Source organism: Oncorhynchus kisutch, linkage group LG15, assembly GCF_002021735.2.
Source record: "Oncorhynchus kisutch isolate 150728-3 linkage group LG15, Okis_V2, whole genome shotgun sequence".
Lineage (NCBI taxonomy): Eukaryota > Metazoa > Chordata > Actinopteri > Salmoniformes > Salmonidae > Oncorhynchus > Oncorhynchus kisutch.
In genome coordinates, this window is record NC_034188.2 from 76,803,222 (window position 1) to 77,065,704 (window position 262,483).

Genomic DNA, 262,483 nt, shown 5'->3' on the forward strand with positions numbered 1-262,483 from the left:
ATTTTCCCTCCATCAAAATGCATACAAAATGAATCCCAAACGTTACTAATAAACTTTTCCAAACAAGTCAAACAACATTTATAATCAAACCTTATATATCCTAATACGCAAATAAACAAAAAAAATTAAGACAGAGAATAGTATGTTCATTACCGGATATAAATAAGAAAGAACGCACTTTCCTCCACACGCTTGGAAACACTACAGCCAAAATGGGAGCCACCTAGAAAAACTACAATTTCTTGGTCATTTTTCTAAAAACCAGACTGAAAATCTTTCTAAAGACTGTTGATATCTAGTGGAAGCCCTAGGAACTGCAATCTGGGAGGACTTGGCCTTATGATTAAAGTTCTAGCTATTGAAATAGTGGTAAACTGAAATATTTTTTGGGGGGATGGTTTGTCCTCGGGGATTCACCTGCCATATCAGTTATGTTATACTGACAGACATACTTTTAAGAGTTTTAGAAACTTTTGAGTGTTTTATATCTAAATCTACCAATTATATGCATATCCTAGCTTGAGTAGCAGGCAGGTTACATTGGGCACGCTTTTCATCCGGATGTGAAAATACTGCCCCCTATCCCTAAGAAGTTTTAAAGTGTAACCAGGCATCTACTGATGGGACGAGGTCAATATCCTTCCAGGATACCCGGGCCAGGTCGATTAGAAAGGCCTGCTCGCTGATGTGTTTTAGGTGAGTGGTGGTCGTTTGACAACGGATCCATTACGCACGCAGGCAATGAGGCAGTGATCGCTGGGATCCTGGTTGAAGAGAGCATAGATGTATTTAGAGGGCAAATTGGTCAGGATGATATCTAAGAGGGTGCCCATGGTTACGGATTTAGGATTTTTCTGGTAGGATCCTAAATAATTTGTGTGAAATTGAGGGAATCTAGTTTAGATTGTAGGGTGGCTGGGGTGTTAAGCATGTTCCAGTTTAGGTCACCAAAGAGTATGAACTCTGAAGATAGATGGGGGGGCAATCAATTCACATATGGTGTCCAGGGACACAGCTGGGGACAGAAGGGGGTCTATAACAAACAGCAACGATGAGAGACCTGTTTCTGGAAAGCTGGATTTTTTAAAGTAGAAGCTCAAATTGTTTAGGCACAGACCTGGATAGTATGACAGACCTCTGCAGGCTCTCTCTGCAGTAGATTGCAAGTCCGCTCCCTTTGCCAGTTCTATCTTGTTGGGAAATGTTATAGTTATGGATGGAAATTTCAGGATTTTTGGTGGCCTTCCTAAACCAGGATTCAGACACAACTAGGACATTCGGGTTGGCAGATTGTGCTGAAACCAAGGATTTTACGGTTACAGAAGTCAACAAATGAGAGGATCTGGGGAATGGGAGTGGTGCTGGGGGCTGCAGGGCCTGGGTTAACCTCTACATCACCAGAGGAACAGACGATAAGTAGGATAGAAGTATGGCTAAAGGCAATAAGAACTGGTCGTCTAGTGCGTTCGGAACAGAGCGTAAAAGGAGTAGATTTCTGGGGAAAAAGGAATAGATTCAAGGCCTAATGTACAGACAAGGGTATGGTAGGATGTGAGTACAGTGGAGGTAAACATATGCATTGAGTGACAATGAGAGAGGTTGTGTCTCTAGAGGCACCATTTAAGCCAGGTGAGGCCACAGGGCTAGCTAAGGCATTAGAGAGAGGCATGTGTTGTCGAGTGATCATAGGGTCCAGTGAGTAGCTAGGCGAGCTGGAGACATGGCGATTCAGACAGCTAGCGGGCCGGGGATAGCAGACTAGCAGATGGGCCTCCGGGGTACGTCGCAATTGAAGAGCCTGTTGAAACCCCCTCGGAAGGTTACATCGGTAGACCAGTCGTGATGGATCGGCGGGGCTCCGTGTCGGCAGTAAAGGGTCCAGGCCAATTGGCAAAAGAGGTATTGTAGCCCAAGAATTGGCTGATGGACCTCTTCGGGTAGCAGGAAGATAGGCCTAGCTCCAGGCTAATTGGTGCTTGCTTTGGGACAGAGACGTTAGCCAGGAGTAGCCACTCGGATAGCAGCAAGCTAGCTGCAAAGATCCGGTGTAAAGGTTCAGAGCTTGCGGTAGGAATCCAGAGATGTGGTAGAGAAAAAGCAGTCCGATATGCTCTGGGTTGATATCGCGCTGTGCAGACTGGCAGGAATTGACAGGGCTGAGGCTGGCTGATGTCTGAGTTAACGGTGAAGACCGCTAGCAGTGGCTAACTGACTACTAGCTAGTTCGCTGGCTAGCTTCTGATGGGGGTTCCGGTTCTAATGTATAAAAAATTGCAGATCCGTACCACATTGGGTGAGGCGGGTTGCAGAAGAGTATATTCAGTCCGTAGATGGAAATGGAGATTAAAAATATACAAAATATATACGAAGATTGTAATAAGCACAAAGTAAAGACACATGTAGAATTTCACTAATTCTCATTATGAGAATATATTTACTATTCATTTTGAAGTTGAAAAGTGGTCTGCTCTAATGTTGAGGTGATTCCATGTTCCTAAAGTATTTCAATCTAGGCTATAGGCTATATTAAGATTCATATTTAAGAGCCCTCCAACCCATGTGCAAATTATCATATATTTAGACTAATTCAATTAACTGTTGTTGTTTTTGGTTCTTTATCAAATATCTGGCAGCCATCTTTTTTTTTTTTATAACTTGGATATATTCAAATACCTTCAAATATTATTGGGTTTTCTGAGAGGTATTCAAAAAACGTTCAAATATTTGTTTTTCTGAGACATGTATTTGAATATCAAAGAAAAAAGTTTCATTTTAAGTTGAAACTCTATATAAACTACATCAAGCCTTAAAAAAGTTTATATTTTCAAATAAACTACAAAATAACTATTTTCTGCCCAGGTCTGGTGCAAACATTGCATGTGTGGCTCTCCCCAGGACTCTCTATAAGTGTTTTTCTTTCTCTCGCCCTCTTTCCTCTCTTGCTCTTTGTATATCTGCCAGTTGCGCCATCACTCTGCTTCTCTTCAGGGATCAGAGTGTTGGCCTCTCAGATGCTGGGGTATTAGCTTCCATATGAATGAGACTGAGCAGGCTTAATGACGCCAGAGGGGAGAGATGGGTGGAAACATTTCCCTTTAAGCATGGCATTTCCCCACTACAACCTCGGCATCTCTGCACTGCCGCAAAACGCTGATAACACAATAAGGGAGGGAATGCCTTTCATCTCAAGCTCACCTCCAGAACTGACCGACTGGTGAGTGGTGGCAGGCGAGAACCTCAACCCTTTATTTGGCTGAAGAAGCAGAAACAGCCAGCTTTGGCTTGGAGCCACTCTCTGGAGCACTGTAAGGTCTCACAAGGACAATCGTAGGGTCAGGAATCGACAAAGTGATTACGGGAGGCTGATAGTGAGTGTCATAGTCAATCAGGTGATCAATTGGCATTACCGCAGGACCTGGAAGAAGGGTTAAAAGGAGACGCTTTCAGATGACCACATTAACCCTGTGGTGGACAAACAGATACTGCTTATAGATGTGACGGTAATAATGCTGATGAAGGAAGAATGAGGCAGAAAGTAGGAGAGTTCTGAACTCCATTTTAGAATGGATTAATATGCCATGTCAGTCACTGACTCACCACAACCCCAATGAAACCATTGTGATCGCTACATAAAATAATCAACTGGCCAGTGGTTGATAATCCATACGACGAGGTCCTGGGAATTTATTCCTGAAATTACCACTAATATGCATACTATTAAATATTTTAGAGGTCAATGTCCTGCCATGCTCTATGCAGCCTATATCCGGCAGTTCTTATTTTATGTGGATGGGCAGGGATAGAGGCTGGAAATAGCATGTCCATCCCCAGAAATAATCTGCATATAGATAGACATGGTTTGATTAAGACACCCAAGTCAGCTCAGTCTATTTCAATTGTCTAGTTTTCCACCCACCCCGTGTGTCTCTGCTGATTCTGAGAGAAAAATGATCTGCTGACAAATCTTCAGGGATCACCCAAAGCTCATGGATGAGTTCACACACACACACACACACACATTCAAGAAAAAATAAAAGAACATCTAATGTGATAGACCATATGACTGGACAGGAAATAGAAAGCATCAACTGAATGTTAAATGTGTTTCCTATCAGGTATTTTAATTGTCTGTCTACTTGTTGAATGTTTGTGAAGTCTTGATTTGTGGTTGTTTGTAATGTCTTGTTAATTGGTGTTGGACCCCAGGAAGATTAGCTAGCGTTACGGCATTAGCTAATGGGGATCCTAATAAAAATTACACACATACACTACACAGCTCTAGAGGGAGCAGAGTTAGGAAAGCAGTGGTGCCTTAATAAGAATCTCCAGCTCAGTTTCATAATCTCCAGCTGTTATCACTGGACGAGCACAGAGAAATGACTAATAGAAATGATGAATGGAAGAAGCTGGGGATGGGATTGCAGACCTCATTACCAACTCTAGTGCAGGCATTGTTCACCGTTAGCAACAAAAAAAAGAGGGAGAAACAAAAATAGAGTTGAGTGCCAACTACGATGGATATCCATCAATATGCTCATCTGAATATAGTGATCGCCTTTGCACCACAGAACATTATTCTATTTAAAAACACCTAAAGGATTTACATTGGAGATAGTGTTAAGCATATTATTGATTTCCAGTTTCCACATCACAGTGGAGCATAATTTGACTGACTGGTATAGTTCCTTATAGACAGCTTGTAGGTTAGGATGTATTACTTTCCTTCGCTAAGCCAACAGAAAAAAATCTGTTTTCTTGAAAACATGGTGTGGCATGGGGGAGGAAGAAGGAAGGAGTTCTAAAGTGATATACTGAACAAAAAATTGCCAAATCAGAGCCTAAGTGGCCCAGCTGTAAGAGCCTGCTGAACAGTGTTAGGCTTAATGTCGCTCTAGATTCATTTAACTGAGGTATAAAGTATATTCCACTGTAAATAGATTTTCCTTGAGAGGCAGGCAGTGTGTTTCTGACTGTTTAAGACCGTATATCTCTTCCAAACATGCACTCTGTGCTTCCCCAGCAGCACATACACACACAAGCCTGCACACGAACACACAGGCACACGCCCACCCACCCACACACACCCTCTGTTTGAATAGGCCCAGTGTTCTTCTGGAGTTATCAAATAAGTAGCCCAAATTCAAATTTGACCAGCTGCCAATCAATACAAAGCGAGTTACAGTTTTCTGTGTGTAGATGAGAGAGACTGTGTGTGAGACTGAATAAGGGAAGTGTGTGTGTGACAGATCTCTACTCCGCTGTTGGACAGAGCAGAGGAGAGGTAGGCAGAGAGAGCTCTGACAGTGTGAGTGAGTGAAACTGACTAAGGGAAAGTGTGTGTGTGACAGATCTCCTCTACTCCGCTGTTGGACAGAGCAGAGGAGAGGTAGGCAGAGAGAGCTCTGACAGTGTGAGTGATTTCCCTGGTGGTCAGACCTCTTGAATAATATTACACAGCGGTGTGTGAAGGCTCCCAGCACAGCGCGAGGTGTGTGCTTACACTGTGGCATGATGGGAACTTAAATTACTTAAATGTAATGTCAATGAAAACAGAGGGCTGCCTGACCTGCAGATATAAGTGGCTCTGCCAGCGATCAGCGTTCCAACCCAAAACTTTTAACGGCACTAGTGCCCTCCAAAGCATGCTGTACCATACAAACCCTCCACACAACCAACAGCCTTTACTAATGTCATATTCAGCATTCACAGACAGTGTACCACTTCATAACACAATACCTTATCCTGTTAGATACCGTATTCATCCTTTTACATTTGAGACATTTAGCAGACACTCTCATCCAGAGTAGGTAACGTCTCTTACAGTTACAGTCTTTCCGTTGAAGGCAGACACATCCTACTCATGACCAGAATAATGGACAGAATACAATGTCTTTCCTCAGTAAATCTATGTTCATTTATTCAACCATAATAACGTGTGTTACATCGGTTGAATTCATAATAAAGGTGGTACATGATATACACTGAGTGTACAAAACATTAGCACCTGTTCTTTCCATGACATGGACTGACCAGGTGAATCCAGGTGAGAGCTATGATTAATGTCACTGGTTAAATCCACTTCAAATCAACGTAGATGTTAAAACGTTAAAAAAATATATATATTAAGGTGTTCCTAATGTTTGGTATACTCAGTGTATATATTCAGTGTATATCCTCACATGATACAAAGTAAAGGGAATATCTAGTCAGTTGTACAACAATGCATTCAAAAATGTGTCTTCTGCATTTAACCCAACCCCTCTTAATCAGAGGTGCGAGGTGGCTGCCTTAATCGACATCCACATTGTCGGTGCCCGGGGAACAACTGTTGTTGTGGGTTAACTGCCTTGCTCAGGGGCAAAATGACAGATTTTTACCTTGTCGGCTCGGGAATTTGATTCAGCAACCTCTCCTACCCACCAGGCTACCTGCCGCCCCGGTATGATCCCCACCTAAATATATCCTAGTCTTATACCTGCAATGATCCTATTACCGCCAATAGGTACCACCACCTTCTAAAGACTTCTACAAAACATTCCAGCTTGGAAAAGGAGTAAGTTATAAGTCAAAAAAGGAAACAACTGAACTTTGTAGGACCGTTTCGAAGGTACACAACTTAAACATTTTTGTCAGAAGGAAACTTATAATAGAAATATATTTGGAAGATGTGGTAAAAACTGTAGTCTGTTGTCAACCCTTACATTCCTACTCCTCATTGGTTATCAATCCATGCAGCGAGAGTGTTGTTCCCGAGCGGAGGGATCCATCCGTGAATCATTGTCGTCCTCCACTTTGCTCCAGCTGAAAAGGTTTCTCCACGAACAGAACAGGGATAAATTGATGTCTTTAAGGCACAACAAAGCAAATCATTTTAGAATGTCTAGGCGGGATTCGGCAGTGGTGGTGGGAACAGCAGCGGAGTGAGGAACTCATCCATGTAAAACGAAATACGTTGAATGTGCAAAACAAGTCATTAATACATATTGGTGCATGGTACTTGTGAGAGGAGCAGATGCTGTTCTTTTAGAAGTTAGCTTGAAGTGTTAGCGTACCATCTAACGGCCATCATCACCGATCAGCTAGGATTATTTTGGTTTAATTGGGGAACTCGCTGGAGGACACCCTCAGAACAAACCAAGGGTGTTATTGAGCGTGTCTTGAGTGACGTTGGTGTTGTGTGGAAAAGACTGTTGGAGCCCTGTGACGTTGCTTAACACCGTCTGACACTAACACTTAGGTTGAACAGCAGAGCAACAAATGAGACATAATGAAGACTTGAGCATTAAAGGTTTTATAACGTAGCAGCGTCAGACAGAGGTCGTTGGACGGTAATAGGGAGCGGAGGTTGAGTTATTACCAGGTAGTAGTTACTTTATTGCACCATAAATTCACTAGTGTGCGGACGCTGCATATGACCTGTACTGATTACTGTTTAAATGGACGGAACAATATCATTACCATAGACGACTTTCGAAAATCCTGAGGGACAAATTGGACACCTAAAGCTATGACATGATCATGTAGAATGGTCGGTTGAGAGGCAGTGAAATGGAATAGAGGATATAGTGATCATATGATACACTGACAGAACCAACCACTCGCTCCGGTAAACATACTAACAAACCAATGGATATGGAATGATGTGGGTCTTTTCATTGTCAATCTCATAGAGGAAGCCAATCACAGCCTTCCCACTGGGCACAGATGTCAGTTCAACATCAACATTCACATTGAATTTTTGTTGTTGAAATGACATGGAAACTACATTAACCAGTTTTTGCCCAGTGGGTTCCCTCTCATCAGCTAAGGCTTCCTTCCTGACATTGCTGAGTTATACTGTATCATTATTGAACAGACAGACATTTCAGTGTTAAACCTTATTTTCTCCTATATCTATAAATAAATATACATCATATTGCTGTGTTGGAAGATACTGCCACAGGGAGCAGCCTGGAAGTTCTTTGAAAATGGAGTCTTGGTTGAGTCCTGGTTAAATATAGCCCCAGTAGACAGGTAGCCAAAAACACATCTTAGTTGCCAACAGCAGGCATCTATAATGTTATCTAAACTTCACAATGTACATATCAAAGATCCTTGATTGATTTGTCTATGAGAAAGTGTATGTGCCTGTAAAAGGGTATATTAATGTTATTCCTACGTGTCTGTAGAGCTCGACCTTGGGGAGTCAAAAAAAGTCTACAAAATGGGGCAGGGAATGAAGGGGCAAGGCTCCGAGTCTCTTGGTTTTCGATAGTGTTCCTATCTGTATAGCTCCTACAGACACTAAACCAGAAGACAAGCTGCAAGGCCGGTTTTCCCATCGCCTGAGTCTCACCAGGACGCACGCTCTCCTGCCTCGTTTTCACCTGTGTTTTCACTTGGGTAGCCAGAAGATTGGGTCGGAGGTACACAAAGAGCCCAGGGCAGATGAGTCAAAGTTGAAGCCAGAATTGAGGAATGTAACAGCAGATCTGAATTTCAAAGGTTGTTGTCGATCATAATCAATGTTCCCTTCCGACACTGAGCAAATTTCAGGTCTGCTGAGCGCAAACTTGAACATTGTGAAAATTCTGTGCAATTTCCGGCGGGAGTTTACTGTGAACACTGAAGCTGTACCCGCTTTCAGTTACACTTTTAACAGTGTCCAAGTAGGCTACAGTGGCTATTTGATCCTACTGAAGGTCTACCAGAGTGGCCTACCATCAAAACAATGGAGAAAAATGCATCCCATAACATTTTAACATGGAAATAGCTGTTCTATCATTCAGCCTACAGTAACAGCCAATGTGTGGTGTTCAATGTACAATTGCATGAGACTTTCTTTTTTTAAACATGCAAGATGACTGAAAAGGTTGTGTTGTTTGATGCAAGAAACCACTTTACAAAATACAATTGATTATTATTCCCATACCACTATTACAGAGAATCAGACACATTATGCTAAGCTCTGCCTACTGGTTATTTAGCGTATTCAAAACCGTCTCAAAATACAACACTTCCCCTTTAAGACAAAAAAAAGCTCTTTACTTGACTTGCTTTTCAAAGATGACTAGAAATGCATTTTGTGTTCATGTAGGAAGCAACCACTCCCTGATTGTTGACTAAAAATGTGCTAATAACTCACTAACTAGCAAAGAATATGAACAAATGTGCAAAGGTGGCTACATGCAGTTCTCGCTTTGATCTCAAAACAAAAACATCTACTCAATCCCGCTCATGCTGTCCAGTTCAAACTGAATGGCACAGATCCATATATGGCAATGGCTATTTGCATATAGGCCTTCTGCAGCTCTGATTGGTTATGGTGCACCGGTCTGTGTAGCGTATGGGCCTGAGTTATTCATGTCAATTCTATAGAATCCTATTCCAATGCGCTCTGCCTAAAAGAAAATCTCTTGCACAGTTAGTTTTGCATACTAAATCTTGCATAGCTCGTTTTGTTTCGGTATGTTACATTGAAAGTGGCTAATATTGCGTTGATTCCAGCAAAATTCCCACAGTAGTGTGAAACGTTGATGCTGTTAACTAAAGAGGAAAACTGTAGAAAGTTGAGTGAAGTTCAATCTCGTGCTTCTCTGCGTGGGCTGATATTTCATCTGCGCGGCAGCCCGAAGGGAGTCGAGCAGCTTGGAGGGAACATTTATCATAAGAATTGATAGCGGCTACAGGCCCCACTCCCCTAGGGTTGAAAAACCATATCAGAGGTTACCGAATCACCAACAATACAAGGAGAATCTGGTTTCAGATGATGTTCTGTGGGACCTGCATATAGAAGGACTCTTGTTTCCCTGCTACATCATACATTCATGATTTCGTTTTTGATGAGATGTTCCCCTCTGATAGAGATGAGGCAGTGGAAATGTCACACTGCTCAGCTGGAGATGGAGAGAGAACTCTGATCACTGCGGGGCAACGTGCTGAACTGGTGATGAGTGGGATAAGCTAGCTGGGGATGTTTACGCTTGTGTGTGTGCCACAAATGTTGTTCTTATGTCTGCGCAGTCCATTACATCCATATGAAAGGGTTCTATGTGGTTAGGGCTGTGTACAGTACAGTGTCTTTCCTATGTTTCTATGATGTGTGTTTGGTTCTACTTTTTCATGTTCCAATGACTACACTGTGCGGAAGGACACTCGAGCATTCCTGTCAGATCGTCGTCAGGGACTATGCTGTCCATTTAATTTTCTATAGATTTGACAAAACAAGGATCCAGCAACCATATGAAAAACAATCTGTAAGTGAACACATTGTCTGCTCGTCATTTAATCTCCTGCTGCCCTAGGAGCTATGACTACAGGTCATTTTAAGGTCATCCCAAGGTCACAGCAGCAGTAGGTGTGGTCCAGTTCCCACCTAGCTCCTCAGACATCCCCAAGGCCCCAGCCACAGCAGTAGCAGCAGCAACAGTCAGGTTCTGAGCTGCCTCCCTGATGACCTCCGGAGGCTCCTCTGGGGAGACGATCTCGGCCAGGGTGACATAGGTCCCAGCCAGGAAGCCTATGAAGCCCACCACAGCGATGACAAGGTCCTTGACCAACATGGCTGGCTTCAGCGGTCGGTCTGAGAAGGTGATGAGCTCCACCAGGGGAGGGAAGACCAGGGCCAGGGCACTGCTGGACACGGCACCCACCAGGGAGATGACCAGGTCCAGACGAGGGATCAGCACAGCAAAGGAGACTGAGAGAGGAGCGGACAGGGAGAGGAGTAGAGAGGAGGGGACAGGGAGAGGAGTAGAGAGGAGGAGAGGAGTAGAGAGGGGTAGAGGAGTAGAGATGAGTGGACAGGGAGAGGAGTAGGGAGGTGATAAAGGAAGCCGAGAGAGGGGTGGCAATAAAGAGGGGAGGGGGAGGAAAGAGTGGGGAAGTAAAGTGAGAGAGGAGATAAGGAAAGGAAGGGAAAGGGATGGAGCGGGGGGAGGAAGAGAGAGGGGAGAGAAGTGCAGAGGTCATCAAACAGAGCATGGAAACAGATGTCTAGAGACAAATGAATCAATCTTCCACACATGCATATCACAGCACAGACATGTCCCATACAATATACTTCCATGGTGGAGAATGCCAACTCTCCTATGCCTATAGGCCATCCCAACAATCAACAATAATGCAAGGCCTGAAAACCACCTTCCAGCTGGAACAATGAGTCACACAACATGAAAGCAGAGGTCAATATAAAGTTCTGGGCCCTTAGGGGCCCCCATAGACACACGGAAAAACTGGCCCCAGACCACACTACCCTAAACCTTCAATATGTAAACTTCCCTTTTAAGTTGGCCTCCTAATTTCACTTTTCCAGGGACCAGTTAAGGGGAGGGGAGTAACAGAGGGAACTGTGAACATGGCTTAGTGTTACTGTTAGCACGCTGACAGTAATCTCTCTTAGTCTCCCAGGCAGGCAGACCCCCACTGCAGGGGATGTGGAACGGGGGATAAAGGGAGATAGGGAAGAGGGGATAGCAGTTAGAGAAAAAGACAGAGAGAAAGAGAGAGAGAGGAGGGGAGGTAGGAATGGGTATGGCAGGTAGAGAAAAAGAGAGAGAAAGAGAGAGAGAGGAGGGGAGGTAGGAATGGGTATGGCAGGTAGAGAGGAGTACAGAGAGAAAGAGAGAGAGAGGAGGGGAGGTAGGAATGGGTATGGCAGGTAGAGAAAAAGACAGAGAGACAGAGAGAGGAGGGGAGGTAGGAATGGGTATGGCAGGTAGAGAAAAAGACAGAGAGAAAGAGAGAGAGAGGAGGGGAGGTAGGAATGGGTATGGCAGGTAGAGAAAAAGACAGAGACAGAGAGAGAGAGGAGGGGAGGTAGGAATGGGTATGGCAGGTAGAGAAAAAGACAGAGAGAAAGAGAGAGAGAGGAGGGGAGGTAGGAATGGGTATGGCAGGTAGAGAAAAAGACAGAGAGACTATCATCTCCAAGAGTGGCCACAGAAGAGTGACATTATACATGGAAGGAGAGTAAGGTAGAGATGTATTGTCTCTGCCTGTCATTGGTCTTGATAATTGTATGACCTTTGCCCAGAGTTGGGGTCAATTTCAATTCCAATTCCAAATTTTCCTCATTGTAAAGCATTGAAGATGATTGGATTTGGAATTACTGTGTACGTCCTGAATTGACCCCAACCCTGCCTTTACCTACAGTCTAGGAATTCTTCATTCTTTGAGTGGTGATTGTCATTTCATTACTCTTATCATAGTTTGAAACACTGTGTAAACACTTTAATATTATTTGAAACACTCTGGCCCAAACAGGCAGACAAGGCAGACAGGGAGGCAGGCAGGCAGGCAGGCAGGCAGGCAGGCAGGCAGGCAGGCAGGCAGGCAGGCAGGCAGGCAGGCAGGCAGGCAGACAGCAGAAAGATACATTCTAATGTCTAGACTTTTTTTTCTCATGTCCCTTTAACTTGGGCCCAAGTTTTTCAAGATGGCCGTCCTTGAAATGTGAGAGAGGAACATTTCAGTGAGATTATATGTCAGACCCCAGCAAACTTCTCAATGAATACTTAAAGTGAAAGAACTGTCATCTTGATAACCTTATCTGGTTCCTGACACTGTGGTTATTTTTGTTTTAAACAGAAACCCCATTTCAATGCACAAGTTACCACTGCTTTACCACTATATGTCTTACATCCTCTTCAGATGTATCCAATCACCCGCTCTGTCCAATCTGCCACTATTCTATCAAGCCCCACTCTCCTTCTCTCCCACCATCCTCTTTTCCTAATCAGTCCCAGCTTTCATTTCTCATCCATCTCATTGAGTAACGCTTCCGACCCTTTAAACTCTCTCTCTCTGCTACAACACTTCCCTCCTCCCTCCTTCTCTTCCCCTCGCCCCATTTCCCCTGCGATATGTTCATTTCTCCCGCTAAACCCAAAATCATCCACTCATTCTTTACATCTCTTACTCTCTGATACTTTCATTCACTTCTGTGGCTCATTCTAATTATCTCTCACTCCATCTCGTTTCCCCCTTCCCCCCCTATCCCTTCTCATTTACAGTAAAGCATGGTGTCACGGCCAAGCTTTTCATTTATCCATATTTCAGCGTACTAACAACTTGCTCTTCTGGACAGAACTTGCATCAAACATGCATGATAAAGATCAAGGCCTAATCTCCTTCAACTCTGTATGCAAACCCTTGCATCTACAGCAGCCCACTTTAAACCTGTGCCAATACTGAATGGAAATTCAACCTCTTATCCCAGCACTGTATACTGTACTGTAAGAACTAACCTCTTATCCCAGCACTGTATACTGTACTGTAAGAACTAACCTCTTATCCCAGCACTGTATACTGTACTGTAACAACTAACCTCTTATCCCAGCACTGTATACTGTACTGTAACAACTAACCTCTTATCCCAGCACTGTATACTGTACTGTAACAACTAACCTCTTATCCCAACACTGTATACTGTACTGTAACAACTACCTCTTATCCCAACACTGTATACTGTACTGTAACAACTAACCTCTTATTCCAGCACTGTATACTGTACTGTAACAACTAACATCTTATCCCAGCACTGTATACTGTACTGTAACAACTAACCTCTTATCCCAGAACTGTATACTGTAACAACCAACCTCTTATCCCAGCACTGTATACTGTACTGTAACAACTAACCTCTTATCCCAGCACTGTATACTGTACTGTAACAACTAACCTCTTATCCCAGAACTGTATACTGTACTGTAACAACTAACCTCTTATCCCAGCACTGTATACTGTAACAACTAACCTCTTATCCCAGCACTGTTTACTGTACTGTAACAACCAACTCTTATCCCAGCACTGTATACTGTACTGTAACAACCAACCCTCCCATCTGCATACTTTTGGGAGGATTGTCAAGCTAAGTAGTCAGCAGATCGTCAGCTTTTCATTATGGATCATTTGTATTTATTTTGGATCCCCATTAGCTGTTGCCAAGTCAGCAGCTATGGGGTCCAGCAAAATTATGGCAATAACATTTTAAAATCAATACATTTCAAAAACAGACACATTCAACACATTAAGTTGGTAACTCTATAGTGGACCTCAACAGCATGGTGCACCCTAGGCAAATCACATAATTTCAGGCACTATTATGTGTCGTTGCTTTGTCTTGTGCAATCTTTTTCCGATTTCTATTCAATCAGCACAACATCCTTCATTGCAACACAATCGTTTTAATCTCAACCCTAAACTACTGGTGACCTATTCTCCAGCATCGGCTCGCAGCCTCAGACAAGCCGGTTTCCCTCCGTATTTCCCTCCTCCCTCCGTCGTCTTACTGGTCCTCCACATCATTCGCTTCTATTCCTGCCTATTCTCTCCTTTCTCAAGTAATGAAACGGGGTTATCTATCCCCTCTATGCTACACTAGTCTTTCTTTCATAGCTGCAACCACCGCAGCCACACCAGGTATAATTCCACAGCATCTAGATTCTGTCTTTGTTGCCATTCAGTTAAGCCTGTACTCGATTGAAGTGTAGCTACTTCCCAGTCTGGACACTCCTAACTTATTTATTTGATTAAAAGCTTGTGCCAGTCTGCCCTGTCACACTCTGACACAATTTCCATTAGTGTAATTTTGTTGGTCACCGGTTTTCCCCCTGGGAAGATGAGGCTCTAATGGAGTCCATAGTGTGGCCTGGTTAAACCAGACAATGCTGCACTGCATGGTTTACCAGTATGGACTGCTGGACTGGAGGAAAGAGCCGTCTGAATGTAGCATAGTTTTCGAATGCAATCTAAGCTAGATGCCCTCAATCTCACACAAATCATCAAGGAACCCGCCAGGTACAACCCTAAATCTGTAAACAAGGGAACCCTCATAGACGTCATCCTGACCAACCTGCCCTCCAAATACACCTCCGCTGTCTTCAACCAGGATCTCAGCGATCACTGCCTCATTGCCTGTATCCGCTACGGATCCGCAGTCAAACGACCACCCCTCATCACTGTCAAACGCTCCCTAAAACACTTCTGTGAGCAGGCCTTTCTAATCGACCTGGCCCGGGTATCCTGGAAGTACATTAACCTCATCCCGTCAGTTGAGGATGCCTGGTCATTCTTTAAAAGTAACTTCCTCACCATTTTAGATAAGCATGCTCCGTAAAAAAAATGCAGAACTAAGAACATATATAGCCCTTGGTTCACTCCAGACCTGACTGCCCTCGACCAGCACAAAAACATCCTGTGGCGGACTGCAATAGCATCGAATAGTCCCGCGATATGCAACTGTTCAGGGAAGTCAGGAACCAATACACTCAGTCAGTCAGGAAAGCTAAGGTCAGGTTCTTCAGGCAGAAATTTGCATCCTGTAGCTCCAACTCCAAAAGTTCTTGGACACTGTGAAGTCCATGGAGAACAAGAGCACCTCCTCCCAGCTGCCCACTGCACTGAGGCTAGGTAACACGGTCACCACCGATAACTCCTTGATTATCGAAAACTTCAACAAGCATTTCTCAACGGCTGGCCATGCCTTCCTCCCGGCACTCCAACCTCGGCCAACAGGGGGGGGGGGGGGGGGGGGGAGCTGTTGGCCGAGAAATGCTTGTTGAAGTCTCCAACAAAGCCTCCTTCAATCATGCCGCCAAACTTACCCTAGTAAAACTGACTATCCTACCGATCCTCGACTTCGGCGATGTCATCTACAAAATAGCTTCCAACACTCTACTCAGCAAACTGGATGCAGTTTATCACAGTGCCATCCGTTTTGTCACTAAAGCACCTTATACCACCCACCACTGCGACCTGTATGCTCTAGTCGGCTGGCCCTCGCTACATATTCGTCGCCAGACCCACTGGCTCCAGGTCATCTACAAGTCCATGCTAGGTAAAGCGCCGCCTTATCTCAGTTCACTGGTCACGATGGCAACACCCACCCGTAGCACGCGCTCCAGCAGGTGTATCTCACTGATCATCCCTAAAGCCAACACCTCATTTGGCCGCCTTTCGTTCCAGTTCTCTGCTGCCTGTGACTGGAACGAATTGCAAAAATCGCTGAAGTTGGAGACTTTTATCTCCCTCACCAACTTCAAACATCTGCTATCTGAGCAGCTAACCGATCGCTGCAGCTGTACATAGTCTATCGGTAAATAGCCCACCCAATTTTACCTACCTTATCCCCATACTGTTTTTATTTATTTACTTTTCTGCTCTTTTGCACACCAATATCTCTACCTGTACATGACCATCTGATCATTTATCACTCCAGTGTTAATCTGCAAAATTGTAATTATTCGCCTACCTCCTCATGCCTTTTGCACACAATGTATATAGACTCTCTTTTTTTCTACTGTGTTATTGACTTGTTAATTGTTTACTCCATGTGTAACTCTGTGTTGTCTGTTCACACTGCTATGCTTTATCTTGGCCAGGTCGCAGTTGCAAATGAGAACTTGTTCTCAACTAGCCTACCTGGTTAAATAAAGGTGAAATAAAAATAAATAAATAAATGTCTCATTAAAGCCTGGGAGGATTATATTGCCTTGTTTGAGAGGTGGAGGCAGAGAGAGGAGGGGAAAGGGAAAGAAAGAGCAAGTGAACATTATATTGAAGTAGGGATAAGATGGGCAGAGAAAAAAAAGAGTGAGTGAAAAGGCAAATAGAGGGGGAGAGAGAGAGAAAGACACAAAGCGAAAGAAAGAGAACACCTTAGTACATTTCAGCTCTAATTACTTTTTGTCTCCCGCCAAAGCAGGAACGCTACTAGGATGTCTACAAAACTCAAACTTCAGCCAGATAGCTCTCCTCTCCGCGTGTGTGTGGTGTGCGCGTGGTAACTCCCTGACATTTAAGCTGCACTGGAAAAACCCAGAAAGCTAAATTGTTAACATTTGCACTGCGTGTACGTGGCTTGGGATAAGCAATGAACATTACGTCGCCATGTTTTCTAATCCTGATCCAACATCCAGGGTGAATCAATCAGGATTTGAAGATGTTTGGTGAAGAAAAGCACGATAATTCAAACCCAAATCTGTATATGAGCCCCACATTTCAGGACCTGTCAAGACTTCAGGGGGAGAATGAGAGACAACAAAGTGGAGAAGAAGAACAGATTTGTACCTGAGAGCAGGAGAATGACAGATAGATTAAATAAAACTAGATTCATATTTCATGGCTGTGTAGGGAGCTCCCTACCTCTCCTATCCCTTCTGAACACAACACTGAGTCATACCTCTCTAGAACTGTACTATAGTATATATATTATTATTATTTTTTGACTGGTACTGTGTGTGTGTATATATATATATATATATATATATAATGTTTGACTGGTACTGTGTGTGTATGTGTATATATATATATATATATATATATATATATATATATACACATACACACACAGTACCAGTCAAACATTTTGACACCTACTAATTTTTTTTTTTTTACTATTCTCTACATTGTAGAATAATAGTGAAGACGTCAAAACTATGAAATAACTCATGTGGAATCATGTAGTACCCCCAAAAAATTATTCAAAGTAGCCACCCTTTGCCTTGATGACAGCTTTGCACAATCTAGGCATTCTCTCAACCAGCTTCATGAGGTCGTCACCTGTAATGCATTTCAATTAACAGGTGAGCTTTGTTAAAAGTTAATTTGTGTAATTTCTTTCCTTCTTAATGCATTTGAGCCAATCAGTTGTGTTGTGAGTTGTCAGGGGTGGTATACAGAAGATATCTCTATTTGGTAAAAGACCAGGTCCATATTATGGCAAGAACAGCTCAAATAAGCAAAGAGAAATGACAGACCATTATTACCGTAAGACATGAAGGTCAGTCAGTCTGGAAAATTCCAAGAACTATTCAAGTTTCTTCAAGCGCAGTTACAAAAACCATCAAGCGCTATGATGAAACTCACTATCATGGGACTGTCACAGGAAATGAAGACCCAGATATACCTCTGCTGCAGAGGATAAATTCATTAGAGTTAACTGCATCTCAGATTACAGCCCAAATAAATGCTTCACAGAGTTTAAGTAACAGACACATCTCAACATCAACTGTTCAGAGGAGACTGCATGAATCAGACCTTCATGGTCGAATTGCTGCAAAGAAACCACTACTAAAGAACACAAATAAGAAGAAGAGACTTGCTTGGGCCAAGAAACACGAGCAATGGACATTAGACCGGTGGAAATCTGTCCATTGGTCTGATGAATCCAAATTTGAGATTTTTGGTTCCAACCACCCTGTCTTTGTGAGACGCAGAGTAGGTGAACGGATGATCTCCGCTTGTGTGGTTCCCACCGTGAAGCATGGAGGAGGTGTGGGAGTGCTTTGCTGGTGACACTGTCACTGATTTATTTAGAATTCAAGGCACACTTAACCAGCATGGCTACCACAGCATTCTGCAGCGATAATGGGACTATCATTTGTTTTTAAACAGGACAATGACCCAAAACACATCCAGGCTGTGTAAGTGCTGTTTGACCATGAAGGAGAGTGATGGAGGGCTGCATCAGATGACCTGGCCTCCACAAATCACCCGACCTCAACGCAATTGAGATGGTTTGGGATGAGTTGGACCGCAGAGTGAAGGAAAAACAGCCAACAAGTGCTCAGCATATGTGGGAATTCCTTCAAGATTATTGGAAAAGCATTACAGGTGAAGCTGGTTGAGAGAATGCCAAGACTGTGCAAAGCTGTCATCAAGGCAAAGGGTGGCGACTTTGAAGAATCTAAAATATATTTTGATTTGACACTTTTTTGGTTACTACATGATTTCATATGTCTTCACTATTATTATAAAATAGTAAAAATGCAGTGCCTTAGACTGCTGTGCCACTCGGGAGGCCAACTAAAGTCTTTACATCAGTGAGAGACATGTTTCTACAGAGCCACATCTCTACAGTTTGAAGGAGAGTTTATAGAGCTACTTCTCTCTATAACTTTGACAAAAATAATCACTACCTATGCTTAATTTCTCAATCCCTTCCCGTCTAGTTGGTTCGCAACCTAGAATTTAATATCCCCGTGGAAGACTTGATTATTAGGGAAAACACAAACAAAGATAATCAATTTGAGAAATGGAAAAACAAATAAAAATAAAAACAGAGGAATTTCGGGAGGTAAAAAGGAGAGGAGGCAGACAGGCTTGTTGATGCTACATCCAGATAGCAATGAGTCATTGAGATCCAGCTGTTGGATGTACATATGTATAGTGCCTTCAGAAAGTATTCATAGCACTTGACCTATTGCACATTTTGTTATGTCAATGCCTGAATTGGATTCAATCTTTTTTTCCCCCTCAGCCATCTACACACAATACCATGAAGTGAGCAGCTCCAGTCTAGGTTTAGCCTTGTGTTTTAGGTTATTGTCCTGCTGAAAGGTGAATTCGTCTCTCAGTGTCTGTTGGAAAGCAGACAAACAGGTTTTCTTTTAGGATTTTGCCTGTATCTGTATTTTGTTTATTTTTATCCTAAAAACTCCCTTGCCGATGACAAGCATACCCATAACATGATGCAGCACCACCATGCTTGAGGAGTATGAGGAGTGGTACTCAGTGATGTTATGTGTATGCCCCAAAAATAATGCTTATTCAGATGAAAAAAAGTACATTTCTTTGCCATTTCTTTTTGGCAGTATTACTTAAGTGCCTTGTTGCAAACAGGATGCATGTTTTAGAATATTTTTTATACAGTACAGGCTTCATTCTTTTCACTCTGTTATTTAAGTTAGTATTGTGGAGTAACTACAATGCTGTTGATCCATCCACAGTTCTCATATCACAGCCATTAAAATCCCCATTGGACTCCCTGAGCAGTGAAATCCCTGAGCAGTTTCCTTACTTTCCGGGCAACTGAGTTAGGAGGGATCCCCATATCTTTGTAGTGACTGTGTGTATTGATACACCCTCCAAAGTGTAATTAATACCTTCACTATGCTCAAAGGTGTCTGCTTTTTTACCAATTGATGCCCTTATTTGTGAGACATTGAAAAATCTCACTGGTCTTTGTGGTGGAATATATGCTTGAATTTCACTACCTGATTGAGGGAGATGACATATAATTATATGTGTGGTGTACCGAGATGGAAAAGTCATACAAAAATCATGTTAACCACTACTATTGAACACCGAATGAGTCCATGCAACTTATTATGCCATCAAATGTTTGATCATTTATGCTTGACATAAGAAAGTGGTTGAATACTTATTGACTCAAGACATTTCAGCTTTTAATTTGTTTTTCTAAAATGTTCTACAAACACAATTCCACTTTGACATTATGGGGTATTTTGTATAGATCAGTGACCCAAAATCTCCATCTAATACTTTTTAAATTAAGCTGTAACACAAACAATTTTGGAAAAAGTTAAGTGGTGTGCATACTTTCTGAAGGTGTGTGTTAACTTGTTTTCCTTCCTGATCAGGACCCCAATGTCCTAACTATTCACCCATGTGTGTGTGTGTGTGAGTGTACTTGTTTTCCTTCCTGATCAGGACCCCAATGTCCTAACTATTCACCCATGTGTGTGTGTGTGTGTGTGTGTGTGTGTGTGTGTGTGTGTGTGTGTGTGTGTGTGTGTGTGTGTGTGAGTGTGTAACTCTCACCCTGTGCCTCAGTGCTCTCTAATCCCTTAATTACAGTGGAGATAGAATGCTTATTAGATGAAACGCCCCACCACAACAGGATACGAGCAGAAAAAAAACCCATTTAAGATAAAAATCATCCGCTGCATTTAAAAATAAAAAATAGAATGCCTATTCCCCAATCACAGAGGAGGATGTAGAGACGACGTGAGAGCTGTGCTAATGGAAAGTGGGCACCATGGAACCAGCTGTACCCCTTCAACGGTGTTCACATTATGCAAAGTACATACAGTGTCTTCAGAAAGTTCACACACCCCTTGACTTACCCACATTTCCTTTGTGTTACAGCCTGAATTTAAAATGGATTAAATTGAGATTTTGGGTCACTGGCCTACACATAATACACCAAAATGTAAAAGTAATAAAAAATGTTTTTGTTTTTTTCAAATGAATGATAAATGAGATGCTGAAATGTGTTGCGTCAATAGATATTCAACCCTTTTGTTATGTCAAGTCTAAATAAGTTCAGGAGTAAAAATGTGCTGAATAAGTCACATAATAAGTTGAATGGACTCACTGTGGGCAGAGTGAACCACAAGGCCAAATCTGCACTGTTGCTTACCAAGAAGACAGTGAATGTTCCTGAGTGGCCGATTTAGAGTTTTGACTTAAATCTGCTTGAAAATCTATGGCAAGACCTGGAAATGGTTGTCTAGCAAAGAACAACAATCAATTTGACAGAGCTTGAAGAATTTTGAAAAGAATAATGGTCAAATATTGCACAATCCACACGCGGTGCGCAGCCGTCACCAACGCTTCTATAATGTGAGCGGGCCAGAGATGCAATCTGAGGGCTGCTGATCCCGTCTTGAACTGTCCCAGACATCCTGATATTTTCAAACATGTTTGATTTTATCGGCACAAAACCTGCAATGCTCTTGTAGTGTGAAATGTGCAACAAGTTTTGAGAAAGGTGAACAGCAGACTCTCGAGCATGAGCGATGACTAGTACTAGTATGCATTTATTATTACATCTCTGAAGTTCACAAGCAATTTTACTCAATTCAAAATGTTAGCTAGATATTGCAACTGTATGGCAAGCGTGGATTTCTGACTGAAAACAAATATGAGCCTGGTTTGAGCCAAAGCTCGTTATAGCTTCATTAACAATGTAACCACATCATGTTGGCGAGACAGCGTGTATGGAGAATCCTCACAACTAAGTGAGCAGTGTTGTAGGGTGTGTTCCTCCATCTTTGCCACATCGTTTAGTGTGCGCACCACTACGTTGGCAAGACAACACTACAGGAAAGTCAGTTGTTTAATGTGAGAGGCACAGCGATGTGTAGCGTAGACCCGGCATTACCAAGAAAGACTCACAGCTGTAATCTTTGCCAAAGGTGCTTCTACAAAGTATTGACTCAGGGGTATGAATATTTATGCAAATGAGATATTACTGTAAAAATCTATTGGCTCTATTTTGAGTTTAGACTGTAACACAACAAAGTGTGGAATAATTAAAGTGGCATGAATACTTATATATTATATATATATATACACACACACAGTGAGTTTGGAAAGTATTCAGACCCCTTGACTTTTTCCACAATTTGTTACGTTACCTTATTCTAAAATGGATTAAATAAATAAAAATCCTCATCAATCTACACACAATATCCCGTATTGAGACTCGAAATTGAGCTCAGGTGCATCCTGTTTCCATTGATCATTCTTGAGATGTTTCTACAACTTGATCAAATCAAATTTTATTTGTCACATGCGCCAAATACAACCGGTGTAGACCTTACAGTGAAATGTTTACTTACAAGCCCTTAACCAACAATTCAGTTAAGAAAAATAAGTGTAAAGAAAGTATTTACTAAATAACCTGAAGTAAACAATAAATAAATACAAATAATAATAAAATAGAACAATAACAAATAATTAAAGAGAAACAACAAAATACCAGTAAAGAGGCTATATACAGGGGGTACCGGTACAGAGTCAATGTGCCGGTTACTTGAGGTAATACGTACATGCACTCTGGTACCGCTTGCCGTGCGGTAGCAGATAGAACAGTCTATGACTAAGGTGGCTGGAGTCTTCTGCAACTTTTAGGGCCTTGCTCTGACACCGCCTGGTATAGAGGTCCTGGATGGCAGGAAGCTTGGCTGTACACACTACCATGTGTAGTGCCTTGCAGTTGGAGGCCGAGCAGTTGCCATACCAGGCGGTGATGCCATCAGAAAGGATGCTCTCGATGGTGCAGCTGTAGAACTTTTTGAGGATCTGAGGACCCATGCCAAATCTTTTCATTCTCCTGGGGGGGAATAGGCATTGTCGGGCCCTCTTCACGACTGTCTTGGTGTGTTTGGACCATGATAGTTCTTAATGATGGTGTTGGAGTCGTGCTTGGCCATGCAGTTATGTGTGAACATGGAGTACAGAAGGGGAATGAGCACGCACCCCTGAGGGGCCCCTGTGTTGAGGATCAGCATGGCGGATGTGTTGTTACCTACCCTTACCACCTGGGGGCGGCCTGTCAGGAAGTCCAGGATCTAGTTGCAGAGGGAGGTGTTCAGTCCCAGGATCCTTAGCTTAGTGATGAGCTTTGATGGCACTATGGTGTTGAACGCTGAGCTGTAGTCAATGAATAGCATTCTCACATAGGTGTTCCTTTTGTCCAGGTGGGAAAGGGCAGTGTGGAGTGCAATAGAGATTGTGTCATCTGTGGATCTGTTGGGGCGGTATGTTGGGGCGGTATGGTTTCTGGGATAATGGTGTGGATGTGAGCCATGACCAGTCTTTCAAAGCACTTCAGAAATACAGATGTGAGTCCTACGGCCCGGTAGTCATTTAGAAAGGTTACTTTGTTGTTTTTGGGCACAGGGACTATGTTGGTCTGCTTAAAACATGTTGGTATTACAGACTCGGCCAGGGACAGGTTGAAAATGTCAGTGAAGACACTTGCCAGTTGGTCAGCTCATGCTCGGAGTACACGTCCTGGTAATCCGTCTGGCCCTGCAGCCATGAATGTTGACCTGTTTAAAGGTCTTACTCATATCGGCGACAGAGAGTGTGATCACACAGTCGTCCGGGAACAGCTCGTGCTCTCATGCATGCTTCAGTTGTTGCTTGCCTCAAAGCGTGCATAGAACTCATTTAGCTCATCTGGTAGGCTGGGCAGCCTCACGGCTGTGCTTCCCTTTGTAGTCTGTGAACTCTGATTGGAGTCCACCTGTGGTAAATTAAATTAATTGGAGATGATTGGAAAGGCACACACTTGCCTATATAAGGTCCCACAGTTGACAGTGCATGTCAGAGCAAAAACCAAGCCATGAGATCGAAGGAATTGTCTGTAGAGCTCAGAGACAAGATTGTGTTGAGGCACAGATCTGGGAAAGCATGCCAAAACACTTCTGCAGCATTGAAGAACACAGTGGACACATCCCTCAGTTTGGAACCACCAAGACTCTTCCGAGAGCTGGCCACCCGGCCATACTGAGCTATCGGGGGCGAAGGGCCTTGGTCAGGGAGGTGACCAAGAACCCGAGCTCTAGAGTTCCTCTGTGGAGATGTGAGAACCTTCCAGAAGGACAACCATCTTTGCAGCACTCCACCAATCAGGATGGTGGAGTGGCCTGACAGAAGCCACTCCTCAGTAAAAGGCACATGACAGCCCACTTGGAGTTGGTAAAAGGACATCTAAAGACTACGACCATGAGAAACAAGATTCTCTGGTCTGATGAAGCCAAGATTGAACTCTTTGGCTTGAATGCCAAGTGTCAAGTCTGGAGGAAACCTGGCACTATCCCTACGGTGAAGCATGGTTGTGGCAGCATCATGCTGTGGGATGTTTTTCAGAGGCAGCGACTTGGCGACTAGTCAGGATCGAGAGAAAGATGAACGGAGTACAGAGAGATCCTTGATGAAAACTTGCTCCAGAGCGCTCAGGACCTCAGACTGGGGTGAAGTTTCACCTTCCAACAGGACAACGACCCTAAGCACACAGCCAAGACAATGCAGGAGTGGCTTCGGGACAGTTCTATGAAAGTCCTTGATTGGCCCAACCAGAGCCCGAACTTGGACCCGATCGAAAATCTCTGGAGAAACTTGAAAATAGCTGTGCAGCGACGCTCCCCATCCAACCTGACAGCTTGAGAGGATCTGCAAAGAAGAATGAGAGAAACTCCCCAAATACAGGTGTGCCAAGCTTGACCGTCATACCCAAGAAGACTTGAGGCTGTAATAGCTGCCAAAGGTGCTTCAACAAAGTACTGAGTAAAGGGTCTGAAAACTTGTACAATGTCTAAAACCTGTTTTTGCCTTGTCATTATGGGTATTGTGTGTAGATTGAAGGGGGGGGGGGGATGATTTAATACATTTTAGAATAAGGTTGTAAAAAGTTACGGGGTCTGAATGCTTTTTGAATGCATTGTACACAGCCAATGGTTCAACAATCTGTCTTTAATAACCCCTCTACATTAGGTGCAGAGCAGCTCCATATTGGCCTATCAAATGGCTTTGTGTTTTGGAATGAAACATATTAAAGAGGGTGACTCCTGTTTCCTTATGATGTTATATAAGACATGGTGGGCATTATGAAATGAGGCGTACAGTAATGGTTGAACAGTGTGAATGTACAGTACAGTGAGTGTTAGTGCTGACAGCTATGCTTCACCTTACATGGCTTTCCCCGTTTCAAACCATGTTCAGCTTTTTGACTTGGCCTGTCCCGGAAAAGCAGCTAAATGTCAACTATAATTAGGACAGCACATTTGATATGTAGCTTAGAGTGTGTGTATGTGTGTGTCTGCGTGTGCATGTGCTTATGTATGAGACAAGAGAGTGAAGCATGTGGAGTGTGTGGCTGAGCAAGTCAGCAAGTGAGTGAGAGAGAGTAGGATGTGGACTGTGTGTGTGTGTGAGTGCATGTGCACGTGTGTAGAAGGAATGAAAGCCTAGCAGCTGGTGAGAGAGAGACAGAAAGAGAGAGAGAGCGAGAAAGAGAGAGAGAGAGAGAGAGAGTCCATTCAGTGTCCCTGACTGTGGGACAATTCAGCCATTGTTAAGAAGTCAGCTGGTCTAGCTACCTCCACACAGTAGTACACTGTTTTATTACCATTAAAAGACTTCAGGGAGAGTAATGATATAATCCTATAAAAACAATAACTAAGCCAACAGTCAATTCGCATAACTCTGAGCCAGAGGAGGAGAATAGTCCATGAAACAGTGTTACCAGCAGAAGCCCAGAGCAACGTCTTCAAGCAGTTTACTTTTGGGGAACATGAATGAATAATTAATGATGAATAGAATAATACAGCCTTACTCAATCACAAAGCCACTCAATCATAAAACTAAAACTCTAACACTGTTCCCTCCATCTCAGGGTCAGGTGAAGAAAAAACATCTAAAATCTTTATAACCAAGCCAATAGTCAACACAGATACGTTTGAGCCAGAGGTGGAGAATAGTCCATTAAACCGTATTAGCAGCAGAAGCCCAGAAATAGTTCAGAGCAAAGTCCTCAAGCAGTTTAATTTTGCGAAACAAAACTAAAAAATCCATAAAGCTAATGTTTTCTTTGTTGCCTAAAGCTTTTTAAAATGTAAAACTCAATAGGTGTAATGCAGACACACAGCTAGTCCAAACTCTGGTTCTTCTACACACAGCTAGTCCAAACTCTGGTTCTTCTACACACAGCTAGTCCAAACTCTGCTTCTTCTACACACAGCTAGTCCAAACTCTGCTTCTTCGACACACAGCTAGTCCAAACTCTGCTTCTTCTACACACAGCTAGTCCAAACTCTGCTTCTTCTACACACAGCTAGTCCAAACTCTGCTTCTTCTACACACAGCTAGTCCAAACTCTGCTTCTTCTACACACAGCTAGTCCAAACTCTGCTTCTTCGACACACAGCTAGTCCAAACTCTGCTTCTTCTACACACAGCTAGTCCAAACTCTGCTTCTTCTACACACAGCTAGTCCAAACTCTGGTTCTTCTACACACAGCTAGTCCAAACTCTGCTTCTTTTAAACATACTCATCCAAACTCTGCTTCTTTTAAACACACTCGTCCAAACTCTGCTTCTGTAAAACACACTCGTCCAAACTCTGCTTCTTTTAAACATACTCATCCAAACTCTGCTTCTTTTAAACACACTCGTCCAAACTCTGCTTCTGTAAAACACACTCGTCCAAACTCTGCTTCTTTTAAACACACTCATCCAAACTCTGCTTCTGTAAAACACACTCATCCAAACTCTGCTTCTGTAAAACACACTCGTCCAAACTCTGCTTCTTTTAAACACATTGTTTGCAAACCGCAAACAGTGGAGACACCATTCTAGACAAACATAAAATTAGACCTTATTTGTCTCCTGCGTTGAATACAACATGTGAAGGCATTACAGTGAAATGTTTACTTACAAGCTCTTAACCAACTGTGAAGGCATTACAGTGAAATGTTTACTTACAAGCTCTTAACCAACTGTGAAGGCATTACAGTGAAATGTTTACTTACAAGCTCTTAACCAACATGTGAAGGCATTACAGTGAAATGTTTACTTACAAGCTCTTAACCAACTGTGAAGGCATTACAGTGAAATGTTTACTTACAAGCTCTTAACCAACTGTGAAGGGATTACAGTGAAATGTTTACTTACAAGCTCTTAACCAACATGTGAAGGCATTACAGTGAAATGTTTACTTACAAGCTCTTAACCAACTGTGAAGGCATTACAGTGAAATGTTTACTTACAAGCTCTTAACCAACATGTGAAGGCATTACAGTGAAATGTTTACTTACAAGCTCTTAACCAACATGTGAAGGCATTACAGTGAAATGTTTACTTACAAGCTCTTAACCAACTGTGAAGGCATTACAGTGAAATGTTTACTTACAAGCTCTTAACCAACATGTGAAGGCATTACAGTGAAATGTTTACTTACAAGCTCTTAACCAACATGTGAAGGCATTACAGTGAAATGTTTACTTACAAGCTCTTAACCAACTGTGAAGGCATTACAGTGAAATGTTTACTTACAAGCTCTTAACCAACATGTGAAGGCATTACAGTGAAATGTTTACTTACAAGCTCTTAACCAACTGTGAAGGCATTACAGTGAAATGTTTACTTACAAGCTCTTAACCAACTGTGAAGGCATTACAGTGAAATGTTTACTTACAAGCTCTTAACCAACATGTGAAGGCATTACAGTGAAATGTTTACTTACAAGCTCTTAACCAACTGTGAAGGCATTACAGTGAAATGTTTACTTACAAGCTCTTAACCAACTGTGAAGGCATTACAGTGAAATGTTTACTTACAAGCTCTTAACCAACATGTGAAGGCATTACAGTGAAATGTTTACTTACAAGCTCTTAACCAACTGTGAAGGCATTACAGTGAAATGTTTACTTACAAGCTCTTAACCAACATGTGAAGGCATTACAGTGAAATGTTTACTTACAAGCTCTTAACCAACATGTGAAGGCATTACAGTGAAATGTTTACTTACAAGCTCTTAACCAACTGTGAAGGCATTACAGTGAAATGTTTACTTACAAGCTCTTAACCAACTGTGAAGGCATTACAGTGAAATGTTTACTTACAAGCTCTTGACCAACATGTGAAGGCATTACAGTGAAATGTTTACTTACAAGCTCTTAACCAACTGTGAAGGCATTACAGTGAAATGTTTACTTACAAGCTCTTAACCAACTGTGAAGGCATTACAGTGAAATGTTTACTTACAAGCTCTTAACCAACTGTGAAGGCATTACAGTGAAATGTTTAGTTACAAGCTCTTAACCAACATGTGAAGGGATTACAGTGAAATGTTTACTTACAAGCTCTTAACCAACATGTGAAGGCATTACAGTGAAATGTTTACTTACAAGCTCTTAACCAACTGTGAAGGCATTACAGTGAAATGTTTACTTACAAGCTCTTAACCAACATGTGAAGGCATTACAGTGAAATGTTTACTTACAAGCTCTTAACCAACATGTGAAGGCATTACAGTGAAATGTTTACTTACAAGCTCTTAACCAACTGTGAAGGCATTACAGTGAAATGTTTACTTACAAGCTCTTAACCAACATGTGAAGGCATTACAGTGAAATGTTTACTTACAAGCTCTTAACCAACTGTGAAGGCATTACAGTGAAATGTTTACTTACAAGCTCTTAACCAACTGTGAAGGCATTACAGTGAAATGTTTACTTACAAGCTCTTAACCAACATGTGAAGGCATTACAGTGAAATGTTTACTTACAAGCTCTTAACCAACTGTGAAGGCATTACAGTGAAATGTTTACTTACAAGCTCTTAACCAACTGTGAAGGCATTACAGTGAAATGTTTACTTACAAGCTCTTAACCAACATGTGAAGGCATTACAGTGAAATGTTTACTTACAAGCTCTTAACCAACTGTGAAGGCATTACAGTGAAATGTTTACTTACAAGCTCTTAACCAACTGTGAAGGCATTACAGTGAAATGTTTACTTACAAGCTCTTAACCAACTGTGAAGGCATTACAGTGAAATGTTTACTTACAAGCTCTTAACCAACTGTGAAGGCATTACAGTGAAATGTTTACTTACAAGCTCTTAACCAACTGTGAAGGCATTACAGTGAAATGTTTACTTACAAGCTCTTAACCAACTGTGAAGGCATTACAGTGAAATGTTTACTTACAAGCTCTTAACCAACTGTGAAGGCATTACAGTGAAATGTTTACTTACAAGCTCTTAACCAAAAGTAACAGCAGTTCAAGAAAAAGTGAAGAAAATATTTACCAAATAAATGTAAGTAAAACATAATAAAAAGTACAGAGTCAATGTGCAGGGGTACAGGTTAGTCGAGGTAATATGTACATGTAGGTAGGGGTAAAGTGACAATGCATAGATAATTAACAGGGAGTAGCAGCAGTGTAAAAAACAAATGTGGGGTGTCAAAGTAAAAAAAACAGTGGCCATTTGATTAATTGTTCAGCAGTTCCTAACCACTTCAATACATACAGGCACCAACAAACCAGTCCCAGGGCGACAGAGAGAGAGAAAGCGAGAGCAGATGTTGTGGTTGTGAAGCAGGTGTCTACTGAGCTACAGAGCTAGATGGTAACCAGGCTCTGGTCTCTGTTCTGAGGTTTTCTTCAGTCTTTGATGACATTCGTTATGCTGTGCGCCACAGCAGCATTAAGCCTTCCGGTCCATACTTAAAGGGATAGTTCTGCTGCCAGTATGAAGGAAGTTAGGGGTAGTTTAGCAAGCCAATGCTAACTAGCTTAGCGCAAAGACTGGAAGTCTTTGGGTACAGCTAGCATGTGACTAAGCTAGCGCTAATGCTAATTATTATAGGCTCGCAAAACTACCTCTAACTGCCTTCATACTGGACGCAGAGACATAAAAATGGTATCCACAAGTTCATCTGACTCCCTCAAGGTGCACTTACATAACACATTGATGTGATGAGAGAATCCATTGCCCAGTCAGACAGTTCTGGGCTGAGTGTGTGTATGTGTGGGGGGGGGGGGGGGGGGGGGGGGGGGGGGGGGGGGGCTGACTGGCTGCCTGTGCTATTATCTGCTGCCCAGCTCTGTCAGACATCAGACGCTACTGTGATGCAAATTCCTTGCCCATTGTTAAAGGGATTATGTGGGATCGTTCAAGGGAGTGTCTGCCCTCTTCATCCTCTTTTTGGAGATGACTGGCACGCACAGCAAAGTAAAGAAGAGGACAAAATAAACCCACTCACTGATGGAGGGGGATAGGGAGAAAGAGAGAGCGAGCGAGAGAGAGAGAGAGAGAGGGGGATAGGGAGGAAGAGAGAGAGAGAGAGATGGATAGGGAGAAAGAGAGAGTGAGAGAGGGATAGGGAGAAAGAGAGCGAGAGGGAGAAAGAGAGAGCGAGAGGGGGGGATAGGGAGAAAGAGAGAGTGAGAGAGAGAGGGATAGGGATAGGGAGAAAGAAAGAGCAAGAGAGGGATAGGGAGAAAGAGAGAGCGAGAGGGATAGGGAGAAAGAAAGAGCGAGAGAGGGATAGGGAGAAAGAGAGAGGGAGAAAGAGAGAGTGAGAGAGAGATAGGGAGAAAGAGAGCGAGAGAGAGTGAGAGAGAGATAGGGAGAAAGAGAGCGAGAGAGAGAGGGAGAAAGTGAGTGAGAGAGCGAGAGAGAGAGGGAGAAAGAGAGAGTGAGAGAGAGAGAGGGAGAAAGAGAGAGCGAGAGAGAGATAGAGAGAAAGAGAGAGCGAGAGAGAGATAGGGAGAAAGAGAGAGCAAGAGAGGGAGAAAGAGAGAGCGAGAGGGATAGGGAGAAAGAGAGAGCGAGAGAGAGAGAGGGAGAAAGAGAGAGCGAGGGAGAGAGGGATAGGGAGAAAGTGAGAGCGAGAGAAAGAGAGGGATAGAGAGAAAGAGAGAGCGAGAGAAAGAGGGATAGGGAGAAACAGAGAGCGAGAGAGAGGGATAGGGAGAAAGAGAGAGCGAGAGAGGGATAGGGAGAAAGAGAGAGCGAGAGAGGGGGATAGGGAGGAAGAGAGAGATGGATAGGGAGAAAGAGAGAGCGAGAGAGGGATAGGGAGAAAGAGAGAGCGAGAGGGATAGGGAGAAAGAAAGAGTGAGAGAGGGATAGGGAGAAAGAGAGCGAGAGAGAGATAGGGAGAAAGAGAGTGAGAGAGAGATAGGGAGAGAGAGAGAGAGATAGGGAGAGAGAGAGAGAGATATGGAGAAAGAGAGAGTGAGAGAGAGAGGGAGAAAGAGAGAGCGAGAGAGAGGGAGAAAGAGAGAGCGAGAGAGGGGGATAGGGAGAAAGAGAGAGCGAGAGAGAGAGGGGAATAGGGAGAAAGAGAGAGCGAGAGAGAGAGAGGGATAGGGAGAAAGAGAGAGCGAGAGAGAGAGAGAGAGAGGGATAGTTGTTGCTTGCCTCAAAGCGTGCATAGAACTCATTTAGCTCATCTGGTAGGCTGGGCAGCCTCACGGCTGTGCTTCCCTTTGTAGTCTGTGAACTCTGATTGGAGTCCACCTGTGGTAAATTAAATTAATTGGAGATGATTGGAAAGGCACACACCTGCCTATATAAGGTCCCACAGTTGACAGTGCATGTCAGAGCAAAAACCAAGCCATGAGATCGAAGGAATTGTCTGTAGAGCTCAGAGACAAGATTGTGTTGAGGCACAGATCTGGGAAAGCATGCCAAAACACTTCTGCAGCATTGAAGAACACAGTGGACACATCCCTCAGTTTGGAACCACCAAGACTCTTCCGAGAGCTGGCCACCCGGCCATACTGAGCTATCGGGGGCGAAGAACACAGTGAACACATCCCTCGGTTTGGAACCACCAAGACTCTTCCGAGAGCTGGCCACCCGGCCATACTGAGCTATCGGGGGCGAAGGGCCTTGGTCAGAGAGAGCGAGAGAGGGTTAGGGAGAAAGAGAGAGCGATAGGGAGAAAGAGAGAGCGATAGGGAGAAAGAGAGAGAGAGAGAGCGAGAGAGAGATGGGGAGAAAGAGAGAGCGAGAGAGAGATAGGGAGAAAGAGAGAGCGAGAGAGGGATAGGGAGAAAGAGAGAGCGAGAGAGGGATAGGGAGAAAGAGAGAGAGCGATAGGGAGAAAGCGAGAGAGAGAGATAGGGAGAAAGTGAGAGCGAGAGAGAGATAGGGAGAAAGTGAGAGCGAGAGAGAGATAGGGAGAAAGAGAGAGCGAGAGAGGGATAGAGAGAAAGAGCGAGAGAGGGATAGAGAGAAAGAGCGAGAGAGGGATAGAGAGAAAGAGAGAGTGAGAGAGAGGGATAGGGAGAAAGAGAGCGAGAGAGAGAGAGAGAGAGGGATAGAGAGAGAGAGAGAGGGATAGGGAGAAAGCGAGCGAGAGAGAGAGGGGGATAGGGAGAAAGATAGAGGGTAAAAGAGGGGGAGAGAGAGAGAGAGAGAGAGAGGGGGATAGGGAGAAAGATAGAGGGTAAAAGAGGGAGAGAGAGAGAGAGAGAGAGAGAGAGAGGGATAGGGAGAAAGATATAGAGGGTAAAAGAGGGGGAGAGAGAGAGGGATAGGGAGAAATATATAGAGGGTAAAAGAGGGGGGGAGAGAGAGAGAGAGGGAGATAGGGAGAAATATAGAGGGTAAAAGAGGGAGAGAGAGGGATAGGGAGAAAGATAGAGGGTAAAAGAGGGAGAGAGAGAAAGAGAGAGAGGGATAGAGAGAGAGAGAGAGAGAGAGAGAGAGAGAGAGAGAGAGAGAGAGAGAGAGAGAGAGAGAGAGAGAGAGAGAGAGAGAGAGAGAGAGAGAGAGAGAGATAGGGAGAGAGGGAGAAAGATATAGAGGTTAAAAGAGGGGGAGAGAGCGATTAGGGAGTACGCAGTAAGAATAACAGAGTGTGGTTAATCTCTACTCAAACTCAATCAAGGTTGTGTTGAGTCGATTAATGAATGAATAATTCATGATGAATAAAATCATTCTGCGTCACACAAAATGAAACAACCTCTGATCGAGGAACAGTGAGCCACTCAATCACAAAACTAAAACTCTAACACTGTTCTCTACACATCAGGGTCAGGTGTAGGTACAGTCAGCAGTCGATAAGGCTCACGAGAAACTATTTAGTCTCGCAGTGTGTGTGTGTGTGTGTTGTAGAATTCTCTGTTTTTTTATAGGGCATTTATGAGTGTTATTCTTCAATAATCAAGGGAAATATCATTAGTTTAAATACATTATTGAGAATGGTTGTAGCCTAATAACTTAACATTTAGGTCTAACACTTGATTGGTGTAGAGCGGTGTGTGTTGCTTAGCAACAATCAGTTAGGAGGGCAGTCTCGACAAAGACGGGATGAAGTGTCAAGTGCCTTTTTCAATTGGGCAAAAAGTTCGTCCTCTCTCCTCCATGACCCTGAAACCGATAAGTGGTTGATTTTCATCAAGGATAGTCATGTGTATCCTACCTGAGTCCACCATTGCAGAGTTTTGATATCTGCCACACCCCCATTGTTTTCTTGAAGGAGAAAAGCATGCACACGTTTAAAAACGATATCCTAATTATACTTTTGTCTATAAAATGTATTGCACAACTTGTTCAATATGTTTTATGACTTTACATCTTTATTTTTGGATCCATGCCTGTAAATGTCATTTCCTGATGACAACCGTCTTATCGGTTCTTAACCAACAATGACGTACAGTGATGGCGTGGAGGGGAAGGCTGCCGTCTTATCGGTTCTTAACCAACAATGACGTACAGTGATGGCGTGGAGGGGAAGGCTGCCGTCTTATCGGTTCTTAACCAACAATGACGTACAGTGATGGCGTGGAGGGGAAGGCTGCCGTCTTATCGGTTCTTAACCAACAATGACGTACAGTGATGGCGTGGAGGGGAAGGCTGTCGTCTTATCGGTTCTTAACCAACAATGACGTACAGTGATGGCGTGGAGGGGAAGGCTGCCGTCTTATCGGTTCTTAACCAACAATGACGTACAGTGATGGCGTGGAGGGGAAGGCTGCCGTCTTATCGGTTCTTAACCAACAATGACGTACAGTGATGGCGTGGAGGGGAAGGCTGCCGTCTTATCGGTTCTTAACCAACAATGACGTACAGTGATGGCGTGGAGGGGAAGGCTGCCGTCTTATCGGTTCTTAACCAACAATGACGTACAGTGATGGCGTGGAGGGGAAGGCTGCCGTCTTATCGGTTCTTAACCAACAATGACGTACAGTGATGGCGTGGAGGGGAAGGCTGCCGTCTTATCGGTTCTTAACCAACAATGACGTACAGTGATGTCGTGGAGGGGAAGGCTGCCGTCTTATCGGTTCGAAACCAACAATGACGTACAGTGATGGCGTGGAGGGGAAGGCTGCCGTCTTATCGGTTCTTAACCAACAATGACGTACAGTGATGGCGTGGAGGGGAAGGCTGCCGTCTTATCGGTTCGAAACCAACAATGCTTTTTGTTCATTTTTTTGCGTTGTTCGTAACTTGTTTTGTACCCGAAAAGAGCTTTTAGACATCAGAACTGTGATTGCTCACCTCAAACTGGACGAAGAGTTATTTTTCAATGAGTCGGACAGGAGGGATATAATACACACACACACACACACCTGACCAGGCCCAGATCCCCGTTATACGCAGGAGAAGGAAAAGCAGATTTTACAGAAAGAGATCAGAGCGCCTTGTGAGGATCAGGAGACGAGAGGCTAATCTGCCCATGCCTACCGTCCTGCCAGCTAACGTTCAATCGCTGGAAAATAAATGGTACGAACTGAAAGCACGTTTATCCTACCAACAGGACATTAAGAACTGTGATATCTTATGTTTCACACCGTCGTGGCTGAACGACGACAATAAGAACATACAGCTGGCGGGTTATACACTCTATCGGCAGGACAGAACAGCAGCCTCAGGTAAGACACGGGGCAGGGGCCTATGCACTTATGTAAACAACAGCTGGTGCACAACATCTAAGGAAGTCTCGAGGTTTTGCTCACCTGAGGTAGAGTATCTCATGATAAGCTGTAGACCACACTATCTACCTAGAGAGTTTTCATCTGTATTTTCCGTAGTTATCTCCACAGACCGTTGCTGGCACTAAAACCACATTCAATGAGCTGTATACCGCCATAAGCAAACAGGAAAATGCTCATCCAGAGGCGGTGCTCCTAGTGGCCAGTTTTACCAAATTTCTATCAGCATGTTAAATGTGCAACAAGAGGGAAAAAGAATTCTAGATCACCTTTACTCCACACACAGATGCGTACAAAGCTCTCCATCGACCCTCTATTTGGCAAATCTGACCAGAATTCTATCCTCCTGAATCCTGCTTACAAGCAAAATTATAGCAGGAAGCACCAGTGACTCGCTCTATAAAAAAAGTGGTCAGATGAAGCAGATCCTAAACAGTGACTGTACGTACATACCCCAACCAGAAGCCATGGATTACAGGCAACATTCACACTAAGCTAGAGTAGAGGGTAGAGCTGCCGCTTTCAAGGAGCGGGACTCTAACCCGCAAGCTTGTAAGAAATCCCGCTATGCCCTCCGACGAACCATCAAACAGGCAAAGCATCAATACAGGACTAAGATCGAATTGTACTACACTGGCGCCGACATTAGTCGGATGTGGCAGGGCCTGCAAACTATTACAGACTACAAAGGGAAGCACAGCCGAGAGCTGCCCAGTGACAGGAGCCTACCAGACGAGCTAAATAAACTTCTATGCTCGCTTCAAGGCAAGTAACACTGAAACATGCATGAGAGCTTCAGCTGTTCCGGACGACTCTGTGATCACGCTCTCCACAGCCGATGTGAGTAAGACCTTTAAACAGGTCAACATTCACAAGGCCGGGGGGCCAGATGAAAAAAAAAATGTATTTCACATTTATTTAACCAGGTAAGCTAATTGAGAACAAGTTCTCATTTACAATTGCGACCTGGCCAAGATAAAGTAAAGCAGTGAGACACAAACAACAACACAGAGTTACACATGGAATTAATAAGCGTACAGTCAATAACACAATAGAAATAAAGAAAGTCTATATACAGTGTGTGCAGATGGCGTGTGGTGGTAGGCAAAAAATAGGTCATAGTAGCAAAGTAATTACAGTTTAGCAAATTAGCACTGGAGTGATAGATGAGCAGATGATGTGCAAGTAGAAAAACTGCTGTGCAAATTAGCAGACAGTAAATAAAAACAATATGGGAATGAGGTAGGTAGATTGGGTGGGCCATTTACAGATGGGCAATGTACAGCTGCAGTGATGAATTAGCTGCTCAGAAGGCCGATGTTTAAAGTTAGTGAGGGAAATATAAGTCTCCAGCTTCAGCGATTTTTGCAATTCGTTCCAGTCATTGGCTTACCAGGACGTGTACTCCGAGCATGCGCTGACTAACTGGCAAGCGTCTTCACTGACATTTTCAACCACTCCCTGTCTGAGTCTGTAATACCAACATGTATCAGGCAGACCACCATAGTCCCTGTGCCCAAGAACACTAAGGTAACCTGCCTAAATGACTACCGACCCGTAGCACTGGGGTGAGTGCTCAGTCCCATCCTGAACTCCCTGTTCAATCATGACTGCATGGCCAGGCACGACTCCAACACCATCATTACGTTTGATGATGACACAACAGTGGTAGGCCTGATCAACAACAATGATTAGACAGCCTATAGGGAGGTCAGAGACCTGACCGTGTGGTGCAAGGACAACAAAATCTCCCTCAACGTGATCAAGACAAAGGAGATGATTGTGGACTACAGGAAAATGATGGCCGAGTACGCCCCCATTCTCATCGACGGGGCTGTAGTGGCGCAGGTTGAGAGCTTCAAGTTCCTGGGCGTCCACATCCCCAACAAACTAACATGGTCCAAACACACCAAGACAGTTGTGAAGAGGGCACGGCAAAACCTATTCCCCCTCAGGAGACGGAAAAGATTTGGCATGGGTCCTCAGATTCTCAAAAGGTTTTACAGCTGCACCATCGAGAGCATCCTGTCGGGTATGGTAACTGCTCGACCTCAAGGCACTACAGAGGATAGTGTGTACGGCCCAGTACATCACTGGGGCCAAGCTTCCTGCCATCCAGGACCTCTACCCCCAAGCCATAAGACTCCTGAACAGACTCTGTACCGGTACCCCCTGTATATAGCCCCGCTACTGTTATTTACTGCTGCTCTGTAATAATTTGTTATTCTTGTCTCTTAAAAAAAAAAGTTTTTTATTGAAACTGTATTGTGAGAGGGCCTCCCGGGTGGCGCAGTGGTTAAGGGTGCTGTACTGCAGCGCCAGCTGTGCCATCAGAGTCCCTGGGTTTGCGCCCAGGCTCTGTCGTAACCGGCCGCGACCGGGAGGTCCGTGGGGCGACGCACAATTGGCCTAGCGTCACCCGGGTTAGGGAGGGCTTGGTCGGTAGGGGTGTCCTTGTCTCATCGCGCACCAGCGACTCCTGTGGTGGGCTGGGCGCAGTGTGCGCTAACCAAGGTGGCCAGGTGCACGGTGTTTCCTCCGGCGCATTGGTGCGGCTGGCTTCCGGGTTGGATGCACGCTGTGTTAAGAAGCAGTGCGGCTTGGTTGGGTTGTGTATCGGAGGACGCATGACTTTTTGATGAGACAAGATAGTAGCTACTACAACAATTGGATACCAAGAAATTGGGGAGAAAAAGGGGTAAAATTCAACAACAAAAAAACTGTATTGCGAGTGGAGAAGGAGTCTCTCATTTCATACAATCGAATTTTCTTCCATGTTCCCTCTCCTCGCTGCCTTTTGAAAAGGTCAAAGGTAGTCTAGGGGAGGCGTCGAGGAGAGGGAACGTGGACAAAAAAGAGAGAGGATGCAGGAGCGAATCCAATTGAGAAAAGGCCAAGCTCTTTTTCGCTCACATTCCTTCTCCTCACCGCCTCTCCTCGACTACAGTTCACCTTTTTCAAAAGGAAGCGAGAGAGAACTGAGGAGAGAGGACGCAGGACGCAGCAAATTCAATTGTGGGCAGTGTGCACAGAAGCCTGTCTTCTCTTGAGAGCCAGGTCTACCTACAGCGGCCTTTCTCAATAGCAAGGCTATGCTCACTGAGTCTGTTCATAGTCAAAGCTTTCCTTACTTTTGGGTCAGTCACAGTGGTCAGGTATTCTGCCACTATGTACTCCCTGTTAAGGGCCAAAAATCATTCCAGTTTGAACTGTTTTTGGTTTGTTCTTTCCAATGTGAAAAGTAATTATCTTTATGCTTTCTTCAAGCTTTCGGGACTCTTCTCCAGGTGCATCTCTCTGTAGGTGATGGCTTCGTTATGGAAGGTTTGAGAATGGCTTCCTTTGAGGTGTCTGTAGAAGTCTCTTCTGGATTTTGATAACTAGTGGGTGTCGTCCCTAATTCTCCTCTGCATGCATTATTTGAGGTTTTACATTGTACACAGAGGATGTTTCTTGTGAATTCTTGGTTGGTAAGTGGACCCCAGACCTCACAGCCATAAAAGGCAATGTGTTATATATCTGATTCAAGTATTTTTTTGCCAGATCCTAATTGTATGTTCCTTTGGATGGCCATCGAGTCTGAGTCTCTCTCTAACTATCCTGAAGGACATCTATAAAGACATTAAAGATTATACCAGCAGCAGCATTAATAAGGCAACACTCCTCTGTCCCCTGCATCTTACCTGACAGTCCCAGCCTCACACATTCCAAACCACATTCATCCTACTAAGTGGCCTTCTCCAAGAAAGGGTGACTTGTAACAATTGCCAATGGCATTTATTAATGGCATGCTTCAGCCAAGACAACAAGACAGCCAGAGGTTCAGTCAGGACAGAGGACCCTTCTCACCTCAGGCCACAAAACAACAACTTCCTACTCAGTCATGGTAAACAGGTGGAAAAAAACATTATGAATCTAAATGATTCTATAATTTGTTTTCTAACCCAGCAGCCAAGGAACACAGCCAAGGGTAAGAGACAGAGAGAGTCCCCTGTTGGCATATCCATCTGGAGTCAACGGACTGTTGGAGTGGAGGATTTTTCACCCCAGGCTGAAAAAACAATACCTCCTTCCCTGCTCATTCTCAACTATTGTTATGGATACAAGAATCCTGTGTGTGTATCCTGTGTGTGTGTGTTTCTTTTCTCTCCTTCTCCCCTCACAGGTGAAAATCATCACTCCCCAATCAGTCACCAATCATCAATCAGAAGACACACCTCCTCCTGTTTCCTACCCAATCACCGTTCCTTTCCCATGGTTTAAAAACCCTGGCAGTTGTTTGCTGTGGAGCTCAATCTCTCTGTAAATGCCATGTTTGTAGATCTCTGTGTTTCACTCTCTCTTCGTGTATTGACCTCTCTTTTGTTTGAGCACCACCATATCACTTTGTCCTCACCTGTGAGTATTGTTTTTGGTTATGGTGTTTGTTTGTTTGCTGGTGGGAAAAGGGGGAACCAAGACAAGTCGCCCATGGGCATACACTACCCGTAGGTAAACTTTGTTAAATACCCTAGTTAGAACTGGGCGGACCACCCACTATTTTTGGTTAGTTAGGTAGCTATTCTTGAAATAGGCTAGTCTAGCTTAGGGGTGTTTGAATACTTATTTATTTCCTTGGGTCCAGCTCAGCCCCTTTTCCTGCTCCCCCCATTACCGTGTGTTTTCTAATAAACCCTGAGTTTGACGGTAGATTTCAGTAGTCGTGGTTATTTCGTTCTCACTTTTACTTTGTCACTATTATAAATTTGCATGAGTTATGTTACGGGTCTCATTACCATCCCCCTAGACTGTCGTGCCAGAAGGGATTTGTAACAACTATTCACAATTATTGCCATAAAGAAGTGGTAAACTGGTGTAAAACAAACATACTGATAATAATCAACTATTCTCTAGCTGTATACCCAACAAGAGATCAGCAACATCATACAGGTTCCTCTATCACATTTCACATCCCATAATGCATGGCAAAAGATATCTACTACCCGCAATGACAGACTCCAATTTAGATTAATTTAGATCAGAACTCACTGACAGCAGACTGAACATGTAGGACAAAATGTCTCAATGTAGGCCACAAAGTAATGTTGTAATTCATCAAAACTGTGAAGCAGTGAGACACAATGGCTGACAGGCAGTCCAATTCTGATCTTCATTCCACTAATTTGACCAATCACATCAGATCTTTTTCAGATGTGATCTGATTGGACAAAATACCAATTAGTGAAAAAGATTGGGCTGCCTGTGTAAACATAGTCAAAGACTGACGACATTGCCCTTTGCTGGAAAACAACCCTCCTGTTTGATGATCACAAAATAGAAAACATCTCTGTGGGTGGAGAGGGGAAATCATCAGCGTATTAAGAGAGTGCCTTTGAATACTAAGACAAAGCTATCGCTGGCATCATCAGCATTATAGCTCTTCAACAGCTAGATTTAATGGAGAAAACAGACCAGAAAAGGCCAAGGACAACAGGGAGTAACTAACACAGATGTATCAATTCAAAACCCATAAAATGCTGATTTTTCCACAGGTGAGTTTCTGGTGACGGCGGGTGATTATTCTTAAAATAGAGGAAATCGATGGTTATGAAGTGCTATTTAACCCCTAAACCATACATACCTCTCAATAAACATCACAGAATCCTAACTTAAAGGGTCTTGTTGGCGTAGAGTGAGTTCTGTTTGTGAGGCATTTATAAATGATATTCTTCAAGAATCAATGGGTATATAATTCATTTAACTTAACACTTGGTAGGTGTAGAGGTGTGTGTGTGTGTGTGCTCTCTGTTGGTAGCTATGACTCACCGTCAGTGGAGTGTGTCCAGCCACTGTACTGTTGGCTTTTCACTCAATGCCAAGACGAGTGGGGGGACGGATGCGCTTGGTTAGCCTACAGCCCCCCACACAGGAAGGTTGGTACTTTAAGACAGCGGTTGAATCTTGTAACGCATTCTGTCCCAAAACACCAAATTCTGTTTTATGCCAATGACAATCTAAGTCGAAAATATACAGGTTAAGACAATATCGTCACAAATCTGGGAGCAGCGCCGTTGCTAACTAGCGCAGCTGGTCCCATTGTTGCAAAGAATGATGGGATATTAGAAGCCCATTGTCATCTTCAACCTAGATGACAATGAGGAAGTAAGGGAGGGGCAATTGAACTTCACTGGACTCACTAAACTCACTAACACATTCTACATTCCTATAATGTTCTAAATCTAGAACATTCTGCATTGCTAACTGTTCTAGAACTAGAACACATTCTGCATTGCTAACTGTTCTAGAACTAGAACACATTCTGCATTGCTAACTGTTCTAGAACTAGAACACATTCTGCATTGCTAACTGTTCTAGAACTAGAACACATTCTGCATTGCTAACTGTTCTAGAACTAGAACACATTCTGCATTGCTAACTGTTCTAGAACTAGAACACATTCTGCATTGCTAACTGTTCTAGAACTAGAACACATTCTGCATTGCTAACTGTTCTAGAACTAGAACACATTCTGCATTGCTAACTGTTCTAGAACTAGAACACATTCTGCATTGCTAACTGTTCTAGAACTAGAACACATTCTGCATTGCTAACTGTTCTAGAACTAGAACACATTCTGCATTGCTAACTGTTCTAGAACTAGAACACATTCTGCATTGCTAACTGTTCTAGAACTAGAACACATTCTGCATTGCTAACTGTTCTAGAACTAGAACACATTCTGCATTGCTAACTGTTCTAGAACTAGAACACATTCTGCATTGCTAACTGTTCTAGAACTAGAACACATTCTGCATTGCTAACTGTTCTAGAACTAGAACACATTCTGCATTGCTAACTGTTCTAGAACTAGAACACATTCTGCATTGCTAACTGTTCTAGAACTAGAACACATTCTGCATTGCTAACTGTTCTAGAACTAGAACACATTCTGCATTGCTAACTGTTCTAGAACTAGAACACATTCTGCATTGCTAACTGTTCTAGAACTAGAACACATTCTGCATTGCTAACTGTTCTAGAACTAGAACACATTCTGCATTGCTAACTGTTCTAGAACTAGAACACATTCTGCATTGCTAACTGTTCTAGAACTAGAACACATTCTGCATTCCTAGACGTAGCCAGTGCAAAATGCCTTGAAATTCCTATCTGTCTGACAAAAGTTTTTCACAGCAGCTGTTAGACTTTAGAAAAATACCATAGTATTGCACTGTGGAGGAGCTCAAAGAATGGATGATCTCCATAGTGAGACGGTCCATATGTAGTGCCTAGTGCAAAGCACTGAGCCCCCATCAGTCTGCTGGACAGCTGCCTCCCATCCAGCCTTGAACCGATCCCCACCCAGACACCGGCTCACTGCAGCCATACACATCATTAGCAGCCCAATTAAATAACACAAGCAGCCAGGGCAGGTCATTAACTGCAAAGCTGCAAGTTTCCATCTACTCCATCCACTCTGTGTCCAATACTGCTGAGGAATGCATAGCAGCAGTGAATAGGATCAGGATGAAAAGGATCATTTTGCATTTTGACGTTCAATAATCTCAGTTTCTGTTTTGATTAGTACTGACAGATACCATTCATCCGGTGCCATGAACTTTGCTTCTCTAGAGCCTGGAATCCGAACCGTTATGCTCCGTTTCACCACTGTTTCACTGGAGATTCTTAATAAATGAACCTGTCATTTCCTTCCAGGATTTTTTATGGATCAAAATTGGGCTTACTGTTTGGACAGTGGCCTGAAATCACTTAGGTGGCACACCCAATATTGCCTTCCTAACTCTGCTCCTCCTCAAGCTGTATGCAGAGTGTGTGTATGAGTGTGTATGTGTCTGTCTATGCATCTCTGTCAGAGCGGTTTGTCCTGCTTATGTCCTTCAGCCAACGCCGACCACAGGCCTGAGGTAGTAAAACGCATTACTTTGCTCTATTTCAGTCTCTATTAGGAACTGTGTATTTTAGTGTGTGTGTGTTGTGTGTGTATCTCTGAAAAAGGTATCCGAGGAGTGCCCTTTCAATTCACTGGATAATTAGCAGCCACCTTGCTAATCGGCAGCGGTGTGGAGGAGCATACTAACCTGCTGTGACTTATCACAGACTGGGCAGTGAGATGACCTCCTCCCATTCCCTTTTGTGAAAGAGAGAACAAACACCACGGCAGCCCCGTCCTCCACAGCTCACGGGCCTCATTAAAAGCGACACCAGTGAGTCACGAGCAGAGCCGCCTATGACCAGCTGGGCAAACTTGATTTAAAACCCATTTGAGCTTTGTGTCTGCCTGACTGACAGTGAATGCAATTGATAAATTGACCAAGCTCAATGTTTCCCCAAACCTATTCCGAGAACCCCTAGACGTTCCACAGATTTGATTTATTCCAGCACTAGTACAACTGAATCCATTGGTCAGCTAATCACCAAGCCCTTCATCAGGTGTGCTAGTTCTGGGAATAGATCAAAGGCTGGGTGTACTCCAGTAGAGGTTTGGAAAACACTTATATAACTCTGTGTCCTGATGTCTGAGACTGAGTTTTTCAATCAGATTTGTCCTGTTAAAAAACTCAGACATATCACAACTAATTACATGAAGGGCCTTGGTCTGAGTTTTCAAGTTTAGCTCTCTGTTGATTTAAGTGGTTTGTGTGAATGAATTGAATTTGGGGAAGCTCAGATGACTTTAAAGATGTCTGAGGACGATATCAATTTACTGTAATCTCCAGTCAAAACTTTTTGGACAGAAACACATTTGAACAAATGCTGACACAAGTCTAAAACTGAACTGAGTCTGACTTTTAAGGCCTGCAGCGTTTAAAGTCTTCATTTCCAAATCCCTTTTAAATCTGGAGGATTAAAAATGTACAACTATCACTCATGTGGATTTCCTCAGGATGTTAAGATCACTTAGGCTTAATCTGCAGGACCCAAATACCTCCCTCAGCAGATTTATAACTAAGACAGTGGACAGGGTCAAGTGCACATCACATAACCCACCCACAGAATCTATAGGTTCACACCATAGAGTATTAAAAGTATTTTTCTCAATTCCTCAAGTTGTCTTTCCTCTACCTCCTTGTGAAAACACGAAGATCTTACTCAAGTTGTTTTCCTTACCTCCCTCTGGCGTTTAGAGAAGGAGATCGAGGAGAAAAGATGTGAGGACTCGAAGAAACTACTTTTGAGATTCACCCAAGGTTTATCAAAGTTCGTAGGAATCTGTACCATCTCCAGTGTTGGTTCTGGGTGGCAACAAACAAATGATGCACTTAAGTTAATAACACCACTTGTCACACCCTGATCTGCTTCACTTATCTTCATGCTTGTTTCCACCCCCCTCCAGGTGTTGCCCATCTTCCACATTATCCCCAGTGTATTAATACCTGTGTTCTCTGTTTGTCCGTTGCCAGTTCGTTTTGTTTCGTCAAGCCTACCTCGCTTCTGTCTTTTCTCTAGTTTTCCCGGTTTTGACCATCCTGCCTGCCCTGACCCTTAGTCTGCCGTTCTGTACCTTGTCACACCTCTTGTCCATAACCATCTGGGAATAAAACTATATTCAACAAGTTTATTAAAATTATCCAAGTAGGTTAATCAGCATGTGATAGATTTTCATCATCTACCAAATGAGGTCTTTCTCTCCAAGGGAATGTTCAGTGGAGTGGAAGCTGCTTTTTTAAATGATGTGCTATAATGTGACTATGATCTGAAGACAGTGAGTGAACAGTTTTTTTTTCTCTCGATAACCCGCCACATAAAACACTCAGACAATGTGTCTATCCTCATATATTCATTATAGGTTATTAGTCATAAAGATTTTACAATGTTCCCCTCAGTAATAAGGCCAAGCTCACACACAGGGGAGTCTCATCTATCTTACTTAACCACCACTGATTAGTCATCACTCGACCGATAAATAGTCTAAATTCCAAGAGATGGAGAGTGAGGATTTAAGCTTTATTATAAAATGGGTGGTTCGAGCCCTGAATGCTAATTGGTTAACAGCCGTGGTATATCAGGCCGTATACCACGGGTATGACAAAAAAAAATCTTCTTACTGCTCTAATTACATTGGTAACCAGTTTATAATAGCAATAAGGTACCTCTGGGCTTTGTGGAATATGGCCAATATACCTCGGCTAAGAGCTGTATCCAGACACTCTGCGTTGCGTCGTGCTTAAGAACAGCCCTTAGCCGAGGTACATTGGCCATACCCCCCCTGGCCTTATTGCTTAATTAAGACACGGGTGATGAAAAATAATCAAAGAAAATAACCGACAACTTGAGCCAGGACAACAAGAAGATCAGAGGAGGAAAAGGTCTGACTACAATTGCAAAGCCAGCTTTGGCAACGGCACATTACCACAGACATACCATGACCGGCTAAACCAAAGCTCACGCAAGACAACCTCAAAAACCAAATGAAAGGACAGGACAGCCTAAAACACAAAACAAGTTAAAACATCACAGCTTCATAAACAGAGCGAAACAAACAGACAGGCAACCAACCTCTCAAAGGGAATAACTAAGACACACGAGAATGTCACTTGAAACCAACCTGAGGCAGCTGCCCTCAACTTAACATTGATTGCTACATACCACACGTTGCAGAAACAACATTCATGGAATACACCGATCACATCTCAACAATTCAATTACAACCAACAACAGTAGCAGACTCAACAAACCTGCCATGAAAGACAAAGTTTTGAAGAAAATTCCCAACTTCACCATTCTCAGAACCCTTTTCGGTCTCTTTGAAATGTTCTTTGATAAAGCTCCCTTACGCCTCATTACATTTATTTTCAATGCTCTCTCCTTCATGTTTCCCATTTGGGACCAGAGCCATATGGGAACAGTGGGTTTACAGGAACGATTAGGAGTCGGAGGATGGGAATGAAATGTCACCCTATTCCCTATATACTGAACTGATTGGGCTCTGATCCAAAGTAGTGCACTATATAGTGAATAGGGTGCCATTTCAGACACACAGAGTTTCTCTATTCAGGCACAGTAAACGTACAGGTGACTCACAAAAAGGTGAGGTTAGAGAAGAAGATTTTCAGATGTTGGATGTGTGTGTGTGTGACCCTAAGGTCATTCTGTAAGTGACAGTGGATAACAATCACGCTGTCATCAGCCTACTGTACAGTATCTCACAGCACAGTTAGATTTACACATTATTCAATCAGATCTCTTGCTCTTTAATAGTTTCCTTCAGCACTAAGAGAGAGAAAAGAGAGAAAAGGTGTGACTATTGTGACTCTCATAATCTTTAGGACCATATTCATAGTATAGAAATCAGTGGTTCTATACCAGCTGTCTCTTTGGCATACAAGCTCCTGCCATGCATGACCTTACTAAACCTGTACTGCAGAGTATGACTTACCATAACGTGGTGATTTCTATGGGGCAAAGCTGGAAGTAGGACTGAATTGACACTGAAATCACACAGAATTAACAATTTGGCATTCAAAGAACACATACCACAAAATGCACTAGTGAAAATTAACAAAGAGATGGGATCCAAAACCAAGAGATTAGATGAGGTCAGAAAATCCCGAAGCTGTACATGTGGATCCTTTTGTTTATATGTTCCTTTAACCGTCTCCAGTCTCTTTTCTTCTAATGCCGAGGCAGATGCTGCAGTTAGCGGAACTGCCTGCTTGACTAAATGAAATAAACTCATTGTAAAAAGTTTAGGGCCTTCATTTGTTCATCTGAACTTGCATAGTCTCTCGGGGTAAATGGTTATTTCATTATTTCAATGCCAGGAGATGTCGGGGTGACTGGAGCAAATCAATCAACTAATTACTTTGCTGAACAAGGGTAATTGAGTCACGCAGAGATAGATACACTTCATGCTTAAGATGCTGCATTTCCAAAGCAATTTACACATGTACTGTACTGTAGCCAATTTGTGTCTCTTGTACTACTGTGAAGCAAACACAACAATCCTCAAGAACACACAAGAAAGTACAGACACCTTCACACATACTCAAAAAATTGCCCAATGCAGCCATTTTTATCTCAATATCAAATAATATCTGGGTAACAATTAAGTAAGTACCTTACTGTGATCGTTTTCAATTAAATGGTCAAAAATAAACAAGAATAGCTTTATAGCAAAGAGCGATTTCTCAAGTAAGAACTTTGTTAGGACTGTCTGGGAGTGGTCTGAGTGGGGAGGGGGAAACTGAAGACTAGCTGTTTTTGGCAGAGAGGTTTTGGAACTCTTTCTTATTGTTCTATTAACTCATTCACCAGGCAGGCCAAAACGCCATCCCACCAAAACAGGCAGAATGTTTTCAAACAGCTCTGACACAAAAAGGGCATTATCATAATTTTCACAATTTTACAGTATTATTCCAACCTCATAGTATGGAAATATATATAAAACAGGAAATCACATTTTGACTGCACTGGGCCTTTAAGGTTGTTAGATGATGCAGAGTGTTGCATTCAGGTCTAACAAATTAGTCCTGAATCAAGAGAGAGAGTAGGAGCGAGGGAAATAAACAGAGAGAAACAGAGAGAAAGGGAGAAAGAGAGAAAGAAAGAAAAATGGAGTGTGGGATGGTGAGTAAGAGAACATCAACAGAGAGAGTTGGTAGAGAAATAGAACACCTAGCACAGTACTACACAGCAGGAGTTAGAAGTCATGGTGATCAAGGAGATAGGGGAGAGGATCCACAGCCCCTTCAAGACACCGCAACAGCAGGGGATCAACAGCCCCTTCAAGGCACCGCCCCAGTAGGGGATCCACAGCCCCTTCAAGGCACCGCAACAGCAGGGGATCCACAGCCCCTTCAAGGCACCGCAACAGCAGGGGATCCACAGCCCCTTCAAGGCACCGCAACAGCAGGGGATCAACAGCCCAGGCACCACCCCAGCAGGTGATACCCAGCCACCGCCCCAGTAGGGGATACACAGCCCCACCCAGGCACCGCTCCAGTAGGGGATACACAGCCTCAACCAGGCACCGCCCCAGTAGGGGATACACAGCCCCAGCCAGGCACCGCCCCAGTAGGGGATACACAGCCCCACCCAGGCACTGCTCCAGTAGGGGATACACAGCCCCACCCAGGCACCGCCCCAGCAGGGGATACACAGCCCCACCCAGGCACCGCCCCAGCAGGGGATACATAGCCCCACCCAGGCACCGCCCCAGCAGGGGATACATAGCCCCACCCAGGCACCGCCCCAGCAGGGGATACACAGCCCCAGCCAGGCACCGCCCCAGCAGGGGATACACAGCCCCAGCCAGGCACCGCCCCAGCAGGGGATACATAGCCCCACCCAGGCACCGCCCCAGCAGGGGATACATAGCCCCACCCAGGCACCGCCCCAGCAGGGGATACATAGCCCCAGCCAGGCACAGCCCCAGCCAGGCACCGCCCCAGCAGGGGATACACAGCCCCAGCCATGCACCGCCCCAGCAGGGGATACACAGCCCCAGCCAGGCACCGCCGCAGCAGGGGATACACAGCCCCACCCAGGCACTGCTCCAGTAGGGGATACACAGCCCCACCCAGGCACCGCCCCAGCAGGGGATACACAGCCACACACAGGCACCGCCCCAGCAGGGGATACACAGCCCCAGCCAGGCACCGCCCCAGCAGGGGATACAAAGCACGGTCCTACCAGGCACCATACTGCCACAGTGTCTTCTGTCTGAAACTCAGTCAGCCACAGCAGGACACACATAAATCACTGTTCTATGCATGCTTCTCCTCTGCTTCTCTCCTCTGCTCCTTTGCTTATTGAGACCGATGTGCTTGTCAGCCCAGGTGGAAGTTCACCACTCTGGGTGATCATGGTGGAAGGGATGGGACAGAAGGGAAATAGAACACTCAGTTCAACTCATTGCATTGTAAAATATGCAGGCGGGCTGGCGCGAGGTGGGGCAGGGTCCATAATACTGTAGTTATGATGGTCAGACCGTACCGTAAGTGCCGTACCGTAACTACGGCAGTACCGTAAGTGCTTGTAACAACAGAAGTTTAGGATTTCATTCCACGTGCCAAATAAATAGAATATATAAGTATCAACTGAATCATTTTCAGGGTCCTACAATGGTTGGAAAGTGAGTATAGAGTCTGATGTATGGCTGGACAAATATAACAAATCAAATCCAACTTTATTTGTCACATGCGCCGAACACAACAAGTGTAGACCTTACTGTGAAATGCTTACTTACAAGCCCTTAAATGACAGTGCAGTTCAAGAAAGAGTTAAGAAAATGTTTACCACATAAACTAAACTAAAGAATTATAAAAAGTAACACAATAAAATAACAATAACGTGGCTATATACAGGGGGTACTTGTCACGATCGTCTGTTGAAGAAGGTGAGGACCAAAGCGCAGCGTGGTAACTGTGCATTCTGTAACGATCGTCTGTTGAAGAAGGTGAGAACCAAAGCGCAGCGTGGTAAGTGTGCATTCTTTAACGATCGTCTGTTGAAGAAGGTGAGGACCAAAGCGCAGCGTGGTAAGTGTGCATTCTGTAACGATCGTCTGTTGAAGAAGGTGAGGACCAAAGTGCAACGTGGTAAGTGTTCACACTTTTATTTCAACTGAACACTCAATAACAAAAAATCACAAAGAGAATGAACGAAAACCGAAACAGTCCTGTCAGGTGCAGAAACACAAAACAAAAAATAACTATCCACAAAAACCCTGTGGGAAAAAGCTACCTAAGTATGGTTCCCAATCAGAGACAACGATAGACAGCTGTCCCTGATTGAGAACCATACCCGACCAAAACAAAGAAATACAAAAACATAGAAAAAGGAACATAGAATGCCGACCCAAATCACACCCAGACCAAACCAAAATAGAGACATAAAAAGCTCTAAGGTCAGGGCGTGACAGTACTGGTACCGAGTCAAAGTGCAGGGGTACAGGTTAGTCAAGGTAATTTGTACATATATGGGTGAAGTGTCTATGCATAGATAATAAACATCAAGTACAGTGGTTCTTTATTTAAAAGTTGCAGCGTACTGCAGCATAGCTTGCACGGTGCTGCAGAATTCTATGGTACGTTATTTAAGTGTGACCCACTGGTACCATTGATGCTAGTGATAGTTTGACCACCAGAGGGTATCTTTGAGAAGCATTTCATAGCCTTCTATACTAGAGAATTTAAAACCTTTTTTTGTAAGATGGGACTGATTTTTTAGAAATGTTGCTTAATTAATTTGATTCTTATTATGGTGTTTCTATTCCAATAAAAACAAAAAACCCTCTGGGTTTTCTGTTAGGATGAAATGGAAAATATGGCGCTGTACAATGTAACGGTTGGGAGTAGGCTACAGTACTGGACTATTTAGCTAAAGAATCCCCGTGTCGTGCAGGTACGCGGAAGACCGGGGTTCAATTCCTTGATGGGGAGGAAGGAGTAGGCAGTCTTTGAAAATTACAATTTGTTGTTAAATATGTGTTATTTCATAGTTGTGATGTCACTATAACTCTACAATGTAGAAAATCGTAAAAAATAAAGATGAACCCTGGAATGAGTAGGTGTGTCCAAACTTAACTGGTACTTGCTTAATTCATTTGATTTAATATTATGGTGTTTCTATTTCAATAAAAACGAAAAACCCTCTGGGTTTCTGTTAGGATGGATAGGAAAATATGGCACTGTACAACATGACGGTCGGGAGTAGGCTACGGTACTGGGCTATTTAGCTAAAGAATCCACATATTGTGCAGGCACGCGGGAGACCGGGGTTCAATTCCCCGACGGGGAGAAAGGAGCAGGCTGTCCTTGTAAATAAGAATTTGACATGCCTAGCTAAATAAAGGTTACACTAAGAGCATAACATTTCTACACCCTACTTGTATAATTGTAGTCTAACCTATACCAAAACGGAGATTCCATGAAAAATAAAAATCTCATTGATTTATCAAGACCAGTCCCAATGCTTGTCTCAGAGCAGGGTGAAATGGTGATAAAATAGTAGTAGACTATTGCTTCTATCTTCAATATGCTCTTTAAATAAATAAGACCTACACTACTTTTAACAGCAGATTACTAAACACTAGTGAGACTCATGTTGTCTACGGTAGGCCTATAGTATATCTAAATATGACGTGACTCTACGCCAATAATTACATATAGAAGATCGGAGAATATATATACATATATATATATATATATATATATATATATATATATATATATATATATATATTTGAAGCCGCCTCATGGGTCTCCCGGTGGCGGCCGGCACGGGTATCGAACCTGCATCTGCAGCAATGCATTTTGCACTGCGGGAGCCCCCATCCACAAAGTATCAACATACAGAGAGGTGTTGGTAAAAGGAAACTCAGCTAAAAAATAAATCAGGACCCTGTCTTTCAAAGATAATTTGTAAAAATCCAAATAACTTCACAGATCTTCATTGTAAAGGCTTTAAACACTGTTTCCCATGCTTGTTCAATGAACCATAAAAAATTAATGAACATGCACCTGGTGAACGGTCATTAAGACACTAACAGCTTACAGAAGGTAGGCAATTAAGGTCACAGTTATGAAAACGTAGGACACTAAAGAGGCCTTTCTACTGACTCTGAAAAACAGAACAAAAAAAGCTGCCATGGGTCCCTTTCCATTTGCGTGAACGTGCCTTAGGCATGCTGCTACTAGGCATGAGGACTGCAGATGTGGCCAGGGCAATACATTGCAATGTCCGTACAGTGAGATGAGGACAGAGGACTGCTGACCATCCTCTCAGTGGCAGACCAAGTGTAACAACACCTGCACAGGATCGGTACATCCGAACATCACACTTGCGGGACAGGTACAGGATGGCAACAACAACTGCCCGAGTTACACCAGGAACGCACAATCCCTCCATCATTGCTCACTGTCTTCAATAAGCTGAGAGAGGCTTAGGGTGTGAGGGCTTGTAGGCCTATTGTAAGGCAGATCCTCACCAGACATCACCGGCAACAACGTCATCTATGGGCACAAACCCACTGTCACTGGACCAGACACGACTGGCAAAAAGTGCTCTTCACTGAAGAGTCGCGGTTTTGTTTCACCAGGGGTGATGGTCAGATTCGTGTTTATCGTTGAAGGAATGAGCGTTACACCGAGGCCTGTACTCTGGAATGGGATCGATTTGGAGGTGGAGGGTCCGTCATGGTCTGGGGCGGTGTGCCACAGCATCATCAGACTGAGCTTGTTGTCATTGCAGACAATCTCAACACTGTGCGTTACAGGGAAGACATCCTCCTCCCTCATGTGGTACCCTTCCTGCAGGCTCCTTCTGACATGACCCTCCAGCATGACAATGCCACCAGCCATACTGCTCGTTCTGTGTGTGATTTCCTGCAAGGCAGGAATGTCAGTGTTCTGCCATGGCCAGCGAAGAGCCCAGATCTCAATCCCATTGAGCACCTCTGGGACATTGTCTTGGATTGGAGGACGAGAGCTAGGGTCATTCCACCCAGAAATGCCTGGGAACTTGCAGGTACCTTGGTGGAAGAGTGGGGTAACATCTCACAGCAAGAACTGGCAAATCTGGTGCAGTCCATGAGGAGGCCTGCAGTACTTAATGCAGCTGGTGGCCAAACCAGATACTGACTGTTACTTTTGATTTGTGACCACCCCTTTGTTCAGGGACACATTATTCCATTTCTGTTAGTCAAATCTATGTGGAACTTGGTCCATTTATGTCTCAGTTGTTGAATCTTGTTATGTTCATACAAATATTTACACATGTTAAGTTTACTGCAAATAAACACAGTTGACAGTGATAGGACATTTCTTTTTTTGAGTTTATATTGTCCTGGTAATAGCCCATAATGGGCTATTATATTACTGTATATGGTGTCCAGGTTAGGATAACCAAAACATTTATTTATTAAAGACTATCAAAAATAATCTTGGTACTTATTTATTTTGATCCAAAGCCATGAATGAGTGAGTCACTCAGCTTTATGGAGACTACAGTTCAAAAGTTTGGGGTCACTTAGAAATGTCCTTGTTTCTGAAAGAAAATAAAACAAATAATCCATTAAAATAACATCAAATTGATCAGAAATACAGTGTAGACATTGTTAATGTTGTAAACGACTATTGTAGCTGGATTTTGAATGGAATATCTACATAGGCCAACCAAGGCCCATTAGCAGCAACCATCACTCCTGTGTTCCAATGGCACATTGTGTTAGCTAATCCAAGTCTATCATTTTAAAAGGCTATTTGATCATTAGAAAATCTTTTTGCAATTATGTTAGCGCAGCTGAAAACTCTAGTCCATATTAAAGAAGTAATAAAACTGTCCTTCTTTAGACTAGTTGAGTGTGTGGAGCATCAACATGTGTGGGTTCGATTACAGGCTCAAAATGGCTAGAAACAAAGGACTTTTTTCTGAAGTCTATCCTTGTTCTGAGAAATGAAGGCTATTCCATGCGAGAAACTGCCAAAAAAACTGAAGATCTGGTACAACACTGTGTACTACTTCCTTCACAGAACAGCGCAAACTAATAATGTCATGGCTTTAGAAGCTTCTGATAGGATAATTGACAACATTTGAGTCAATTGGAGGTGTACCTGTGGATGTATTTCAAGGCCTACCTTCAAACTCAGTGCCTCTTTGCTTGACTTCGTGGGAAAATCAAAAGATATCAGAAAAAACATTTTAGACCTCTACAAGTCTGGTTCAACCTTGTACAAACAATAGTATGCAAGTATAAACACCATGGGACCACGCAGCTGTCATACCGCTCAGGTAGGAGACACGTTCTGTCTACTAGAGATGAACTTACTTTGGTGCTAAAAGTTATGTGGATATATTGAAGCAACATCTCAAGACATCAGTCAGGAAGTTAAAGCTTGGTTGCAAATGGGTCTCCCAAATGGACAATAACCCCAAGCATACTTCTAAAGTTGTGGCAAAATGGCTTAAGGACAACAATGTCAAGGTATTGGGGGGGCCATCACAAAGACCTGACCTCAATCCTATAGAAAATGTGTGGGCAGAACTGAAAAAGCATGTGCAAGCAAGGAGGCCTACAAACCTGACTCAGTTACACCAGCTCTGTCAGGAGGAATGGGACAAAATTCAGGAAGGCTACCCGAAACGTTTGACCCAAGTTAAACAATTTAAAGACAATGCTACACTTCTGACCCACTGGGAAAGTGATGAAAGAAATAAAAGCTGAAAAAATCATTCTCTACACGTCCAGTACTGTTGCCTACCCTTACCACCTGGGGGTGGCCTGTCAGGAAGTTCAGGATTCAGTTGCAGAGGGAGGTGTTTAGTCCCAGGGTCCTTAGCTTAGTGGGCACTATGGTGTTGAACGCTGAGCTGTAGTCAATGAACAGCATTCTCACATAGGTGTTCCTTTTGTCTAGATGGGAATGGGCAGTGTGGAGTGCGATTGAGATTGCGTTATCAAAAGCACTTCATGGCTACCGACTTGAGTGCCACGGGGCGGTAATCATTTAGGCAGGTTACCTTTGCTTCATTGGGCACAGGGACAATGGTGGTCTGCTTGAAACATGTAGGTATTACAGACTCGGTCAGGGAGAGGTTGAAAATGTTAGTGAAGACACATGCCAGTTGGTCCATGCATGCTTTGACTACACGTCCTGGTAATATGTTTGGCCCCGCGGCTTTGTGAATGTTGACCAGTTTAAAGGTCTTGCTCACATCGGCTACCGAGAGCGTTATCACACAGTCGTCCAGAACAGCTGGTGCTCTGATACATGCTTCAGTGTTGCTTGCCTCGAAGCGAGCAAAAAAGGCATTTAGCTTGTTTGGCAGGCTCGTGGCACTGGGAAGCTCACGTCTAGGTTTCCCTTTGTAGTCCGTAATAGGTTTCAAGCCCTGCCACGTCCGACGAGCTTCAGAGCTAGTGTAGTACGATTCAATCTTAATCCTGTATTGACGCTTTGCTTGTTTGATGGTTCGTCTGAGGGCATAGCGGGATTTCTTATAAGAGTCCGGATTAGTGTTATGCTCCTTGAAAGCGACAGCTCTAGCCTTTAGCTCGGTGTGGATGTGGCCTGTAATCCATGGCTTCTGGTTGGGATATGTACGTACCGGTCACTGTGGAGACAACGTCGTCAATGCACTTATTGATGAAGCCGATGACTGAGGTATACTCCTCAATGCCATTGAATGAAACCCGGAACATATCCCAGTCTGTGCTAGAAAAACACTCCTGTAGCGTAGCATCCGCGTCACATAGCCAGCAGCATACCACCCTGCATATCACTGCTGGCTTGCTTCTGAAGCTAAGCAGGGTTGGTCCTGGTCAGTCCCTGGATGGGATACCAGATGCTGCTGGAAGTGGTGTTGGAGGGCCAGTAGGAGGCACTCTTTCCTCTGCTCTAAAAAATATCCCAATGCCCCAGGGCAGTGATTGGGGACGCTGCCCTGTGTAGGGTGCTGTCTTTAGGATGGGACGTTAAACGGGTGTCCTGACTCTCTGATGGCATTAAAGATCCCATGGCACTTATTGTAAGAGTAGGGGTGTTAACCCCGGTGTCCTGGCTAAATTCCCAATCTGGCCCTCAAACCATCATGGTCACCTAATAATCCCCAGTTTACAATTGGCTCATTCATCCCCCTCCTCTCCCCTGTAACTATTCCCCAGGTTGTAAATGAGAATGTGTTCTTAGTAAACTTACATGGAGAAATATAAAAAAATATAAAAAAACATGACCACTTCTGTATTGAGCGAGACACTGGTACTTCCTGCTTTTGTTTTAGCTTGTAAGCAGGAATCAGGAGGATAGAATTATGGTCAGATTTGGCAAATATAAGGCGGGGGAGAGCTTTGTACGCATCTCTGTGTGTGGAGTAAAGAGTTGTTTTCCCTCTGGTTGCACATGTGACATGCTGGTAGAAATGAGGTAAAACGGATGTAAGTTTGCCTGCATTAAAGTCCCCGGCCACTACGAGCGCCGCTTCTGGATGAGCATTTTCTTGTTTGTTTATGGCCTTTTACAGTTGGTTGAGTGTGGTCTTAGTGCCAGCAATGGTTGGGGTGGTATATAGACGGCTACAAATAATATAGATGAGAACTCTCTTGGTAGATAGTGTGGACTACAGCTTATCATAATATACTCTACCTCAGGCGAGCAATACCTTGTACAATACCTTGTCTTTAATATTATTGACAAATAGACACACACCCCCACTCCTCGTCTTACCAGACGTAGCTTCTCTGTTTTGCTGGTGCATGGAAAAGCTCTATATTACCGTAGCGTCGTTCTGCCACGACTCGGTGAAACAGAAGATATTACAGTTTTTAATGTCTCTTTGGTACGATAATCTTTTTATTTTCCAATGATTTCACGTTGGCCAATAGAACGGATGGCAGTGGGAGTTTACTCGCTCGCCTATGACTTCTCAGAAGGCAGCCCGTCCTCCGCCCCCTTTTTCCCTGTCTTTTCTTATGGGTTCAAAGGTTACATAGGGGTCGAATGTCACACATCCTGGTTCCCCTAACTGTCTCCTAACTTCCTGCTGTAAACGGGACTCTCTAAAAACATGCCACTTCGGTGCTAGAGACTTTTCGTAGCAGGTTAGCAAAGCATGTTCGCTAACCCTTTTCCTAACCTCTATGCTAATTCTCCTAACCTGCTATGAAAAAAAAGTAATTGCTGTATCGAAGAGGCATGTTTTAGGGAATCTCCCTGTAAACATGCCATATTGTTGTTATACACATTGTCCACCGTTTCTTCATCAAAACAATGATGAAAGGTGGAAACTGGAGAGCCTAGGCCACTGACCTGACCCTGAACAACGTTATGTCACACTACACTGTAACCCGACTGAGCGTTACGATGAGAAACCCAGTAAGTTCTGCTCAATCAACAGACAAATGATGAATAAAATAACATTAATTTGGTTCTTACATAACTAGACTCATTCAGTTAGCAGGTAAAGAGGATGTTTGAGGATTAAAATGGCCCAGGGCGTGTATTCAACCCCGAAGAAAAAAAGACAAGGCACAAACAAGACATTATTGAATTCAGCTGAACACTGTGCTAATCACATTGGTTCATAACACCTGATTACCATATGAAATTCAAATCAGTTTCAGTGTTTTTCTGATGAACAATAGACAAATTGGAGTGTTCAGAGTTCAGACTCAGCCAGATGTGTATCATATGTAGCATAATAACAATAATAATAATAATAATAGCCATTTAGCAGATGCTTTAATCCAAAGCTATTTACGGTCATGAGTGCATACATTTTACGCACAGGTGGTCCCGGAAATCTAACCCACTATCCTGGCATTGCAGGCGCCACACTCTGCCAACTGAGTTACAAAGGACCACATCATCCTGATCAGGAGAGGCTTCATCAGAAACAACAGCTCCTTTGCCTGTATTATCTCTCCATGCAGAAAAAGCTTTTGATACATTAGACTAGAATAGTCATATCTCTGGTCTGTGTTAGGAACATATGGGAATTGTCTCCAATTTCATTAATATGATTAAAATAGTATATGCCAATCCCTCAGCCATTGTTATAACAGGCAATATCTGCTCTGCTCAGAATCACTAGAATGATTTGTTCTCAACTAGCTTACCTGATTAAATAAAGGTGAAAAGAGCAGACAAGGCGATCCAAATTAGCCTTTGCTATTCTTATTATCCATGGAACCGCTGGCCCAGGCATTTCGTCAATCAAAGGAAATAACACAAATTTCTCACAAATCTAGTGTTCACTTCATCTTATTATAGTCAGACGATATGTTACTATATCTAGACAATGTATCTCAAATCGCTCCCACATGCAATGAAGATCATAGATAAATTCAGCGTCATCTCAAATGATTAAATTAATCTAACCAAAATCAGCCCTACTGCCTCTCAAGACCACGATGGAGGACTCCATCTCTGCTGGTGGAATCCCAATCGTTTCCCATTTAAAATATTTATAATATTTATGTTTGGGAGTAGATTTATTTCCTTCCTTAGATAAAACCATTGTCAGAAACTTTAACAGAACGCTCAAATCAATTCAAACTGATCTCAATAAATGGAATAATATCCCAGTTGCTTTAACCAGCAGAATAACTATTGTCAAAATGAATGTATTGTCACGGCTGAATTTCTGTGTTCCATGGCTCCCCCTTCTACCTATAAAATTCAAAGTGTGGTTTCAAAGTTTATATGGCAAGGTAAATGATCCAGGATTACATTTTTTAATTTACAAAGAGGGAAAGACGGAGGACTATCCGTACAGAACTAGCACTAGCATTTGCCCCTCCTAAAATGGGTTAGATATGATTATTCTGCTCCCTGGCAGAGTACAGAGAGAATATGGTGTCTACTATTGACCTGGAAGAGGTGGTCTTCACTGATATGTCCCTTAAACAATGTAAACTACGCGTTGGTCCTATTATTGCTCACACAATTTCTATTTGGTGCAAAATGTTTAAAAAAAATGGAACTGGGAATCAAAATGGTATGCCCATGCTTCAATATTTCACAATAATGCTTTGCAATCTGGTGGTCGGCCTTTTGCATCCCCCCAATGGTCCACATGTGGAATCCCTTACCAATATCATGGACAGTAATGATTTGAGAACATTCCAAGATTTGAAAGATACATACCAGGCAACTCCTTTTTTCTATATTTACAACTTAGGTCAGCTATGCTCGAAAGGTTGATCTCTGAGTACTGAAGAGGGAGAAGGTCTTGGTAATAGGGAGTGTGATCTCTGAGTACTGAAGAGGGTCCTGGTAATAGGGAGGGTGATCTCTGAGTACTGAAGAGAGAGAAGGTCCTGGTAATAGGGAGGGTGATCTCTGAGTACTGAAGAGGGAGAAGGTCCTGGTAGTAGGGAGTGTGATCTCTGAGTACTGAAGAGGGAGAAGGTCCTGGTAATAGGGAGTGTGATCTCTGAGTACTGAAGAAGGTCCTGGTAATAGGGAGTGTGATCTCTGAGTACTGAAGAAGGTCCTGGTAATAGGGAGGGTGATCTCTGAGTACTGAAGAGGGAGAAGGTCCTGTAATAGGGAGGGTGATCTCTGAGTACTGAAAGAGGGAGAAGGTCCTGGTAATAGGGAGGGTGATCTCTGAGTACTGAAGAGGGAGAAGGTCCTGGTAATAGGGAGGGTGATCTCTGAGTACTGAGGAGGGAGAAGGTCCTGGTAATAGGGAGGGTGATCTCTGAGTACTGAAAGAGGGAGAAGGTCCTGGTAATGGGGAGGGTGATCTCTGAGTACTGAAGAGGGAGAAGGTCTTGGTAATAGGGAGGGTGATATCTGAGTATTGAAGAGGGAGAAGGTCCTGGTAATAGGGAGTGTGATCTCTGAGTACTGAAGAGAGAGAAGGTCCTGGAAATAGGGAGGGTGATCTCTGAGTACTGAAGAGGGAGAAGATAATAGGGAGGGTGATCTCTGAGTACTGAAGAGGGAGAAGGTCTTGGTAATAGGGAGTGTGATCTCTGAGTACTGAACAGGGAGAAGATAATAGGGAGGGTGATCTCTGAGTACTGAAGAGGGAGAAGGTCCTGGTAATAGGGAGTGTGATCTCTGAGTACTGAAGAGGGTCCTGGTAATAGGGAGTGTGATCTCTGAGTACTGAAGAGGGTCCTGGTAATAGGGAGGGTGATCTCTGAGTACTGAAGAGAGAGAAGGTCCTGGTAATAGGGAGGGTGATCTCTGAGTACTGAAGAGGGAGAAGGTCCTGGTAGTAGGGAGTGTGATCTCTGAGTACTGAAGAGGGAGAAGGTCCTGGTAATAGGGAGTGTGATCTCTGAGTACTGAAGAAGGTCCTGGTAATAGGGAGTGTGATCTCTGAGTACTGAAGAAGGTCCTGGTAATAGGGAGGGTGATCTCTGAGTACTGAAGAGGGAGAAGATCCTGGTAATAGGGAGGGTGATCTCTGAGTACTGAAGAGGGAGAAGGTCCTGTAATAGGGAGGGTGATCTCTGAGTACTGAAAGAGGGAGAAGGTCCTGGTAATAGGGAGGGTGATCTCTGAGTACTGAAGAGGGAGAAGGTCCTGGTAATAGGGAGGGTGATCTCTGAGTACTGAGGAGGGAGAAGGTCCTGGTAATAGGGAGGGTGATCTCTGAGTACTGAAAGAGGGAGAAGGTCCTGGTAATGGGGAGGGTGATCTCTGAGTACTGAAGAGGGAGAAGGTCTTGGTAATAGGGAGGGTGATATCTGAGTATTGAAGAGGGAGAAGGTCCTGGTAATAGGGAGTGTGATCTCTGAGTACTGAAGAGAGAGAAGGTCCTGGAAATAGGGAGGGTGATCTCTGAGTACTGAAGAGGGAGAAGATAATAGGGAGGGTGATCTCTGAGTACTGAAGAGGGAGAAGATAATAGGGAGGGTGATCTCTGAGTACTGAAGAGGGAGAAGGTCCTGGTAATAGGGAGTGTGATCTCTGAGTACTGAAGAGGGTCCTGGTAATAGGGAGTGTGATCTCTGAGTACTGAAAGAGGGTCCTGGTAATAGGGAGTGTGATCTCTGAGTACTGAAGAAGGCCCTGGTAATAGGGAGGGTGATCTCTGAGTACTGAAGAGGGAGAAGGTCCTGGTAATAGGGAGGGTGATCTCTGAGTACTGAAAGAGGGTCCTGGTAATAGGGAGTATGATCTCTGAGTACTGAAGAGGGAGAAGATCCTGGTAATAGGGAGGGTGATCTCTGAGTACTGAAGAGGGAGAAGGTCCTGGTAATAGGGAGGGTGATCTCTGAGTACTGAAGAGGGAGAAGGTCCTGGTAATAGGGAGAGTGATCTCTGAGTACTGAAGAGAGAGAAGGTCCTGGTAATAGGGAGGGTGATCTCTGAGTACTGAAGAGGGAGAAGGTCCTGGTAATAGGGAGGGTGATCTCTGAGTACTGAAGAGGGAGAAGGTCCTGGTAATAGGGAGGGTGATCTCTGAGTACTGAAAGAGGGAGAAGGTCCTGGTAATAGGGAGGGTGATCTCTGAGTACTGAAGAGAGAGAAGGTCCTGGTAATAGGGAGGGTGATCTCTGAGTACTGAAGAGGGAGAAGGTCCTGGTAATAGGGAGGGTGATCTCTGAGTACTGAAGAGGGAGAAGGTCCTGGTAATAGGGAGGGTGATCTCTGAGTACTGAAAGAGGGAGAAGGTCCTGGTAATAGGGAGGGTGATCTCTGAGTACTGAAGAGAGAGAAGGTCCTGGTAATAGGGAGGGTGATCTCTGAGTACTGAAGAGGGAGAAGGTCCTGGTAATAGGGAGGGTGATCTCTGAGTACTGAAAGAGGGAGAAGGTCCTGGTAATAGGGAGGGTGATCTCTGAGTACTGAAGAGAGAGAAGGTCCTGGTAATAGGGAGGGTGATCTCTGAGTACTGAAGAGGGAGAAGGTCCTGGTAATAGGGAGGGTGATCTCTGAGTACTGAAGAGGGAGAAGGTCCTGGTAATAGGGAGGGTGATCTCTGAGTACTGAAAGAGGGAGAAGGTCCTGGTAATAGGGAGGGTGATCTCTGAGTACTGAAGAGAGAGAAGGTCCTGGTAATAGGGAGGGTGATCTCTGAGTACTGAAGAGGGAGAAGGTCCTGGTAATAGGGAGGGTGATCTCTGAGTACTGAAGAGGGAGAAGATAATAGGGAGGGTGATCTCTGAGTACTGAAGAGGGAGAAGGTCCTGGTAATAGTGAGGGTGATCTCTGAGTACTGAAGAGGGAGACGGCGACTCCAATGAGACATCACCTATTCTTCAGTACTGTATGTGTCTGTGTGTGTGTGTTTGTGATGCTTTGACACCACCTGCACTACGCTGAGGTTTGTGGACCAGCAGTTAAATTTACTCAACTTAAACTCTACATGAATACTTTCCCTTCAACTTGCCTGCTCACAAACAGTAGAATCAACTAAATGTATGCCAAATAACATTGATATAACTCCTGTATTCCAAGTAGTCCATAACCCCTGTTGCAAAATGCCATAATAGACAATCAACTCTCTTTTTCTCTGTCTCTCTTGCTTGGTCTCTCTCTCTTTATCTCTCTCTCTCTTGGGCTCTCTTTCTCTTGGTCTCTCTCTCTCTCTCTCTTGGTCTCTCTTTCTCTTGGTCTCTCACTCACTGTCTTGGTCTCTCTCCCTCTCTCTTGGTCTCTCTTTCTCTTGGTCTCTCTCTCTCTGTTGGTCTCGCGCTCTCTGTCTTGGTCTCTCGATCTTTCTCTTGGTCTCTCTCTCTCTATTTCTGTTGGTCTCTCTCTCTTTCTGTTGGTCTCTCTTACTCTGTCTCTTTATCTCGGTCTCTCTCCATATCTCGGTCTCTCTCCATATCTCGGTCTCTCTCCATATCTCGGTCTCTCTCCATATCTCGGTCTCTCTCCATATCTCGGTCTCTCTCCATATCTCGGTCTCTCTCCATATCTCGGTCTCTCTCGCTCAAGCTGTAGTGTGAATCCTTCTCTGTTTTCTACAGGTTTTAACGAGCTCATTCATCAGGTTAATTACTCCTTTAGTTTGATAGCATAGAAAGAGAGAAAAACAGAAAGGGAAGAGTAAGAAAGTGAATTAGGATGAAACAAAGGTAGAGAAAGTGAATTAGGATGAAACAAAGGTAGAGAAAGTGAATTAGGATGAAACAAAGGCAGAGAAAGTGAATTAGGATGAGGTTGAAACACAAAGGTAGAGAAAAGTAAAGGGGGGGGTCGATCAATGGACAATAACATTTTTATAGCTGATCAGTCAGTGTGTCTTGACTAATTCACTTTATGGCATTGTACTTATCCTCCAAGAACTCGGGCGGTCTCTTTCAAACTACCACACAACTTTGTAATGGTACAGCTATCATCAACTCAACACCATTACAGCTTTAGATACTATATAAGATCATTACAGCTATAGGTACTATATAAGATCATTACAGCTATAGATACTATATAAGACCATTACAGCTATAGATACTATATAAGATCATTACAGCTATAGATACTATATAAGACCATTACAGCTATAGATACTATTTAAGACCATTACAGCTATAGATACTATATAAGACCATTACAGCTATAGATACTATATAAGATCATTACAGCTATAGGTACTATATAAGATCATTACAGCTATAGATACTATATAAGACCATTACAGCTATAGATACTATATAAGATCATTACAGCTATAGATACTATATAAGACCATTACAGCTATAGATACTATATAAGACCATTACAGCTATAGATACTATATAAGACCATTACAGCTATAGGTACTATGTAAGACCATTACAGCTATAGGTACTATATAAGACCATTACAGCTATAGGTACTATATAAGACCATTACAGCTATAGGTACTATGTAAGACCATTACAGCTATAGGTACTATATAAGACCATTACAGCTATAGATACTATATAAGACCATTACAGCTATAGATACTATATAAGACCATTACAGCTATAGGTACTATATAAGACCATTACAGCTATAGATACTATATAAGACCATTACAGCTATAGATACTATATAAGACCATTACAGCTATAGATACTATATAAGACCATTACAGCTATAGGTACTATATAAGACCATTACAGCTATAGGTACTATATAAGACCATTACAGCTATAGGTACTATATAAGACCATTACAGCTATAGGTACTGTATAAGGCCATTACAGCTATAGGTACTATATAAGAACATTACAGCTATAGATACTATATAAGACCATTACAGCTATAGATACTATATAAGACCATTACAGCTATAGGTACTATATAAGACCATTACAGCTATAGATACTATACAAGACCATTACAGCTATAGATACTATACAAGACCATTACAGCTATAGGTACTATATAAGACCATTACAGCTATAGATACTATATAAGACCATTACAGCTATAGATACTATTTAAGACCATTACAGCTATAGATACTATTTAAGACCATTACAGCTATAGGTCCTATACAAGACCATTACAGCTATAAGCCCAATACATATTCATGTGGTTTAAACCCTTGGAATGGTGGAATGATTATGGGGAAATCTGTTCACGCATTGTAGATTTATTTATAGAATATTATAAACTGGGTGGTTCGAGCCCTGAATGCAGATTGGCTGACAGCCATGCTATATCAGACCATATACAACAAGTATGACAAGGAATTTATTATTACGGCTTTAATTACATTGGTAACTAGTTGATAATAACAATAAGGCACCCTGGGGGTTTGTGGTATATGTACAATATACCACGGCAAAGGGCTGAATTCATGCACTCTGCGTTGCGTCGTGCAGAGAACAGCCCTTAGCCGTGGTATATTGTCCATATACCACACCCCCCCGGGCCTTATTGCTTAAATATAATTCTGTCTGTATGAACGCCTCTACGAAAGGAATCAAATAAATATAAATAAAAGCTTACTAAAGAACAATGGCCAACCAGTGTGATTTGAAAACAAATAGCTAAGCTATGTGACATCAGCAAAACCCTGATCTTATATCCTAAAGAACAGCTTTCAATCCCCACTGCCACTCTTAGACATATACTCCATAGAACACAACACTTTCAATCTTCATCCTATTTCGGAGTGACATTGTCCTATCCGTTTTTCAGAGGGGGATTTCCAAGGAGCATTGAATTACACAACTAATCCGCGTGGCCTGCCAGAAAAGCTGATTGTTGAGAGAGGAGAGGAAGCCACAGGCATGTCCCAATATCAACAAAACAGCCCAGATCAACAGACAGGATAATACAGCTGGGAAAATACAGCTGGGATAAAAACAAAACAGCCCAGATCAACAGACGGGATAATACAGCTGGGATAAAAACAAAACAGCCCAGATCAACAGACGGGATAATATAGCTGGGATAAAAACAAAACAGCCCAGATCAACAGACGGGATAAAAACTAAACAGCCCAGATCAACAGACGGGATAATATAGCTGGGATAAAAACAAAACAGCCCAGATCAACAGCTGGGATAAAAACAAAACAGCCCAGATCAACAGACGGGCTAATATAGCTGGGATAAAAACAAAACAGCTGAGATCAACAGACGGGATAATACAGTCGGGACAAGGCTATACTCAGCCTTGTCTCAGGATGGTAAGTTGGTGGTTGAAGATATCCCTCTAGTGGTGTGGGGGCTGTGCTTTGGCAAAGTGGGTGGGGTTATATCCTTCCTGTTTGGCCCTGTCCGGGGGTGTCCTCGGATGGGGCCACAGTGTCTCCTGACCCCTCCTGTCTCAGCCTCCAGTATTTATGCTGCAGTAGTTTATGTGTCGGGGGGCTGGGGTCAGTTTGTTATATCTGGAGTACTTCTCCTGTCCTATTCGGTGTCCTGTGTGAATCTAAGTGTGCGTTCTCTAATTCTCTCCTTCTCTCTTTCTTTCTCTCGCTCGGAGGACCTGAGCCCTAGGACCATGCCCCAGGACTACCTGACATGATGACTCCTTGCTGTCCCCAGTCCACCTGGCCATGCTGCTGCTCCAGTTTCAACTTCCACCTGACTGTGCTGCTGCTCTAGTTTCAACTGTTCTGCCTTATTATTATTCGACCATGCTGGTCATTTATGAACATTTGAACATCTTGGCCATGTTCTGTTATAATCTCCACCCGGCACAGCCAGAAGAGGACTGGCCACCCCACATAGCCTGGTTCCTCTCTAGGTTTCTTCCTAGGTATTGGCCTTTCTAGGGAGTTTTTCCTAGCCACCGTGCTTCTACACCTGCATTGCTTGCTGTTTGGGGTTTTAGGCTGGGTTTCTGTACAGCACTTTGAGATATCAGCTGATGTACGAAGGGCTATATAAATACATTTGATTTGATTTGATAATACAGTCGGGATAATACAGCTGGGATAAAAACTAAACAGCCCAGATCAACAGCCGGGATAAAAACTAAACAGGAAGCTTCTTCTTGCGGTAATGTTTTCTTTGGACTCCCCGGTGATTCAACACGGCACAGTTCCGTGGCCTTTTGTTCGATTTTAAACGGAATAATGCTCGACGTTAGGTGCATGAACTCTGAGGGAGAAAGAAGATCCCTGACTCCTCATCAGTGGGGGTTTGAACTGAGCGGACAAGGCATAGCAGGAGAAAGTGCTTGTCTGCTAAAATCACAGGGAAGGAAGGGGGTGACAAAAAAAACATATTCCCTAAAATAGCTCCTTCGGCTGGCTGAGTGCACTCTATTAAAGCAAAAGGGACAGATATGTTACCCATCACAGGAGCTTGCACGAGAGGTTAGCTATTAGAGGCAGATATAAATAGACACACAAATTAAAGAGGTGCACGTGAAAGGGATTAGAGGCAGACAGAGGTAGGTGTGCACGTGAACGGGATTAGAGGCAGACAGAGGTAGGTGTGCACGTGAAAGGGATTAGAGGCAGACAGAGGTAGGTGTGCACGTGAAAGGGATTAGAGGTAGACAGAGGTAGGTGTGCATGTGAACGAGATTAGAGGGAGACAGAGGTAGGTGTGCACGTGAAAGGGATTAGAGGCAGACAGAGGTAGGTGTGCACGTGAAAGGGATTAGAGGCAGACAGAGGTAGGTGTGCACGTGAAAGGGATTAGAGGGAGACAGAGGTAGGTGTGCACGTGAAAGGGATTAGAGGGAGACAGAGGTAGGTGTGCACGTGAAGGGGATTAGAGGGAGACAGAGGTAGGTGTGCATGTGAAGGAGATTAGAGGGAGACAGAGGTAGGTGTGCATGTGAAGGGGATTAGAGGGAGACAGAGGTAGGTGTGCATGTGAACGAGATTAGAGGCAGACAGAGGTAGGTGTACATGTGAGACTAGCCAACGAAGACTAGCAGGAGAGAGCATGAAAGGGAGCTGTTATGTACTGTATGACGTATGGTTGTCATGGTTTACAACTGTGTGCTGCTTTATGTATGAGCCAGACAGTTTAGAGTTAGATGTGACCAGGAGTGTGCATGATGAAGACTGACAGAACATGCACATGGGCATAATAGGGCCATAAAGTGAACCAAGCAACAGAGGCTAGCTGTACATCGGAACAAACAGGTTATCAATATGCTGATAACGGCTAATGTAAACATGCTGGTAAGCATAGCAGCACTGGCTTAACACAGGAACCTGTACATACGCCTAGCTATGGTGGCTAAGGCATGGTGCCTATAGCAACAGAGGTTAACAGGGGGCATGCATGTGAGTCTAACAACAGAGGTTAACAGGGGGCATGCATGTGAGTCTAACAACAGAGGTTAACAGGGGGCATGCACGTGAGTCTAACAACAGAGGTTAACAGGGAGCATGCACGCGAGTCTAACAACAGAGGTTAACAGGGAGCATGCACGTGAGTCTAGCAACAGAGGTTAACAGGGAGCATGCACGTGAGTCTAGCAACAGAGGTTAACAGGGAGCATGCACGTGAGTCTAGCAACAGAGGTTAACAGGGAGCATGCACGTGAGTCTAGCAAAAGAGGTTAACAGGGAGCATGCACGTGAGTCTAACAACAGAGGTTAACAGGGGGCATGCACGTGAGTCTAGCAAAAGAGGTTAACAGGGAGCATGCACGTGAGTCTAACAACAGAGGTTAACAGGGGGCATGCACGTGAGTCTAGCAACAGAGGTTAACAGGGGGCATGCACGTGAGTCTAACAACAGAGGTTAACAGGGGGCATGCACGTGAGTCTAGCAACAGAGGTTTTTTATTTTTTTATTTTTTATTTCACCTTTATTTAACCAGGTAGGCTAGTTGAGAACAAGTTCTCATTTGCAACTGCGACCTGGCCAAGATAAAGCATAGCAGTGTGAGCAGACAACAAAGAGTTACACATGGAGTAAACAATTAACAAGTCAATAACACAGTAGAAACCAAAGGGGGAGTCTATATACAATGTGTGCAAAAGGCATGAGGAGGTAGGCAAATAATTACAATTTTGCAGATTAACACTGGAGTGATGAATGATCAGATGGTCATGTACAGGTAGAGGTATTGGTGTGCAAAAGAGCAGAAAAGTAAATAAATAAAAACAGTATGGGGATGAGGTAGGTGAGAAAGGGTGGGCTATTTACCAATAGACTATGTACAGCTGCAGCGATCGGTTAGCCGCTCAGATAGCTGATGTTTGAAGTTGGTGAGGGAGATAAAAGTCTCCAACTTCAGCGATTTTTGCAATTCGTTCCAGTCACAGGCAGCAGAGTACTGGAACGAAAGGCGGCCAAATGAGGTGTTGGCTTTAGGGATGATCAGTGAGATACACCTGCTGGAGCGCGTGCTACGGATGGGTGTTGCCATCGTGACCAGTGAGCTGAGATAAGGCGGAGCTTTACCTAGCATGGACTTGTAGATGACCTGGAGCCAGTGGGTCTGGCGACGAATATGTAGCGAGGGCCAGCCGACTAGAGCATACAAGTCGCAGTGGTGGGTGGTATAAGGTGCTTTAGTGACGAAACGGATGGCACTGTGATAGACTGCATCCAGTTTGCTGAGTAGAGTGTTGGAAGCCATTTTGTAGATGACATCGCCGAAGTCGAGGATCGGTAGGATAGTCAGTTTTACTAGGGTAAGCTTGGCGGCTTGAGTGAAGGAGGCTTTGTTGCGGAATAGAAAGCCGACTCTTGATTTGATTTTCGATTGGAGATGTTTGATATGAGTCTGGAAGGAGAGTTTGCAGTCTAGCCAGACACCTAGGTACTTATAGACGTCCACATATTCTAGGTCGGAACCATCCAGGGTGGTGATGCTAGTCGGGCATGCGGGTGCAGGCAGCGACCGGTTGAAAAGCATGCATTTGGTTTTACTAGCGTTTAAGAGCAGTTGGAGGCCACGGAAGGAGTGTTGTATGGCATTGAAGCTTGTTTGGAGGTTAGATAGCACAGTGTCCAAAGACGGGCCGAAGGTATATAGAATGGTGTCGTCTGCGTAGAGGTGGATCAGGGAATCGCCCGCAGCAAGAGCAACATCATTGATATACACAGAGAAAAGAGTCGGCCCGAGAATTGAACCCTGTGGCACCCCCATAGAGACTGCCAGAGGACCAGACAGCATGCCCTCCGATTTGACGCACTGAACTCTGTCTGAAAAGTAATTGGTGAACCAGGCAAGGCAGTCATCCGAAAAACCGAGGCTCCTGAGTTTGCCGATAAGAATATGGTGATTGACAGAGTCGAAAGCCTTGGCAAGGTCGATGAAGACGGCTGCACAGTACTGTCTTTTATCGATGGCGGTTATGATATCGTTGAGTACCTTGAGTGTGGCTGAGGTGCACCCATGACCGGCTCGGAAACCAGATTGCACAGCGGAGAAGGTGCGGTGGGATTCGAGATGGTCAGTGACCTGTTTGTTGACTTGGCTTGCGAAGACCTTAGATAGGCAGGGCAGGATGGATATAGGTCTGTAACAGTTTGGGTCCAGGGTGTCTGCCCCTTTGAAGAGGGGGATGACTGCGGCAGCTTTCCAATCCTTGGGGATCTCAGACGATATGAAAGAGAGGTTGAACAGGCTGGTAATAGGGGTTGCGACAATGGTGGCAGATAGTTTCAGAAATAGAGGGTCCAGATTGTCAAGCCCAGCTGATTTGTACGGGTCCAGGTTTTGCAGCTCTTTCAGAACATCTGCTATCTGGATTTGGTTAAAGGAGAACCTGGAGAGGCTTGGGCGAGGAGCTGCGGTTAACAGGGAGCATGCACGTGAGTCTAGCAACAGAGGTTAACAGGGAGCATGCACGTGAGTCTAGCAACAGAGGTTAACAGGGAGCATGCACGTGAGTCTAGCAACAGAGGTTAACAGGGAGCATGCACGTGAGTCTAGCAACATAGGTTAACAGGGAGCATGCACGTGAGTCTAGCAACAGAGGTTAACAGGGAGCATGCAATAGGAGCAGGAACATGTTGAAGATGAGTCAAAAGCAACATCACCTGGAGCATGACTATGTAAGTAGCGATGCAGTTTAACACGGGCGTGCATGTGAGCCAGACTACACAGATTAATTGGAGAGTGTACGAGAGCACATGGGCAGATTTCAAAACAAGCGTGCACGTGAGCCTTGAGAAACATAATGATGTCAGTCACCTGCCACACCACCTAACTTTCAGACATGGAAGAGCCCCAGACCCAAACCTGAAGAGAGTCTAACAAAAAGTGACATTTTAAAAACCACGGGCCTGAGGTGTCAGACTACTACACAGACAGAACGACCTGGCTCCAAAGTCATTGTCTCTCTCAACTCTCTCAGCCAGCCGGATGGCTTATATTCCAGACAAAACAGACAGAGACGGAGTCACAAAGAAAGTGACAATTTCCAATCCTATCATGCAATGGCAGCTGGCCCAAAACCGAGACAGACTCAAAATAGACGTGTGAGATTAAACAATGAATCCTGTTGTCTTCAACCTGCTCAGAGCGTTAGCTCTCTGACGGGTTTGAATGACATTTGAATAAGCCCGTGAACAAGAGGATCTGTTTTTGTGAATAAGGGCGGCAGGTACAGTATGGGACGTTCTAGTGGTGACTATGGTCTGTGTATAGGTCATGTGGCAGCCACCGCATAGCATTGGTGTCACAACGGCGATCAAGTCACTGTGTTACAATCTATACGAAGCCGTAGTCTTGTACATAGCCTGTACATATTCTAACAGCAGTCAGAACATCTGACAGAGAAACCTAAAGCTTAACACTTGTAGACCGACGGTTCAATTCAAGGCCAAAGGTTATGAAATCGCCATCTTATGGCTCAAAGCTGTGTACTCCAGTCTACAACCGTCTGTCTAATGTTTCAATGGGATCAATTGACATGCAATAGGGCATACTACAACGACTCCATATCCAAGTTCTCTATACACTAAACCTATAATCAATCACTACAGAGCAGGCCGATTCAATTATCACGGTCCAGGAGTGCATCAAGTAAATGGACTCTGGCCAATCAATGATATTAATTGAGCAATTAACTGAACAGAAAACAAGCAAATCTTTGGTAATTGCTGCACCTGCTATAGAGCCTATTTGTACACTCATTCTACAGGCTATATCACATCACATTAGTATAAGAAATAAATAGTCCATTCAATTCCATCCAGGTCCATAAGCGAACACTACAGCTGAATCAGACAAACTAATACCACAATCAATCTGAATCTTAACACTCTGCTCCATCTGCACGGCTCCTAACGTTACGCTACAGCTGAATCAGACAAACTAATACCACAATCAATCTGAGTCTTAACACTCTGCTCCATCTGCACGGCTCCTAACGTTACACTACAGCTACAGCATATAATATGCTTTTCCACATTTCAAAGAGCTTTATCCTCCCTGCATTCTGTCTCGCTCTCTACATTGCCTGTGGCAGTCTGTATAAGTATGGAGTAAGTGTCTCACATCCCTAAATTAAACATTTGGGTGCTTTATCAATTATTTCCGTGTTGTGATTAAACGTCCCAGCTCCTTTCCTCCTCTCACTCCCAAACAGAAAACGTATTTCAAAAGCAATTTTTTCTAAATGAATTAATGAAATGAATGAATTGCGGCGGCAGAGTAGAGAGTTGTGTGGAGTGTTTTGTGCAATCCTTTGACTGTGGGTTAGCAAGCAGCAGTTGATATAAACATGAATGAATTTGCCCGCTCTACAGACAGAGATACTGGTCTGCTAGTACAGCACCTAGTTCTTAACATTTGTATTTCTTTTTTAATTGTGATTTTTCAGTGGGTGCTTCAGCACCTCCCGCGGCTGTGACACAGCAGCAGTTAACAAGCTGCCATTTTAATGCAATATTTCTTTAGTTGGGTCTGGGAAGGCCTCCTACAGTCACTGTGGCTTCTTATAGTCAGAAGAGAAGAGCAACATCATAAACCTATGAGAATAATGTCTAAATGACAACTCCTTTGAGATCCATAGCTCATAGTACAGTCAGACACAGTGGAGGTTGAGACTGAGTCAGACACAGTGGAGGTTGAGACTGAGTCAGACACAGTGGAGGTTGAGACTGAGTCAGACACAGTGGAGGTTGAGACTGAGTCAGACACAGTGGAGGTTGAGACTGAGTCAGACACAGTGGAGGTTGAGACTGAGTCAGACACAGTGGAGGTTGAGACTGAGTCAGACACAGTGGAGGTTGAGACTGAGTCAGACACAGTGGAGGTTTAGACTGAGTCAGACACAGTGGAGGTTTAGACTGAGTCAGACACAGTGGAGGTTTAGACTGAGTCAGACACAGTGGAGGTTTAGACTGAGTCAGACACAGTGGAGGTTTAGACTGAGTCAGACAATGGAGGTTTAAACTGAGTCAGACACATTGGAGGTTTAGACTCAGTCAGAAACAGTGTAGGTTTAGACTGAGTCAGACAGAGTGAAGGTTTAGACTGTCAGACAGAGTGGAGGTTCAGTCTCAGCCTCTAATGTCATTGATGATGAAGATGACAAACTCCGGGGCATCTAGTTTGCATAATGCCCTTTTCTCTAATTGGTGTGGGAGATGGGAGCAGACCAGCACCAGCTCTGTCTCCACAGGAGAACTCCTCCATGATCTCTCAGCATCACAAACACATCACATAGCTGAGGCTTCCCAAATCACACTTATCACAGTGACAGAAGGACGTTGGCTATGTATCCATCTGGAGTACTGAACTGAGGGTGAGGGGCCTGTCGTTGCAGACTGAGCAGTGTATCTATAAACACTATGTCTGCTTCTTTCTTCACTAAGTTTCTTAGGACTCTTAACTCCTCTCCTGTCTCCTTTTGCCTCTCTCTCTCCCTACTGTGACAGATCCTCCAACGACAAGGTCAGAAAGTAGGGACTTTTTGGAGAAGAGGTAAAACAAAATAACTACAGGTTTGGACTGTACCCCTGGGGAGGAGGCAGTGCCATCTCAGCCAGATAGATATTGATGAATCTCCTGACAAGGACACTAGATTTCTTCTCCAATACCCCAGTCTGATGCTGTGTCGTCCTGACCCGTCATTGGCTCCTGCCGAGGCTGTCATCTCAGCCTCGGCTTCAAGGCACAGCGGCGACACGCTTCTCTTCCCAGGCCTCAGCCAGACCATGCGCTCTCCACCGAAGGCGTTCCTGTCAGTGCAGTTCAAAGGTTCATGGGAGAACAACATCGATATGTCAAACAGCAGGAGCCACTGTGCAGTAAAGAAGACGCATGAAGAAACAATATAAAATAATTAAAAACGCTGAGGGGAAATTCACTTTCCGGTCCGAAAACAAGGTAAAGGAGACAATACCATATAAACAGAGCAGACTAGGAGCTGCCTGCCCCTCCCTCCTCTACTATTGGTTGAATCAGCTTTACCCCGTCATTACTATGAACTAATACAATAACAGGTCCATTTAGGCCTACAGTGTCTACTACACTATCTCTACTACACTATCTCGGTCATTGGATATGAGGATAAGTCTGACAGTAACATCCTGGGCAGTGCATGCGGAGGTTATTTAGGTATTCCATCCAAGACCTAGATAAGAGAAGTTGTTCTCGCGTGCAAACTTCAAATGGAATCATCTATCTCTTCTCCCCTCTTCGTCTCCTGTTAGTGAGCAATGGCTTTGTATGGGGTAAACAGGACAGTAAATCTCAATGAGGGAGGATGTTTACTCTAATATGGTGATGATATATTGTCTCAGTAATTTACTCAGGATGCCCTTGATCTATGGAAAAGTGTGAGTAGGCTATTCGCTGAGAAAACAATAGAAAGAGAGACATAAAGATAATATTATGTTATATGTGACCTTAGACCAGTGTTTGACTTGGACTAAAATAGGTGCCGGTACTCATTTTGGGTGCTGTTACTGTTAATATTTAGGCACAGAAGATCCAAATCAAATCAAATCAAATGTATTTATATAGCCCTTCGTACATCAGCTGATTTCTCAAAGTGCTGTACAGAAACCCAGCCTAAAACCCCAAACAGCAAGCAATGCAGGTGTAGAAGCACGGTGGCTAGGAAAAACTCCCTAGAAAGGCCAATACCTAGGAAGAAACCTAGAGAGGTACATTTGAGCTAATATTCTATGAGGAACTGGAGCTCAGGCAGTAGAACATGTGAGGTGCAGGTACTCAGTTCTGGTGAGCTCCTGCCCAAGTCAAGCACTGCCTTAAATTTCAGAGAAATTATCTACAGAAATATTTAGGAGTGAGAAGTAGAGCTGGCCAGGAAAACCTCTAATGCTGATCAATGATATGATATCCTAACAGCACTAAAAAGTGAATCGGTCAATTTCTCGTGATTGAATGATTGAAATCAATGGCCTACAGTAAATCAATAATGGACCAGGTGAAAGAAACAGTGTATTAGTGCTAATGACTATGGTTGCATCTTTCATGATCTAAGGTTGCATTTAGACTACTGGTGAACAATGAATGAGACTGAATGAGAGAGTGACAGCGAGAATGGGTGGGACTGTGAATGAGGGAGAGACAGAAAGGGAGTGTAGCAATTAACTGAATGAGTAGAGTCGCTGGTTAATAAATCCTAATGGCTCTCCTTCTGACTATAGTTCTGTTCTGTTGGTAGACTGAAGGGAACATGGTGGTGAAGACGGCTGTGGGGGTCACAAAAATTTTGTCAGACGGTGATTGTCAAGCAAATAACTGCTGGTCTCAATTGACGATTAACAAACACATTTAGCATCCGACTGGCTACTCCTGGCTAACGTCTCTGTCCCGAAGCAAGCACCAATTAGCCTGGAGCAAGCCTATACGAGGCCCATCTCCCGGCTAGCTGAAGAGGTCCATCAGCCACTCCTTGGGCTACAATACCTATTTTGCCAATTGGCATGGACCCCTTTTACTGCCGATACGGAGCCCCGCTGATCCTTAACGGCTGATCTACTGATGTAATCCCCCCAAGGGGGTTTTCAACAGGCTCCTCCGTTGCGATTTCCCCTGAATGCCCATCTGCTAGCCTGCTAGCCGCAGCCTGCTAGATGTCTAGAGCATATCGGACTGTTCGCTGAAGAGGTCCGTCAGCTATTTTTCTTGGGCTACAATACTGATCCCAGCCGATCCATCACAATTGGTCTGCCGACGTATCCGCCCGAGGGGTCTACAACTGACTCTTCCGTAACGACGTCCCTCTAAGGCCCTTCAGCTAGCCTGCTAGCTCCGGCCCGCTAGCTGTCTGAATCGCAGTGTCTCCAGACCGCCTAGCTACTCACAAGACTCCATGATCACTCGGCTACGCATGCCTCTCCCTAATGTCAATATGTCTTGTCCATTGTTGTTTTGGTTAGTGATTATTGTCTTATTTCACTGTAGAGCCTCCAGCCCTGCTCAATACGCCTTAGCTATCCCTTTTGTTCCACCTCCCACACATGCGGTGACCTCACCTGGTTTAAATGGTGCCCCTAAGTTTGTTATATTCACTGCTTTAGCACAATCTGCCAACCCGGATGTCCTAGCCGTGTCGGAATCCTGGCTTAGGAAGGCCATCAAAAACCCTGAAATTTCCATCCCAAAGGGGTCGGAGTTGCAATCTACTACAGAGACAGCCTGCAGAGTTCTATCATACTATCCAGGTCTGTGCCCAAACAATTTGAGCTTCTACTTTTTTTTAAATCCACCTTTCCAGAAACAAGTCTATCACCGTTGCTGTTTGCTATAGACCACCTTCTGCCCCCAGCTGTGCCCTGGACACCATATGTGAATTGATTGCCCCCCATCTATCGTCAGAGCTCGTACTATTAGGTGACCTAAACTGGGACATGCTTAACACCCCGGCCATCCTACAATCTAAGCTAGATGACCTCAATCTCACATAGATGATCAAGGAACCTACCAGGTACAACCCCAAATCCATAAACACGGACGCCCTCATAGATATCATCCTAACCAGCCTGCCCTCCAAACACACCTCTGCGGTCCTCAATCAGGATCTCAGTGATCACTGCCTCATTGCCTGCGTCCTTAATGGGTCTGCAGTCAAACAACCACCCCTCATCACTGTCAAACGCTCCCTAAAACACTTCAGCGAGCAGGCCTTTCAAATCGACCTGGTCCATGTATCCTGGAAGGATCTCATTCCGCCAGTAGAGGATGCCTGGTTATTCTTTAAAAGTGCTTTCCTCACCATCTTAAATAAGCATGCCCCATTCAAAACCAGGAACAGATATAACCCTTGGTTCACTCCAGACCTGACTGCCCTTGACCAGCACAAAAACATCCTGTTGCGTTCTGCATTAGAATCGAATAGCCCCCACGATATGTAACTTCTCAGTGAATTCAGGAACCAATATACACAGGCAGATTGAAAAAAACTAGCTTTTGCTTTCCTAACAGAAATTTGCATCCTGTAGCACAAACTCCAAACAGTTCTGGGACACTGTAAAGTCCATGGAGAATAAGAGCACCTCCTCCCAGCTGCCCACTGCACTGAGGCTAGGAAACACTGTCACCACCAATAAATCCACGATAATTGAGAATTTCAATAAGCATTTTTCTACGGCTGGCCATGCTTTCCACCTGGCTACCCCTACCCCAGACAACAGCCCTACACCCCCCACCACAATTTGCCCAAGCCTCTCCTATTTCTCCTTCACCCAAATCCATATAGCCGATGTTCTGAAAGAGCTGCAAAATCCGGACCCCTACAAATAAGCCGGGCTAGACAATCTGGACCCTCTCGTTCTAAAATCATCCGCTAAAATTGTTGCAACCCCTATTACTAGCCTGTTCAACCTCTCTTTCAACCTCTCAAGGTCCTAAACAATATCAGAACCGTCATCAATTAAAGACAATACTGTGCAGCCGTCTTCATCGACCTGGCCAAGGCTTTCGACTCAATTACTGCATTCTTATCGGCAGACTCAATAGCCTTGGCTTCTCAAATGACTGCCTCGCCTGGTTCACCAACTACTTCTCAGATAGAGTTCAGTGTGTCAAATCAGAGGGCCTGTTGTCCGGACCTCTGGCAGTCTCTATGGAGATGCGACAGGGTTCAATTCTCGGGCCGACACTTTTCTCTGTAAACATAATTGATGTCGCTCTTGCTGCAGGTGATCCACCTCTACGCAGATGACACCATTCTGTATACCTCTGGCTCTTCTTTGGACACTGTGTTAACTAACCTCCAGATGAGCTTCAATGCCATACAACTCTCCTTCGTGGCCTCTAACTGCTCTTACATGAAAGCAAACTAAATGCACAGTCTTCAACCGATCGCTGCCCTCACCTGCCTGCTCGTCCAGCATCACTACTCTGGACGGCTCTGACTTAGAATATGTGGACAACTTCAAATACCTAGGTGTCTGGTTTGATTGTAAACTCTCCTTCCAGACTCACATCAAACACATCCAATCCAAAACTAAATCTAGAATCGGCTTCCTATTTCACAACAAAGCATCCTTCACTCATGCTGCTAAACATACCCTCGTAAAACTGACTATCCTACCGATCCTTGATGATGTCATTTACAAAATAGCCTCCAACACTATACTCAGCAAATTGGATGCAGTCTATCATAGTGCCATCCGTTTTGTCACCATAGCCCCATATACTACCCACCACCGCGACCTGCGATCATTGGCTGGCCCTCGCTTCATATTCGCCGCCAAACCCACTGGCTCCAGGTCATCTGTAAGTCTTTGCTAGGTAAAGCCCCGCCTTATCTCAGCTCACTGGTTACCATAGCAGCACCCACCCGCAGCACGTGCTTCAGCAGGTATATTTCACTTGTCACCCCCAAAGCCAATTCCTTATTTGGCCACCTTTCCTTCCAGTTCTCTGCTGCCAATGACTGGATAAAATTGCAAAAATCGCTGAAGCTGGAGACTCATATCTCCCTCTCTAACTTTAAGCACCAGCTGTCAGAGCAGCTCACAGATCACTTCACCTGTACATAGCCCATCTGTAAATAGCCCATCCAACTAACTCATCCCCATACTGTATTTAATTATTTATCTTGCTCCTTTGCACCCCAGTATCTCTACTTGCACATTCATCTTCTGCACATCTATCACTCCAGTGTTAAATGGCTAAATTGTAATTATTTTGCCATTATGAACTATTTATTGCCTTACCTACCTAATATTACCTCATTTGTACACACTGTATATAGACTTTTCTATTGTGTTATTGACTGTATGTTTATTTATTCCATGTGTAACTCTGTGTTGTTGTTTGTGTTGCACTGCTTTGCTTTATCTTGGCCAGGTCGCATGTTCCGCCCCGACCTTATCTATCTCTGTTTTCTATATATTTTGGTTAGGTCCCCAGTCCGGGGCCTCCAACGATGGTCCCCAGTCTGGGGCCACCGGCGATGATCCACGGTCCGGTTCGACAGAAGCGGAGGGATCAGCGTAAGGAGGGGGGGCCTGCGTCCAGAACTGGAGCCACCACCAAGGGTAGATGCTGCACCTTTGGGGGGGGGGGGGGGGGGGTACTGTCACGCCCTGACCTTAGATATCTCTGTTTTCTATATATTTTGGTTAGGTCAGGGTGTGACTAGGGTGGGTACTCTAGGTTTTTGTATGTCTAGGGTTTTTTGTATGTCAAGGGGTTTTGTATGCCTGTTGGCCTGATATGGTTCCTAATCAGAGACAGCTGTTTATCGTTGTCTCTGATTGGGGATCATATTTAGGCACCCTTTTTCCCACTTTCTGGTGTGGGATCTTGTCTACAGTTAGGTGCCTGTGTGCACACTAGTAGCTTCACGTTTCGTTTGGTTGTTTTGTTTTGGTGAGTTTCAGTTCATAAAAAATATGTGGAACTCTATTCACGCTGCGCATTGGTCTCATCATTACGACGAGCGTGACATCGCATTTGTAAATAATAACTTGTTCTCAACTGCCCTACCTGGTTAAATAATGGTAAAATAAAATAAAAATCCCCTTTCACGTATAGCCTACAAGCCACTGATGCAGACCTTTGGAACATCTACATTTTAAAAAGTCTAATAAATCCATGTAATATAGTCTACACCACCACATTAAATCCATGATCTATTTTAGACCGGTCTAAAGAAACATGATATGAAGAAAATGTAGTGTATTTCAGAAAAAAAATATAGGATATTCTTGAGTTGTCCTTATGTTAGGTCCTGATCTGGCTGTGCCAAATGGCTGTGGGCTACACTAGTTCATTGAGCAGACAAGATTTGCTTAGAATTCCGAGGCATTATTTTAAAGTATGAAGAATAGAATTGAACATAGCTGAATAAAATAGAAAGAGCTCTGATGTGGTTTTTGCGCAGGCTGCACACATTTCATCAGTCTCTCATTCACAATTTGAAAAGCACCTGATAATTCCTCAAACTTCCCGGCGGCATCCCCTTCGTGTGGCTGTAATGCACCCTAAAACAATCCATGCCTTTTGTGGCCAATGGCCAGGGTGACCTTGAACTGAATTTAATAATTATATTTTCCTTCTCTCGGCTGTGTGCTCCGAAGCACCTCTCACTCACAGATAGCTCAATTCCTATTAGCCAATGCCTGTCACGTGATCAGGTCTTTCTCACAGGCTACAAGAAGGCCGACACATCAGGGACGCAACTGCGCATGTCCTTATCCAATTCCGAGGCGCATATTGAATATATTGGAAGAACTGTCCACATTTACTTTTTGTCAGCAAAGAAGATGAGTAGGCCTAACGAACATCAAAAGCATTTTAGGGAGCATGTCAATCTACTATCCCCCATAGTACAAAAGTTGACCTATTCTGTGCGAGAAATAAATATTCCAAACATAGTCTGGGACAGTTGTAGGATGCAATAGATCTCAAATGGATACAACCACTACAAAAACAATTTAAGCAATGAGGCTGATGCAACAGATCAGAATGTTTAGCTTAAAATGCTGATAAAGTATTAGGCTATTTCTTCACATTATAAGCATACTAATGTGCACACGACAGTAGGCTGGAAGTGTGAAGGTTCCAAAATGCAATCATTTAGTGGGAAACACCATAATCAAAAGTGACAGTAAATGTGATTCTGCATGTAATGCTTTATTATAGGTGCATTTCTATGGTGAATATGATCTTACCCAAACTTGAAACTCATGTGCTGCTCATGTCTGCCAGTAAGGCTCTACACCCATTGTGAAGTGGATTAATGTGCTGATTTTAAAAAGTTATTCAGACACTTCAGTTGTGATACAAACCTTATCAAAACATATAGGTCTATGGGCTCGGCTACAGGAGCTGTGTGACTATGATTTTAAGAAGTAAAAAAAATAAGGAATGCGCTGTTTCTTGCCTGACTGCACACAAGCTGGGCATCACTCACAAGTGATAATATATCACTCACAAGTGACAGGCTTATATTGTCACCCATCAGTCTGTTCTTGATCTAATCTTTTATTTACATATAATAAACAATATACAGTATGTATGAAATTTGTAATGGACCATTATCATGCACATGTCTCAAAACAGGGGCAGGGGGAAAAATACATGTCATCTATGCAGTTGAATAGCGAATGGAGGACACTTTTCCTGTGATTCATTTTCATTCCAGCCAGGTAGACTAAACCCGTTATAAAGAAAAGCAATATGCTTAATATTAGGAAAGTTGAGAAATAAATATAGTAGGCTTAGCCTATAGAAAGCTGATGGGATCCTCCTATTTTTAGTAGAGGCCAGCACTCTGTTTTCTCCCGCAATTGCATAGCCTTTAGAAATGTTGCGCAATATGAGCTCATGGGCTCTCATGAAGTGTTTGATTAGATTTTCGAACACATTTGCATTGATGTCAGAGTGAATAGAGTGCTGAGTACAAAGCAGTTAGCAAGTTTAGGAGGCTACCAATGACCAGCAGTAGCATCAGAGCTCGGAGAAGCCTAATTACCGTGACTGAACAGTCATGTGGAATTTAACTCCCGTCATGACTCGTGAACACCGGTGTGGCGGTAATATGGTCACCGTAACAGCCCTAGTGAAGACAACACAGACTTCTTTCTCTCCCTCTCCCACTCTCTCTCTCTTATACTTCATCTCTCTCTCTCTCCCTCCCTCTCCTCGTCTCTAAAGCTGACTTGAAACTGTCAGCGACGGTAGAGCCATCCTGGCTTCTGGAAGCTTCGCAGACAATAAGCCAAAATGGAAAACACAAAGTTGCTTCTCCCCCCACCTCTTCCTCTTTTCTGCCACATGCTGTCCCCTCTGTATCCAGCAATGCCGTGCCAGAACCATTCAGTAATCGGTTTGTTCAGAAAGAGAAAGAGAGAGAGAAAAGGGGGAGAGTGATGAAGACAGCAAGAGAGAAAATGAGAAAGAGAGAGAGCAATAGGTGAGGGAAAGAGAGAGAGAGAGCAATAGGTGAGGGAAAGAGAGAGAGAGAGCAATAGGTGAGGGAAAGAGAGAGAGAGAGCAATAGGAGAGGGAAAGAGAGAGCGAGCAATAGGTGAGGGAAAGAGAGAGCGAGCAATAGGTGAGGGAAAGAGAGAGCGAGCAATAGGTGAGGGAAAGAGAGAGCGAGCAATAGGTGAGGGAAAGAGAGAGCGAGCAATAGGTGAGGGAAAGAGAGAGCGAGCAATAGGTGAGGGAAAGAGAGAGCGAGCAATAGGTGAGGGAAAGAGAGAGCGAGCAATAGGTGAGGGAAAGAGAGAGAGAGCAATAGGTGAGGGAAAGAGAGAGAGAGAGCAATAGGTGAGGGAAAGAGAGAGAGAGAGCAATAGGTGAGGGAAAGAGAGAGAGAGAGCAATAGGTGAGGGAAAGAGAGAGAGAGAGCAATAGGTGAGGGAAAGAGAGAGAGAGCAATAGGTGAGGGAAAGAGAGAGAGAGCAATAGGTGAGGGAAAGAGAGAGCGAGCAATAGGTGAGGGAAAGAGAGAGCGAGCAATAGGTGAGGGAAAGAGAGCGAGCAATAGGTGAGGGAAAGAGAGAGAGAGCAATAGGTGAGGGAAAGAGAGAGCGAGCAATAGGTGAGGGAAAGAGAGAGCGAGCAATAGGTGAGGGAAAGAGAGAGCGAGCAATAGGTGAGGGAAAGAGAGAGCGAGCAATAGGTGAGGGAAAGAGAGAGCGAGCAATAGGTGAGGGAAAGAGAGAGCGAGCAATAGGTGAGGGAAAGAGAGAGCGAGCAATAGGTGAGGGAAAGAGAGAGAGAGCAATAGGTGAGGGAAAGAGAGAGAGAGAGCAATAGGTGAGGGAAAGAGAGAGAGAGAGCAATAGGTGAGGGAAAGAGAGAGAGAGCAATAGGTGAGGGAAAGAGAGAGAGAGAGCAATAGGTGAGGGAAAGAGAGAGAGAGAGCAATAGGTGAGGGAAAGAGAGAGAGAGCAATAGGTGAGGGAAAGAGAGAGAGAGCAATAGGTGAGGGAAAGAGAGAGCGAGCAATAGGTGAGGGAAAGAGAGAGCGAGCAATAGGTGAGGGAAAGAGAGAGCGAGCAATAGGTGAGGGAAAGAGAGAGCGAGCAATAGGTGAGGGAAAGAGAGAGCGAGCAATAGGTGAGGGAAAGAGAGAGCGAGCAATAGGTGAGGGAAAGAGAGAGCGAGCAATAGGTGAGGGAAAGAGAGAGAGCAATAGGTGAGGGAAAGAGAGAGCGAGCAATAGGTGAGGGAAAGAGAGAGAGAGCAATAGGTGAGGGAAAGAGAGAGAGAGCAATAGGTGAGGGAAAGAGAGAGCGAGCAATAGGTGAGGGAAAGAGAGAGCGAGCAATAGGTGAGGGAAAGAGAGAGCGAGCAATAGGTGAGGGAAAGAGAGCGAGCAATAGGTGAGGGAAAGAGAGAGCGAGCAATAGGTGAGGGAAAGAGAGAGCAATAGGTGAGGGAAAGAGAGAGCGAGCAATAGGTGAGGGAAAGAGAGAGCAAGCAATAGGTGAGGGAAAGAGAGAGCGAGCAATAGGTGAGGGAAAGAGAGAGCGAGCAATAGGTGAGGGAAAGAGAGAGAGAGCAATAGGTGAGGGAAAGAGAGAGAGAGAGAGAGAGAGCAATAGGTGAGGGAAAGAGAGAGAGAGCAATAGGTGAGGGAAAGAGAGAGAAAAGCAGAGGGAGTTGTTTTGTTCCGTCACCCCCTGGGCAACAGAGAGGAATGTCAAGGAAACAACTCCACACAGTCACATCTACCTGCCTGGGAACAGCAGCTCCACACAGTCAAGTTAACCTGCCTGGGATCACAGTAGGCCCACACAGTCAAGTCAACCTGCCTGGGATCACAGTAGGCCCACACAGTCAAGTCAACCTGCCTGGGATCACAGTAGGCCCACACAGTCAAGTCAACCTGCCTGGGATCACAGTAGGCCCACACAGTCACGCAACCTGCCTGAGTACACAGCAGATCCACACAGTCACGTCAACCTGCCTTGGTACACAGCAGCTCCACACAGTCACGCAACCTGCCTGGGTACACAGCAGCTCCACACAGTCACGTCAACCTGCCTGAGTACACAGCAGCTCCACACAGTCACGCAACCTGCCTGGGTACACAGCAGCTCCACACAGTCACGTCAACCTGCCTGAGTACACAGCAGCTCCACACAGTCACGTCAACCTGCCTGGGAACAGCAGCTCCACACAGTGACGTCAACCTGCCTGGGTACACAGCAGCTCCACACAGTCAAGTCAACCTGCCTTGGTACACAGCAGCTCCACACAGTCACGTCAACCTGCCTTGGTACACAGCAGCTCCACACAGTCACGTCAACCTGCCTGGGAACAGCAGCTCCACACAGTGACGTCAACCTGCCTGGGTACACAGCAGCTCCACACAGTCATGTCAACCTGCCTGGGAATAAAGAAGCTCCAAACAGTCAAGTCAACCTGCCTGGGAACAGCAGCTCCACACAGTCACTTCAACCTGCCTGGGATCACAGCAGCTCCACATAGTCACATCAACCTGCCTGGGAACACAGCAGCTCCACATAGTCACATCAACCTGCCTGCCGTCATACTGGATTGGTGTAGTATTGTACAGAGACAAGGTGAATGCAGACATTAAGGAGGGCGTCATTAGGATTCGACTACACCGCAGAATGACCACAGCTGAACCACTGAGCATGGGTTGTCCTTTCTAAATGACTGCTATCACGTAACGTGTGTGTATGTGTTCATATGTGTGTGTGTGTCCTTGCATTATACCTGCTAAATTGCACATCAGATCAGCTCAATTTCCCATGTATACAATCACGAGTCTGTACATCCCACACACCCTGACGAGACGATGCCTTTCACATCACACATACAGGCATGCATGGACACACACACACACACACACACATTCAGAACCCGTCTGTTTTTATTCTCTCTGACTCTCATCATGATAAAAATTGCATTTTTCCGCACAAAGGTACACTACAATAAAGTATATATCTGTCCTCTGGCACTATACTTCCCTCCCTCCCACACACACACACACACACACACACACACGAGTTCCCACTTCCCTCCTACACACTCCCAGCACACAATGCATCACTCTTCTTTATGGGACTGACTCTTGTCTTCGTCTCCCGGTCCATAACTTTGACTGAACGTTATAATTCAGCACAGTGAATAACCAACAGCACGTTCTCCTCCCTACTGTGTCAGAGAGAGGCAGATACAAATATTCCCTTAGGGGAGAATAAGGGTGTGACATTGAGGGAAGCTCTTAGTGAAATCCTCATAGCCTTTCACAGATATCAATCATTGTTTCTTAATGCACACCCTGACACACAGGCCCACACACTCCCACCTCACAGTCTTCTAAGGGCCTTCTGATGACTGCATACACGCAAACACACACACACTCCACGCAATCTGAGGCAGAGTGGTTGGCATCCTGCCAGGTGATATGGACATACAATTGGCTCAGAATGGAGTGATTAACATGACCTATGTTGGGAGGGAATACACACACTTACCTACAGGAGAAGAGTCCACATTAGACAGAGGAGACACAGCATCCCAGTGGGTGGAGAGAGGGAGGAGGGGAGGGATGGAGAGAGGGAGAGAGAAATAGAATATGATTAGTGACATCAAAGGATAAATCCTCAATACACAAGAGGGAATGCTAACTCTCCTCTCGGGCCGTGTGTGTGTGTCTCTGCAGTCTGCATTTCACCACGTGACTGTGAGCCTCAACTCAACCCACCATGCAAAGTAAACAGCACAAACCAACAAAACAATATAATAAGATCTCAAAATCACCACTGTTGTAACACCATTAACAGCAGCAGGTTTGATAAAGATTTTAGAACACCATTAGATGTAGTGTACCTACTCTTTAATCCAGGGCTTTGAGTGCATGATTTATGCTTTTGACAATGACAATGTCAAAAAAAAGCCCTGGATTAAAGAGTAGGTACACTACATCTAATGGTGTTCTAAACAATGAAATGATCATTGTTGTAATTAGCTAATGTGGTGATGGAGATGAGATGCTGGATGGAAATCTGTCCTACTTAAGGCGTTCACCCATTCTTGACTTGATGAAGGACAATTACCCATGCTATTTCGCATATCTCTCAATCTATTGGTTGAACCCACCAAACGACTAAGACTGACTTGAAAGCTGATGCGATAAGCAACTTTTATAATGGACCGCTATCAATAAGCTTTTCCATAATGTGCGTGTCTTCATGAAAATGATTATCACTTATTTAAGACAGAGGCACACACACTTTCTGTACACACATTCACAATGCCACATCTGCACACAAACCCATTCATCAACACAGGCCAATTTTATCGACAGTGTGTGTGTTTGACCTCCTCAGCCCGTTTTTTATATAAGCCACATCTCTAATCACTGGGCTTCTTATTAAACGCCCCCCGTTACACACACACACACACACACACACACACACACACACAGAGACACACGCAGACACACACACACACACACACACACAGAGACACACGCAGACACACACACACACACACACACACACACACACACACACACACAGAGACACACGCAGACACACACGCAGAGACACACGCAGAGACACACACGCAGAGACACACGCAGAGACACACACGCAGACACACACGCAGAGACACACGCAGAGACACACACGCAGACACACACACACACAGAGACACATGCAGACACACACACAGACACACACACACACACAGAGACACACGCAGACACACACGCAGAGACACACACGCAGAGACACACACACAGACACACACACAGACACACACAGACACACACACAGACACACACACACGCGCGCGCGCGGCTAAGCTCCCCACTCTGCTGAGCAGCTGATAATGGAAATTCTGATAAAGACCGAGCGAGTCGAACCTCGCACCGCCAACCACGCCTCTCCATCTAGACTTCTCCATCTAGACTTCTAGAAAAACAAAAGAAGACAACTACACCAGAGCCAGGTCACCGGGTTTGAAACGTAATTTAATCTTCCTGTTTTGGAGAGTCTGAGGGAGAAGAATATAGGCCAGACGAGTTAAGCTGAGGCTCAAACTACTCTCTCTTTGACAACACAACAGACCTGACAAGATGAGCACTAACTTTTGTTCCTAAAGGGATAATTCAGGCAAAATGTATATTTGGGTCAAATTACCCTCACCTTGAGTTGTGTCTGAAAGCCCCATCGTGATCAAATCTACAATAATCCATTATTTATGTCTGGATACAGTTATGATTTAGCATATTACAATCGTCTGAATTCATGACAGTAAACAGCCGAACCAATGTAAGCAAACAAGTCGAAACGTCCTCAAAAACCTTAAAGGCTAATTCGAACCGAATATACATTCTGACTGAACTATCCCTTTAATAGGGAACAGAACAACAGACACCAATGACTCTTCCTAATGTGAGTCTCAGAGACAAAAGAAAATTGAGACGAGTTGAGCTCAGGTCTTCGCTGCCACTGACTCTTATGTATGTCTGAGATGTAAGGATGTCCCTTACGGCCCCGTGTCTCATTTAGTGTTTTTCTACCACGCCTCTGAAGTAGACGCTGTTTTGGATGCTTCAGCCACCTGCTGGGTTTAAAAATGTATTCAAATGCATTGCCTGCAGTGAGTAAATAAGAGAGAAACATGTTGTTGCTGCCATCTACAACCAGGGAGTCCTTGTAATATTATCAACGTGTGATGGGATTGAGGCAGGGCTCTCAGAGAACTGTCAGAATGAAACCTGAGGGCGTACGAGAGCCTACTTTCTGTGTCAACACAGGTCACTGAGCCAATTGGCCAATCAGTGATACATTTTCTCCTCCAGACTGTGTGTGTGTCCTCCTCATTGCGAGGGTGGTAGGAGCCATCGATCCCAGGCAGTGCTGATCAGTAGGGCCCGTCTTTGTGAAGATACATAAACACTTTAGTTACTGGCTACTGGAGCACATTAAGCTGCCTCCACACCTGGCTACTGGTGCACATTAAGCTGCCTCCACACCTGGCTACTGGAGCACATTAAGCTGCCTCCACACCTGGCTACTGGAGCACATTAAGCTGCCTCCACACTTGGCAGCCAGTGTTTTGGCTCCATAACATTTCCTCCACATCAATTTAGTTTCATAAACTCCTATGATATGTATAAGAACAGACACATTAAATCTGCTTGACTAACTCTTAGTGGGGAGCAACATCAACATTACCCAATCCAACTGTTGTTGAGGTCTTCGTTCATCCGTGAACTTCCTATTTATTCTACAGTATCTGGAGTTGCATAGATTAAAGCTACAGTCTCTCTTTTCTGTAAGTTTCAACCATTCCTTTTTGCAGTCTTCCGGAGTTTTCTGACCTCCGTTTTCTTATCGACTCATTGTACACCGAGCTACTACAACATCACTCAAAGTTTAACGCCATCCCATGCATTACCCTATCCCTAACCAATTTCAGTTAGAACACAACAGCAATGGATGAGTCACTGTGGGTCATCTTTATAGGTAAAACACATATGCAACCCACATACATGCTCTACATCTTTGACAACCTGACCCTTGACCTATAACCCCACCAATCTGACCTTCCTGCCCTCAGTGACCTGAGCTGCCTGCATCTGTATTGGAATTGCTTCTGAGGAGATTACACCATAGACCGGGGCATGGTCACACAAGCCAAAAAGACAACATCCTGTTGGTCTTTATTAGATCCTGTTAGAGGCCAGATGAGACAATGTAATGTATCAGTTTCTCTCAGAGAGGAACAGAGGACGGGTGAAAGGGGGGAGCGGGGTTATCGGATCAAATCCTCAGTCCTGGAGATTCCTCATCTCACTATCTATATCTCCTCCACTTCAGAGCTAGCCTAACGTCTCCCTATGGCGACTCACTGGGAGGATGCTAGGCTAATGCTAATGCTAAGGCTGATCAAATCAAATCAAAGTTTATTTGTCAAGTGCGCCGAATACAACAAGTGTAGACCTTACAGTGAAATGCTTACTTACAGGCTGTAACCAATAGTGCAAAAAAGGTATTAGGTGAACAATAGGTAAGTAAAGAAATAAAACAGTAAAAAGACAGGCTATATACAGTACCTGCAGTAAGTACAAAAGAGACCTAAAAGCCTCATTACCTTGAACGTGAACACACGCACGCACACATACCTCCCAAACTAATTAGCCTGCCCTGCCATGGTAGAAACACAGCTGTCCCACCTATTCTGCTTGTCTCCGGGTCGAAGGCCAACTTTTTTTTTTTTTACTACACAATCCCTCTGTGGCTCCAAGGCTCCATTTTAGCAGGTTCCCCCCTCACACAAACATTACCTGACACGTGAACACACACACACGGAGGAAGGGGTGGATAGGGGGAGAGACAGACTGAGGTTGAGTGGTGAGAGTTTTCTTTTTGTTCCTGTTATCAGTCTGTGTCGGTTCCAGGCTGAGAATGGAGAACGAATTGAAACGTGAATGTGTTGGTTAGAGGGGAGGAGGTGGGGTTAGGGGTTTTGCAGCCTCTCTCACTTGCTCTCTCCTTTCACAGAAATACATACATTATGTGAACGTGTGTGTACTCATACAGGCTCATTATCTTGGTGACTCTCTCTCTCTCCCTCTCCTGTTCTTTTCTTCACATAAAAGCATCCCATCTCTGTGCCTTTCTCTCCCTCTTTGTCACACACACACACACACACACACACACACACAAACATTAGACAAAACACACACACAGTGGGCATCTGATTATTGGCATGTGTTAGGTGTACCTCCAGTTGGATGCAAGTGGCATTTGAGAAAGCTGGCATAGCAGTAGAACAGATGCTAGCACTGTGCAAGCCACCACCTGCAGACCACACAGAAGAGATACTCCCACTGAAAGGTTATTAATCCTGGAGGGGCTCACATACCATCATCTGCAGAAAATGAGATCTCAGACAAGCTGCTTGGATACCAGTCCTTCGTGTCACGCCTGGACAGCCTTGGATACCAGTCCTTCGTGTCACGCCTGGACAGCCTTGAATACCAGTCCTTCGTGTCACGCCTGGACAGCCTTGGATATCAGTTCAAGCTTGCTGTGGTGATATTGGGAAGTCACAGGGTGACCGTACCTGGCCTTCAGATAGCAGTCTGGGCCACGTTCACAGGGTGACCGTACCTGGCCTTCAGATAGCAGTCTGGGCCATGTTCGCAGGCTGACAGTACCTGGCCTTCAGATAGCAGTCTGGGCCATGTTCACAGGCTGACAGTACCTGGCCTTCAGATAGCAGTCTGGGCCACGTTCACAGGCTGACAGTACATGTCCTTCAGATAGCAGTCTGGGCCATGTTCACAGGCTGACAGTACCTGGCCTTCAGATAGCAGTCTGGGCCATGTTCACAGGCTGACAGTACCTGGCCTTCAGATAGCAGTCTGGGCCACGTTCACAGGCTGACAGTACCTGGTCTTCAGATAGCAGTCTGGGCCACGTTCACAGGCTGACAGTACCTGGCCTTCAGATAGCAGTCTGGGCCACGTTCACAGGCTGACAGTACCTGGCCTTCAGATAGCAGTCTGGGCCACGTTCACAGGCTGACAGTACATGTCCTTCAGATAGCAGTCTGGGCCATGTTCACAGGCTGACAGTACCTGGCCTTCAGATAGCAGTCTGGGCCATGTTCACAGGCTGACAGTACCTGGCCTTCAGATAGCAGTCTGGGCCATGTTCACAGGCTGAGAGTACCTGGCCTTCAGATAGCAGTCTGGGCCATGTTCACAGGCTGAGAGTACCTGGCCTTCAGATAGCAGTCTGGGCCATGTTCACAGGCTGACAGTACATGTCCTTCAGATAGCAGTCTGGGCCATGTTCACAGGCTGACAGTACATGTCCTTCAGATAGCAGTCTGGGCCATGTTCACAGGCTGACAGTACCTGGCCTTCAGATAGCAGGCCTACATAAGGCGAAGCAGCTACTGCTCTGTGTCAGCAGTCACAGTCAGCCTTGCTGTGTGGAGGAGAAGGTGCTTCCTTTTTCCATAGGGGTCCAGATATCCCTGTCCTGAAATGTTTCAATCTTTATTGTAAAATTATGATTGGTGGACTCAAATACATTTTAAAATGTCTGTGTGTGTGTGTGTGTGTGTGTGTGTGTGTGTGTGTGTGTGAGAGACAGTAGACAGAGAAAGAAAGAGATTGAGGAAGAATTATGTTCAACCCAGCATCGAGGAATTTATGAAAAGAGCAGAGGGGTATAGTACGATTGAAGCTAGATCTACTCAGGGTTGTCTAAAGCAAGCCAGCTTCAGCTTCTCATTCAGTCTTCATCCGTACTACGATGGTGGATGTTGCTTGTCCTCCTGCCGTTAACTCTAGCAGGCTTGTAACTGCGCATGCATGTTGCACTTGGCTAGTCGAATGCCAAACTCTTTATTGAGACAACACTGAAATCTCAATCAATGGGTGAGTCAGTGCCACATTTTCATTTGTGCAGAAATCAATGCACTATCACCTTTTTCCCCTCTCCTATCAATAAACAAAGAGTAATCCAATCAAATCAAATGTTATTTGTCACATGCGCCGAATACAACAGGTGTGGACCTTACAGTGAAATGCCGAATACAACAGGTGTGGACCTTACAGTGAAATGCTTACTTAGAAACCCTTAACCAATGATGCAGTTGAGAAAATACAAAAAAATACAAAAAATTAAGTAAAAGGTAAGATAAGAAAAACAAATAATTAAAGAGCAGCAGTGAATAACAGTAACGGGGCAAAATACAGGGGGTACAGAGTCAATGTGAAGGCTATATACAGGGGGTACAGAGTCAATGTGAAGGCTATATACAGGGGGTACAGAGTCAATGTGGAGGCTATATACAGGGGGTACAGAGTCAATGTGGAGGCTATATACAGGGGGTACAGAGTCAATGTGAAGGCTATATACAGGGGGTACAGAGTCAATGTGGAGGCTATATACAGGGGGTACAGAGTCAATGTGGAGGCTATATACAGGGGGTACAGAGTCAATGTGAAGGCTATGTACAGGGGGTACAGAGTCAATGTGAAGGCTATATACAGGGGGTACAGAGTCAATGTGAAGGCTATATACAGGGGGTACAGAGTCAATGTCAATGTGGAGGCTATATACAGGGGGTACAGAGTCAATGTGGAGGCTATATACAGGGGGTACAGAGTCAATGTGGAGGCTAAATACAGGGGGTACAGAGTCAATGTGGAGGCTATATACAGGGGGTACAGAGTCAATGTGAAGGCTATATACAGGGGGTACAGAGTCGATGTGAAGGCTATATACAGGGGGTAAGAGTCAATGTGGAGGCTATATACAGGGGGTACAGAGTCAATGTGGAGGCTATATACAGGGGGTACAGAGTCAATGTGGAGGCTATATACAGGGGGTACAGAGTCAATGTCAATGTGGAGGCTATATACAGGGGGTACAGAGTCAATGTCAATGTGGAGGCTATATACAGGGGGTACAGAGTCAATGTCAATGTGGAGGCTATATACAGGGGGTACAGAGTCAATGTCAATGTGGAGGCTATATACAGGGGGTACAGAGTCAATGTTGAGGCTATATACAGGGGGTACAGAGTCAATGTCAATGTGCGGGGGCACCAGTGTCGAGGTAATTGAGATAATTATGTAAATAGGTGGCTATGCATAGATAATAACAGAGAGTTGTAGCAGCGTGGTGGGGGGGGGGGGTGAAAATAGTCTGGGTAGCCATTTGATTAGCTGTTCAGGAGTATTATGGCTTGGGGGTAGAAGCTATTTAGAAGCCTCTTGGACATAGACTTAACGCTCCGGTACCGCTTGCCGTGCGGTAGCAGAGAGAACAGTCTTTGAATAGGGAGGCTGGAGTTTTTGATGATTTTTAGGGCCTTCCTCTGACACCGCCTGGTATAGAGGTCCTGGATGGCTTGGCCCCGGTGATGTACTGGGCCGTACGCACTACCCTCTGTAGTGCCTTGCGGTCAGAGGCCGAGCAGTTGCCATACCAGGCAGTGATGCAACCATGCTCTCAATGGTGCAGCTGTAAAATCTTTTGAGGATCTGAGGACCATTGCCAAATCTTTTCAGTCTCCTGATTGGGAATAGGATTTGTTGTGCCCTCTTCATGACTGTCTTGGTGTGCTTGGACCATGTTAGTTTGTTGTTGATGTGGACGCCAAGGAACCCAGTTGCACAGGGAGCTGTTCAGTCCCAGGGTCCTTAGCTTAGTGATGAGTTTTGAGGGCACAATGGTGTTGAACGCTGAGCTGTAGTCAATTAATATCTTTCTCACATAGGTGTTCCTTTTGTCCAGGTGGGAAAGGGCAGTGTGGAGTGCAATAGAGATTGCATCATCTGTGGATCTGTTGGTGCGGTATGCAAATTGGAGTGGGTCCAGGGTTTCTGAGACAATGGTTTTAATGTGAGCCATGACCAGCCTTTCAAAGCATTTCATGGCTACAGACGTGAGTGCTACGGGTCGGTAGTCATTTAGGCAGGTTACCTTAGTGTTCTTGGGCACAGGGACTATGGTGGTCTGCTTAAAACATGTTGGTATTACAGACTCAGACAGGGAGAGGTTGAACATGTCAGTGAATACACTTTCCAGTTGGTCAGCGCATGCTCTGAGTACACGTCCTGGTAATTCGTCTGGCCCAGCGGCCTTGTGAATGTTGACCTGTTTAAAGGTCTTACTCACATCAGCTGTGGAGAGCGTGATCACACAATCATCTGGAACAGTTGATGCTCTCATGCATGTTTCAGTGTTACTTGCCTCGAAGCGAGCATAGAAGCTATTTAGCTCGTCTGGTAGGCTCGTGTCACTGGGCAGCTCTCGGCTGTGCTTCCCTTTGTAGTCTGTAATAGTTTGCAGGTCCTGCCACATCCAACGAGCATCAGAGACGGTGTAGCACGATTCAATCTTAGTCCTGTGTTGCCGCTTTGCTAGTTTGATGGTTCGTCGGAGGGTATAGCGGGATTTCTTACAAGCTTCCGGGTTAGAGTCCCGCTCCTTGAAAGCGGCAGCTCTACCCTTTAGCTCAGTGCGAATATTTCCCGTAATCCATGGCTTCTGGTTTGGGTATGTACGTACAGTCACTGTGGGGACGACATCCTCGATGCACTTATTGATAAAGCCAGTGACTGATGTGCTGTACTACTCAATGCCATCGGAAGAATCCCGGAACATGTTCCTGTCTGTGCTAGCAAAACAGTCCTGTTGTTTAGCATCTGCTTCATCTGACCACTTTGTTATAGACCACTGGTGCCTCCTGCTTTAATTGTTGCTTGTAAGCAGGAATCAAGAGGATAGAGTTATGGTCAGATTTGCCAAATGGAGGGTGAGACCTTTGTACACATCTCTGTGTGTGGAGTAGAGGTGGTCTAGAACTTTTCTACCTCTGGTTGCACATTTAACATGTTGATAGAAATTCTGTAAAACTGATTAAAGTTTCCCTGCATTAAAGTCACAGGCCACTAGGAGCGTCGCCTCTGGGTGAGCGTTTTAATGTTTCCCATAGTATAGTTCCATCCTCGCTCTGTATAAAGACAGATAATTAAGTCATACACAAGTTTCAAATGCATTCTGTCATTACTAAATGTGCTTATTTTATTTAACCTTTATTTTACTAAGTAAGTTGACTGAGAACACATTCTCATTTACAACAAGAACCTGGAGAATAGTTACAGGGGAGAGGAGGGTGATGAATGAGCCAATTGGAAGCTGAGGATGATTAGGTGGCCATGATGGCATAACACCCCTACTCTTACAATAAGGGCCATGGAATCTTTAGTGACCGCAGAGAGTCAAGACACCTTTTTAACATCCCATCTGAAAGACGGAACGTTATACATTTTGTAAAAAAAAAATACCAAAAGAAAGAGTGCCTCCTACTGGCCCTCCAACACCACGTCCAGCAGCATCTGATCTCCCATCCAGGGACTGACCAAGACCAACCCTGCTTAGCTTGAGGCAAGCCAGCAGAGGGATGCAGGGTGGTATGCTGCTGGTCTAATGTGATTGATATTTTAACATTACTATTTTTTAACAAACAAATAAACATTTGAAATATTTAATCAGTCGCCTTCCTCAAATGAAGGGGATGATGACGCAATCTTTGCGAGAGGGAGAGAATCTGATTTCATTGGTCCTCAACTCATGGCTCAGAACCTTCATTAAGGGTTAGTCAGGGAACTGGTTTAGAATCCTTCAGAACTAACCTGTCTAAATGTATGTTATATTTGAGATTCTTCAAAGTAGCCACCCTTTGCCATGACAGCTTTGCACACTCTTGGAATTCTCTCAACCAGCTTCATGGGGTATTCACCTTGAATGCATTTAAATTAACAGGTGTGCTTTGTTAAAAGTTCATTTGTGGAATTTCTTTCCTTCTTAATGCATTTGAGCCAATGGACATCAGACTGGTGGAAATCTGTCCTTTGGTCTGATGAATCCAAATTTGAGATGCAGAGTAGGTGAATGGATGATCCCCACATGTGGTTCCCACTGTGAAGCATGGAGGAGGAGGTGTGATGGTGCTTTGCTGGTGAAACTGTCGTGATTGATTTAGAATTCAAGGCACACTTAACCAGCATGGCTACCACAGCATTCTGCAGCGATACGCCATCCCATCTGATTTGCGCTTAATGGGACTACCATTAGTTTTTCAACAGAACAATGACCCAAAACACACCTGCAGGCTGTGTAAGGGCTATTTGACCAAGAAGGAGGGTGATGGAGTGCTGCATCAGATGACCTGGCCTCCACACTTACCCGACCTCAAACGAATTGAGATGGTTTGGGATGAATTGGACCGCAGAAGGAAAAGCAGCCAACAAGTGCTCAACATATGTGGGAACTCCTTCAAGACTGTTGCAAAAGCATTCCTCATGAAGCTGGTTGAGAGAATGCCAAGAGTGTGCAAAGGGTGGCTACTTACATATTTTGATTAACACTTTTTTGGTTACTACATGTTTCCATATGTGATATTTCATAGTTTTGATGTCTTCACTATTATTCTACAATGTAGAAAATAGTAAAAATAAAGAAAAACCCTTGAATGAGTAGGTCTGTCCAAACTTTTGACTGGTACTGTACATTTTCAGTCTCATACACCAGGAGGATTCAAACCATTTCTGTGAAAATGCCTATAAGACATGCCAATCTAAACAGATTTCTGGCAAAAATACTTATTATGATGAGCTAGTTATCTCCCTACACAGCTTGCTATGATAACATATCACAGAAATACTCTTCACAACAGCTTACAAATATTTACCAGGAACCACTGTCTGCCTTTACAATGGCTTGTGACACCATGTATATCATGCTTGTAAGAGCACAGAACAGTAACTTGTCAGTTCTACGACAGGGTAAAGGAAGATCAACTGTCAGAGGTAGAACCTTTCTTCCACTGGCTACAGAACAGTACACTCAAAGGATCCGGCTACAGAACACTGGCTTCAGAACAGTACACACACCGGAGCCCAAAGCCTACTGGTAAAACAGCACCTACATAGTGTGTTGCAATTCACAGGTAAACGTCTCACACTCACCCCCTACGGCTGCCAATGAAGTGTTGCGTCCCAGCATGGGAGGAGTGTACACACACACACACACACACACAAAGGGCGGGTTGATCAAAGGGTCGATGCTTGGCTGAGACAGATGCGTATTTGCAGGGTATGTTTCTGGGTGCTCGTGTATATGTGTGTGCGTGTGTTTTCACACGAGCAGAGGCATGAATTAATTATGTTCTCTATGAACAAGCTTGCTTATTACAATACTACAACACAGAATGCTCTACGCTATCTAGCAGTTATTTAAATTATTTAAATGGGGAGGCAGGGTAGCCTAGTGGTTAGCGTGTTGGACTAGAAAGGTTGCACGTTCAAATCCCCGAGCTGACAAGGTACAAATCTGTCATTCTACCCCTGAACAGGCAGTTAACCCACTGTTCCTAGGCCGTCATTGAAAATAAGAATTTGTTCTTAACTGACTTGCCAAGTTAAATAAAATGACAATTTCTTTATGATTAGTAGGAACATAATTAGCTGCTTATTTTATTTCGTTACTTACAAGTACTGGTCGTTTGGGGAACATAAAGTACAGTCATTGGTTTCAAAACACACATTCCATTCTAGGACGGCACACATTCAAATGTGTTGAATCAAGGTCAACACAGTGTACTGGTCATTTTGTAATTACTCCAATTCTTGATAATTATCAATGACGAGAACACTCATGAATTCCTTTTAAAGGAATTATTCATAAATTATTCATAAAATCCCTGCACAACTTTGATTTGGGAGTTGATTTAAGTACATTTTCTAACTTTTAAGTGTATGAAGTAGCTGCCCCCGATGATTCCATTAGCCTTTGGTTGGGGAAAACTATTGCTACGCAGAGGCTTCTGAACGTTACTAAATAACCCAAATATGTACTTCAAATTCTGTCTGGGTCGGTTGGCAACAGCCTAGGTAAGTGGAAAATCATCAGTGAACCATTCCTTTAAGAGCTGTAACTAATGTCAGTCATATCTTACAGGTTAATGCACTGGCAATAGACTGCACACTTGTTGGCTCCTACCAACGTGCATTAAAGTGCATGCCTTCTCTGTGTCAATATTAATGTTTTCGAGTTGATGTTTGCGCCAAACCCCTGTTCCCTGGCTGTTTGTGAGTCAGTCATGTCATGGTCCCATGTGGCTTAGTTGATAGAGCATGGGGCTTGCAACATCAGGGTTGTGGTTTCCATTACCACGGGGGACCAGTACAGAATTGAAAAATGTATGTAAGTTGTTCTGGAGCATCTGCTAAATGACAAAAACTTGTTTAAAATGTATAAGAATAATTAGTTATCGCAGAAGAGCCTGAATGTGAGTAACAGATTTACTCAACACCTCTGTCTATTACTGCATCTTTCCTTCTGAAAAAAAACATAAACACAACGATTCTACTGAGTTTGGTATTTTATTAGGATCTCTATTAGTGGTTGCAAAGGCAGCAGCTACTCTTACTGGGGTCCACACAAAACATGCAACATAATACAGAACATTAATAGGCAAGAACAGCTCAAAGACAGAACTATACTTTTTTTTTAAGTTCATATAAGGAAATCTGTCAATTGATATCAATTCATTAGGCCCTAATCTATGGATTTCACATGACTGGGCAGGGGTGCAGCCATGGGTGGGTTTGGGAGGGCATAGACCCACCCACTTGGAAGCCAGGACCTGCCAATCAGAATGAGTTTTTCCCCACAAGAGGGCTTTATTACAGACAGAAATAATCCATAGTTTCATCAGCTGTATGGATGGTTACCACTAGAGATATCCCTCTAGTGGTGTGGGGGCTGTGCTTTGGCAAAGTGGGTGGGGTTATATCCTTCCTGTTTGGCCCTGTCCGGGGGTGTCCTCGGATGGGGCGACAGTGTCTCCTGACCCCTCCTGTCTCAGCCTCCAGTATTTATGCTGCAGTAGTTTATGTGTCGGGGGGCTGGGGTCAGTTTGTTATATCTGGAGTACTTCTCCTGTCCTATTCGGTGTCCTGTGTGAATCTAAGTGTGCGTTCTCTAATTCTCTCCTTCTCTCTTTCTTTCTCTCTCTCGGAGGACCTGAGCCCTAGGACCATGCCCCAGGACTACCTGACATGATGACTCCTTGCTGTCCCCAGTCCACCTGGCCATGCTGCTGCTCCAGTTTCAACTTCCACCTGACTGTGCTGCTGCTCCAGTTTCAACTGTTCTGCCTTATTATTATTCGACCATGCTGGTCATTTATGAACATTTGAACATCTTGGCCATGTTCTGTTATAATCTCCACCCGGCACAGCCAGAAGAGGACTGGCCACCCCACATAGCCTGGTTCCTCTCTAGGTGTCTTCCTAGGTATTGGCCTTTCTAGGGAGTTTTTCCTAGCCACCGTGCTTCTACACCTGCATTGCTTGCTGTTTGGGGTTTTAGGCTGGGTTTCTGTACAGCACTTTGAGATATCAGCTGATGTACGAAGGGCTATATAAATAAATTTGATTTGATTTATTCTCAGACAATCCTGCAGATGAAGAAGACTGAGGTGGAGGTCCTGGTCTGGTGAGATTACGCGTGGTCTGAAGTTGTGAGGCAGGTTGGACGTAATGCTAAATTCTCGAAAACAAAATTGGAGGCGGTTTATGGTAGAGAAATTAACATTCAATTATCTTCCAATTGCACTTGAGACATCTGTGGCATTGTGTTGTGTGACAAAACTGCACATTTTAGAGAGGCATTTTATTGTCCCCAGCACAAGGTGCACCTGTGTAATGACCATGCTGTTTAATCAGCTTCGTGATATGCCACACCTGTCAGGTGGATTGATCATCTTGGAAAAAGGAGAAATGCTCACCAACAGGGATGTAATCAAATTTGTGCACAACAATTTAGAGAAATAAGCTTTTGGTGTGTATGGAACATTTCTGGGATCTTTTATTTCAGATCATGAAACACGGGACCAACACTTCACATGTTGCGCTTATATTTTTTTGTTCAGAATAACTATTTTCTCTCACACACCCATGTCCACAACAGAAACAAATAGAAACTGGATCTATACAGCCAACACAGACACGTCCTTTAGGCCTACCAAGGTGAATATAGAACTGTCAGGCCCTTTAGACCCCTGGCTATACACAGTACCATGGTGAATTGATCCTAGTTCTTCTCCGGTAGAAGAACTAGGATTAACTCCCCTCCCCAAATCCTAATCACATTCATCAGGAGGGGAAACACCAAACTGATCTTTAGTTCCGTGTAATTTCAGTATTTTGATTTAGATGTGTTAGTTCTGTGTTGGGAACACTAGATCTCCAGGACCAGCGTTGTCTACCCCCTGGTTTAGCCTATCAATTACAGAGACTGATGAATGAAGTTGTCAGTGAGACAGGAAAGCCAGCAGGATGGGGGCCCTGGAGGTCTGTCTGTAGAGTTATAAAGCATAGGCCTACTGCTCGGTCTGTCTGGGTCTCAGACTCCATGCTGACTTTGGCTAGCTAGGAGAGTAATCAAGTCTCCCTATTCTCCCAAAGCTATGCATCTGACACTTTAAGTCATAGCTTGTGAAGTACAAAAGAGAGAGCGGATGGGTCAGATATATTAGTCGACAGACAGAGAATAGATCCCTCCCAGGACCAGAGGGCTTAGTGCTTCACTGGGGCCTTTGGAAAGAAAACGGCTTCACATTAAAATAGAATAAGAGGGGAAGTTGGCTGCTACCACGTCAGAGAAATCAGGAGAGAACAGATGAAGTCGGGCTGGGCGCGGACACGCTCACTCCTCTCGCCGTCTTTCTTTTAATCTTACAACAAAGGACTTGTAAAAAGTCCTTTGTTGTGTGAAGGCCCGAAGAGCCGAGGTGTGTGTGCACTGAACGGGGTCTGAAAGGTGTGTGTGTGTGGTTGAGCATCAAGCAGGGTTTGAGAGGTGTGTGACTGTGGCTCAGGTGTGAGTGGGTGTGCTAGGTCTGTTCTATGATATGATTATGGGAGACAGACATGTCCTCAGATAGATAGATAGATTCTCTGTCTGGCCCGTAGGTTCCGCTACCGCCACTCCCCTTACTCTCCACTACCAGCTGCATGCCGATTTATATAACACCAACCCAAACTCCAGGGCTGCACTTTAGTCTTCTGCTTCTGTCTTAGACACTGATTGGTTACGGTACTGACTGACCACTCCTCCAAAAATACATCAGAGCTGACAAAGTCTTTAATCAAATGATACTGTAAGAAGTTGAAAACAAGGTAAGATATGTTTTGTCCTGTGAACAGCTGCTCGTTATAGTTCTGCCATCTCATAGATGTAGCAAAATTAGAGGTTATAAAATAAATGTTGCTTCTAGTATCAAGAGTAACAGGCATCTTCTGAAAATAGTGCTCTTTCTTTGTGCAGTCTAATTGAAGCCGGGAAACCTGTAACATTTGAACAAAAGGCCTTTAGCGTAAAACTTCTGTTTCACAATGCTGTTTCATCCATCTTGCTCTCCTTTCTATTCTTTTGCACAATCTTTACGGTACTCACTGAAGTTCACTCATAAACAATTATATTAGACCCAGTGTTTTTTTAAACAGGTGTTTATTTGCTGAAATGTGTGCCAATACCCGGCTACTAAAAGGGACAGGCGGCTATTTGAGACTGGGCGGTTCATTTAAGTTTCACGGTGTTACTGTACGTCACGGTGCTGACTGTGTTCTAATTCTAACCTCTTCAAGGGCACGTCATAATGAGATCTGGTTTGATGCAGACCAAAGAAAAGCTTGGAGGATCACCATAATTGGCAGCCTTAAGGTCAAAAGAATATTAACCATGGCCACCCCCAAACAGCATTCAGCACACCATCAGGGGCTGCAGACCAAACACAATGAGACTACACACAAATACCCTCCTTCACTGTGTAGGCTAAACACACACATTTTACAGATGTTAGCATCCAGAGGGAACTGTCTGACTGTTGTGATTTTATTTCTATAAGGTACGACTTTACTCGCATAAAAACTATGGATGGAAATGTGGTTAGTGACTGACAAGAGAAACTGCTGATGTACAACCACGTTTCTAAATGTCACCTTGTGTATTCTACTATTCTAACTCTTAACAGTAAGTTAAGACCCCGACTGAGTTCCTAAAAGTATGTAAGGAAGAGACTCTCAACCACCCCTTACCTTGAGAAAACCTTCATCTAAAGTCCTAACCTCAACACAACCAAATTCATCCACTATAGCATGGAGCTTCACCTAACGTCCTAACCTCAACACAACCAAATTCATCCACTATAGCATGGAGCTTCACCTAACGTCCTAACCTCAACACAACCAAATTCATCCACTATAGCATGGAGCTTCACCTAACGTCCTAACCTCAACACAACCAAATTCATCCACTATAGCATGGAGCTTCACCTAACGTCCTAACCTCAACACAACCAAATTCATCCACTATAGCATAACCCTTCATCTAGTCTTAACCTCAGAAAGTACTTCTGGTGTACCAAAACGCAATGATGCTGTCCGTCTGATCGAGGAGGGACTCACCGTACTCAGCTGACCCCAGACCCCACAAAGTGACAGGTGAGCATCACTCCAGGAGTGTGGAGGCGTGATGTGTGATTACCTTGTTACTGTTTTGCTATGAGCTTGTATAGATAAACATTGGCAGATTATTATCAATGACTTATCAACAGCTGTAACATGTTGTCCCTAGTATACAGAAAGACCCACTTGTGTACTATACACATTAAAAATGTTTTTTTTTTGCATAACCCACTCCCCCCGAGACACCCTCGGAAAGTGGGGTCACAGCCAGGGATTAATGGTAATAGATTGGATTTATACAGTGCTTTTCTACCAACTAAGGACCTCAAAGCGCTTTACATAGTAAGGGGGAAACTCACCTCTTCCACCATTAATGTGTAGCACCCACCTAGGTGACGCATGGCAACCATTTTTGTGCCAGAACGCTCACCACACATCAGCTATGGTTTCCAAGAGTTTGATGCCATTCCATTTGCTCCTTTCTGGCCATTATTATGAGCTGTCCTCCCCTTAGTAGACTCAACTGACAATAAGAGCCAAGGGATTTGTTATGACCATAGTGAGTCAGGACAGCTGTTTAACGTCCCATCCGAAAGATGGCAATGTCCCCTTCACTGCCCTGGAGCATTGGGATCTCCATAGACCAGAGGGAAGAGTGCCCCCTACTGGCCTCCAACACCACTTCCAACAGCATCTGGTCTCCCATCTAATGACCAACCAGGACCGACCCTGCTTCGCTTCAGGGTGGTATTCTGCTGGTATGCAGCCATTGACATTAATATGATACATTCCCAAAGTAGCAAGCTATTTAATCTAATATACATGTAAAGAACAAACTAAATCAAGAAGTAGGCTGGCTGGCTAATGTAAAACACAAATTCACAAACAAACCAACGCGGTGTCAGAGGAAGGCCCTAAAAATTGTCAAAGACCCCAGCGACCCCAGTCATAGACTATTCTCTCTACTACCGCATGGCAAGCGGTACCGGAGTGCCAAGTCTAGGACAAAAAGGCTTCTCAACAGTTTTTACCCCCAAGCCATAAGACTCCTGAACAGGTAATCAAATGGCTACCCGGACTATTTGCATTGTGTGCCCCCCCAACCCCCGTCTTACGCTACTGCTACTCTCTGTTTATCATATATGCATAGTCACTTTATCTATACATTCATTTAATACCATTTCAATTAGCCCGACCAAACAGTGCTCCGGCACATTGGCTAACCGGGCTATCTGCATGCAGTTACTTTAACCATATGTACATGTACATACCACCTCAATCAGCCTGACTAACCGGTCTCTGTATGTAGCCTCGCTACTTTTATAGCCTTGCTCCTGTATATAGTCTCGCTACTGTTTTTCACGGTTGCTTTTATTTCTTTACTTACCTATTGTTCACCTTCGGCGCACACCGGCGTATTCGGCGCACGTGGCAAATAAACTTTGATTTGATAATCCACAAACAGAGGACTCTCATCCACAAACAGAGGACTCTCATTCACACAAACAGGTGCTGATGGAGAAGAAAGGAACAGAGTCGGGCAATAAAATGGAGGGTGGTGTGGGCTGCCATGTCACCTGTGCCGTCAGCAGGTTCCTCCTCTGCCTAGGGACAGCTGCTCTCCACAGGATATGAATATGGAGGAGAAGACCTGCTCTCTATTTCCATCTCAGAACTTGGACAGCATGGACAGCATGCTTGTCTGAGTTTCCCACCCGATGACCTGAAGAGTTAGACGTAAATCTGTGGGAGTTTAAGCAGTTTCTTTTGTCTCGCCGACCGGGTGTTTGGAAAGGAATGTGGTTCAAGGGAGTTTAAACAGTTTCTTTTGTCTCGCCGACCGGGTGCTTGGAAAGGAATGTGGATCAGCGTATTTACTTCAAAGGCACTTCAAAGGCTCATTGATGCTTAAGACGAGGGCGGAAACCCCCAAAAAACTTGATTAATTGAGAATGAGGTCAACAGAAGTGAGTTTTGAAGTGAACATATAAGTAATGACATGGGGCGCTAGTGGGCGGCACAGCCTACCCCTCAACAAATCCCTAACCTTGAGAAAACCTTCACCCAACGTCCAAACACTAACAAACAACCCTAACCCTGAGAAAATCTACGTCTAACATCCTGACCCCAACACAACCAAATCCATCACTATAGCATAAACACATAACCCTTACCTCATAAACCCAAGGCAATCCTCACACCTAAAGACCAAATATGCCTCATACTACAACCCTATCTCACCATAAACCAAGCTACTCTATGACCTTAACAAAATAAAAATAAACACTTTACCTACTTACCTCAATACCAGCATGAACAAGCACCTGAACATTAAAAACAAACTAACTCTCATTGTGTGTGTGTGTGTGTGTGTGGCGGTGCTTTCCAGGACTGCTTCACACAATTACCTCATCAGGCTGACTCATCGTACGTAGCTGACCATTGACCCCACAAAGTGATGGCTGAGCATCACTTCAGCAGTGTGTGGAGGGGTGCTGTGTGATTACCTTTCTACCATTATGCTATGATCCTGGATATTGCCAGGGATTGTCTCCTGGGTGCAGACGTAGGTGTAGGGGTGTGTGTGTGTGTGCGAGTGTGTGTGAGAGCTGATTCTGAAATGAAAACACACCCTCAGAAGAACTGGCCTGGTTCATAAACCACTTCATTATATCCTGCACTTCTCACCAATATTCCGTAATTTTCCGGGCCACTGAATAGGAATGTTTTTACCTCAAAAGCACTGTGGGTTTCGCTGAGACGGAATCACGAAGTAATAACTTTATTTTAGTATATTAGCATGACAGAGTAGCATGGTGCGGCGGTGTGGTGTCGGTGTTCTGTTGTTCCACTGAAGGACACGCAATTAGAGATTGAGACGGAAAAACGGATTAGCTTCGTGTTCTGCTAGCATCGTTAATACCACCAATTTCCCCTCTCATCTGCTTCAGCTTGTAGATAAGGAAGTCAAATAAGGTCCCTGCACAAAACAAATCAAAGAGCTATTAGCTAAAATGAGTTTGACAATAAGTAAACTTCTCTCTCTCTCTCTGCCATCCATTCTACTTTCTGTCATTCCATCCTTTTTTCTCGGTCCCTGATATATTTTGGGGGCTAATTTGTGAACTTAGTATTGGCTGGGATTAGTTTTGTGGTTACTTCACAGAGAGGGTGGATTACTGGCTGGGACTATAGTAGGGTGGGATTAGGGGAGGGCACCATGTCTTCTATACCCCACACACCATTCATTCACAACTCCAAAGAATGAAGGATGGAGGAGATGAAGGGAGAAGAAGGGAACCAAGTCATCTGTCTGTATGGTGCCCTTCATTCACTGGGCATGTGTTTGAAGCTCAATCTCTCCGGCCTCCTGAAAACTGACAATGGTTCCCAATTTCTGGATGTCAAACCATGTAACATGGCTTTATACTACATAGTCGCTCAAAGTTATGTCCACTTTCAAACACAAGCCCATACTTTAGTTTATTTAGTAAATATTTTCTTAACTCTATTTTCTTAAAACGGTATCGTTGGTTAAGGACTTCTAAGTAAGCATTTCACAGTAAAGTCTACACCTGCTGTATTCAGAGCATGTGACGAATGAAATATGATTTGATTTGTCATATATGACGGTGTTGTCCGATGAGAGAGAGTGCAATCAAGCCCTGTAATTGGATCTATTGTCAGGAGAGTCAGGGACAGAGAGCAAGGGATGTCACCTGATTGCCTATCTCTGCTAAAAGACTCGCTCTACGAGCCCTCTGTGGTTTATGAAGAGGTCCAACACATGTACCTGATGATGAAATCTATCTCATAGGCCAAAAAACATTTGTCCTGTCAACGGCGAACGGTGGCCAGAAGATTAAAGTACAACCATTTGGGGTGATTTATGACTGGCTGGATTACACAAAGACAACTGCTTCATCTTCTTGATGACAGCGGACCAGACGAGAACAGAAACACATCTTGCGTTTCTGTTCTCGTCTGGTCCACTGACATCTGGTCCGCTGTCTTATCCAGACAGGAACAGAAACGCAACTTCTCGGTGACAGAGGTCCAGACGGGAACAGAAACGCAACGTCTCGGTGACAGAGGTCCAGACGGGAACAGAAACGCAACGTCTCGGTGACAGAGGTCCAGACGGGAACAGAAACGCAACGTCTCGGTGACAGAGGTCCAGACGGGAACAGAAACGCAACGTCTCGGTGACAGCGGACCAGACGGGAACAGAAACGCAACGTCTCGGTGACAGCGGACCGGATGGGAACAGAAAGACAGGCTGTCTGGTGTACCACATGTCAGACAGACAGGCTGTCTGGTGTACCACATGTCAGACAGACAGGCTGTCTGGTGTACCACATGTCAGACAGACAGGCTGTCTGGTGTACCACATGTCAGACAGACAGGCTGTCTGGTGTACCACATGTCAGACAGACAGGCTGTCTGGTGTACCACATGTCAGACAGACAGGCTGTCTGGTGTACCACATGTCAGACAGACAGGCTGTCTGGTGTACCACATGTCAGACAGACAGGGTGGAGAGGAGAGAGAGGTAGAGGATGGGATAAGATTGGCTCAAGGTGTCAGGAATGGTTTTAAGGGTTTAAAGGTTGATCAGAGCTATACTATAAATCTGTCTGCTTGGAGATGGGGCCTAATAGGGCATTCTAGCTCTACTTAAACAGCAAGCTGCAGAGCCTTACCTCTACTCTCTCTGAACCCCATTTGCCCAATAATAACAATAATAAGAATATTAATAAATGCCATTTTGCAGAAGCCTTTATCCAAATCAACTTAGAATGCGTGGATCCATTTTACATAGAGTATGGATGGCCCCGGGAATCTAAACCATAATCCTGATACTGCAAGCTCCATACTCAATTAACTGATCCATACAGGACCAACACCTTCACACTTCAGTTAGCTGAGCTTTCACACTTTTGCCTAGGTGATGAGAAAACCTTATTTGAATCGATCTATTTGCACTGAGTGTACAAAACATTGATGTCACTTGTTGTATCCACTTACAGTTGAAGTAGAACATTTCCATAAACCTAGGTTGGAGTCATTACAACGAGTTTCCATAAACCTAGGTTGGAGTCATTAAAACTAGTTTACATACACCTAGGTTGGAGTCATTACAACTAGTTTCCATAAACCTAGGTTGGAGTCATTAAAACTTGTTTCCATAAACCTAGGTTGGAGTCATTAAAACTTGTTTCCATAAACCTAGGTTGGAGTCATTAAAACTTGTTTCCATAAACCTAGGTTGGAGTCATTAAAACTTGTTTCCATAAACCTAGGTTGGAGTCATTAAAACTTGTTTCCATAAACCTAGGTTGGAGTCATTAAAACTTGTTTTTCAACCACTACACACATTTCTTGTTAACAAACTACAGTTTTGGAAAGTCGGTTAGGACATCTACTTCGTACATGACAAAGGTAATTTTTCCAACAATTGTTTACAGAGAGATTATTTCACTTATAATTCACTGCATCACAATTCCAGTGGGTCAGAAGTTTACATACACTAAGTAGACTTTGCCTTTAAACAGCTTGGAAAATTCCACAAAATGTCGTTATGGCTTTAGAAGCTTCTGATAGGCATCATTTCAGTCAATTGGAGGTGTATCTGTGGATGTATTTCAAGGCCTACCTTCAAACTCAGTGCCTCTTTGCTTGACATCATGGGAAAATCAAAAGAAATCAGCCAAGATCTCAGAAAAAAATGTTTACCTCCACAAGTCTGGTTCATCCTTGGCAGCCATTTCCAAACGCCTGAAGGTACCACGTTCATTTGTACAAACAATAGTCGCAAGTATAAACACCATGGGACCAAGCAGCCGTCATACCGCTCAAGAGACGCATTCTGTCTCCTAGAGATGAACGTACTTTGGTGCGAAAAGTGCAAATCAATCCCAGAAGAACAGCAAAGGACCTTGTGAAGATGCTGGAGGAAACAGGTACAAAAGTATCTATATCCACAGTAAAACGAGTCCTATAGACATAACCTGAAAGGCCGCTCAGCAAGGAAGAAGACACTGCTCTAAAACCGCCGTAAAAAAGCCAGACTACGGTTCGCAACTGCACGTAGGGATAAAGATTGTACTTTTTGGAGAAATGTCCTCTGGTCTGATGAAACAAAAATAGAACTGTTTGGTCATAATGACCATTGTTATGTTTGGAGGAAAAAGTGGGAGGCTTGCAAGCCAAAGAACACCATCCCAACCGTGAAGCACGGGGGCTGGCAGCATCATGTCGTCGGGGTGCTTTGCTGCAGGAGGGACTGGTGCACTTCACAAAATAAATGGCATCATGAGGCAGGAAAATGATGTTGATATATTGAAGCAACATTCCTGACATCAGTCAGGAAGTTAAAGCTTGGGCGCAAATGGGTCTCCCAAATGGACAATGACCCCAAGCATACTTCCAAAGTTGTGGCAAAATGAATTAAGGATAACAAAGTCATGGTATTAGAGTGGCCATCACAAAGCCCTGACCTCAATCCTATAGAAAATGTGTTAGCAGATCTGAAAAAGCGTGTGCGAGCAAGGAGGCCTACAAACCTGACTCAGTTACACCAGCTCTGTCAGGAGGAATGGGACAAAATTCACCCTGACATTGTGGGAAGCTTGTGGAAGTTAAACAATTTAAAGGCAATGCTACCAAATACTAATTCAGTGTATGTAATGCACTGCTGACCCTGGGAATGTGATGAAAGAAATAAAAACTGAAATAAATCCTTCTCTCTACTATTATTCTGACATTTCACATTCTTAATAAAATAAAGTGGTGATCCTAACTGACTTAAGACAGTGAATTTTTACTAGAATTAAATGTCAGGAACTGTGAAAAACTGAGTTTAAATGTATTTGGCTAAGGTGTATGTAAACTTCCAACTTCAACTGTAAATCAGTGTAGATGAAGGGGAGGAGACAGGTTAAAGAATGATTTTTTAAAGCCTTGAGACAACTGAGACATGGATTGTGTATGTGTGCCATTCAGAGGGTGAATGGGAAAGACACTGGAATGAGTGTGTCAAGAACTGCAATGTTGCTGGATTTTTTTCACGCTCAACAGTTTCCTGTGTGTATCAAGAATGGTTCAACACCAAAGAACATCCAGCCTACTTGACAACTGTGGGAAGCATTGGAGTCAACATGGGCCAGCATCTACAATACATGACCCTGTATTAAGGTCAACAGACTATGACCCTGTATTAAGGTCAACAGACTATGACCCTGTATTAAGGTCAACAGACTATGACCCTGTATTAAGGTCAACAGACTATGACCCTGTATTAAGGTCTACGGTATATGACCCTGTATTAAGGTCTACGGTATATGACCCTGTATTAAGGTCTACAGTATATGACCCTGTATTAAGGTCTACGGTATATGACCCTGTATTAAGGTCAACAGACTATGACCCTGTATTAAGGTCAACAGACTATGACCCTGTATTAAGGTCAACAGACTATGACCCTGTATTAAGGTCTACGGTATATGACCCTGTATTAAGGTCTACGGTATATGACCCTGTATTAAGGTCTACAGTATATGACCCTGTATTAAGGTCTACGGTATATGACCCTGTATTAAGGTCTACGGTATATGACCCTGTATTAAGGTCTACGGTATATGACCCTGTATTAAGGTCTACGGTATATGACCCTGTATTAAGGTCTACGGTATATGACCCTGTATTAAGGTCTACGGTGTATGACCCTCTATTAAGGTCTACAGTATATGACCCTGTATTAAGGTCTACGGTATATGACCCTGTATTAAGGTCTACGGTGTATGACCCTCTATTAAGGTCTACGGTATATGACCCTGTATTAAGGTCTACAGTGTATGACCCTGTATTAAGGTCTACGGTATATGACCCTGTATTAAGGTCTACGGTGTATGACCCTCTATTAAGGTCTACGGTATATGACCCTGTATTAAGGTCTACAGTGTATGACCCTGTATTAAGGTCTACGGTATATGACCCTGTATTAAGGTCTACGGTGTATGACCCTCTATTAAGGTCTACAGTATATGACCCTGTATTAAGGTCTACAGTGTATGACCCTGTATTAAGGTCTACGGTATATGACCCTGTATTAAGGTCTACGGTGTATGACCCTCTATTAAGGTCTACAGTATATGACCCTCTATTAAGGTCTACAGTATATGACCCTGTATTAAGGTCTACGGTGTATGACCCTGTATTACTACAGTGAACAAAAATATAAATGCAACATGCAACAATTTCAAAGATTTTGCTGAGTTACAGTTCATATAAGGAATCAGTCAATTGAAATAAATTAGGCACTAATCTATGGATTTCACATGACTTGGCAGGGGTGCAGCCATAGGTGGGCTTGGGAGGGCATAGACCCACCCCCATGGATACTGGTGATGACAATAATGCAGTTGGAAAACCAACTCCAAGTATAGAAGCTAATTAAAAAGCAAATTAAAAACTTATGCTTCGGGAGAAGGGAATTAACGGGTAGAGAAGAAGCTACATCGAGAAACGAGAACTGATGTTGAGGGGAGGGAAATTAAGGGGTGGTTAAGAGAAATAGGCCTATCAATAATTTTTTTATTTTAACTTTATTTAACTAGGCAAGTCAGTTAAAAAAAATATATTGTTTACAATAACGGCCTACCGGGGAACAGTGGGTTAACTGCCTTGTTCAGGGGCAGAACGACATGTTTTACCTTGTTAGCTCGGGGATTCGATCCAGCAACCTTTCAGTTCCTGGCCCAACGCTCTAACCACTAGGCTCCCTGCCGCCCCAAAGAACATTGCAGACATTTTTTGTGTTGAATGGAAATGTTGAATAGACATGGCTCAGTAATTTTGATAGACTACAGAATCATGTTGAATGGACATGGCTCAGTCATTTTGATAGACTACAGAATCACTTTGAATGGACATGGCTCAGTCATTTTGATAGACTACAGAATCACTTTGAATGGACATGGCTCAGTCATTTTGATAGACTACAGAATCACTTTGAATGGACATGGCTCAGTCATTTTGATAGACAACAGAATCATGTTGAATGGACATGGCTCAGTCATTTTGATAGACTACAGAATCACTTTGAATGGACATGGCTCAGTCATTTTGATAGACTACAGAATCACTTTGAATGGACATGGCTCAGTCATTTTGATAGACTACAGAATCACTTTGAATGGACATGGCTCAGTCATTTTGATAGACTACAGAATCACTTTGAATGGACATGGCTCAGTCATTTTGATAGACTACAGAATCACTTTGAATGGACATGGCTCAGTCATTTTGATAGACTACAGAATCACTTTGAATGGACATGGCTCAGTCATTTTGATAGACTACAGAATCACTTTGAATGGACATGGCTCAGTCATTTTGATAGACTACAGAATCACTTTGAATGGACATGGCTCAGTCATTTTGATAGACAACAGAATCATGTTGAATGGACATGGCTCAGTCATTTTGATAGACTACAGAATCACTTTGAATGGACATGGCTCAGTCATTTTGATAGACTACAGAATCACTTTGAATGGACATGGCTCAGTCATTTTGATAGACTACAGAATCACTTTGAATGGACATGGCTCAGTCATTTTGATAGACTACAAAATCACTTTGAATGGACATGGCTCAGTCATTTTGATAGACTACAAAATCGTGAACTGTAAGTTCTACATAGTACATGTCTATGCTCAGAACATAACATAGCACTACATTGAATAAGGCTCATGTTACTTATACAACTTATTTTTCTTACGAATGTTTCAGCCTAATATAGTGTTTCACAGAGAGAGATTAGAGTCTGGATGCACCACAGAATGCCTGTTGAGATAAGTAGGCAGGCCCAAGCCTTGTGAATAAACATTGTTTGGCGACATGCACATAATTTGGACTCACGGGGATTCATCCAGCGAAATACTTCATTCAGAAGGTCTGTACTGTGTTGATGCCTATCCTCAAATGACCTGCCTGCCTGCCTCCCTCCCTCCCTCCCTCCACCAACCTTCATTTTAGAGGCTTTTAAAATCTCCAGGTCAAAACCTTCTCATCTAAAATAATCTATTATTAATACCAACAGACCGCACAACAAATGGCAGCCTTTCTACTGTAATGCTGAGCAGCAACCCTTGTACTGCACGGCTTTAGGGTAAGCAAGAAAATAACACACGCAACAAATAACTGATGTTTAATTCATGAATAGCAATTAAACAGTCCAGTAGTTCGGGATGTATTTTTACTGGTGATGTCAGCAGCCAGGGGTAACTTCCTGACAGACTTCACTAAAGCCCCCATTACACCCCTATCACCCCCACCAACCTCCCCCTATAGCCCCACCAACCCTGGCTGTCAGTTAGTGACACACCTGTCCTCTGTGAATAGGGCTGTTTGTGTTCCTCTCTCTCCTTCTCACTTTTCTTTCTTTCTCATTCACTCAGTCTTCTCTCTGTCTTTTGTCTGTGGGGGACTGCAGTCAACCCACTGTTGTTAGTTTCCTCTGTAAGCCATGCTGCAGCAGTATACTAAAAGGAGAAAAAAACAAGCTGGACTTAACCTAACCATTCTTACAGCACTCATGTAAGGCCCTGATTCAATCAATTGCAGAGAGCAAAGTATTTTAAAGAAAACAAATACTATTGGAACCCAGGTCTGGTAACATGCTTCGATTGATGTCCATCACGCTGCAAAAAAACAAAATTATTTGGGAATGGGTAACCCAAAAAAAGTTGGCCTTGATTTCCTAAACATTCCCTTGGGATATCTAAATCTCCCTTTCTGGAGCTTAGCGGCAGCACCATGTCTCCTCTCCATCCTGTCAGAGCAAAGGGGGAAAGACAACTTAAAACATTATTTCGGACTCACAGCTTCCAACTGGAGAGCTTCAGTACGGACTGGGGTAAGCTGAGCAGCATGACCAAGGGCTTTGACTTGGCTAAAGCCCTGCTGTACACACCCTGTAGCTGCCAGTGACTGACATCTGGTAAACCATTAGAACAGTGTTCAGACCGCACGTGTGTTTGTCCTGGGTGCCATGTCCCACCCCAGTCAGCCAGCTGGTCTTAATATAGCAGGGACACTTTAGTCCCTCACTCTGTTTAAAACCAAATTAAGGACAGTGGTAATGAAGGACAGTGGTAATGATGAACAGTGGTAAATGATGGGCAGTGGTAATGAAGGGCAGTGGTAATGATGAACAGTGGTAATGATGGGCAGTGGTAATGATGGACAGTGGTAATGAAGGACAGTGGTGATCAAATCAAATTCAAATCAAATTTATTTATATAGCCCTTCGTACATCAGCTGATATCTCAAAGTGCTGATGAAGGACAGTGGTGATGAAGGACAGTGGTAATAATGAACAGTGGTAATGAAGAACAATGGTAATTAGATTAAGAACAATGAACCCCACCTAAGCCTTTAAACTTTCTAGGGCAGGCGTCCCGCTAGCGGAACCCCTCGACAACATTCCACTGAAAAGGCAGCGAGCAAAATTCAAAAATATTTTTGGGAAATATGTAACTTTTACACATTAACAAGTCCAATACAACAAATGAAAGGTAAACATCTTGTTAATCTACTCATCGTGTCCAATAAAAAAAATGCTTTACAGCGAAAGCACAACATATGATTATGTTAGGTCATAGCCAAGTCAAAAAAACACAGCAATTTTTCCAGCCAAAGATAGGAGTCACAAAAAGCAGAAAAATAAAATAAAATTAATCACTAACCTTTGATGATCTTCATCAGATGACACTCATAGGACATCATGTTACACAATACATGTATGTTTTGTTCAATAATGTGCATATTTATATCCAAAAATCTCAGCTTACATTGGCGCGTTACGTGCGGTAATGTTTTGATTACAAAACATCCGGTGATTTTGCAGAAATACTCATAATAAACATTGATAAAAGATACAAGTGTTATTCACAGAATTAAAGATATACTTCTCCTTAATGCAAGGATTAAGGAGTGTCAGATTTTTTAAAAACTTTACGGGAAAAGAATAATCTGAGAACGGCGCTCAGAGACCAAACCAGCCAGAGAAATATCCACCATGTTGGAGTCAAAAGAAGTTAGAAATAACACTATAAATATTCACTTACCATTGATGATCTTCATCAGGAGGCACTCCCAGGAATCACAGTTACACAATAAATGCCTGATTTGTTCCATAAAGTCCATAATTTATGTCCAAATAGCCACTTGCTGTTAGCGTGTTCAGACAAAAACTCGAAAAGTTCCGTTACAGGTCGTAGAAACAAGTCAAACGATGTATGAAATCAATCTTTAGGATGTTTTTAACATAAATCATCAATAAGCTTCCAACCGGAGAATTCCTATGTCTGAAGAAAAGCACTGGAACGAGAGCTAACTCTGTCGGGAGCGCGCGTCACGAACCTGAAACACTCTGCCAGACCACTGACTCAAACAGGTCTCATGAGCCCTTCCTTTATAGTAGAATCCTCAAACCAGTTTCTAAAGACGGTTGACATCTAGTGGAAGCCGTAGGAAGTGCAACTTGACTCCATAGACACTGGATTTGGTTGGCCAAGCTTTGAAAAACTACAAACCTCAGACGTCCCACTTCCTGGTTGGATTTGTCTCAGGTTTTCGCCTACCATATGAGTTCTGTTATACTCACAGACATCATTCAAACAGTTTTTAAAACTTCAGAGTGTTTTCTATCCAATACTAATAATAATATGCAAATACTAGCATCTGGGACAGAGTAGGAGGAGGTTCACTCTGGGCACGCTATTCATCCAAAAGTGAAAATGTTGCCCCCTATCCCAAAAAGGTTGTGAGGGAAGGAGGGAGAAGTGTGTGCATGCATCTGCCGAGGGAGTGATTACACCTCCTCTCAAAATCCGTCACATTTCTGACTCATCCCCAGCCATGCTAATAACTGATAACCCTGTCAGGGTCAGGAGGAAGGCACACGCTCACTCACGCTCACGCTCACTCACACACAAACCACCTCATCCAAACCTGTCTAACCAACACTGCCCAGCCTATGAGGTCACGCCAGTAAACTGAGGGATGGGGATGATCTATCAAAAAAGTGAAGTCACAGGATACAGACAGACAGGCCACCAGCCAGCCAGCTATCCGACAGATATTAGGGACTGATGGCCTGACTATAACTGACATCTGACCAGGCCTGCATTTTACAGCTCAGCCAGCCCAATGACACACCATCACATCCCGAAGACATGCATGCGAAAACACCTCTGACCAACCCTACTATAGCTCAGACAGCCCTGCAACACATGATGTCAGCGACAGGAGGCCTGAATGAAGCATATTAGGTAACTGTCCCCAAAGAGCCTGTTAGTTTGGAGGATATTCCCTGTGGGCTAAAGCTAAGAGGGAAATATACACTGACTCTGTCAGTCTGTCTCTCTGACTGTCACTTCCTATGTTACTCCAGGTCTCTCAATCTCTCTGACTGTCACTTTCTATGTTACTCCAGGCCTCTCAATCTCTCTGTCACTTCCTATGTTACTCCAGGCCTCTCAATCTCTGACTGTCACTTTCTATGTTACTCCAGGCCTCTCAATCTCTCTGTCACTTCCTATGTTACTCCAGGCCTCTCAATCTCTGACTGTCACTTTCTATGTTACTCCAGGCCTCTCAATCTCTCTGACTGTCACTTTCTATGTTACTCCAGGCCTCTCAATCTCTCTGACTGTCACTTCCTATGTTACTCCAGGTCTCTCAATCTCTCTGACTGTCACTTTCTATGTTACTCCAGGCCTCTCAATCTCTCTGTCACTTCCTATGTTACTCCAGGCCTCTCAATCTCTGACTGTCACTTTCTATGTTACTCCAGGCCTCTCAATCTCTCTGTCACTTCCTATGTTACTCCAGGCCTCTCAATCTCTGACTGTCACTTTCTATGTTACTCCAGGCCTCTCAATCTCTCTGACTGTCACTTTCTATGTTACTCCAGGCCTCTCAATCTCTCTGACTGTCACTTTCTATGTTACTCCAGGCTTCTCAATCTCTGACTGTCACTTTCTATGTTACTCCAGGCCTCTCAATCTCTCTGTCACTTTCTATGTTACTCCAGGCCTCTCAATCTCTGACTGTCACTTTCTATGTTACTCCAGGCCTCTCAATCTCTCTGTCACTTTCTATGTTACTCCAGGCCTCTCAATCTCTGACTGTCACTTTCTATGTTACTCCAGGCCTCTCAATCTCTGACTGTCACTTTCTATGTTACTCCAGGCCTCTCAATCTCTCTGACTGTCACTTTCTATGTTACTCCAGGCCTCTCAATCTCTCTGACTGTCACTTTCTATGTTACTCCAGGCTTCTCAATCTCTGACTGTCACTTTCTATGTTACTCCAGGCCTCTCAATCTCTCTGTCACTTTCTATGTTACTCCAGGCCTCTCAATCTCTGTTTGTTTTGTTCTCCATCTGCCTTTCTCTTTCGGTTTCTTTTGTTTTCGTCTTCTTCTTTCATTCAGACATTCGTCTGTCTCTTTCACTTCCTCTCTCTCTCCCCTTCTCTTCTCTCCACTCCCCCTCTCTTCTCTTCTCTCCTCTCTTATAGGACTCGTGTAAGGTAAACAGAGGTCTTTCAGCACAGCCTTGTGAAATACCTGTGGTCTGCTCAGATGAGAGAGCAGGAGAAATGTCATTTCCTCCCCTCCATCTCTCCTTTCCTCTCACAGGTAAATCACTCTGAGGAAACAGCAAGTCCCCAGAGTTTGTCCTCCCTCCTTTTTCTATCCCTTCTTTTAATGTTTCCTGTCTGTCAAATGATTTCGTTTTTTTCCCCACATACTGTATGGATTTGTGCATTGGTAGTCCCTATAGACAACAGTTTCACATGTTCATGCTGTACGTAGGTGGACAGCTGCTGACTAAAGTTATTACTTTTCTTGGAATTTTCAGTTTGTTGCAGAGAGTTGGTAAAAATATATATATAATTGCCAACACTAACTTTGAGAACAAAGACTACTTAAACATTTCATACGTGTGACATAAGGACTTATGACAGCTTATGACAGGTGATCATTACAACCACTGATAGCAACATAACGAGCCTTCATCAAAAGAGCTCAAGTAAAACGTTGTCCAATCATGACCGTCTAACATTTCCAGGTTACACCTACAGCCTCATTAAGAAGACCAAAGGGAACATGGGGACACTAACTCTGTAACATGGTCAACCTCCGGACATGAAGAAGAAAACAGGCCTGGTGTAGCAGTGAGTAGCGGGGCACGGCCGTGCAGGCTGTGCTTGTGGTTGTACATGCTGTGGTTGTACATGCTGTGGTTGCAGCTGTAGTTGTGGAGGCTGTGGTTGTGGCTGTGGTTGTGCAGGCTGTGGTTGTGGAAGTGCAGGCTGTGGTTGCAGCTGTGGTTGTGGCTGTGCAGCCTGTGGTTGTGGAGGCTGTGGTTATGCAGGCTGTGGCTGTGCAGGCTGTGGTTATGCAGGCTGTGGTTATATAGGCTGTGGTTATATAGGCTGTGGCTGTGCAGACTGTGGTTTTGGAGGCTGTGGTTGTGCAGGCTGTGGTTGTGTCTTCACACACACCACCTCATCCAAACCCATCTAACCAACCTTGCCTAGACTGAGGGATGGGGTTGATCTGTCAAACAAGTGAAGTCACAGGATACAGGGAGAGACAGGCCACCAGCCAGTCAGCCAGTTATCTGACGAATAGGAGGGACTGATGCCTGACTGTAACTGACATCTGACCAGCCCTGCCTTTTACAGCTCAGCCAGCCCAATGACACACTTTGGCACACCATCACATCCCGAAGACACACACCATACACACGCACACACACCTCTGACCAACCTCCCTACAGCTCAGACAGCCCTGTAACAACACATGATGCCTGGAGCATCAGAGACAGGAGGCCTGAAAGGAGCATATTAGGTAACTGTCCCCACAGAGCCTGTTAGTTTGGAGGATATTCCCTGTGGGCTAAAGCTAAGAGTGTAACATACAGTGTATTTGGAAAATATTCAGACCCTTTGACCTTTCCCACATTTTGTTACAGCCTTATTCTAAAATTGATTAACTTGTTTTCCCCCCCTCAATCTACACACAATACCCCTTAATGACAAAGTGAAAACAGGTCTTTATACATTTTTCCAAATGTATACCTTTTCTTTTTTAACATCGCATTTAAGTATTCAGACCATTTACTCAGTACTTTGTTAAAGCACCAATGGCAGCGATTACAGACTTGAGTCTTCTTGGGTATGACGCTACAAGCTTGGCACACTTGTATTTGGGGAGTTTCTCCCATTCTTCTCTGCATATCCTCAAGCTCTGTCAGGTTTGATGGGGAGAATCAATACACAGCTATTTTCAGATCTCTCGAGAGATGTTCAAGTCCGGGCTCTGGCTGGGCCACTCAAGGACAGTCAGAGATTTGTCCATAAGCCACTCCTACATTGTCTTGGCTGTGTGCTTTGGGTCGTTGTCCTGTTGAAAGGTGAACCGTCAGTCTGAGGTCCTGAGTGGTCTGGAGTAGGTGTCAAGGGAGCTCTCTGTACTTTGCTCCGTTCATCTTTCCCTCGATCCTGACTAGTCTCCCAGCCCCTGCCACAGAAAAACATCAACTTTAGAAGGCTGTAACGTAACAAAATGTGGAAAAGGTCAAGAGGTCTGAATACTTTCCGAATGACCTGATTCTGTCGGTCTGACTCTGACTGTCACTTCCTATGTTACTCCAGGCCTCTCAATCTCTCTGACTGTCACTTCCTATGTTACTCCAGGCTTCTCAATCTCGGACTGTTTTGTTCTTTACCCTTTCTCCACCTCCCTTCTCTTTCCATTTCTTTTGTGTGTCTTCTTTCACTTATTCAGACCTTTCTCTGTCTCTCATTTCCTCTCTCTCCTTCACTCCACTCCACCTCTCCTCTCTTCTCTCCTCTCTCATGGGACTCTAAGGTAAACAGAGGGCTTTCAGCAACAGCCTTGTGAAATACCTGTGGTGTGTTCAGATGAGTGTGGGAGAAATGCTGTCTCCTCCCCTCCATCTCTCCTTTCCTCTTCCTCCCCTCCATTTCTCCTTTCCTATCACAGGCCAATCACTCTCAGAGGAAAGAGCAAGTCCCCAGAGTTTGTCCCCTTTCTATCCCTATGTCTACTTGCTGTCCAATGATTTCGTTTTTTCCCCACATACTGTATGGATTTGTGCATTGGTAGTCCCTATAGACAACAGTTTCACATGTTCATGCTGTACGTAGGTGGACAGCTGCTGACTAAAGATATTACTTTTCTTGGAATTTTCAGTTTGTTGCAGAACGTTGGCAGAGAGTTGGTAAAAAAAATGTATAATTGCCAACACTAACTTTGAGGCAAAGACTACTTAAACCTTTCATTAAGCATGACATAATGACAGCTTATGACAGGTGACCATTACAACTGCTGACAGCAACATAACGAGCCTTCGTCAAAAGAGCTCAAGTAAAACGTTGTCCAATCATGACCGTCTAACATTTCCAGGTTACACCTACAGCCTCATTAAGAAGACCAAAGGGAACATGGGGACACTAACTCTGTAACATGGTCAACCTCCGGGCATGAAGAAGAAAACAGGCCTGGTGTAGCAGTGAGTAGTGGGGCACGGCCGTGCAGGCTGTGCCTGTGGTTGTACAGACTGTGGTTGCAGCTGTGGTTGTGGAGGCTGTGGTTATGCAGACTGTGGCTGTGGAGGCTGTGGTTGTGCAGGCTGTGGTTGTGTCTTCACACACACACACACACACACACACACACACACACACACACACACACCACCTCATCCAAACCCATCTATCCAACCCTGCCTAGCCTGAGGGATGGGGTTGATCTGTCAAACAAGTGAAGTCACAGGATACAGGGAGAGGCAGGCCACCAGCCAGCCAGCCAGTTATCTGACGAATAGGAGGGACTGATGCCTGACTGTAACTGACATCTGACCAGCCCTGCCTTTTACAGCTCAGCCAGCCCAATGACACACTTTAGCACAACATCACATCCCGAAGACACACACCATACACACACACCTCTGACCAACCCCCCTACAGCTCAGACAGCCCTGTAACACATGATGCCTGGGGCATCAGAGACAGGAGGCCTGAAAGGAGCATATTAGGTAACTGTCCCCACAGAGCCTGTTAGTTTGGAGGATATTCCCTGTGGGCTAAAGCTAAGAGGGAAATATACACTGACTCTGTTGGTCTGTCTCTCTGACTGTCACTTCCTATGTTACTCCAGGCCTCTCAATCTCTCTGACTGTCACTTCCTATGTTACTCCAGGCCTCTCAATCTCTCTGCTTGTTTTGTTCATTTCTCTTTCTCCACCTCCCTTCTCTTTTCGTTTCTTTTGTTTTCGACTTCTTTCATTCACTCAGACTTTTGTCTGTCTCTCTTTCACTTCTCTGCCCTCTTCTCTTCTCTCTCGTAGGACTCTTGTAAGGTTATTTTTTTCCCACCTTCATTTAACCAGGTAGGCCAGCTGAGAACAAGTTCTCATTTACAACTACGACCTGGCCAAGATAAAGCAAAGCTGTGCAACTTAAACAACAACAGAGTTACACATGGAATAAACAAGCGTACAGTCAATAGCACAATAGAAAAGAAGAAAGTCTATATACAATGTGTGCAAATGGCATGAGGATGTAGGCAATAAATAGGCTATAGTAGCGAAGTAATTATAATTTAGCAAATTAACACTGGAGTGATAAATGCGCAGATGATGTGCAAGTAGAGATACTGGTGTGCAAAAGAGCAGAAAAGTAAATAAAAACAATAATCGGATGAGGTAGGTAGATTGGGTGGGCTATTTACAGATGGACTATGTACAGCTGCAGCGATTGGTTAGCTGCTCAGATAGCTGATGTTTAAAGTTAGTGAGGGAAATATAAGTCTCCAGCTTCAGCGATTTTTGCAATTCATTCCAGTCACTGGCAGCAGAAAACTGGAAGGAATGGTGGCCATAGAGGTGTTAGCTTTGGGGTTGACCAGATAAACAGAGGTAATTCAGCACAGCCTTGTGAAATACCTGTGGTCCATCTCTCCTTTCCTCTCACAGGCCTCTCACATCACTCTGTGTATGGATTTTTGCATTGGTAGTCCCTATAGACAACAGTTTCACATGTTCATGCTGTACGTAGGTGGACAGCTGCTGACTAAAGATATTACTTTTCTTGGAATTTGCAGTTTGTTGCAGAACGTTGGCAAAAAATATATATATGTATAATTGACAACACTAACTTTGAGGCAAAGACTACTTAAACCTTTCATAAGCATGACATGAGGACTTATGACAGCTTATGACAGGTGACCATTACAACTGCTGATAGCAACATAACGAGCCTTCGTTACACCTACAGCCTCATTAAGAAGACCAAAGGGAACATGGGGACACTAACTCTGTAACATGGTCAACCTCCGGGCATGAAGAAGAAAACAGGCCTGGTGTAGCAGTGAGTAGTGGGGCATGGCCGTGCAGGCTGTGGATGTGACTGTGTATGTGGCAGTGGCTGTGGTTCTGGCTGTGATTAGGAATGAATAGCGGGAACCAGGTTACTGAGATTTCCCACCGAAACCCACTCCCTTTTCCCGGGATAAATAACTGCGAGAAACCAGTAAATGATTTCTATCGACATCATGAAGTGAAATGGAACTGTTAAATGATATGTCTAAATCTGGCTTCTCTACGGTCTTCTCACTGTCATCTGCAAGATCAAACAGCAATGCTCAGGGTGGGGACAGACAGCACATTGCAGCACATCTCACCATGGTAACTGTTTTTCTCCTGACAGGTGGGCCTACATTTGCTGCAGCATAGCCTACGCTACAGTAATAAAAGGACTGAATGTACATCTAATTTACACATCTCTTCTGGAATTTGGGGGACACCTCATTTCCTTTTTTGTAAAAATGCTTTATTTTTATTGTAGCTACAAACTTTTAAAACTGCCTGTCACTCAAATATCATCAGTCAGTCAGTGTTCCAATTCATCCCAAAGGTGTTAGATGGGGTTGAGGTCAGGGCACTGTGCAGGCCAGTCAAGTTCAACCACACCGATCTCAATAAAACATGTCTGTATGGACCTCGCTTTGTGCATGGGAGCATTGTCATGTTGAAACAGGAAAGGGCCTTACCCAAACTAAACTGCTGCCACAAAGATGGAAGCACAGAATCGCTAAAGTGTCATTGTATGCTGTAGCGTTAAGATTTTCGATCACTGGAACCATGAAAAATAGCACCAGACCATTATTCCTCCCCCAACAAAGTTAACAGTTGGCACTATGCATTTGGGCAGGTATTGTTCTCCTGGCAACCGCCAAACCCAGATTTGTCTATTCGACTACCAGATGGTGAAGCGTGATTCATCACTCCAGAGAATGTGTTTCCACTGCTCCAGAGTCCAATGGCTGCAGGCTTTACAACACTTAAGCAGACGCTTTGCATTGAGCATGGTGAGCTTAGGCTTGTATGTGGCTGCTCGGCCATGGAAACCCATTTCATGAAGCTCAGACCAACAGTTAATGTGCTGACATTACTTTGGAACTCGGTAGTGAGTGTTGCAACTGAGGACAGATGATTATTACACACTACGCGCTTCTGCACTTGCCGGTTGTGTTCTGTGAGCTTGTGTGGCCTACCACTCCTAGACATTTACACTTCACAATCACAGCACTTACAGCTGACCGGGGCAACTCTGGAGGGCAGAAATTTGATGAACTGACTTGTTGGAAAGGTTGCACCCTATGACGGTGCCACATTGAAAGTCATTGAGCTCTTCAGTAAGGCCATTCTACTGCCAATGTTTGTCTATGGCTTTGTGCTTAATTTTATACACCTGTCACCAACTGGTGTGCTGAAAAAGCAGAATCTGCTAATTTTGTAAGGGGTGTCCACATACTTTTGTATCCATTGTTTGTGTGTCTAGTGCCCTCGCCAATTCATTGATATTTACATTGCATTCGGAAACTATTCATTTTTCCATATTTTGTTACGTTAGAGGCTTATTCTAAAATTGCTGAAATGTTTTCCTCAATCTTCACAAAATACCCCATAATGATAAAGCGAAAACAGGTTTATAGAAATGTTTGTACATTTAAAAATAAAAAACAGAAATACCTTATTTACATAAGTATTCAGACACTGCTATAAGAAAGAAAACAAAAAAACAAGCCATGAGGTCGAAGGAATTGTCCGCAGAGCTCCGAGACAGTATTGTGTCGGGGGCACAGATCTGGGAAAGGGTACCAAAAACTAACTGCAGCAATAAAGGTCCCTAGAACACTAGTTTTGTCCCGTGGAATAAATGTTGTGGATCTTAATGTTTTTCATCATAATCCTGGACTATCGGACCACCATTTTATTACATTTGCAACAAATAATCTGATCAGACCCCAACCAAGGATCATCAAAAGCCGTGCTATACATTCTCAGATAACCCAAAGAATGCCAGATGCCCTTCCAGACTCCATCCACTTACCCAAGGATGTCTGAGTACAAAAATCAGTTATCCACCTGAGGAACTCAATTTAACCTTTCGCAATACCCTAGATGCAGTCGCACCCCTAAAAACAAAAAACAGTTAGCATAAGAAACTAGCTCCCTGGTATACAGAAAATACCAGAGCTCTGAAGCTAGCTTCCTAAAAATTGGAACGAAAATGGCGCTACACCAAACTGGAAGTCTTCCGACTAGTTTGGAAAGACAGTACCGTGCAGTATCGAAGAGCCCTCACTCCTGCTCGATCATCCTATTTTTCCAACTTAATTGAGGAAAATAAGAACAATCCCAAATGTATTTTTGATACTGTCGCAAAGCTAACTAAAAAGCAGCATTCCCCAAGAGAGGATGGCTTTCACTTCAGCAGTGATAAATTCATGACCTTCTTTGAGGAAAAGATCATGGACTCCTCTTTAAATCTGCATATTCCTCCAAAGCTCAGTTGACCTGAGTCTGCACTACTCTGCCAGGACCTAGAGATACTGGAGTTTTTTAATACATTGACACATTGATGAAAATAATCATGGCCTCTAAACCTTCAAGCTGCATACTGGACCCTATTCCAACTAAACTACTGAAAGAGCTGCTTCCTGTGCTTGGCCTTTCTATGTTGAACATAATAAACGGCTCTCTATCCACCGGATGTGTACCAAACTCACTAAAAGTGGCAGTAATAAAGCCTCTCTTGAAAAAGCCAAACCTTGACCCAGAAAATATAAACAACTAATCAGCCTATATCGTATCTCCCATTCCTCTCAAAAAAAAGCTGTTGAAAAAGCAGCAACTCATTACCTTCCTGAAGAGAAACAAATACAAAACGCTTCAGTCTGGTTTTAGACCCCACTTGTGAAGGTGGTAAAATACCTTTTAATGGCGTCAGACCGAGGCTCTGCATGTGTCCACGTGCTCCTAGACCTTAGTGCTGTTTTGATACCATTGATCACCACATTCTTTTGGAGAGATGGGAATCCCAAATTGGTCTACACGGACAAGTTCTGGCCTGGTTTAGATCTTATGTCGGAAAGATATCAGTTTGTCTCTGTGGATGGTTTGTCCTCTGACAAATCAACAGTACATTTCAGTGTTGCTCAAGGCTCCGTTGAGGACCACTATTGTTTTCACTATATATTTCACCTCTTGGTGATGTCATTCGGGAAAACATAATATTAACTTTCACTGCTATGAGGACAACACAAAGCTGTACATTTTGATGAAACATGGTGAAGCCCCAAAATTGCCCTACCTAGAAGCCTGTGTTTCAGACATAAGGAAGTGGGTGGCGGCAAATGTTCTACTTTTAAACTCGGACAAAACAGAGACGCTAGTTCTAGGTCCCAAGAAACAAAAGAGATCTGTTGAATCTGACAATTAATCTTGATGGTTGTACAGTTGTCTCAAATCAAACTGAAGGACCTCGGCATTACTCAGGACCCTGATCTCTCTTTTGACAAATATATCAAGACTGTTTCAAGGACCGCTTTTTTCCATCCACGTAACATTGCAAAAATCAGAAACTTTCTGTCCAAAAATGATGCAGAAAAATGTATCCATGCTTTTGTCAATTCTAGGTTAGACTACTGTAATGCTCTACTTTCCGGCTACCCGGATAAAGCACTAAATAAACTTCAGTTAGTACTAAACACGGCTGCTAGAATCTTGACTAGAACCAACATTTTTGATCATATTACTCCAGTGCTAGCCTCTCTACACTGGCTTCCTGTTAAGGCAAGGGCTGATTTCAAGGTTTAACTGCAAACCTACAAAGCATTACATGGGCTTGCTCCTACCTATCTTTCCAATTTGGTCCTGCCATACATAACTATACCTACGCAATGGTCACAAGACGCAGGCCTCCTTATTGTCCCTAGAATTTCTAAGCAAACAGCTGGAGGCAGAGCTTTCTCCAATAGAGCTCCATATTTATGGAATGGTCTACCTATCCATGTGAGAGACGCAGACTTGGTCACAACCTTTAAGTCTTTATTGAAGACTCATCTCTTCAGTAGGTCCTATGATTGAGTGTCGTCTGGCCCAGGAGTGTGAAGGTGACCGGAAAGGCACTGGAGCAATGAGCAACCCTTGCTGTCTCTGCCTGGCTGGTTCCCCTCTCTCCACTGGGATTCTCTGCCTCAAACCCTATTACATGGTCTGAGTCACTGGCTTACTGGTGCTCGTCCGGGGGTATCATCGGACGGGGCCACAGTGTCTCCCGACCCCTCCTGTCTCAGCCTCCAGTGTTTATGCTGCAATAATGTGTTGGGGGGGGGGCTAGGGTCAGTCTGTTATATCTGGAGTATTTTTCCACTCTTGTCCGGTGTCCTGTGTGAATTTAAGAATGATCTCTCTAATTCTCTCTCTCGGAGGACCTGAGCCCTAGGACAATACTTCAGGACTACCTGGCCTGATGACTCCTTGCTGTCCCCAGTCCACCTGGTCGTGCTGCTACTCCAGTTGCAACTGTTCTGCCTGCGGTTATGGAACCCTGACCTGTTCACCGGACGTGCTACCTGTCCCAGACCTGCTGTTTTCAACTCTCTAAAGACAGCAGGAGCGGTAGAGATACTCTGAATGATCGGCTATAAAAAGCCAACTGACATTTACACCTGAGGTGCTGACCTGTTGCACCCTCTACAACCACTGTGATTATTATTATTTGAACATCTTGGCCATGTTCTGTTATAATCTCCACCCGGCACAGCCAGAAGAGGACTGGCCACCCCTCATAGCCTGGTTCCTCTCTAGGTTTCTTCCTAGGTTCTGGCCTTTCCAGGGAGTTTTTCCTAGCCACCGTGCTTCTACACCTGCATTGCTTGCCGTTTGGGGTTTCAGGCTGGGTTTCTGTACAGCACTTTGAGATATCAGCTGATGTAAGAAGGGCTTTATAAATACATTTGATTGTTTGATAGTGTTTTAACGACCGTTCCACGGGTGCATGTTCATTAATTGTTTACGGTTCATTGAACATGCATGGGAAACTATGTTTAAACCCTTTACAGTGAAGATCTGTGAAGTTATTTGGATTTTTACAAATTATCTTTGAAAGACAGGGTCCTGAAAAAGGGACGTTTTGTCACACCCTGGCCATAGACATGTGACTAGGGTCGGCATTCTAGTTTCTTTATTTCTATGTTGGTGTGGTTCCCAATCAGAGGTAGCTGTCTATCGTTGTCTCTAATTGGGGATCATTAATCATTTGTCCTTTTTCGTTTGGGTTTTGTGGGTAGTTATTTTCTGTTTTGTGTCTGTACCTGACAGGACTGTTTCGGTTTTCACTCTGTTATTTTGTTCGAGTGTTTGGAGTAATACATTTATCATGAACACTTACCACGCTGCACCTTGGTCTCCTTCTTCATCCGACGACAGCCGTTACACATTTCTTTTTTTGCTGAGTTTATATACACACTGAACAAAAATACACACACACACACACACACACTGAACAAAAATACACACACACACACACACACACACACACACTGAACAAAAATACACACACACTGAACAAAAATAAACTCAACATGCAACAATTTTGATTAATTACAGTTCATATAAGGAAACCAGTCATTTGAAATAAATAAATTAGGTCTTAATCTATGGATTTCAAATGACTGGAAAGGGGCGCAGCCATGTGTTGGCCTGGGAGGGCATAGGGCCACCCACTGGGGAGCCAGACCCACCCAATCAGAATGAGTTTTTCCCCACAGAAGGGCTTTATTAGAGACAGAAGGGCTTTATTTGAGCCAGAAATGCTTTGGGGATTTTTTTGCTACCTCTGGACCTGGATGACTTGCCTAAATAGGAGGAACCATAAATGCTGCTCTGTATCAGAGAATTCTACAGGAGAATGTCAGACCATCCATCTGTGAGCTGAAGCTGAAGTGCAGCTGGGTCATGCAGCAAGATAATGACTCAAAACACACAATCAACTCTACATCAAAATGGTTAAAAATCGAACTAATTTGAAGTTTTGAGTGGCCTTGTCGAAGTCCAGACCTAATCTCAATTGAGATGTTGTAGCAGGACTTGAAACGAGCAGTTCATCCTTGAAAACCCACAAATGTCGTTAAGTTAACATTTTTTAAATGGGCCCTATAATATACAAAAATGTAAATCACATTTGCTAGCCTATAATTGTAACTTTGTAGGACACGTACTGCACCAGCATTCCATGCTCTCTCCCAGCTTCATGGTCTGAACGAGGTGCGTAATTCCAGCTCATATAATACAGTATAATCCAATATAGTACAGTAATACAGTTCACGCTCAAAAATATTACTTGAGCTTGTTTCATTTATTTACACAAGAGAGCATAGATACATCTATGGGCTTTTCTGTCATGTGTTATGGGCAGTAGCATACACAGTATATTATATATGCTGTATTGGATAACAGTACAATCATTTGTTTTTTTGGGGGGGGGGGGCTTTTGGGCTCATAAAATGTCTTCAATGTATGGCTCATAAAATGTCTTCAATGTATGGCTCATCAGGCTCAGGTAGCACCAAGCTTGAATTTTCATGCTGATCAAAGCTCTAATCAAATCCAGACATATTTATATGCTTTAGAATGACACTTCTGTTTTTGGCATGAAATACCGGGTTACCTGGGAAAAAAGTGATTTATTCTCGGGATGGAACATTTGTTAAATACTGTGAAAATAGTCAATCCTAGTTGTGATAGTGGCTGAGGTTGTGGTTGTGGCTGTCAGATCCTGGATGGCAGGTAATAACTCAGGGGCTTTGTGAGGCGACAGAGGCATCGAAAGATTCTAAATAGATTACTAGTGAGTGTGAAAAAGTGCCAGGTCTCAGCCTGGTCCCCTGGTCTCAGAAAGCAGGTCTGTCTAACTCATCACACTGAACAGTGACCCCTCAGCCCCCCGCATCACACAGCCTGGGTTCACCTCCACCAGGGCACAGCGGAAAGGGATGAGGCCAGGACAGGGAGAGGGGGTGAGACAAGGACAGGGGGAGGGGGTGAGACCAGGACAGGGGGAAGGGGTGAGACCAGGACAGGGGAAAGGGGTGAGACCAGGACAGGGGAAAGGGATGAGGCCAGGACAGGGAGAGGGGGTGAGGCCAGAGAGATAAGATGTTAGGCAAAGGAGAAAGGTGGTGAGTGTTAAAGAGAGTGACAGGAAAAAAAGGGGGGGCAATGTATTGAGGGTGTGGGAAAGTGACCTATGCAAAACATAAGAAGAGGGGAGGGAAAGTAGGCCAGTCGGGTATCTAAATGTGAAGAGAAGGTGAGACAGAGGATGAGACGGGGGGTGAGAGAGAGGGGGGTTGAAAGGGGGTGAGAGAGGATGAGCAAAGGGGTGAGAGAGGATGAGCGAGAGGGTGGGTGAGCGAGAGGGTGAGCGAGAGGGTGGGAGCGAGGGTGAGCGAGAGGGTGGGAGCGAGGGTGAGCGAGAGGGTGGGAGCGAGGGGGAGCGAGAGGGTGGGAGCGAGGGGGTGGGAGAGGGAGCGAGGGGGTGGGAGCGAGGGGGAGCGAGAGGGTGGGAGCGAGGGGGAGCGAGAGGGTGGGAGCGAGGGGGAGCGAGAGGGTGGGAGCGAGGGGGAGCGAGAGGGTGGGAGCGAGGGGGAGCGAGAGGGTGGGAGCGAGGGGGAGCGAGAGGGTGGGAGCGAGAGGGTGGGAGCGAGGGGGAGCGAGAGGGTGGGAGCGAGAGGGTGGGAGCGAGAGGGTGGGAGCGAGAGGGTGGGAGCGAGGGGGAGGGAGCGTGAGGGTGGGCGAGAGGGAGGGAGAGAGAGAATGGCCAAAAGAGCCAAGAAAGAGGGGAAAGCATATAGGGCAAAAAGGACAGACAAGTAAGAATATGGAGGAGAAGAGGACAAGGGCCCAGGAGAACACACCAGAATAGCAATGAGGAGAAAAGAGAGAAATAAAGAGGGTCAACAGAATGATGGATTAATCCTAATGACAAGACTACAAGGTCAAAGGAAAATGGGACTACAAGTGATAGGATACAGGAAGGTGCAAAGGGAGAGACACTACCAACAAAACAATGAAGAGACAGGGGAACGGGGCTAAACAGTAATGAGGCAGCGAGGAGACACGACTACCAGGGGGACATACAGCAACTGATTACAGCTACTGTAGATCTAGCCTGTCTTGTTGTATTCCAGAACTACTGCTCTAGTCACATCTATCATCATACCCTTTTCTATCTCTTCTCTCCTATAACATACAGTATATCTAACATACTGTATATCTACTACAATATATATAGTGCTGTGAAAAAGTATTTGCCCCCTTTGAGATTCTCTATTTTTGTATATTAGTTATACTGAATGTTAGCAGATCTTCAACCAAAACCTAAATATTAGATAAAGGGAACCTCAGTTGACAAATAACAAAAAAATATATACTTATTTTATTTATTTAATTAACAAAAGTTATGCAACACTCAATTCCCCTGTGTGAAAAAGTAATTGCCCCCTCACACTCAATAAGTGGATGTGCCACCTTTAGCTGCAATGACTGCAACCAAACACTTCCTGTAGTTGTTGATCAGTGAGTGTTTTCACACCGCTGTTGAGGAATTTTGGCCCACTGTTGCATGCAGAACTGCTTTAAACTCAGCAACATGTGGGTTTTCCAGCCACAACATCTCAATTGGGATTAGGTCTGGACTTCGTCCAAAAGGTTATTATTTTGACTCATCTGTCCATAGAACATTCCTCCAAGATTCTTGCTGATCATCCAGGTGCTTCCAGGTGCTTTCTGGAACCTTTCAAGTATATCTACAGTCAAGATTGTCTAAACCAGTGAAATCTACAGCCATCACCGTCTAAACCAGTGACATCTACAGCCCGTACTGTCTAAACCAGTGACATCTACAGCCCGTACTGTCTAAACCAGTGACATCTACAGCCCGTACTGTCTAAACCAGTGACATCTACAGCCCATACTGTCTAAACCAGTGATATCTACAACTAGCACTGTCTAAACCAGTGACATCTACAACTAGCACTGTCTAAACCAGTGACATCTACAACTAGCACTGTCTAAACCAGTGACATCTACAACTAGCACTGTCTAAACCAGTGACATCTACAACTAGCACTGTCTAAACCAGTGACATCTACAAATAGCACTGTCTAAACCGGTGACATCTACAGCCAGTACTGTCTGTCGTAACGTGACATCTACAACTAGCACTATGTCTAAACCAGTGATATCTACAGCTAGTACTGTCTAAACCAGTGACATCTACAGCCAGTACGGTCTGTCTAAACCAGTCACATCTACAGCCAGTACTGTCTAAACCAGTGACATCTACAACTATCACTGTCTAAACCTGTGACATCTACAACTAGCACTATGTCTAAACCAGTGACATCTACAGCCAGTACTGTCTGTCTAAACCAGTGACATCTACCACTAGCACTATGTCTAAACCAGTGACATCTACAGCCAGTACGGTCTGTCTAAACCAGTGACATCTACAGCCAGTAGTGTCTGTCTAAACCAGTCACATCTACAGCCAGTATGGTCTGTCTAAACCAGTCACATCTACAGCCAGTACTGTCTGTCTAAACCAGTGACATCAACAGCCAGTACTGTCTGACTAAACCAGTCACATCTACAGCCAGTACGGTCTGTCTAAACCAGTCACATCTACAGCCAGTACGGTCTGTCTAAACCAGTGACATCTACAGCCAGTACGGTCTGTCTAAACCAGTGACATCTACAGTCAGTACGGTCTGTCTAAACCAGTGACATCTACAGCCAGTACGGTCTGTCTAAACCAGTGACATCTACAGTCAGTACGGTCTGTCTAAACCAGTGACATCTACAGGCTGTGATAATAGTGCCTTCAGAAAGTAAGTGATTTGATTAATCATTTTGCTCACAATGTAATTTCCCTTTATTTAAATAGAGTAACTCACCAAATTATCAAAGCACACTTAAAATGTATGACATTCTAAAAGGGTGTGATTAGCTAATAAATCAAGGCGGTAACACCAGTGACATAAAACGTAGGGACACATATTACATATACCTTCAGAAAGCCTTCAGAAAGAATTCACACCCCTGGACTTATTCCCCATGTTGTTGTGTTACAGCCGGAATTCAAAATAGATTTAAAAAATAGAAACATCTCACCCATCTACACACAATACCCCATAATAAGTCAGTTTAGTCACTTAGCAGACGTTCTTATCCAGATTGACTTACTGTAGGGAGTGCATACATTTTCATATTTGTTCATACTGGTCCCCCATGGGAATCAAACCCACAACCCTGGCATTGCAAGTGCCATGCTCTACCAACTGAGCTACACAAGTGAAAACATGTTTGTATACACTTTAGCAAATGTATTGAAATACAAAAATATCTAATTTACATAAGTATTCACACCCCTGAGTCACTACTTTGTAGTACTACCTTTGGCAGTCTTTCTAGGTAGGTCTAAGAGCATTCCACACTTGGATTTTGCAACATTTTCCCATTATTCTTGTCAAAATTCTTCAAGCTCTGTCAAATTGGTTGTTTATCATTGCTAGAAAACCATTTTCAGGTCTTGCCATAGATTTTCAAGTATATTTAAGTCAAAACAGTAACTGGAACATTCACTGTCGTCTAGTAAGCAACTCCCTTGTAGATTTGGCCTTGAGTTTTAGGTTATTGTCCTGCTGAAAGGTGAATTCATCTCCCAGTGTCTGGTGGAAAGCAGGCAACCAAATTTCCTCTAGGATTTTTGCCTGTGCTTAGCTCCATTTAGTTTCTTTTTTGTCCTGAAAAACTCATTAGTCCTTAACGATTACAAGCATACCCATAACATGAAATCATGCTTGAAAAAAACACACAATGCTTGAAAAAATAGAGAGTGGTACTTAGTAATGTGTTGTATTGGATTTGCCCCAAACATAACACTTTGTATTCAGGACAAAAAGTTCATTGCTTTGCTGCATTATTTGCAGTATCACTTTAGTGCCTTGTTGCAAACAGGATGCATGCTTTGGAATATTTTGATTCTGTACAGAATCCTTCTTTTTACTTGGTCAATTAGGTTACTATAGTGAAGTAATTACAATTTTGTTGATCCATCATCAGATTTCTCCTATCACAGCCATTAAACTCTGTAAATGTTTTTCACCTCATAGTGAAATCCCTGAGTGGTTTCCTTCATCTCCGGCAACTGAGTTAGGAAGGACGCCTGTATCTTTGTAATGACTGGGTGTATTGATACACTGTTCAAAATGTAATTAATAAGTATTAAGCATTAATAAGCATGATTTCATCATGTTATGGGTATGCTCAGTGATTTTCAATGTCTGGTAAAAAAGAAAAAAATCAATAGGTGCCCTTCCTTGCGAGGCATTGGAAAACCTCCCTCGTCTTCGTGGTTGAATCTGTGTTTGAAATGCACTGCTCGACTGATGGACCTTACAGACAACTGTATATGCGAGGTACAGAGATGAGCTAGTCATTCAAAAATAATGTTAAACACTTATTGCATGAGTCCATATAACTTACCATGTGACTTGTTAAGCACATTGTTACTATTGAACTTATTTAGGCTTGCCATAATAAAGGGGTTGAATAGTTATTCACTGAAGACATTTCAGCTTTTCATTTTTGATTCATTCGTAAAAATTTCAAAAAACATATTTCCATTTTGACACTATGGGGTCATTTTTGTAGGCCAGTGAATAAAAAGAAATCTACAATTTTTGCCATTTTAAATTAAGGCTGTAACACAACATGTGGAAAAAAAGGGGTGTGAATATGTTCTGAAGGCACTGTATCAATGACCAGAGGGTTAGGAGCAGAACATCTACATTTGGAGTAAAATGGTTCCCCTGGGGTGTGGACATCAAGATAAACACACCTTTATACTAGAGAGAGAAACACTCCGACACGGGAGAAAGGCACCCTCCATTTCTAAACGTCAGGCTAAATAATGCAGGTAACAGAGACTACTGAGGCGGAGCTTTGTCCGAGTCAGGCCCGGCATGCTATTTTGGAACTATTTTTTCATATTGCTGTAAAGTTATTTTATTTTTATTGTTGTTTTGTTGAGTCATTACCAGCTGTGTCAGGTTCAGGTGTTGGGAAGATGCCGAGGGGGTTTTCAATCCAGACACCCTATCAACCTTCAACGACAAAACATCAGTTGGAATAGAACCCTCAACCACAGAGGATATCCATCAGGACTGAGCTCAACCTCTCTACATGTTGGGAACAGATTTTTATTTGATTTTACCTTTATTTAACTAGGTAAGTCAGTTAAGAACAAATTCCTATTTTCAATGACGGCCTAGGAACAGTGGGTTAAACTCGGACAAAACAGAGATGCTTGTTCTAGGTCCCAAGAAACAAAGAGATCTTCTGTTGAATCTGACAATTAATCTTAATGGTTGTACAGTCGTCTCAAATAAAACTGTGAAGGACCTCGGCGTTACTCTGGACCCTGATCTCTCTTTTGAAGAACATATCAAGACCATTTCGAGGACAGCTTTTTTCCATCTACGTAACATTGCAAAAATCAGAAACTTTCTGTCCAAAAATGATGCAGAAAAATTAATCCATGCTTTTGTCACTTCTAGGTTAGACTACTGCAATGCTCTATTTTCCGGCTACCCGGATAAAGCACTAAATAAACTTCAGTTAGTGCTAAATACGGCTGCTAGAATCCTGACTAGAACCCAAAAATTTGATCATATTACTCCAGTGCTAGCCTCTCTACACTGGCTTCCTGTCAAAGCAAGGGCTGATTTCAAGGTTTTACTGCTAACCTACAAAGCATTACATGGGCTTGCTCCTACCTATCTCTCTGATTTGGTCCTGCCGTACATACCTACACGTACGCTACGGTCACAAGACGCAGGCCTCCTAATTGTCCCTAGAATTTCTAAGCAAACAGCTGGAGGCAGGGCTTTCTCCTATAGAGCTCCATTTTTATGGAACGGTCTGCCTACCCATGTCAGAGACGCAAACTCGGTCTCAACCTTTAAGTCTTTACTGAAGACTCATCTCTTCAGTGGGTCATATGATTGAGTGTAGTCTGGCCCAGGAGTGGGAAGGTGAACGGAAAGGCTCTGGAGCAACGAACCGCCCTTGCTGTCTCTGCCTGGCCGGTTCCCCGCTTTCCACTGGGATTCTCTGCCTCTAACCCTATTACAGGGGCTGAGTCACTGGCTTGCTGGGGCTCTCTCATGCCATCCCTGGAGGGGGTGCGTCACCTGAGTGGGTTGATTCACTGTTGTGGTCATCCTGTCTGGGTTGGCGCCCCCCCCTTGGGTTGTGCCGTGGCGGAGATCTTTGTGGGCTATACTCAGCCTTGTCTCAGGATGGTAAGTTGGTGGTTGAAGATATCCCTCTAGTGGTGTGGGGGCTGTGCTTTGGCAAAGTGGGTGGGGTTATATCCTTCCTGTTTGGCCCTGTCCGGGGGTGTCCTCGGATGGGGCCACAGTGTCTCCTGACCCCTCCTGTCTCAGCCTCCAGTATTTATGCTGCAGTAGTTTATGTGTCGGGGGGCTGGGGTCAGTTTGTTATATCTGGAGTACTTCTCCTGTCCTATTCGGTGTCCTGTGTGAATCTAAGTGTGCGTTCTCTAATTCTCTCCTTCTCTCTTTCTTTCTCTCTCTCGGAGGACCTGAGCCCTAGGACCATGCCCCAGGACTACCTGACATGATGACTCCTTGCTGTCCCCAGTCCACCTGGCCATGCTGCTGTTCCAGTTTCAACTGACCTGAGCCCTAGGACCATGCCCCAGGACTACCTGACATGATGACTCCTTGCTGTCCCCAGTCCACCTGGCCATGCTGCTGCTCCAGTTTCAACTTCCACCTGACTGTGCTGCTGCTCCAGTTTCAACTGTTCTGCCTTATTATTCGACCATGCTGGTCATTTATGAACATTTGAACATCTTGGCCATGTTCTGTTATAATCTCCACCCGGCACAGCCAGAAGAGGACTGGCCACCCCACATAGCCTGGTTCCTCTCTAGGTTTCTTCCTAGGTATTGGCCTTTCTAGGGAGTTTTTCCTAGCCACCGTGCTTCTACACCTGCATTGCTTGCTGTTTGGGGTTTTAGGCTGGGTTTCTGTACAGCACTTTGAGATATCAGCTGATGTACGAAGGGCTATATAAATACATTTGATTTGATTTGATTTGGTTAACTGCCTGTTCAGTGGCAGAACAACACATTTTTTCAGCTCGAGGGTTTGAACTTGCAACCTTCCGGTTACTAGTCCAACGCTCTAACCACTAGGCTACCCTGTCGCCCCAGATTGAAAGACCTTTGAAACAATGATGGCTATAATGATGGCCTATGAATCAGCATATCTCTATGGGTTCAGGCTGAGGTCAACCACACACAGCCTAGAGAGGTACGTGTCATACTCTATGTACCCTTTCTCACTGGGAGGGCACTATATTAGCTTTCAATCGCAAACAGTTAATTTTGTGTGTGTGTGGACGTGTTTAACTATTCTTGCGGGGACCAGAAGTCCCGAATTGTGTCTCTCCACAAGGTTAGCTGTACCAGACTCTCTGTGTGTGTGTGTGTGTGTGTGTGGGCAGCGATTACAGCATTGAGTCTTCTTGGGTATGACACCACAAGCTTGGCACACCTGTTTTTGGGGAGTTTCTCCCATTCTTCTCTGTAGATCCTCTCAAGCTTTGTAAGGTTGGATGGGGAGAGTCGCTTCATAGCGATTTTCAGGTCTTTTCAGAGATGTCCGATCGGGTACAAGTCCAGGCTAGGGTTGGGCCACTCAAGGACATTGAGACTTGTCCCGAAGCCACTCCTGTGTTGTCTTGGCTGTGTGCTTTGGGTCGTTGTCCAGTTGGAAGGTGAACCTTTGCCTCCGTCTGAGGTCCTGAGAGCTCTGGATCAAGGATCTCTCTGTACATGCGCTCCATTCATCTTTGACTCGATCCTTACTAGTCTCCCAGTCCCTGCCGCTGAAAATCCTCCCCACAGCATGACACTGCCACCACCATGCTTCACCATAGGTACGGTGCCAGGTTTCCTCCAGATGTGACGCTTGGCATTCAGGCCAGAGTTCAATCTTGGTTTCATCAGACCAGAGAATCTTGTTTCTCATGGTCAGAGTCTTTAGGTGCCTTTTGGCAAACTCCAAGTGGGCGGTCATGTGCCTTTTACTGTGGAGTGGCTTCCGTCTGGCCACTCTGCCATAAAGTCCTGATTGGTGGAGTGCTGCAAAGATGGGAGAACCTTCCAGAAGGACAACCATCTCCACAGAGGATCTCTAGAGCTCTTTCAGAGTGACCATCAGGTTCTTGGTCACCTACCAAGGCCCTTCTTCCCGATTTCTCAGTTTGTCCGTGTGGGCGGTTCAAGGAAGAATTTTGGTGGTTCTAAACTTCTTCCATTTAATAATGATGGAAGCCAGTGTGTTCTTGGGGACCTTCAATGCTGCAGAAATGTTTTGGTACCCTTCCCAAGATCTGTGCCTCGACAGAATCCTGTCTCTGAGCTGTACGGACAATTAATTCAACCTCAAGGCTTGTTTTTTTTCTCTGACATGCAACGTCAACTGTGGGACCTTATATGACAAGTGTGTGCTTTCCAAATCATGTCCAATCAATTGAATTTATGACAGGTGGACTCCAATCAAGCTGTAGAAACATCTCAAGGATGATCAATGGAAACAGGATGCACCTGAGCTCAATTTCAAGTCTCATAGCAAAGAGTCTGAATACTTATGTAAATAAGGTATTTCTGTTTATTATTTTTAATACATTTGGAAAAATGTCTAAAAACATGTTTTCACTGTCATTATGAGGTATTGTGTGCAGATTGATGAGGGACATTTTTATTCAATCCATTTTAGAATAAGGCTGTACGCATCAAAATGGGGGTCTGAATACTTTCCTAATGCACTGTAGAGAGGAGAAGTGGTGAGGTTGGGGTGCCAGAGTGGGCCTGTCTAACACAGCTGACTGGACTATACACCCTGGAGGGCATACTAACGAATGAATGCGCATGTGCTTGAGCGTGTTAGGTGAAGGGAAGGCCTCAGGCTCCTGAGGAGAAAGTGCGTGCGTGCGTCCGTCCATCTCGTATTCCTCCAACACCCTCCAGATCCGAAAACTCAACAGTCCACTAGCAGGTTAGGCTTAACGTAACAGTCTTCTTAGTAAGCTAGAAGGCTCCTCCAGTCATACAGGTGGTACGTTGTTTTATCAGTCTCTTTCATCAGTATCTATTAAGACCCCAGAAGCACTGAATTACACAGACGTACACTGATATAAACACACACACACACATTCATTTTGACTTTGATACCAATACCAGGTTTAGTATCACGACAGTGAAGTTCTATCAACACATTATACCGGGGGAAAAACATACTGACAATACAATCCCCAGTTATGTTTTCGCTGACCTCCTACAGAGACTAAAGCTTGGAGTGTGAGAGGAGAACTCTTCTTCCTGGCGTGACTATCAACACAACAAAGCCTTTTATTTGACCGTTTTATAGCACAATTATACTGAGAATGCTAGGCTTGTTATGATCCAGGCTCCGTCATCACTTTTTAATGAACAACAACAAAAACCAACTATGGAGGAGGTCCAGCAATCAACATACTGCTTCTCTTCTTTAGAAGTTCTTAAAAATGGACTGTTCAAACAAACACTTCTAAACCCCTCTACTGTGTGAGCATACACCAAGTACAAGTCTATCTTTCTAAAAACCTTCTGTAGGCCATTCACTATTTACCCAGCCAGTTCAGCAATGAGGACTGGGTTCTCACTAATCAGCCAGTCAGTTCAGCACCGTGGACAGGGCTCTAACTATTCACCCACCCAGTTCAGCACCATAGAGAGGGTTCTGACTAATTACCAAGACAGTTCAGCACCGAGGACCAGGTTCTCACTAGTCAGCCGGGCAGTTCAGCACCATGGACAGGGATCCTGGTAACTACAAGGCAGAGTGTGGAGTTGATGTTCCTCCCTCCCTCTCTCCACATTCAGCCCTTGAGATCAGATGCTGGCCTTTGACAGAGAAGAGAAAGAGAGAACACTACAGAAGAACAGTTACCTAGGAAACAGCTTTGAAGCTGTACCAATGTGGAGAGCTGCAATGTTCAAACGGTAATGACTGATCAATAAGAAGATTATTTTGGGATGTTCTGTCTGGCTGTTGGAGTGTAGGTAAAGTTCAATCCCCGAAGAACTTCAACACATCTCGTCTTTGTGTGTTTATACATACTGTATGTCTGAACTGCCTGGTAGTCTCTTTCTCTCTCTCTTTCTGTGTGTGAAGGCCGATACAGCATATTAGTTGTCACCATACCAGAATGTTGACACCGATACCAGGTTCAGAATCACGATACTCAATATGAAAACGATACCACAACAAAACAAGGTGTCCCAGCCAAAGTCACATAACGGCACTTGATATAGACAGACACACACAGCTACTGCTCTGTTAAATCGTTGGGCATCTTTTGAGTTCAATATCATTACATGTGAAAAACGTTTATGTATATATTTTTAGAGATAGAAACTGGGTAAATCAAGATGCAGCCTAGGTCTATTCACAATACAGGTGAATGCATATTATTCAATAGGAATGTGTGCATTGAGTTTTTGAACTTGTATTAGCTGATTTCATGGGGCATACATACAGATGACAAAACACTCCCTTACATTTAGGACTTACTTTATTGGAAACTGCTAGGAGAACATATTTTATTGTACTGATCAACAACATTTGCATGGAAGGAGCCATCCCCCTATTATCAAAGTGTATGCTGTCTGTTTAAGAAAGTAATGAGATCATTCACAAGGCTGAATTCGGCTGTGTAATTTGACTTTGTGGCTATTTAATATAGTATAAACCAGATGGGAGGGGAGGGAGACGAAGAAGTTAATTCGTTTTCTGTGGCAAAGGGAGAAAATGTGACGTTTTTGGTGACAATCAGCTTTCAAATCAACATATTTTGCATTATGGTTTGCATTTTATCACAAACAAAGCACGAGGGGAGGGAACTGAAAGCTACCGGTATTATCTTGCATTGTGAAAGCATTCTAGCATGTATGGACATTGTTTTGCGAACAGTTTCAACATATCGTGTAGCATTATTCAAGCGTTTTAACTTCTGTGCATCATGAGTACAGAGCTAATGGGGCCCAGACAGCTCAATTAATTCCTGAGTGGAGCCGCCACTTCACTCTCCACACTATAAAAGGGGCTGTGCTGATACAGACCTGACCCTCTCAATCATGTGAGACACATTTGACAGAAGTACTGAACATAACAAAAATTCTAGTTCCCGAACCGGTGGGATTTCGTATCGAAAAAGTACCAAAATGTCGGTATACCTTTTGCAACACCACAGTATAATAATAATATACTGTAGCGGGATAAAAATATTGATACATGTTGCTTTTCTCCTAGAGTAGGGTGGTGGTGCTCATTACATATTGAAATGTTTCCTCTTCCCCCACACACCTGCTCTGCCCATCTGGTACAGGCTGCCACCTGCCCCGGGGAGGAGAGGGGGAAGATGAGACAGGCAGGGAGAGCCTCTGAACCCATTATCTCTTTTCTGCAGCGCAAAACAACAGTACAAAGAAATAGAAGTCCCTAGATATCACCTCAGTCTAGATATGTCCCTCTGATGCTCGCTCTTGGTGTGTTTGTCAGTGTGTCTGTCAATGAGGTGTGCGTGTTCGGAAAAAGCATGCAAAGCCTTTTACTTCCCTTCTTAGCTAACAAACAAGTTGAGACAAAGGTCACTTTAGTACTAATATCTGCCAGTTGGCCTGTTGACCGGTGTTTAATGTCTCGGCAACATTTCTGCTCTGGTGAGTACAAAGAAAACATTATTACACGTGTCATAACAAAGCTGAACCAATTTTTTTATTTATTTTACCTTTATTTAACTAGGCAAGTCAGTTAAGAACAAATTCTTATTTTCAATGACGGCCTAGGAACAGTGGGTTAACTGCCTGTTCAGGGGCAGAACGACAGATTTGTACCTTGTCAGCTCGGGGGTTTGAACTTGCAACCTTCCGGTTACTAGTCCAACGCTCTAACCACTAGGCTACCCTGCCGCCCCAATGAAGCACAGTGACTCTTAGCCTATTGCAGTAAACAAAAAAGTTTAAAGGTAAGTAACTGAGGAAAGTCAGAGTAAAAATGACATCACCCCAACATTAACGCTCACATTCACAAATGTTCTACAACAGACACAATATCAAACTAAACAAAGTAAATTCCAGGCCCAGTTCACAACTCCTCTGAAACCATAACCCTCACTGTACTCTCACTGTAGAGTACTGGGTCAGACAGACAGTCCTTCGCAGCGGGAGTGAACTTTAAACCCCCCCCGTCCCTTTCGCTTTGCTCTGCTGTTCATTCACAGAGTAGATAAACTCTCTTTCGTATGCTCTTTTCATGCCAGCAACTCACTGCATCTCACCACTGAGTTGGCTTCTTGAAATGGGAGTGTGAGTGCATGCATGTCGACATCTGTGTGCGTGTGCATAAGTATGTGTGTGTGTGCATAAGTACATGTGTGTAGGGGGAGATAGTGACATCCAGAGAATGCGTTAGCAGGGGAGCCTGCGTCGCGTTGGAACTGGAGGCAGACGGAGAAAAGCAGCAAAATTAGCTGCAGAGCGGAGGTGGGTGTTTTCCATAAAGATTAGACGTGGCCGGATTAGTAATGTCTGTTTTCTATCAATTATGTTTGTTGCTGGGCACATTACTAAGAGCGGAGCCCAGACTTTGTGCTCTTCCATCGAGACGCCCACTTTTGTGTGTGTGTGTGTGTGTGTGTGTGTATACACACTGGAGTCAGAATGTCCAACTCACCTCTATGTTCAGACTCTGTTGAGGCAGACAGAAAAATAAACTCAAAGACACACTCAAAGACAGCCAAAGGTAGAGAAAGACAAACAGAGACTGAAAGACACCCAACGATAGAGAGGCACTCACTTACACAAAGACAGAGAACTTAGACAAAGAGTGATAAAAATACACACACAACTCATACCAAAGTACAGATACACACGCACATGAAACCACACGAGCACACACACACACAAGGTGAGCGCTACACACTGCCAAAAGAATCTGGAGTGTTGGTCCAAGCTAACTTCATAATCCCAAGAGGGGGCAAGAGAGAGAGAGACCTCACATCTAATCCCGGCCCATTATCATCATCCTCCCAGCAAACAATACATATTGTTAGCCCATACATCTGAGAGATTCCAAGGTACATGTAGTGAAATCTAATTCCAATATCGGAGGTTTGCAGGAGCAGTGAGATATCCCTTCTTCTAAGTTTCATTCTGGGGAAACTTACTAGAAACATCACGCATCTGGCATTTCTCGGAATCCTGATGTCATTAGACTGGCATACAGTAGCAGTCAAAAGTTTGGATACATCTACTCATTCAAGGTTTTAATGTACTTTTTCTATTTTCTACATTGTAGAAGAATAGTGAAGACATCAAAACTATGAAATAACACATATGGAATCATGTAGTAACCAAAAAAGTGTTAACAAATCAAAATATTATATATTTGAGATTCTTCAAAGTAGCCACCCGTTGCCCTGATGACAGCTTTGCCCAGTCTTAGCATTCTCTCAACCAGCTTCATGAAGAATGCTTTTCCAACAGTCTTGAAGCAGTTCCCATATATGTTGAGCAGTTGTTTGCTGCTTTTCCTTCACTCTGCAGTGCAACTCTTCCCAAACCATCTTAATTGTGTTGAGGTCGGTGATTGTGGAGGCCAGGTCATCTGATGCAGCACTCCATTGCTCTCCTTCTTGGTCAAATAGCCCTTACACAACCTGGCGGTGTGTTGGGTCATTGTCCTGTTGAAAAACAAATGATAGTGGGACTAAGAGTAAACCAGATGGGATGGTGTATCACTGCAGAATGTTATGGTAGCCATGCTGGTTAAGTGTGCCTTGAATTCTAAATCAATCACTGACAGTGTCACCAGTAAAGCACCCCCACAGCATCACACCTCCTCCTCCATGCTTCACGGTGGGAACCACACATGTGGAAATCATCCGTTCATCTACTCTGCATCTCACAAAGACAAGGCGGTTGGAACCAAAAATCTCAACTTTGGATTCATCAGACCAAAGGACAGATTTCCAATGGTCTAATATCCACTGCTCGTTGTTCTTGGCCCAAGCAAGTCTCTTCTTATTATTGCTGTCCTTTAGTAGTGGTTTCTTTGCAGCAATTTGACCATGAAGGCCCGATTCACATAGTCTCCTCTGAACAGTTGATGTTGAGATGTGTCTGTTACTTGAACTCTGTGAAGCATTTATTTGGGCTGCAATTTCTGAGGCTGGTAACACCAATTAACTTAACCTCTGCAGCAGAGGTAAGTAAATCTGGGTCTTCCTTTCCTGTGGCGGTCAACATGAGAGCCAGTTTCATGGGTCTGCCTACCCATGTCAGAGACGCAAACTCGGTCTCAACCTTTAAGTCTTTACTGAAGACTCATCTCTTCAGTGGGTCATATGATTGAGTGTAGTCTGGCCCAGGAGTGGGAAGGTGAACGGAAAGGCTCTGGAGCAACGAACCGCCCTTGCTGTCTCTGCCTGGCCGGTTCCCCTCTTTCCACTGGGATTCTCTGCCTCTAACCCTATTACAGGGGCTGAGTCACTGGCTTGCTGGGGCTCTCTCATGCCATCCCTGGAGGGGGTGCGTCACCTGAGTGGGTTGATTCACTGTTGTGGTCATCCTGTCTGGGTTGGCGCCCCCCCCTTGGGTTGTGCCGTGGCGGAGATCTTTGTGGGCTATACTCAGCCTTGTCTCAGGATGGTAAGTTGGTGGTTGAAGATATCCCTCTAGTGGTGTGGGGGCTGTGCTTTGGCAAAGTGGGTGGGGTTATATCCTTCCTGTTTGGCCCTGTCCGGGGGTGTCCTCGGATGGGGCCACAGTGTCTCCTGACCCCTCCTGTCTCAGCCTCCAGTATTTATGCTGCAGTAGTTTATGTGTCGGGGGGCTGGGGTCAGTTTGTTATATCTGGAGTACTTCTCCTGTCCTATTCGGTGTCCTGTGTGAATCTAAGTGTGCGTTCTCTAATTCTCTCCTTCTCTCTTTCTTTCTCTCTCTCGGAGGACCTGAGCCCTAGGACCATGCCCCAGGACTACCTGACATGATGACTCCTTGCTGTCCCCAGTCCACCTGGCCATGCTGCTGTTCCAGTTTCAACTGACCTGAGCCCTAGGACCATGCCCCAGGACTACCTGACATGATGACTCCTTGCTGTCCCCAGTCCACCTGGCCATGCTGCTGCTCCAGTTTCAACTTCCACCTGACTGTGCTGCTGCTCCAGTTTCAACTGTTCTGCCTTATTATTATTATTCGACCATGCTGGTCATTTATGAACATTTGAACATCTTGGCCATGTTCTGTTATAATCTCCACCCGGCACAGCCAGAAGAGGACTGGCCACCCCACATAGCCTGGTTCCTCTCTAGGTTTCTTCCTAGGTTTTGGCCTTTCTAGGGAGTTTTTCCTAGCCACCGTGCTTCTACACCTGCATTGCTTGCTGTTTGGGGTTTTAGGCTGGGTTTCTGTACAGCACTTTGAGATATCAGCTGATGTACGAAGGGCTATATAAATAAATTTGATTTGATTTGATTTGATTTCATCATAGAGCTTGATAGTTTTTGTGACTGCACTTGAAACTTCAAAATTCTTGAAATGTTCTGTATTGACTGACCTTCATATCGTAAAGTAATTATGGACTGTCGTTTCTCTTTGCTTGTTGAGCTGTTCTTGCCATAATATGGACTTGGTCTTTTAGCAAATAGGGCTATCTTCTGCATACCACACCTACTTTAGTTACAACACAAATGATTGGCTCAAATGTATTAAGGATAGAAATTCCACAAATTAACTTTTTACAAGGCACACCTGTTAATTGAAACCATTCCAGGTGACTACTGATTGAAGCTGGTTTAGAGAATGCCAAGAGTGTGCAAAGCTTACACTTAAACAACACAATGTAACTCCAAGTCAATCACACTTCTGTGAAATCAAACTGTCCACTTAGGAAGCAACACTGATTGGCAATCAATTTCACATGCTGTTGTGCAAATGGAATAGACAACACGTGGAAATTATAGGCAATTAGCAAGACACCCCCAATAAAGGAGTGGTTCTGCAGGTGATAACCACAGACCACTTCTCAGTTCCTATGCTTCCTGGCTGATGTTTTGGTCACTTTTGAATGCTGGCGGTGCTTTCACTCTAGTGATAGCATGAGACAGAGTCTACAACCCACACAAGTGGCACAGGTAGTGCAGCTCATCCAGGATGGCACATCAATGCGAGCTGTGGCAAGAAGGTTTGCTGTGTCTGTCAGCGTAGTGTCCAGAGCATGGAGGCGCTATATACAGTACTCTAACATCACCAAGAGGAGAACATCACTGTATATACAGTACTAACATCACCAAGAGGAGAACATCACTGTATATACAGTACTAACATCACCAAGAGGAGAACATCACTGTATATACACTACTCTAACATCACCAAGAGGAGAACATCACTGTATATACACTACTAACACCACCAAGAGGAGTCACTGAATATACCCTACACATATACAACATATGCAGACACCTTGATGTTCACTTTTGGCTTAATTCTATCTACCCGAGAACTGAACTAGCGAAGGTGGTATCTTAACATATTTCTACCCAGTACAGGCTGCTAAGCATATCTGGGCCCCAACCAGTTAGACCAGCATCATCAAATAGCAAAGATACGTATTTTTATTTTATTTTTTATTTTTTTCAACTAAAACCATGAGAGAGTAAAGTCATATTTACTATGTAACCAATTAGGACGCAAACACAAAGACAGACAGTAATACAGGTCAATGTAAGGGTTTTCTACAACAGTAATACAGGTCAATGTAAGGGTTTTCTACAACAGTAATACAGGTCAATGTAAGGGTTTTCTACAACAGTAATACAGGTCAATGTAAGGGTTTTCTACAACAGTAATACAGGTCAATGTAAGGGTTTTCTACAACAGTAATACAGTAGAATACCTGAAGCTGCACCTGGATATATGGTCCTACAGAGACAAACTGAGAAAAGTCTATAGTTATCTGTGAAACGCATTAATCATCAAACTACCTTAATAGTTCATTCAGGAAGGAAAGAAAGAAAACACTTCCCGTCCTTAAAACTTTATGTCATTTTCAGATGCTGTTTTAGCCTTAGAGATGAATTCAGTATTCTGTCAAAGATGTATTGCCAACTGAGGATTGGATAGGTGAAAGGACAGAACAGATAGAAAGATGCGTACATGAATGAATAGATGGATTGGGGGATGGTCACGTTCTGACCATAGTTCTTTTGTGTTTTCGTGTTGGTCAGGACGTGAGCTGAGTGGGCATTCTGTTGTGTGTCTAGTTTTCCCATTTCTATGTTTGGCCTGATATGGTTCTCAATCAGAGGCAGGTGTTAGTCATTGTCTCTGATTGGGAACCATATTTAGGTAGCCTGTTTTGTGTTGGGTTTTGTGGGTGGTTGTTTCCGGTCTTCTGTCTTTGTGTCTCTGCACCAGATAGGACTGTTTCGGTTTTTCACATTTGTTGTTTTGGTATTTTGTAGTGTTCACGTTTATTGTCTTTATTAAACATGTTGAACACTAACCACGCTGCGCTTTGGTCCGATCCTTCGTCCACAGAAGAAAACCATTACAGGGATGAACAAATGAAGGAATAGATGGACTGGGGGATGAACAAATGAAGGAATAGATGGATTGGGGGATAAACAAATGAAGGAATAGATGGACTGGGGGATGAACAAATGAATGAATAGATGGATTGGGGGGGAATGAACAAATGAATGGATGGATTGGGGGGAATGAACAAATGAATGGATGGGATTGGGGGATAAACAAATTAAGATTGGGGGATGAACAGACATTCTGTCTTCATGCCCAACCTCATGAATATCATAAATAAGGGTATGCATGAGCGACGGTGGTAAACTGATATATATATGTATTTATTATATAGATAGATACAGAAAAATATATATCAATGTATTTATTATATAGACATAGATAGGTCATATAGTATCTCTATGGTTTGTCTTAAAACCCATCCTTGAAAGAATTGAATCAGCCACTGAACCATGGAGCCACCCAGAAGTGATATATACAGTTGAAGTCAGAAGTGTATATACACCTTAACCAAATACATTTAAACTCCGTTTCATAATTCCTGACATATAATCCTAATAAAAATTCCCTGTCTTCGGTCAGTTAGGATCAGCACTTCATTTAAAGAATGTAAAATGTCAGAATAATAAGAGAGAATTATTTATTTCAGCTGTAATTTCTTTCATCACATTCCCAGTGGGTCAGAAGTTTACATACACTCAATTAGTATTTGGTAGCATTGCCTTTAAATAGTTTAACTTGGGTGAATTTTGGCCCATTCCTCCTGACAGAGCAGGTGTAACTGAGTCAGGTTTGTAGGCCTCTTTGCTCACACACACTTTTTCAGTTCTGCCAACAAATTTGATATAGGATTGAGGTCAGGGCCACTCCATTACCTTGACTTTGTTGTCCTTAAGCCATTTTGCCACAACTTTGAAAGTATGCTTGGGGTCAGCTTTAACTGAAGTCTTGAGATGTTGCTTCAATATATAAACATAATTTTCCTCCCTCATGAAGCCATCTATTTTGTGAAGTGCACCAGTCCCTCCTGCAGCAAAGCACCCCCACAACATGATGCTGCCACCCCTGTGTTTCACGTTTGGAATGGTGATCTTCGGCTTGCAAGCATCCCCCTTTTCCTACAAACATAACGATGGTCATTATGGCCAAACAGTTCTATTTCTGTTTCCTCAGACCAGAGGACATTTCTCCAAAAAGTACGATCTTTGTCCCCATCTGCAGTTGCGAACCGTAGTCTGGATTTTTATGGCCGTTTTGGAGCAGTGGCTTCTTCCTTTTACTGTGAATATAGATACTTTTGTACATGTTTCCTTTAGCATCTTCACAAGGTCCTTTGCTGTTGTTCATTTGCACTTTTTCATCTCTAGGAGACAGAACGAGTCTCCTTCCTGAGCGGTATGACGGCTGCGTGGTCCCATGGTGTTTATACTTGCGTACTATTGTTTGTACAGATGAACGTGGTACATTCAGGCGTTTGGAAATTGCTCCCAAGAATTAACCAGACTTGTGGAGGTCTACAATTCTTTTTCTGAGGTCTTGGCTGATTTCATTTGATTTTCCCATGTCAAGCGAAAACGCACTGAGTTTAAGGTAGGCCTTGAAATACAGCACAGTCAACTTAGTGTATGTAAATTTCTGACCCACTGGAATTGTGATACAGTGAATTATAAGTTAAATAATCTGTCAGTAAACAATTGTTGGAAAAATTACTTGTGTCATGCACAAAGTAGATGTCCTAACCGACTTGCCAAAACTATAGTTTGTGTATGTAACCTTCCGACTTCAACTGTATATATCACTTCTGGGTGGCTCCACGTTTCAGCGGCTGATTCAATTTATCCAAAGATGGGCATTAAGACAAAACAATAGAGATACTACATGACCTCAGAATTTCCCCTCCGTCAACATAAATTCATCAATTACTTTTTTAGAGTATATTTATAAACTCGACACTTTCAACGCAAGCTAATACATGTTAAGCTTCATAGTTGATGCTTGTGTTCATTGCATTAAGTTGTCACTAAATTTCACTTCCAACCTCCCTCTGGTCAAGGTTATGGTAGGTCTACCATGGGCAGCATTGTCTGTTCAGTCCTAGTCACCCAGCCAGTTCAGCACCATGGACAGGGTTATAGCTCATCACCTAGCCATTTCAGGACCATGGACAGGGCTCTAACTATTCACCCAGCCAGTTCAGGATCATGGACAGAGATCCAACTATTCACCCAGCCAATTCAGGACCATGGACACGGCTCAAACTGTTCACCCAGAGCGTTCAGCACCATGGACAGGGCTCTTGGTGACTACAAGGCAGAGTATGGAGTTGGTTAAAATAGAACTGGGCAAACAGGCCTCCCCCACATTGACAGTGTAGCATCCTATCCTAGCAGGCGCAGGCCCGACTGGCCACATTAGTTGGTATGTAGTGTCTGTTGACAGACAGACAGACATATCCTGAGGATCTGTTTCTAATGCTCTCCTCTTCCTCAGCAGTTTCCTCTTTTATGCAGTCATGCTATTCATTATTCTTCCATCCATTAGCCAGCTTTTAACTTAACTTTTTCCAATTAATCATTTCAGACAAGAGAGGAGGAAGCAAACTAACGGCATCAAAGTTTACTTTGAGATGAAGAGGAGGAAGCAAACTAACGGCATCCAAGTTAACTTTGAGATGAAGAGGGGGGAAACTAACAGCATCAGTGATAACTTTGAGATAAAGAGGAAAATTAACGGCATCAGTGATAACTTTGAGATGAAGAGGAGGAGGGAAACTAACGGCATCAGTGTTTACTTTGAGATAAGGAGGAGGGAAACTAACGGCATCAGTGTTTACTTTGAGATAAAGAGGAGGAGGGAAACTAACGGCATCAGTGTTTACTTTGAGATAAAGAGGAAAATGAACGGCATCAGTGTTTACTTTGAGATAAAGAGGGGAAGAGCTACATCTGTACCTCCCTGGGTTGGGTTCTCCCTGGGGTATCCCACTAGAACACCCAGTACGTACAGACACACACACACCATAAAAGTAATTGAAGAGTGCAACTCAGACACAGTGAGATAATTGAAAGCACCATGACAACCAACCATTCCGCAGTCAATCTTCTGCTAGTTCATTCATTCAACATCTGGGGGCTACCTGTCTGCCTGCCTGCATAGGGAAAAATATGTAAAAAGTCTTTCATGATTTTCAGCCAAAGAGATTCATTCCAGGTCCAATCAACTGAGACCACTCTCACATTGTAAATCAGACAGAGGAAACAGACAAGATTCTCAGATGTTTCTCACAACCCAGCTACATAGATACACAAGCAGTTGTGCTACCCACAAACTCCCTTGGGATAGTTTGTAGCAAATGTATAAAAGGCTAGGATCATCCCACTCACAGCTGTTATACGCCATCAGTACAACATAGATACAATGTAAGTACTCACAGGTCAGATAAACAAGCAGTCAGTAATTCAGTTCACCACACACACACACACACAGTTGAAGTCGGAAGTTTACATACACGTTAACCAAATACATGTAGTCAGTTTTTCACAATTCCTGACATTTAATCCTAGTAAAGATTCCCTGTCTTAGGTCAGTTAGGATCACCACTTTAAGAATGTGAAATGTCAAAATAATAGTAGAGAGAATGATTTATTTCATCCTTAGTTTATTTCATCACATTCAAAAGTGGGTCAGAGGTTTACATACACTCAATTAGTATTTGGTAGCATTGCCTTTAAATTGTTTAACTTGGGTCAAACATTTGGGTAGCCTTCCACAAGCTTCCCACAATAAGTTTGCAAGAACAAGAATTTTGGCCAATTCCTCCTGACAGAGCTGGTGTAACTGAGTCAGGTTTGTAGGCCTCCTTGCTCACACACGCTTTTTCAGTTCTGCTGAATTTGTCATTTCTATAGGATTGAGGTCAGGGCTTTGTGATGGCCACTCCATTACCTTGACTTTGTTGTCCTGAAGCCATTTTGCCACAACTTCGGAAGTATGCTTGGTGTCACTGTCCATTTGGAAGACCCATTTGCGACAAAGCTTTAACTTTCTGACTGATGTCTTGAGATTCAATATATCCACATCATTTTCCTGCCTCATGACGCCATCTATTTTGTGAAGTGAACCAGTCCCTCCTGCAGCAAAGCACCAACGCAACATGATGCTGCCACCCGCGTCTTCACGGTTGGGATGGTGTTCTTCGGCTTGCAAGCCTCCCCCTTTTCCTCCAAACATAACGATGGTCATTAATGGCCAAACAGTTATATTTTTGTTTCATCAGACCAGAGCACACTTCCCATTTCTCCCCATGTGCAGTTGCAAACCATATGGCTTTTTTAAGCCGGTTTTGGAGCAGTGGCTTCTTCCTTGCTGAGCGGCCTTTCTGGTTATGTCGATATAGGACTTGTTTTACAGTGGCTATAGATACTTCTGTACCTGTTTCCTAAAGCATCTTCACAAGGTCTGTTGCTGTTGTTCTGGGATTGATTTGCACTTTTCGCACCAAAGTACATCCATTTCTAGGAGACAGAACGCGTCTCCTTCCTGAGCGGTATGACTTGCATGCTATTGTTTGTACAGATGAACGTGGTACATTCAGGCGTTTGGAAATTGCTCCCAAGGATGAACCAGACTTTTTTCTGAGGTCTTGGCTGATTTCTTTTGATTTTCCCATGATATCAAGCAACAACAAAAAAGTCACTGAGTTTAAAAGTAGGCCTTGAAATACATCCACAAGTACACCTCCAATTGACTCAAATTATGTCAATTAGCCTATAAGAAGCTTCTAAAGCCATTACATAATTTTCTTTAATTTTCCAAGCTGTTTAAAGGCACAGTCAACTTAATGTATGTACACTTCTGACCCACTGGAATTGTGATACAGTGAATTATAAGTGAAATAATCTGTCTGTAAACAATTGTTGGAAAAATTACTTGTGTCATGCACAAAGTACATGTCCTAACTGGCCAAAACTATAGTTTGTTAAAAAGTCATTTGTGGAGTGGTTGAAAAGCGAGTTAATGACTCCAACCTAAGTGTATGTAAACTTCCGACTTCAACTGTGTGTACGTGTGCATATATACATATACACACGTACATATATACACACTATAGACAGAGAGACGGTACTCACAGGTCAGGCAGACGAGCAGGCCTCTGAGGATCATCTCACAGGGTGCCCTCCAGCTCTTCCTTAGCCTCGCTTGGACCGGGGGAATCATGATCTCCGCCGGGACGAAGAACTGGATGGCAAAGCTGACAAACACGCCGAAGGAGTACAGGATCTTCACCATCTGATTGGTCCTGCAGAGAGAAACACACACAGGGGAGATAAGAGTGAGAACTGCTTTGAACCAGTGGATTTGAAACAGAGCCTTGGAATAGAGGCCCAGACATGTTTTGACCACAGTCTCAGCTGTATTTATTCTACAGGTCCAGGTGTGTTTGGAATAGAGGCCCAGACATGTTTTGACCACAGTCTCAGCTGTATTTATTCTACAGGACCAGGTGTGTTTGGAATAGAGGCCCAGACATGTTTTGACCACAGTCTCAGCTGTATTTATTCTACAGGTCCAGGTGTGTTTGGAATAGAGGCCCAGACATGTTTTGACCACAGTCTCAGCTGTATTTATTCTACAGGACCAGGTGTGTTTGGAATAGAGGCCCAGACATGTTTTGACCACAGTCTCAGCTGTATTTATTCTACAGGTCCAGGTGTGTTTGGAATAGAGGCCCAGACATGTTTTGACCACAGTCTCAGCTGTATTTATTCTACAGGTCCAGGTGTGTTTGGAATAGAGGCCCAGACATGTTTTGACCACAGTCTCAGCTGTATTTATTCTACAGGTCCAGGTGTGTTTGGAATAGAGGCCCAGACATGTTTTGACCACAGTCTCAGCTGTATTTATTCTACAGGTCCAGGTGTGTTTGGAATAGAGGCCCAGACATGTTTTGACCGTAGACTCAGCTGTATTTATTCTACAGGTCCAGGTGTGTTTGGAATAGAGACCCAGACATGTTGAGACCACAGTCTCAGCTGTATTTATTCTACAGGTCCAGGTGTGTTTGGAATAGAGGCCCAGACATGTTTTGACCACAGTCTCAGCTGTATTTATTCTACAGGTCCAGGTGTGTTTGGAATAGAGGCCCAGACATGTTTTGACCACAGTCTCAGCTGTATTTATTCTACAGGTCCAGGTGTGTTTGGAATAGAGGCCCAGACATGTTTTGACCGTAGACTCAGCTGTATTTATTCTACAGGTCCAGGTGTGTTTGGAATTGAGGCACAGCCAAGTTTTGACCACAGTCTCAGCTGTATTTATTCTACAGGTCCAGGTGTGTTTGGAATAGAGGCCCAGACATGTTGAGACCGTAGTCTCAGCTGTATTTATTCTACAGGTCCAGGTGTGTTTGGAATAGAGGCCCAGACATGTTGAGACCGTAGTCTCAGCTGTATTTATTCTACAGGTCCAGGTGTGTTTGGAATTGAGGCACAGCCAAGTTTTGACCACAGTCTCAGCTGTATTTATTCTACAGGTCCAGGTGTGTTTGGAATAGAGGCCCAGCCATGTTGGACCAGGGACAGTGTTTAGTCTAACACCCCCCCCCCCCCCCAGAGGAATAGATCTGTGTGTGGTGTGATTAATCATGGGCCCACATTGTGGTTTCCTGTGAGTGAAGCAGGAGATTATGGGTTACGGCCACATCAGGCAACACTGACACCTTATGCTAAATCTCCCAGGTTACTACCAGCCATACACAGACAAGGAAGTCATCCAATCCAAACACTTTAATCCACGCAACCCGCCTTGCCTCGTGGCCAGGCCCACGCTACCAGATATCAAAAGGCACCTGCATCCCACGTTGTATGTTCCCCAGCACAACACTAGCAACTTAAGGTGTGTGTGAGTGTGTGTGTGTGTGTGTGTGTCAGACCTGCGTCCAAATACGTGTATCTGGTATTTAAAATGACTTTGTGTATTTTCTAATAAACAGCTGAAAACAAGTACTTTTATTTGAGTATTTGAATGGTTATTTGGAAAACACAAATAGTCTGGAAATCAAACACTTACACTACCGTTCAAAAGTTTGGGGTCACTTCGAAATGTCCTTGTTTTTGAAGGAAAAGCTCATTTTCTGTCCATTAAAATAACATCAAATTGATCAGAAAAACAGTGTAGACATTGCTAATGTTGTGAATGACTACAGTAGCTTGAAACGGCTGATTTTATATGGAATATCTACATAGGAGTATAGATGCCCATTATCAGCAGCCAACACTCCTGTGTTCCATTGGCATGTTGTGTTAGGTAATCCAAGTTAATAATTTTAAAAAGGCTAATTGATCATTAGAAAACCCTTTTTGAAATTATGTTAGCGCAGTTGAAAACTGTTGTTCTGATTAATTAAAGAAGCAATAAAACTAGCCTTCTTTAGACTAGTTGAGTATCTGGAGCATCAACATTTGTGGGTTCGATTACAGGCTCAAAATGGCCAGAAAAATATTCATTTATTTTGAAACTCGTCAGTCTATTCTTGTTCTGAGAAATGAAAGCTATTCCATGCGAGAAACTGCCAAGAAACTGAAGATCTCGTACAGCGCTGTGTACTACTCCCTTCACAGAACAGCGCAAACTGGCCCTAACTAGAATAGAAAGAGGAGTGGGGGGCCCTGGTGCACAACTGAGCAAGAGGACAAGTAAATTACTGTCCAGTTTGAGAAACAGACACCTCACAAGTCCTCAACTGGCAGCTTCATTAAATAGTACCCGCAAAACACCAGTCTCAACATCAACAGTGAAGAGGCGACTCTGGGATGCTGGCCTTCTAGGCAGAGTTGCAAAGAAAAAGCCTTATCTCAGACTGACCAATAAAAATCTAATATTAAGATGGTGGGAGATTTGTACAGGGTAAAATGAATCTTGAAGAAGGAAGGCTATCATTTTGCAAAGCCATGCCATTCCCTGTGGACGGAGCCAATTTCGTCCTACAACAGGACAATGACCCAAAGCACAGCTCCAAACCACGCAATAACGATTTAGGGAAGAAGCAGTCAGCTGGTATTCTGTCTATAATGGAGTGGCAGGCACAATCACCGGATCTCAACCCTATTGAGCTGTTGTGGGAGCATCTTGACCGTACTTTCCATGTATATTTCCAAATACATTAAAATATTAAACTAGCTGAATGAACACTTACTTGTATGAATGTATTTGAAAGTAAATTAGATATTTGAAATAGTATTTGAATCCAGGTCTCATCTGTGTGTGACAGGTGCTGGGAGCGTTTGTGTGATGAGACTGGAGACTTGCAAACGCACTCAACAGTTTGATATTCTGGCATCGGTTTGCATTTTAAATCACAAACATAAAAACGCCGACCGAACACACGATTTCTGTATATATAAAAAAATGAATAGCAGCACTATAAAAAAAATACATCTGCATTAAGCCATAAACAAATTATATGCATATTAAAAATGCATCTAAATATATTAACAAGATCTAGTCCCGAAAAAAAACATTATAGGGTCATTGGCAGACTAAGCTTTCTAATCTACTGTATATCCTGCAGTTGCATAACTCTTCCTGGCTGGCTGTGGAGTAGAGTAGGAACTAAGAATACAGTGGGCTCTGCTTCCCCAGTCAAGAACAACCACTTGTCATGGCCAGAGGCAAAAAAAGCAGATCAATCAGCTGGAAAACTGCAATAGTTTTCTCCTAGAGGTAACTATCACTGAGCTTATAAATGAACGGTGATGACGCGCCTGTGAGCCATCGCCACGTCGGAACATTTTCCTCTATTTCTCCTCACACAAATTGACTAATTGTCTTATTAGAATACCATTTTCCACCACGATGCTAGGGTGGTTAATGCTACTCCCGTACGTTGTGTACAGCATTCAGACATGGGTAAACAACAGACTGGTGCAACCTGATTGGCTAAACACTGTACACAATGTAGCACAAGCTACTGGGTTTTATTAAAGACAGTTTGCACATTTCCCCAGTTTTTACTTGGCTGAACTCCATTAAAGCTAGTTAAGGAGGAAACCAATGCCTTTGCAGCCTGAATTAAATATGTTTTATATACTCACCCAAGTGGTGCAGCGTTCTAAGGCAATGCCTCGCAGGCATCACTACAGACCCAGGTTCGATCCCTTGCTGTGTTACAGCCAGCCAATTGAAACCCATGAAGCGGCACACAACTGGCCCATCGTCGTCAAGGTTAGGGGAGATTTTGGCCGGCAGGGATGTCCTTGTCCCCTCGCGCTCTAACACTTGTGGTGGGCCGGGCGTCTTTGGTCGCCAGTTGTAAGGTGTTTTCTCCTACACATTGGTGCGCCTGGCTTCCGGGTTAAGCGAGCAGTCTGTCAACAAGCAGTGCAGTGTTGTGTTTCAGAGGACGCATGAATCTCGACCTTCGCCTCTCCTAAACACCAGAGTCTGATTATAATATAATTTATTTTGGGGTGTTTTGAAAAGTTAATTGTTGATGCTAATTATTCCTTTGTTTTCATCAGCGAGTTTAGTAGTGGCCATTGTAATATCAATAGTGGAGTAGTATTGCTATTCAAGATAATTTTCACTGTTCATTTAAGTATCCCTTCTCTTTCAGGGAGAGCTTCTTATCTACAGTGGTTTGTCCTTTAAAAGTTGCCACGTACTGCGGCACAGCTTGCATGGTGCCCCAGAATTCTACGGCACGTTATTTAAGTGTGAACCACTGGTACCAATAATGCTAGTTAGTGCTAGTTTGACCACCAGAGGGCATCTTTGAGAAGCATTTGATAGCCTTCAATAGTGGCTGTACTAGAGAATTTAACCTGTCTAGGATTGGGGTTCTGCTAGCGGGAGTACAGTACTGGGCTATTTAGCTAAAGAATCCCTGTCTAACCCCGTTCCACAAGCGGAACCCCTCACCAACAGCCAATGAAATTGTAGGGCGCAGGACTACATGTTACCCATTGTATGTATGTTTTGTTTGGTAAAGTTCATATTTATGTCCAAAAATCGTATTTTACATTGGCGTGTTACGTTCAGTAGTTCCAAAACATGCAGTGATATTGCAGAGAGCCACATGAATTCACAGAAATACTCATAATACATGTTGATGAAAATACAACTATTATACATGGAACTTTAGATACACTTCTCCTTAATGCAACCGCTGTCAGATTTTTTTTTTAACATTATGGAAAAAGCATCATCTGAGAACGGCGCTCAGAGCCCAAACCAGCCAGAGAAATATCTGCCATGTTGGGTAGTCAACATTATTCATAAATAGCATTATAAATATTCACTTACCTTTGATGATCTTCATCAGAATGCATTCCCAGGGATTACAGTTCCACAATAAATGCTTGTTTTGTTCGATAATGTCCATCATTTATGTCCAATAGCTTCTTTTGTTAGGGCGTTTGGTAACAAATCCAAAAGCGCGTTCTGGTCCATTCGGACAAAACATTCAAAAAGTTATATTACAGGTCAAAGATACTTGTCAAACTGTTAAGGGATTTTTTTTATCAATAATTACTAATTATGTATACATTTCAATCAGGACTGACTAATCAGAATACTATTATGTTACTGTATAGATGTATGAATTTTCTTTTAATCTTAGTACTGAATATAATGTGTGTAAATATAATCAAGAATTAGAACAATGACTGTCTGTTCCTTGGTAGAAATTAATTAACTTGTCGTCAGACTGGCTAGAATGCTTATCTACACAGGAAGACCTTGGCTCGGTCATAAATTATATTAAATTGGTAGGGAGACGATGTGGGAAGGCTTGAGATACTGCCTTTGTACCAGGGTGGGAGAAGAGACGGGACAGTTTGAAAACTAATGACGTAATTTTCAGTTTATAACCTGTGGTAAACTGTATTGTGTTCAGTACTCTCGAGAATAAACACTACTGATTGATTTTGAGACTGGTCTCTGTCCATTTTATGCAAATAAGGGTCTTACAAATTCTTAGGAGTGGACAGAGTGTTGAATTGAATCTGTTTTATTTAACTAAGGAATTTACTTCCTGTAACACAAACAAACTAAGTATAGAATCAATCTTTAGGATGTTTTTATCATAAATCTTCAATAACGTTCCAACCCGGAGAATTCCATTGTCTGTAGAAAAGCAATGGAACGAGAGCTAACTCTCAAGTGAAAGCGCGTGACTGAGAACGGGGCTGCAGGCAGACCCCTTAGTCAAACAACTCCTATCCGGCCCCCCTTCACATGAGAAGCCTGAAACAAAGTTCTAAAGACGGTTGACGCCTAGTGGAAGCCTTAGGAAGTGCAAAATAAACCATATCCCACTGTGTATTTGATAGGGGTGAGTTCAAATACTACAAACCTCAGATTTCCCACTTCCTGTTTGGATTTTTTCTCAGATTTTTACCTGCCATATGAGTTCTGTTATACTCACAGACATCATTCAAACAGTTTTAGAAACTTCAGAGTGTTTTCTATCCAATATTAATAATAATATGCATATATTAGCATCTGGGACTGAGTAGGAGGCATGTCACTCTGGGCACGCTATTCGTCCTAAAGTGAAAATGCTGCCCCCTATCCCAAAGAAGTTAAAACCTTTTTTCGTAAGGACATAGTATATGGGACTGATTTGACAAATTTAGCTTTTTATGGTGTTTCTATTCCAAGAAAAATCCTCTTGGTATCCATTAGGATGGAATGGAAAATATGGCGCTGTGCAACGTGACGGTCAGGAGTAGGCTATAGTACTGGGCTATTTAGCTAAAGAATCCCCATGTTGTGTGGGCACGCGGAAGACCGGGGTTCAATTCCCCGATAGGGAGGAAGGAGTAGGCTGTCCTTTTAAAGAATTTGCTCATAACTGATTTGCCTTGTTAATAAATAATGGTTACACTAAGAGCATAACATTGCTACACCCTAATTCTAGTCTAACCAATAACCAAACGGAGATTAAGTTAAAATAAAAATCTCATTGATTTATCAAGACCAGTCCCCATGCTTGTCTCTGAGCAGCGCAAAAAGGTGGTAGGTTGTAGGCTTTTGCTTCAAATCCTATTGCTTCTAACTTCAATATGCTCTTTAAATAAGACCTACACCACTTTTAACAGCACATTACTCAACACTAGTGAGACTCATGTTGCCTACGGTATAATCAAAAAATATGACGTGACTCTGCCAAAAATGACATATAAACGATTCTAAATTAAAACCAAAAGCCGCCTCATGGGTCAACCCTGTCGAACCTGCATCTGTAGCACGGCATTTTGCACTTCAGGAGCCCCCATCCACAACGTATCAAAATACAGAGAGCATTTGGTAATGGGATATTATAATACTGTACATGGTGTCCAGGTCAGGATAACCAAAACATTTATTCATGAAAGACTATCAGAAAGAATGTTGGTACATATTTATTTTGATCCAAAGCCATGAATAAGTGAGTCACTCAGCTTTATGTAAGTGCCGGTCTATATGACTGTGCCATCAACTTGATAATATAGAACAATATTTGAGGTTATTTTGATTTTTTAAAATCTGAATAAAAGGCCAAAATAATGTGTAAAGGCCAAAACATTTATTTCTGTTTTTAGAGGGAGAGAAACGCTGGGCTAGATGTGCGCCACCCATAAAGGCCAAAATATAGCCCTGCTAATTGCGCTGTACAACGTGACCTTGAGTATTTTCCAGTAAGCAACTATTTGTTCCCCTTCATTGGACAACTTTGTTCCAATATTTCTGTAATTCGGTGATATTTGTTCCCATAATAATTCGTGATGGATCCATAACTAAATAAACATCGTCATTTTGAAAGTTTATTTATTTATTATTATATTAACGAAAGCATAAAGACGTTGATGAATAAATACAGTACGTGCTTTTACATTTGGATAATAAAGCATTTTGAAGATAAGCCACCTGTATTTGTTTATTAGGCTATAGCAGAACAGCGTAACGGTCCAGACAGCCCTTGCTGTGCCTGGTGAGCAGTTGGTCAAGTTCTGTTGTCAGAAGAGGACTGGAAATGTCAGGGTGAACCAACGACCTGATGAACCCGCAAAGTATGTTGACTCTGCCTGTTGGAGGTGGAGTTCCAGAGCTCACAGGTGTGCCTGGCATAGATTGTGACGCCATCTCATTCCTAAACACCTGAATCTCCGCCAATGCCGCCTGGCTCTGAACAAATGCATCAGCTGTTGCCCGTATCTCTGCTCTCAGATAGTGTTTCTCTTTCTGCTGGTCTGCCTTCAATGGCCCGATCTCGGTCTTCAAAATTTGAATCTGATCCATGTGCACCTTCATCAGATGAGCAGAATGGTACCACTCTGAGCCCCCATCGATTACAGTGGTCTATAAGAGAAACGGTAGATCAATTAAGAATTAAAAGCGACTCCAACACACAAATGCTGTGTACACATTTGAAGAATCAAGCAAAACTAACCGCTTTCTTGGCAACCATGCGTTTTCTAGGTTCGGCCCATGTCCAGTCCTTTGTCAACTGATCTCCACGGATGATTTTCAGCATGGTTGTATGTTCTGCAGAAATAGTCTAGTTTTTAGTACACAATATAGAACTTTTTTATTTTATTTAACCTTTATTTAATTATGATTTTATTACACAATGATGGGCTATATACATTTTTTTTTAAAGAAAAATCACTGAAACCAAAATACCTTTAGTTTTGGTGATCCTCTCAGCTCCGGCTCATTTAAGTCCTCTCGTGGTTATGGTCCTAACTAGAGGTCGACTGATTAATCGGAATGGCCGATTTAAAAATATATATATAATATATATTTTTTACACCTTTATTTAACTAGGCAAGTCAGTTAAGAACACATTCTTCAGCAAGAGCAAAATAATCCTAACAAAATTTAAAAATTAAAACCTTAGTTGTTACATACAGTGTTATTAGTAAGTAATACTGAAGTCATGCACAATTATCAGTTTCTATTTAGGTTTATGTCACCCATTCATTTTCAGTTAGAGACACAGTAGGACCCAAAAGCATAACCAGTGCTCTAACTCCCCCTTGCACTGGTCTGGAGCAATGAAGTAGTACCATACTAAACCACAAATTACCTCTATGTCCCGCAGCATAATCTCAAAACATTTAGTGGAGCAACCACTGAAGGTAAGAGGGAGGTTATAAATTGCTATTGGCCATGTAGCTAAGTTTATTATATTATTTTAGGCTATCTGGCATTAGTGCGTAAGCCTAAGCTTGGGCCTAAATGTACGCACACCAAATAGCCTATGCGCCAATCGCCAAATGCTTTGGGAATGGGCAGAAAAAGTTAACATCTATCCATGGAAGCAAAAAGGACACTGTCAGAGTTTAATTCAATAAGAGAATAACTGTGAAATGGAGCGTTGAAGATAAAGCAAAGGATGGGCCAGAACATTAACGTTCGGGAAAGATTTGGTGAAGCGGTAAAAGAGGATGATCGCAGTGCTGGGCTGTTACAATTCGACAGTCACAGCTTCCTATTTCCTTACAACCGGTCAAACTGATGTAATTTGGAAATATTGTCTTCTCTCCAGGTTCCTAAACATCTTTTCTCCTGGTCAGTCAGTCTCTCGCTCCCTCTACCCTTTCCCTCGGTCTCGCTCGTCCCCCTCTCTGTCCTGCTTTTTCCCTTTCTCGCCCCCCCCCCCCTCTCTCTCTCTCTCTCCACTGCAGGGATTAGCCCCCTGCCAAGCCACAGAGGGACTCTATTGGAAATTATTCATCGAGGCTATCACACGGCAAAGACCTGACGCACAATACCAGAGGGAAAGCCATGAACAACATTCTCCTCCTACTGTAGTTCTGATATCAGACAAAGCCCACTGGCAGCAACCCGGCGGAGGGGGAAGAAGGGATAGGGAGAAAAGACCATCAGGGAAAGAGAGGAGGCAATAGAGCCAATTACGGACCCATTGAGGAAGGAAATTGAGGAAGGAAAGTACAGTGGAGACCTGGGAGGAGAGTTAATGCTGGGTGCTGAGCTGTGAGGGAAAGGTTAGGTGAATGAGAAAGAGAGCGAGAGAAAGGGAGGGAGGACAAGAAGTGGTAATAGTGTAAGTCCCTACTAGCCAGGAGCCCAAGAGGATGGAGAATAGCAACTCATACTATGAGTGTACAGGGAGCAGAGGAGAACACTGGAAAAAGCCTTCAATATGAGACAAGATGGAGAGAGGTAATATCACATCTTACAGGCAGAGAAGAACCACTGCATTGGCCAGAGAGAGACTCATGGTATACACCAGATTGAGGGCAGAAGCTCATCATTTTTGCGTGGGGGAATAGACACAAGCAACAGAACCACTCTAACCGGCAGTTGCACGCTCCACTGTGTTTCTCCAGTGGGAGCCACTGAAAAGCCTCTCCATCTTGGCTCATGCAAGCAATGGCAGCTAGTTATCTGGGGCCTGCAGATATGATGCATGCACTATATTTCCACATCCCTATTCCAATGGTGAAAACAAATGTGTCTGCTGCCCCTGGCCCCCTGGCTCTCTGAATAAACTATTTCCATTTCATAAAAAAATATGTTGAATTAAATGTGGGAAATGTATTGGATTTGCAAAAAGTAATTAAAGTAAGGGAATTTTGTATTTTTTCCACCAAACTTAACATAAATCCAATGACATGACTGACATTTTATGTTGATTTCACATTTGTTGACAACTTCAACCAAAATGTAAATCAAACTAGACGTTGAAATGACGTCTGTGCCCAGTGGGAAGTCTTCTATTACCACTTTCTCCCCCTTTCCCTCTCTCTAAACTGAGCTACAGATACAATTCGTGCCAGTGAAAAACGGAGAACCAAATACTCAGGGCATCTTGGGGGGTATGAGCTTTTTTTTGCAAATATCCCATTTCCGAAAGCTGTTGCAAGTTCACGCCAAGGAGATAGATGTGTGAGGGTGAGTGTACTTGGATGCTAGTGTGTGTGTGTGGTCTGGCACTTGATGAAGCTGCGCTTATCAAACATGAGGGATAATGAAATGTGCAGTCATCAATCACCTAAAAGACAAAATGCTAGCCCCCCTCTGTCTCATTACATTTGGGCCTGCCCTATTCATTAAATGAGACCCAAACGACATTGGCAATTAAAGCACATTTGTACTTTCTCAACTCCCCCGAGTGACAAACCTCACCATAGCATACCTCGTCTTGTCATATTACACTGGGCTGGGCCATACATACAGTAATATAGAGGACCTGTGGTCCCGACAGAGATCCTTGCTACGCAGTCAGTATTTTTCATGGTTGGGAGCAGGCGGTCAGACAGACAACTTTGAGATGATTTAGATGTATTTTTGTCCCGTAGGTCATTTGGAAACGGTTGTCTTTCTGATTTGTATGCTTTAGCCTACCTATTATATTAAAAACACATCTGTGTCACATAATTTTTTTTTTATTTAACCAGGAAGGGCTCATTGAGATTTTAAATCTCTTTTCAAGAGCTTCCTGGCCAAGATAGGCAGCACCAAGACATTACACAATTACAGACATACAACACGAAAAACTACAAGTAATCTAGCAAAAACCATAGGATTTACAAGAGTATAACAAAATCATAAAACAGCAAATTAAAAAAAGTGACAGGTCAGGGAATCAGTTTCAAAATCAGTGATTTAAAAACACCAACATCGGGACACGTTCTACCAAGTTATTCACACATACTCAGAATTGTCTGCTTCAAGTTAAGCAGCCTACCTTTCCTCTCCTAGTTTGGCGTATGAGATGAAGAGTGCCCAATATATGTGGCCTCAAAATAATAGCGTAGGCAAGCATGGGCGGAGAATCACAGAAGAGTTATCTTTCCAAGGAAATTAAATATGATTAGACCATAGTTTACTACAGTGTCTGTAAATAATAAATATTGACAAAGGAAAGAAGAGGGCACTTAACCGACGTGAGTTGAGGTGCAATCAAAAAACATTTATCATCAATGAAAAGTAGCAAGGCGCGCATAGGTTTGGTTACCATAGTGAGTGAGTGTTGTGCCTTTCATTTTCAATAAATATTGATTACCCATTTATTGGTCTCTGCCTGCAAATCGTCCTCTTAAAAGGTAAGCTATATCAGTGATTCTTCCTTTGAAAGTTGTGTCATACTGCAGCACAGCTTGCGGGGTGCTGTGGAATGGTATGGCACGTTGAAGTGCCATGTCATAGTACTTTACTGTCAGCCATTGTTACCATTAATGCTAGTTGGACCACCAGAGCACATCTTTGAGAAGCTAAGTTGTTGAAATGACATGGAGTTATAGGCCAAAGAGTCCTGTTTACTCTAGCGGTTTTAGCCTAACTTACTTATTGGCATAAATGCCTACTTCAATATACAGTATACCAATCAATCAATCATGCATGTTATCACACAGCATACAAGTCATCCATGTCTTTAAATAGTCAAGCATTTTAGTTATAAAACAAAATAACAAAGGGAGCATTGAATAATTAAAAAATGAATAAACCGCAACATGTCGTCTGAAGCGATTTAATTTATGAATGCATTTAACTGTTTTAAATGTTGGCTGTACGAGAGACATTAAAACCTTTTTTGTTAGAACAGACTATATGGGATTGATTATAATTTCTTTGTACATTATTATTGAATTTGATGTGCTGTTTATACTGTTAGAAATGTAGCTTAATTAAATTATTAATATTATGGTGTTTCTATTCCATGAAAAAAGGAAAATGCATTTTACAGTAGCCTATGCAGGCCTCAGGGTTTCCATTGAGAAAATATGGCACTGTACAACGTGACTGGTCGAGAGTAGGCGTAGGCTACTAATTGACTGCGAGTGAAGAGCAAAATAATCCTAACATTTCCACACCCTAATTGTAGGCAAACCAATACCCAAACAGAGATTCAGCTAAAATAAAAACCTGATTGATTTACCAAGACCAGTCCCCATGCTTGTCTCAAAGCAGTGCAAAACGGTGCATGTAGCTCAAGAGAAAGTGCAAGTGTCCGCTCTCATCATTCCAGCTGCTTCAAGTTACTAATTTCATATGTATATACTGCATTCTAGTCAATGTCATCCTATTCAACTATTGCTGTATATATACACACACACTATTCTATCCTACGTATTATATCGGTGAACATAGCGGAATCTGACCATATTAGCTAAAAAAATGGCAACATCGGTATCAGCCCGATGTCCAGTTTAACGCCAATGTGCAAAAGTGATGTCAAAGGACATCAATAACAAAACCACTGGGGCAATTGTGCGCTGCCCTATGGGACTCCCAATCACAGCTAGATGTGAAACAGCCTGGATTTGAACTGGTGCCTGTAGTGACACCTCTTGAACTGAGATGCAGTGCCTTAGACTTCTGTGTACATGTGTGTGTGCTAACTGTACTAGAAAACTTAAAAAGGCCGCAAACATTTTAAATATTGGTTATCGTACCGTTTTTTTTGCCAAGGAAAATATTGGATATAGGTATGTGCCAAACATGTCATATCGGTGTATCACTACTACGTATTCTACAGATATAGTAAATATTATATCCTCATACTGTCCATAATGTCTATACAGCCCATCACATATGGCACCCGTCAAAATTTTGAACACCTACTCATTCAAGGGTTTTTCCTTTATTGTCACTATTTTCATCAAAACTATTAATTAACACATATGGAATCATGTAGTAAACAAAAAAAATTGTTAAACATATCAAAATGTATTTTGGATTCTTCAATGTAGCCACGCTTCACCTTGACAGTTTTGCACACTCTTGGCATTCTCTCAACCAGCTTCACCTGGAATGCTTTTCCAACAGTCTTGAAGGAGTTCCCACATATGCTGAGCACTTGTTGGCTGACTTTCCTTCACTCTGTGTCCAACTCATCCCAAACCATCTCAATTGGGTTGAGGTTGTTGAATGTGGAGGCCAGGTGATCTGATGCAGCAGTCCATCACTCTCCTTCTTGGTCAAATAGCCCTTACACAGCCTGGAGGAGTGTTGGGTCATTGTCCTGTTGAAAAACAAATGATAGTCCCACAAAGCGCAAATCAGATGGGATGGCGTATCGCAGCATAATGCGGTCGTAGCCATGCTGGTTAAGTGTGCCTTGAATTGTAAATAAAATCACTGACAGTGTCACGAGCAAAGCCCCCCCCCCCCCCCCCGCCCACAGCATCACAGCTCCTCCTCCATGCTTCACAGTGAGAACATGTGGAGATCATCCATTCGTCTACTCTGCGTCTCTCAAAGACATGCCAGTTGGAACCAAAAATCTAATATTTGGACTCATCAGTACAAAGGACAAATTTCCACCGGTCTTAACGTCCATTGCTAGTGTATCAAAAATGTACTTATAACAAGGCACACCTGTTAATTAAACTGCATTCCAGGTGACTACCCCATGAAGCTGTCATCAAGGCAAAGGGTGGCTACTTCAAAGAATCACAAATATAAATATACACTGCTCAAAAAAAGAAAGGGAACACTAAAATAACACATGCTAGATCTGAATGAATGAAATATTTTTATTAAGTACTTTTTTCTTTACATAGTTGAATGTGCTGACAACAAAATCACACAAAAATGATCAATGGAAATCAAATTTATCAACCCATGGAGGTGTGGATTTGGAGTCACACTCAAAATTAAAGTGGAAAACCACACTACAGGCTGATCCAACTTTGATGTAATGTCCTTAAAACAAGTCAAAATGAGGCTCAGTAGTGTGTGTAGCCACCACGTGCCTGTATGACCTCCCTACATCGCCTGGGCATGCTCCTGATGAGGTGGTGGATGGTCTCCTGAGGGATCTCCTCCCAGACCTGGAATAAAGCATCCGCCAACGTGGCGTTGGTGGATGGCGCGAGACATGATGTCCCAGATGTGCTCAATTGGATTCAGGTCTGGGGTACGGGCGGGCCAGTCCATAGCATCAATGCCTTCCTCTTGCAGGAACTGCTGACACACTCCAGCTACATGAGGTCTAGCATTGTCTTGCATTAGGAGGAACCCAGGGCCAACTGCACCAACATATGGTCTCACAAGGGGTCTGATGATCTCATCTCGGTACCTGATGGCAGTCAGGCTACCTCTGGCGAGCACATGGGGGGCTGTGCGGCCCCCCAAAGAAATGCCACCCCACACCATGACTGACCCACCGCCAAACCGCTCATCTCCAGACTCTGTCACGTCTGTCACATGTGCTCAGTGTGAACCTGCTTTCATCTGTGAAGAGAACAGGGCGCCAGTGGCGAATTTGCCAATCTTGGTGTTCTCTGGCAAATGCCAAACGTCCTGCACGGTGTTGGGCTGTAAGCATACCACCTTCATGAAGTCTGTTTCTGACCGTTTGAGCAGACACATGCACATTTGTGGCCTGCTGGAGGTCATTTTGCAGGGCTCTGGCAGTGCTCCTCCTGCTCAGTTGTAGTCTAACCAACACCCAAACAGAGATTCAGTGAAAATAAAAATCTTATTGATTTATGAAGACCAGTCCCCATGCGTGTCTCAGAGCAGCGCAGACTATTGCTTCTAACTTCAATATGCTCTTTAAATAAATAAGACCTACACCACTTTTAACAGCACATTACTCAACACTAGTGAGACTCGTGTCTTCTACGGTAGGCCTACAATATATCCCCAAAAAATTATGTGACTCTCTGGCAATAATTACATATAGAGGATTGGAGGATATTTCTGTAATTCAGTGATATTTATTCCCATAGTAATTTGTTATGGATCCATAACTACATAAAAAATTATCTTTCAAAATACAGATGTTTATCATTATTTTATTAATGAAAGCATAAAGATGCCATTATTAGTTACATTGTTTTAGTTCAAACGTGCAGACTGGCACTAAGAACAAAACAGCAGGAACGTTTCCCCTAGTCAGCGCCATTATTAGTGCAATACCCCTTAAATATTTGAGATGACTTTGTTTTTCAAATAACGTAAAATGAGTGAGAAAAAAGGCCATTCTTGAACATAGGGTGAGACATTGTTACTAATTTGTAAATAAAGCCAGTTAGAAATTTAGAATTACTTATTTCTGTTTTAAAGGGAGAAAAACCTAGTCATCTTATGGGTCTCCCAGTCGAGGCCGGTCACTTAGACTGTTGCCCCACTGTACAACGTGACTGGTCGGAAGTGGCCTACAGTACTACAGCAAGAGCCAAATATCTTAACAAAATAAAATAAAAACCTTAGTGTAACAGTTTTAGTAAGTAATACTGAAGTCGTGCACAATTATCAATTATTTATATTTATGTTTATGAAGTCCATTCATTGTCAGAGACACAGTAGGACCCAAAAGCATAGTCAGTGCTCTAACTATTGATATATTTCTTGATTCCATTATTTAACTTCTAGATTTGTGTGTATTGTTGAGAATTGTTGAATATTACTGCATTGTCGGAGCTGAGAACACAAGCATTCCGCTACACTCACAATAACATCTGCTAAATATGTGTATGTGATCAATAAAATCAGATTTTAAGTTCAGTAGCCATACGTGCAAGATCTGGTGCGTGTGTGGTCAGGGGATACAGCCCAGGGGTTCCTAAACTATTTTGTCCCATGACCACAGATTGATATCTGAAAAGTCTCGCGACCCCAACCATGTGTAATGTTTATATCCGATATTTGGCTTTAACGCAGACGAGAGCACTAATTCATAGCTTCACACAGATGATATGAACTGGTGAAGGGTACCATGATTTGTATGGTGCTTTCAAGACAACTGGGAAAAAATAAGAGGTGAAATCATGACGTCAGATATCTTCAGGTTGGAAAGTCGGAGCTCTAGAAAAAGACCAGAGTTCCCAAGTTGGATTTCCGAGTTGGATGACTGTTTAAATAGATTTTTCCCAGTCAAAGCTAATTTTTTCCCCCAACTTCACAGTTTTCTTGAATGCTCTCAAGTTGGAGATTTCCGACTTCCAAGTTCCCGGCTGTTTTAAACGTGGCATTTATGCTCAGAGAGAGACAGCAGGGTATTTATTCCCTTTGAGCCAGAAACCAAAACTCCTCCGTTGTGACCCGTGAATGCATTCGGTCACATGACACTTCAATTCGCAGTTAAATTTCAATTACCGGCATGTCAACTAAATCAGGATCACAGTCAAACAGATTGGAAAGTAGTTCCCAAAGTGCTCTTCCAAGCATTGGAGGTGAGCAGTCATCACTCAAGTGGGACACTTAGGGTGCAGAGGCCTGCCCTGCAAAGATGGAGCCACATCTGTGCAAAAGCCCACCATTCAATCCCATGGAATCCATTTCTCGTCATCATAGCCACTGAACATGCCTTGTGCCGTTTCATGCTCAGTAATCGTGAGACAGAACAATATGTGCTTGTGAATAACACCCCCCCCCCCCCCCCGACATGTATATATAACAAAAGTCAATGCATGGGCATCTCAGCCCTGACAGCTAACGTCCAGTTGGAGAGCATAAACAGGGGATTTTTTTTTTGTCGTTCAATCAGAGTTACCTCTTGATTGCTAGAAATAAATACTATTTGATAAACAGTGTTATTTGACAAAGGTATTGATGTGAGTTTCTGTGCCTCTGCCTCCCCACACATTGTTTTCACAATATCAATTGCGGCCAGTAATATCAAAGTAAAGTCTCTGCAATAGTGTGAAGTTCCATAGCGTAGCGGGCCCAGACATTCACCGTGGGAATTATTTAAGTGCGCCACTTTCCCATGATCTAAGGGCTGGTAGAATTTTATCTTTTCGATTTTAATAATTGTAATTTTGATTTTAAGGTTAACCACATTTCAATGATTTTGAGATATACAAAAAAAGTAGATATTATAATATTGTCAATTTTTTTTCATGATTGTAAATTCTCCCTCTACCCCATTTTCATATGAGGCAACCCCTAGTTTGGGAACCACTGCTATAGCCTATGCATGGGCAGAGAAACACAAGGTAGTAATCTTTCCAAGGAATTGTACTTCCGAAATATGATTAGGCTATAGTTTACTACATTGTCTATAAATAAATATTGATCACCAATATTTGTCTCAGTTTGAAAATTGTCCCACTCCTAAAAAGGTAGTAGGCTATAAATGTAGCTGAAAAGTCTCTCCAACTCCTACTCAACTCAACTCTCTTAAAACTAAGTCTATCCTATTGGCTGATGTAGCCCAGTAATACCGATCGCCTAATATAAATGGGTCACATGAGAATCTCTGGTAATTTAACCTATTTCTTAGTTTATTTTTGTGCATCATGATATTGCCTATAGGGCGCAAAATTGCTGGGACCATGGCTGGCCAGTGAGATGTGTCACATACACCTAAAATAACATTGCAGGACTATGGTTGGGTTCGGGACCAGTTATTGCGGTACTGGGTGGGTGTTAGACAGAAAGCCACCAGAAGCGGGCGGGGTGCGGCTGCAGGTGTGGGTGGGAGCGGGATGAATAAATCAGTCCCCCCAGACCTCTACTGGTCTTCAACATGGTAACTCACCATGGCATACCTCATCTAGTCATGTTACACTGAGCTGACCTCTACAGTAATACAACATGATAACTCACCATGGCATACCTCGTCTAGTCACGTTACACTGAGCTGACCTCTACTGGTCTTCAACATGGTAACTCACCATGGCATACCTCGTCTAGTCATGTTACACTGAGCTGACCTATACATCAATACAACAAGATAACTCACCATGGCATACCTCATCTAGTCATGTTACACTGAGCTGACCTCTACAGTAATACAACATGATAACTCACCATGGCATACCTCATCTAGTCATGTTACACTGAGCTGACCTATACAGTAATACAACAAGATAACTCACCATGGCATACCTCATCTAGTCATGTTACACTGAGCTGACCTATACAGTAATACAACATGATAACTCATCAAGGCATACCTCGTCTAGTCATGTTACACTGAGCTGATCTCTACAGTAATACAACATGATAACTCACCATGGCATACCTCGTCTAGTCACGTTACACTGAGCTGACCTATACAGTAATATAACATGGCATACCTCGTCTAGTCATGTTACACTGAGCTGACCTCTACAGTAATACAACATGATAACTCACCATGGCATACCTCGTCTAGTCACGTTACACTGAGCTGACCTCTACAGTAATATAACATGGCATACCTCGTCTAGTCATGTTACACTGAGCTGACCTCTACAGTAATACAACATGATAACTCACCATGGCATACCTCATCTAGTCATGTTACACTGAGCTGACCTCTACTGGTCTTCAACATGGTAACTCACCATGGCATACCTCGTCTAGTCATGTTACACTGAGCTGACCTATACATCAATACAACAAGATAACTCACCATGGCATACCTCATCTAGTCATGTTACACTGAGCTGACCTCTACAGTAATACAACATGATAACTCACCATGGCATACCTCATCTAGTCATGTTACACTGAGCTGACCTATACAGTAATACAACAAGATAACTCACCATGGCATACCTCATCTAGTCATGTTACACTGAGCTGACCTATACAGTAATACAACATGATAACTCATCAAGGCATACCTCGTCTAGTCATGTTACACTGAGCTGATCTCTACAGTAATACAACATGATAACTCACCATGGCATACCTCGTCTAGTCACGTTACACTGAGCTGACCTATACAGTAATATAACATGGCATACCTCGTCTAGTCATGTTACACTGAGCTGACCTCTACAGTAATACAACATGATAACTCACCATGGCATACCTCGTCTAGTCACGTTACACTGAGCTGACCTCTACAGTAATATAACATGGCATACCTCGTCTAGTCATGTTACACTGAGCTGACCTCTACAGTAATACAACATGATAACTCACCATGGCATACCTCATCTAGTCATGTTACACTGAGCTGACCTCTACTGTAATATAACATGGCATACCTCGTCTAGTCATGTTACACTGAGCTGACCTCTACAGTAATACAACATGATAACTCACCATGGCATACCTCATCTAGTCATGTTACACTGAGCTGACCTATACAGTAATACAACAAGATAACTCACCATGGCATACCTCATCTAGTCATGTTACACTGAGCTGACCTCTACAGTAATACAACATGATAACTCACCATGGCATACCTCGTCTAGTCATGTTACACTGAGCTGATCTCTACAGTAATACAACATGATAACTCACCATGGCATACCTCATCTAGTCATGTTACACTGAGCTGACCTATACAGTAATACAACAAGATAACTCACCATGGCATACCTCATCTAGTCATGTTACACTGAGCTGACCTATACAGTAATACAACAAGATAACTCACCATGGCATACCTCGTCTAGTCACGTTACACTGAGCTGACCTCTACTGGTCTTCAACATGGTAACTCACCATGGCATACCTCGTCTAGTCATGTTACACTGAGCTGACCTATACATCAATACAACAAGATAACTCACCATGGCATACCTCATCTAGTCATGTTACACTGAGCTGACCTCTACAGTAATACAACATGATAACTCACCATGGCATACCTCATCTAGTCATGTTACACTGAGCTGACCTATACAGTAATACAACAAGATAACTCACCATGGCATACCTCATCTAGTCATGTTACACTGAGCTGACCTATACAGTAATACAACATGATAACTCATCAAGGCATACCTCGTCTAGTCATGTTACACTGAGCTGACCTATACAGTAATACAACAAGATAACTCACCATGGCATACCTCATCTAGTCATGTTACACTGAGCTGACCTATACAGTAATACAACAAGATAACTCACCATGGCATACCTCATCTAGTCACGTTACACTGAGCTGACCTCTACTGGTCTTCAACATGGTAACTCACCATGGCATACCTCGTCTAGTCATGTTACACTGAGCTGACCTATACAGTAATACAACAAGATAACTCACCATGGCATACCTCATCTAGTCATGTTACACTGAGCTGACCTCTACAGTAATACAACATGATAACTCATCAAGGCATACCTCGTCTAGTCATGTTACACTGAGCTGACCTCTACTGGTCTTCAACATGGTAACTCACCATGGCATACCTCATCTAGTCATGTTACACTGAGCTGACCTCTACAGTAATACAACATGATAACTCACCATGGCATACCTCGTCTAGTCATGTTACACTGAGCTGCCCTCTACAGTAATACAACATGATAACTCACCATGGCATACCTCGTCTAGTCATGTTACACTGAGCTGATCTCTACAGTAATACAACATGATAACTCACCATGGCATACCTCGTCTAGTCATGTTACACTGAGCTGACCTATACAGTAATATAACATGGCATACCTCGTCTAGTCATGTTACACTGAGCTGACCTCTACAGTAATACAACATGATAACTCACCATGGCATACCTCGTCTAGTCACGTTACACTGAGCTGACCTCTACAGTAATATAACATGGCATACCTCGTCTAGTCATGTTACACTGAGCTGACCTCTACAGTAATACAACATGATAACTCACCATGGCATACCTCATCTAGTCATGTTACACTGAGCTGACCTCTACAGTAATACAACATGATAACTCACCATGGCATACCTCATCTAGTCATGTTACACTGAGCTGACCTCTACAGTAATACAACATGATAACTCACCATGGCATACCTCGTCTAGTCATGTTACACTGAGCTGATCTCTACAGTAATACAACATGATAACTCACCATGGCATACCTCATCTAGTCATGTTACACTGAGCTGACCTCTACAGTAATACAACATGATAACTGACACCCACATTTCACATAAACTCAAACAAAGAAGACAAAAGGACATATCACAGAGACACACACACACTACATCGACACTAGGCTTGGACGGTATACCGTATACCGGGGAACTTGAAAATAGCCAGGAGATGGTTTATCAATACAGTCAATACCGTTGAAACGATTTCTTTGAAGTTATTTAATAAATGTGAATATTTGTAGCTCCTTTTTAAGTAAATACCTGCAGTCAACTTGTACAATACATAAGCAGATTGCGTTCTTCATTTCACCCATCACATTATTTTACATTTTGAACCTTACCAGTAGTCCCCAGTCATGTGGTATTTGTTTACAAGCACACAATGAGAGACCAGCACCTTGTGAGTTACTCACTGTGGTGCAGCATGCGCCGGTTGACCTAGTTACAGTATGGAATTCACAACTTTAAAATGTTTGTCAACAAGACATCTTATTTTACATTTACATTTTAGTCATTTAGCAGACACTCTTTTCCAGAGCGACTTACAGGAGCAATTAGGGTTAAGTGCCTTGCTCAAGGGCACATCGACAAATTGTTCACCTAGTCGGCTTGAGGATTCAAACCAGCAACCTTTCAATTACTGGCCCAATGCTCTTAACCGCTAGACTACCTATTAAGTTAACTGTCTAAAATGTGCTAAATGTACATGAATTGTACATTTGGATAGTTAATTTAGTTTCTTCTAGAAACAAGCTTTTCTTGGTAAAATATAGGTTTTATGCACACAGAAAACTGTGAGTAGCATTTTTGAGCTGGGATGTCTGCCCTGCAAATAGTTTGTCAGACTGCATAATATTATCGCATTGCGCTGGTTAGCATTTAGCTAGCATTCGCTCTGGAATTTTACAAGTAATTGTTACCCTCGGATTACAGAGGCTCAATGGGGTTTGAAAAAAAGCACCCGTTGTGTTAAGCATTACCAAATGTTGGTTGGTATGAAGGTACGACAATGTGGATACTGCCCAAGTCTAGAGACAGCATATAATACTGACACACACGCAAATCATAATTAAACCTAATGTAACCACACACACACACACAACACAGTCGAACATTGACCACAAACACACTGTACACACCCACAAAACCGTCACCATAGTACTGAGACGGCCGCCCTAACCTCTCTGTACTCTACAGCATCAGAGAAACCTTGTACTGGGAGACAGAACAGGTCAATTTGCTCCTTTAAAAAAGGCCAGCCACCCAGCCATCTACACCATGTACTACCATGTTCAACCATGTTCCTGTTTATGTGACGAGGCTTACCAAGCATTGTGAGGAAGGTTAAGGGTTATGCTTCCTTTGATGTCGTCACCAAAGTGGAGGTAGCCCAGCGTTGCCAAGACAACATAGAGGACGATGGTGATACCCATCCCGATGTTCAGAGCTGTGGGGAACCGCTTCGGTTCCTTCATCTGGTTCTCTAGAGGAAGAACCTGCCACATACACAGAGGGAGAGCACATTGTCAAGAAAACAGGAATGCTGTATAATGTAATACAACACAAATAAAAACATTATCCTGAATAATCGGGGCGGCAGTGTAGCCTAGTGGTTAGAGCGTTGGACTAGTAACCGAAAGGTTGCAAGTTCAAATCCCCGAGCTGACAAGGTACAAAATCTGTCGTTCTGCCCTTGAACAGGCAAGTTAACCCACTGTTCCTAGGCTGTCATTGAAAATAAGAATTTGTTCTTAACTGACTTGCCTAGTAAAATAAAGGTAAACAATTTTTTTTAAAGAGCCTGGAAAGAGTGCCCCGAAAAACGAAGTATTGAGATCTGAAAAAGCCACGAAATGATGAAAAGCATCATCCTTCTGTTGAATAACAAATCCTTGGCAGAGAGAAGGATAACTGAACAGCTAGGAGGTCTCTGATTACATTATACATGGTGACCTACGTTAACCCCAGACGTTTACCAAGCAACTCAGCTTTGGGAGGAATCAGACTTTTGCTGGGGATGAGGAGAGTTGGTATGCTGGGTGAGTGGGAGGGTGGGTGTTGGATGTTTTAGGTGCTGCCGTTTGGCTCGTGCCCCATGGGGATGCTGCATGGCAGGGTGGCAGGAAACATTATCACTACTAAGTACCACACACAGACTGCTCTCCGCTCTCTGCCCCGGGAATGCATCTTGATCTGGGCAGAGGGATTAATGATTGGCATTCATCACCAAACCTTCACATAAAGAGACCGTGGCATAATTAGATCCCCAGACACTCGCACCTACCTCCCTTTCCCTCTTTCTTTTATTCCCTCTCACCCTCTCGCTCTTTCCCACCTCACGTCAAGAAAATATAGATGCTTTCAAAATTGGGTAACAGTTTCATTTGAACAGGTTTAAAGCTGGCTGTCAGTCACATGCATATTCAATGAACAGATGGATTTGTCTTTTCCTCTTCCCTGCTTGGTAGTGACTGATCACTTCTTGACAGGGGCTTGTTACCCTCTCCTCCTGATGCGACTGATAAGTTGTCGGTCTGTTGTTTGACTTGGTGATTCATGACTTCGTCTGGCAGCGAATTGAGAACAATTGCAGCACCAACAAGGCTAACAGACACAGAGGGATGGTGAACACTTCAACGAGCTGATTTCTGATGCACTGATTATGCATACAAAATACACTATTAGACTAATGTATGAAAGCACACAGCCAACATGAATGTAACTTTAGGTGTCAGAGTAAGTGGATACATCTAAATCACAATAAGGGCCTCTCCTGTTTGGCTATATGTCCAAGAACCTCACTCACAACAAAACATATCAGACACATTGCCCTCAAACCACAAACTCCGTAACAGGGCCAACCAGCCAAGACTCCAACAGTGACTGAGTTGCTTCAGAGCCAGAGACGTAACATGCCAAAACTCCACTGATCTAAGAGACCTGACCAAAGCCACAGTGCCAGGAGCCCCTGCCTTCTTACCGCCACATCAAGCAGGGTGTGTGAGATGGCGGCATTGGGCAGACAGCTGGTCTGCATTCAGCAGACAACAGGTGGTTCAGTTAACAAGCTAATAACACTGACCTCTCAGCCTGGGGTACAGCCCACTAATGAGAGAGGAGCAGACACATACAGAGACAGATGTGGACTGCGAGAGAGAGAGCTGGAGAAGAGGAGAGATAGAAGGGAGAGTGAGGGATAAAGACAGAGACAGACAGAGACACACACAGAAAGAGACGCACACAGACAAACCCAGACAGACCCAAAAAGACACACACAGAGAAACATACAGACACAGACACAGAGATACACACACAGACAGAAACAGAGAGAGACAGACAGACACACAGACAGACCCGGACAGACAAACCCAGACGGAGACAGACCCAAACAGACAGAGACACACACACAGAGACACACAAAAACACACAGACAGACACAGACAGAGAGACACACACACATGCACACACACAGAAACACACACTCACAAACAGAGACAGACACACAGACAGACAGAGACCCAGACAGACTTACCCAGACAGAGACTCAGACAGACAAACCCAGACAGACACACACAGACAGACCCAGACAGACAGAGACACACACAGACAGACAGACAACAGACCCAGACAGAGACAGACAGACAGAGGACCGACACGCACACAGACAGAGACACACACATACAGACTGAGAGACAGAGACAGAAACACACACAGACAGACAGACCGACACTAACACACAGGGAGACAAAGAAAGACAGCGACAGACCCAGACAGAGAGACATACAGAGACAGACCCAGAAACAGACAGACCCAGAGACAAAACAGACAGACCCAGAGTGACAGAGACCGACACACACAAACTGTCTGTCTGTGTCTGTCGGTCTCTGTCTGTCCTGTCTCTCTGTCTGTCTGGGTCTGTCAGTGTCTGTGTGTGTGTTTCAGAGACTCAGACACACAGACAGAGACACAGACAGAGACACAGACAGACAAACAGAGACAGACCCAGACAGACAAACAGAGACAGACCCAACAGAGAGACCGACCGACACACACACAGGAGACCGACACACACACACACACACACACACACACACACACACACAGGGAGACCGACACACACACACGAGACCACACACACACCAAAACACTACAGGAAGACCGACACACACCCCACACAAAGGGGAGACCGACACACACCCACACACCCACACAGGGAGACCGACACCACACACACAAGACGGGGGACCGACACCACAACAATACAGGGAGACAGACACACCAACACACAGGGAGGACCGACTCACACACATACACAGGGAGCAACGACACCACAACATACACACACACACAGGAGAGACCGCACACACCAGGGAGACCGACACTACACAGGGAGACCGGACACACCCACACACACACAGGGAGACCGACACACCCACACACACACAGGGAGGACCGACACACCCACATCACACACAGGGAGACCGACACAGGCAGACCCACACAAACAGGGAGACCGACCACACCCACACATCAGGGAGACCGACACACCCACACACAGGGAGACCGACACAACCCACACACAGGGAAGACCGACTCCACACACACACAACCTACAGGGAGACCGACTCACCACACACACTATCACAGGGAGGACCGAGACACACACATACACACACAGGGAGCCAGACACACACATACACTACACAGGGAAGGACCGACCACCACACACACACAGGGAGACCGACACACCACCACACACAACACACACACCACACCAGGCGATACCGACACACTACAGGGAGACCACATCACAATACACAAAAGGGAGGACCGACAACACAAAAACCACAGGGGACCGACACACCCACACACAGGGAGACCGACTCACACACACACACACACACAGGGAGACCGACTCACACACACACACACACACAGGGAGACCGACACACACACACACACACAGGGAGACCGACACACACACACACACACAGGGAGACCGACACCACACACACACACACACAGGGAGACCGACACACACCCACACACACACAGGGAGACCGACACACACACCCACACACACACAGGGAGACCGACACACACACCCACACACACACAGGGAGACCGACACACCCACACACAGGGAGACCGACACACCCACACACAGGAGACCGACTCACACACACACACACAGGGAGACCGACACACACACACACACAGGGAGACCGACACACACACACAGGGAGACCGACACACACACACAGGGAGACCGACACACACATACACACACAGGGAGACCGACACACACACACACACACAGGGAGACCGACACACACACACACACACAGGGAGACCGACACACACACACACACACACACAGGGAGAGAGACCGACACACACACACAATACACACACAGGGAGACCGACACACACACACACACATACACACACACAGGGAGACCGACACCCAACACACACACACACAGGGAGACCGACACACACACACACACACACACACACACACAGGGAGACCGACACACACACACACACACAGGGAGACCGACACACACACACACACACACACAGGGAGACCGACACACACACACACACACACACAGGGAGACCGACACACACACACACACAGGGAGACCGACACACACACACACACACACACAGGGGAGACCGACACACACACACACACACACACACAGGGAGACCGACACACACACACACACACACACAGGGAGACCGACACACACACACACACACACAGGGAGACCGACACACACACACACACACACACAGGGAGACCGACACACACACACACAGGGAGACCGACACACACACACACACACACACACAGGGAGACCGACACACACACACACACACACACACACAGGGAGACCGACACACACACACACACACACACACACACACACAGGGAGACCGACCACACACACACACACAGGGAGACCGACACACACACACACACAGGGGGAGACCGACACACACACCACACACACCACACAGGGAGACCGACACACACACACACACACACACAGGGAGACCCACACACACACACACAGGGAGACCCACACACACACAGGAGACCCACACACACACACCAGGGAGACCCACACACACACACACACACACAGGGAGACCCACACACACACACACAGGGAGACCCACACACACACAGGGAGACCGACACACACACAGGGAGACCGACACACACACACACACACACACACACACACAGGGAGACCGACACACCCACACACACACAGGGAGACCGACACACCCACACACAGGGAGACCGACACACCCACACACAGGGAGACCGACACACCCACACACAGGGAGACCGACTCACACACACACACACAGGGAGACCGACACACACACACACACACAGGGAGACCGACACACACATACACACACAGGGAGACCGACACACATAGGGAGACCGACACACACACACACACACACACAACAGGGAGACCGACACACACATACACACACAGGGAGACCGACACACACATACACACACAGGGAGACCGAAACACACATACACACACAGGGAGACCGACACACACACACACAGGGAGACCGACACACACACACACACAGGAGACCGACACACACACACAGGGAGACCGACACACACACACACACAGGGAGACCGACACACACACACACACAGGGAGACCGACAAACCCACACACAGGGAGACCGACTCACACACACACACACACACAGGGAGACCGACACACACACACACACACACAGGGAGACCGACACACACACACACACACACACACAGGGAGACCGACACACACACCCACACACACACAGGGAGACCGACACACACACCCACACACACACAGGGAGACCGACACACACACCCACACACACACAGGGAGACCGACACACCCACACACAGGGAGACCGACACACCCACACACAGGGAGACCGACTCACACACACACACACAGGGAGACCGACACACACACACACACACACACACAGGGAGACCGACACACACATACACACACAGGGAGACCGACACACACATACACACACAGGGAGACCGACACACACACACACACAGGGAGACCGACACACACACACAACACACACACACACAGGGAGACCGACACACACACACACATACACACACAGGGAGACCGACACACACACACAGGGAGACCGACACACACACACACACAGGGAGACCGACACACACACACACACACAGGGAGACCGACACACCCACACACAGGGAGACCGACACACCCACACACAGGGAGACCGACTCACACACACAACAACACACAGGAGACCGACTCACACACACACACACAGGGAGACCGACACACACACACACACACAGGGAGACCGACACACACACACACACACACACAGGGAGACCGACACACACACACACACACAGGGAGACCGACACACACACACACACACAGGGAGACCGACACACACACACACACACAGGGAGACCGACACACACACACACACACACAGGGAGACCGACACACACACACACACACACAGGGAGACCGACACACACACACACACACACAGGGAGACCGACACACACACACACACACAACACCACACACACAACAGGGAGACCGACACACACACACACACACACACACAGGGAGACCGACACACACACACACACACACACACAGGGAGACCGACACACACACACACACACAGGGAGACCGACACACACACACACACCACACACACACACACACAGGGAGACCGACACACACACACACACAGGGAGACCGACACACACACACACACACACACACACAGGGAGACCGACACACACACACACACACACACACACAGGGAGACCGACACACACACACACACACACACACAGGGAGACCGACACACACACACACACACACCACAGGGAGACCGACACACACACACACCACACACACAGGGAGGAGACCGACACACACACACACCCACACACAGGGAGACCGACACACACACACACACACACCACACACAGGGAGACCGACACACCACACACACACACACACACAGGGAGACCCACACACACACAAGGGAGACCCACACACACACACAGGGAGACCCACACACACACACCACACACAGGGAGACCCACACACACACACACAGGGAGACCCACACACACAGGGAGACCGACACACACACACACACAGGGAGACCGACACACACACACACACACAGGGAGACCGACACACACACACACACACACACACACACACAGGGAGACCGACACACACACACACACACACACCGACACACACACACACACACACACACACAGGGAGACCCACACACACACACACACACAACACACAGGGAGACCCACACACACACACAGGGAGACCCACACACACACACACAGGGAGACCCACACACACACAGGGAGACCCACACACACACACACAGGGAGACCCACACACACAGGGAGACCGACACACACACACACACACACAGGGAGACCGACACACACACACACACACACACACACACACACACACACACACACACACACACACACACACACACAGGGAGACACACACACACACACACACACACACACACAACACCGGGGACCGAACACACACACACAAGGGAGGAGACAGACACACACACACAGAGACCGACACACACACACATAGACCGACACACACACACACACACACAGAGACCGACACACACACAAACACACAGGGAGACCGACACACACCCACACACAGGGAGACCGACACACACACACACACAGGGAGACCGATACACACACACACACACACACAGGGAGACCGACACACACACAGGGAGACCGACACACACACACACACCACACACACACACACAGGGAGACCGACACACACACAGGGAGACCGACACACACACCCCCACACACAGGGAGACCGACCACACACACACACACAGGGAGAACCGACACACACACACACACACACACACAGGGAGGACCGACACACACACACACACACACAGGGAGACCGACACCCACACACACACACAGGAGACCGACCACACACACACAAACACACACAGGGAGACCGACACACACACAAACACACAGGGAGACCGACACACCCACACAGGGAGACCGACACACACCCACACAGGGAGACCGACACACACCCACACAGGGAGACCGACACACACCCACACAGGGAGACCGACACACACACACACACAGGGAGACCGACACACACAGGGAGACCGACACACCCACACACACAGGGAGACCGACACACCCACACACACAGGGGAGACGACACACCCCACACACAGGGAGACCGACACACCCACACACAGGGAGACCGACACACCACACACACAGGGAGACCGACACACACACACACACCACACACACAGGGAGACCGACACACACACACACGGAGACCGACACACCCACACACAGGGAGACCGACACACACACACACACACACACACAGGGAGACCGACACACACACACACACACACAGGGAGAGACGACACACACACACACACACAGGGAGACCGACACACACACACACAGGGAGACCGACACACACACAGGGAGACCGACACACACACATACAGGGAGACCGACACACACACACCCACACACAGGGAGACCGACACACACACACACACACACACAGGGAGGGAGACGACACACACACACACACACACACAGAGAGACCGACACCACACAACCACACACAACAGGGAGACGACACACACACAAACACACACAGGGAGACCGACACACACACAAACACACAGGGAGACCGACACACACCCACACAGGGAGACCGACACACACCCACAGGGAGACCGACACACACACACACACACAGGGAGACCGACACACACACACACACAGGGAGACCGACACACCCACACACACAGGGAGACCGACACACCCACACACACAGGGAGACCGACACACCCAAACACACAGGGAGACCGACACACCCACACACAGGGAGACCAACACACACACACACAGGGAGACCGACCACACACACACACACACACACACACGGAGACCGACACACACACACACACGGAGACCGACACACACACACACACAGGGAGGGAGACGACACACACACACACACACACACACAGGGAGACCGACACACACACCACACACACACAGGGAGACCGACACACACACACACACAGGGAGACCGACACACACACACACACAGGGAGACCGACACACACACACACAGGGAGACCGAACACACACCACACACAGGGAGACCGACACAACACACACACCACACACACACAGGGAGACCGACACACACACACACACACAGGGAGATACCGACACACACACACACACACACAGGGAGACCGACACACACACACACAGGGAGACCGACACACACACACACAGGGAGACCGACACGCACACACACAGGGAGACCGACACACACACACACACACACGGAGACCGACACACACACACACACGGAGACCGACACACACACACACACGGAGACCGACACACACACACACACGGAGACCGACACAACACACACACACACACAGGGAGATGAGACCGACACACACACACACACACACAGGGAGACCGACACAACACAACACACACACAGGGAGACCGACACACACACACACACACACAGGGAGACCGACACACACACACACACACACACGGGAGACCGACACACACACACACACAGGGAGACCGACACACACACACCACAGGGAGACCGACACACACACACACACAGGGAGACCGCACACACACACACACAGGGGAGACCGACACACACACACACACACACACACACACCACACAGGGAGACCGACACACACACACACACACAGGGAGACCGACACACACACACACAGGGAGACCGACACACACACACACACACACACACAGGGAGACGACACACACACACACACACAGGGAGACCGACACACACACACACAGAGGAGACCGACACACACACACACACAGGGAGACCGACACACACACACACAGGGAGACCGACACACCCACACACACAGGGAGACCGACACACACACCACCAGGGAGACCGACAACACACACACACAGGGAGACCGACACACACACACACACACACACAGGGAGACCGACACACACACACACACACACACGGAGACCGACACACACACACACCGGAGCCGACACACACACACACACACACAGGGAGACCGACACACACACACACACACACAGGGAGACCGACACACACACACACACACACAGGGAGACCGACACACACACCACCACACACAGGGAGACGAACACACACACACACACACACACACACACAGGGAGACCGACACACACACAACACACACAGGGAGACCGACACACCACACACACACGGAGACCGACACACACACACACGGAGACCGACACACACACACACCGGAGACCGACACACACACCACACACACACACACACACACACAGGGGAGACCGACACACACACACACACACACACAGGGAGACCGACACACACACACACACACACACAGAGAGACCGACAACACACACACACACACACACACACAGGGGAGACCGACACAACACACACATGGAGACGACACAACACACACACACGGAGACCGACACACCCACACACAAGGGAGACCGACACACCCCACACACACACACACAGGGAGACCGCCACAACACACACACACAACCACACAGGGAGACCGACACACACACACACACACACAGGGAGACGACACACACACACAGGGAGACCGACACACACACAGGGAGACCGACACACACACATACAGGGAGACCGACACACACACACCCACACACAGGGAGACCGACACACACACACACACACACACACAGGGAGACCGACACACACAACACACACACACACACAACACAGTGAGACCGACACACACAAAACAACACACACAGGGAGACCGACACACACACAAACACACACAGGGAGACCGACACACACACAAACACACAGGGAGACCGACACACACCCACACAGGGAGACCGCACACACCCACAGGGAGACCGACACACACACAACACACAGGGAGACCGCACAACACACACACACAAGGGAGACCGACACACCCACACACACAGGGAGACCGACACCCACACACACAGGGAGACCGACACACCCAAACACACAGGAGACCGACACCACCCACACACAGGGGAGACCAAACACACACACACACAGGAGACCGACCCACACACACACACACACGGACACCGACACACCACACACACGGAGACCGACACACACACACACACAGGGAGACCGACACACACACACACACACACACACACAGGGAGACCGACACACACACCACACACCACAGGGAGACCGACCACACACACACACACAGGGAGACCGACACACACACACACAGGGAGACCGACACACCACACACACAGGGAGACCGACACACACACACACCACACACAGGGAGACCGACACACACAACACACACACCACCCACACACAACACATACACACACACACACACACACACAGGGAGACGACACACACACACACACACAGGGAGACCGACACACACACACACACACAGGGAGACAGACACACACACACACACACCACACACACACAGGGGAGACCGACACAACACACACAGGGAGACCGACACACACACACACAGGAGACCGACACACACCCACACACACATCGGAGACCGACACACACACACACACGGAGACCGACACACACACACACACGGANACACACACACACACACACAGGGAGACCGACACACACCACACACACACAACAGGGAGACCGACACACACACACACCACACACACAGGGAGGACCGACACACACACACACACACACAGGAGGACCGACACCACACACACACACACACACACACACAGGAGACCGACACACACACACCACACACACAGGTGAGACCGACACACACACACACACGGAGACCGACACACACACACACGGAGACCGACACACACACACACACGGAGGACCGACACACACACACACACACACACACACACACACAGGAGACCGACACACACACACACACACACACACAGGGAGACCGACACACACACACCACACACACACCACAGGGGAGACCGACACACACACACACACAACACACACACACACAGGGAGACCGACACACACACACATGGAGACCGACACACACACGGAGACCGACACACACACACACACACAGGGAGACCGACACAACCCACACACACACACACACAGGGAGACACACCACACACACACACACACCACACACACCGAGACGACACACACCACACACACACACAGGAGACCGACACACAACACACACACAGGGAGAGACACACACACACACAGGGAGACCGGACACACACACACATACAGGAGACCGACACACACACACCCACACAACAGGGAGACCGACACACGACCACACACACACACACACAGGGAGACCGACACAACACACACACACACACACACACCACCAGTGAGACCGACACAACACACACACACACACAGGAGACCGACACACACACACAACACACACACAGGGGAGACCGACCACACACACAAACACACAGGGAGACCGACACACACCCACACAGGAGACCGACACACACCCACAGGGAGACCGACACACACACACACACACAGGATAGACCGACACACACACACACACAGGGAGACCGACACCACCCACACACACAGGGAGACCGACACACCCACACACACAGGGAGCGACCGACACACCCAAACACACAGGGAGACCGACACACACCACACACCAGGGAGACCAACACACACACACACAGGGATACGACACACACACACACACAACCACGGACACCGACACACACACACACACGGAGACCCGACACACACACACACACAGGAGAGACCGACACACACACACACACACACACACCAGGAGAGACCGACACACACACACACCACACACACAGGGAGACCGACACACACACACATCACACAGGAGAACCGGACACACACACACACAGGGAGACCGACACACACACACACACAGGGAGACCGACACACACACACACACACACAGGGAGACCGACACACACACACACACACACACACACACACACACACACACACACACACACACACACAGGGAGCCGACACACACACACACACACAGGGGAGACCGACACACACACCACACACACAGGGAGACCGACACACACACACACCACACACACACACACAGGGAGACCGACACACACACACCACAGGTAACCGACACACACACACACAGGGAAGACCTACCACACACACCACACACACACGGAGACCGACACACACCACACACACACACAGACCGACACACACACAACACCACGGAGACCGACACACACACACACACGGAGACCGACAACACACACACAACAACACTTAGACCTACCACAAACACACACACACACCACACAGGAGACCGACACACACACACACACACACACAGGGAGACCGACACACACACACACACAACACACAGGAAACCTACACACACACACACACAGGGAGACCGTACACCACACACACACAGGAGACCGACACACACACACCACAGGGAGACCGACCACACACACACACACACACACACAGGAGACCGACACACACACACACACACAGGAGGACGACACAACACCACACCACAACACACACACACACCACAGCGGAGACCGACACACCACACACCACACAGTGAGACCGACACACACACACACACACAGGGGAGACCGACACAACACACACACACACACGTAGGACCGCACACCACACACCACACACACGGAGGACCTACACACCACACACCACACGGAGACCGACACCACACACACACACGGATACCGACACACACACAACACACACACAGGGAGACCGACACACACACACACACACACACAGAGGACCGACACACACACACACACACACACAACACGGAGACCGACACACACACACACACAGGGAGACCGACCACACACACAGGGAGACCGACACACACACACCACACAGGAGACCGACACACACCACACACACCACACACAGGGAGACCTACACACAACACACACACACAGGGAGACCGACACACACACACACACACAGGGAGACCGACACACACACCACACACAGGGAGACCGACCACACACACACACACACACACAACACACACACAGGTGAGACCGACACACCACACACACAGGGAGACCGACACACACACACACAGGTGAAACCGACACACACACACACACACACGGGAGGACCGAACACACACACACACACGGAGGACGACACACACCACACACACGGAGACCGACACACACACACACACGGAGACCGACACACACACACACACACACAGGGAGACCGACACACACACACACACACACACGGGAGACCGACACACACACACACACACACCACAGGGAGACCGACACACACACACACACACACACAGGGAGACCGACACACACACACACACAGGGAGACCGACACACACACACACAGGGAGACCGACACACACACACACACAGGGAGACCGACACACACACACACACACACAGGGAGACCGACACACACACACACACACAGGGAGACCCGACACACACACACACACACAGGGAGACCGACACACACACACACACAGGGAGACCGACACACACACCCACACACACACACACAGGAGACCGACACACACACACACACCACACAGGGGACCGACACACACACACACACACACAGGAGACCGACACACACACACACACAGGGAGACCGACACACACACACACACAGAGACCGACACACACACACACAGGGAGACCGACACACCCACACACACAGGGAGCCGACACACCACACACACAGGGAGACCGACACACCCACACACACAGGAGACCGACACACACACACACAGGGAGACCGACACACACACACACAGGGAGACCGACACACACACACACACACACAGGGAGACCGACACACACACACACACACACGGAGACCGACACACACACACACACGGAGACCGACACACACACACACACACAGGGAGACCGCACACACACACACACACACAGGAGACCGACACACACACACACACACACAGGGAGACCGACACACACACACACACACACACACACAGGGAGACCGACACACACACACACACGGAGACCGACACACACACACACGGAGACCGACACACACACACACACGGAGACTGACACACACACACACACACACACACACAGGGAGACCGACACACACACACCACACACACAGGAGACCGACACACACACACACACACACACACAGGAGACCGACACACACACACACACACACACACAGGGAGACCGACACACACACACATGGAGACCGACACACACACACACACGGAGACCGACACACACACACACACACACACACACACACACACAGGGAGACCGACACACACACACACAGGGAGACCCACACACACAGGGAGACCCACACACAGGGAGGGAGACCGACACACACACACACGGAGACCGACACACACACACACAAGGAGACCGACACACACACACACACACACGGAGACCGACACACACACAGGGAGACCGACACACACACACACACACAGGGAGACCGACACGCACACACTCACAGGGAGACCGACACGCACTCACAGGGAGACCGACACGCACTCACAGGGAGACCGACACGCACACACAGGGAGACCGACACGCACACACAGGGAGACCGACACACACACACACAGGGAGACCGACACACACACACACAGGGAGACCGACACACACACACACACAGGGAGACCGACACACACACACACACAGGGAGACCGACACACACACACACACAGGGAGACCGACACACACACACACACAGGGAGACCGACACACACACACACAGGGAGACCGACACACACACACACAGGGAGACCGACACACACACACACAGGGAGACCGACACACACACACACAGGGAGACCGACACACACACACACAGGGAGACCGACACACACACACAGGGAGACCGACACACACACACACAGGGAGACCGACACACACACACACAGGGAGACCGACACACACACACAGGGAGACCGACACACACACACAGGGAGACCGACACACACACACAGGGAGACCGACACACACACACAGGGAGATCGACACACACACACAGGGAGACCGATACACACACACACACACAGGGAGACCGATACACACACACACACACACACAGGGAGACCGACACACACACACACACAGGGAGACCGACACACACACAGGGAGACCGACACACACACACACACAGGGAGACCGACACACACACACACACAGGGAGACCGACACACACACACACACAGGGAGACCGACTCCTCACACACACACAGGGAGACCGACTCCTCACACACACACAGGGAGACCGACTCACACACACACACAGGGAGACCGACACACACACACACAGGGAGACCGACACACACACACACAGGGAGACCGACACCACACACACACAGGGAGACCGACACACACCACACACAGGGAGACCGACACACACACACACAGGGGAGACCGACACACACACACACAGGGGAGACCGACACACACACACACAGGAGACCGACACACACAGCCACAGGGAGACGACACACAACACAGGGAGACCGACACACACACACACAGGGAGACCGACACACACACACAGGGAGACCGACACACACACACAGGGAGACCGACACACACACACAGGGAGACGATACACACACACACACACAGTGAGGACCGATACACACACACACACACAGGGGAGACCGACACACACAGGGAGACCGACCACACACACAGGGAGACCGAATACACACACCACACACACAGGGAGACCGACACACACACACACACAGGGAGACCGACACACACACAGGGAGACCGACACACACACACACACAGGGAGACCGACACACACACACAGGGAGACCGATACACACACACACACACAGGGAGACCGACTCCTCACACACACACAGGGAGACCGACTCCTCACACACACAACAGGGAGACCGACTCACACACACACACAGGGAGGACGACACACACACACACACACAGGGGAGACCGACACACACACACACACAGGGAGACCGACACACACACACACACAGGGAGACCGACTCCTCACACACACACAGGGAGACCGACTCACACACACACACACACAGGTGAGACCGACACACACACACACAGGGAGACCGACACACACACACACAGGGAGACCGACACACACACACACACAGGGAGACCGACACACACCACACACAGGGAGACCGACACACACACACACACAGGGAGGACCGACACACACACACACACAGGGAGACCGACTCCTCACACAACACAGGGAGACCGACTCACACACACACACACACAGGGAGACCGGACACACACACACGGGAGACCGACACACACACACACACAGGGAGACCGACACACACACACACAGGGAGACCGACACGCACACACAGGGAGACCGACACACACACACACAGGGAGACCGACACACACACACACAGGGAGACCGACACACACACACACAGGGAGACCGACACACACACACACAGGGAGACCGACACACACACACACAGGGAGACCGACACACACACACACAGGAGACCGACCACACACACACACACAGGGAGACCGACACACACACACACAGGGAGACCGACACACACACACACAGGGAGACCGACACACACACACACAGGGAGACCGACACACACACACAGGGAGACCGACACACACAGGGAGACCGACACACACACACACAGGGAGACCGATACACACACACACACACACACACACAGGGAGACCGATACACACACACACACACACAGGGAGACCGACACACCACACACCACACAGGGGATACAGACACACACACAGGGAGACAGACCACACACACACAGGAGACCGACACACACACACAGGGAGACCGACACACACACACAAGGGAGACCGACACACACACCACACACAGGGGAGACCGACAACACACACACACACAGGGAGACCGACACACACACACACACACAGGGAGACCGACACACACACACACACACAGGGAGACCGACACACACACACACAACAGGGAGACCGACACACACACACACACAGGGAGACCGACACACACACACACACAGGGAGACCGACACACACACACACACAGGGAGACCGACACACACACAGGGAGACCGACACACACACACACACAGGGAGACCGACACACACACACACACAGGGAGACCGACACACACACACACACAGGGAGACCGACACACACACACACACAGGGAGACCGACACACACACACACAGGGAGACCGACACACACACACACAGGAGACCGACACACACACAGGGAGACCGCACACACACACAGGAGACCGACACACACAGGGAGACCGACACACACACAGGGAAGACCGGACCGACACACACACACAGGGAGACCGACACACACACAGGGAGACCGACACACACACACACGGAGACCGACACACACACACACACAGGGAGACCGATACACACACACACACACAGGGAGACCGATACACACACACAGGGAGACCAATACACACACACACACACAGGGAGACCGATACACACACACACACACACAGGGAGACCGATACACACACACAGGGAGAACGACACACACACACAGGGAGACCGACACACACACACAGGGAGACCGACACACACACACACACACAGGGAGACCGATACACACACACACACACAGGGAGACCGATACACACACACAGGGAGACCGATACACACACACACACACAGGGAGACCGACACACACACACAGGGAGACCGACACACACACACAGGGAGACCGACACACACACCACACACACAGGGAGACCGACACACACACACACACACAGGGAGACCGACACACACACACACACACAGGGAGACCGATACAGACACACACACACACAGGGAGACCGATACAGACACACACACACAGGGAGACCGACACAGACACACACACACAGGGAGACCGACACAGACACACACACACAGGGAGACCGACACACACACACACACACAGGGAGACCGACACACACACACACACACAGGGAGACCGACACACACACACACACAGGGAGACCGACACACACACACACACAGGGAGACCGACACACACACACACACAGGGAGACCGACACACACACACACACAGGGAGGCCGACACACACACACACACACGGGGACACCGACACTCACACACACGGGGACACCGACACTCACACACACGGGGACACCGACACTCACACACACGGGGACACCGACACTCACACACACGGGGACACCGACATTCACACACACGGGGACACCGACACACACAGGGACACCGACACACACAGGGACACCGACACACACAGGGACACCGACACACACAGGGACACCGACACACACAGGGACACCGACACAGAGAGAAAATGGAAGATAAAGCAGTAGACTGGGTAGAGGAGCATGGTAAATGAGAAACAGACAGAGAAAAGAGAAGATAAAGCAGTAGACTGGGTAGAGGAGCATGGTAAATGAGAAACAGACAGAAAATGAAAGCAAATAGAGACAGAGATTGAGAGGTTGAAAGACAAAAATATTCAATGAGGACACTAAACTATTGGAAGTTTATCAGTGCTGAAATGTTATATTCATCATTAATTCCCCCAAATACATCTTCTTGACCATGAATATCAGTGAGAAGTAATTTTTTTCTCAAGGCGTCCGTCCGACACAACACTGAGGTTGAAACTCGTTCATCAGCCCCCCCTCTCCCCTTCGGTTAGACACGCTCTCTCGCTCGCCATTTCCTTAGCACTCGAGCGGCTAATATGCAGGCAGACTAAGCAGTCACATAACGCTAAAGAACAGCCTCTCTCTCTCTGCCTGTAGTCATTACAACAGTTCTCCTTCATTGACCTATCCAACTAATTTGTCATCAATTAAAGGTTAATTAAAGGTTAATTGATGGCAATTTAGTGTTAAGGCAATGAAGAGGGCAATATGGGATTGTCGTTAAGGAAGGGAGGCCTAGCAAGCTATAATCTCTCAACCAATCACCTGCCACCAACCGCGCATTGCAACAAATCAGGAGTAGTTTGTGTCGTGTTTCTCGCACCACAGCAACCCAACAGCCATTTTGTGTTTATGCCAAAAGGTTGAGAGCTCAACTAACTACTGCTGACCGCAGGTTGGCCATAATCCCCTTGTCATGAGAGAGGAGGTCAAAGGTCCCTGCTACCAGTAAGACATGATCACTTCACATTATATTACTGTATGGTATTACATCACCCTAGGCAGATTTTCTCTACTGTTAGTCTTGGGCCAGATTATAGTGTGTGTGTGCGCGCGAAATGAGGCTGTGGATCTGTTCATACATCACTCAGGACAGACGCAGAGTGGGAAAAGTGTGTGACAGAGACAAAGTGTGGGGCCACAGTGTGGGGCCACAGTGTCTCCTGACCCCTCCTGTCTCAGCCTCCAGTATTTATGCTGCAGTAGTTTGTGTGTCGGGGGGCTGGGGTCAGTTTGTTATATCTGGAGTACTTCTCCTGTCCTATTCGGTGTCCTGTGTGAATCTAAGTGTGCGTTCTCTAATTCTCTCCTTCGCTCTTTCTTTCTCTCTCTCTCTCGGAGGACCTGAGCCCTAGGACCATGCCCCAGGACTACCTGACATGATGACTCCTTGCTGTCCCCAGTCCACCTGGCCATGCTGCTGCTCCAGTTTCAACTTCCACCTGACTGTGCTGCTGCTCTAGTTTCAACTGTTCTGCCTTATTATTATTCGACCATGCTGGTCATTTATGAACATTTGAACATCTTGGCCATGTTCTGTTATAATCTCCACCCGGCACAGCCAGAAGAGGACTGGCCACCCCACATAGCCTGGTTCCTCTCTAGGTTTCTTCCTAGGTATTGGCCTTTCTAGGGAGTTTTTCCTAGCCACCGTGCTTCTACACCTGCATTGCTTGCTGTTTGGGGTTTTAGGCTGGGTTTCTGTACAGCACTTTGAGATATCAGCTGATGTACGAAGGGCTATATAAATAAATTTGATTTGATTTGATTTGATATGTGGAGACTGGATTTTGTTTGGGTGTAAATGGGCATACAATGACATACAATACATACATGTCAAAATGAGCTTGGGATGTGCTTGTGTACGTACGTCATGTCCATGTATATTACTGAACAGTGTGTGTCCATGAATATCGATAAATAAGAGAGCGTAGCCTACATTAGTAGGTAGCCATGTGTATGTCTATATGTATTCATGTATGAATACATACGAGTGTACCAGTGGTTTCAACACCCTCCAAACTTGGCCGGGAGCATTTTTTTTATAGATGTGAATTTTTTTAGTGGGTAGATCCGTTTTAGTATTGCAGATAGACTGTAGCTTCCAATGTAATTGTCTACATCACTTCCAATCCCCCATATATTGTTTTGCAAAAAAATAATAATGACATTATATATATATATATTTCCTTTATTACTCTACCACCCAGGCCAAGGGTATTAGATGAAGTCTATTTATACAGAAACCTACAGTGAGCGAGGCTCAATCAGCCCTCTGCAGAGCTCACCTCCTGCGCAGAGAAGCAGGCAGCGCTGGGTAGAGGAGCCAAGCACAGTGTATGTATGTATTAGCATTACATAACAGTCAGCCTCCACACCCGAGAGACCCTTTAAGAAACCCCTAGCCCAATAAAACCCTGGTTTGAGGTAGGAGCCGAATCCCCATCCCTAATTGCAATATTTATGTCTTCTGCTACATTTCTCATTCTGGAATTTCAATCGATCAGGCTGGCCAGCTGAAGCTTCAGCCTCAGAACTTTAGTTCCAAAGAAGTGTGTCTGGCAGGCCTTAGGAAAATACTAGACCTGCCATTAAAGACAAAGAAATTAGGGGAGCCACGGAGGAGAAAGGGGGCTCTGGAAAACAGATTAAGACACAAGACCAAGGGGAATTTTTTTTTGCCTGTTGCACTTACTAGGTCAGCATTTCTGTTAGTAAAGGGGGAAAGAGGGGAATGGAGGGCGGGAGAGATAGAGGGCGGGAGAGGGAAAGAACAAGAAAGAGAGAAAAGTAAGATAATGAAAACCAGATATGCATTTCTAAACCTGAAGGTCTGACACAAAATTGTTCCATTTCGAACTCTGCAACGTTCTATTATTTTCTACGACTACAGCGGTGTCCCCTATCCAGCTGTACAGAGAGGCATCGCTCCAGGGGCAACACAATGGAATATAACGTGATAAAGTTTGGAATTCAAATTTCATGTGTACAAAATCTAAAAAGATCTGCATTACTATACTTATAGCTTTGCAGTTTCGAAAAGGATTTATTTGGGTGTTTTTGCAGCCTTTGTTCATGTTTATCTGTGGCCCCCATATTGCAGAACTAGCAACGAGGAAGTGTATCACGAGTTGGGGTAAGTTTCTCAAAACCAAGTGAAATTACCAAAAAAAGTGTCTAGACCCTTATAACAAACATTTTAATTTGGTTAAAAAAAACATATCCTTGAACAGATTTAGTTTAAAATATCTCTCTCTCTGCAGAATGGCTCTCTGAATTAAACGGAACCCAGAGCACTATTATGTAAATTAGAGGAGAAGATCACTGGCAACGGATCTCTGGGTGCACATTGGATCTACTGTAGCGTGACGACACAAATAAGCAGCAACGCCTTCTCCGTTCAAGTAAAAAGCAAAGCCCAGGGAAAGTGGAGAGATCAAAGTCATGGAAATCTCTCTCTGCACTAAACAGCCTATCTACACAGTATACAAATAACCTGCCAAGAGAATCAGGGAGCCTGTCTCAACAGCCACGAGTAGCGGTCTCTCTTTAAAAAAAAGATTACAACAATTGTTCTGTGCCGGACTACATTTTTGGGGGCTTTTCCCACCCTCCCCCTCTCCCCGGACCCAGAGGAGAAAACTTCAACAAATTCACCAAAGACTTTCACCCATGGCCTGTATCCATCTGCTGGCTGTATCCAAGTCCTGGCCCTGGACTTGATGGAAGAGTGAGAGGCCAAACACAGGAACCAAACGCTACCTATAAACTCCCTGGTATCAAACACTACCTATAAACTCCCTGGTATCAAACACTACCTATAAACTCCCTGGAATCAAACACTACCTATAAACTCCCTGGTATCAAACACTACCTATAAACTCCCTGGTATCAAACACTACCTATAAACTCCCTGGTATCAAACACTACCTATAAACTCCCTGGTATCAAACACTACCTATAAACTCCCTGGAATCAAACACTACCTATAAACTCCCTGGAATCAAACACTACCTATAAACTCCCTGGTATCAAACGCTACCTATAAACTCCCTGGAATCAAACACTACCTATAAACTCCCTGGAATCAAACACTACCTATAAACTCCCTGGTATCAAACACTACCTATAAACTCCCTGGAATCAAACACTACCTATAAACTCCCTGGTATCAAACACTACCTATAAACTCCCTGGTATCAAACACTACCTATAAACTCCCTGGTATCAAACACTACCTATAAACTCCCTGGAATCAAACACTACCTATAAACTCCCTGGAATCAAACACTACCTATAAACTCCCTGGTATCAAACACTACCTATAAACTCCCTGGAATCAAACGCTACCTATAACCTCCCTGGAATCAAAAGCAGAGGCATCCAAAGGTACAGCACACAGCCTTGCGCTAATCTACCGTCTTAAAATACTTACTTACAGTCTTAGTTTATCCTTGAGAGAGGAGGGAGCGATATCTTCTGACAAGGTGAGGATTAAAGGGGGTTTAGATGATTGTTTGGAAAGAAACCCGCAACCCACCTTAATAACCTTCCTTTAAACCCTGAAGCCCAAAGCCAAAACACCTAAAAATTTGCTTTAGCTGGCCTAGCCAACACAATTAGCATTAGTGCCAAGAGTATCTGCAGGGAGCTGCACTAGTTCTCTGTTTTATGAACTCTGTGCTGGAGAGACAGGTGGTGAATGTACAGATAAAGGTGTGTCAGTAAGTGAGAAGCACACCAAAGCACTTTGGCCCAGTTTTTAGTGCTAGAAGGAACCATAGTCCGAGCTAACAGAAGTCAAGTACCTACTGGAGATGTGGGAAAGGGGACACCTAAGTCAGTTGCACAACTGAACACATTCAATCGAAATGTGTCTTCCACATTTAACCCAACCCCTTCCCTCTGTTAGATAAATTTTTTCCTGGCAGCAGCGCTGGCCAATCAGTTATTACCAATTGGCCCAGTGACACCCATTTCAGGCCGGCTCTCTCCCTTCCCCATTGCTTATCCCATGGGAATGGTGTGACGATCACATCCCCAGGCGGATAATTACCCTGTCAGGGTGACTGAGAGAACCCATATGGTCGTGGATCACTCCAAGAGAGAGAGGAGAGAGAGGAGAGAGAGAAGGCACTCAGAGAGAGTGGAACGGGATAGCTGGAGGAGGCCTAACTACTTCAATTATTTCTTTACTTTATCTGCTATCATTCATTCTTCCTTCCTGGTCATCTATCCTATCTGAGCAGCGTCAGCAATTCTCTCTACAACCTTTCTCTTATTTTGTACTCTTCTCTCCTTCCTCCCTCTCTAGGGAGATGTGCTGATCCGGAGTGGCCTGGCTGTCGTCTCTGTCTGTCGGTTTGTCGCGGTGACGTGTCGGCCATCACCCTGTGCCCACCAGTTGGCTGATTAATGGGTTAGCGGTGGTCAGGGAGTATTCCTCTGCCCCTCTGTCAATACACTGTGGTACCACCTCATACATCATGCCTATGGCGGGCCCCCAACACACACACACACACACTTATCCTTGTTGCAGGACACCATCCCCATCAAATCACCAGCTCCAGCTGAATCCCCAGCTCCAACTGAGTCCCCAGCCCCACTGAATCCCCAGCTCCAACTGAATCCCCAGCCCCACTGAATCCCCAGCTCCAACTGAATCCCCAGCCCCACTGAATCCCCATCCCATCACCAGCTCCAGCTGAATCCCCATCCCCACTGAATCCCCATCCCCATCTGAATCCCCATCCCCATCCGAATTCCCATCAAATCACCAGCTCCAGCTGAATCCCCAGCTCCAGCTAAATCCCCATCCCCACTGGATCCCCAGCTCCAGCTGAATCCCCATCCCCACTGAATCCCCCAGCCCCATCTGGATCCCCAGCTCCAGCTGAATCCCCATCCCCACTGAATCCCCATCCCCACTGAATCCCCAGCTCCAGCTGAATCCCCATCCCCACTGAATCCCCAGCTCCAGCTGAATCCCCATCCCCACTGAATCCCCAGCCCCAGCTGAATCCCTCAGCCCCAGCTGAATCCCCAGCCCCAGCTGAATCCCCAGCCCCAGCTGAAGGTTAGCATTAGCTTCCTCTGATTAGCCCAGTTTAACCCTCTCACCAGGAGTTATCATTGAACTTTTCCATTCTTCAACCCTCTCATCTGAGATCAGCATTTAACCTAGCTGTTAACCTAACTTAGCAGGCACACCCGAGCAGCGTTTTTCTTTCTGGTCCTGATGAGAAAAAAATAAAATGCCGGTGGGAGGTTCACTTTCACACTGTTCATCCAATCCAGTAAATGTGGAGGAGTTAAGATGGAGTGGTGTCGACTTGTTGACATCCAAAAGAAGAAGTCAGGCTCTCTTTTCATTTCCCTTGAAAACCGGATGCATCCTCTTGTTAAACGACCACGCTGAGGGTAAGATGAGTATGTGATCTCACCATCCTCACTATTCACCCTGGATCAATTATATGACATTAACACTAATACTATCCTTGGCTTGAACATTCTCTTAGCCATGCAGTGTTCAAGGCTTTTAAACTGCAGCAGTGGCCCATGGTCCCCAATCATCATCCAATCCAGAGCTGGTCACATAAGTGCCGGAACCAAATCAGGTGTTTCATAACACCTGTTGAAGAGTACTTACCACTCCGATGCCTTCGAAGGCAAAGATGGCTGTTCCGAAGAAGAAGGGGAACTTGCCCAAGGGGGAAGTGAGAGGGAGACGATGAAGGTCCCCAAAATCCTGTCAGAGAGGGGCGACAGCAGACAGAGAAGCAGGCGTTTAGGAAAACAGGGACAACGACAGTCTGTCAGAGGAGCTACTCCCATAAGGGCCTATAGAACAGAATCAACTTTCTCATCACTGCCAAGGACACAAGAGACACTGGCTCAGAGACACAGTGAAGAGAGGGCAAGATTTCCCCTGACTCACAGATAAAACCGAGTGAGACAGCGAGAGGGAACAGAGAAAAAGAAGAATCCCAGGCACAGAGTGGAAGGAATGAAAGAAAGGACAGTAAGAGAGTCCATGACACATTAGGTAGAGACGAAGAGACAGAACAGAAAGAGAGGGAGGAGAAATGGAGTTAGGTTAATGGGTTGACGGCTAGGTGACCAAGGTGAATTAGGGATGCTGTTGTGTTGTTCCCCTGTGGACGCGTCGTCTACCGCATCACACAGAGACGCCCAGCGACTGACAGGGGTCCTAATGAATCTATTTAAAACATAATTCAGTTGGTGATTGATGAGGGCTGTTCACAAGGGCACCTAGACCACTGCCCGGAACACTGCCCAGCCATCCACCCACACAGCTGAGGGATGAGCTGTGCCACACACACTCGCAGATACACAACCCTGGCTGGCACAACCTTCTGTGGGAAATCTAAAACAGCAGTCAACGCTGGATTACACGACACGTCAGGAACACTTACATCTGATGTCAATCTGCTCCAAAATGCCTAATTGTATTCTTAGAATGACCTTGGGAACAGTCCAAGTAGAAAAGTTCTGTAGTGTTGAGCATGCTTTTTGAAATTGGTTCGGTTTTGGTTCTTTCTATTAAAACAATCACAGTTTTTACACATTAAATGCACTGTGTGGGTTGAACGTTGTAAGACTGAATAAAACAATTAATAAAAGTCCCAAGATGGTAGTCATAGCCGCAGGTGGTAGTTTGGGGGGGAAGGGGGATTGAACAGGCGACTCCAGGATCCTGGCCTTCAAGGCAGATTGGCAAAGAAAAAGCCATATCTCAGACTACCAATAAAATGAAAAGATTAAGATGGGCAAAAGAACACAGACACCGGACAGAGGAATTCTGCCAGAATGCCAGCATCCCGGAGTCGCTTCTTCACCGTTGACCTTGAGACTGGTGTTTTGCGAGTACTATTTAATGAAGCTGACAGTTGAGGACTTGTGATGAGTCTGTTTCTCAAACTGGACAGTAATGTACTTGTCCTCTTGCTCAGTTGTGCACCGGGGCCTCCCACTCCTTTGTCTATTCTGGTTATAGACAGTTTGTGCTGTTCTGTGAAGGGAGTAGTACACAGCGTTGTACGAGATCTTCAGTTTCTTGGCAATTTCTCACATGGAATAGCCTTCATTTCTCAGAACAGAAGAAAGTTATTTGTTTCTGGCCATTTTGAGCCTGTAATCGAACCCACAAATGCTGATGCTCCAGATACTCAACTAGTCTAAGGACCAGTTGTATTGCTTCTTTAAAGGCAGCACAACAGTTTTCAGCTGTGCTAACATAATTGCAAAAGGGCTTTCTAATGATCAATTAGCCTTTTAAAATGATAAACTTGGATTAGATAACACAACGTGCCATTGGAACACAGGGCCTCTGTACGCCTATGTAGATATTCCATTAAACAAATCTGCCATTTCCAGCTACAATAGTCATTTACAACATTAACAATGTCTACACTGTATTTCTGATCAATTTGATGTTATTTTAATGAACACAAAACTTCTAAGTGACATCAAACCTGTTATAACACATACAGAATCAATTAGTAACCAACAAAAAGTGTTAAACAAATCAAAATTATATGAGATTCTTCAAAGTATTCATCCTTTGCATTGACGACAGCTTTACACACTCTTGGTATTCTCACTGCATTCTGCAGTGATATGCCATCCCATCTGGTTTGCACTTAGTAGGACTATCATTTGTTTTTCAGCAGGACAATGACCCAACACCTCCAGACTGTGTAAGGGCTATTTGACAAAGAAGGAGAGTGATGGAGTGCTGCATCAGATGACCTTGACTCCACACATTCACCAACCTGAACCCAATTGAGATGGTTTGGGATGAGTTGGACCGCAGATTGAAAGAAAAGCAGCCAACAACTGCTCAGCATACAGTTGAAGTCAGAAGTTAACATACTCTTTGGTTGGAGTTATTAAAACTCATTTTTCAACCACTCCACAAATGTCTTGTTAACAAACTATAGTTTTGGCAAGTCGGTCAGGACATCTACTTTGTGCATGGCACAAGTAATTTTTCCACCAACTGTTTGTAGACAGATTACTTCACTTAACTTCTTTGGGATAGGGGGCAGTATATTCACGTCCCGATGAAAAGCGTGTCCAAAGTAAAACTGCCTGCTACTCAGGCCCAGAAGCTAAGATATGCATATTATTAGTAGATTTGGATAGAAAACACTGAAGTTTCTAAAACTGTTTGAATGATGTCTGCAAGTATAACATAACTTATTTGGCAGGCGAAACCTCAAGGACAAACAAAACAAAAAATGTTGAGATCACTCTTTTCAATGGGTTTTCATTGGGAATCCAGATTTCTAAGGGACTTGCTTGCAGTTCCTATCGCTTCCACTGGATGTCAACGGTCAGAAATTGGTTGAGGTTTTTCCTTTGAGAAATGAAGAAACAGCACTGTTCAGAACGAGGGTAGAGAAAAGTGTACTCTTTCTTAGAGGCGCGTGACCTGAAAGCCTGCTACACTTTGTTTTCCTCCGGTATTGAACGCAGTTTATCCCGTGTAAAATTGAATCGATTATTTACGTAAAAAAATACCTAAAGTTGTATTAGAAAAGTTGTTTGAAATGTTTGGACAAAGATTACAGGTAACTTATGAGATATTTTGTAGTCGTGTTGCGCGAGTTGGAACCGGTGTCTTTCTGGATCAAACGCGCCAAATAAATTGATATTTTGGATAGATACAGTGCCTTGCGAAAGTATTCGGCCCCCTTGAACTTCGACCTTTTGCCACATTTCAGGCTTCAAACAAAGATATAAAACTGTATTTTTTTGTGAAGAATGAACAACAAGTGGGACACAATCATGAAGTGGAACGACATTTATTGGATATTTCAAACTTTTTTAACAAATCAAAAACTGAAAAATTGGGCGTGCTAAATTATTCAGCCCCTTTACTTTCAGTGCAGCAAACTCTCTCCAGAACTCTACTACATCACACGGTTCAGGCTTGATCTGATTTACATTACCGTTCTAAAGTTTTAGAACAATAAAAACTGCAAAAATGTGGGTGAAATGTAAGCAGTTCAAGTCCAGTGAATAACCTGAAATGGTTCAAATGTAAGCGGTAGACTGCCAGAGGCTTTTTTTAAAGTTTACCAATAACTGAAAAATAATGTACATTTCAGAGTTGTAAAAAAAAGCTATTTTTCAGGGAACAAATAATGGGTTAACAACTTACAGCTGTTCTGCAGCAATGGAAGTAAATTAAGCCTTGAAAGTTGGTGCTAACAATTCCTACAGGTGTTGATTACTCTGTCTGTATTAAAGCAGTGTTGGAACAGACTGTTACTACACCCTCTTAAGCATTATTTGGACAGTATTGTACTGCAATAAGTAGTATATTGCTATCATAATGACAGGAACAAAGCAATTAACAAAGGAAGCCAGACAGACCATAATAACCCTTAAAAGTGTAGGTCTTTCCTTTAGAGAAATTGCAAAGAAAGCCATGGTGTCAGTGAGTACAGTTTCCTACATCATCAAAAGGCACTTGGAAACTGGAGGGAACTCTGACAGGAAGAGGTCTGGCAGACCTAAAGCCAAAACAGAATCAGAAGACAAGTTTCTGAGAGTCAACAGCTTGTGTGATAGCCGGCTCACAGGGCAACAGCTTCAAGCACAACTTAATACTGGTCGAAATAAACAAGTCTCAGTTTTACCCTGCGTGAAAGAGACTACCGGTCTAAAGTTTTAACAAGCTGCAGGTTTGACAGGTCGAGTCGCAGTAAGGAAGCCATTGCTAAAATGGCAAAATAAGAGAGGCTTGCCTGGGCCATGAAGCACCACCAGTGGACTACAGAAGACTTGTGTCTTAAGTTTTATGAATCAAAATGTGAAATCTTCGGTTCATCACGCAGGGTTTTTGTACACCATCGAGTAGGTAAAAGGATGGTTCTTCAGTGTGTGACACCAACTGTCAAACACGGAGGAGGATGTCTCGGACTCTTTTGCTGGATCCAGAGTCGGCGACTTGCACAGAGTGAGTGACACCCTGGATCAAAATGGCTACCACAGCATTTTTCAGCGCCATGCAATATATATATAATATCCTAAAGCAAGATAATGACCCAAAACATACCTCTAGGCTATGTCAGAACTACCTTCGAAGAAAATAAGACGGTAGGCTTCAAATCATGGAATGGCCAGCACAGTCTCCAGACAAACCCCATTGAGCTGGTTTGGGATGAACTGGGCAGAAGGGTGAAAGCAAAGCAACCTACAACACTTTGTGGGAACTTCTGCAACAGTGTTAGGAAGAACTTTCCGAACAATATTTGATTTCCATTGTAAAAAGAATGGCGCGAGTCTGTTCGGCTGATATGTCTGCCCAAGCTGGCTACCTTTTGAGGAGTCAAAAATGTAGAGTACATTTTGTTGACCAAAAAGGATTCCATGATTTATTTTTTGTCTCCAATTGTTTACTTGTTCTATTCTTTCATTTAAGAGTACATTAAGACATTAAACTGTGTGAATTTCAATAAAAACGGGAAAAATTGAGTTGTTCTAAAACTTTAGACCGGTAGACTCTACAGAAACTGCACATTGAGCTCAACATGTTTACATGTTTTTTGTTTTTGTTTTTAAATCGCTCAGCAGTATACAGGAGACGTAGTGGATACAAGGGAGTCTCACGTTTCACAGAAGCAGACAGTACAGACAAGGGGTATGATCTTCCACAGTGGACATATGCAGACCACAGGGAGATTCAATATTTTACACAGACAGCTACTTCCCAGTTCCCACACACACACACACACACACCAGATTGTTCACAGCCAATTGGTAATTGGCAAAGACGCTTACCATTTAACCTACAGGCATTCAGTTACATAAGCTACACCATTTTTCTGTAATTACGATCTTATCTCATCACTGCAACTCCCCAACAGGCTCAGGAGAGGCAAAGGTCGAGTCATGTGTCCTCCGAAACACTTCTTAACACCCGCCCGCATAACCCGGAAGCCAGCTGCACCAATGTGTCGGAGGAAACACCGTTCAACTGACGACTTAAGTCAGCCTGCAGGAGCCCGGCCCGCCAAAGTGTCGCTAGAGCGTCATGAGCCATGTAAATCCCCCCGGCCAAACCCTCCCCTAACGATGCTGGGCCAATTGTGCACCGCCCTATGGGACTCCCGGTCACTGCCGGTTGTGACACATCGTACCCGGGTCTGTAGTGATGCCTCAAGCACTGCGATGCAGTGCCTTAGACCACTGCACCACTCGGGAGGCCCTAGCTACATTATTTTTAACCATGTCTCTGTCTGAGGTACACTGAAGACTGGCTTCAGGTCAATATCAAAGCCAACACAATGGGGCGCGTCACCACAACAGTGTAAAAACAGTCTAGAACAGCTGGGGGTATGGTGTGTGTGTCTCGCACAGACTTCCGCGATAAGGTAATGGAGAAAAAAGTCAAAAGAAGTATACATCATTCCCACATCATTCCCACACACACATTTGAATCACAGATTTTAAGTGCGCAGGTGGACGACAACATCTGGAGCGTGACTACCACATAAACAAACTGTACTAGAGTAGTGTTAAACAAGGATAACCCTTTCCCACTGACATATTCCACATACCGTCATGAGACTGGAAGATGATGATGCTGATGGCCATAAAAACAACATGCTTACCGTCGTGATGTACTGGAAGATGATGACCCTGACAGCCACAACAACAGTGTAAACAACAACAATGTAAACAACATGCTTACCGTCGTGATGTACTGGAAGATGATGATGACCCTGACAGCCACAACAACAGTGTAAACAACATGCTTACCGTCGTGGTGTACTGGAAGATGATGATGACCCTGACAGCCACAACAGTGTAAACAACAACAGTGTAAACAACATGCTTACCGTCGTGATGTACTGGAAGATGATGACCCTGACAGCCACAACAGTGTAAACAACAACAGTGTAAACAACAAGTGTAAACAACATGCTTACCGTCGTGATGTACTGGAAGATGATGATGACCCTGACAGCCACAACAGTGTAAACAACAACAGTGTAAACAACAACAGTGTAAACAACATGCTTACCGTCGTGATGTACTGGAAGATGATGATGACCCTGACAGCCACAACAACAGTGTAAACAACAACAGTGTAAACAACATGCTTACCGTCGTGATATACTGGAAGAGGATGATGACCCTGACAGCCACAACAACAGTGTAAACAACATGCTTACCGTCGTGATGTACTGGAAGATGATGATGACCCTGACAGCCACAACAGTGTAAACAACAACAGTGTAAACAACATGCTTACCGTCGTGATGTACTGGAAGAGGATGATGACCCTGACAGCCACAACAACAGTGTAAACAACAACAGTGTAAACAACATGCTTACCGTCGTGATGTACTGGAAGATGATGATGACGCTGACGGCCATGCAGACGTTGGCCAGCAACGACAGGACGGCCATGTTCTTCAGGTCCTTCATGAACACCAGCAGGATGAGGAAGGGCAGGAAGAAGAGCATGTAAAGACGCAGGTCCAGTGCCCAGGGCTCAGAGGGCACCATGGTGGGTAGAGGGACCGGGGCTGGCACCATGGAGGTGTTGGCGAATGACAGGGATTCAGCTGCCAGGGTGATGTTTACACCTTGGTATCCCTCAACGACCTAGAGAGGAAGGAATGGATACACACAGGTGCACGCACACACACGCATGCATGCACACATCCACACACACACCCCCACACAAAAAGGTGTGATTAATGGTCGTCTGTTCATAAGTGAAACTCACCCCATCACCCTGCCAACTTTCAGGAAGGAACCTTCCGATAGACCTTCAGATAGAGATCCCACTAAATCTACAGACTGCAATTAAGGCTACTGCATGTTCTCTCCTTGCCAGAGAAAAACAATGTAGGAGCTTATCATGGAAGTGAAGAAGTGGATTGGCCTCGTGCTTGTCGATAAGCAGCGCTCCCGCTTCTATCAACAACAAAAGCTTTTCCCAGAGAGAAACTATCAGAAAACTTTTGGGGATTGATGAATATTCAACACAACACCAGGGAGTGGACTAGAAATGGGAGGGGGTAGAGGAGAGGTAGGGAGGGGGGGGCTCCAAATTATATCCCCATGATTCCATCTTATCCCACAGCTCCGACAGGTTAGAAAAATCAGGATTTCATTCAATTAGACTGTCTGCTATTACATTTTAGTCATTTAGCAGACACTCTGATCCAGAGCGACTTAAGAGTAGCAATTAGCGTTAAGTGCCTTGCTCAAGGGCACATCAACAGATCTTTCACCTAGTCGGTCGGGGGATTCAAACCAGCAACCTTTCGGTTACTAGTCCAACACTCTTAACCGCTAGTCTCCCAGTCCCAGAGGTGGAGGGCTACGAATGCATGGAGAGAAATGGTGCTACCTGGAAATACAGTGTGTAGTTTGTTCACCCATTAACTCATTTATAATTATCATAAGTCACTCACCACCACTCACCACCATAAAAACAAGTTCTCAATTGATGACCTTGCTTTAAAGAATGATTAAATAAATCTAACTAAAGTGCTTATTCATTTGTCATATCACCCCCATTCACCACATTCTTCAGTCACTAATGGGAATACTGTAACGATCCATCTACATAGCTACTCCACGTCACCCATGCAGTATGAGCATTCAAAAAGAATTCAGACCCCTTAAATTTTTCCACATTTTGTTACATTACATCCTTATTGTAAAATATGTGTGATTTTCTTTATTCATCAATCTCCAAAACACAATGCCCCATAATGACAGGCAATGCCTTCAACCTTATGGCTTGGTTTTTGCTCTGACATGCACTGTAAACTGTGAGACCTTAATAGACAGTGGTGTGCCTTTCCAAATCATGTCCAATCCATTGACTCTACAATCAAGTTGTAGAAACAGCTCAAGAATGATCAATGGAAACAGGATTCACCTGAGCTCAATTTCAAGTCTCAGAGCAAAGGGTCTGAATATTTATGTAAAGAAGGTAGTTCTGTTCCTAATTTTTAATACAATACAATTTTTTATACAATTTTAATACAAATATCTAAAAACGAATCTAAAATATAATTTAATCCATTTTAGAAAAAGGCTGTAACGTAACAAAATGTGGAAAAACTCAAGGGGTCTGAATACTTTCCGAATGCACTCTATGTAGCTAGCTGTTGTCATACTATGAACACATACAGAGTAGAGGTCGACCGATTATGATTTTTCAACGCCGATACTAATACCGATTATTGGAGGACCAAAAAAGCCGATACTGATTAAATCGGACAATTTTTTAAATATTTTTTTACAGTTTGTAATAACGACAATTACAACAAGACTGAATGAACACTAATTTTAACTTAATATAATACATCAATAAATTCAATTTAGCCTCAAATAAATAATGAAACATGTTCAATTTGGATTAAATAACGCAAAAACAAAGAAAGTAAAAGAGAAGAAAGTAAAAGTGCAATATGTGCCATGTAAGAAAGCTAACGTTTAAGTTCCTTGCTCAGAACATGAGACCATATGAAAGCTGGTGATTCCTTTTAACATGAGTCTTCAATATTCCCAGGTAAGAGAAGAAGAAGAAGTTTTAGGTTGTAGTTATTATTCGAATTATAGGACTATTTTCCTCTATACCATTTGTACTTCATTAACATAAGTCATAAACAGCGCAATGCTTGACGCACAACGAAGAGCTGCTAGCAAAACACATGAAAGTGCTGTTTGAATGAATGTTTACGAGCCTGCTTCTGCCTACCACTGCTCAGTCAGATACTTGAATGCTTAGTCAGATTATATGCAACGCAGGACACGCTAGATAATATCTAGTAATATCATCAATCATGTGTAGTTAACTAGTGATTATTAGACTTAACACCATCGCGACGTCCCCCGAAGGCTAACTTTCTAGCCCTTGCTATCTGCTTGCTTGCTAATTCGGCCTGCTAACTGCTAGCTTGTTTAGCCCCGGTCAGCTAACTGCTAGCTTGTTTAGCCCCGGCCTACTAACTGTTAGCTTGTTAGCACAGGCCTGCTAACTGTCTGAATCGCCGCAGCCAGCCCAACCACTCACTGGACCCATATTTACTTTCAATCTCTTTTCGATTTTTAATTCAATTATACCTTCCTGTAACCTGTCTCACCAGATGTGATACGGAATCGCTATTATAATTTATTTTTTAGAACACATTCAAGAACCTCCAGAAGCTAACCAGCTAACTAGCTACAAGCTATTTAGTCATTGTTAGCCACTGCTAGCGGCTTTTACCTTCTGCACAGCCAGGATAATACTCGCCAGTCTAGCTTCCCTGTCCCATCCACCGCTGCCCCCTGGACACTGTGATCACTTGGCTACATAGCTGATGCCTGCTGGACTGTCCATTAATCACGGTACTCCATTCTGTTTGTTTATGATGTTTTATCTGTCGGCCGCACTCAGGCTCTGTGTGTAGTTAATCCGACCCTCTCTGCCTAGTCAACACCATTTTACCTGCTGTTGTTGTGCTAGCTGATTAGCTGTTGTTGTCTCACCTACTGTTTTAGCTAGCTCAACCATTCAACACCTGTGATTACTGTATGCCTCGCTGTATGTCTCTCTCAAATGTCAATATGCCTTGTATACTGTTGTTCAGGTTAGTTATCATTGTTTTAGTTTACAATGGAGCCCCTAGTTCCACTTCCATACCCCTGATACCTCCTTTGTCCCACCTCCCACACATGCGGTGACCTGACCCATTACAACCAGCATGTCCAGAGATACAACCTCTCATCATCACCCAGTGCCTGGGCTGACCTCCGCTGTACCCGCACCCCACCATACCCCTGTCTGCGCATTATGCCCTGAATATATTCTACCATGCCCAGAAATCTGCTCCTTTTATTCTTTGTCCCCAACGCTCTAGGCGACCAGTTTTGATAGCCTTTAGCCGCACCCTCATAGTACTCCTCCTCTGTTCCGCGGGTGATGTGGAGGTAAACCCAGGGCCTGCATTTGTTGACTTCTGTGATCGAAAAAGCCTTGGTTTCATGCATGTCAACATCAGAAGCCTCCTCCCTAAGTTTGTTTTACTCACTGCTTTAGCACACTCTGCTAACCCTGATGTCCTTGCCGTGTCTGAATCCTGGCTCAGGAAGGACACCAAAAATTCTGAGATTTCCATACCCAACTATAACATTTTCCGTCAAGATAGAACTGCCAAAGGGGGAGGAGTTGCAGTCTACTGCAGAGATAGCCTGCAAAGTAATGTCATACTTTCCAGGTCCATACCCAAACAGTTCGAACTACTAATTTAAAAAATGACTCTCTCCAGAAATAAGTCTCTCACTGTTGCAGCCTGCTACCGACCCCCCTCAGCTCCCAGCTGTGCCCTGGAAACCATTTGTGAATTGATCGCCCCCATCTAGCTTTAGAGTTTGTTCTGTTAGGTGACCTAAACTGGGATATGCTTCACACCCCGGCAGTCCTACAATCTAAGCTAGCTCAATCTCACATAAATCATCAAGGAACCCACCAGGTACAACCCTAAATCTGTAAACAAGGGCACCCTCCCTCATAGACGTCATCCATCCAAATACACCTCCGCTGTCTTCAACTAGGATCTCACCGATCACTGCCTCATTGCCTGTATCCGCTACGGATCCGCAGTCAAACGTCAAACGCTCCCTAAAACACTTCTGTGAGCAGGCCTTTCTAATCGACCTGGCCCGGGTATCCTGGAAGGACATTAACCTCATCCCGTCAGTTGAGGATGCCTGGTCATTCTTTAAAAGTAACTTCCTCACTATTTTAGATAAGCATGCTCCGTTCAAAAAATGCAGAACTAAGAACAGATATAGCCCTTGGTTCACTCCAGACCTGACTGCCCTCGACCAGCACAAAAACATCCTGTGGCGGACTGCAATAGCGTCGAATCGTCCCCGCGATATGCAACTGTTCAGGGAAGTCAGGAACCAATACACGCAGTCAGTCAGGAAAGCAAAGGCCAGCTTCTTCAGGCAGAAATTTACATCCTGTAGCTCCAACTCCAAAAAGTTCTGGGACACTGTGAAGTCCATGGAGAACAAGAGCACCTCCTCCCAGCTGCCCACTGCACTGAGGCTTGGTAACACGGTCACCACTGATAAATCCATGATTATCGAAAACTTCAACAAGCATTTCTCAACGGCTGGCCATGCCTTCCTCCTGGCTACTCCAACCTCGGCCAGCAGCTCAATTCTCGGGCCGACTCTTTTCTCTGTATATATCAATGATGTTGCTCTTTCTGCGGGCGATTCCCTGATCCACCTCTATGCAGACGACACCATTATGTATACTTCCGGCCCTTCCTTGGACAATGTGCTATATAACCTCCAAACGAGCTTCAACGCCATACAACACTCCTTCCGTGGCCTCCAACTGCTCTTAAAACGCTAGTAAAACCAAATGCATGCTTTTCAACCGTCCACTGCCTGCACCCGCACGCCCGACTAGCATCACCACCCGGGATGGTTCCGACCTAGAATATGTGGACATCTATAAGTACCTAGGTGTCTGGCTAGACTGTAAACTCTCCTTCCAGACTCATATTACACATCTCCAATCTAAAATCAAATCTAGAGTTGGCTTTCTATTCCGCAACAAAGCCTCCTTCACTCACGCCACCAAACTTACCCTAGTAAAACTGACTATCCTACTGATCCTCGACTTCGGCGATGTCATCTACAAAATAGCTTCCAATACTCTACTCAGCAAACTGGATGCATTTTATCACAGTGCCATCCGTTTTGTCACCAAAGCACCTTATACCACCCACCACTGTGACCTGTATGCTCTAGTCGGCTGGCCCTCGCTACATATTCGTTGCCAGACCCACTGGCTCCAGGTCATCTACAAGTCCATGCTAGGTAAAGCTCCGCCTTATCTCAGTTCACTGGTCACGATGGCAACACCCACCCGTAGCACGCGCTCCAGCAGGTGTACCTCACTGATCATCCCTAAAGTCAACACCTCATTTGGCCGCCTTTCGTTCCAGTTCTCTGCTGCCTGTGACTGGAACGAATTGCAAAAAATAATAATAATAATAATAATAATAAATAAATTACAATAAAAAAATATATATATAATAATAATAATAATTAAAATCGCTGAAGTTGGAGACTTTTATCTCCCTCACCAACTTCAAACATCTGCTATCTGAGTAGCTAACCGATCGCTGCAGCTGTACATAGTCTATTGGTAAATAGCCCACCCAATTTTACCTACCTCATCCCCATACTGTTTATATTTATTTACTTTTCTGCTCTTTTGCACACCAATATCTCTACCTGTACATGACCATCTGATCATTTATCACTCCAGTGTTAATCTGCAAAATTGTAATTATTCACCTACCTCCTCATGCCTTTTGCACACAATGTATATAGACTTTTTTTTCTACTGTGTTATTGACTTGTTAATTGTTTATTCCATGTGTAACTGTGTTGTCTGTTCACACTGCTATGCTTCATCTTGGCCAGGTCGCAGTTGCAAATGAGAACTTGTTCTCAACTAGCCTACCTGGTTAAATAAAGGTGAATTTAAAAAATAAATAAAAAATTAATAATGATTTATAGTTTTTTATAAGATAAGTTTAATGGTAGCTAGCAACTTAACTTGGCTTACTGCATTCGCGTAACAGGCAGTCTCCTTGTGGAGTGCAACGAGAGAGAGGCAGGTCGTTATTGCGTTGGACTAGTTAACTGTAAGATTGGGTCCCCTGAGCTGACAATAATAAAATAGGCAAAATCGGCATCCAAAAATACCGATTTCCCATTGTTATGAATACTTGAAATCGGCCCTAATTAAATCAGCCATTCCGAAATAATTGGTCGACCTCTAATACAGAGATGGGTATGTACAGGTAAGTGTCAAAATAAAGGAGACACTTAAATAAATGAGAGACACAAGAGAGCAAGAGGTGAAGTGAGGTGTTTTACTCTGTCCACGAAAATAAGCAGACGAATTGAGGAATTTTTGTGTGGAGGTCAATGAGAAAAAGTATTAAAGTTGGTCATCAAACTGAATTGCTAATTTGCTTTGAGAGGCTTATTTGATCGAATAGAAGTTTTGTAATGGTTCGCACTGATAAGTGAACGCACGCATGTTGGCAACTTTGAAAAATGACTATCGGGAGTTGTGCCCGTTGTCATAGCGATCATGTATATAACCCGTTTTAGCATGAACATTGCCATTGAGGGCTTCCATCATTTTAAAGTAGGTGGGGATTCCAATGATTTGAGAGCAATCAGACAATGAAGTAGAAAATTGACTACTTGAAAATGAAGATAGCATGGGCAGCACTATAAAGGCAATAATGGCACAGATACAAAGATGTATTTCCATTTTTAGAGCAATCACTGGAATATCTTGTCAATATAATAGACATGTATAATGTGTGTGTGTGTGAGTGAGAGAGTGTCTCAGTCACCAGCTCTCAACCAAATTGAACACTTGTGGGCAATTCTGGAGTGGCACTTGAGACCGCATTTTTCATCAACACCAAATTATGGAATTTCTATGGACGAATGGTGTCGCATCCCTCCAACAGAGTTTCAGACACTTGCAGAATCTATGCCAAGGTGCATTGAAGCTGTTCTGGCTCATGGTGGCCACAGCTCTATTAAGATACTTTTTGTTGGCGTTACCTCTATGTTCTGCTGTAGGTTCAATGGCACAGCCCCGAGAGTCTATTTACTACAGTAATGTATGCCTGCTTGTATAAACTGTGGAGTAAACTGAATATCTACTATGTTTATGTATGTAAGCTTGTTTGTTGTGGATGCCAGGAAATAAATTATGCAAGAGAGAGAGAAAGAGAGAAGAGGGAGGGTAGAGGGAGAGGGGGGATAGAGAGCGACAAAGAGAGAGAAAATATATGTGTGGTATTGATTTCATATGACAGAGAAGTACAGGGCTTCCTTCCTAGCTCTAGACAACTAGTATTAAATAATGCACACTGATATAGCCTCACATAATCCCATAAGGAGGAATACTGCATCACATCATCTCATAACTAAGCACCATAGCGAGATGGACACCAGTCCAGTTAGATACTACATATTGCACTTACATACATGTCCCAAAGAACTCCACTGAAATACAGTGGGGCAAAAAAGTATTTAGTCAGCCACCAATTGTGCAAGTTCTCCCACTTAAAAAGATGAGGCCTGTAATTTATCATCATACGTACACTTCAACTATGACAGACAAAATGAGAAGAAAAAAAATCTAGAAAATCACATTGTAGAATTATGCAAATTATGGTGGAAAATAAGTATTTGATCAATAACAAAAGTTTGTCAATACTTTGTTATATACCCTTTGTTGGCAATGACAGAGGTCAAACATTTTTTGTAAGTCTTCACAAGGTTCACACACACTGTTGCTGGTATTTTGGCCCATTACTCCATGCAGATCTCCTCTAGAGCAATGATGTTTTGGGGCCGTTGCTGGGCAACACGGACTTTCAACTCCCTCCAAAGATTTTCTATGTGGTTGAGATCTGGAGACTGGCTAGGCCACTCCAGGACCTTGAAATGCTTCTTACGAAGCCACTCCTTCGTTGCCCGGGCGGTGTGTTTGGGATCATTGTCATGCTGAAAGACCCAGCCACGTTTCATCTTCAATGCCCTTGCTGATGGAAGGAGGTTTTCACTCAAAATCTCACAATACATGGCCCCATTCATTCTTTCCTTTACACGGATCAGTCATCCTGGTCCCGTTGCAGAAAAACAGCCCCAAAGCATGATGTTTCCACCCCCATGCTTCACAGTAGGTATGGTGTTCTTTGGATGAAACTCAGCATTCTTTGTCCTCCAAACACGACGAGTTGAGTTTTTACCAAAACGTTATTTGACGGGCCTGGACATGTACTGGCTTAAGCAGGGGGACACGGGGAACACGTCTGGCACTGCAGGATTTGAGTCCCTGGCGGCGTAGTGTCTTACTGATGGTAGTCTTTGTTACTTTGGTCCCAGCTCTCTGCAGGTCATTCACTAGGTCCCCCCGCGTGGTTCTGGAATTTTTGCTCACCGTTCTTGTGATCATTTGACCCCACGGGGTGAGATCTTGCGTGGAGCCCCAGATCGAGGGAGATTATCAGTGGTCTTGTATGTCTTCCATTTCCTAATAATTGCTCCCACAGTTGATTTCATCAAACCAAGCTGCTTACCTATTGCAGATTTAGTCTTCCCAGCCTGGTGCAGGTCTACAATTTTGTTTCTGGTGTCCTTTGACAGCTCTTTGGTCTTGGCCATAGTGGAGTTTGGAGTGTGACTGTTTGAAGTTGTGGACAGGTGTCTTTTATACTGATAAGAAATTCAAACAGGTGCAATTAATACAGATAACGAGTGGAGGACAGAGGAGCCTCTTAAAGAAGAAGTTACAGGTCTGTGAAAGCCAGAAATCTTGCTTGTTTGTAGGTGACCAAATCCTTATTTGTTTTTTTCCTCATTTTGTCTGTCATAGTTGAGGTGTACCTATGATGAAAATTACAGGCCTCTCATCTTTTTAAGTGGGAGAACTTGCGCAATTGGTGGCTGACTAAATACGTTTTTGCCCCACTGTATATCCAGTAACTATAATTTATTGAATATGGACAATGATAAAAAGATGAGTCCTCTATCTCTATGGCCGGTTGTTGACACACGTATCTGCCCTCTCATTGGCTAGAATGGTAGCACCAGATCTAGCGTCCTCCCACCTGCCTACCATCTTTGAGGATATGTATTGCCATTGTTAAAGCGGTCACTGGAACATCTCGTCAATATAATAGAAAATCATTATTTTAATAAACTATTTTTTTGTAAATAAAGTACTATAATATAAACGACGTGGGCACACCTCTAGTATGGACCAATGGCTGTCCAGAATAGGATCCTGGCTATGACATCAAGCTCTAAAAGAACAAAAAAGTTGGCATGGTGCACATTCCACCTCTGGCTAAATGGTCGCCATGGATAAAAACTGTGAAAATAAGAGTTAAAAGAGTTAATTTACAGGGGAAACAAAAAAGGTATTAGAACCTAGTTTGGGAATAGAGTTGTACCCACAATGCAACGGGCCAACCAACCAGCGCTATACAGATCATTAAAGCAATCTAAATATTGTATCCAATTCCTCTGTTTACTTTTTCTAATTCAGAACAACAAGACACTCATATCTCATCTGCCATGTTCGAAAATTCTAAAGCTCTGGTGGCTTTGCCCCGTTCAACCCCACTGTTTGTTTAACTACCAATAGGATGCTTTGCTCAGCTTTTGACAAATACATTTTCTGTGTGTACTCCTATATGAGTGTAAACAATTAGTATATTGAGCCTAAACACACACAGAGAGACCCGGGTCAGCAGTAAATGTTTCCTGATGAACTGAGATCACAGAGAGTACGTAGTACGGCAGTTCGCAGAAGGCCTAAGGATGCTACATGTTTGGATTGAGGAGTTGCAACCCAATAAATAAATAACTTGATTAGAAATAGAAAGAAATAGATTTTTAAAATGTTCCATCGTAAGTATTTAAGCGTTTCAGTCCATTTGAATATAAGATTGTACCATACTTCATCACTCTGATAATACAACTCCTGGCTATGTCCTACCAAATAATCACATTGGAGTTTTGAATTAAAGAGGCACTGCATGAAGTCTTTATCGTTGTCCATATGGAAATGGTTGACTATCTATGCTAGTCCATAAGGAAGAGATCACCATCTAATACAGTTTATAAATTGTGTGGGAGCACGAGAGAGAAAGAAAGAGAGGCTGAAATAGTCAGGCAAGCAGAGAGCTCAGAGATGAAACACCACTAGCGTCTCCTAGGGAACGTTGTGTGTCACTGCAAGTCAAACATTCAAACAGCTCAAGAGTTGAGATGACAAGAGGTCATCCTCCAAACACACCATCTAAATTGTACATCACCAAGCAACCGGGATTGATAGGTTAGGCAGCTCAGTTGAATATGGGTTATTTGTATCAGTGGTATACTGCCAATATACCATGGCTAAGGTTTGTTCTTAGGCACGATGCAATATTGGCCAAGTATTGACCAATATACCAAATATTGTCCATATTTGGTCAATATTACGTCGTACCAAAACCCCAAAAAACCCAGAGTAGCGTATTGCTATTATAAACTGGTTACCAATGTCGTTAGAGCAGTAAAACTAAATGTTTTGTCATACACATAGTATACGATCTATTATAAACTGGGTGGTTCAAGCCCTGAATGCTGATAACATAACATACCACGGGTATGACAAAACATTTATTTTTACTGCTCTAATTACGTTGGTAACCAGTTTATAATAGTAATAAGGTACCTCAGAGGTTTGTGGTATATGGCCAATATACTACAGCTAAGGGTTGTGTCCAGGCACTCCGTTATGCGTAGTGCATAAGAACAGCCCTTAGCCGTGGTATATTGGCCATATACCACACCCACCATGCCTTATTGCTTAAGTATACCACAGCTGTCAGCCATTCAGGGCTCAAACAACCCAGTTAATAATACCAATTCAGTATCTGTACAGGATAGATTTGGTCAGTGACACATACTTGTGACACACCCATTGCTTTTGATAGATAGGAGTACAGAGACACTTCCAGTCGTTTGTTTGATTGGTAAGCTTTTAAGAACACACCATATTGGTCTATATTTGATAGGTGGGTATACGGAGATTCAACACACATCTGTTTTTGATTGGTAGGCTTTTAAGAACAACGCAGTCTGTATTCGATAGGTTGGAATAGAGCCTACCTGTTTTATATTCTCTGCCAGGAACACAAAGTATGCACTGCAGAATCCCAGCTGTGTCAACACCAGGAAGAAGTTGACCAGGTGCCTAGAAGAGGACAGGGGGACATGACAGGGACAGATAAACATGTTAAAACAGCTCTTAAATATCTGGATGACTTATACGATGTTAGAATACAGAAGTTCTGTATTACCATTCTACTCTTTAATATTTTATTCTATGAACATGAGGGCATTTTCACTGCTAGCAAGCCATTTTTATAAAGTAGCAATAAAACCTAATCAGAATCCTGTCTTGACTCCTCCTCTAGCCTGTCTCTAAATATGTTCCTCACTATAGCTGGTGATTAGCTGATCCAAAATGAATCCGCATATCATATGTAAAACTCAGAAATCTGGTGATTACACACTGATATTACCGCCGTTGTAGCCAGGTAGTACGTTACCGCCGTTGTAGCCAGGTAGTACGTTACCGCCGTTGTAGCCAGGTAGTGCGTTACCGCCGTTGTAGCCAGGTAGTACGTTACCGCCGTTGTAGCCAGGTAGTACGTTACCGCCGTTATAGCCAGGTAGTGCGTTACCGCCGTTGTAGCCAGGTAGTACATTACTGCCGTTGTAGCCAGGTAGTACGTTACCGCCGTTGTAGTCAGGTAGTACATTACTGCCGTTGTAGCCAGGTAGTACGTTACCGCCGTTGTAGCCAGGTAGTACGTTACCGCCGTTGTAGTCAGGTAGTATATTACTGCTGTTGCTTACAATAAGTAATGAAAGGTTTCATTAAGATATATTCAATGAAGTCAAACTGAAGCCTTTGAGAGGTAGTGCCGAACAATCAGTCATTCTCAGACCACTACTCAAACCTTGTATTATGTTCAAACGCTACATTAAATGCACTTTTTCCTCATCTATAACACTTAAGCAACAGTAAGCATTCTGCTGAACCAAAACAGTATCTATGAATCTCAAATGTAAGGCTGTGGTAGTGAATTTAAGTGAGTTAGCCCCAATCAAAGGAGAGTGCTGTTGGATTGTCAGTTGAGAGTCAATTCATAAGATGCACTTCATAAATGCAATCCATTATCATGGGGGAGTCGCGTAGATTAGAGCTTCCCCTATGTCAAGCATGAGCACACAGCAGACGAACCTCAGTACTGAACTGACTGTAGAGATATGTATTGTTAACCATCCCTCCTTTAAACTTCAAACTATGGCTACCATCCCAAACTGCCTGATTTACCATCATCGATTCTTACCATTAGGCCCTTGTTGACCTTTGGTATTTGATTAGGATACCCATTAGCTGTTGCAAAAGCAGCAGCTACTCTTTCCGGGTTCCACACAAAACATGACATAATACAGATCATTAATAGACAAGAACAGCTCAAGAACAGAACTACATACATTTCTGTCACAGATATGAGGGATTTGAATAGCTTCTAGCACCCACTGGCTCTAAGAGGAGTCATGTGACTACAGCGGTGATGGGTCAAAAATTGACCTCCAGATGAAAAGAGTTCTCATCTCACCTCCCAAATCTGGCACTCTTCCTGAAGCACTGGTAGGAGCTGTGCTCCATGGAGAAGGCCACTGTGTCACTGTACCCTAGGGGAGGTCTCTTCAACCTGGGGGAGGAGAGGAGGATGACTGTCACACATTTTTAACATATTTGGTGTCACAGAGAGAGGCACCAAGAGATACAATGACAAGAGGAAGATGGACCACAAGATCTGAGGGAATTAAAAGACAGAAAGTCTCTGCGGTCCTGTTCTGTCCTTATTGGGTAGGCAGAGCGACAGACAAGAGGACAACAGAAAAGAGAGAGAGAGAGAGAGAGAAGGGGTGGTAGATTGCTGGAAACCAGACAACGGAAGATTGAGACGGCAGTCTGAAAGCGAGTACATTGTGTTCTGGTTTGGATGAGGCGATTACAATATATTACATTACAGTCCCATCACTCTGCTGTGGATAGTCACTCTCTCCAACGCTCTGTTGAAATAATCACAGTGATTACTACTGTGTAGATGTCATTTCAGGTGACAGTTTTGAGGTGACCCAGTTTTTGTAAATACATCCCATATTTATTTTCCCATCATTACAACACTGTATACAGCCATAATATGAAATGTTTCTATTCCTTTGGAACTTTTGTGAGTGTAATGTTTACTGTTCTATTTATTAGATTTTTAGGTATTTTACTTGCTATTTATCATCAATTTTGTCATTATTATTATTATAAATCATTATTATTACTACTGTAGGCCAATTTAATAATCTAAACCGTTTGTTTTATTTTTAAATAGCCTATACAAAAAGAGTTTGTTTCATTTTGTTGAGACATTTTCATTGGCTAAATCAAGTTCAAACTTTCTTTAATTTTGTGCTCCGTATTTAGATGAAGGTTAAAAGTAGGCCTGTTGTAGAAGAAATAGCATTAGCCTATTGCTGTCATTTGTTGGGTAGGCAATTGACTTTGTTGATAATTAATTTAATGCCACAATATAAGAACCTACTTGTATTTTCCCTATAAACAATGACTTGACTTACTTTTGATAATAAAGTTAAGCAACTTTTGTGAAGGTTTGGTGTGGTATGGCTATTATTAGGCTTAGCTACAGCAGGCCTATGAAGGCAGTGTGCACCAGAACTTGGGGTGAAGAAGAACTTGGGGTGAAGAAGAATTCTTTAGGAGAGTTACTAACAATATAATGGTTCTCTTTTTAAAAATACACTACCGTTCAAAAGTTTGGGGTCACTTAGAAATGTCCTTGTTTTTGAAAGAAAAGCACATTTGTGGCCATTAAAATGACATCAAATTGATCAGAAATACAGTGTTGACAATGTTAATGTTGTAAATTACTATTGTAGCTGGAAATGGCAGATTTGTTATGGAATATCTACACAGAGGCCCATTATCAGCAACCATCACTCTGTGTTCAAATGGCACATTGTGTTAGCTAATCCAAGTCTATCACTTTAAAAGGCTAATTGATCATTAGAAAACCCTTTTCCAATTACGTTAGCACAACTGAAAACTGTTGTCCTGATTAAAGAAGCAGTAAAACTGGCCTTCTTTAGACTAGTTGAGAATCTGGAACATCAGCATTTGTGGGTTCAATTACAGGCTTAAAATGGGTAGAAACAAAGGACTTTCTTCTGAAACTCGTCAGTCTATTCTTGTCCTATGAAATGAAGGCTATTCCATGCAAAAATAGCCAAGAAACTGAAGATCTCGAACAACGCTGTGTACTACTCCCTTCACAGAACAGCGCAAACTGGTTCTAACCAGAATAGAAAGAGTGGGAGGCCCCGTTGCACAACTGAGCAAGAGGACAAGTACATTAAAGTGTCTAGTTTGAGAAACAGACACCTATGTAGATATTCCATTAATCAGCCGTTTCCAGCTACAATAGTCATTTACAACATTAACCATGTCTACACTGTATTTCTGATCAATTTGATGTCATTTTAATGGCCACAAATGTGCTTTTCTTTCAAAAACAAGGACATTTCTAAGTGACCCCAAACTTTTGAACGGTAGTGCACATTCTGAGCGAACATTTATGAATTTGCCTTCTTCTGTACGCCTATTTACCATCACAAACCGACGCAAATAAAGAGAATGTCTTCAATTACATTTTCAACCTTTCCCTGACCGAGTTCGTACCACCTACATGTTTCAAGCAGACCACCGCAGTCCCTGTGCCCAATAATAACACTAAGGTAACCTGCCTAAATGATTACCGCCCCATAGAACTCACGTCTGTAGCCATGAAGTGCTTTGAAAGGCTGGGCATGGCTCACATCAACAGCATCCTACCAGATACCCTAGACCCACTGCTATTCGCATACCGCCCCAACAGATGACAAAATCTCAATCACACCTCCCTTTCCCAACTGGACAAAAGGAACACCTATGTGAGAATGCTGTTCATTGACAACAGCTCAGCGTTCAACAACATAGTGCCCACGAAGCTCATCACTAAGCGAAGGACCCTGGCTCCTCTGTGTTTGTGCTTTCACTTGCAGAATGGGGATAGGTGCAGCTGATTGGGTCATTAAGGTGACAAGTTGCACCCCTCTCTCTCCCTCTCATCACCATTTTGTTTTGTGATCTGGTTGATTATGTTTTTTGATTCGGTTCTCCCTTCAACACATTTTACCTTCATCCATGCATCTTCATTACACCCCTCACATGCCTACTGTCACAAGTCACAGGTTAGTTTCCCTTTGTAGTTTTATACTTTGTTACTCCTTAACTGCCAATGTGTGGACTCCCTTGCTTGTCACCATCTAAGAGCCAGGTTGTGACAGGCACACCTTTTCCCCCTCAACAGACTGAGAAGATTTGGCATGGGTCCCCAGATCCTCAAAGTTCTAAAGCTGCACCATCGAGAGTATCCAGACCGGTTGCATCACCGCCTGGTATGGCAACTGCTTGGCATCTGACTGTAAGGCACTAGAGGGAAGTACATTACTGGGGCCAAACTTCCTGCCATCCAGGGCCTATATAATAGGTGGTGTCAGAAGAAAGCCCCCAAAAATTGTCAGAGACTCCAGTCTCCCAAGTCATAGACTGTTTTCTCTGCTACCGCACGGCAAGCGGTACCAGGGCACCAAGTCTATGACCAAAAGGCTCCTTAAAAGCTTCTACCCCCAAGCCATAAGACTGCTGAACAATTAATCAAATGGCCACTGGACTATTTACATTGACCCTCCCCCTCCAGTTGTTTTGTACACTGCTGCTACTCGCTGTTTATTATCTATGCATAGTCACTTCAACCCTACCTACATGTACAAATTACAGACTAACCTGTACCCCCGCACACTGACTCGGTACCCCCTTTACATAGCCTTGTTATTGTTATTTTATTGTGTTACTTCTAATTTTTTACTTTAGTTTATTTGGTAAATAGTTTCTTAACTCTTCTTGAACTGCACTGTTGGTTAAGGGCTTGTAAGTAAGCATTTCACAGTAAGGCAAATTAAGTTTGATTTAAGCATGGTCCAAACACACCATGACAGTTGTGAAGAAGGCACGACAACACCTTTTCCACCTCAGGAGACTGAAAAGACTAGGCATGGGTCCCCTGATCCTCAAAAAGTTCTACAGCTGCACCATCGAGAGCATACTGACCGGTTACATCACCGCCTGGTATGGCAACTGCTCGGCATTGACCGTAAGGCACTACACAGAGGGTAGTGCGTACAGCCCAGTACATCACTGGGGCAAAGCTTCCTGCCATTCAGGACCTATATACTAGGCGGTATCAGAGGAAGGCCCAAAACAATAGTCACCCAAGTTATAGACTGTTCTCTCTGCTACAGCACGGCAAGTGGTCCCGGAGCACCAAGTCTAGGTCCAAAAGGCTCCTTAACAGCTTCTACCCCCCTTTGTTTTTACACTACTGCTATTTGCTGTTTATTATCTATGCATAGTCACTTTACCCCTACCTACATGTACAAATTACCTTGACTAACCTGTACTCCCGCACATTAACTTGGAACTGGTAGTCCCTGTATATAGCGTAATTATTGTTATTTAGTGTTACTTTTTTCATATATTTTCATCAAACTGCATTGTTGGTTAAGTAAGCATTTCACAGTAAGGTCTTATACCTGTTGTATTCGGCACATGTGACAAACCAAATTTGATTTATATCTGAATAGCAGTAGTAGCCTGACAAGTATAAAGTAATCCATGTCGATGTCAGGAACATACGCCAGCATCTCTTTCTTTCTCTTTGTGTCTCTAAGACTAAGCTTCTCTCTTTTAATATTTATTTAGTAAATATGAATATCACACAGTGGAAGCCTATGCATATAGGCCTACAGTATATGTATGCAATGCACTGATGCATTTATCGCTCAAATCTCGGACAGCTGAACCGTAAGGTGGACCACTATTGTTTTAGGAAGTAAAAACCAATATAATGTTTTGAATATGTTACACATTAAGGACACGTAGCTGCAGATCATTTGGTCAATATCGCTTGTTTATTGATGGCGCTGGAAGCACCCATTTGGAGGTTTCCTTTTCTCTCTCCCCTTCTTTTGGATCTGAACAGGTCTCTCGGATGCGAACCAGCAAGGGTGTTTCCCCTGTCCTTTACGGAACAGGTCTGTCTGTCATTCAGAACAGCTCTCAATATTTTTTTTTATTATTTATGCATATCGTGGTCAGGTGGGAAAGCCACCGATCCAACTTTTTGGACCTGTGAAGACCTCTAGCTGGTTGTTATCTGCTCTCAGCACTCACATGGATTTAGACAATAAAAAGCATCTCTGTCTCTCTCTCAGAGAGAAAGAAGGAAGAGAGAAACAGATACAGAAGAAAAACAGAGACAGAGAGGAGAGAGACAAGAGCCGGAGAGAAGAGACAGAGAGGAGGAGGAGAGACAAAAAAAAAAAAAAGAAACAAAACCAAAAAAAAAACCGAATAGAGAGAGAGAGAGAGAGAGAGACACCGAGATAGAGAGATACAAAAAAATAAAAACCGAGAGAAGAGAGAGAGAGAGAGAGACACACCGAGAGAGAGAGAGAGAGACACCGAGAGACAGAGAGACACCGAGAGAGAGAGAGAGAGACACCGAGAGAGAGAGAGAGAGAGAGAGACACCGAGAGAGAGAGAGAGACGGAGAGAAACCGAGAGAGCATGAGTTGACAGAGCGGCTGGGTCCCTGACGGTTAAGTGTTTTTATTAATGTAATTGTAAGACATATGAAACACCATGACAGACGAGGGGCTTGTCAGCGAGGATGCTGCTAAGGGCGTGGTGTGTGTGTGTGTGTGTTATTACCTCTCACACAGGTGGTGGCTACAGTTAACCAGGATGTGCATACAGTGAACACAGACCACACCCATCAGCACCAGGCAAAGAGGCCCCACCTGGAGAAATAAAAAACACAAAGAACAGACTGTGAACATACTGACAGTAACATCAACACCAACTGAAACCAACTGTGAACCAGACAGGAACACTACAGAAAACATCAGTCCATAGTAGTGCAAACACATCAGATATAACCCTGAGAAATAGGCTACTTCTCACTTACACACAACCAGTAGTGGGATAGCGCTGTGATATTATGTCACGGAAAACATCATTTCACATAACGGTGTTGTGATTGTTATTTTGATAGTAATTTTGCCCTGTTAAGTTTTGTCCTTCACACACAAGATCTCTGTCATGTGACATGATATCACACCATCATTATGAGACAGCACAAAGGAGGGGAAATTAAGCAAGAGGATACACAACAACATTTTGGTTCCCTTCTCAACCTAGATACAATAATAGCACTGGAACATCATCTAGTCTATGGAGCCTGACAATTCTGTGGGGAAAGTCGAGCAAACGCACTGTAACCCCGGCAACGTCATAAATGTGACATGCAGGCTCTCTGTTTCACTGGTATGGTAGCAGTGTCAGATACATTCTATAGGAAGAGAGACTGCAGATTCTTTCAAACAACAATTTGAATATAAGATTTGAAAAAAATGAAGCCATCAACCATCACTAAGAATAGTCCGAGTTGAAAGCTCTACGAACAAGTTCTCTCTCAGCTTTTATAGAAAAGTCCAACCTCTGTCTATGTGGCAGTTAGCAGACGTGTGCAAACAGGGGTGAGGAACATAGTGTTTAAAAGGTGTTTAGCTCATCTGTGTAGATTAAGATAGAAGATGTTGCCACCATTGTCTGTTCCTTCCTGCATGTTTTCATACAGAGGAGTTCCTACAGATAGTACAAACGGGATGTCACATACTGCAGTCGCACCCGGCTCTTATCTGTACGCCCAGACTTAGAACTAAGTCATACAAGACAACAAGCCAGCATCAGGGAAAAAAACACTAGCATTAAACAATGGATAATTCTCTAAGTAAAAACAGCATAGTATGTCTAATTAAGTCATTTTCCACGACAAGTGATCTGTGCCTGCTGTTGGTCTGAAGCTAACCTCGTTCTCAGTCTCAATTGCAACAGAGCCGGCTGGGAGACGAGATTAGTCTCTAGTTTACAAATTGACCTGATTGTCCTTTCAAATAATGAGAATTGTCTAGCCTGATCATATCCTCAATTGTCCGTTTAGCAAATGGAGGATTCACAGGAAAGATATAAGACAAACTGATCTGAGATCAGCCAATAGCCAGTGCCACAGCTGCATAGCAGGCAGACACACAGGCAGGTTTATACCATGGTGCTGAAGCATTGGTGGTGGAGACTAGTTTGATGAACACCAATCTGTAGATTGATGCAGTTTCTTTTCTGAAGCAAGGATTGCTTAATCAGCTAGCAAATATTCATCTGATATCACATCCATGACAAACAGACACAGTACTTTAAACCAATGTACATGATTGTGTAATTGCACACTCATCCATGTGTAATACTCAGAGATAACAGGTGTGTGCCCTGCCCAGTTAGCAGGGGCAAACCAGGTTGATAAACATACAATTCTACATACAAGTTACTATGACCTTTGAACTGTATGACACAGAGGCCCAAATATAAAACCCCAAATCAACTTAACATGAGCCAGGAGCCACAGCAGGGAATCATTGTCTGTAGACAGAGGAATCTAGCAGGTCCATTGACACCACGTACAACGACTCCTAACTCTTCCACAACACTACATTAACACACCTGAAGGCTTGGAGCTTAAATGCCAATGTGTGTATTAATTTGTACAAGGTGTGTTAATTTCTGCTCATCTATTGTACAGACTGGTCCAGTAAAACACACAAACTGAATTGCTGGTTAAATCAAACAATGGAATCGTGGGAATGATCCTATCATGTGTTTTATATAATTACTTCCAATGAACATTCAGATCAGAGATAACCATGTAATACATATGTATGCATAACCCATACAGTCAATTAATGTTTCTTGCCTTGCTTTTCTGTTAAAGCATTAGTGAATCCCAATCATTTTTACCAAACAATATCAATAATGTATAATGCAATGCTGTAGGCATGACACATCGCGCAAGTTCTCTCAGTAACTTTACAACCAAGCCCAAGTTTTCTGAAACACTTCTTTGCCAATATAGTGGGTTCCCAGCCTTTTCTCTGCCTTGACTCACACAAGAGATTGTTAATTTTTTCTACTCAATAAACCAAAACAATCATACAATGTACTTACAGCAGTACACAAAGACACTAATGTAATGTAAAGTGTGACCCAGCCCTGTTTGTGTTATGGTGTGCAGGGTGTAAAGAGGCAGGTAGCCTAGTTGGACCAGTAACCGAAAGGTCGCTGGTTTGAACCCCAGAGCCAACTCTGTGAAAAATCTGTTGATGTACCCTAAGGAACTTAACCCTAATTGCTCCTGTAAGTTGCACTGGATAAGAGCATCTGCTAAATGACTCAAATGTAAATGTAGTAATCCTAGTGGGACATAAGTTACTCACTATGACCCCTGCGTTGCGTACTGCCAGGGGAAGACCCAGCAACCCAGTTCCAATGTTCCCCTTCAGCAGGTGGATGAGAGCCTGAGTAAACCTGTGGAAAACAGAGAGGGTTCGGAATAGGGGTCCACTCTGAGACCAATGTAATTTGATCTTGAATGGCATGGGAGTCAAACTCAATTCCTGATGGGCCTCACTATCACAGACCTGCAGTACAACAACTCTATCCACTAATAGAGAATGCCTCTACGTTTCAGAATCTGGCATTTGAAGTGTTTCATGGTTGAGGTAGTTGAGAGGTGTGTTAATTTACGTGATGCCCTGGTGGCTGTTTCCCAGCTCATAGTGTCTGACAGGCAGCAGCTCTGGATCCTGGTCCTCTTCAGAGTTCTCCTCCTCCTGCCCTACTCCTCCAGGGTTCTCGATGAGGGGGGTCATCACCTCCATGTCTGGAAGGGTTAACCAGGAGGTTAGAGGTTAAGGTCAGTCACTAGTTCACAGTTTTCCTTAATCTAATGCTCCCTCCCAAATCCAGCCCTAAACACCTAGCCCCTAAGCATCTGAACAGATAGGTAATAGCTATATTTTCAACACCTTTCATGAATTAGTGTATTAGTATACAAAAGATTAAGAACACCTGCTCTTTCCATGATAGACTGACCAGGTGAATCCAGGTGAAAGCTATCATTCCTTATTGATGTCACTTGTTAAATCCACTGTGGCATTATTTAAGATACTCATTGAAGAGGTAGGGTTTCAGATGTTTGGCCAGGGGGCAAAGATCAGTTATTCATTCTATTGCAATCCTATTATTTAACCTTTGAGCGGGTTCACTCATGGCAACCTCAACCTCCAGCCACACAGAGGGAAAAGAGAAGAGACCATGGCTTGACTTCCTTCTTTGCAAACAGCCTCTTGACTCACTCTACCCATTTAAGAAACTACAATATCAACATAGTTGCTCCTACTTTCTCTGTTTACGTTGACATTGAATGTCAATGGACTGTTGACATTGAAATACTACCAGCTAAATGTATTATTAGACTGACTCAATTGTAAACTATAATTATGTCCTCTCTTTGTCCTTGAGAATGTGTTTTTAACAATAAGAGCTGGTCTAACACCATGCTCAAACCGGACATGCGAGTGCGCAAATTGATTTTATACCCCCACACCAAACGCATACACGACACGCATGTTGAAATATCAAAACAAACTCTGAACCAATTATATAAATTACGAGACAGGTCGAAAAGCATTAAACGTTTATGGCAATTTAGCTAGCTTGATGTTGCTAGCTAATTCGTCCTAGAATATAAAACAGTGAGTTGTTATTTTACCTGAAAGGTCCTCTACTCCGACAATTAATCCACACATAAAACGGTCAACCGAATCATTTCTAGTCATCTCTCCTCCTTCCAGGCTTTTTCTTCTTTGGACTTTATATGGCAATTGGCAACTAACTTTCATAATAAGGTGTATTACCACAACCAACCTAAATTCATCTTTCAATCACCCACGTGGGTATAAGCAATGAGGAGATGGCACATGGGTATATGCATCTAAAAGCCAATGAGGAGATGGGAGAGACAGGACCTGCATCGCGTTCTACGTCACAAATAAAAGCAACTTCTATTTTAGCGCCTGGCAACTGACACGCTCGTTGGCGCGTGCAAGCAGTGTGGGTGCAATGATTGAATAACGTGTACATTCACTTTGCAAAACTCGTGCACGTGACCGACCGGTGTGGTCAGCATGTAACACCATGCCCAAATCTGACGCATCACGTGCTATAGCTTTGCTAAATAAATGTACACATACATGTTATTCAATCATTGCACCCACACTGCTCACGAGCGTTGCCATGCCCCAACATAGAAGTTGCTTCTATTTGTGCCGCAGAACATTCTGCCTCTCCCAACTCCTCATAGAAACATATACCCACGTGCCATCTTCTCATTGGTTTTAGGAGCATATACACACGTGGGTGATTGAAAGATGAACTGAGGTCAATTGTGGTAATGCACCTTATTATGAAAGTTAGTTGCCGATCGCCATACAAAATCCAAAGAAGAAAAGAAGCCTGGGAAGAGAGATGCCTAGAAACTATTTGGTTAACCATTTTATGTATGGATTCATTGTTGAAGTAGAGGACCTTGTGCATTTCAGGTAAAATAACTCAATGTTTATATCCCAGGACAAATTAGCTAACAACAAGCTAGCTAAATAGGACAAATTAGCTAGCAACTGCAAGCTAGCTAGCTAAATTGCCATAAATGTTTAATGCTTTTCGACTTGTCCACAAATTAATATGGTTCAGAGTTTGATTTGATATTTCAACCTGCATGTCATGATCACGTTTGGTGTGGGGGGACAAAATCAATTTGCGCACATCCGGTTTGGGCATGGTGTAAGTCTGAGGCAGCAAAGAGGTGTAATTTTCTGTAAAGCACACGAGAGGTTGTGGCTCACTCACTGTTGGAACAATTTAGAGAACATTTTAGCTGCATGTGTCAGATCTATTTAAACCACTTAAAACCAGTCCGCTAATGTTCTTCACTAACATAGAAAGAAGAACATTGAGGTGGAAGCTCAAGGCTATAAAGACACTACATCATGGACTCTTATTTCACAGGATCCAATATTTTTCTTTCAGCAGCTGATGCTTAAAGCTCAGATCAGATGCAATGCAAAGAGTTGACAAAGATGCCATGCAAAATGGTGGAACCAGGAGTGTCAGTCAGCAAGCGTTGAATCTCGAGTATAAGTCTCTCATAATGTTATGCTAATAACTACTGGATTATTACTATCATACTAGTATTATTACTAAGAAATGTCATATTGGTAGTTAATTTAATGAGTTTCTCTTAAACCTTTAATAGATTAATAGCAAAGTCTTTAAATGGTTGTTGGACAGCACAATATTGCATGGGCTGCTCTAGTCTACTGGTTCCCAACCATTTTTCTTACTATACCACCAACTGAATTTTGCTCTGCCTGGAGTAACCCTGAAGCCCCCACTAGACCTAGACCTATGGTCTCAGGACTCTTCTCAAGTACCCCCTGTGGACAGGCCTAGTACCCCTTGTTGGGAACCACTGCTCTAGTATCGCACCAAAAAAAGAGGCTACTGTGAGGGAGGGAATAATGAATCGGTTTCCACCAAAAGGTTGAAATGACAGTTGTTCCCTTTAATTCCAACCCCTAAATAACAGCGTCATCATCATTCCCAGAGAGGCTAGTAGCTACCTAGCTGTTGCGAAGGCATCCTCCACCGGGCATCTGGGCAGCAGTCGACACAGACAGTCCTGTCACTGTGTGGCGATTAGCCCTGGCCAGGAAAGGGCGAGATGGGTAGGCTTGCTGTTGGTCCACTGATACGATAATATATGATAACATCAACAATGTTATTGATTCATCTTCACAACACTATTGACACGTTGTCATTTGGCTTGCTCGTAGTAGACACCAGCAAGCTCCGTGATATTAGACATTGTAGCTAACTAAACTAATAGCAGTTTAGGCCTATCGCATAATATATTGCAACGTATCTAAACAGAACGTGCAATTCACTGGTTTTGCAGTAAATGTTGTGGGCTAAAATATGCCGTCAATGTAAGAAACGGGGTATAAATCAGTGCTATTGTTGTTCGAACGAACAGACAACAAATAAAACGTAGCCAGCTATCAAATCTGTAGCCGTACTATTATGGATACACTAACAGCGACAGCAGTGCTATTAACGTGGCTCTATGAATGATGTTAATGTCAGTTAAAGCTAGTTACATTGTAGTCTAGTCATAAGCAGTGTGGGGTTCTGAATGATCCTACCAAACTGCCTCGCGGTTCAGAGTCAGGGCAATGATAACTTGCTACTTCGGTCGAAAGCTGTCAAAACCCAGACGTTCCTGTCGAGACGTCCTGTTGTTCTTTTTGGGTGGATGTTGAAATGACGGGAACACTTCCATTGAGTTTATGAATTCATAGCTGTCCTCTTTGGTTACAATTTCATTAGCAGGTTGAAATTCTCCGGATTAGAAGGCGTAGAACAGCATATTTTCCTTAGCGGACGAGATGTTGAAAACGTCACACCCGCTACAATTGTCAACCCGGGAGGGGGAAATCTTAAAGGAAACGTGTCCACATATTTACGATTCCTCTTGCAGTTGTGAAGTTATTTCGCTTCGTGCCTGAAGTAGCCCTAATTAGAGTTGAGTTGACAGTCATCAACTCTTCACCCCTGGCTGGCTGTATCCCTTGTAGTGATTGCAGTCCCTGTACAAATCTGATGACATGTGAGCTGAACGAATGCCCTGGTCCCATATTGGAACAGTGCAGTACAATAGTGCAGCTATTTTTACACACATGACCAGCCTGGTCTCAGACTAGCCATAACGTAGTAAATGTAAATCCGGGATACTCAGTGCCTTTCTATGTTTGCAAACATTGTCGCACAAGAGCGATGTGTTCAAGTTGGTGGCGTCTATTTACATGTTGCTTATAAGTGCATTTCACACTACTTTTGGTTTATAATTGGATTTTAAAGGCTTGTATAAATGTCTTAACATGTTTGTCATCATCGCAAATCAACTGCATTATACTTTTGAAAAAAACACTTAAACTTCAACCAGTAAAATGTCTCTTTGTAGCAAAAGCTAGCCAGGCTATATCAAGTGTTAGAATTCTAGCTAACAACAGTTGTATCCAAAATAGTTATTTTGCAAAGACCACAACCAAATATAATCTTAGCGACTGTTCAAGCAAGAATCAAAACATCATTGTAAGAGTATGAGAACCCCAAAAAGTTGTTTTGTTTAGAATAAATAAAAATGTAAATCTAGGCTATGATAAATGGGTGCAGATGGCAATGGCATTCTTACTGCAGTCAAGAGTCACGCACATCTGTCACGTATGGCAAAAGGGTCTATACTAAATGGGGTGTTCAGATGTACACACAGAATAATATGAAGTTATCTGAGACTAGGTTGTAGCCCAGCAAGCAACAGGTCACACTCACACAATCTGCTGTATGTCCCTATATGTACCAGACCAATGTTTCCACTGTACTCAATTTGCTATGGGGGTGCGCCACGGCAAAATCATTGCCACTATGCAACCAAAACAATATGGAACATGAAAACATATTTCTGCTGAGGCGCAATTGAAGATGCTAGAACATTCCACTTTTCCTCTGCAAACAAAACAAGTAATTAATAGAAAAATCAAACAACCCCATGGTATAATAGTTTATCCATTTACCTAGTCGGCTTGTTGTTGTGTTCTATGCTAGATAAATATTCCTCTATTGGAACATTCATGTTATAAGTGCCACGGGGAGGCAAACATGCATTCTGACAAGCAAGTCAATGCACAACAATTCTTGCAATTGCAAAAACAGCCATTTTAATGTTTTTTGTTAAAAGGAGAGGAATCCCAGCTTTCTATTCCTGCTTTATTTATTTATCAACTCCTAAATATGAGCGAACTGAGCCTTTTTAAACCCAGGGTTTTTAGCAGAAGAATGGTTAAGCACGAGGGGAGAGTGGGGCTAAATAGAACACTGGTCAATCGTAGGGTGACTTGGGGTACAATGCCTCTCTACCTTAAAATAATTTCTTTGGAATGACTTAAATTGTGATGAGACAGATATTTTCTGTTGAGCAAGAGTATTAGAAACCAGGGAAAGTGTTGGGGGGGGATTGTTACATGAAGTGGTTTCTGTGAGAAGTACAGGCAGGGGACTTTTTACCCCAGGTGGCGAGTTACCCTGAGTTACCCTGAGTTACCCTAACAGCTAGGCCTACATTACATTCAGTGTTTATGCAGGTTTTTTGGGTCATAAAATTCATCAATATGATAATAACTAGTTAAAAGATCTCAAATGTGATCTGGCTAATGATTTTGAGATGAGGCTCAAGATAGGCACAGCGGTCTAAGGCAAGAGACGTCATCACAGTCCCTGGTTTGAATCCAGGCTGTGATTGGGAGTCCCGTAGGACGGTGCACAATTGGCCCAGCGTCGTCTGGGTTTGGCCGGGTAGGCCGTCATTTGTAAAAAATCATTTGTTCTTAACTGACTTGTCTAGTTAAATAAAGGTTCAATTAAAAAAAATTAAATGCCCAATAGGGTAAATGGAGATAGGCTGAAGCATGGGGTTGCCAATTTATTTGCACTTTGCTGCATCAGTTGGGCTAAAGGTGATAATGTTTATTGCTAATAGCATACCTGATATTATGGACCATGCATTGGCCATATACTGTACATGGCCCAATAGGTTAAGATATTTTTTACAAATAATTTAACCAATGTGTTATTGGGTTAATTTCTGGAGGTGGAAATTCTATTTTAGATGGTGTCAGCATACTCATTTCATTTCGGAGTAGAATGTCCTCTTAAAAAGTCACCTGAACTGAGCTCCTCAGTCCTATAATTTTTATGGAGGACTATCTTAACAATTACCCAAACATAACAGACATATGTCTAGGGGTGTCTAGCCATCCGATCAACAGAGGGCCTGGCTAGGCATAACCACTAAAAACAAAAACTCTAGTCCAGGGCTTAAATGATGGAAAGGGTTCTCTGCTCTAGAGGTGTAGGAGCTGCTGTCAGTTACAGTCCAAACTACTAGGGTGTCAGCTGGCAGGAAACTAGGGGGAACACTTGACTGCTTACCTAGTAGGGCACCCGGGACACCTGCATGTCTGGTGACAGGGGAGCTAAGGACAGGGGCACCATGGCCTGACTAATAACCAAGGGCAGGACACTGGCAAGTAAAGGCTGGCAGACAGGTCCTACTACATGGTCCAACAACTGACTCAGAGGCTGTTGGGGCTACCAGCAGGGAATCTGTACTAGGGGCAGACTTGTCAGAGGAAACAGTCTCTAGGGCTGACACAGTCTGAGACTCAAAGGGGGAGTGCTCTGGGCTCCATTGGCAGGAGCTGGCTTGATCCCTAGAGCAGGGCCAGGTAGTAGCTCTACGGCGGACAGCCTAAAGGGCTCAGGCTCTGACGGAGACTCCCCAACCGGATCAGGCAGCGAACCTCCAGACCAAGGGAAACTGAGTCTTAGGGTCAGGAGCCAGATCTGAGCTGATAATCGGGCTGAGCCGAGGTCTCATAGCAGGGACAGACATGTTCTCCAGAGAAGGCAGCAGAGCTCCCCAAGCAGGGTGTGGCTATGGACCCTGGGCTAGAGCTGCAAAGGGTTCTCAACAACTGTCAGGTTGGGGCTCCCCGACTGAGCCAGGGTGGATCTCACAGGCAGGGACTAACAGGTTGCAGGTGAGATGACTGAAAGTCCCAGAAGTCAGGGTCGAGCTCTGGCCTCTCAGGAGGCGTCGCTGAAGGTCTCCGATGAGGAGCAGGCGGAGGCTCCCCTATAGAAACAGAGAAAACCTTGCTGGCAAGGAATGGATGGGACCTCAGGGCAGCGGCTAAAGCGGCCCCTGTGGAGGAAGCAGTGGTGGGCTCCCACTCAAGACCAGGTGGGGGCTCCCCAACAGAGCCAGTGTCTGGAAGCCAGGGCCAAGTGGAGGGCACATTGCTGGAGATTAACTGGGCTCCTCATCAGGAGCAGGTGGGGGCTTGTCGTTGGCTTCTGGCGAAGCCCCCCTAACTGAAACAGGGATGACTTTCAGTCTAAAGCCAGGTGGTGGCCCCTGGGTTGCAGCTGGTAGGAGAGATACTGAGACGAGCTGAGGATCCCAAGGCTGTGGCTAGTGGCAACCAGGGAGATGCTGGCTGATGATCTGCATCAACGGTGGTCTGTGGGCCTGTGGCTGCAACACGATGGTTCTCTGTTGCAGAATCTGGTGACCTGAAGACAGGGCCAGGTTGTACCTTTAGGTCCAGCTGGGCTGCCCGGGTAGCAGGCAGCAGGTCTAAGATGATGGAAACAGGATGGGCCCTCATGGATGGAGAAAGCTGCTCCTCATGCCTGACAGACAGTGAGTCTGACTTGACAGAGTTAGGCTGAGCTCCTATAGCAGGAACAGACAGGAGGCTGGAGCACAGGGTAGGCTCGGCCCCATAGTCAGTGGCATACAGGAACCTGAGGGAAGAATGAGTTAGCTTTGTTGGGATCAGCAGTAACCTTGGGGAAGGTGGCAGACTGGGCCCCATCTTCAGTAGCTGGTCTAGGCTCCAGGACAGGGTAGGCAGAGCCCCTGTGGCTGGAGCAGCTAAAGAGTCCACCTCGTTGACTGACTTCGGCTCTGTAGCAGGAGCGGGTGGCAACTCTGGAACAGTGGCTGGCTGCAGACTACTGTTGACTGATGGGTCCTTCGTGGTGGCAGACTGAAACACCTTGTCAGGAACAGGCTGGATACCCATGCTGAGGGTGAACTGAAAACCAATGGCAGGGACAGGTAGACACACCCTGGCACCATCAAGGGGCTGATACTCCACACTGAGAGTGTCTAGGAGCTGACAGGTGGGTATTTCTCTTAGCTGGACCACTGGTGGAAGAGTAGCCTCCTGACAGGTGGAGTGAGTGCTGGGACTGAGAGAACTCATAGCTGCTGGAGGAGGCTCTTGGTAGCCACACTATAGGCTTGGAGTTACTCTGATGACATGGCAGTAATGACTCAACACATGCTGGAGACCACGTTGGGGGCCACTCACTGTCGTCATACGGTCCATCACAAGCCGTATCTTCTTCGTTGAGTGATGGCTTTGTATGTTCAACCAGCCCTGACGCGGGCCGTAGTGGTGTCAGCTAAACTTTATCTGCTGGAAGGATACCTCGGCATGAGGGCTCTTTAGGGGCTGGCTTAGCAGGAGAGACTAGCTATAGACTGGGATGTGAGCTGTGGCAGCACGGAGAGGAGGGTCTCGGCTACCTGTACCATCTCTTCTTGTTTCTCACGTAGCAGAGTGGGCCTGACCTGCATAGCTCGCTGGGACTGCCACAGCTGGCCTCTATCTTGCTCAATGTACTTTCTCACTAGCTCGTGCTGTGTAGGTGGCTTCCTGTGTTCACAGGGACTGTTGTAGAGCATGGACAGACCTGTATGTTGCTCCTTACTCTGCTTACTGTGGCTCATCCTTCTGCTCTCGTGGGTCAGATGAGGGTTTAGGATGGCCCTGTACTCTCTGAAAGTCTCCCACTCATCTGGAGTTGTGTCCCATCTGGCCTGGCTGGAGAGGAAGGGGCTGGGTGGAGTGAGGGGTGTCATCTTGGCAGCTCCCTCCATGCGAGGCTGAAGGTCATCTTGTCCATGTACATACTGTCCTGTGCTCGTATAACTTGGATAAGGTGAGGATTGGTGCCTTGGATGATCAGACCAGGTCCAGGCCTCCTCGGTAACTCGCTGCATCTTGATCCTGGAGTAAACACCTTTATCCGGCTCGAACAGATCACAATGTTAGTGAGGACTTGGTGGACTGTATATTCTTTAGGTTAGGTCTTACTTTATGTGTTCGCTCCCATGTGCTGGTAAGGGCACAGATGACAGACAGATCAATACTACAGTATGACAGTATGTAGTATGGATAGGCTAGGGCACTTAGTGGTCTGGCAACTTGCTTCAACCAGTGTGTGACTGTGTGGTCTGCAAGTAAAGAGATAAATAAAGATACAATAGTAAATTACAGAATACTATCTCCAATTCACATCTCTTATAAACAACATAATATGACTATGATGATTTAATGCTATACAGGACCATACAATTTGACTGTGACTGCACTAATTTGAGATCAATGGGGTGCCGCAGTACGTGTATTACAAAGCATAGCCCCATCATATTCAGTACAGGGCTACAACTGCACAATGAACTTGAATTCCTAGAAACAGTGAAATACAATACCCATATAATGATGTGCCATACACGTATACAATTACAGGGTATATAAACAACGCACTGGGGGACATTATTATTTACAAATACAGGGTTAAACGTATGAAATGATATGACAACTAAAACAGTGCCAATCAGCTCACAATAGCTAAGTGGCTCGCAGTATAAACTACGAATTAGCATAACCATAAATCTGACATTATCGCCACAGAGTGCATCTTCAGACATAAACCGCTGAAAGATATGAAATGTGTACTTACATATCAACAAGGGCGCACACTGTCCTTGGCTAACACAATGAAGCCTAACTGGTGAGAAAACACAAGGATAGCTGGAACTTTCTCTCACTTCACGTCTCTCGAGCTGATCTTCTCTGAGCTGGAGATCGCCCAGCATGCTCTGCGCCACTTCGCCGATGGGCGGAGGTACAGCTCTGATATGAAGAACTAACGTTACTCATATGATTAACCAATTGGATATGACAAAATTGGGGAGTAGAAAGGGGGGGACATATAATAAATTAACCAGTGGTGTAAATTAGTTAAGTAAAAAACTTGAAAGTACTACTACTACTACTTTACGATTTATATTTTTTACAACTTTTACTTCACTACATTCCTAAAGAAAATTATGCACTTTTTACTGCATACGTTTTCCCTGACGCCCAAAAGTACTCATTACATTTTGAATGCTTAGCAGGACAGGAAAATTGTCTAATTCACACACTTATGAAGAGAACATCGCTACTGCCTTTGATCTGGCAGACTCGCTAAACACGGATGCTTTGTTTGTTAATGATGTCTGAGTGTTGGAGCGTGCCCCTGGCTATAAGTACTTATTTTTTTATTTATTATGGTGCCATCTGGTTTGCTTAATTTGAAATTACTTAATTTGATACTTAAGTATATTTTAGCAATTACATTTACTTTTGATACTTAAGTACATTTAAACCAAATACTTTTAGACTTTAACTCAAGTAGGATTTTACTGGGTAACTTTCACTTTTACTTGAGCCACTTTCTATTAAGGTATCTTTCAAGTATGACAATTGGGTACTTTTTCCACAGTACTATGACCTGACCTATCCAAGTGTTTGGTTTCTATAGAGAGGTCTACAGTACTATGAGCTGACCTATCCAAGCAGTTGGTTTCTGTAGAGAGCTCTACAGTACTATGAGCTGACCTATCCAAGCGGTTGGTTTCTATAGAGAGGTCTACAGTACTATGAGCTGACCTATCCAAGCAGTTGATTTCTATAGAGAGGTCTACAGTACTATGACCTGACCTATCCAAGTGGTTGGTTTCTGTAGAGAGGTCTACAGTACTATGAGCTGACCTATCCAAGTGTAACAGTATAACTTTAGACCATCCCCTCGCCCATACCCGGGCGCGAACCAGGGACCCTCTGCACACATCAACAACAGTCACCCACGAAGCATCGTTACCCATCGCTCCACAAAAGCCGCGGCCCTTGCAGAGCAAGGGGAACTACTACTTCAAGGTCTCAGAGCAAGTGACGTCACCGATTGAAACGCTATTTAGCTCGCACCACCGCTAACTAAGCTAGCCGTTTCACATCCGTTACACAAGCGGTTGGTTTCTATAGAGAGGTCTACAGTACTATGACCTGACCTATCCAAGTGGTTGGTTTCTATAGAGAGGTCTACAGTACTATGAGCTGACCTATCCAAGCGGTTGGTTTCTATAGAGAGGTCTACAGTACTATGACCTGACCTATGCAAGTGGTTGGTTTCTATAGAGTGGTCTACAGTACTATGACCTGACCTATCCAAGTGGTTGGTTTCTATAGATGCATTGTGTCCATGACTTTATGGGGTAGAGCATCATTCTTATTAGGTTTTGATGAGGTCTTGAAACTGTGCCAGTGTGCCTGTAACTATAATGAACAAAAATATAAACGCAAAATGCAACGATTTCAATGATTTTACTGCGTTACAGTTCATATAAGGAAATCAGTCAATTGAATACAGGCCCTTAACTATGGATTTCACATTACTTGACAGGGGCGCAGCCATTTTTATTTGTTATTTGTTTTATTTTATCTTTATTTAACTAGGCAGGTCAGTTAAGAACAAATTCTTAATTACAATGACGGCCAAACCCTAACCCAGACGATGCTGGGCCAATTGTGCGCCGCCCTATGGGTGGGCCAGGGAGGGCATAGGCCCACCCACTGGGGAGCTGGGCCCAGCAAATCATTATTAGTTTTTCCCCACGAAGGGGCTTTATTACAGACAGAAATACTCCTCAGTTTCATCAGCTGTCCGGGTGGCTGGTCTCAGATGATCCCGCAGGTGAAGAAGCCGGATGTGGAGGTCCTGGGCTGGCGTGGTTACACATGGTCTGCGGTTGTGAGGCTGGTTGGACATACTGCCAAATTTTCTAAAATGACATTGGAGGCAGCTTATGGTTGTCACGGGCGTCATAAGAAGTGGACCAAAGTGCAGCGTGGTAAGCGTACATATTCCTTTTATTTATAGAAAATGTAGCCAAGGAAACAACCGTGAAGCTTAACTTCGGCTATAATGCCTCTAATAAAGTCAACTTCCCACAAATAACAAAGGGGAAAAGGCTGCCTAAGTTTGATTTCCAATCAGAGACAACGATAGACAGCTGTCCCTGATTGCGAACCATACCCGGCCAAAACATACAACTAAAGAACATAGAATACAGAACATAGAATGCCCACCCAAATCACACCCTGACCAAACCAAATAGAGACATAAAAAGGCTATCTCAGGTCAGGGCATGACAATAGTAGAGAAATGAACCTGCAATTCTCTGGCAACAGCTCTGGTGGACATTCCTGCAGTCAGCATGCCAATTGAGATATCTGTGGTATTATGTTGTGTGACAAAACTGCACATTTAAGAGTGGCCTTTTATTGTCCCCAGCACAAGGTGCACCTGTGTAATGATCATGCTGTTTAATCAGTTTCTTGAAATGCCACACCTGTCAGGTTGTCTTGGCAAAGGATAAATGCTCACTAATAGGGATGTAAACACATTTTTGCATAACATTTAGGAGAAATAAGCTTTTTGTGCATATGGAACATTTCTGGGATCTTTTATTTCAGTGAATTTAAAAATCGGATCAACACTTTACATGTTGCGTTTATATTTTTGTTCAGTGTAAGTTATATGAAGAATGTAGCACATGGGTGACCTGCGTGGTTTTAAACTGGAGGTGGAAGAAAATAAATAAAGATAAATCCACTAGTTAACACTGACTGTACTCCATAAATATACTAGGCACTTTTTTTCATCACTATCAACAAATTAAGAAATAGCACTCAGTCATTCTATGTGTTTTCAACATTTGGCCAAATATTACATTTAGCAAAAAGTGTATTTATCCAAATGTAACTAAATCTGCTGAATATAGAATCAATCTGCTTTATTATTATAGTTATGATTCATTAAGCGCTCAATACGTCAATTATTCATAGAATTCATAATTTGATTCAGATATTAACTGAGGATTGCTTTACAGTACTTCCAAGTTGAAAGGCTGAACTAGCTATTGTCACCTCCACTGTGGCAGGCAAATTGGGAGGAAAATATGAGCTTATATAATTTCTCAAAAGGCAGTTCAATGACTAGTGCTCCAAATGTAAATTCTGCATCTATATATTTTGTTGTATACTGTGTTCATTGTCTGTCTGTGTATTCTGTTTATTGTGGCAGCACCATTGTCAAGACCCGGTTACAAACTCGGGTCTCCGGTGTGAGAAACAGTCACTTAGCAAACTGAGCCACTAATAGTCGGCAGAACCCAGAAGATGAGGCAGACACAGCAGTACTTGAGACGGTGTTTTAATAAAGAAAAAAGAAAAGTTCAGGCAAAAATATAAATCCACAACGTCAAAAGTAATTCCAAGAGAAAAAGGTCATCCTCCAAGTCAAAAGGTAAATCCACAAGTTGGTAGGTACAGCAGGAAAAAGCCTCAAAAGATAATCAAAAACTGAGTACCACAAGAGAGTCCAACTGGAGCAACAAATGTTCACAGCATCGCTGGGGCTGGGTGCTAACATTCAAACACAGAGCAAAGAACTGAGGAAAACTAAGGGTTTAAATACATTAAAGGGAAATGAGGCACAGGTGCAAATAATAACTGGAAACAAGGGAAAACAAAAGGGTCAAAAAGCACAATGGGGGCATCTAGTGGCCAAAACCGGAACAATCCTGGCCAAATCCTGACAGAATCGCCCCCCTAGGAACGGCTCCTGACGTTCCTACCAGCTTTCTCGGGGGGAGGGCCCTGAACTGTCGAATGAGGTCAGGGTCCAGTATGTCTTTGGCAGGAACCGAGGAGCGCTCCTCTGGACCGTAGCCTTCCCAATCCACCAGATACTGCCAGGACCGCTGCACCCGGCGGGAATCCAGTATCCGATGGACGGTATAAGCCGTCTGTTGGCTTGTCGTTGGTACCGCTGTGAGGAATGCAGAAGATTAAGACGGGTATTCCTCCAAGTAAGCCATACAGCATCTGATGAACTTCAAGGCTGAAGGCACTCCGACTTCTGCCTCCTGGTCCGGGAACAATGGAGGGACATAGCCAAACTGACTCTCGTGCGGGGACATACCAGTGGAGGAAGAGCGCAAGGTGTTGTGCGCGTACTTGGCCCAAACAATGAAGGACGACCATGTGGACAGGTTGTTGGAGGCCATACATCTGAGGGCGGTTTCCAGCTCTTGATTCATCCTCTCAGTTTGGCCGTTGGACTCCGGGTGGTACCCTGAAGATAGACTGGCAGTGGCCCCTATGAGTTGGCAGAAGGCCTTCCAAAACCTTGAGACGAACTGGGGACCTCTGTCGGAAACCATATCTTGAGGAATGCAGAAGACTCGGAACACATGGTTAATTACCAACTCAGCCATTTCCTTGGCAGAAGGTAACTAAGTCAAGGGGACAAACCTGGCCGCCTTAGAAAACCTGTCAATGATGACTAGGATAGTAGTATTACCATGGGACGGAGGAAGGCCAGTAATAAAGTCCAACGAGATATGGTACCAGGGTCGGTGGGGAATAGATAAAGGGTGAAGGAGTCCTTGAGGGCGGAGGTGAGAAGATTTGCCCTGGCAGCACACGGGACAGGCCTTGACGAAAGTGGCAACGTCTTCTTTTATGGTGGGCTACCAGAACTTTCGCTGCCTTGGGGACAAACAACCGAGTGGCAGGACCGCCTTTCGGACCCGGTTCGATAGCTTGAGCTTGTCTCACGGTATCCTCAACTTGCCACGAGATCGGGGCCACGATCTTAGCGGCAGGAAGGACAGGCATGTCAGTATCTTCTCGAATGGCAGGAGCGTAGACTCGGGACAAGGCGTCCAGTTTGAGATTCTTCGACCCGGGCCGATAGGTGAGGATAAACTGGAATCGATTGAAGAAAAGAGACCATCGAGCTTGTCTGGAGTTCAAACGCTTCGCCTGCTGGATATACTCCAGATTTTTGTGGTCCGTAAGCACTTGAAACGGTTGAGAAGCCCCCTCGAGCCAGTGTCTCCATACCTTCAATGCCATCTTAACCGCCAGGAGTTCACGATCCCCCACATCGTAGTTCCTCTCGGCCGGGGTAAGCCGGTGTGAGAAGGCGCAAGGGTGGAGCTTCTTGTCTTCACCCCTCTGAGACAGGACAGCTCCAACACCAACTTCTGATGCGTCTACCTCCACCACAAAATGTTCATCCGCAGTCGGTAGTGTCAGGATGGGAGCAGAGAGGATGCGCTGCTTGAGTCCTTGGAAGGCCGTCTCAGCTTCTTTTCCCCACAGAAACCTTGCGTTGCCACCCTTGGTTAAAGCTGAGAGAGGGGCTGCCACCAAGCTGAAGTTCTTGATGAACTTGCGGTAAAAGTTTGAAGCCCAGGAAACGCTGAACTTCCTTAACTGACTTGGGGATGGGCCAATCCACTACCGCCCCTACCTTCCTGGAGTCCATTTGGACTCGACCGGGTTCCACTACAAATCCCAGGAATTGTACTCGGGAGGAATGGGATTCACATTGTTCCGGCTTAACGTACAAATGGCTGTCTAGGAGGCGTTTGAGTACTTGTCTGACATGCTTTGTGTGTTCTTGAAGGGAGCTCGAAAAGATGAGGATGTCATCCAAGTAAACGAACACGAAGATGTTAAGCATATCCCTAAGCACATCGTTTATGAGCGCTTGGAATACAGCCGGGGCGTTGGTCAGGCCAAAGGGCATCACCAAGTATTCGTAGTGACCAGTAGGCGTGTTGAAAGCGGTCTTTCACTCGTCACCGTGTCTGACCAGCACAAGATGGTATGCGTTCCGCAGGTCAAGCTTAGTGAAGACAGCTGCTTCTTGGAGCAGCTCAAATGCTGTGGCCATAAGGGATAGTGGGTAGCGGTCACTGACGGTTATGGCATTGAGTCCCCGGTAGTCGATGTAAGGACGTAATCCACTGTCTTTTTTGGCCAAAAAGAAAAACCCTTCTCCCGCGGGCGAGGTGGACGGACGAATGAGGCCTGCTGCCAGAGCGTCCTTGATGTAGGTATCCATAGCAGCTCGTTCGGGAGGAGATAGGGAAACAATCCGAACTCTGGGGTGGCAGGTGCCCGGAAACAGGTCGATGGGGCAATCGTAAGGTCTATGGGGTGATAGCATGGTGGCCCTCTGTTTTTTAATTTTTTACATTTATTTTACCTTTATTTAACCAGGTAGGCAAGTTGAGAACAAGTTCTCATTTACAATTGCGACCTGGCCAAGATAAAGCAAAGCAGTTCAACAGATACAACGACACAGAGTTACACATGGAGTAAAACAAACATACAGTCAATAATACAGTATAAACAAGTCTATATACAATGTGAGCAAATGAGGTGAGAAGGGAGGTAAAGGCAAAAAAGGCCATGGTGGCAAAGTAAATACAATATAGCAAGTAAAACACTGGAATGGTAGTTTTGCAATGGAAGAATGTGCAAAGTAGAAATAAAAGTAATGGGGTGCAAAGGAGCAAAATAAATACATTTATTAAATACAGTTGGGAAAGAGGTAGTTGTTTGGGCTAAATTATAGGTGGGCTATGTACAGGTGCAGTAATCTGTGAGCTGCTCTGACAGTTGGTGCTTAAAGCTAGTGAGGGAGATAAGTGTTTCCAGTTTCAGAGATTTTTGTAGTTCGTTCCAGTCATTGGCAGCAGAGAACTGGAAGGAGAGGCGGCCAAAGAAATAATTGGTTTTGGGGGTGACTAGAGAGATATACCTGCTGGAGCGTGTGCTACAGGTGGGAGATGCTATGGTGACCAGCGAGCTGAGATAAGGGGGGACTTTACCTAGCAGGGTCTTGTAGATGACATGGAGCCAGTGGGTTTGGCGACGAGTATGAAGCGAGGGCCAGCCAACGAGAGCGTACAGGTCGCAATGGTGGGTAGTATATGGGGCTTTGGTGACAAAACGGATTGCACTGTGATAGACTGCATCCAATTTGTTGAGTAGGGTATTGGAGGCTATTTTGTAAATGACATCGCCAAAGTCGAGGATTGGTAGGATGGTCAGTTTTACAAGGGTATGTTTGGCAGCATGAGTGAAGGATGCTTTGTTGCGAAATAGGAAGCCAATTCTAGATTTAACTTTGGATTGGAGATGTTTGATATGGGTCTGGAAGGAGAGTTTACAGTCTAACCAGACACCTAAGTATTTGTAGTTGTCCACGTATTCTAAGTCAGAGCCGTCCAGAGTAGTGATGTTGGACAGGCGGGTAGGTGCAGGTAGCGATCGGTTGAAGAGCATGCATTTAGTTTTACTTGTATTTAAGAGCAATTGGAGACCACGGAAGGAGAGTTGTATGGCATTGAAGCTTGCCTGGAGGGTTGTTAACACAGTGTCCAAAGAAGGGCCGGAAGTATACAGAATGGTGTCGTCTGCGTAGAGGTGGATCAGAGACTCACCAGCAGCAAGAGCGACCTCATTGATGTATACAGAGAAGAGAGTCGGTCCAATAATTGAACCCTGTGGCACCCCCATAGAGACTGCCAGAGGTCCGGACAGCAGACCCTCCGATTTGACACACTGAACTCTATCAGAGAAGTAGTTGGTGAACCAGGCGAGGCAACCATTTGAGAAACCAAGGCTCTCGAGTCTGCCGATGAGGATGTGGTGATTGACAGAGTCGAAAGCCTTGGCCAGATCAATGAATACGGCTGCACAGTAATGTTTCTTATCGATGGCGGTTAAGATATCGTTTAGGACCTTGAGCGTGGCTGAGGTGCACCCATGACCAGCTCTGAAACCAGATTGCATAGCAGAGAAGGTATGGAGAGATTCGAAATGGTCGGTAATCTGTTTGTTGACTTGGCTTTCGAAGACCTTAGAAAGGCATGGTAGGATAAATATAGGTCTGTAGCAGTTTGGGTCAAGAGTGTCCCCCCCCTTTGAAGAGGGGGATGACCGCAGCTGCTTTCCAATCTTTGGGAATCTCAGACGACACGAAAGAGAGGTAGAACAGGCTAGTAATAGGGGTGGCAACAATTTCGGCAGATAATTTTAGAAAGAAAGGGTCCAGATTGTCTAGCCCGGCTGATTTGTAGGGGTCCAGATTTTGCAGCTCTTTCAGAACATCAGCTGAATCGATTTGGGAGAAGGAGAAATGGGGAAGGCTTGGGCGAGTTGCTGTTGGGGGTGCAGTGCTGTTGACCGGGGTAGGAGTAGCCAGGTGGAAAGCATGGCCAGCCGTAGAAAAATGCTTATTGAAATTCTCAATTATGGTGGATTTATCAGTGGTGACAGTGTTTCCTATCTTCAGTGCAGTGGGCAGCTGGGAGGAGGTGTTCTTATTCTCCATGAACTTTACAGTGTCCCAGAACTTTTTTGAGTTAGTGTTGCAGGAAGCAAATTTCTGCTTGAAAAAGCTAGCCTTGGCTTTTCTAACTGCCTGTGTATAATGGTTTCTAGCTTCCCTGAACAGCTGCATATCACGGGGGCTGTTCGATGCTAATGCAGAATGCCATAGGATGTTTTTGTGTTGGTTAAGGGCAGTCAGGTCTGGGGAGAACCAAGGGCTATATCTGTTCCTGGTTCTAAATTTCTTGAATGGGGCATGTTTATTTAAGATGGTTAGGAAGGCATTTAAAAAATATATAGAGGGATCCTCTACTGACGGGATGAGATCAATATCCTTCCAGGATACCCCGGCCAGGTCGATTAGAAAGGCCTGCTCGCTGAAGTGTTTCAGGGAGCGTTTTACAGTGATGAGTGGAGGTCGTTTGACCGCTGACCCATTACGGATGCAGGCAATGAGGCAGTGATCGCTGAGATCTTGGTTGAAGACAGCAGAGGTGTATTTAGAGGGGAAGTTGGTTAGGATGATATCTATGAGGGTGCCCGTGTTTAAGGCTTTGGGGAGGTACCTGGTAGGTTCATTGATAATTTGTGTGAGATTGAGGGCATCAAGTTTAGATTGTAGGATGGCTGGGGTGTTAAGCATGTTCCAGTTTAGGTCGCCTAGCAGCACGAGCTCTGAAGATAGATGGGGGGCAATCAGTTCACATATGGTGTCCAGAGCCGGGCTGGGGGCAGAGGGTGGTCTATAGCAGGCGGCAACGGTGAGAGACTTGTTTTTAGAGAGGTGGATTTTTAAAAGTAGAAGTTCAAATTGTTTGGGTACAGACCTGGATAGTAGGACAGAACTCTGCAGGCTATCTTTGCAGTAGATTGCAACACCACCCCCTTTGGCAGTTCTATCTTGTCTGAAAATGTTGTAGTTTGGAATTAAAATATCTGAATTTTTGGTGGTCTTCCTAAGCCAGGATTCAGACACAGCTAGAACATCCGAGTTGGCAGAGTGTGCTAAAGCAGTGAATAGAATAAACTTAGGGAGGAGGCTTCTAATGTTAACATGCATGAAACCAAGGCTATTACGGTTACAGAAGTCATCAAAAGAGAGCGCCTGGGGAATAGGAGTGGAGCTAGGCACTGCAGGGCCTGGATTCACCTCTACATCGCCAGAGGAACATAGGAGGACTAGAATAAGGGTGCGGCTAAAAGCAATAAGAATTGGTCGTCTAGAACGTCTGGAACAGAGAGTAAAAGGAGGTTTCTGGGGGCGATAAAATAGCATCAAGGTATAATGTACAGACAAAGGTATGGTAGGATGTCAATACAGTGGAGGTAAACCTAGGTATTGAGTGATGAAGAGAGAGATATTGTCTCTAGAAACATAATTGAAACCAGGAGATGTCATTGCATGTGTGGGTGGTGGAACTAATAGGTTGGATAAGGTATAGTGAGCAGGTCTAGAGGTTCTACAGTGAAATAAGCCAATAAACACTAACCAGAACAGCAATGGACAAGACATATTGACATTAAGGAGAGGCATTCTTAGTCGAGTGATCAAAAGGGTCCAGTGAGTGGAGAGGTTGGTTGGTGGTCACGGCGATTTAGACAGCTAGCCAGGCCATCGGTAGCAAGCTAGCATAGGATGGAGGTCTGTTGTTAGCCACCTCTTGCGTTCCGTCAGTAGATTAGTGGGGTTCCGTGTGGTAGAGGGGATTAATCCAAATCACACAACAACAACAAAAATAAAAACAATAGATATAGTTATAGAGGCCCAAGAAGAAAACATAATAATAATAAAAATAAATAAATTGTCCGATTGTCTATTCAGATAGCAGCCGGTAAGACAGCTAACGGTTAGCAGACCGCAGATGGGCGTTCAGGTAACGTCGCGACGGAGGAGCCAGCCGGATCTCCTTCGGGTAGATAACGTCGGCAGTCCAGTTGTGAAGGCCCGGTGGGGCTCCGCGTAGGCAGTAAAACGGGTCCGGATAGGTGACTGCAGCCCAGGAGTGATTGATGGAACTCAGGAGTGATTGACGGAGCTGGCTAGCTCTGGAATAATTGATGTTTGCTCCGGAATCGACGAAAGCCGATAGTCACACGGATAGCAGCTAGCTAGCTGTGAGATCCGGGTATGAATGTCCAGAGAGCAGTTGAAATCCAGGGACATGGAGAGAAAAATTGGTCCGGTATGTTCCGTTCCGAGCCGCGCTGCGCCGTACAAAACTGGCGATAGATTTTTGAGCTAAAGGATAGCTGATGACCACAAACCGTGGTTAGCTGAATACTAACGATTTGCCAGTAAAGAAGCTAACTAGCTTCTGAACTAGCTTCTGATTAGCTTCTGGATTAGCTTCTGGGCTAGCTTCTGGCTAGCTCCTGGCTAGCTTGTGGCTAGTTTCAGGCTAGCTTCTTGGAGTTTCTGGCTAGCTTCTTGGAGGATTACAGATTTGAGGTAAATAATACTTTTTTATAAATATAAATTGGTGAGGCGGGTTGCAGGAGAGTGTTTTGAAGATGAGTTGATGGAAAATAAAAAATAAAATGTATGTGAAAAAAGTTGTAAATATATATATATATACAGGACACGACAAGACGAGGACAAAAGACGTCTGAACTGCTATGCCATCTTGGTTACACCGGTTTGCTAAATACCGGTTTGAGCTCATGGTAACACTCGGGAACTCGGGACAGGTCGATGGATTCTAGAGACTCGGGAGGAGAACCCAGGGAACTCGGGAAGATACAAGTGGCTTGGCACGTAGGACCCCACTGCTTGACAGTGCCCACAGACCAGTCGATGTGAGGGTTATGGCTGTGAAGCCAGGGGTAGCCAAGGACGAGAGGGAACTCGGAACAGGGGATCAGATGAAAGTTCATCACTTCCTGGTGTTGGGAAACTGAAAGTCGCAAGGGGGTAGTGAAGCGAGTGACAAGTACAGATCCCAGAGGGCTTCCATCCAACGTAGTAACCCTCATGGGGTCCCTTAGAGGTTCAGAGGGGACGCCATTCTCCTTCGCCCAGATACCATCCATGAAGTTTCCTGCGGCTCCAGAGTCTACCAAGGTTTGAAGGGGAAGCTCGTGCTTGTCCCAGGAAAGGGTGACTGGAATGAGCAGACGGGAGTTGGACGGATGGGAGGAGGTTATGTTTCCTGTTACAGTCCCCCCAGGCCTGCACGGGACAGTGCGTTTCCCTAGAGCCCGGGACACGTGGAGCGGAAATGGCCCGTTTTGCCGCAATATAGACAGCTTCGCTCCCTCATCCGGCAGTCTCTTTCAGCCTGGGAGATGCGTCCAATCTGCATGGGTTCCCGGAGTAGCCAGCGAGGATAAAGGTGGGAACTCGGAGCTGGGACCGATAGGAGCTAGGGCGAGAGGTCTATGGTTGAGTTCTCTCTCTCAGACAATGGTCTATGTGCGAGGCCAACTTGATCAGGGACTCGAGGTTTTCCGGTGGTTCCCGAGTGGCCAGTTCATCTTGGATGGTGTCGGAAAGACCCTTCGAAAGCACACTGTGAGCACCTCGTCGTTCCAGCCACTCGCTGCTGCCACAATGCGGAACTGGATGGCATAGTCCGTCACGCTGCGCCGACCTTGGTGAAGAGTCAGGAGCTGTTTGGCTGAGTCAGGGCCGCTGGTTGGACCTTGAAACACTTGCTTGAATTCCTCAGCAAAGGCAGAGTAGCTGACACAGCAGGGACTTTAGGCATCCCACACAGCAGTAGCCCAGGCCAGGGCTTTTTCCGAGAGCAGGCTGATGATATATGCGATCTTGGACCGGTCGGTGGGAAACGACGAGGGTTGCAGCTCGAAGGAGGGAGAACATTGGGTGAAAAACCCCTTAGAAGCACTCGGATCACCTGAGAACCGTTAGGGAGGCGTAAGACGAGGTTCAGCCAGGGAATTAACTGCCACGGGCACTTGAATCTGAGGTACTGGGGCGGGAGCGGTTGCCGGGGGAAGTCGATCAGATATATGCTTTATGGAAGTCAGCATCTCCGACAGAAGTTGAGAATGTCTAGCCGCTGAACCAGAGCGGCTTCGTGGCGTCGGACAGTCCCCTCGTGGTGGGACAGCGTGGCAAAAAGGTCCTTGGAACTGGCTGCCTCTGGGTTCATTTGGCTCTGTGTTTCTGTCAAGACCCGGTTACGAACTCGGGTCTCCGGTGTGAGAAACAGTCACTTAGCAAACTGAGCCACTAATAGTCGGCAGAACCCCAGAAGATGAGGCAGACACAGCAGTACTTGAGACAGTGTTTTAATAAATCAAAAAGGAAAGTTCTTCAGGCAAAAATATAAATCCACAACGTCAAAAGTAATTCCAAGAGAAAAAGGTAATCCTCCAAAAGGTAAATCCACAAGGTGGTAGGTACAGCAGGAAAAAGCCTCAAAAGATCATCAAAAATATATAAACGAGAACAAAAACAGAGTACCACAAGAGAGTCCAACTGGAGCAACAAATGTTCACAGCATCGCTGGGGCTGGGTGCTAACATTCAAACACAGAGCAAAGAACTGAGGAAAACTAAGAGTTTAAATATATTCAAGGGAAACAAGGCACAGGTGCAAATAATAACTGGAAACAAGGGAAAACAAAAGGGTCAAAAAGCACAATGGGGGCATCTAGTGGCCAAAACCGGAACAATCCTGGCCAAATCCTGACAACCATTCCACCGAGTCAAATTCCTGAACATGCAAATGTATTTAGCAAATAAAGGTGATTCTGATCTATACTCTCTCTTGTCTTTGAAATCCGGTCCTCTAAAAAATAATCTGACTTTCAAAAGCCATGAATCAGTTTTCTGCCACATCTAAGATTTAATGTCCCTTTAGAGCATACCTCTTCTCAAAATTGCATTTGCTCTATACATGTCGGTGCAATTGGCATGCAAAATCAAATCAGTTTTCAGCTGAGCTGACTACGTCAGGAGATCTAAACACTTGCTACAGGCCAGACACATTGTGAAGCTATAACTAGACGAGGCAGGCTATTCTAGCCAGAGACAGTTAATGACAGTGTAATAAATAACACATTTTCTGTAACAATAAACAAGATTTTCACTAAACATTTTGAGGTGCTCCCTCCTAATGTGAAGGCTTTTCACTACAGCTGTATCTGACCAAGTCACTCTGTGCTCTTGTGTATGTCAGTTTATGTGAGGGTCACCTTCATGAACTGTTATTCAAACAGCTTTTCCCATTTCTTGTCTGCCCAAATCGAGAGATATGAATCAGAGACTCAAATGATCTATTAGCATTAGCAACATTACCAAATGGCTTTAATATGTTCATCTACGGGGATTTAATCTTGTAAATAGTTCTTAATTGAATTATGGTTGAATTATGGTTGAATTATGGTTGAATTATGGTTGAATTATGGTAGTTGCGGATAATTGCAGACTAACTATTTTCTTATTAAAACATGCTGTTTCAGAGGTCAACAAGTTTAGATTTTATAGTGGAAAACTTGCAGGCCAATTACATTTGCCCTTTAAAGTCAGCCATTATACTTGTTTAACAAACTTAGCTGAGGTCAATGACCAACAATCGAAAACAACACAGTGTTGACAGATGTGATTCCCCTAATTTGTAATGGCACTGAACCTAAAAACACAATTTATGTTTAAATACACTCCCTCAGGGTAGTCCTCCATCACAACAAGAAACAGTTATCCACAGGTTGATTTAAAACCAAATTGAGTGAAGAAAAGCTATCAGTACCAAGTTTCATATCCAATACTTGTTTGCTTCTTCCAATTGGAAATGAATTGGTTGTGAAAGAAAGATAGAGAAATGCTCTCAGATAGACATTGAGAGGGTGTGGTAGAGTAGCTGAGTAACACTGAGTGCTACAGAGAGAGAGAAAGACAGAGGAGGACAGAGTAAGAAGGATACTGTTGTGCCCTTTTGACAACACCATGCCCGACCAAAACCTTACTATGGTAGTTTGGATATTTTCTTTTCACATTGACTTTTCTAGAATGGTTCTGTTCCTCAGCAGAGAGAGAGAGAGAGAGAGAGAAAGAAAAACAATGACTCCTATGACCATGGTAACATCTGCTTGAGGTCACTAGCTGCACCCCTATTGGGATACACTTTAAATTAGGCTAGACCATCTCTACACTACTTTACCTGATCCTATCTATTGGAGACAAATCCAAACTTTGTAATTAACTTCCTTGAACCAAGGCTGAAGAAACAGCCTTTTCCTAATTTCATACTCATGTCTTTTTAGCGCTCTTTGTGAAAGACCAGAAAAACTATATCATTTCTTCCTCCTGGTTCTCTCACTCGAACTGTCATTTCTCACATCCCAAGAGCCAGACAAATTGGAGAATTTTGGGGGGGGGGGATCTTTAGGGACCCCAGACAAATTCAGCGACCTATCATGTTAGTATTTGGAATTACTTTCTGTGATGATAATGAAATTGTCATTTTCAGCCTATTGCAAGTTTAATTATAGCCTATTTCCCATGAATTAAAGGTGAAATGTAATTGGACAGGTGGCTGGTGTCTGGTTCCACTTGCAGCTGGATGGTCTCATCTAGCCGGAGAATGCCCATGCACCCCTGAAATGGGACTCCAGGGTTTGATAATAATGAAGCTTCTCATTTTCGTCCTTCTTTATTTTAATTCATCTAGCTACTCCCCTCCTGTGTGATGTACACATGCCACTGGGAGAAAGTGTTTTGCTTTTCCCAAACTTCCTCTCGGTTTGTGTCTGTGGCAAAAGTGAGTTTACTCTAAGACCACACAAGTTGAGGCTGAAGTAAGTTCAACAAGTGGGCACACAACTTGAATGCTAGAGCCAAGGTAAACGTGGTCCACCAGGGTTCGAAACTTGGGTATCCTGTGTGCCTCAAGATTATGTTATCCCTCTGAGCTAAACCACATACAGAACTCCATGACAGTCTGAGCCAATCCCTTTGAAGTCTGACTCAATGTAAACCCACACGAGTGCAAAGCACCAAAAAAGTGGGTTGTGTGTTGGGGGAGCGCTCGGGGTGACACACTCAGAAATATCTATTCATTTCTACTTCAAAGCAAATTAAACCTTGACAGAGGTTTACCTTCAAGGGACTGCAGGGACTATCGGTGGGAGTTTTTAAAAAAAATACATTATTTGATCAATTATTTGATCAATTAGGATTAAGACACAATTTCACAAGCAGCTATTCATTTCCTGAAACAGGAAAGGGCCTTCCCCAAACTGTTGCCACAAAGTTGGAAACATAGAATCGTCTAGAATGTCATTGTATGCTGTTGCGTTAAGATTTCCCTTCACTGGAACTAAGGGGCCTAGCCAAAACCATGAAAAACAGCCCCAGACCATTATTCCTCCTCCACCAAAACTTTACAGATGGCACTATGCATCTAGGCAGGTAGCGTTCTCCTGGCATCCGCCAAATCCTAGACGTTTCCACTTCACAGTAACAGCACTTACAGTTGACCGGGAAGCTCTAGCAGGGCGGAAATGTGATGAACTGACTTGTTAGAAAGGTGGCATCCTATGACGGTGCCACGTTGAATGTCACTGAGCTCTTCAGTAAGGCCATTCTACTGCCAATGTTTGTTTATGGAGATTGCATGGCTGTGTGCTCGGTTTTATACACGTCAGCAACGGGTGTGACTGAAACAGCCAAATCCACAAATTTAAAGGGGTGTTCACATACTTTTGTATATATAGTGTAAATATATCACAAGTATGTGATGTATTGTTGTCTCTACCTTCTTGCCCTTTGTGCTGTTTTCTGTGCCCAATAAGTGTTTGTACCGCTACCATGCTGTGTTGTCATGTGTTGCTGCCTTGCTATGTTGTTGTCTTTGGTCTCTCTTTATGTAATATTGTCTCTCTTGATGTGATGTGTGTTTTGTCCTATATTTAGGTTTTTTATCCCAGGTCCCGTAGGAGGCATTTTGCCTTTTGGTAGACCTTCATTGTAAATAAGAATTTGCTCTTTAACCTTTATTTAACTAGGCAAGTCAGTTAAGAACAAATTCTTATTTACAATGATGGCCTAGGAACAGTGGGTGAAACTGCCTTGTTCAGGGGCAGAATGACAGATTTTTGTCAGATCGGGGATTCGATCTAAGAACCTTTCAGTTACTGGCCCAACGCCCTAACCACTAGGCTAACTGCCACCCCTTAACTTCTTAACTGACTTGCCTAGGTAAATAAAGGTTAAATAAAATTAAAATAAAAAGACTGCAGGTATTAATGTTTCAAGAACGGAGTGTATATATTTGGCCTGGCGAAGTGGTTTTATGCGCTGACTGAATGGAAGCTAATAATTGTGAGTTTTTTTACTCTGCTGGTCTCCGGAAGAAATTTAAATGTATCTGACACCAAGACAAGACCTGGACACTCAAAATGTGGTCTCAAAATGTGGTCTGGAGACCGAGACTGATCTGGTGTAAGTCCAGGTAGTTAACGTTCCAGTGTCAACAACCTGAAATCCCTGGTTATGAGCTGACTGAACTGAGCACCCTCTGAAACAAACAAGCTTATTATGAAACGCCACAACTCAGTTGACCCTATAATGAACCAAATTACTCAGAGAACAACACAACCCTGCTTGTAATTAACTGATTGGGAAACAGCAGCTAGCGCTCCATGCGCATTCTGACTTTCACAGCAGATCTTACTGGTGGGATGCTGTGACATACTGTACATTCTTCAGGGGTTAATTTGCTGCTCCACAGAAGGCTATTCCTTCCTAAACACCCACCTCCACTTCTACCCTCTCCTCCTCTCATCTCCATTCCTCTGCAGACAATCACACACTGCACATTAGTCATTGCTTACACAAGCCGTGTGTGTGTGTGTGTGTGTGTGTGTGTGTGTGTGTGTGTGTGTGTGTGTGTGTGTGTGTGTGTGTGTGTGTGTGTGTGTGTGTGTGTGTGTGTGTGTGTGTGCACACGCCTACTACTTTATGTGTGGGAGCATGTTTTTGGTTATTGCTAGGATGCATTGTCATCCTGTATATATTTCATTTGAATGGACTCTAGGTTAGAAGTACCATTTATAATGACAGTTGATGTCCACTCTCTCTGCCTCCCCATCTTCCTCCCACCCCCATTCTGACCTCCCCATCTGCCTCTCTCCCCATTCTGATCTCCCTCTCTCCCCCATTCTGTTCTCCCCATCTCCCTCCCCCATTCTGACCTCCCCATCTCCCCATTCTGACCTCCTCCATCCATCCCCCATTCTGACCTCCCCATCTCCCCATTCTGACCTCCCCATCTCCCCCATTCTGACCTCCCCATCTCCCCCATTCTGATCTCCTCCATCCATCCCCCATTCTGACCTCCCCATCTCCCCATTCTGACCTCCCCATCTCCCCATTCTGACCTCCCCATCTCCCCCATTCTTCTCTTCCCATCTCCCCCATTAAGACCTCCCCATCTCCCCCATTAAGACCTCCCACTCTTATCTCTGTGACCCCTCACTTGATAATTGGATAACAAGTGGGCAATACATGACATCCCTATTAGTGCCTTAGATAGTGTAGTATAATCACAGCGTCATTATCAATAGCGTGACCACACACAAAGTTACTCAATTGAATGTGGGTCATTTTTAAATGTCATAATAGGTCATGGTTAAAGGACCAGCGCAGTCAAAAAAGTGATATTCCTGTGTTTCACAGTGTACATATTTCCACACTATGAGGTTGGAATATTACTGTGAAATTGTGATAATGCACTTTTAATGTCAGGAAGCAGGTGCAGTCAGTGTTTAATAAGAACACCCAGAGTGGCTACAGGAACAAGTGTAGCATCTGAACATAACACAGAAACAATACTGCCTGATGGGTGATAAAAATAAACATTAAAAAGGAGCTCTAGATAAAGGGGGAGTAATCAGGGAAGTGATGAGGTGCAGGTGTGCGTAATGAAGGTTGCCAGGACCGGTGGTTAGTAGACCGGCGACGACCGGTGATGCTGAGCACTGGAGATGAAGAGTGGGAGTAGATGTGACATTGGGTGAGTGCTGTTTGATAAGACTGCCTGAAATTTCAGCCTGTTTTGGTAGAACGGAGTTTTGGCCTGCCTGGGGACATCACCAGGTGGTAAATTAGTTCATACACAAAACCTTTCTTCCCATATCAGCTAGTTTTCAGTTTTCACCTCCCCACTCAGACCACTCCCAGACAGTCCAAGCTAAATTTCTGCTTGAGAAATTGCTCTTTGCTAATAAGCTATTTTATTTTTTTAAATTTTAATTGAACGCGATCACAGTAAGGTAGTTAATTGTTACCCAGAAATGATTTGATATTGAGATAAAAACATCTGCATTGGACCTTTATAAAGTGTGGTTTATATAACTCAAAATAGCTTGTACAGTTGTGAGTACAATATGAATAAATCCATTTATCATTTATTAATCATTTACAAATGTGTTTTGGACTGTTTCGATCCGGTACCTCTCATGGCATCTGTTTCGATCCGGTACCTCTCATGGCATCTGTTTCGATCCGGTACCTCTCATGGCATCTGTTTCGATCCGGTACCTCTCATGGCATCTGTTTCGATCCGGTACCTCTCATGGCATCTGTTTCGATCCGGTACCTCTCATGGCATCTGTTTCGATCCGGCACCTCTCATGGCATCTGTTTCGATCCGGTACCTCTCATGGCATCTGTTTCGATCCGGTACCTCTCATGGCATCTGTTTCGATCCGGTACCTCTCATGGCATCTGTTTCGATCCGGTACCTCTCATGGCATCTGTTTCGATCCGGTACCTCTCATGGCATGACAAATAATGGTCACATTTTGCAATGCAAAATTCTAATAAAAGCAATCGCAGTTAATTTGAGTTGCCTCTTTGTTAATTGTCCAAGACTTAATCAAACCCTAATGCAGTGGTGTAAAGTACTTAAGTAAAAATACTTTAAAGTAGTACTTAAGTTGTTTTTTGCGGTATCTGTACTTTACTATTTATATTTTTGCTAACTTTTACTTCACTACATTCCTAAAGAAAATATTGTACTTTTTACTCCATACATTTTCCCTGACACCCAAAAGTACAAGTTACATTTTGAATGCTTAGCAGAACAGGAAAATGTCTAATTCACACACTTATCAAGAGAACATCCCTGGTCATCCCTATTGCCTCTGATCTGGCAGCCTCACTAAACACAGATGCTTTGTTTGTCAATTATGTCTGAGTGTTGAAATGTGCCCCTGGCTATGCATAAAAAGAAAAACGTGCCGTCTGGTTTGTTTAATATAAGGAATGTGAAATGATTCATACTTTTACTTTTTATAAAGTATATTTTAGCGATTACATTTACTTTTAATTCTTAAGTACATTTAATACCAAATACTTTTAGACTTTTACTGAAGTAGTATTTTAATGGGTGACTTTTACTTGAGTCATTTTCTATTAAGGTATCTTTACTTTTACTCAAGTATGACAATTGGGTACTTTTTCCACCACTGCCCAAATGTGAAGAAATTCAATTTCAGCCCAAGCCTAATATTCTAAGAGTTGATTCGGGTTGGGTCAGCCCAGGTTTGTGGTTTGCGTAACATTGTGAGTGTGAGTAGCACGTCTGTATCTCTCACAGAACTCGAATGAGGTTCACTTTTTATGATCTCTCTCCTTATCAATTCAATTCAAGGTGCTTTATTGGCATGGGAAACATACACTACCGTTCAAAAGTTTGGGGAAACTTGGAAATTTCCTTGTTTACAAAAAAATCACTTTTTTTGTCCTTTAAAATAACATAAAATGATCAGTTTAGACATTGTTAATGTTGTAAATGACTATTGTAGCTGGAAATTGACGTTTTTTTTTAATGGAATATATACATAGGCATACAGAGGCCCATTATCAGCCATCATCACTCCTGTGTTCCAATGGCACGTTGTGTTAGCTAATCCAAGTTTATCATTTTAAAAGGATAATTGATTAATAGAAAACCATTTTCCAATTATGTTAGCACAGCTGAAAACTGTTGTGCTAGTTAAAGAATCAATAAAACTGGCCTTCTTTAGACTAGTTGAGTATCTGGAGCATCAGCACTTGTGGGTTTGATTACAGGCTCAAAATGGGCAGAAACAAAGGACTTTCTTCTGAAACTCGTCAGTCTATTCTTGTTCTGAGAAATGAAGGCTATTCCATGCGAGAAATTGCCAAGAAACCGAAGATCTCTACAACGCTGTGCACTACTCCCTTCAAGGAACAGCGCAAACTGGCTCTAACCAAAATATAACGAGGAGTGGGAGGCCCCGGTGCGCAACTGAGCAAGAGGACAAGTACATTAGAGTGTCTAGTTTGAGAAACAAACGCCTCACAAGTCCTCACCTGGCAGTTTCATTAAATAGTACCCGCAAAACACCAGTCCCAACGTCAACAGTGAAGAGACGATTCCGGGATGCTGGCCTACTATTTTTAGCCAGATCCTAATTGGTATGTCAAGTTTTACGTTCCTTTTTATGGCATAGAAGGCCCTTCATGCCTTGTCTCTCAGATCGTTCACAGTTTTGTGGAAGTTACCTGTGGTGCTGATGTTTAGGCCAAGGTATGTATTGTTTTGTTTGTGTGTTCTAGGGCAACGGTGTCGCGATGGAATTTGTATTTGTGGTCCTGGCGACTGGACCGTTTTTGCAACACCATTATTTTGGTCTTACTGAGATTTACTGGCAGGGCCCAGCTCTGGCTGAATCTATGCAGAAGATCTAGGTGCTGCTGTAGGCCTTCCTTGGTTGGTGACAGAAGCACCAGATCATCAGCAAACAGTAGACATTTGACTTCAGATTTTAATAATTATGTTGAAATTATGATGAAGAGGGTGGGGCCTAAGCTGCATCCCTGTCTCACCCCATGGCCCTGTGGGAAGAAATGTTTTATTTTTTGCCAATTTTAATTGCACCCTTGTTGTTTGTGTACATTAATTTTATAATGTCGTATGTTTTCCCCCCCAACACCACTTTCCATCAATTTGCATAGCAGACCCTAATGCCAAATTGAGTTGAAGGCTTTTTTTAAATGAGAAGACTTTGCCTTTGTTTTGGTTTGTCAATTAGGGTGTGCAGGGTGAATACATGGTCTGTCATACGATAATTTGGTAAAAAGCCAATTTGACATTTGCTCAGTAAATTGTTTTCACTTAGACAATATACGAGTCTGCTGTTAATGATAATGCAGAGGATTGTAGTGGTGTGGGGGCTGTGCTTTGGCAAAGTGGGTGGGGTTATATCCTTCGGTGTCCTGTGTGAATCTAAGTGTGCGTTCTCTAATTCTCTCCTTCTCTCTTTCTTTCTCTCTCTCGGAGGACCTGAGCCCTAGGACCATGCCCCAGGACTACCTGACATGATGACTCCTTGCTGTCCCCAGTCCACCTGGCCATGCTGCTGTTCCAGTTTCAACTGACCTGAGCCCTAGGACCATGCCCCAGGACTACCTGACATTATGACTCCTTGCTGTCCCCAGTCCACCTGGCCATGCTGCTGCTCCAGTTTCAACTTCCACCTGACTGTGCTGCTGCTCCAGTTTCAACTGTTCTGCCTTATTATTATTCGACCATGCTGGTCATTTATGAACATTTGAACATCTTGGCCATGTTCTGTTATAATCTCCACCCGGCACAGCCAGAAGAGGACTGGCCACCCCACATAGCCTGGTTCCTCTCTAGGTTTCTTCCTAGGTATTGGCCTTTCTAGGGAGTTTTTCCTAGCCACCGTGCTTCTACACCTGCATTGCTTGCTGTTTGGGGTTTTAGGCTGGGTTTCTGTACAGCACTTTGAGATATCAGCTGATGTACGAAGGGCTATATAAATAAATTTGATTTGATTTGATTTTCTCAAGGTTGCTGTTGACACATGTCCCACAGTAGTTGTTGGGGTCAAATTTGTCTCCACTTTTGTGGATTGGGGTGATCAGTCATTCTTTCCAAATATTGGGGAAGATGCCAGAGCTAAGGATGATGTTAAAGAGTTTTAGTATAGCCAATTTGTATTTGTTGTCTGTATATTTTATAATTTCATTGAGGATACCATCAACACCACAGGCCTTTTTGGGTTGGAGGGTTTTGTCCTCAAATCAAATCAAATCAAATCAAATTTATTTGTCACATACACATGGTTAGCAGATGTTAATGCGAGTGTAGCGAAATGCTTGAGCTTCTAGTTCCGACAATGCAGTAATAACGAACAAGTGATCTAACTAACAATTCCAAAAAAAACTACTGTCTTATACACAGTGTAAGGGGATAAAGAATATGTACATAAAGATGTATGAATGAGTGATGGTACAGAGCAGCATAGGCAAGATACAGTAGATGATATCGAGTACAGTATATACATATGAGATGAGTATGTAAACCAAGTGGCATAGTTAAAGTGGCTAGTGATACATGTATTACATAAGGATGCAGTCGATGATATAGAGTACAGTATCTACGTATGCATATGAGATGAATAATGTAGGGTAAGTAACATTATATAAGGTAGCATTGTTTAAAGTGGCTAGTGATATATTTACATCATTTCCCATCAATTCCCATGATTAAAGTGGCTGGAGTAGAGTCAGTGGCATTGACAGTGTGTTGGCAGTAGCCACTCAATGTTAGTGGTGGCTGTTTAACAGTCTGATGGCCTTGAGATAGAAGCTGTTTTTCAGTCTCTCGGTCCCAGCTTTGATGCACCTGTACTGACCTCGCCTTCTGGATGACAGCGGGGTGAACAGGCAGTGGCTCGGGTGGTTGATGTCCTTGATGATCTTTATGGCCTTCCTGTAGCATCGGGTGGTGTAGGTGTCCTGGAGGGCAGGTAGTTTGAAGTAGTCCTGTAGTTCATTCAAGGTAATTGGAGAATGCAGTGGGTTCTGGTCTTTAATAGTTGATTCTAAGATCTGTATTTGATCATGTATATGTTTTTGCTGTTCTTTGTTATAGAGCCAAAAAGATTGGAGAAGTGGTTTACCCAAACGTCTCCATTTTGGATAGATAATGATTTGTTTAGTGTTTTCCAATTTTCCCAGAAGTGGTTAGTCTATGGATTCTTCAATTACATTGAGCTGATTTGAGAAGTGTTGTTCCTTAGTTAGACTCAGGTTTTCTGGGTGTCTGTCTTTGGTTGAACAGGTTTCTCAATTTCATTTCCTAGGTTTTTGTATTCTTCAAACCATTTGTCATGGTTAATTTTCTTTGGTTTCCTGTTTTGAAATGTTTAGATTTGATAGGGAAGCTTAGAGGTCAACTATACTGTTTATATATTCTACTGCCAAGTTTACACCTTCACTATTACACTGGAACGTTTTGTCCAGGAAGTTGTCGAAAAGGAATTGAATTTGTTGTTGCCTAATAGTTTTTTGGTAGGTTTCCATACTACATTCCTTCCGTCTATAGCATTTCATGGTTGAGTATTCCTCTGTTCAAGTAGACTGTGATTTTGCTATGAACTGATAGGGGTGTCAGTGGGCTGACTGTGAACACTCTGAGAGACTCTGGGTTGAGGTCAGTGGTAAAGTAGTCTACAGTACTACTGCCAAGAGATGAGCTATGGTTGTACCTACCATAGGAGTCCCCTCGAAGCCTACCATTCACTATGTACATACCCAGCGTGTGACAGAGCTGCCGTTTTTGTTGGTTATGTTGTCATAGTTGTTCCGAGGGTGGCATATGGGGGAGGGAATGCTGTCACCTCCAGGCAGGTGTTTGGCCCCCTGTGTGCTGAGGGTGTCAGGTTCTGGCTTTTAGGTCGCCACAGACTAGTACATGTCCCTGGGCCTGGAAATTATTGATTTCCCCCTCCAGGTTGGAGAAGCTGTCTTCATTAAAGCATGGGGATTCTAGTGGGGGGATATAGGTAGCACACAGGATATTTTCCTTTTGAATTTCTAGCCAAATGTAAAATGTTCCTGTTTTGATTCATTTAATAGAGTGAGTTAGGTCTGCTCTGTACCAAATTAGCATACCCCCTGAGTCCCTTCCCTGTTTCCCACCTGGTAGTTTGGTGGATGGAACGACAAGCTCTTTGTAACCTAGAGGGCAACCAGTGGGGTCCGTCTCCTCCATACCATGTTACTTGTAGGATGAAATGTCTGTATTTCTGATTTCTTTGAAGTCCAGGTTCCTGCTCTTTAGACCAAAGGCAGATGACCTCAGGCCTGGGATATTCCAGGATGAGATAGTGGGGCTTTGTGTTCCATAAAGTGTCCACTGTTGTTGGCCGTGTGGTTTGGCTTATCTCTGCTCAGATAGACATGAGCCTGAAACTCTCATCTCTCCAGCGTTGCACTTCATATATCCGCGTGAAGGGGTTCTAGAGGAGCTGCAGCACCCCTGATAAATTAAAATACATTTACCAAAGTTATAGAATAACTGCTGTCTGTTCAGAAATAAATGAAATATTTCAGAATAGCCTACTACAGCATCTAAATGACCTTAATTAAGCCACAGATGATTGCTAGTTTATTATTTTTAATTGCGCAGCTGTAGATTGTGTGTAGTCCAACAAGGAACGCGCAGCAAATCTGTCAGTGAACAGTACACAAACAGTCCTTTCGCAATATGGAAAACAGGTTGGAAACCAAATGGCTCCTGCTGAAAAGAGAACTATAATCTGTCTGCTGTATGCTAACTAAATATTTTATTAACTTCCAAATATTGTTTTACAAAGTAAGACGAGCGCAAGTTATGGGCTTTTGGCAGGAACGCATCGGCCATCACCAGCGAGTGAGCTGCGCTTCATTGGGTGAGCCAGTGAAACTGGAAGGCATGTTTAGGCCTATAATTTCCTCATATTTTATTACATTTCTCATGCGTTCCGGTACCTCAGGGCTCCCTAGGTCACACACAGAAAAGAGCTTATTTTTTTGTTCTGGCACCTCTCGAATTACAAATGAAGCACTGCGGGTATCACTTGAACACCCTTTGACAATGGAAAATAAAGTCAGAAATCCCTGGTCTTTTGTATCTGTTGTGTTGTACTTCTTGGTTGGTTTGGCAACCGTGTGCTCTAGCAGAGAAGCTAGCTTTACCAAGGGGTGCACACTGCATTCCGAATTTGAAGGTACAATTTTATTGACTTTGAGCTCGCCACGAGGAGGCATTGAGGACGTTGTGTGGCAAAAGAGAACGTGTCTTCTGGCG

General features: G+C 44.5%; 1 protein-coding gene across 2 annotated transcripts; it reads right to left on the reverse strand.

Annotated features, from left to right (window-relative positions):
* Positions 1 to 5,889: 5,889 nt before the first annotated feature.
* Positions 5,890 to 236,978, reverse strand: slc36a4 (solute carrier family 36 member 4). Of its 2 annotated transcripts, none has more exons than XM_031791123.1 (13): positions 236,825 to 236,978; positions 230,593 to 236,315; positions 230,011 to 230,092; positions 227,075 to 227,210; positions 226,765 to 226,855; positions 224,150 to 224,238; positions 218,880 to 218,975; positions 217,357 to 217,441; positions 205,957 to 206,229; positions 199,232 to 199,330; positions 173,401 to 173,570; positions 150,492 to 150,661; positions 5,890 to 10,678 (listed from the first exon to the last, which is right to left on the reverse strand). In XM_031791123.1, exons 3-13 carry the CDS (start codon positions 230,027 to 230,029, stop codon positions 10,311 to 10,313), a joined length of 1,596 nt encoding a protein of 531 aa, XP_031646983.1. In that variant the 5' UTR covers positions 230,030 to 230,092; positions 230,593 to 236,315; positions 236,825 to 236,978; the 3' UTR covers positions 5,890 to 10,310. The 2 variants fall into 2 exon arrangements, with proteins under 2 accessions (XP_031646983.1, XP_031646982.1); XM_031791122.1 differs by having other exon boundaries at positions 230,011 to 230,135.
* Between the last annotated feature and the right edge of the window lie 25,505 nt (positions 236,979 to 262,483).

Coding starts and splice junctions, on each gene's coding strand:
- slc36a4 (XM_031791123.1), bottom strand. Junction 218,976..224,149: donor AGCCACCACCTGTGTGAGAG/GTAATAACACAC, acceptor CTCCTCCCCCAG/GTTGAAGAGACCTCCCCTAG. Junction 217,442..218,879: donor AAGAGTGCCAGATTTGGGAG/GTGAGATGAGAA, acceptor GTCCTCTTCTAG/GCACCTGGTCAACTTCTTCC.